The 237,500-nt window shown below is 39.8% G+C and overlaps 5 protein-coding genes across 20 annotated transcripts; 2 read left to right on the forward strand and 3 right to left on the reverse strand.

Moving 5' to 3' along the window:
• The first annotated feature begins 32,738 nt into the window (after positions 1-32,738).
• celf2 (cugbp, Elav-like family member 2) lies at positions 32,739-171,060 on the forward strand. 13 transcript variants are annotated; one of them, XM_055231968.1, is made up of 15 exons: positions 32,739-33,093; positions 62,958-62,993; positions 116,247-116,443; positions 123,898-123,980; positions 137,406-137,454; positions 140,778-140,912; positions 144,936-145,015; positions 151,729-151,890; positions 152,538-152,601; positions 156,981-157,115; positions 159,283-159,399; positions 162,031-162,210; positions 163,915-164,058; positions 164,806-164,977; positions 166,692-171,060. In XM_055231968.1, the coding sequence occupies exons 1-14, from the start codon at positions 33,041-33,043 to the stop codon at positions 164,931-164,933; spliced, it is 1,563 nt and encodes a 520-aa protein (XP_055087943.1). In that variant the 5' UTR covers positions 32,739-33,040; the 3' UTR covers positions 164,934-164,977; positions 166,692-171,060. The 13 variants fall into 13 exon arrangements, with proteins under 13 accessions (XP_055087943.1, XP_033846027.1, XP_055087941.1 ...); XM_033990136.2 differs by having other exon boundaries at positions 159,286-159,399; XM_055231966.1 differs by having other exon boundaries at positions 32,740-33,093; positions 159,283-159,411.
• A 6,703-nt stretch (positions 171,061-177,763) lies between these two features.
• On the forward strand, positions 177,764-208,196 carry usp6nl (USP6 N-terminal like). 2 transcript variants are annotated; one of them, XM_033989694.2, is made up of 15 exons: positions 177,764-177,957; positions 181,614-181,720; positions 197,771-197,844; positions 200,736-200,815; positions 201,521-201,560; positions 201,647-201,727; positions 202,424-202,531; positions 202,725-202,834; positions 203,047-203,095; positions 203,380-203,500; positions 203,585-203,679; positions 203,753-203,818; positions 203,939-204,038; positions 204,186-204,338; positions 206,017-208,196. In XM_033989694.2, the coding sequence occupies exons 2-15, from the start codon at positions 181,717-181,719 to the stop codon at positions 207,588-207,590; spliced, it is 2,655 nt and encodes an 884-aa protein (XP_033845585.1). In that variant the 5' UTR covers positions 177,764-177,957; positions 181,614-181,716; the 3' UTR covers positions 207,591-208,196. The 2 variants fall into 2 exon arrangements, with proteins under 2 accessions (XP_033845585.1, XP_033845584.1); XM_033989693.2 differs by lacking the exons at positions 177,764-177,957; positions 181,614-181,720 and adding an exon at positions 193,672-193,789.
• A 763-nt stretch (positions 208,197-208,959) lies between these two features.
• Positions 208,960-211,404, reverse strand: echdc3 (enoyl CoA hydratase domain containing 3). Its single transcript, XM_033989804.2, has 6 exons — positions 211,107-211,404; positions 210,822-210,943; positions 210,654-210,751; positions 210,364-210,564; positions 210,097-210,275; positions 208,960-209,544 (listed from the first exon to the last, which is right to left on the reverse strand). The coding sequence occupies exons 1-6, from the start codon at positions 211,238-211,240 to the stop codon at positions 209,391-209,393; spliced, it is 888 nt and encodes a 295-aa protein (XP_033845695.1). The 5' UTR covers positions 211,241-211,404; the 3' UTR covers positions 208,960-209,390.
• Positions 211,405-211,891: 487 nt separating this feature from the next.
• Positions 211,892-214,241, reverse strand: kcnj8 (potassium inwardly rectifying channel subfamily J member 8). Its single transcript, XM_033989803.2, has 6 exons — positions 213,786-214,241; positions 213,300-213,448; positions 212,929-213,089; positions 212,722-212,861; positions 212,401-212,617; positions 211,892-212,327 (listed from the first exon to the last, which is right to left on the reverse strand). The coding sequence occupies exons 1-6, from the start codon at positions 214,130-214,132 to the stop codon at positions 212,079-212,081; spliced, it is 1,263 nt and encodes a 420-aa protein (XP_033845694.1). The 5' UTR covers positions 214,133-214,241; the 3' UTR covers positions 211,892-212,078.
• A 484-nt stretch (positions 214,242-214,725) lies between these two features.
• On the reverse strand, positions 214,726-233,798 carry abcc9 (ATP-binding cassette, sub-family C (CFTR/MRP), member 9). 3 transcript variants are annotated; one of them, XM_033989503.2, is made up of 41 exons: positions 232,910-233,075; positions 231,607-231,751; positions 231,357-231,478; positions 231,104-231,270; positions 230,929-231,030; positions 230,678-230,818; positions 230,420-230,605; positions 229,230-229,391; positions 228,872-229,027; positions 228,653-228,787; positions 228,347-228,509; positions 228,222-228,262; positions 227,994-228,136; positions 227,615-227,723; positions 227,432-227,539; positions 226,608-226,680; positions 225,437-225,542; positions 224,876-224,911; positions 224,331-224,369; positions 223,317-223,418; positions 223,138-223,222; positions 222,990-223,070; positions 222,749-222,886; positions 222,534-222,659; positions 222,372-222,465; positions 222,221-222,294; positions 221,905-222,099; positions 221,386-221,540; positions 221,222-221,291; positions 220,821-220,978; positions 220,665-220,757; positions 220,468-220,570; positions 220,217-220,333; positions 220,014-220,134; positions 219,639-219,769; positions 219,199-219,277; positions 218,020-218,128; positions 216,785-216,888; positions 216,533-216,666; positions 216,402-216,464; positions 214,749-215,822 (listed from the first exon to the last, which is right to left on the reverse strand). In XM_033989503.2, exons 1-41 carry the CDS (start codon positions 233,055-233,057, stop codon positions 215,685-215,687), a joined length of 4,752 nt encoding a protein of 1,583 aa, XP_033845394.1. In that variant the 5' UTR covers positions 233,058-233,075; the 3' UTR covers positions 214,749-215,684. The 3 variants fall into 3 exon arrangements, 2 of the variants coding, with proteins under 2 accessions (XP_055087566.1, XP_033845394.1); XR_004543011.2 differs by lacking the exons at positions 224,331-224,369; positions 224,876-224,911 and adding exons at positions 215,928-216,210; positions 233,636-233,798 and having other exon boundaries at positions 215,718-215,822; positions 232,910-233,083; XM_055231591.1 differs by lacking the exons at positions 224,331-224,369; positions 224,876-224,911 and adding an exon at positions 233,636-233,797 and having other exon boundaries at positions 214,726-215,822; positions 232,910-233,083.
• Between the last annotated feature and the right edge of the window lie 3,702 nt (positions 233,799-237,500).

Raw genomic sequence — 237,500 nt, forward strand, 5'->3', positions numbered from 1 at the left:
AGTAATGTGACTATTTGAAATCTTACGGTCTGGGTCACTGTTTGGGGCATATTTCTTGGATTAACCATTACAATATAGGCTAAAACATAACACCTCTTTAAGGGAGTGTGTGTGTGCAGCTAGTCCTTGACACTGATTGGACATCATTCATTAGTAATACTGCTTAATGTACTAAATCCATTTCAATGGCAGTAAGTGGCTTAATAAAATATGAGACATCCAGTGAAAGGATCAAATATTAAAAGCAAGCAAAGAGATAGGGACCCCATACCATGTGATTTCATCTGGACCTTTGCATATTGCTCGCTTCTATCAAATGTCATGAGCCTTTATTTTCTTTTTAGGTCACTACAGATGATCCTCATAATCACTCTCATAGTTCAAGATTTCTGTTCCTCCAAATGGGATGAAATGCCTGACAAATGGTTTGTGTTTGAATTTCTCCCACGTTCCTGTGCTTGTCAGTGCCGATTCCTACCTGTCTCTAATGGGCGCTCTGCAGAGGACAGGCAGCATCTGCTGTCAAAACCAAATTATCTTGTGTCAACTAAGCAAGAGGAGAGCTGCGCCTCAGCCAGCACTTTTTAGCGTCACCATTACAGCTCGTGCGAGGACCTGAGAGATTTATTTTGGTGCTTGCTGGATGGGTGTTGACTCTGAATTGATGACAGTATGATGTACATAAATATGACAATGCACTGCAGTTCGATATAAATAATGAGGTATTAAACGATTTTATTCTCAGAGAGGACAGAGCCCTGTAGCAGGCTGTCTGTGTTTATGATGGAGGAGCCTGTCCCTAGATATGAAGCCACAAAAGTCTTTAGTCTCCTGAGGGAAAAGGATGTCCTTGTGTCAGTGGCACCGGATAGCCACCGGTTTCTATGTGACATATTGAGAAGAATTATCTTGTAGGAGACACATTTCACCTCACTGAGGCTGGGCTAAGTGAAGGATGCCAAGTGTAATAATGAGGCAAGTGATAGAATGTTCGGAAGACCACAATTTGTCCACAATAAGAGGTACAGGGCACTTTTTCTCTCAGGTATCACTGGAGTCAATTTATACTGTCTATAAAGTTTTAAAATGTGGTTTAGCATAGACACCTTATAAATGATTATTGCCAGACACATTATCCACCCAGTGGCTCAGTAAAGATGTAGGCTTCATTAATATGCACCATAGCAGTGCATGGACGTTTAGCTCTAAAACTGCATCTAATCATGTTGTTTAATGCAGAGACATAACAAGAGAAATACTCTTCACTCAACTATCCTGAGAGGATGGAACTCTCCTGGATGGATGAGGGAATCAACGCAAAATATATAAATAATCAAATAAATCAGAGGGGAATCCAGCCTGCAAGGTTTCTACTTAGTACTATATGATTCAATTGATTATTGACGAAAGAAGTCGTGCTAATGGAAAGAGTGTCTGCGCTCTCAGAAGTGATTATAATAGCACTATAATTACCATCAAAACTTTACACAATAAGTAACCTTACACTACCTCTATAACACAGTGTTACACCATCAAATGAAACCTCATCCATTGCCAGATATTCGCAGTGTTTAAATGCATACTCCTGCTTACACCCATGAACACGTTTAAATAAAGCATCGCCACATTCTCCACGTCTGTCACTGAAGTGTGTTTTCACAGATTCTCCAGCTCCGGTCCTTGTCTCCTCGTCAGTGCATTTGTCACTTCATCCCAGGACTACATCTATTTTTCATGGAGGTAAATTGCATGGCAGCAGTGTACTCCGAACTCTGCCTGGGTAATTCTCAAAGATGACCCGTAATAAGACTGGCCTCCACTTGGTCTACACACCAACAACACATGCGCAACACATTTCTGCTTCGTGCCTGTTATAGCGCCGCGGACGTCTTTTACTTGAGCTCATTTATAGTTTGAAATGTTACACTTTCTGCTGCAGTGTTCTTTTGCATTAATATGTGTCATACGTGTTCTCTTGAGTTCCTTTTCCACTAATTCAGGTGCTATTCTTAGTAAGTCATTATAAATTCGCTATTGTGTTGCCATGGCAGAAGTTAATAGTTAATTATGTGGGGGTTTTTTTCTTTTTCCTTAGAGAATCAGCAAAGCAATTTCAAAATAGGCTTGATGTGTCAAACTGTCACATAGGTATATTTAAAACCAGAAAAACAAAAAAGAAAAAAGAAACTTAGCACTGTATATTCTGTCTTTTCTGTTCTATTTACAACATATCAGTGTGTTGTGAATTGACAGCAAAGGACCTGCCCCAATTGTATTTCCGTGAATCGCTAAGAATATCTTCATAAATACAAAGACCTGACCCAGTAAAAATAGCATAAAATCATGTTCAGTGATAGCGTGAGCCGGGAGGTAACAAATGCTTTTTTTCTACTGAAGTTGGACACTTGTTCACGAGCGCAGTGGGGGAGTAGATTGGACTATGATGTAACAAGATTAAAAGATTTTGTGAACAGGTATGTGTGATGGGATGTGTTTCTCTGATGTTCATTCTTTCAATATTTGTACAGTATTTCAGTTTTTTGTATCTTTTTTTAATTATAATGTTATCAATACAGAATGCCTCCCCCTTTTTAACAATGTATATATCCAGATTCAGTGGCATTTCAATAAAGAAAACAAAAAAAACAAAAAAAACCAATAGCAAATCTCCAAGACGCTGAGTCCACATTGGCCAATATAAAGTGAAGGATTTCTGTGTTGCGATGTGTGGTGTCTAGACAGGAGAAGCTAATCTGTTTTTGCCTGTTCCTTTCCTGTCCTGTTGGTGCCTTTGAATGGTAGATAAACAGAGCAGGGCTAAGGCTGAGGCTTCATCAAGAGGATTAATTCTGCAAGTCTTATCTCCTGAGAAGGCCCTGTGTGTCCTCTCCCTGTGGGCATGAGGGCTCTCATCAGGGACGGACCAGCTGACTCCCAGATCACACCCTGTACTGTACTGCAGCACAATCACACAGTGAACATCGGACAGACAACCCGGGTCTGGGACATCACGGAACTGAAGTGAAATAGAGTTTTTGATCACGCAGAGGATTCATGTTTGGAACGATGAGTTTGGGGCTTTCACATGGAACTAAATATTAGGAATCATTTAGAAAAGTGTCATTCAATACTTTTTGGAAAAACAAATGTCTTTTGAACAGTTGTCATGTTTGACGTGTGTCCAAACAAGTTGTTGTTGTTGCTATTACTAGGTTTAATTTTTCTGCACATGTCTTGTCATATTTGATCTTTCAATAGTGATATATTATAGTGATATGTCAATATTAACACAACAAATCCCTGATTCCATGGAGATCAAACTCCAGTCCAGGTCTGTGGACTGAATATGTAATACATGATCATGTTAGTCATGATTAAGCAGCAGGTATTATGTCTTGGTGATATGTCTAATCCACAATGTGTAAAGCCCAATACAGAGTTTGAGATAAGTACAGATAACAGTCATTTCCACAAACTGCCTCTAAGAGCGGGGCACAATCAGGTCTCTTCCCCAGCAGCACAGGGTGATTACATGGCTGTTCAAGGCTGTCAGGGACACAGACACACTTGTCCTGTATGGACATAATAAAGACAGATTGTCAATGTATTGTAATGACATTACAGAAAGCACGTATATTTTTATGTTTTTCTGAATACTGAATACAAGATGAAATCATCACAGGTGCTTTTAGGCCAGTACCACACATTCCTCAGCTCGGTATAATATTTTTAAAGTTTCAACCTGGTGACCACTTGCCCTGCGCATGTGTGTGCGCATGTGCCCCCGTGGCAGCAGCTGACGATAATCTGTTGGAGGGGTCGATGTCGTGGTTGTCATGGCGATGTTCCTACGGCTGATGCTAGCTGACGGCTGGTGTCATCATTGCTTTCTATCAGTGGTCCACTGATGGCTCTCATTTGGTCCAGGCTAAGGGTATGTGTCTAAGTGTGGCGACATGTTTGGACTGCAGTTTGTTCAGTCAGTTTTAAAGTAAAAGTTTATTTTTGCTGCAATCCCAGCACTCAATGGTATTTGTTTTATTTTAATTAAACTGAATTGTATTTGAAGTGAGTTTGCAAGGTTCACATGAAACAAACCCCCAAAAAGCGTTTGAGTGACTTTTTTTTTTTTTTTTTTGTTTAGTTTCTGAGGCAGGTTTGTTTAGGATTTATGTTTGATCAGATTCAACTGGCACATGAAAATAATGTCTCCTATTCCAACTTAAACTGAGCTTTAATTGAGGAATGGAGAAACACAACACAAGTCACATTAATCTGTTCTGATTTAGTTTTCATTCTGTGAAATAATAAACGTACAGTTCTTCAAACTTGCTGGTTTGCCTGCAGATGGCAATGTGTTACATATATACACCAGTGTGTGTCCCTGTGGAGAGCCTGCGCCTGCGACTCCTGCTCCTCCTGCTCATAAGATGAAACTAAGCTCCAAATCTTGAACGTCATATGGACCAAGCGTGGAATAAATGAATGTGCTTTTTGCATTTTAATGACTTTCCCTTTGACTCCATTTTAATCCTTGTGAATCATTGACGGCAGGGCTGCATGTGCCTAAAAAATAAAGAATTTTCACAGCTTGTGGGTCTAAAGATAAGGGTTTGTCTAAAGTGATGTGCTTAAATAAGAAAAAAAATCAATAAATCTATGTCATTTTGGGGGGCTAACGCTCTCATCTTCAAAGCTAAATCTGAGGCTAATTTTAGCGCAGTGAGAGTTATTGAGGATGTCAGCGTCTGGAGGGAGATGTGCAAAGACAGAGGCAGCATATGGACTGGCACAGTTTTATATTTCTCCCTCAAATGCCCTTCTCATATTGTTTTTATTACTTCTGACACTGGTAAACAGCTGCTGTGTGGGGGTATAGTCTGGGCGTCTATCTGTAAAGCCTGTGTGTATATGAGCATAACGCAAATGCATGCATTACATCAAATCTGAAAGAATTATAGCTCGGCAGTGGGAGTTTTTAAACGCCAATACTGCACCTGCAACAACCATGTCCAATTGAAATTGATTAAACACTGGTTGACTTTGGGTGTGAATAGACATTTCTGTAAATTAACAAGACATTTCTATACATTAAGACGATTTACTGGCTGCTTCACTTGGCACATAATGAGATTGATAGCTGCCTGCTCTGCTTCACAAGTGAATCCCAAAAATGAAACAATTAGAAGGTTATTTAGTAAAGTTTAGATTTTTTTCTATTTCTACCATCTTGAAATGATATAATACATAATACATAAACCTCATCTGCTGTCAGATTATCAGATTATCACCTGTGTGCAATATGTGTGGCAATATTGTGGGGACACATTGCAAAACACAACCTGGACTATTCGTTATGGGTTGTGCATGTTGTCTAAGTTTTCCTCTGTCTGCACAGGTTACCTCTGCACTCAAATCATGTATAATAAAGTCACCTCTAGTGCAAAGACTCCCCTGTTATTCCTAGCCTTAGTGTTGGCTATAAATCTCCTCAAATAGTACCAATGCTTAACCAGGCTCCTGCCTTACTGATATGTGTAACACTCTGAATCCAGCTCTACACATTATCACTCTGGGATGGCTCTTGCTGAAAGCGATCAGGAACTATCGAGATGTCCACAAATGAACAATAAAGTGCTTCCCTCTGCGCATTTTTCTACAGACAAAAGGCTATTTTCCTCTAAAATAGGCTTAAGGGCGCCAACAGACATTGCCATGTTAGTTTTGGTTCACATGGAAGCTTCACATTTGGCTCCTGACCAAAGCCACCAGCAGCCGAGGCCAATAGCACCAGCGGGAGTCTGCCAAGATGGATCCACGTGAGTTTGTGAACTCACAAATATTGCAAAAATCTATTTTGCTGTGCAAGGTTAACTAATGCTCATTTAAAATGTTGCTAACTCCCAGTGTGTGTTGTTTTGTGTGTTGTTGTGTTTCACACCCACGTTTCATGACTTAAAGGAATGATCACTGTAGTTTTGAATAACTTTGAGTTTTCAAAACATTTTGTTCTATGTCCAGTTCTAGATTGTGGAAGATATGGTTGTGTTTGGTCTCATATTAGCACTGAAAGCTTTTGTTTGGGGCAGCCTATAGCTGAGCTCCGTGTGTGTGTTTGCTCAGCTAATGCTGCGTCCGTTTGAGCGTCTGGCCCTTCCTTTATGAGCCCTGAGTGATTTGTCCGTGAGAAGCAGAGTGCCCTCTTAGAGCAGGAGCACTCAGCACCCAGCAGAAGAGTAGGGGCCATCAAGTGCAAAAACACACACCCAAAGATCTGGCTGCGTATTTTTGATTTGTGTAACTATAACCCCAAATTTATACCTGGAGCTACAGCGACACATCACATAAACAAAGCTGCATACACAAGAGCATGTAAGATTGTACTTTTTACCAGAGATGTCCTTTTTTGCTGCCCTATGTGTCTTCGCACCATTTACACATCAAACTTGAAACGGCATTGGTTTATTTTGACATTTGATTTATTTGATTGTCAGAGTGATTAATATTAAAGTGATTCCTATGCAAATGCTGTGCTGAGCTTATAAATTGTGGGTGTGTGACCATTTCTAAACTATATCACAAGTCTTTGAATTGAAAGGACATTTTCAAAAACAATAATAAAATAAACTACATTTTTAAGACTTTTTGTTTGTTTGTTCCGGTTTTGATAATTGAGGTCTTACCTATATTGTTTTTTTAAAGGACAGAAAACTTCCTGTTTGGTCACCAGCACACATCCACCTGAACACGTCCTCCTCACATATGCATGATAGTGAGATAAAGCAAAGGTCAACTCTATTAGACAGACTCATTTTAATGTCACAGGGCCTGGAAAGAGCAACTGCTTCTTGCACTTCTTAGTATACCTCGACATAGCTCTTTAGTTTGTATGCCCGGGACCATTCCCTCAGTGTAACCCTCTGCTAAGCCACATAATATTCTCAGAACAATTTTGTATCAGTATCTTGTAAAGACTCCTCGAACACGTCTTATAGCCCCACAGAACTGAATAGCCTGTCCACTTCTTGTCCATTCACATTCATTTGTTTTATTTTTTACATTCTCAGGGGTCAGTAATACTAATGACCTTTTACATAAGTTGTTAGTCTTGTCTATATGTCAAAAACTCCATCTGAGGTTTAGTAGTCAAAAGGTAAAACCCTATTGTTTTTAGTAACATCATTCAAATTGTTTGGGTGAGGTACAGTTGCTAATAGAAAAAAAAAAAAAAAAAAAAAAACATCTGATGAACTTATCTCTATGCAGACCATCAGGTGGCACCATCAAGTTCCAGATCTGTGGAGAGGCAAACCTGCTCACACTGAGAATCCATGTTTTTTTCAAGGTATTTTGAGCAGTAAACACACCTGCAACTGAATGAACGCCAGAGAGATATGTTTGATAATGCCATACAGTGAAACATTCCAGACATTTCCATGCATAACAGCACAATAGTTACACAGTACACCTTTAAAGTCCTTGTTTATATTTATCGGTTCTATTGTGTGAATGACCCTGATTGGCTAATGTCACACTGAACATAAGCCATGTAATCTCTCTCCTAGACTGTGCACTGTCCAGACACACCCACACACTCCTGTCTCCGACGCACACTCAAACACAGGTGTTTTCTCGGCATGCCCGCCACATTGTCTGAATGTTAATTACATGCACAAGGCATCTGGGCCCATCCATTGCTAATCCTCTTTTAATTATATGTGTCCTCACAATGACACAAGGTTTACAATGGTGATTACAGGCATATAAGACATAGTGAAAAGTAGAGAGGGACAGCGCCAAGGGACATGGCAATCATCATAAAGCAAATAACACAGTTTGTTTGTCCATGCCAGGATGCATTTTAGTCATGTTTTCGACGGGCGGCCATTCTGTTTACTTTCTGTTGCAATTACAATAATCTATTTGCTTAAAAAATACAGAAATTTGTGTCCTTGGGTCTGACTACTTTACCATATTATTTCAAAAAGGCTGTTCTGTTATCCTTAGCCTCCTTACAGTGTAGTCTTAATTAGTGATTAGAACCGGTATGTTTCAAATGTGATTTACGGTTCTCCATCACATGAAACACGTCATCGAATCGTCACACAGTCCTATACGGCTTATTCGTGGGTTACTTGGCGCCATCTTTTTCTGTTTTGTTCAGTTTAAATTGTTCTGACGTTCAAAAATGTGGAGCACCAGATGAAACAGCAACCAGTGTGTATGGGTTAATGTCTAGATAAATATAGATTATTTTTGGCTGTTCAAAAGAGAATGCAGGCTTTAGATTCCAGCTTGAACCAGAGAAGAATGTCCCCTTTACTTCTGGTTCAGTGCAGACCAAACATCTGCTGCTTGTCTGGTCACACACTCAACAATGCACAAAGAGAGAAGCTGGTCTATACACTCTTACAGGAAGATTCACTCAAACAGTTGACCATTGCAGTAAATCAGTGCTGTATGAAAAGTACAAAGGGAAAGGAAAAAAGTTGCACTTGTAAGAGAGGAAAAGTGTATCAGCAGCACACTTGTATACACACCTTCTTGCCTTTCAAGGGTCCGGAGGGAGCTCCTCTCAGTGTGTACGGGGAAACCATGAATAAAACACCCATTTGACCCTGGCTGCTATAAAGCCTGTCTTTGTTGAGCCTCACAGGACCCTCTTTATCCCTCCTCTCTCCGTCTCTCCCATGCTCCCTCTCTTCAGATAGAAATCGTGCCCTTTTGTTTTCTCCTCCATCCTGTCATGGCAGGGCTTCATGTCATATGCATGAGGCGCAGTGGGTTTCTCTCCGGGAGACGTACAGTGGACAGCATAGTGGCGTCCCACACTGAGCCGACGACCTCAAAAACCCCGCTCTGACCTTTAACCTTTGGCTTTGTGAGTGAGTGTTGCCGGGACTGCTCATTAATCATGTGGCCATTGGGTGTCATGTGAATAAAGAGGAAGATGATTGGCTGCGGAGAGCCAGAGGTGTGTGGCTGTGTGCCGGCCCTGTGGAAGATGCCAGTGAAGATTGCCTCTAGCCTTTTCGTCCAGTCCACTGCAGGACAATGGTCTCTTTTAGTTTGGTGTGATGCGTGTGTTTGTGTGTGTGTGGCTCATGATGAACACTGAGTCAGTATGCCTCTGCTATCTCTCTCCTCTCACTCAGGATCACATCGGATCACAAGCCTCTCAAACACACAAACAACAGCAGTGTCCAGCTAAGGTTACCAATAACCCAGTCGGCCTCAGAATAGCAATCACATGCCAGTCACTGTTTTCCTCCACTATAATATTAATACTGGAATTCAGCCCAACACAGCACAATGATAAAACATCACTCGGACACATACAGATCCATATCAGGGACGTTACTTTTGGAATAAATGCTTTTTGTCAGTGTGCCACAAACCTCTAAGTCTAAAGAACCACTCACAATGACCCACACATCCATTCAACAGAGTGCACAGACACTAGAAGCAAGTTGGGTGAAGCATTTTTTTGCCCAAGAACACAACAATAGTGCGATTTAATGTGATTGAAGGGATTGAACCACCTACCAGCAACATCCTCCTATATCACATGTGTCAAACTCAAGGACCCTGGGCTAAATATGGCCCTCCACATCATTTTATGTGGCCCTCGACAGGGTAAATGAAAAGGTATGATGGTCTTAATATGTCATTTGATCCAGAAAGAAAGCTATATTTTTTACGTCTTTGCAAATGCATACGTAATATTTGTAACTTGAAGACGTAATGAATACAGAAACAGTTAATTAACAATTTAAAAAAGTAGTTATTTTACATCTGGTCCTTTGATGGTAGTCATTTTGCTGATGTGGCCCTCAGTGAAAATGTGTTTGACACCCCTGTCCTATATCATTCTTTCAATTATGAGTTATAGCGATGGTTGTAAAACTGGCTCAGCCCTAATGAAGGCTTTCTCATCTTGTTTGTGTAATCCCTCAGTCGTTCAGTTATATCCATAGTAAAAGAAAAAAATTCAAGCTGTCAACTGGACAAAAAGTTGTAGTAGTAAAGACGTCTTTGCTGCTTATATGCCTTATATGTATCTGAAGGGAGGACACACCTATTGTTTACACTTTCTCATCTTCATTATTATTCATTATTTCATTGACATACAATATTTATGTTATTCCACCTAAGGCCTATAGAGCTCAGTAGAACCTCAAAAAAAAAACCTTATGTTACTGGCAGCCATGGAACAACCCAACAAGCTGCTGGTAGACACACTTATCACTCTGGTTTTGAATGAACTCTAGCTTTAACATCCATCCTTTTAAAATCTCCATTGTTTTAACATTAGGCTAAATGAAAAGTCTTTGAGATGTGACAAATCCCTAGTCGCAGTTACACTCCAACCATAACCGTTAATGTAATGTTTCCCAGTTGAATGGTTGAACAATGAATAGAGATCCCACTGTTTCACATCATAACGTTCTACAGTGAGGTTTACATTCAAACAATTGCTCCTTATCAACCTGGATATGTCTCTCTAATTGGATTTGTTTGAACACTCAGGCCTTGTTTGTGTTTTCACCTTTGATGCAGGTTATTGCGTCATTTCTATTCCATAGTGACATGTCTGAAATTATCAAGAGGCTGTTGTTGTGTAAATGTGAAGGAGCTGCTTACCACCGGGGACAATTTCATTCATGTGGGCTTCACTGGAGATTTGCAATCGAATGAGGAGAGGATGTTGTATTCTTTTGTATTCGTTTTTATTTTTTTTAGGTCGAGCGGTTATAGCTGAAAACAGATACATTTAAATCCACCCCAAAATATTAGCAGGCTAAAACTTGCCACATGTTAAATGCCTCTTCCATTTTTATAGATTTTGTTTTGAGTCTGCAGGCTAAAGGAGGTTGAAAACAGCTTTCCGCACATCGCTGAAAAGTGTTATTCTGACTATAGTTGTCGAAGTTTCAAACGTTAACAAAAATAATATTGTGGAAGCTGAACAAACAGTCTACTTGCTCATATTAACACTCAAATTTTAACACTTGAGCAGCTGACTGATACAATACCGTGAACTTTGAAGCCTTGAAGTACTTCCGTGGTGCCGTGTACACCGGTATCTCTTGTCTGCATCCAGCTTTTCACTTCGCTATCACTTAAACATGAATGATTCAAATTCTATCTCGTCCCCAAACATCCGTCAGTGCCTTATCTGTGGATAATGGACAGATTTGGTGACTTTTGAAAATGTACAACTCAACACCACTAGTATTATTCCATCCATTTTCTCTATATCATTTCCTCTCAGTGCCTCCACAGTGCATTACACGGACAGGCGCACATCCATACATTCATGAAGCTATACGTCTCTGCAGCCCTTCATCTAGCCCATCATGAGTACACTGCTGTCACACATATACCTCCAGTCTCTTCTGTTTCCCTCAGCTGATGGGGGAGCTCCAGCTGGGCTTGGCAGGATCCCAGGATGCCCAGGGTTGTGCTCTTCCGCTTTGGCCTGGCTCCGGAGCCGATCACGCTGTTAGCATATATGTGTGTGCGCACGCCATGGTGAAGAGAGGGGGTGGATAAAGTCAGCATGCATAATAAATAGGACTGTAAGAGAGTATGTATCCCTTTGCAAGCATTACAGATATAGATACTGAAACGTAATTTAATTTAGTTGTTATGTTTTCTAAGTGATAAGCGTGTAGTTAATTTAAAGAAGTGGGATGGGAACAGCAAAGGAGCATATGTTGCACATTACTGTTAACATAAAAGAGACATATTGTGCAAAATCAACGATTGAGAGCTTTTAAGTTAGACTGTTTTTTATCCTATGCCATTACCTCACCTTTCCCCTACCCCTCATACACTCCCACTGATCTGTAGTTATCTTTTGGCTTGGACGGGCAACAAAATGTCTCCACTCCTACAACTTTTTGTCCAGTTCACAGAATCAAATTTTCCTTTTACTGTTGCACATAGAGTTTCCAGGTTTAAACCAAGTGGATTTGAGCATTGAAACCGGCAACCCAAATGAGAGGCTCATGAGGCTCATTCTGCTTTCTGATGGGATAATTGTCTTGAGAACCAAAACTCCAAAGTTTGAACACGTATACCTCATATCTGGAGACGTGGTTATGCCGTGTTTATTAAGTTTAAAATCGTATACAGTGGTCCCTCGCTATATTGACGTTCACCCTCCGCGGTTTTGCTGTTTCACGGTGCAATTCTACATGTTTTTTCACAGTGTATATGTGTCCCGACTGACCAAGGGACTGCAGACCACCGTCAATGCCGTGTCTTCTGCACAGCACAGAATGCGTTCAAGTTGCGAAATTTATATACATGTTTGATCGACAATACAGTAGAGCAGCACCAGGACGAAGAGGCACGGTCAGAGGAACTGTGAAATACTCGTGAGTCACTATTAATTCATTAAACAAGAGCGAAATGCGAGAAAATGTTAATGCCTGTCTGAGAAAAGTGTGTAAAGTGTGTGGTGAGGGGTTTTACAGCTGCTAAACATATATAATAATTGTAAAAAATAAAGCTAACTACTTTGCGGATTATTTTTGGAACGCAACCCCCGCGATAAACGAGGGACCTCTGTCTGCAGTTCCTTTAACTTTAAAAGAGAAGAGTGCAGTCATGTGCGCAGCTTAAAATACATAGTTTTGTAAGAGTAGAGGCCTGTTTCACGTCTTTAAGAAAACTGTTCCAGATTTAAACTGCGTAGAACTGAAATATTGACTCCCCATGTTTAGTCCTGACTCTGGGCACCAGCAGGAGGACGAGGATCTGTGTCTCATATACCACATAAAAAATAGTTTGTTTGTTTGTTTTTTTACTATTAATATCTGACGCCATTTTATTTAGCCATGTTAACATTCACACACATCACAGTGACACTCACAGACATCACAATCACATGAATAACTATCACTTAAGAATTGACAGGTGACTCCTATTAACATCAAAAGACAATTGATCTCGGCTGTTTTGATGCAATAGTGAAAGTCTAAACAGCATTAAGGGAAATATGCTGAGAGCGGAGACTGTCTGGTCCCACGGGCAAGACGGGCGTGGAAGACAAGGCTGCAATTTACCGAAAATAATGTCTTTTTTATGAGCAGTTTGACTTCATTTAAAATACTGGGGGAGCATCAGTATATTATATTCATGGTTCCATATGTATTTAACTCTAACGCTTTAAATTGTGTAAATGTCAGGATCCTCCCTTCTGCTGTTTTCCCTGGTCTTTCTCCCCCTCTCTTCTGTGTTATCTGTTCCTCCTCCCACCTGGGCGTCGACTTAGCGGATCTGACAGCTGGAACACCTGGATCCAACCGGCGTTTCCAACCTGTCGATACCTCCCTGCACCTCTGGACCCCCAACCAGATATTCAACCACGTAGCCTGGACAATAAACAGCTGCTTTTGGTTCCTAAGTAAAACCGTGACTGTAAATGTATAAAAAGTAGTCACTTGAGAACCAAAGCAAAAGAAAAACGCTTTTATTTATTACAACAACACTTTAAAAATGTCTTTATAACCTAATTACAGTGCATTTCAGATACATTTAACTGTGGGAACAATGAAACTGAAACACAGTACCATTATTGCCCTACACAATGAATATTTAATGACAAAAGAACAGACATTAAATGGTTGATATCAGCACAAAACTCTATTAAAACATCATAGTGCACTTAAAATGTCCAGGAAACAAAGACACATTTGGACACCTTGACAAAGAAATGGTATGAATTGTATGTATCACCTTTTAAAGACAACTCTGCTTGACTTTGAGAGCTTGTGGCCGGTGTGTATCCCCCAGAGCCATTGCTGCTGTAGTCTTTTATACAGAGCAGTGATTTTGCCCTCTTTTCCACATCCTCTCCTCTCTCCCGGCTGCACTAGTCCTGTGTAGAGGACCCTTAAAGCCAGGTGAAGAGTCCATTGTTTCCACCTGTCTCTCCTCCCACACACTCAGTTTGTTTTCCCTGATAGAGCTTCGTTGTTATTATCATCCTCCTCTTCTCTTCTCCATCGGACGTGCCACAGACATGACAATGATGGTTTTGTAAGAGTTCATGTGCAAATGAATGACTGTACGCCAGACAAAGGGTTCTTCAGGGTAAAAGGCATTGAGAATGTAATATTTCACATACAAATCGCTTCTTACCTGCCATGTTGTGTTTTCATTATTATTATTATTATTATTATTATTATTATTATTATTATTATTATTATTATTATTATTATTATTATTATTATTATTATTATTATTATTAATTTATGTATTTTTTGTATGAATTAAAGTGATTTAGTTTTGGTTTATGTCCGTAATAAGAAGTCAGATGAAGATGATTGAATAAAAAGAAAGTGTTAAACAAGGGGTGTCCAAACTTTTTCACCGAGGGCCGCATATTGAAACATATTTGAAGCAGAGAGCCACAGACCAGAGTCGATACAGGGAGTCAAACGGTGCATTTAACACAGGTTTGACAGAGACATTGTACCTTTAAGACTTGGAAGATTATTTTTAGGTCTGTGTCACGATGCAATGTGATGTTATTCAGGTTATAGACGTAGAATCTCTTCAATTTGTGGTAAAAAAAAACAAAACAAAACTTCCTGATCAATTGGGCCAGTTTAGGAGGAGGCATGACGGCCAGAAAAAAATGGTCTGAGGGCCACATTTGGCGCTTGGGCCGTAGTTTGGACAGCCCCGTGTTAAACCAATCTCACATCACTAACTTTTAAGCTTAAATACAGTCAAGACAGTTCAATAGCTTTTATAATAGAGCTATGCAATACTTACAGATTACTTCATGGAAACTTCTTTCAGGTCCTGACCACAGAGCGATGCAAGTGTAGCTTATTTCTGTTTCTGTACCTCAGCTGACCTAGCCTACAAACAGAAACTGTAAACAATAGATGTGTTAGTTTCAGTGTAGTTAGCTCCTCCCCTCAGACCGATGTAAGGCAGGGTTCACCAGTAACCTGACCAGAACTGAAGAAGAGGCTTGGATCAACAGCAAAACGGCTTCACTCCTACAACTTTTTTTGTCCAGTTGACAGATTTTATATTTTTCTTTTACTGTATAGTTCAGTGGATTTGCTTTGCTTTGACCAGCTTCCCCTGTAAAAGTGACTGGACCCAGTTTAAACATGACTCTGCGTCCTGTGTTTGTTTCTATTACACGTAAATCACCCACTGTAGAAAAGATGATGTGTATCTATAACGCCAAGAGTGCTTTTGGATCCTATTTGAAACATGTCCCAACACCAGTGGTACGTGAAGTTCTCAATTGTGTAACTTAAGTAAAAGTACAGATACAGAGGTAAAAAGTTACTCAAGAAAAAGTAAAAGTATCACATGAAAAAATCAAATTAAGTAAAACTATTTAAGTACCTGTTTAAAAATGTACTTCAAGAGTAAAAAGTAAAGGTGTTAAATGTGATATTGATTAAAATGATAGATATTTTTGGTCAACAGTTGCAATACGAATCAGTTTCTGACTTTTTCTCATGAATTTTGTGTATTTATTTTCGTTTGCTCAGAGCTGAAACTTTAACTCGAACATTTTTATCATGATGTTACCACAAACATGTTAAAAATAACCCTGCAAATCATATGAAAAGTACTTTTTACTTTTCCGTCCAGTTCAAAAATGTTGCAGTAGTAAGTACAGATAGCTGCTCTCAAATGTAGTAAAGTAAAAGTAAAAAGTATCCCATGTAAAAATGTACTTGAGTAAAGTATTGAGACTGACCAACACTTTAATTGGATTGGTAAAACACACACATAAAAACAAACATCTAAGTTAAACAAAAGCCAAATAGTGAAATAAATACATGATCTTTCAGCTAAAATCCTTTAACAAGTGTTCCACCTGCACCTTTTTGGAACAGCCCAGCGTGAAACATACTTTTACACTCTTTCTGCATGCCTCACTTCATTAGCACAGCGGCTCCACTGGGCTTTTACCACGGAGCCGTTAAAGAGTGCGTCGGCTAACTACGTGAAAAACTGTCACTTGATCTAATTGTAATGGCTTATTACAATCACATTCTACACAAGTATGCATAAATATGTTTAGCATAATTCAGCTCTTGGTGTGTTGATTTTTCAAACAACAGCTAAAATATACAAAAACTGTGAATCAGCACTTGACTTTTTCCAGGGTTTATAGCTTTTTTCAATGTTGCTTTAACAGGATATGATACTGCCTTTCTTGTATAGCGCATTTTGTTGTCCAGAAGAGCATCCAACAACCAAAAATGAAACTGAAATCCCTGCTATGTCATATGATGTAATTGTTATTTACTTTAATTATGACCATACTGCCACACTTCTAAAACTACGACATAAGATTGATCCTATAATTGTTTTAGATAATGAAGCCGTATATGTCCCCGTCTCCTCTTTTTTTTTTTTTTTACATACAAAATGACTGGAGGTTATGGATGTGCAAGGTGTGTGTGTGTCTCATGCAGCGTTCAGCACTAATGAGACAGGTGACACACGGGTCTGAGCAGTGGAACAGAGTGTCAGGGGCCTGGGACTGTCGCTAGGCGGAGTATGACAACCTGCTGAGGAGATGATTTGGAGACAGGACACCAGAGTGAAAAAGTGTCCATAGTGTTTGGTGGAGTAAAGTCAGTTCAGGACATGATTATTGTGGTGTTATATGAATCCCGCTATAATCAACTCTATAGCATAGACTTGACATAAAGTTCCTGAAGTTAGTTTTGAGATGGCTTTATTTGACATATTTATGCGAGAAGTTGCTCTTTCTCTTTGGGTCTGCTGGGCACTGTTCCCTCCAAGCTGCGCGCGTGCGCAATTGCGCACTGCTGACACTGTCTCCGCGCACAAAAACCGGAACCGGAATTGAAAATAAAATAAACACACAAAATTCATTCTGCGCCATTTTTCAGTGTGAGTCAGTGAGTGTGACCGGGGACGAGCTGCTCCACACAATTATGTGATTCACTTACGTATTTGCGCAGTTTATCCACGTCATTGACAGGCTCCTCATGTCCCGCTCCCAGAGTTTTAGCCGATGTGGCCGATGTGGAGTGAAGACTCGCTAATGATGCTAATGATGCTAATGATGCTAATGACGCTAATGATGCTAACGTTCTGACGGCCCGCCCTCGGGCGCACTGTTACGCACTGTTTTGTAGCAGTTTTGCGTTTTAAACATGACGAAACAGACAAAACAAAGGAAGTGCGCGACCGAGGACACTGTGGATGTTTGTACAAGTTAAACTAGAGGCATCTCGGACCCGGAGCGGTTCGTGGAACCGAGTGAAGATCTCATGATGGACTCAGGAGCAGAGGACCTGATGTGCTGATGGACTGGATGCTGTTCCTGATCGGTAAGTGTGGTTTATTCTGCTATTGACTTGACCCCACACACACACACACCAGTTGCCTAAGGACACAATGACAAAGGTTGGTCCGAGCGGGACTCGAGCCTCCAACCCCTAACCACTGAGCCACTGACACAGAATGACTGTCTCACTGTACAATCATGTTCAGTGTGTTTTTAGTTTCTAGTGTGTGTTTGTTTACATTTTGAAGTGTGTGTGTTTGTTCACTGTTTGCAGTGTGTGGTTTGTAAATATATATTTATTTTGACCCATACCACTTGTTTTGACTATATTTTATATACAAATATACATTTTATATTGTGTTTTGATATGTAAATGTACAGTAATAGAGCAGCTGTGCAGTGTGTGTTGGTCATTGACTGTCACTAGTTTATGAGTTGTAAAAATCAAATGATCGTGTCATTTACTGAAAAAGAGTTACCGGACTGTCTCCCAGACACAGTAGGACAATCTCACTCAGTCACAGCAAAAGCTTCACACAATGGCTTATACTCATAATACAAGTCAGAGCTTTATCATAAAAATGTTAAGTGTGTTTTCAACATTGGAGTTTACAGTTGTCTTGGTTTGGTTGAAGTTCATGTTTTGCCATAGTTAAAATGAAATATTTATACTTCCAATAGTATTAACATACTACACAGGTCATGAGCAAGATTTGTGTCATTTTCATTGTATAAGTGGCTAAAGCACTTAATTAAAAGTCTTATAACAGAAATGTAAATGCAGTAATTTGATTCTTTTAATAAACCATTTAACTTAGATGGATGTGATGCAGCATGACCACAGTGCACACGTCTGATGTCGCTCACAGTGGTCCATGGGACGCTCAGGGAGTTTGTGTGTTTGCTCAGACTCGTTAAAAATTAGAGGGAACATTGGTGCTGGGTCCCATTGCCTTTATGCTCCAGGATTCTCCCTTCTAACTTCATTATTTTAGCTTTTTCTGGATCATCTACTCAATTCAATATGATATGGAGGTTCAATTCAATAAAAGGCGTAACGGATTTTTTAATTTTCTGCAAAATTTACATAAAAAAGTAACACAATCATAAGGGTGATTAGTTCTTTCTTCACTTTGTTCATTCGAGTAAAAAAAAAAAAAAGAATATTTCTCCAAGCTATTGCCTTTAATGACAGACGTATGGATATGTTGAATCAAACGGGGAGATTTTAGACAAAACCGAATCCTTGAGGTTCCTATTGGGCATGATTCAAAATGAACTCCTTGAACTAAGATGGCATAAATTTTGTTGAGTCACGATTTAAGGAGCCGTTTCATATTAGCGCTCGTTAAATTTATTGTGTGGAAAACCTATGTCTGTAGCTACATTCATCCTCACATACACTCACCCCATGAGCCAGACTAGACTGAATAAGAGCTAATAAAAAGTAAAGTTTTGTTATAAGATGTAATGAATGGAAGAAGCTCTCCATTTTCAAGGTCGCTGATGTTTTTGGTCCAGAAAATAAAGACTGATCTGCATTCACATGGCTCCCTACATGTTGAGCTCCTTTTGCAGCTACTTTATTTCTATTTGCTTGTCTGATTCATATATACTCGCACTATATGAACAACAAACGGCACATCTCCACAGTGACACGACTCCAAGTTACATATATTTAATTAAGGGTCTTAATGTTTAACTGATCATTTAAATGTGTATATATCTCTGTGGAGACAAGTGACTATAAGCTAAATACGATGGAGATTAGATGTCTCATTTAGCAGCTTTATTCAAACTTTCTACAAGTCAAGTAAGAGTAAAAGCAGACATCAGGGCTGAGGACCTCTTGCTTCTGAAATGTCCACCCCTAATCACACCTCTGCAACTCACAGCCTACAGTTTTTTGTCTAATCAAGTGTGGGTTTGAGCAATCAAAGGTGTCAGTCTTCAGTTCACTTGAAAAATACTGTTTTGAAAATGTCCCTTTGTCATGATCCAGAGTGAGCAAACACCATAGTTTCCAATGGTTACTGATTTGTGTAAGAAATCTTGACCTTAACAGTTTTATGAATCTCTTCTACAATAAGAACTGTTTTACAATAAGCCTCAAACAGGATAGCAGCCTTTAAATTAGCAATTTTGCAAATGATGAATCTGAATTTCAAACAGCAAGCTATTGGCAATCCCACTGCATGTCACCTACAATACCTACAAAGAGTCCTTGATACAGGGAAATTAAAAGAGGTAATACAAAAAATCAACATAATCATGTGTATAATCACAGAGCTGGTGGTGTGCTGTGAGCTGCCGCTCATAACCACGATATGAGATGGAGTTTATTGCATTAATCATGTAAACGCTGCTCTTGTGATTAAAGCAGAACTACTGTTTATTGCTTGTAATTGTATTTGGGTCGGGCTACGCTCCTAGGGTTTTCACACGCAGCATTAATATTTAATGAGCAGACTGGGATCAGGCAGGGGAAGCAGTTCCTCTTTAATGTTGATCTAGGCCTGAGGTATTGGAGCTGACCTCAGAGCAGCCCTCATTTCTCCCTACAACACACAAGCAGATTTGAATATGCACGTCCAAATATTTAGCTCACAATATTCTTTTCATTTTCCCTCTATTTCCACCAGCGACAAGCAGCACAAAAACATGAATGTAAAATAAGGTGACGGTCTATCGAGGAACATGAAAGACTTGAGGACACATAGGACTTCCCCATTAACAGCTGAAAGGGAAATATTGGTTCTGGAGAATACTCTATCTATCTTTGTGAAAACATATTTATTTGCTTGTTTTGTTACAGTGTTATGATATAATGTAATACCAGGTTGTATAAACACTTCTGGTTTGGGCACAGTTTTAGTTCTAATGTCCATTTGGCCTGATCCTGCTCTAATCCTGGTTTAGCCCTGGTCTAGTCTTGGTTTAGTTTCAGGTTTAGTCTCAGTTTAGTCCCACGTTTGATGTGGTGACTGTGCAACATACAGCTTATTTCTTGTGAGCTGATCTCCCAAAGAACCCGACCAGACAAAAAAACCAACAAGCGAGTGTTAAGATGTCTTCCACTAAATATTTTCTGGCTATAAGCTTCAAACAGCAGACAGCCGACTGCAGCTCAGTGTCCCAACCTCTTAGCTTTCCAGCTTTCCCAATGCACTATTAGAGCGTCAGATGGAGTTCAGTGACTAAAGCTGAAAAAACTTTGTTTGGGAGATTTCACATGCTCAATAAACACGTGTAAAGGATTAAGGGAGCCGTCTTCAGCCAGTGGGCCGGCCTGGAACATTTGACTTTTCTGTTTGTTAAATGGAGCTGTAATTCGTGCTCTCAAGTGTCACAGCATACATGGAAAGGGGAATGTATGCTTATATTCTCCATATATTGAGGTGCTGGCAATAAAAACAAATAAAACATAATTACACTGTGCATTTTTCATATCCACTTCTGAAAAAGAATTACACTCCAGTCAAGGCCATAATTTCTGTTGGTAATAACTTCAGCGTCTGCATGCAGTGTATAGGAAACAGCTGAGCATTCCCCAGACAGTACAAGGCACATGGCAAAGATTAAATCAATTTAAATATTGCCCTTGCAAGCACTGGATAAAGTGCCTGATGTTTATTTATTTGTGTGTGTGTGTTTTTCATAACTACTCTGTAACAACACATTAAATATTGATTTGGTATATGGCTTTAAATGAGAATCTGTGTATGCTCTAGTAAGTAATTCATTCGAGGGCTAATACACTTGGTACTTGGGGGTATATAGATGGAGGTGGAGTGGTCATCTTTCACGTCCCGTAGTCCGAGTCTGGTTGTCATATGATGTCATACGATTTACAGTGGTTTGATTGACCATACTCTCATTATTAACAGTTGAACAGTTGAAAATATGGCCTGTATGTATTTTTTTGTATTATTATTTTAATGCAACTTAGTCTAAAGTATTATTTCTTATCACACAGGCTGAAATTCACAGTCCACAAGTCACAAGTTAACTTTGTCCAGTCCTCAGGTCAGTCAACACCCATGCAAAAACATTAGCATTAGCGATTTGTGCAAAAGGTCTTGGGGTTTGAATATAGCCTCAAATCAAGTATGTTTAGGCTGAACTCAGAAACATGCACGAGGAGAAGCGGGTGTGGAGTTAGTGCAACTCAGATTCCACAACAATGAGAAACAGATGATCATGTTCCTGCAGCCACACTGTCTGCCTGTGTGTGTGTGCTTGTCCAAACTTTATTGCTAACACATTGGGTGACCGAAGCCCTTGGCAAGTGTGATGACACCACAGTGAGCTTTCCCACATGCTGACATTTTATTTCATTTTTATTTTTTTATTTTGTGTGTGTGTGTGTTTTTTTTTTTTTTCAGTCTTTCCTTTCCCTCATCTGGCTGTCCCTCTGTACGATCATTGCAGCTTCCTCTCACTCAGCCCTACAGCGAGGAGCACAGAGGTGAGAGTGTGTAGGATGGCGTTGCTTCGGGACTGACAGGGAAACAACAATTTTCTACGGCCAGTAAAGCCAGTGCATGCTTGTCAAGAACGGAGCTGAATGTTACGAAACAATAACTTGGCAGGTTGTTTCTCTCCCACCCACTGGAGAGGAGCCAGCAGAGCAGAGTCAGGCTGGATAAAGCACACACATCCAGGCATGATGACATCTCAGGCGCTCATTATTACTGCTAGCTTCATTAGGAGCAGCGTTTTGGCTTCAGTCGACAACCCGTGACTGCACCACAAGCATCCCAGGTGTGCGTTTGCGTGCTGTGTCAAGCTAGCAAGTGTCAAAATGGGAATTACGGAACCATTATATGTTTAGAAAGCCCTGACATTGTGCGTTATGTCCTGTTCAGATACAAAAGCGGGCACAGATATTTTGCTTTTTATCTAGCTCTTGGTTCTCTGATGTTTACTGGGAGATTGAAGCTATTGATTTGAAAACTGTTCGTTAACTTATGTTCTCATTTGACACACACAATACACACAATAAATAAACATGTAGAATTTGTATCATTCGGGTGTAAGGAAACGCACCCAATTTCTTCTTTCTTCTGTTTATTTTCTGAACACTAGGGCTACCGTAGGCCATAAAACACACACCAAAACCAGAGCAAAACAACAGCAGTCACCACTCCTAGAGCCAGTCTCCAAAACAGACCAGTATCTGTCGGCATAGCAACCAAGTGTCACACGCATGAACAGTTTAAAGAACAACAAAAGGTGTCGACTCTAAACTAAAAAATATCAGATCATGACAATATAGGTTATAAAATGAACACAATACTCAAAGAAAGGGACCCTGAAACCTATGTTAAATGTTTTTTTACAAAATACCTCATAGCTGATGCAATTTGTTATGTCTTTACGCCATCATAAAAGTACCGGTATATGTTGCTTTAATGCAAACTACAGAATGAATGTGAATGTAAACGATGGAGCACCACATACTGTACTTATATTCAGCACGTTTACTTTAATCCTTACAGTACAGTATGTCACCTGCATTATTCCGTGGAAGTAGAAGGCTAAAAGCATACACATGGAACATTCCTAATAGAGACAGACAGGTTTTACGCTTGCACACTCACATAAGGAAGCAAGTTTTAGTCTTTGTAATTCATTTAATTCAACCAAAATGCCAAAACATGCTTTTAATTCATTTTGGGCTAAAAAGTAAAGTTGAATACTATGGCTTTAAGTTAAGGTTACACTTCATAACTTCATTTTTAAAAGGTAAACGCAAGTATATCCAACTTTACACGCAAGATAAGTGTTCGTCTGACTCTAGGACAAAAAAAGTGAGCTGAAGTTGAACCAGGTAAAAGTTAGTAAGTTGGCGTGCTATCTTTTATTCTCACTTTCTCTTTCACTCACACTCACACATCGCACAAACAGGGGGGCTGTGTGCCAGAGCCCCATAAATATCCCTCTGCCACAGGATGATGTATGATCCTCTCACTTGTCAGCGTGCCATCGTGAACCAGCAAATTCACAGTCTCACACACAATGAGCTGTGACCCTGCCCCTCCTGCTCCGCGCGCACACGCACAGAGGAAACACGTTTTATCAAGCTCCTGAACAAGCTGCACTGCTGCCCTCTGTCCGCCCCACGGCACTCTGGGAAATGGAGTGTGCTGGGTTGCGCTGACCTATGAACTGCAGGCAAGACGGAAGCTCATGCCTATGGGTAAGTGAAAGGTGTGAACGTAGCTAACGATAGATACTAACAAACCCAATTATGTTGTGATATTTATTACATTCTCAGCTCAACTTTATTTCTTGGGCATTTTACAAACAAAAAAAAGCCAAGAAGAAGTGAGTCTTTAGGAGGTATATAAAAACAGAGTGAGTCAGACAGCCTAATGTACAAAGGAAGATGATTTTACCGCATTGGAGCCACTGCAAATACACAATCACCTCTTTTCTCCTGGTCTCTGGGACATGAAGTTTATATAGAAACTGTTGCCATTGTTATATACTCTTCTGATATTTAAGGCATCCACAAAACAGCTAATGGAGACAAGGTCCTGACATAGGCAGAGTGCAGATGTGACCACAGATTGGCTCCATGCTGGCTGTAATTGGCTCCTGCTCTGTGTGACCTTTGACCTTACGGTACAAGTGACCAGAGCATCTGAAACAAATCATTATTTTTTTTGTATTTTAAAGGACTGCGTCGTTTTGGACTTTGTATAACCATGATATTCACACTACTGCTGAAACAAACTGCTCAGTCTCTTTAATATATTTCACCATATTTTCTGTATGAATCAAAATAAAATCCTCTTAAGAGCAGAGAAATTTGTAATGAAGTACCAGCCGTTGTGCCATTGAAATAGAAGTGTCAGAGGCCACTACTGTATTTTCCTCTAACTAAAGTCCAGCTACAACACCTGGCGTATAATACAGTAAAAATACAAAAGGTAATGTGTGTTTAAATAGGCCATATTGTTATAGCTTTTAAAACCATTCTATCTGACAGCACACAAAGCTGTACGCTCTTGTTGGTGGTGAATGGTGAAAAAGGCCATGTTAAACTTGTCTCCCCTTTTTTTTTTGAGTCCTTTTATTCATGATATGAGTGAACCAGTGTGGTGCATAATACATTTTAAGCTATTCACAGCGTCACCACGGAGATGGAGAGGTTTTTGAACGACTGAGCGAGAGACAATAAGACACAAAAGCATGAGAGTGAAAGGGGGAAGTGCTGCTGATGCATGTGAGGCCACTGTCACAAAGAGGAAGTGAGAGTGAGCATACTTCCTGTTCATGTCCACTATCTGCTTTCACAATGCACCAGCCCAAAAACAGTAAACTGCTTAGTGTCACAGAGACCTTGTTTTTTGTTTATCTTGTATAAAAGCAGCTATATTAGTTCATATTTGATGAAAAAAGCAAAACAAATGTAAATTCTAAAACAATAAAATGCTCTAACATACAGTATAAGGTGAGTAACCATTCCAAGACATATATTAAAGCAGAAATATTATGCAAAATCAACTTTTCAGAGCTTTTAACCATCTTATAGTTGTTCCCACTAGCATACTCTATCGCTCTATACTTACTTTGTTCTCCAGTTTTATTTTCTTGCGCAGTCATTTGGGTACGAATGAAAAAAAACACTCCTCAGTAGCGTGATCTGGAGCTATACATCAACAACCCCACAGCTCTTTGTTGTGATGACGTTTACGCCGACGTCAGCACCACAGGTTTCTCAAAGGTGTCCTAGATTATAACATTACATAGACTCAAGCGTGGTGTGTTTTCTTTAATAATGAACAGGTGATTATACATGATTATATACATAAAAAAAGCAAAACGAATTCCAAATCAGTCACTCAAAACCTTACTCATAAATTGCTTCCCGTACAAAAATCTAACACAAAAGCTTTACAGTCATTAAAAACAATCCCACACACCCTTCCACCCGGTCACTCTACCAAAAACTGCCCAGCCGCACGATCATAAAACCTAACACCAAAGTGACACATTCAGTAGATTGTTTGTCCTTTGTGTTGATTTGAGGAGAGTAGCATAGTAAGCAGCATCCGGTGATTTAGGAAGTCAATAGTTTCTTTACAATGGAATAACTGGGTCTAATGAGCAAGCCACTGAAATGCCCTCTGAACCCTCTTTATAACAAGAGACTTCATTAGTGGCCCGCGCTGTCTCCCTGATCATTGTTGGTACTGTTTAATGATCGCATTTTCGCTAACAAGTTTTTCAATGTATTGCTGCACTTATCTTGTTATATTATGTAAACAGGGACGCGGTTTGAGCCTGACGCTTAAAGACCTGTCATTGTATGCGCTGGAATGATGGAATGGACCAATAATTGTGATCAATGATAGACATAGTTATTTGGTGTTTGTTGCGGATGCTGCACACATAGCACAAACTGACATCTTTCACCCCTGGCCAGAGCCACCCCCCCTCCCACCACCTCCTTCCCTCTCTTCCAGCCCACCTCTGCCCCTCTTAGGTTATGATTACCTATCGATCACTAGTTCGCACAATCATTTGGTCAATGCTCTAATTGCGTTTTCTCTGTGTGGGCTACACAGAGAGAGGATCGATCATCAGCTAATGAGAGATACTGGGGGAGGGAGGGGATAAAATGCTTGGCCTTACAGAAAAAGACTACAGTATTTGAGTCCCCCCCCACCCTCCACTTTCTCTAGAAATATAGGCCTTTTGACAGCTTCTGCATCTGCTCTTCATTATAACCCACATAGTATCGACTTAATTCAGATCTATCAATACATTCAGACACACAGGATTTTTCTCCAATTGTTTAAGTAGACCCAGCTCAGCCTGATGAACGCTACAAAGGGAACAGCCATTTGCATCTTGACCTTTAGTTTTCATCTGAGCCACTTTCGTCTTGTTATTCGATATAAGGCTTATGCGGCTACATTTAGTGTTAAAGATACACTGACTAAAATCCATAAATAAACTCAATAGCATTTTGTTACTGAATACAGCAGTAGCCTGTGCTTGGATGTGATGAAGGGCACATACATGTTTCCTCTATACTCGATTTAGTGTAATTGGAAAGATACTGACAAAAAGATCAAATATAACGTGACTAAAAGGTTTGCAGTCTTAGAGTTGAGGCAGCGTGTTTCACAATACATGAAAGTAAGGCAAGTTTATTTGTACAGTACAGTTCAAGATGCTTTACAAAATAAGCAAGACATTAAAATCACAAAATAAACAAATGAAAATATAAATAATCATCGTAAAATTAACATTAAAAGAGAAGAGTGCAGGATAAAAACCTTTCAGTCATACGCAACAGCTAAACAGAACCAGTTTGAGCCTGGATTTTCAAAGTAAAAGCCTGTCTCACATCTTCAGGAAGATTGAACCTGCAAAACATTTTTTACTGCACACAACACAGTATATTATTAATGTTCTTTCACCAAGGTTAAACATATACTGAATTAATGAACATGCCATTCATTTCGTTCATTTATCTTTATTTATACAGGGAGAGCCCAATGAGAGCACTCAGATTCTCTTTTTCACAAACTCCCTGTTAAAATACACTGTAACACACACAAAAAAAAGAAAAAAAACGAAAAAAAACAACAACATAGTCCCATTTAAAACCTTAAAAACAGGTGCGAGTATAAATGTTTATCCCCAGATTATTAAAGTGCATTTGTGGCACCACTGTATCCAGTTTTGTTTGTCTTTGAAATGTATTCTATTTTTGGGAAGTAAAATAACCAAAAACATTTTGTCCTATCTCCGTTCTAGTGCAGCCAGTTTTTAGATGTAGATAATCATGAAATCTTTTCCCATATTAAAGTTCAACAAGCAAGTGGGATATTCAGGCCGTCGATCAAGTAGTTCCTTAAAAATAGATTTAGATATACAGTGTTGTTCTCTTCTAACAGGTAGCAATTGCCGGCCTACTTTTTCATAGAGTGTACAGTGATGGGTTTTAAATTCATGACCTGTTATGAAATGAAGGGCTGAGTGAAAAAGTGTAAGGTTTCAAAGTAGAGGCTTAGGTCTGCATGTAGATTATATCTCCATAGTACAGAAAGAAAGTTGCTTGAACAATTTCTTTTTCTGTAATTAAATGGGATATAAGATTTGTTTGTTTAATAAAATGATCATTTTGATTTTAAGCTGTAACATAATTCAACAATATGTATTTTAAAGGCTACATTTTTGTCAAGTCAAAACCCAAAATATTCATAGGTGGTGGTTCTTTCAGTCAACGTACTATTTAGTGTATAAAGATTTGTATCTAGCATATCATATACTTAGATTTATTTACATTCAAGATGTTTGAGGGAATTTGGGATTTCATTAAAATCTTGCTGCATATTTAAAATTGTCTGATCAACAGAGGGAGCACTCGCATACAAAACAGCATCATCAAATTTGCAGGCCCAAAATTGAGCCTTGGGGCACCCCTTTACTTAAAGTAAAAAATATAAAAATAAAAAAATAAGATATAAATCTGTTTGCTACCGCTGCTTGGGTTTTGTTTGAAAGATAATTTTGGAACCAATTACATGTAGCATTGTCAAATACAATAAGATTCAGGCGCTTCACTTCAAGAGGATTTTATGAGCTACTGAATCAAAAGCTTTAGTTAAATCAAAGTCAAAAGTCTTGTTTGTTATCAAGGGCTGTGAAAATGACATTTAAACTTGTGGTTGCAGTGACAGTACTATGCCCTTTTGCGAAACCCAATTGATAAGACTTCAAAATGGAGCATTTATTTAAATAAATTGTAACTTGATTTGCAACTAGTGTTTCTAAAACTTTTGCAAGACAAAGTCATTTAGATATTGGCTGAAAATGATTTACATTCTTGGTGTTCCATCTTTATGTAAAGGTAAAACGTGCAGTTTTCCTTAATTCTGGTATAACTGCCATTTGAATTGATAAAGTAAAAATATGTAAAAGAGGCTGAATTAAATATGGGGCACCTCCAGTGGACGTCTTTGGGTCTATGGAGCAGAGTGCATTCAAGACCTCCATGTAAGTGAAAGGTCCTAAAGAGAAAATCTGACTCTGCTGTCTGCCAGAGGTTCAGATTCAACATAATCAAGATCAGAAGGATCACCATTACAAAACCAAAACGTCACATCCAGAGATAAAATGTCTATTAAACGCATCACATATTTCCTCTTCAGAATTTAGAAAAGCTGAATCCAATAAAACATCGGTTGGTAATGTGTGAATACTAAGTTCTGAGAGGGAACTTACTGACCTCCAGAACGTTGCCGGATTTCCATGACTCTCAGCGGAGACATGAAGTAAGAAGTTTTTTTTCCTGTTGATAAAGATTTATTTATTATATTTTATTTACTGATCTAGTTGTGTACAGTTTTCCAGGCAGTATTTCTTTCTCTAATTAAAACTGCAATTTCAAACTTTAAGACAGCTGCTGCTTGATTCTTGAAGAAGTGCAAAGAACTTACGATCAAAGTTCAAATGATCACTGTAATAATTTCTGTTATTATGTATTTCTACAGATGGAGATTTTGTTACTGACTTTTTCTTTCCTCCACAGCACCTAATTACAAATATTCCTTATAGGATTCAGACCTGTGTTTACGTACTAGTCTTGTATCTTTAAATCTATGAAAAATAGCTATGGTTGCTGTAACACAAATTTCTTTATTTCCTTTAGCATGGTACATGTTGCCTGATCCTTCCGCTCTCTCCCCTCCCTCGGCCTTTTTCTCTCTTTTCCGTTTCCAGTGTGCGAGTGGGCTGCATATTGATTTTTGTGTTGAACTTGTGTGGCTCTCCCTGGCATGCTCACCCTTGCACCCCCACAAACACAAAGCGGCGGAGAAGTTGATTAGGAGCAGCTCTAAATATATCTTCCTCTTCCACCTCCTCCTCATCCTCTCTCGCTCCGTCACCCACTCATTTCTCCCACTCTCGCTCAATCGCTCATCGGCATATTTTCTCCCGTCCGGTTCACCTGAAAGCCGCACTACCAGATGCTTCCATTTCCTTTTCAATTATTCTCTATTTATTTATTTTTAGTGTCAGACATTGAATAGATTTTGCTTTGAAATTATAATTTGAACAAATTCAGAAAAGTCATGGGAACAGTTTGTACTGAGTGGCCATTAAGTATATCTTGAAGGGTCCTTTTTATATTTTATTTCCTGAGATGACTCCGATCCTTGTCGAACTACTGATTGACAGAACAATCATGTTTTGGGAGATTGGAAATTGGAGAGAACTGTTACATTTAGACCCCAAATACACAAGCAGCTACGCAACAATACTCAATTTAATACCAACGCCGCACTGAAAAGAGGGCTAGGTGTGCCATGCTTTTACAAATACAGGAAAAAGGGCTCCATAAAGGCAAAACTCCTCAAATTGTATCAATATTGTAACTGCTGTATTGATATATATTCGCAGTAAATTGTGAGTAACTGTTTTGTTGCAGCGTCTGTCTTCACATGTGGTTCAAACTTGCAAAACCACAGACATCCGTCAAAGGGAGGATGGCCCACTGGCTCATCTGTGCGTAACACTGTCTCTGTGCTCTACAATGGGAAAGTCATTGCAACTTAGAAAAGGTCCACACGCTTGACTGCATAGGTTTGTTTTCACCTTCTCTTTAGACTGGTCACAACATGAGGGAAAAAAAAAGCACAAATGCACAGTCCTTAGTGTCTCAGCAGGTTTCCATACTTAGCAGTCACATACCTTTCATTATACATAGCCACCACGCTAAACCATTTTTAATTTGTACTTTTTCTGTTACCTTCTACAGTGTCTTTCATGCAGCAGGCTTAACTTGAAATCATAAGAGTGGAAATAGAGTGGAGAGCAGGTGAGAGGCAGTGAGCACACTGACCTGAACCAGAAACAAATCCAGGTCACTCAAGTGTGTCCTCCACCAAGAAACCACTGAAACACCAGCATAAACACGACTGCTACTTCTGATCTTTATTTGCTTTTGTCTGAATGTTTCCAGGTGAAATTACCAATTTATTCTCTGCAGTCCTTTTTTCCACACTGACCTTGACAGAGGAATCCAAATGACAGAGTGGTCAGGGGGATCCCAGGGTCCAGATGGGTGAGGCAGCCGCTGGGATGTTTCCATGGCGTCTGTCCTGGAGGTAAACAGCGCAGAGCTGTCCACAGTTGTGTGCACTGATTGCAGTGTGGGACAAACAAACAAACTCACTGGCCCATTCTCCTGGGCCTGTGTACGAGCCACTCTGCATACCTCCATTCAAATCTCATTTGCCTTCCCCGTTTTACTGAAGGCTGACAGGGATGTGGAGTCGAGTGAGCAGCCACTCATTGTTTGGAACGGAGGAGATTCTCATAAATGGAGCATTTTTCAGACAATGAGCACGTGGGTGTATGGCTTTAGGCATATTTGACAGGATCAAATGACTTACACAGCAAAGGAAATTCTGTCATTTATGAAATAATCCCTCTATTCTTATTTCATCCGCATCCTTTCAGTTCTGTTTTATGTTGCCTGCTCCTCTCCAAGCTGTTTCCAAATAGATGGAGGTAAAATAGGAATCTGTTATCAGAGCTGAGCTTGAGACACACTTGCTCTGTTTAGATAAATGCACATCACATATTCACGATGATGAGTCTGCTCAAGGCTTGTCCCTTGATCACAATGATTTTAAGTAGAGAAAGGATCATCATCATATCATATTCTTATCTTTTCTGCTTGCAGGTGTGTGTAAATGTTCATGAGGGCATCCAGTTCCTGATAGACTTGGAAGGCTGTGAGTACCACACATATCTACAGTGATGCTGTAGCCAAGAAAAACTTGTACCTCTACAAATGAAATGACTTTTACACACAATGTGTCATGTTGTATTTAAAGTACTCATCTTCACTAACATACAACACCATCAAGCATTTATTTATTAGCACAAATAACCTATTGTGTACAATTTTTATTTTGTGAATTGTGGGTGCTCCATTGTTAAGGCTAATGTGCTTTTACAGTGATGTCTTGTGATGTTATGTTGGGGGCTGTTGAAACAAAGAAACAGTCTTTCGTGAAATGAATGCAGGCAGCATGGCTTATATGCAATACATATACAATACAATTGAAAAATATAAAAAGTAAAAAATAATATGGCAGTTTGTGTGAACAAAGTCACATCTGAGCGAGACAGTGGTAATGATGCTAATCTAAAGCAGGGTGCTGCCTGTGGTCTGCCTCTTCCCTCTGCAGACAGGTGCACAGTGTGTGCTAACTTCCACAGACACACCAACGCCTCCTCGCAAAATGTCAGGCCTTCAAACACCATCATTATGCACAAATTAGAAATGTGCCGAGGAGAGCTCAGTGCTGTTTGATCTCCTGCTAGTGTACGTGCGTATACAAGCATGAGAGACAAAAATAGAGATGGAATAGGAGGCAAGAAGAGACGCTGTCAACCTGCTCAGCCCTCCTCCTCCCATTTGAAGCAGATGTCCAATTTACTCTATATAAATCAATGCACTACCGAGGCTAAGAGCGCCACACTGTATCCTCACATTACAGAGTGGTTTGTCTTATGGTGAGCTTGCATTTTGTTTACAGTGTTTCACGTGGCTGCAAATTACCTCAGCATTCATAGGCCTAATGTAGAGAACCAAAGTAATTTTATTTCATGATTTAACTACAGCTATGACATACTTTACTCTGAAAAAGCAAATAGGAGTGGACAAAAGCAGGAACATTTCTTCTCAAGGCTTTCTGGTTAAACTATCCATTAACTGTGACTAATATCATAACCCAGAAATAACAATTCAACTGGTGCTGTAACTGTGATGACTTTGGCACGCTCGCCTCTCTCTGTCTTTCTGTGTTGGTCCAGACAATTATGTGAAACACACTTCTTCCACTGGGGCGCATGTGTTTTTCCCAATGAGCAAATAGACACAGGCTCAGAATAGGTGGGAGTTGGCGGGTGCCTTGTCATACTTTTCCAGAGATAACACGCCATCCACTGGCATGTCAAAACGATGGCTGCAGAAACAGAGGAGAAAAATATCCACGCCAGGATATGGTGGCAGTGGTAGACAGGAAGTGTGAGCCACAACCAACATGATGTGAGCTAAATGTTTTAAAAGTGGTATCACAATTTGGAGAGCTGACATTTGACACTGCGGGGAGTGCTGGGGTGACAATCAGCAATCCATCTATTTCAGGCAAACTGACAAAACATTTTTAAATAGTTCTTTTAAAATATATTCTCTCTTTTTTTGCATTTTCAATATTTTTTATGGCCAAATGGTTAGTCGTTTAGGCCTACTTTTTCAAAACTATAACCAGGAAACTGCACATTGCCAATAACCTAGTGTGCAGAGCAAAATAGTAGGAAGTATGATTAAAAGGGAAGTAAAGGTACCGTGATCGCAGCAAAAAAAGCTCCTCTCTTTGTGCGTTGCAGCCAGGGTCTAGACCGGAGGAGCGTCTGCAGAGCGCGAGCTTGAAGCGCGAGGGGGCGGAGGTAGAGAGAGCGGGAGAGATAGAGGAAGAAGGGAGTGAGAAAGAGAGAGACAGGGAGCAGTGACAGCGCTCATCAGCCCCTGTACAGCCAGGACGGCTTGCATCCGAGCAATCGCTGTCATTCGCAGTCGGAGTTTACAGCCTTTTGCAGCGCCTTTTCTTTCGGTCTTTTTCGTCTTACGCACCCCCTTTTTCCTCCAACCCGGTGCTGCCCAGCCCAATCGACAACACCATGGTTTCTATAATTTCAGACCTGGACCCCCTGAAAAGCTGGAACGTTTTAAGGTAAGCGTTGGGTTACTTTCCTCTACTGTGGTGAAAGTTTGAACAGCCCAAACGCAGAGCAGAGCAGAGCAGAGGAGTGCGCTGTTACTGTTAAATGAAAGAATGGGGTCCCAGCGGGGAGTTTGGTCACGCGGAAAGATTGTGGTAGTGGTTTTAGAGTACTTACAAGGCACGTACAGCACCCCGGTTCGCCGAGTTTGTACTTTTTGAGGGCTCTTGTTCTGTGTTTCGCTGTCATCGCCTGTGACGCACGCAAGCAGCTCGGGCGCACGTCCACGCCACTGACCCCCCGTGCACGCTGCTCACCCTTCATCGTCATCATCATCACCACCGCAAACTTTATTGAAACATTCTCAGTTCTAACATCCCTCCTCCCTTATTCCCACCGCAGTAGAGATTTCAAGTCCCACAAAAAAACGCACTGCCAGAGAAAAGTAAACGCCCCTGGAGGAATTTATCTTGAAACATTTACTCATGGCTGTTTGCCTGCAACAGAGAACATTTTATTTTATCTCAACATGATTTCTGGGCTGCTCCAGTAATAGACTCGTTTAGTTTTTTGGCACAAGGCAAAAAAAAAAGGCACCGCAGCCTGTTTTTATTAAATGGGATCCTGTGGGGTTTCTCAGGGGTCAAAGGTGAAATCATGTGTAGTAGGTGTGCCCTGTATTTCACCGCATGTGTTAGAAGTTCAAATTAAAGATTAGTGTTACAAAAAAATGTGAACAAATCGTAACACTGAAGGCCTTTTGCTTAAAGTTGTATTTTTTATCATCTAACTGTAATTTCATTTAAACACACTCGAAATACATTTTTGTAGAATATGCATGCAAAAAACAAACTGGAAGCTTTGCAAATTTGTATGTATACAGCCATTTTATCATTTCAAAAATCTAAAATACAGTAGAATGTGGAGCATGCATGTGTGAGTGTTGCACTGTTGCTGCTCCAGAGCTGTGGAAACCAGCAGGGGAGTGATGTCATCTTTAAACTGCCTCTGGTGACCAAGAAGAGAAATGGGACATTCAGCTCACCCATTAGACAAGCTTGCAGTAATCATTGTAGGCGAAGCTCTTATGTATTCTAAATTAGGCCAAACTCGCAATTTAAAATAAAAAAAATAAAAATAAAAATGGCAGTTATGACAAAAAAGTCTGTTAAATAAAACGTTTGGCCCTAAGAAAATGGAGATCTAAACTGTGTCTGCTTTTCTTGGTTATTATAATTATTGTGTTGTTCTAGATTAGACACAGGTGCAGCCCCTTTCATATGAAGATGCAATAAAAAGCAGCTTAATGCCCCAGCCCACGCACACGCACACACACCCCCACACACACAACACACACACACACACACTCACCCATAGATGCACCTCTCAATCATCTATGATAATGAAGCACCTTTTATCTGCATCAATTTCCCCTTTGAAAGAGACTCACCTCCGTCATGCTCCGACAAACACTTAACACACTTAAGAGAGTGCACACTCCTATCATAAACAGTGCATTTGTTGTCTGCTGTTGTCAGGGAACAAAAAGGGAACAATATACTGCTTTACTAACTGTTTGTGTGTGAAAAACGTTGCAGTTTCAAGTGCCGGGCTAAGATTTGTCAAAAGGGAGAATTATAAAGCAGATGAAAGATGAGACCTCACTGTTGTAAAACAATTAGGCAGCATGATATGCATATTAGCACAATTAGCTGATTAATGCAGCTCGGTGGAATTCGATTTGGGGTAAACGCAATGAGGAGTTAAGTGGAGAAAAAGTGTTCTAAAGGCAAGTGTGTGTTTTTATCTCCTCATCAGCGGGATATTTTTTTGCACTGGGCTTGTCTTATCAGTTATAATAGTCCTCCAATGCACATACGAGGAAGCACACAGAGATCCAGATCGCAGCGCAGTAGATGGCTATTACCAATCTGTAGCGTGCCTCTCGCCGGGCACATCGCATCTCTGAAGTGCAGTTCAGTTATTCCATAATGAGAAACAGCATGCATATTAATTCCATCTGATTACATCCAGCTAAGGACACACACTCTCTCTTATATACGCACACACATGCACGTGGCAAAATCAAGGTGTGCTCTGGATTCAATTAGGAAAAGGAAAGATGAGAGCTGCGGTCTTGATTCTATTACCGCCTGTGTACATTGTTGTCGCGGATACCGTCGAGTTCAGATAAACATTATTGTCTGGCATGGATTCATAATCAAGCTTGCATTTCTGTAGACTGTTTCGATGCCGGTTGATGGCGAAAATACGGGGTGACCTTTGACCCGGCAGTGTTGGTTTTAATTAATCGCGTTTAAGCGGTGGTCTATTGCGTGCATTATGTGTGGCTGTATATCCCGGCGGACGGAGAAGAGAGCCACAAATCCATCTGCCTAATTGCCGAGACCACTGTTTGAATCTTAAAATCCCTTTTGATAGTCTGCCCGAGTGAGACTATGTGTGTGTGGATTATAACCCAGGGCTGTTTCTTTTCAGGATTAAATTTAACAAAGAAGTGAAGAAATACCCCTGGCAGTTGTTTCTTGAGCTAATGCTACCTTTACTCATTACTCAATATGGCATTTTCCATTCTCCAGTTATTTAGCTTGAAGCGAGCACTGATCATCCTCCCGGTACTTGGTATAGGATCAGTGTTCTTAGAAACATCAGAAAATCAAGAGGTGTTTTAACATGTCTTTTAAATTTTTATTGCTTTGTGCTATTGTTCAGCAGCTCAGCAAAAAAAAAAAAAAAATTAAACATGAGTTAATTAATTATTAAGTGCTAGATACATACCGTTTTCTCTTATTTTTGTCATTTTTATAGCAGATATTAAGTAAATCTGAACTTTTATGTATTATTAAGAAAAATATTTTTGTAGAACTTTCATCAGAGTAGTATCTGTGGGGAGAAATTTGCCAAAAAATTAAAAAAAATAAAAATTATACACATAGTTTTTCAAATAAGAAGTTTTTTTTATTGCTGGTTTATCGCACATCAACAGCGGTGAATAATTGTACAGTGTGTCACCAGATGTAACAATGCATCCCAACATGACGTCACAGATGGGACAGTTCCCCGGAGTACGTACGTCACGCCCCTTCGCCTTTAAACAAAAGAGATTTAAACTCCAAGTGACAACGAGCGGAGACAGACCCGTGACACTTGAAGAGAAAGATTCACAAATCAGCCGGTGCTTCCCCGTAGCTGTCAGTCAAAGTTAAGTCAGGAACAATATGGCTTTGAGCGCGTGAGTGACGGAGGCTGACTGGGCGGAGAGAAGGGGGAGAAAGAGAGGGGGGAGGAGGAGGGGGGGAGATTGCTCTGTAAAAATGCCCGAAATCAGCCCGGGATAATTACAGAGCTGAGCAGAAAGACACAAAAGAGATGACAGGATAAGACAAGAAATGGAGGAGGAATATGAAACAATAGAAACTTTTGCGCCTTTTGTCAAATAGACTGTATGCAGAGGTTTGACGTTTAGCTGTCACGCAGTTGATGTGCTAGCCTGTTTTGAATAGCCACAAAATTATCCCGCTATTTACAGATAGTTTAAATTATAGTCATACAGTCTGTTTTATTGACCGCGGAAACGCTTAATGAACACCGATTTATACGTAGTGCTCATCATTAGTCGCAGATTCACATAAAAAAATCATCACATTTTGGTTTTAGGTGATCGATGTAAGTTACACAATTACACGTGTTGTAAATTATCGTGTTTATTTAGTCATTTTTATAGAGAATTCACGCTCGTAACTATGGCGCGTATTGTGTTTTGAAGCATGCTTGCGTAAAGGTCAGACGGTTTCAATGGCTACCCACTGACCCCAATTGATTTGATTCCATTCTTTAATTGTCTTCACCTAGCGTGGTCATTTTTCCCTTTTATTTATTCAACAACAGTGCTTTCCACACGCAGTTAACCCCATTGGCCTAAAGTGACAAATCTGTTTAATAATGCAGCACCTGGAGCATGGCACTCCATCTCTCTAACCTTCTCTCCTCGGCTCCTGTACAAAACACACATACAGTAATCATTCCCCGTGGCTGTATTTTAGCTGTGCGCGGTGCATTCAAGTCCAACTCTCAACGGTCCTGGTTTTGTGCGCTTGTAACAGCCCCATAAAAAGATACTTCCAACCTGCAAGTGTTTTCTGTCCAATAAAACATAACTCTACAACACTATAGCACCAAATGTTTTCTCATCCTATATCGTCATGACGCTTTTCAACCTATACATCTTGTCCCGTGCGTTCTCGGTGATCCTCATTGAGAAAGAAAATAAAGGACCAACGGTGCGGAGTGGAAAATAGCTGTGCTGGAATCGAAAGAAACAGCATTGGAGAGCTTAGGCGAGAGTGTGGAGAGGAGAGGAAGGAGGAAGAGGAGCGGTGAGATTCAGCAGAGAAAGAAAAACATTGGCACAGTGCCCAGTGGGAAAAAAATAAATAAATATGAAGGAATTAAAATCTTTTGTGTGCATGACTGTTGTGGTGCTCGCAGAGAGGAGTACAAAGAGCCAGAGGCCAAATAGAGACTGTCCAATCATGAGGAAGTTTGCTGTTTTGCAAATATCAGTAATGATAGGTCGAAATAGAGCGCGGGTTTTAGTGTAAATATTGAGTCTATACAAATAATTGATTCTGCATTTTTAGCTCGCATTCACGTCTATATCTGAAGTGCATTTATTGAAAACACCAAGCAAAAAGCAATGTATTTTAGCCCCCCCCCGAACCATAATATAAAGAATTTGCCCCACGATAGAACTACACGGTCAAATTTATACATGCTGAATGGTGTTTCAGAATATCAACTGTCAGCAGCTTCCTTTCACGAAATAAGTGAACGGTCTTTGGGAGGCGCACATCGGTTGTCACAGAGGTACAGAGGATGGAGAAGGGGAGCTAATGAATTATGGGAAGGCAGTGAATAGTGTGGAGAGAGCGTGATTTCTCTGCCTAGCGCCCTCCTCCTCGAAAGGTTACGGAAGTGTCATGCTAACAGTGGTGCAAACCAGTGTGGAGCAATCAGAAAAATGCAGAACAGTTTACTGAAGAGCACAGGGTGAGGGAGGGGTGCAAATTTGAGAGGGGAAGTTGCAAAAGGCTGGCAGTTTCATGTCCCAACGTCTGTACCGAGATTGGTTGTCGGGCGGATGTTTTAAAGATAAAAAGCAAAAGTTTAGGGCTGCAAGATGTGCGGCAATCTAATCAAAATCGCAATTTGAACTAGCAAAACGCAAATGCTGCAGTTTTTACGTGGCATCATTTCCTCCACAGACAACAACATATCCTGTCTGCATAAAAACAACTCACCTTCTAGTTTAGACCTGTGCAAACATGATCCGAAACATGCTTATTTAATTATTTTAGTAAATTCTCGTAGGCATTGTAAACCGTGAACTTTGAAAAGGACATAACCAGGTCTAAACAAGTGATTAAACAGGAAAAATTAAGACTACAAATAGGACCAAAGGGGCTAAACAAACCCAATCAGGTCTCTATAAGCACTGTGTTAAAACCTACACAATAGATCTACTGTATTGGTAATCCATACAGTATCGATCACTTCATCAATAAGTCCATTAATCAGTGTGTATTCATGTAGAACTAGTCAATGTTCCCTGATCTAGCCCTTTGAAAAGAGAAAGCGCAGTTAGAAGAAGTTGGGGAGTAGAATTACCGAAGGCTACATTCCCATGCTGCATACATCATAGAGGGGATCACATGCACATAATTCAAACAGAGCAGCGCTGCAGGGTGGAGTGCATATAGTACAGAATGATGTAACAGTCCTGCGCTGATTCACTCCAGACATTTAGGAGGCAATCTGTTACACCAGGAAAGTCTACAGCCAGAGTGTGTGTTCTCCCCACGTAAATATTGTCAATGTTTAACCGCTCGTTAGCTTTAATCAGTATTTTTATTAGAAAATGGGATTAATGTGGATAAGCAAAGTGGTTTTAAAACGAAATTGTGAGATAAACACCCACTTTGCGATCAACTTTGTTTATAGAAGATTTTATGTACTATTTACTCCAAATGTACCGTCATGGCATTGCAAGCTGTCAGCCCTGCCAGTAAGAAAGTGAACTGTACTATAGCCCATGTCCTTGTGTGTTTATCTGCCCTAAAAGGAGACATTATGGAGATGTGAGTGGAGGAGACATGTCTGTTTGGCTGTGTAAGGGAGGAGGAGGAGACAGATGGTATGACCACAGCTGTAGAAACAGAGCTGTGTTTTACAGAATGGGATGTTGCCTAATGCTCACGGTCAGAGGATCCAAGGAGCCTTCCTGTTTCTTTTACATCACAGAGTTCAAAAGAGACAAACATTTAAGAGGAAAGTCAGATTCTAGACAAGACCTGTTTAAAAAAGAGGGATATGATTGCTCGGGTGAAAGATTTAACACGGTGAAAGCAGCGGTTAGTGCTTAAGCCTCACAGCAAGAAGGTTCTGAGTTCAACGACCGGGCAGTGTGTGGCCTTTTTGTGGAGTTTGCCTGATCTCCTGCTCCAGTGTGTGCGTACGTTTGCTCCAGGTGTTCTAGTTTCCCCTTAGCACTAAAAACATCTACAATTTATCTCCCATCTGGGGCCAGGACACCCCTGAAAAAGAGATCTCAGTGGGACTAAATAAAGGTCAATTAAGCAGTTAAGAAAGTCCTGGGTTACTGCTTAAAATTCAGATTTCATGAGCATTTGTCAAAAATATATGTATGTATTTTTGTATGTACTTTCTTGACGCTCATTATATTTTATTATCCTTTTACATACTTGTTTTTATGGAGTTATCTGAATGCTTTTTTACTATTTCGCATTTTCCTTTTCCTTTATAACTGTGTGAGTTAATTATGCAGCCACTGTTTTAAAACAAAGCATCCTGGGATCTTTTTGTGAGCCCCTGTTTGACTTAATCCGGGTGTCTGTTGCCGTGGTTACTCAGTCTTAATGTGCCACTGATGTGACTGTATGTATTAAAAGCATCGCTGACTCCGGGCAAAACTTGAGACTGTGAAACTAAATGTGTTTCTTCTCTTCTCACTGTGACTGACGGCTTCTCTTTGTCAGACTCCAAGTGCATAGTCGGCTGCACTTTGTTATTAATAGATTTAAAGCACTAGTGAGTTATTTCTGGACCGAGTCTGATCCCAAGAACAAAGATTTGAAAGATATTGTTATTCAGATGTAAGAGTTAAATGGATGGAGAAAAAAACAAAGGGTTGAGTTGTCTGTCACTTAATTAGACCATTTTTTTAATGAGAGCTGATCAAAATGTAACTCAAGAACTTACACTTTGAGCCGTTGTGTTCATGTGTGTAACAAGAATCCTGTCAAATGTCAGTTAGTTGAAGCCTGGACAAACAAAATGTACATATTCTTGACCAGAAATCACATAAATAGTAATTATGCAGTCATTTCTATCTTGATATACTTCAAACATTTCTGTATCCTTCATTTTCTTTACAGAATTATATGTGTCACGGATTAAACTTCACATTTCACATAGAGTTTTTGCCTTGTCTCAATGCCACCCAGTTACCTCTTGAAACCATCTCTATCTGTGTTGTTTTGTTGAGGCTATGTCTTGCTTTTGTATTGTGAGATTACTGCAGACCTTTGCCCCCTAATGGCTGCTCGAGGGTGGAGTTAATGTCACGAGCAGACCCCAGCTCGCCCCTGGGAGTCGCGCTCCACCCTGGCCCATTAATTTCAAGTGCTACTCATATCCGTGGTCCCCATACTTTTCATCTGTGTGCTCCCTCCCTCCCTCATCACCTCCGAGTGCCCAGCCCAATCTCGCCGCTCTCCTGGCTCATTTTGAGCAGTAATTGGACAGGAGTCTCTGGGGACGCTCGTCAGCACGCCCCAGTGCCTCACGTCCCATCTCGGGAGTGGAAATGCGCCCAGCCATGGTCGATAAGCAGGCCTCCCGTCAGTCCAACATCTACGCCGCTAACTTTGAGCGCGCACAATGACTGGATTTCACATATGAATAGGCATAGAATAAGCTGTCCTCACAATCATCTCGAGGAACTTTATCACTCCTTCTGGAAACTTATTGTAAAAAAGAAATGATACCAACCTAAGCGTAAGGCAGACACTTTGCTTTTGCAGTATATTGTTTGAAAGATAAAAGTGCAAGCACTCAACAGATGGTTAACTGTAAAACCACAACAATGAGTTCTGCTAAAAGTATGTATTACTATCACTATACAACAAAAACAGACAAGACAAAATGTATATTCTAGTGAGTACCTTCTGTACACATGTGCCTGTTCCATTATCCTGGCCTCTGCCCACCCCTCATTGCTCCAGAGTCAGACATCAGAGGGTTAGATGCCCGGTGTGCCAGCTCTCCCCGCAGGCAGCAGCAGTTGTTCTGATAATCTGTCATATGAGCCTTTCTCATCAGGCACAACATTTGGAGCTGTGAACACACAGGAGGCAGGATAACGCCCTAAAAGCTTCCCGCTCCTCTCTTACTGCACATGGCTCAATCCCAAATATCTCGAATCTGCAGCCTTATCTCCTCTCCTTTATTGCTGAAACTCCGTGGTCTACAGCCAGTTAAGAAAAATGCTCCAAATTGTGCCTGAACTGAGATCAGTTTGACCGCAATATATACCTGCAGCTCCCCCCAGAGGCCATCACGCTCACTTTAGGAAAAATGCCTCAATTACTTTATTTTCTCTTCCTGATAAAATGATTTTCTTTGTCTCCGGTCATTTGTTCACACGGCGGAGACCTCTCTGAAGACATTGCTTCTTACAATCCTTCTCACCGCTGACCTGTTATCTCACCGGCCCCGGCACAATTACCGCTGAATACCTCATGTGAGAGAGAGAGAGAGAGTGTGTGTGTGCGTTTGGCGGTTGCAGAGATTAAAAGGGAAGGAGAGGGAGGTATGGTGTGTGTTGCTGCTGTACTGGCATTCACACGCTGCTGGATGAAAGCTACGGTACCATTAATAATTGAAAGAGTACTTAACGACAGGAGCACTGCCCTCGCAAGACAGCTTTTAATAACCAGGAAGGTTTCATATTCCTAGTTCCAGTCTTTTTCATGTGCCCCCCCCTCTCTCTCCCCCTCCGCCTCCTCCTGCCTGCTCCTGTCTTCTTTAGAAACTCTCTCAGCTCTATTCACACAAGCAAAGGATCGCAGCACTTGAAGCATCTGTCTGCCTTTTTAAAATAGGCCTATAGAGTAAGGTGCGCAATTGTGTGTGCATTTTTCTTTTAAATTGGCCCCAGCGTTGTAAAAATGGCCAGTATTTGTGTGCATATTGACAGTCCATTCATTATGTCTCCCGCATTATGGCTTTGTTTGTGCCGTAGCGATGAGAGATGTGTGTTTGTTTATGAAGACGCTTAGTCTCTCCTCTTAATGCTGTCAAGGCTCACCCTCATTAATTCTCTTGATGCTCTTTGATTTGCTGGGCATCACTAAGTCGCATTAAGAAATGTATTTCCCTGTGCTTACTTAACGATGCCTCCACAACTACTGCAATTAAATACACATTTAAATGCTTACGGTCTCCCTCTATATTCATGAGCACACACAGGCGCTTGATTAGCACCCTGCGCAAGATTTGGTAGTCATGAGCGAGGTTTTGTGTTGTGTTAGTGATTACAGCATTTTAATACAAAGGCTAATGGAAAATAGTTTTTCTTTTTAGCTGATCTTGTTCTTTTTTTTTTTTTTTTTTTTGAAAGAGACAGAATGGTCGAGGAAATGCATGTCAAAGTTCACGGTAGCTTACACGTTCTTAGGCTGACCTGCTTGTGATCTTCCGTGATATATACTGTATGTCTGCGAAATGATTCCCATGGCAAATATAGGAATCAGTAATGTTATTTGCCCATGTGGAAAATTTGATTTTAAGATGACTGTAAAAGCAGGGAAAGTATGGAGATAGAAAAATACCATTTTTCTCCTATGCGTCAAAGAAAAGTGCAGAATGTTGGCATGTTGGTCTGCATAGTTTGCTATAATCAGGAGGCTCAGAAGTAATAACTCCTGATTGAAGGCCATAAGCAAAACAATATGACTCTAAACATGCACTTGGACCCCACTGGACACCTTGATCTGGTTAAGTTTTGGCTTTTTTGCCTTATTTCTTTGTCCTGTCTTAATACATTTGCTGGTCACAACTAGAGTTTGTGAAGCACTTAATAGAAAAAAGCTGCCCCCAATATTAATTTTGTACCCCCACTTCTCCGTGCTTCTTTTACCATCTTGTGTTCAAGCACAAGCACTACATTAGCTGTCTGTCCCACGGGAACACTTCCACTCATTTGCCCATTCACTCTTATCATAGTGACATTTCAGCAGTTTGTGTTTACTCATCTCATTTGCACATATCCTTACCTCTGGAGCTCTCTATCTGAAAGCTGCTAATTGAATAGTTGATCACATATTAATGTAATTAGTGCAGTTCAGCCGTGGTCATTGTGTGGCCAATTGATTTTCCTGTGCTGTAGTTGGGATGGTGTTGGCCAGAGGCTGTGCTCCCAAATGGTTTGTTCCAGCTCTAGCAGAGGATCGAACTGGGACCCCGTGTCTTTGTGAGTGGATCAGACCTTCGTACTCTGGTATAAAACACAGCAGCATAGAAACAATACAGGATCAAAGGTAGTGAGGGGGAAAAAAAGAACAACACAAAAGAGGCAAAGAAAGAAGAAACATTACTGTCATGGGTGATCATCTCCATAACCCAGTTTCCAATGACAAGGCAACAAGTGGAGCCTAATGGGAAATATGCAGATGTATGCAAATGTGCGTGGAAGGGGTCGCCCAGTGGCCCAGTGGGACATTAAAGCTCTTTGGATGGAGAGGAAACTCGCTGCTATGAGCTCTGTGCAACCATATTAAATGTGAGAAAAGACAGGAACGGAGAGAGGCTAAAGGTTCTGATGTTTTGGCTAATCAGGAATGCCCCCGACATATGAAATCTATGCTTTTCAAAGATATGATTTATGTATGACGTGACAGGCACAGCTCAGGAAATATGAGAGAAACATGGCTATATATTCGGGGCTGGGCAATTAATTACATTTTTTATTAGATCGAGATTCAGTCATGTCTAATCGTCAATGATATGCTTGGAGGGTTTTAATCGAGAGATCTACAGCCAGTCGTCTGTCAGTAAAAGCATGTGGTGGTTTGGAACAAAGTTTGGATTTTGGAGGGATACACTGGGCGTTTTTGTGTTAAATGGTATCTAATAAAATAAAACCATTATCAATTTTTTGTTTTTTTAATTTTTTTTTACCATATATGATACACAGTCCAGGTCAAAACCAGCACAAAACCAAATGATTACCCTAATATGCTGTTTTTAATGGCTATGCAACATTTCTAACCCTACATTAAAAAAACAAAAAACAATTACAAGTAAATACAGGTCTGTGGGCAGGGATAGGGGGTAGGTGAAAACTGAATTTTTATTTTTTTCTTGTTTATCGTGGGGGTTACATGGTATATACTCGAAATCCGCGAAGTAGTCAGCTTTATTTTTTACAATTATTCTGTATGTTTTCAGTCTGTAAAACCCCTCACCACACTCTTTATACACTTTTCTCATACAGGCATTAACATTTTCTCACATTTCTCTCTCGTTTAATCAATTAATAGTGACTCACGCGTATTTCCCAGTTCCTCTGACCGTGCCTCTTCGTCCTGGCGCCTCTCCGCTGTAGTGTCGATCGAAGGAGATTGATTGACAATGGTCCACAGTCCCTTAGCCAATCAGGACACAGAACACAATGCATGTTCATATGCTATAAAAAAGCATGTAAAATTGCATTTAAAAAAATCCACGAAACAGTGAGGCCGCAAAAGGTGAACCGCGAGACAGCGAGGTACAACTGTGCTCAAGCCTAAAGTGTAAGACAATAAAGGATTGCTAAGACAACCATCAGTCAAAATGAAGTAGAGTGAATTAATGGTAAGACGAACCATTCTGAAAAGGTTAAGAACTGTTAAAAGTCCATTTTCCATAGTCTCCTCTAAAGAAGAAATTATTGAAAGTAATCATTTTGCATTTCTTCCCTATTGTGCTATGTATGTAGATGGAGTATCTGAAGGGAGAAGTGTGCCGTTGTTTCAGCATATTGGATACAGTTATGTTCTCCACATGAGGCACCTCCAGGGCCCTCCGTGTGCATGTGATGGATGAGATCTCAAGGTCTCAATTCTCGCATTCTTCCTCCTCAGGTCCAAGAGTGGAAAGTGAATATACACCTAACTGAATGAGACATAATGGAGAAGCTGTTAAGTTTGCCCTCCAGTTATACCAACCAGTCACGCCTCACTTACACATTTGATCTATGCTCGGTTTCTCACCACAGCGTACACCTGCTGGGGTTGTGTTAACTTACATGTCCAGCTATTTACCACATATACTGTGCAAGGGCATTAGACAGATTCCTTAGATCTTTAATGTGGATGTTTATACACTACAGACTGCACATATCTCTTGAATACTTAATTAAAACGCATAGTATAAGTGACCGGATATATATATAGGCCATGGTATGTGTTTACATTTTTATGAAACTAGCATTATCAAAATGAAGAAAAACAAAAAAACAAATGCAGATGGCCTTCTGTCTAGTTACAGTATGTTCATTGCCTTCAAATGTGATTTAAAATGCATGTTTGTATTCAGTTGAAATATTCACTTGTTTAGGTTTGCGTGCACTTTTGTGAAAGCATGAGGACTATTCAGTACTTTCTGTAAGCTTCTTAAGACTGGAATGCTGACCCAGGTGCTAATCATCCAGTGCTAACATCTGTCTGACTGTATCTCGCAGTAACATAAATCTCCCATTTACTGTTATACTTTGTACATACCATCCACTTTAACACCGACTATAAATCAAACCGATGACGTTTGCAGCCTCGACCTCACTGCCTTAGAAAAACACACATAGAGTCATGAGAGAAGTTGAAGCATAATAATTTTGTTAGGCTATAATCAAGTAGAGTTTTGAGACCACAGACAAGGAGAGTGGAGTGTTTGGGTTATCACGGGTCAGCTGCGCCTCTCTTAGTTTTATTCACTTGAACTCTGTTAAAGAAAGACCAAGGACAGTTCTGTTTAATCCCGCTTCATGCTGGCGGTTAGCTCACAAGTCTAAGCTTAGCACAATCCTACTGAGACCCAAGTGTGTCTGGATAGATCATGTCTACCGCTTGTTAAATCTCCAGGAAAAGTCAGGCAGCAGCTGGACCTCAGCTTAAATGGAAATTTTGGTATTACTTTTCAGAATCTCTCCTTTACGTTTAGAACTTGTTAAAATGACTTGTTATCCAGTCTCTCCTTAACTCATTCAAACCTTATGTTTACAAAAGTTTACAATTATAGCAAGTGGAATTATACCTATAAGACTGAACATTTTCTGAGTTGGTGTAGTACTATTTTATTGCCAGTTCATGCTCACATACTAGAGGCTTGCATGAGAATTATACATAACAATAATGAATCTAGTTGGCCTTTAACGCTTTATGTAGCTGTAAGTGACCCACAGGTTTAACCATCTAAATCAGGGGTGTCCAAACTTTTCTCATTAAGGGCCACATATAAAAAACACAGACAAAGCTGAGGGCCAATTGAGGGCCATAGACTGTTCGCCAATACAGTGATATGGGCTTGTTAAAGTAGATTTTCAGAAATGTACAGTAAAAAGTACAATTTAAAGTATAGGCCAATTCACCTGGAAGCTTGAGGGCCAAGAAAAATTGGTCTGAGGGCTGCATTTGACCCTTGGACCACAATTTGGGCATACCTGATCTAAATCATAGAAATAAACATCTCTCTACACCTTTGTATACATGTCCAATTGTCCAGCCACATACCAGGCGCTGAGCAGAGTGGAAAGCTTATCTGACTAACGTAATTCTTCAAACTCAATGAACTTCCTTGTTTGTATCTTGCATTACAACCATTCCTTCTTGAGTAACACTCTCATTTTTCTGCATTTCTGCACATTGTCTTTATCAGCCCTGTTATGGGACGCCTGTATCCATGGAGAGAACTCAACAGCAGTGATTGTGCTCCAAGGCCAGGTTCAGGCACGCAGCCAAACACTGATTAAGAATATTACTGCATGACTAGTGACTGCTGTTTGCTACAACCGAATGTTATATCACCGAAGAAATCTTGACAAAGGCTGCGGAGTGTTGAAGAAAAGTGCTTCGTTTATTTCTGTCCCCTGGGCCTAATGTCGCAGTGAGTTCTGTTTAGTGGATGAGCGGTATTCTTTAATGTTTCTCGGTGATCATTACAATTAGGTGTGTAAGAAAATATTGATACTAAAAATACAGGCAATAGTTATAGATTCATTGGCATTAGATACGTATGATATGATATGGGAACATTTTGAAGTACCCACAGTTCAACATTTCAACTATGGTTTACCGGTGGAAGTTCTAACTGTTTTTAGTCAAACAACAATACCTCAGGGTACCAACGCAATTACATCTGTCAGCCGTTTATTCTACACCTTGATCGCCTTATCAATCTTCTCCATGTGAAATTGAGCACAGCCACTGGAGGCACTCTGCAAAGGTCTGGAGTGGGACTTGTCCACCAAGTGGGGCTAATTATGCAAATCCTTCCTTCATCCTCATTGGCCCGGGTCAAAGCTGTGGTATTAATGATTAGACAGAGATGGAGTAACAGCTGAGGGAGTTGAAATGGGGAGCTGGGATCTGAAGAGTGGCTTTAAGCTCCTTTATGTACGTATGTTTAATGTTAAATACGGAGCCGTTCTTGTTTTTTGGTTTTTTTTTATGGATGGTGTGGTGTTCATCAGGGGGAAAAATAAAGTCCTTTATCTCACAGTCACCACTTCCTGTTGTAGCTGTAGCGTGGAGGTTGTTTCCATTGCGACCCCAGACCCTGACCGGACCTAATCTGGACTCACAGGCCACAGCAGGACACTGACAAGAGATGGCACCTTTTGTGTGTCTTAGTGCCGGTCTCTCCAGGCAGAATTCCTCCACAGAAACCCAGTGCAAATGTTATCACGTTGTGCAAGCTATTAATTTACTTTCCCAGAGGACACAGGATGAAAGTGAGCACTAGTCTTAGATAAGAGCAAAACTCAAACACACAAACTGGCCTTCTGGCTTTGTAGACTAGCCACATTATTCATTTTGTTCGTTTGATTTTAAGTAGACACTGAGTTCCGAAAGACAAAAATGTATGAGACAATATCTTTTGATGTGCAGTGACCACATCAAAAGTCAAATACTATAATACAATTTTTGACTTTTTTGTTTTTAAAAATTCTGACACTAAGTCTGAACTCTGTGATTGGTATAGCAAGAATGCGCTGGAGGCAATCAAACCAATTATGAAGCAGCATCAGCCTGAGAAAACACAGAGAAAGAGATAGCCAGGCTAATCCTAACCCACATAATCTCATCTTTTGAACAGTCCTTTCTCTGCAGAACTGGCGCTCTGTTTCATATGAGGTATTGTTAAGTGGCCCCTTTGCCCCTGCATACTCCAGGCCTGTACATCTCAGTTAACCGCTTTAATGTGTTTTGTGTTAAGTCATGAGGTGCTCAGCTGTGCCAGTGGATCCCAGAGTAAGCATCATTAGCTAGCAGCTGCTGAAACCAGAAATTCTCTGTGAAACCATCTCAAGCCTCTAGAGACCTAAGACACTGCCAAAACGAATGCAGGCCAAATCCCATCTTTCCTTCTCTTCACTTTGTCTATACTCTCCTCCCTCTTTTCTTTCCTTTTTTCTCTTACCCATTCCCCAAGCATGAGCAATTCACAGTTAATTCAATTTCCCCCGGCTGGGCTCACTTGGGACAGCATTGGAATTCCGGTTTGTCATGATAAAATGATTACACGGCATTGTGTTTCTCGGGGCGCCTCCCAGCACATTTATTAGAATCTGTCACTGTTGATGTAGATCGTCCAGCCAAAGCGCCCTCCTCGTCACTTTACTTCACCTACCCTCCACCAACATGGTTATTCCTTATGAAATACGTCGCTCCTGGCACACGCATAATCTGATTATAGCTGCTAGATTAAAAATATATTGAATTTTTTTTCCCCCTACACTTCGCCTTCTCACATTTTTAAACCATGTTGCATCTTCTTCTTTGTCTTCATTTACACTATATTAAAAATATGCATACTATACTGGCCATAAAACTGTCAGCTTCATCCACTTTAGAAACACATAGTGACACAGCAGATTAGAGTATGGACTAATGCATGAAAATAAACACAAATACTGCATGGAACTTCTTTTGAATGTTCTTAATGTGTTGCATTTTGGCCTCACTTTGAGCAGAAATAAAATAAAAACAATCTTAATACTACTTTTAATGGAAGCATTAATGAAGTGAATACCCAATACTTTAAAGTTAACATTAAGAATTTTATCTCAGCCAAATAAGAGAGCTGCTTGATCAACTATTTCAAAGCCCCAGTAGTTAGATGATTTTAGAGATGCCATAAAATAACATCATAAAACAGCATATGAGTTTTAGAAGTCTCTTATGAATAATTCTTGTCTAAGTATCTCTTATAGCCAGACCATAAAGTCATAGCTTATTTTCCAGTGCCACTCCAAAACTGCGCATCATCACCTCAGCTCACCTTCATCCCATGTCTCAGAGCACACACATATTCCTCCTCTGCGTCTGGATAATATTACCGCTTATTATTTTTCATATTCCCATCCCTCCCTTTGCCCATAGCCAGCTGTCAGTCACGTTGTCACATCTGATTTGGGGCTGTCACTCATGCTGGGGGGGCTTTTAGGTGTGGGGTCCAATGGCTTGTTTATAAGAAGCAACTGGAGATGTCAGGGAGAATAGTCCTGTCTCAAGATGGGTTTCCGTCCAGGAGTGTGCAGTTAGTCTTTCTTTTAATGGGTTTTGTGTATTTCTATCATTGTTTATAACGCTAGAATATCGATATCCCAATAATAAGTATAGCAAGAAACGGTATATATTGCAACAACAGAAACAATTTTATCTGGCAGTAAAGTCAAATATGAAAAGCTCAGGATCAGAATCAGGATACGCGCTGTTAGTGTGCTTAAATAATTGCGGTGAATAGTCTAATTACGATACTTGCAATGCATAAGGTAAGTGAGGAATAACTGTGGACCACTGCAAAACGTTTAAAAAGAACTTTTGTTTATTCTTTGCGGGCCGATACACACACACACACACACACACACACAAATAAGCTGTTGTCATGCACGTTTCAGCCCCCTCGATGATCTCTCTCACCTGGGTCTCTGCACTCTCTGTCCCAGCAAATCTCACTGAGTATAAGGGTGGCACCCATCTCTACTGCCAGGTGCGCTCTGCTTAATGACCATCTCCAGGTGCCACCCTCGATTTTGGTTTGGAGGGGTTTCCAGTCTGAGGTGTATGCATTAGGAACTCCATGTGTGTGTGTGCGCGTGCCAGCGAATGTGTATAATCATTCTCCCAGCCAACCAATTACCGTCCTGAGGAGCCGACAGCTGTCACCGCTATCTTTTTCAGCCCCATCTCTCCTGCTCCTCTTCCTGCTTCATCCCTTATACCTTTCACTTGACAGCGGAGAGTCAGAGGGGAGTCTCAGCCTGCGGTCCCGGTCCCATGGGGAGTCATTACAGCACTGTGGGATTCTCCTCCTCACATCGATGTCCACACACAAACACGGGGCTTGTATCTGCTTTTTGTTTCGATTCATCACTGTGTCACCGCATTCTTCAATTAATCCACTGGCCCCTATCATTGGACATTTGGAACTTGAGACATGTTGATTATACAGTTTGTTTTTCTTTTTTTTTTCCCTTTTTTTTTTTCCAAATCTAGCCTCATGATGCTGTGTCTGATTTGATGACTCCATGATGTGATCTCATGCAACAAACATGAATGCTGTGTGTATCGGAGTCAGCCATTTAAACCATATCCAATCTATACACATGGGTTCAGAAGTTCAGAAATACCACAAGAGCTTTGGTGTGGTATGTATAAATTCATCACAATTGCTTCCTTGCCTGATTTGTTAACATTTTTAAGCTTGATCATATGCACTCAGGCCCTTATATTGCATTTGGACAAAGTTTCTACCATGAACCCCTACTGGACGAATGAGGGATTACACCGACTCATATCTACGTCCACTAACTTGCAGGTGGCCATACTGTTATGTCACACTCAGATGCACGTTTTTCTGCTTTGAGTGCTTCGTGTAAATATAAAATGCTTATGAAAGTTTCTATTACGGCCCTGTGACTCCCTCCCGTGCTTCACTGTCTTTCCCTCAGCACTCTCTTTTTATCTAACACTGTTATACAAACCAGGCCGGTCTTATCTTGCCTTCTCGCCACACACACACTCTGACTCTGGCCTGTTTCTCACTTTTTTGCCTCACTCTTCCATCCAAATGTCGGCACTGCAGCTACTGCTTACACGCACTATCTTTCTCAATCTGTGAGTGGATATGCCAGCCCTTTCACTTAAGCATGCAGTGTTAGGATGATGGCAGGTTGGTGGAAAAAAGAATTTTGAAAAGGCGGCGAGTATTTCACTTAAACCATGAATGTTGTGAGCAGATAAGCCTTGCCTCACACTGCGTTAGCATATAACAGTGTGTGTATATGCGTGCTTGTATGTGTCAGTCTTGTAAACATTTAACTCCGCCACACTTGTTAATCACAGAATTCATTAGTCATTGAGGCTCTAATTGTTTACTTTACCCTCCAGCGGTACTACACAAGGTTGCTGGCCCTCCATGTAACAGTTTTTGGGGAAACATAATGGTAAATTAATTTCCCAGGTACCACCAATTTGATTAGTCATTTCTGAGTACACTCTATTAGTTGTGAAATTGTGCATTTCGAAGTCTGAGTGGAGAGTGGTAGTATGAGCACATTGCTTACCTCGAGGGGAAAAACACAGAGTTATGTCAGAGAGCAGTGCTAAAGCAGACTGCTAAAGAGTGAGGATGGAGTAATAGGCCTTAGGGAAAAGTGGGATGAGCAATAGCTCTGAAGGCTCTAATGTTAGTGTGAGTGTCAAGATGAATGGATCAATTATTAAAGCCATATTGTGCTAATAAACTCAAATTGAACCATTCATTGTATTTGCCTCACCAAAGAGGCTCGTAATATGCAAAATATTGCCCAGCATTAGACTCACAATCATTATGTTTAGTAAAACAACAAAGGATTACTCAAACATGAATGAATCATTCAAAATATTATTCTCAATGAAGAAATAAACAATTATGATCGGTTTATTTTGCAGCCTTGATCTTTGTCACACCTAAAACTAATGTGTAAAACTGTGCCGCCGTTCTGCACTGCCTCACATTTTGTCTTTTAAGTCTCTAAAAAATGAACATTTTGTGGGCACCTACTTTCTCCTGAAAATAGCTTTGCCCTATTTTTTTGTCAGCTGAAAACTAGATTCTGAACTAGTTTCTGGGACTAACTCTCTCTAACTGCCCTGGTGCCGATTTGATTAACCCAGGTGGTAGTCCCTTAGCATGTCCTGTCTCTGCACTGTGCCATCCTGTGCATCCCACACATGTGCAGGATGGCACTGATATTCATGTCACAGCTTTGGGCCAATGGGAAAGAGCTAACCCAGAGCAAAGTGTACTCCAGCACATGTGCACTCCATCCACTAGAACACAGAGCATATCACAAGTGAACTAGTGAAACTATGCATTATAGATCAACGCTGTCTTTGCGGCGCTCGTACATGCACGCCTCCATCCTCCTTATTTCAGTGAAGCTCTGTGCACGCTCATACATACACCAGCACAAATGATGGGATTTAAACATCAACAGGATGAAATATTCATGTGTCAGTCCTATCCGCTGTAGCAGAACTAAGACCAAGGGGGATTTGCCTTCAGATCCTACAATACTACTATTTCATTCCTTCCCTATCTTTTATAAGTTTGACTACATCTCACTACATCACTCCCCATGTTGTGACACAGCATCCCAGGCCTTTGTCACCATGTTGTGTATTTTTGCACAGCGTTCTACATTTGTTGTCTTTAAGCCTGTGCCTAGAGGGGTGTGCCATTTGTGGTCCCTCTATTCTTTTCTTCACACTCAACTTCAAAGTCGAACAAGAAGAAGGGGCTTGTGCAGCAGTGGGGTCCCATGCATGTCATCTGTACATCGAGGCAAAACTTAACCTACATGGACTTTTATATAAGTAATATTTGAACATCAATGAAAAAAAAAACTGTCCCCAAGAGAATTAAACTTTTCAAATGAATCTATTTTTTGTTTATATCTTTATAATGTAGTTTATAATGAAAGGAATGAACACTAGTCTATCCCTTTTTAGGTTGGATTCCAGATTCAGCCTCATTCTCTCAGAGAGCGTGGTGTCCATGTTAAGATCCACGAGTACAGAAGTAAAACTGCTATGGTCATATGTATCTTTTAAAAGGAACATTTTCTGTCTCCGTCAACAAGTTTATTCTATCAATATCTGAGTTAAAATGGAGGGCCAAAGGATCTGTCCTTGGGCATTTTCTATAACCAACATGAACAAAACCTGACTTTTAGTGATCAGACAAACATTGTGGTATACAGCATTTTTATCACCTCAAATAAAGTCATCCCTTCTCATTTTATATATTTTAACAGTTTGAATACTGTACCTTGGACCAAATCAGCCGTTTAGCAACAGGACTGACAGGCCAATAGATCCCTGTGGTAGGAATGCTCCGAATGGGTTTGGTGATGTTTTATGGACTAATATGAGCAAGAAACCTCTGCGTTACTGATCTGTTATGCAACTACCAGCCACAAATATCAGTGTTTTCTAAGTGCTGAGAACAAGTACACACTGTACTTTTACAATGAAGAAAACTATAACTCCAGGTTTCTTTCAGATGTGGAACCATTGTAATATGGTGTAAAATAAATTTCTGATGATAGGTCTTACGTTAAAAGCTTTATTGGCACTTTACAAATCAAGTAACTATGTCAAACCAGCATGTCCCAGCTCACACACAAGTTGGACCTGGCATTTTTAGCTCAAGTCCAAGTCCTAGTTCAAGTCCTCTTAAAAGCTTTCATGTTTCAACACATTTAAATCCAAGTCATCACGTAACCATTAATGTATGAATGGTTAAAGAGAAATGCAGGTCTGTTTCTGCCCCCCCCCCTCTCTTTCTCTCCCTCTTTCTATCTTTCTCACTGATTTGTCATTCTGTCTGCACCATATGCAAATGAGCAGCTAATGTGATATCGGTGCAGAGCTGATGGATGTTTAAAATGATATGGCAGCCCTGAGCCCTGCCGCCTGCTGCCAGCCAGGGATGTGTCGACACAAAATTTATATGTGTTTGTTCAAAAGTGCCAATATTTCTGACACATTGTAATGACAAGATTCTACAACATTTTGTCACATTTTTCATAGATCTCTTTTATTTGAATAGGTTATTGCTTCTGCATAACAAGGAGGGTGTGACTCTTGACTGGCTTGTCCCCTCTGTCTTATTGCAGATACTTATATCGCCTTGGCCTATATATGCTCCACTCTTTGTACCCTCAACCAGGTCAACTTCTAGAAGCTCTATGGGGGTGGAGCCTTGAATAAAAACGATGCAAACTGTGAAGAAACGTATAGCTATCTTTATTATCTATTCTGTTCTTCCAGTGGTCACCAACATACTGTTAAATTATGAAGTAGGGTGCTGTTATTCTATATAATTGGATTTATTGGCTAATAGGCTGCATATAAAATGGAGCTGGAGGTCAGGGTGCAGATTTGTTGTAGACGTCTTTTCTGTCAGTAGAAACAGTTTTATTGCTGGGATTTTGTGACTGTGTATTGTCATAGAGAGGATGAGAGGGATGAGTCAACGGGGAGGTGGGGGATAAAGGGAGAGGGAATGGGGGGGTGGCAGAACTGATTGGATTCTCTACAGACTTCATTAGTTAAAACAAAGCCAGTTGTCCATTTGGGCCCTTTCACAGCCTAATTGATATTGATTTACTGATTTGCCGGGAATGGTTTAAAAGCATGTTTGGAGTTATCTGTGCAGTTTTTTTTTTTATGTGTCTTTCGTATCTATTTATAAAAAATTATAGTATGAAATTTAAAACAACGTGTTGGAACAGTGTTTTTCAGCTATTCCGCCTGTCATCTTTGAATCTTAATTAACTACAGTCTCTTTCTGAGCTTACGTCATGTCACCCTCATCACATTTTTTATGACAAAATTGAACTGAAGAAGATAATTCTTTTTTTCTACCTAATAACCATGAAGTCCTCTAACAATGGCACAAATGAGACTTTTTGTTTCATGCCATCTCCATGATAGCTCTGTACTATAGCATAACTGGATAATGATAGTTATCAGAAATGGTTATTGCTTAGCTAAGTGGAGCTTTGAGATCAATGCCAGTGTTGTTATAGTTGGTACGAAGGAGGTCTTTTCTCATGTTGATGGATGGCAGGCCCGTCTTTAATGTGACATGTTATGATCATATCAATTTGTTCTGCGTTCTCATCGACATCACTTTATTGCCTCTCTGTCTCACAGTCCATCACTCCACACTGTAAATTTAGACTTCAAATGGCACTGTGCCACAACGCTCCATAAAGCAGCCATTTCTCTTCCTTTAATGCTTCCCTCCTCCTTTTCCCACTTATATTCTTCTTGGGTCTACCTTTTTTACCTGCTCTTTTCATAAAATGTTTGCTCAAAAACCCCAGCACATATTTCACATAATTAAAGAAGACATATTAGGCTTTTGGGGGGTACTTATTATTGAACTATAACATATGTAGATATTTGTTTTACTTTTTATTCTTTAAAATAGAACAGATTCATTGATTTCCTGTTCAAAACTAATGCAGAACTAATAGGCTCCACCTTTTTATTGTGAAATATAATCCTAGCAAGCAGCAAATTGTTGCAAACGGCTACGCGACTTGGTGTCTGATTTTTTAGTTTTTAAATTCTCACGTCAAAGTATAGGGGCTAAAATTTGCAGAGCTCTGAAGGCTCGAGTGCAGGACGACACAGGATTACTCACACATACATGAGTAATGCGTGCCATAGTGGGTTAGCGCTGGCCTCTTCCTCCAAGATGACTTTTGCTTCTTGAGTTAGATGGCTTGGGTGCTTTATTTGTGTTACTTCTCCTCACAAGTATATTTATATTGTTAACTATCCCATTAATGGACTTGAATACATGTTTTTTTTTTTTTTGTACTTGAGTTTTGAACTCTTAAGCACTTATGAACACACCTTTTGATGACTCTCCTCTTCACTCTGTGCTTTGACAGACACGAGCAGACAACTTAAATCAAAGAGTTAAGGAATCAGACTGGGATTAACACATAATATCGCACTATTCAAAAGATTAGTGGCTGACATTTCACAGTCTGAGCTACTTCCAGATCTGATGAAGTGGCATTCATGATATTGATTTATTCCCCGCCTGCACTTATTGGTTCTTATTTACATGGATGTTCAGTGCATCTTGATATGGTGGCCTTTTCCGTTCGTGGCACCTTGTCACCCATTGCTTGGCACTAGGAAACCGCCGACCTACTGCCAGGAATGATTGTTTAGGGATGTAAAGGTTATTCATTAAATCTGGAGTTTTCAAAGAGCAGTGGTGCTGAAGACTGGGCGGGAAAGGACAGTACTGATTTCCGTTGCTCAAGAAGACAAAAGCAGGCCGCTGGTATTGAACCTGCTAATGAACGCAACAGATACTTACAATGTTGCCACAAAAGAGCCTTAATCATTTTCAATTATGATAAACTATCATTTCAGCTGAATTATGGCGCACATCCTTCAAGGCTAACAAGGTGCAGGACATGGTCGAGGTTGCCCATTAGTCTCTGTGTCAACACGTTTTATAAAGAGATATGAGCCATGCAGATGAAAGGGAGCATTTGTAGCAGTCCGATTCTTAAATATTCTTTTATCCTTTCACGACTGTGTGCATCTGTCTTGTCCTTTCTTTCGCTGAGCTGTAGTTTTCATTCATAACACTGCACTCGGGGTGAGAAATTAATGAAAAACATATAGTATAATTATTTGATGTTGAACAACCTTTGAATGGAAATCTGGCAAAGGCGTTTACACTGACTACTCCTGGCATGTAGTAGTACTGATTAGCAGTACCTCCACTAACATATTTACCAGTAGGCCAACTACTTATCAGAATTTCTTTCAAATAACAACACAACCAAGCGTGTGGAATAAGCTCTGTACACAGCAGCTGACCAGCTCACTGTGTCTCAAACCTAACAGTCACTTTTATTAAAATCGCAAAACATAAAATAAACAACCTATTAATTAAAGTGAATTCTACCCAATTATTTTTATATGTGGAATACTTCAGTTTGCGGTGCTGTTTTTAATATTTATTATGCCTCAAAATTAGCATTAGGGTTATTGAGACACAAACATCTCTCTTTGTAAACACAGAAATGTAGAAAGTATTCATTTTATTTGTGTAGCGTTTGTCCTCCAGCAGCTCTCTGTCCACTGCCGCATCTTTAAATATTTCTTTATTTTAGCTTGACTCGGCAAAAATATCATAGAGGTAAAATTGGACGGGAAGCGGTGGCAGCAACAGTGAGGTCACCGGGTGCTATTGTGCACAGAGCCAATTGGTTTGTGGTTCAGTGTGACATGCTCATATTCTCTGTTAGTTAACAATAAAGGGCAGACATGACGTGATTCCCTACAGTATATCAGGACATGAAATGGACATTTGAGACAGTATTTCATATAAAATGAAAACAATGTGAGCAATATTGATGATCTTCCATGTACAATAGTTAGTTTTGATTGCGATGTTTAGTTGAAGACATAGGGCTAGAAAACAACGCTCACAAAATGATATCACATTTTCTGGCAACTCTCCCTTCTTGTATTTTTGCCATCCGACGCATGTATGTGATCAAGTTTACTCGCCAAATCAAAATGTTAATACATCTCAATTTAAGCACGACCACTACTAACACACAGGGTTTTGATTGCCCCACATACAAAGCCTGTCATTAGTAATGCATGTCTTCATAACACCAGGCTCATTTGCATGTGTGAGGAGGTCTGGGCTTATTGAGCTGATCTGGGCTGCTGTTATTAAATGTGGAAGTGGGGGAGAGGCAACAGAATGGAGGTCTTTTCTCTGATGGTTGGCTCTTCAGTGAGCTCTGGAGACGCTTTAGCTCTACACTGCTCACACACCTGGAGCTAATGCGTTTCTCATAGCCATTGAATATCACAGGGCAAATGAGGCCTGACATTCTACAACCAATTCTCCATTTTATTCACCCTTTACCAATCAGGTCATTTCTCTGGCTCCAGTTAAATGTCCTCAATATGTCAGTAGCATGCATGAAAGCTTCCACTGCCACAACCTTTGGCTTATGCTTACAGATATTGGATTTCAAATGTACTGTGCAGAATATTCAAATATACATTGTACCCAAAATAATAACGTGCAAATAAGTTTCCATATAACGAACGTACATGTTTTAGTTATATTCTCTTGTATATTGTCTGGCAGCTGCGTAGCCCTCCACAGGATTAAAACCATAGACTGTATATATAAATGGACACCTGGTAGCCGCCACGATCCAAATAGGACGTGATCATAGTCGGAACAATTAACGTTAGAACAGCTGTTTGGGTTAGCTTAATTTCAGCTTAAAATAAAAACCTAAAACAGTCAAGACATCATGCCTCTACCGACGTTATTTCACTTTACGTTGAGAAATCATCACCGCTCTCTCCGTAACCGCTGCATTTTGATCTTAAAATGTTCGTATTAACCCGCTCTACGTGATCCTGGTAGTTTTATTTCGCTTTTGTGTCCGTAAATCAAGATATAAACATTAATAACAGACAAATCAGGCGCCGTCTTTCCCTACCGAACGCTACGGGTGACGTCACACTCGCTTCGTCCGCTTCTTTAAACGTAAAAGTTAAATAGTATTTGACATATGAGCGTTTTCTTTTTGCTTTTCCTCTACCGCTACAACATTATCGCTACATCTCGCATGAGTTTGCCAGGTTTCCAGTGAAGGTTTAGATCCACCACCTGACATCATCTAAAGACTTGGCACACCGTTGACTTGCCCACTCTTCCAAATATATATCCTTCCCATTATGAGTGTTAAAAGAGCCTGTTTATTGGTGGAGGCTGAGTTTGCGCTCCATGTGCCAGGTGGGGTGTGTGTGAATGGCAGGTTGGCAGGTGAGAAGAGAGACGTGTTAAAAAACAGTGTGAGAATGACGCAGATGGGCCGAGGAGCGGTGAGTGGGACGACAGAACACTGAAAATTCTTCTAGGTGCAACATCTCAGCATCTACACTTCCACAATTCACCCACTCTATATCAATGAGCGATTTGAAATACCATTGGGTCTATGATGTAACTAAGACTAACCAACACAGAAATGGTCGCTCCGTTTAGCGTAGTAACCTAACTATCATAGCCTAACGCCTTTCTTGTTTTTAAATTCTTCCATTTCGTGATCTTGATTTGGTTATTGGCGAGTATGTATTAGACGTTGGGAGTACACGGAGTCAGCCTGCCACCTGCTCACTCCTTGCATGGGGCCTCATATTGAAGCTCTGTTTCACGTCTGTCCTGGCCCGGGGCAGGGTGAGACCAGGCGCCCTTCTGCAGTCAGGACGCTCAGCCAAATGTGTCTGTGGTGAGCAGAAGTCTGGCTGCTGTCCACCTGAACATGGCTGCCCATCTGTTTCCATCCCAGTGATCACATCTGACCCATATTTGAGCCCGCTGCTACATACTGATAGTCAAACAATTCACGTTCAGAATCAAAAGGTTTTGTTCACTTTTATGTTGCATTTCTCAGTGCTTCACAATTCTATGTTTGAAATAAGACCATTAAAGTGATGAAGTTGAATCATTGAAGTGAATCTGTGACACTTGGATAACACAATTAGCCCAAATAAAGCATGAACAAAGATTAAATTCATAACAAACAAACATTTGATTAAGAATGATTCACGCTTAATATCTACTTCACTAACACCATCGCCCTTACTCATAACCACGGGCAAGTCTAGACCTTCCTAAAAATATTTCCAGCACCCCTAAAATGAAAATCTTTGTTATCTTATTGAGCTGACTGTTTTCTTAGTCTGAGAGGGTGTCAAACTTAAGTATCCGCGCTGAAATGTCCCGTGTTTTGCAGCCGTATCAGGAGCTTAAACATTTGAATGAGTTGATTTGAGATCGCTCCTCTCTCTCTCTGTCTCTCTTTCCCTCTCTCTCTGTCTTTCTCTCTCTCATTCTCTCTATGCCGACACATCTTTCCTGCATCTGTGGAGCAGTCAATAGTGTTGTGTATCTCGGCTCTAAAACCCGCCTTTCAGCCAACACCTCTGAGTATCTCGACTGTAAGACTTTTGGCACAAAAGTATGACTGCTGACAGACTACAGTTTGGATTAGACCAATGAGAAACACAAGAGTCAGAGCCAGATCAACAGGCGATGTAAGTCACTTTGTATGAATGCAAAATGTTCTACCGTCAACTCCTAGTATTCATGTTTGACTCTCACAGAAAACACAATATAAGATAGGGGGAAATATAAGCGACATAGACTTTTAATTTATACGTATGTTTTAATGAGCCTGCCTATTGAAACTACTACCTGTCTGCTACGATTGACCACAATAAAAAGCAAAGAAACTGACACAACATCAAAACATAGTGAGTGAGAATCCATGTAAGACACTGACGTAATGAAAACCCCTGGCAGATGACAATAAATCTTCATTCAAGCAAGTTCAGTCACAGGAAAAGCAGCGACAGAAGAGGGTCAAAGAGGGACATTGAGAAGAGGAGAGTTTATTTTTTAGTTTGGAATATAGTTTAATACAGTTAGTTTTAGTACAGTTAGGAAGGAAGGACTGTGGAGGACTAAACAAGAGGCCATAGATTACAACGTAGAACTCGACTCAACAACGGATCCAAACAGATAGATTGATATAAAGAAGTGGAGAGAGATGGAAAAGAAAAAGCGTTAGGGTGCACGTGCATGTTTTTTAAGCACCCCTAAACTTGGAGGCCTAGAATCGCCCCCTTATTAAGTAACTAAGCCTGAATCATTCTTATTACACTTTTTTGTTCATTACGAGTTGAGCTTGTGTTCATTCTTGAAGACTAATTATGTTGTAGTTATCATAAAGTGGTACAGATTACTTGATTAACCCAAATATTTTATGTACCCTTAGCACATAAATAAAAATAATATTAGTTAACTCTGCTTAACATTTTTTTTTTTTTTTTTTTTTTCATTTACTTCAAAGGGAAAAATTCAAATTGTATCATATTTATTGGCACTATAGGGCTACTACTCAAAGCATTGTGGGTCACGTACAATGGGACTGATCAATCCACAATATTCCAACAATAATAATAAGGCTCTATTGAGTTACTGCCACCTCGCTCATGGACTGAGGCCTTTAAAAGTATGCATGCACAGTATTTTTTGACTTCTTGATATTTTGTGTGGAAGGATAGCAAATAATGTGTGTTTTTATGTTCCATTTACCCTGCTGTATAATTCATGGCTGGGTGAAAATGGACTGAAGCGTAGAGTGTGCGTGTGTGTAGTGCATGTAGTAGGATAACAGGATGAGCGTTCTGTGGTTGAGATGAAACAGACAAGAGTACGCCTTTGAAATGCAAAGAGCAGTGATCCCATTGGCTTCTATGTACGAGGAGGAGCGAGATACTTTTTACTTTCAAATTTCCTCATAATTCTCAAAATACACAGACACACACACACGCAAAGGTAATTAAAAATAGGATAAGAGTATTATTTTATTTCATTTAGCCGCGTGTGGGTATGCAGAGCACGTCACAGCTCCAGAGGATTGTGGCCAGTGTTGTGCAATGAGTGTAATGGTGGCTTACTCAGGAATGGTGGAGCCCAGGGACCAATTTATTTACATGCAGTGGAAAGAGGAGCAGAGGGTTGGGGATAAAATAAAAAGAGGAAGAGGGAACAGCGGAATTACAGAGAAAACCCAAAGGAATAAGTCACTTCCTCAGCACATCCCAGCGACAAGCCCAATTTAAGTGCCTTAGTCTGATGTTTACTGATATAGGTCATATATTCATTCAGGCAGCTCAATACTTTAGACTTCAACCTTATGGTTTACAGCGCTCATCTCGGTAGATTTTACTTATTGATTTGTGTTTTTCCTTGTTTTATTGTTAAATATAGATGAAATGGGACATGTGTCATTCTTCTGAGTAGTTCTAAGTAGTAGTATGTTGCAGTAAGTCATCCTCTCCGCGCAGTTTCATGTTCTTAAAGGTGTAACTTTTCTGGTTGAGGGTCTGCCACCTGCGTGTCTACATGAAGATTATTGCTTTTCCTGAAATACTCCACTATATAGCATTAAACGTATCAATCAATATGGGATTAAACGTATCTATTTTCATGGAAACAAGCAGGTGACACCACCAGATCAGATCTGTGGAGAAGTGACTCTTCAGGACAATGATACATGTTTTAGAGATATTTTTGAGCAGCGAAAGCACTTATAATGACATAAATGTTACAGAGACATGTTTAATGCCATACTGCGGAACACTCCAGGCAAAATAATGATATCTCCATGAAGACAAGTAGGTGGCAGACTTCACACCAGAAAAGTTACACCTTCACCGACTGTAAATGAAAAAAAGTGAATATTTTTGATTGACTTCAGTCTGACCTCTTTCTTTACACTTAGGCCAGTGTCCGTGATGCATCTGCTCAGATCCAAAGTTGCAGGCTCCAGCTGAAGTAGATGAATGAAACAATAACCTTTTGTTGTTTTCTTGTGTTACAGGCAAGATGCCAGTGACCTCTCCGGACCAATACAAAGGTAATGGAAATCATTCTTCATTTTTTTCACCTCAGACTTTTTCTTCTTATGGTTCAAAGCATGCAGCACATTTTCAACTTGCTGTAGGCCATTCACAAACTTTGTGTTTTGGTTTCTCATATAAAAGTATGGAAAATGTGGGGTGGACAAAGCCGGCAGAAGAGATGGGAAAATGGGTGAAGGGGGAGGAGACGAGGGGGGCCTGTGACAGGGCTCAGATCTGGAGCCAAGACGGGTCATTAAACTAAAGCCCTCAGCGACAGAACAACACATCAAGCAGGAGAGGGGGGAGAGGCTTTAAATAAGGAGAAATCTGAAAATAGTACCACCTATTTCTCATCTGAGGCGCAGATAACAGAAGGACCGATCTCTGAGCAGTCGTCTCTGCCCCACGGCCCCTCTCTCAAACACTCACACAGACAAGGCTCCCATCTCCTTCATTAAGCCTCATTACGACATTTTTTTTTATCATACAATCACAAATATCCTCTGCATTATAACAAAGCATTAACAAACATTGCCGTTTCTATGAAAAGCTTCAACTATCTCTTTAAAAGGATTGCAAATGAAATGCCCTAATAATAAATTGCCTCATTAACATTTATGACCTCCATAATGCAGGCATTAGCTCAGATTATTAAATATTTCTTATTTTAAATTTAGAACAGTCTGGAAGAGATCAGTCGTCGCTTCAACCCAGCCGAAGGGAATTGCGAGTTTTATTTTTGTTATGCGTGCTGGATATGAAGGGCATCTGTCAAAAAACCAAAAAAGAACCCAAAACAAACAAGAATACAGGGTTATACATACCCAAAAACGGGGAAAACCTGGTCCCTCTTTGGTAAAATTAGATCCAGCATGTTATAATCAATCATTTTGGGTTTTTGAGTAGTGCCTTTTACCATATTGAGTTTGTGGTCCAAAGCTTTGTCCTTAAGCATCAAACACAAATATGTAAGTGGCCTAATAATGCTGATACAGTTTCTACTCCATACAGAACAATCCTATAACCAAAAAACAAAACGCATCAGTGTGATGAATGGCCTATTGTAAGGGGAGCGTTTGCCACTATTTCATTATACAGTGAAATGAACTGTGTCTAATGGGAAGTAAGACCTCCATTAAATCTTATGGTGTAATATAGTATCATCAGAACCACTGTTATGCCATTGTAGATTAGGTTGTGTCAATTACAGGTGCAAAGAAAAAGAGAAGTTGTCTATTTTTTTTTTAACGTTTGTCGCCCCTAGACAATAGAATTTGGACATCGCTTTTTATCTTTAGCTTCCAAAGATAAAAAGCACTGGAACAGACAGTATAATCAGTGCTATTAGCGAGATTGTGCTGAATTTTAACAAGACCTTCCTCAACTTGTCATTGTTTTTCTTTTGCTACACCTGACTCTTTTTACTGGCACACACAGCAGGTAAATCAGCTCAGATCAAAAGAAAAACACAGCAAAGCATGAGACGCCAGGAGAGATAAGAAAAGGAAAAAAAACGCCTGGGATATGGGTGAAAAAAAAAAATAAGTTGATGAGTGTAGTTGTGAATAATTAGGCAAAATAGTTTAGCTTTTGTTTTTCTCTCTGATTGGGGAAAATATGCAAAGGCTGTGTCTGCCGCATGGGCACACACAGATAGTAATCCGCCACACAACACAAGAACGGTATTTGTGACATTTGTCGACGAGCCCCCCAGAAAAAGAGAGAGAAATGGAGAACTGGGTGTATAATTTGATCCAGTGTTCTCCTTCTTTAATGAAGCTCTCTGGGGGCTTGACTGACACCCCGGTCCTTAGTGGTGTGTTTGGGGGCAGTAGGAAAGTAGAGCTACTAAGGCGAGGAAAAACAGGAATGGCGTGTTCCATGTGTGAGACAGGGTAAAAGTCAAGATAGCGGCAGTTTGTTCCACCCCTGTGCCAACCAACAAGTAGACATTTTTCTCACCTAGGCCTGTGACGATAACAAATTATGTGTGATATATTGAGGAAGAAAATACAGACAATAAATGATAATACTGAAAATAATTTATGGCTTAAATATTATTACATAGCCAAAAAATAACCACAAATTTCCCAGTAGTAAAAAAAAAAAAATGTACCCACGATAAATATTGACCCCAAAAAAAAAAAAAAGTTCCAGGTTTTATGTATTGAATGATAAGTCAATATAGTCTTTATCATGACAGGTCTACTTACACCTGCCCACGTTATTCTGCGATCAATATGGCGTTAAACTGAAGAAAGAATACTACATCTCCACAAGCTACAGACGCCATTCCTCAAAACGTGTATTGGCTTGTTTACGAGATATTATGTGTACCATAACTGCAGCAGTAAACATACAGGGTTCTAATGGTCTGACTGAAAGCAAAGGGGGCAATCAAGGCGACGGAGGAAGACTTGAGCCGGAATGGTGTGATGAAGGGTGTGAAGTGAGCCTCAGTGCACATGTAATTGCAGTCTTTGTGTCGATAATGTGCTTTGAAAGTGCACAGCTGATAATTAGCAAGCATGGCTCTACAGATGCCTTTCACTATTGGTCATTATGAAGCGCAAACCTACTATTGGCTCTGACATGACCTCCCGAGACACACAGGATGCCACACATGTGCGCACTAACCTCGTACAAAGATACATAAATTGGCTCAAATAAGCATTGATTAGTGTCTGAATAGAATCGGCGCAGCAGTGGAACAGATACAAAAGCTTCTCTAAAGGCCTCAAGTTCCTTTTTTTGGCACTGGCACTTCTAGGTGTGTGTATGCGGGTGTACTTCCTGTTTACCAAGCCCGACACACACCACGGCAAAGACTATAATTATGGAGACTCACAATGTGATATTCGGGTACAGTGTGTCCGCTTGACAACAGCAGTCCCCAGCCGCAGCTCCTGCTAATCGGGCTGTTTCTGGCCTTCCCTGCTCTTCCCTGCTTTTCACTTGGAAATATTTATGAGCACAACAGGCTTGCAGCAGGCACAAGACAACAACTGGAGTATCCTTCCCCCACAGTGATGACAGCTATTAGTGTTTAAGGCCTCTTTCTGGGCTCTAATTTATCCCCAAGTGCAAAAAATATCTGGGAAGTGTACAATAAAATACTTCGGGTCAGCGCAACAGGCTAAAATGTTACTGACGTGTGCAATAGATTGGTGAGCTTTGCATTTTACAGTGCAACCGTGTCAGTTGTCTAGAGGATATTTACTCCCATGAGGTGCATCTTAACTTCATTCATTTCAGTCTAGCACTAATCAAATATAGACTAGACTAAAGTATCGTTTTTAATGTTTTGCAAAGTCCTACTGTATACTATTTTATACATAAAACAGTCATAGATGTAGTAACTAGGCCTGTCTCGATAACATATTTTGAAGTTTGATATGCTGAAGTAAATATATAGAGTAGACAAGTGTTATTTTGAATCTTTTGCAAAGGCATTAGACCAAATACTATATACCAATTATATACAGAAAAGAGTCATAGATGTAGTAACCAGGGGCGGCGCCAGACATTTTCGACTGGAGGAGCTAAGGCGGCACTAAGGTCGTCAATGTGGGTGCTCACTTAAGCGCCTTTTAACAACTGTTTTAAACTAATTTAAGCCCCTGTAGTGATTTATAAAAACCTAATGTGTTATTCTTTATTTTATTGCAGTCTCATTTTGAACACCATTTGAGCATTTTTTTCGAAATTGGATGTGGAAAGGGGGGCAAAAATCCTTGAGGGAGCTATAGGGCTACATCAGTCATTCTAGGGGAGGCTCGTGCCCCCTCATGGCCCCTCCTGGCGCCGCCCCTGGTAGAAACTAGGCTAAAGTAAATGTAGATAATCGATAATACTGAAACTAATTTATACCACTGACACAACAAACTCAAGAGCAGATTTAAACCACACAAAAAAACTACTCTAAATCTACAATATTGTTAAAAAATCATGAGCTGCATTAAAAAAAATAGCAGAATGAAACACTTAGTACATAGTTTGCGTCTGTAATGAGCCATAAAAGTTATTCATTCAACATTTTCCAGCTTAAATCTTAAATACATTTCCCAGCAGTGCAAAGAAAATGCACACATGATAAACACTGACCTCTAAAAATATTATTCCAGTTTTCATATGTTAAACGATACATTGATATAGTGATTATTGCGACAGGTCTAGCAGTAACGTTTCAGCTATTACAAGAGTCTCATATAAATAAACCTTTATGTGACCTGGTATTAGGTGAGAGCTGGAATTAGTTCTGCTGGTGTCATGCTCGCTGTTCATTCATTTTTTATGCACACACATAAATAATGAAGCAGTGCTAATGATGGAGGGGCTGAGGCGGTGTGGGGGGTGATGGACTGCCCGTGGAGAGTTGGCTGGACATTTAGATTCTCTCTTAACCCTGTTCCTCACGTTAGGTCTGCCCGTCTCTTAGGAACGAGTTTTCCACATTCCTTACATGGACATGTGCAACAGCGGCCGGAAAGCGAACTTGCGTGAGTCATAAAATTGAGCTTGGACATTTATAGCTTGGATTTGAAGATATGTCGACTGTTTTAGCTCAGGAAAAATGTAAAAGCATTCATTTAAAGAAGTATTCTCTAAGTAGAAATGATAGGTGTTATGTTTGAGCATGTGCATGTGACAGGTTTTCATGTATTTCTAATTGTTAGTTGGATTAATGCGGGCCATATCTTGAAAAATATTTGACACGGAGGGCCAGTGGTCAATACAGTGGATAATTCAGATGGTGCATTTAACATATTTTTGACTTCATACTTGAAATATTAACATGCAACGTGATGTTATTTAGGTTATATTGGTAGGATTACTCAAATTTGCCATAAAAATACTGATTATGATCAATTGGGCCAGTTCACGTGAAGGTCTGGGGGCCAAAAAAAATTGGTCTGAGGGCCGCATTTGGACCCCGGGCCGCAGTTTGGACACCCCTGGATTAATGGGATCATACCTGTGGCAAGTGTTAATACATTTTACACGAAAAGTAGTATATTAAAAAAGAATCGGAAAATTTCAAAATACAGGAAGTGCCTGATTCGAAACAAAATATAGATGACATAAAGGAATTCATCCAAACAGAACAGCGTTTCATAAAAGTCAGGTTAAACACATCCCTCTGGCAGTTGGAACAGTTTATCCTGTGTCAATATATTAATAACTACTGCATAAATGACACAAGCTTTGGTCCTGTACAGTTTTGCCTGCAGTGTTTTATTATGTAATTATGACAGTGAGGTTGTAAAGTAGTTCTTCATGTAGGCTGCAATACAGATAACATATTTGCGCTGATGATTTTGGTGGTACAGAATGACACGTGGAGATATTTACATTTCCACATTTTGTTTTGATGGTCCACACAATAAACCGCAATCATGGTGCATCTATTATGTTGTGCAGTGCTCATAAATGAATAAGAACCCCTCCATTATATTGCATTTTATTCAGTTCCTCTCCACATGCATGAGCACATCCACATTGTCACTTCCCATTGTCACTGTCCATTGTCCAGAATCAGTGTTGATATAGAAAAAACACATTTCTCATATACTTCCACATTGCGCAGGCACTGACACACACACACACTCACACACACATAGACACGCATCTCTCCTCTATGCCCCAGGGTGCTGTGGGATGGCAGTCTGTTCTCATCCAGCTGATGCTCCAGGAGGGGGAGATGTGGGTGGGGGTATTGTTAAACTCAGTGTGGAGTTTTCATGTCATAGTGAGGATTATTATAGTACTGGCAATTATGTTTATTGTCCCTTTATGAACTGTGAATGCAATTATACACTGATGAATGGTGTTTGCTGCTGTTTTCTTCTTATAATACTGAATTCATTCTATAGATGTTTTTCCCATAACAAAACAACTTGCACACATTTCATTCTTAATGCCATAGTTCAAATGGTCTTGGATGAAATCTAACTACAATGTCGTGTACAATAATAGGAAAAAGTCAATAGATATCTCAAGCATGATTATAATCGTTATTGTTTAAGTCTGTCAGTTTATTTCTTTGATTTATAATGAATTTTTTCTGAAATTTACCAAAACCTCCATTTGTATATTTAACCATAACTGCAAACTTTACACATTTGCTTTTGTTTTTCTGCTTGAATTTGTCAGAAAGTCAGTGTTACTTCATTACTTCATTAGCTCACTCTCACTCACGGTTGCTTGCAGCTATTTCATACAACTGGTATTATAGTAATTGCTCATTATATCATTGTATATTGTAGCACGGCAGTAGACAAAAGCGTAATGTTTTTGGTTTTAATCACTCCAAGAAAACACGACTTTTCCATAACAACTGCATTGCATACAGAGGCCTCATTTCGTTCTTATCTATTATATCACCTTATTATCTCGTATGGATATAGCATTCCTGTAGTTGTGTATATGTGTGCGTGTGTGCGTGTGTGTGTGACTGTGCAATGCTATGGGGAAAACTCAGAGAGACAATTTTTTCCCCCCATTTCTCTGAGAGGCTCCAGATGGCTGAGAGACAGGTGAGCCAATTAGCGAGTCTCTCTACACAGCAGCACCGCCACACCAGCCGAGCACGACAACCAGTGACGCGCATAGACACATACATGTACACAACACACACACTCGCACACAAAACACCGCTCATGACTACGCTTTAATGTTAACATCATGGCGCACAATCTCATAGCCTATCAATACGCTTGTCACCGGCACATCAGTATTGTTATGTTTTTCAAAATAGATTTCACAATACACCATGACAGCGGGAATCATGACAAATGAGTTTCTAATTTTAGCGTAGTATTAGTATTATCATTGCCGCGTTACTGCATCGACACTGTCTATAGTGTGGCCCATTATGCATGTTTTATACGACCCAGAAAACAGGCATAATAGGCAGATTTCAATTGATTTGCGTGTGTATTCATTTACTTTTCCAAGGAGCCAAAAATATTTCAGCGAGCCCTGTGCCATGTTCATTATAATTCTAATGAAGTCGGAATCTCCACAAAAGAGGGAAAAGAGAGCGACAGGAAGACGGCAAGCCTAAACAACAACAAAACAAGCTCTTTCTCTCTTCATTACTCCTGCTCTCCTCTCCTCTGTGTCGTTTTGTTTCAACGCTGAGTAGCTGAAAAAAAAAAAGAAAAAGAAAAAAACGCCGAAATTTTTGCTGTTAATGAGCCATCAGCCACTGTGGAGAACACACCTGACCCCGAGCACTTCTTCTAACGCTGTGTTTGTATATTTTACCCAAATGCAAACAGTCCTATCCACATTCGTCATTATAGATGCCACCTGCGTCTTTGTATTTTTTCATTTTTGTTAAGGTATAATTGAGCAGCCATGACAGCAGCTTTCCCCACTAATGGAAGCGGACAAATTAATCTCCCTGTTGAAAATCTCCAAATGGGAACAGAACCATGCACAACCACCACCGTTTTCCCCCAAAATATCCATGAATTAACGTCAAAGTCATTGCTCAAATACAATTTCGAATTTTGATTAAAACATGAACAAAATCTAAATAAGTCATAGCGTGTGTGGAAACTAGGGGGCAGTGCAACAAAAGACTCTAAAGATATAAACTGGTCTAATTATCTAAAAGAAAAACACAAGCCCAGCATTTTGCAACTAATTAGGTTAATTGGCATCATTTCAGAGATATCACTGGGAATAAAGCAGCATTTTAAAAGAGCACAGTCCGTAATATTTGTATTGGATTGCAGACGATTGATGCTCTAATGGTAGTTTGCTCTAAATCTTTTGGGTCCTCAATCAGCACAGTATTAACTTTATTATAGTCAGCACTGGAATCCTATGTGGATAATTGCAATATAAACCTCATCAATAAATAATTCCGTTGCTGAAATGGCTGGGTAAATATTCATAATGTGTTTTTAAACTGAAAAAAATTACTTAAAATAGGCTAATCCTCCAATTTGACCAAAGTTCAAGCTTAAGATTTGGAGGTGGTCAGAAAGCAGAGGACATATTTCGTGTTCCCTTGTGCCTTGGCTAATAAATGGACTATCTACGGATCATCTCAAAAAAATATTTAAAATGTCAACTTTATAATGTTAACTTTCTTCCTAGATTGCTATGTTTGATCTTTGTGCAAAATGGAGAACATTAGATTTTGAAAAATGCTTTCAGCTTACAATTGCCACTTTACTACAGTCGATTTTCTGACCACTAATCATTTCAAGTGCAATTCAAGTCAGAATGATTATACCGTACATGTCCCATGATATCTCACTTTAATACTCTTTAAATGTTAAGAATGGAAGGATATCATTTGCTTCCCTTACGCTTTACAAATGGACCTGTAGGGGAAAATCGCACCGTTTAAAATTATTCACATGGAATGAAATTATGATGGCTGCATTTTATTTCACATTTGTTCTAAAGTAGGAGCATAATGTTTAATGTAGAAATATGGTGAGTGAGAAAGTGGGCATATGTCAGCCTATATTTTTCCCTCTAAATTGTTCCTAATCCTAGAGGCATTTTGCCTGTAAGCCCGCTCTGTGGGTGACCTCCAGGGAAGATTGTTTCTGCTGTTAGAGTACAGAAGAGTTGATTAGGAGCCAGCACAGGGGCTTTGTTCTAAGCATATGCCCGTCCTTGGCTTTGGAGTAGGAGAGGGGGCTAAACCAGGGTGAGCGAGAGGAGATAGTTGAAACACAAGTCTTATCGGTTCCTTGGGGTCTTCATACTTTCATTCCAGATTGTCTTGGTGACCTTCTGGCCCGCTCTAGTTCATCCTGACCCATGCCCGCCTCACTTGTTTACTGTGCAGTAATGACATTGTCAGCAGAAACAATACATCCGCTTATCAGGAGGTGTCCACCACAACGATGGTTGAATGACAATGTACAAGGGAGGAATGGGTCCTCTTGTCATCTCTAAGTCTATTGAGGCACACTTTCTTTGTGCCAGTGGAAGATAAGATGAATTCTTCATATTGTGGGCTAATGGCAGAATGTTGTATCAAATGTGTTTTTTGTTTTTTTTTCTTTACATGGTATTCTCTGTCTTTTCTTTTAAAGTGCAGAGTTAAGCATTTGGACCTGCTCATTGTGAAAAAAAAAATCTAAATAATTTATGTTTTGGTGCATTTCCTTGCTCTAGAGGTGGTAAAAACTGAACAGTGAAAGACAGGAAGAAAGCCATATTTTTCTTCTGATTTTTCTGGTGAACGTGATGAGCACGCTGAGAAGAGAAAAGAAGTGAGTGAAGAAGAAACAGAGCTGAAAGAAGTCAACCCTCAGCAGTTGCTCGACTGGAGAGGGGCCTGAGAGGTGGCTTCAGACTTTTGTAATCCTCCTTTTATTAAAGTTAAGCCAAGCTCAGCAAAATGCCGGCTCACAGACAGAACAGCGCCGCTCACAACTGCCTGTTTTAGGCCTCTGTCAGCTTACATGCAGATCTGCCTCATTGTCAGTGGCCCAGGCCCACCCCTGCCATTTGCCAGGCCAGTAAGCCGCCAGTCAATTACAGCCACATCCAGGCCCCTGCCTGCGGCACTGTTGTTCTGCACACTTTGAGCACACCCAGTCAAGCCCCAAGTCTTTTGATCCTGTCGGGGTCCCGGCCTCTTGTTTGGCACATAAATCTTCCTGCACCATCACTGAGTACTGCATGTTACCATGACAACCCCTTTACATCACTTAGTGCCCCCTGTGCAGCCACTGGGCACTGACCTTTCACTGTCAGAGAGTGTTAGAGAGAGAGAGAGGATGGCATGGAGAGGGGTGTGCTGGCCTCAAACTGCATAATGTGATTAGGTCATAAGAAGGTAAACATTCTTAAAAAGTGAATAGTTGCTTTGAATCACCTCAAGTTTCTGCACGTGTCTGTTAGTAACTGAAACAACAAAAAGAAAGAAACATGTAGAGGTCAGAAGGTCTTAGGGCAGAAAAAGTGTTCAGTCCTATACATTATTCAGCCATTTTAGATTGTATGGCTTAAAATGATGTGTATATTTATGGCTAACAATTAAAAACTGTTAACATGCACTTCCAATTAATGGTGTGAATGATACAAAAATAGAGTAAAACAGTGGATATTTTGATGTTGATGAGAAGCATAAAGGTAATTCAAGGTCGCTGAAGTGATCGGAATATGACCAGGCATTTCCTCTATTGTTAGATATCCAGATCCCTTGTTAGGTATTTGAGGAAGCTGCACTTGGCACACTGTGGACATGGGGTTGCCAGAGTAACCTCCGGGTCGTGTCTGGCCGAGCCTCTGCCATATGTCCTCTAATGTCCAATGGTAGCTTTTGCCACAGAGGCAGGGAGCAGGTGGAAGAGGCACAAACAGACAGATAGCAGCTTTTCACAGAGCTTCATTGTGGAGGAAATGGATTTAGAGGAGAATGGATTTGAAATTGCTCAGTTGTTACATGAAATGGAACACCAAGGGCAAGTGGACTGGAGAGTGTTCAGACAGCATGTCGAGCATGAACATATTAGCCGGAGTTTTATTAGTTACACAGATAAGATGTGCTCAAGAAGTGCATTCCTGGTTTGAATGAAATTTTGGTTTGTTTATTAATGTTGCAATGAAAGGTTGTGGTTATCTTTTACTTTTGGATACTCAGTGGCTTCACAATAATTGCATATTTCATTCATTACGTCAGTGTGTGCAGTGCGCTGGACGTTTATCCACCATTATTGACCATTGTTTTGCACACTGCCCGTGAGTAAATATTTGTCACCCTCGCATGCCTGAGATCTGTTTTGGATCCGACAAAGAGCAATGAGAGGCCAATCTGATTTCCATGGCAAACAACAGAGGTGGAAATGGAAAATTAGGTTAGAAGTTAGTAAAAGAGTCCTCTGAATTTCAATGCCAAAGCCCACTAGATCATTTTAGGGATTTTAATTTCAATGTGTTTTTCAAAATGCAGGTGTTTTTTTTGGAGACAGACAATTTTTGCCCCATATGCCAAACATTCTAATGAAGCTCACGTACAATCCATAATCCTAACTATCCCCACCTGCCAGCTCGCCGCAAACGCACACTTAACAACACAACAGGCAGAGATAGGCATTGTGCACAGGCATGCGCACAATATGTACTAATGAAGCTGTTTTGCACTCCGCTCTTTTTTGTCCCTGGCTCAGCGAAACATGCATAAATCATAATAAACAAAGAGATGAATATTTAATCAGCAGTTCCCCGGCTGTGTCTTGAGTCCCAGTCTCCTGTGGGGAGAGAAGCTGTGATGTGGCACGTACATGGAGCGGGCAGAGCTTCCTTTGGGACAGACACTCACTGAGACATGCCTGTCCACGAGGCTTCTTTCTGGCTCTGACATGCTGGACCCAGCCCCTTGTCCCTGGAGGAGAGGCTTTGGGCCCAGCCAGGTGAGAGGGGGGTGACAAATTAAAGATGCTCCAGGTCTTTATGCAAAATAAGACACTTGGTTTCACTGTTACCCTGCAGGTGGTGTCATGTGGCAGCTCATAAAATTGCAAACTCATTGCACATACACACTTCACAGTTTCCAGAACATTCTTGAGACCTGAATCTCTCAAAAAATCCTTCTTTCCTTTTGGTACATAATAAAAAACATGCATTCACTTTAATTTTTAATAGCATGTGCATGCTGTTGGTACATGGGTATTATAGTGCCTATGGAGCATCTGACACAAAAACAGCTCTGGCCTGAACTGGGATTTAACCATCAACTGTTTAATAACCACTATACCACTGTACAGGAACAATTATGGAACTTGAGATACAAACGTTTACTTTCTCACATCTGAATTAATGTTGAATTAATCCATCTTTGGTTTATTTTCACTGAGAGTTGCAAGTGCTGCTAATCAATTTGACCAGTGAGTTTGACAGTTAATAGCCGGGTTTGATTTTAATGAAACATTTCACCGACAAGCACCTGCTCCACCTCCTTATTTGGGCTATGGATCCTAGAGTGATGTTGATTGGTGGCTTAGTCCCGTATAATGCAGAGCCAGACCCAGTGGATGTGCATATAGTCCAGTACAAGCCCAGTTACATGGTCTGCTGTAGCTGTAGCATTAGGCTACAATAGGAGCACAACATAACAAAGTGAGCTAAGCTGTCAGAAGGGATTACTACAGCCAGGCAAGCCAGTGTGGTCTCCATGCACTGCTCCACTACCAGACAGTCGAAGAAATCATATTTATATACACATCTCATTAATATCACAAGCAAGGATGTGATGATAACCAGTATTAAGGTATATCGTGGTATTAAAATGTACTAATACTGTCATTTATTTGTCTGGATCTGTGGAAAAGCAGTGCTCCTCACAGTGATGCTGTTTTAAGTCTCTTAACGTGTCCTCGATGTGGTCCTTATGTCTGCACTGTATCCTCTGCTCCCTGCTTGACCTTCGCTTGCACTCTGCCTTGTACCGCAGTGGACCACGCTATGGAGCACCTATGTGAACCTGTAAACACACATGGAGTTATGGGAAAACATGTTAGCCTTTACATTGAAAGTATAGCACAAATTCAGAGCCGATATAGTGTCCGTGTATCAGACATCTATATTAAAGAAAGGAGGCATGCGCTCAGGCTGTGACAAATGGTTTCCCACTGCATCCACATGATACGTCGACTTCACTCGTTGACTCACGTACACACGCTGGCGTACTCTTAAATTTCATGCATGTACTAAATATGTAACAAGAGCCAAGGGTATGTGAAAAACCTGTTGTGTCTTTCGTGCTGAGAAAATTCCCTCTTTGAAGCTACAATTACACTCAATGGCTGTGTATCGAAAGTGAAAATAAAAAGCATAGGGCTTTCTAAAAGGCGTGTTTGAGAGTGGCACCTCACATCGTCATCCTCTCTGTTTTCTTCTGCAGGTTTTTACTTCCTCAAACTTGTCCAAATTGCTCAGAGGATGAAATGCTGCTTCTGTGTCCACTTTGTTTGGCTGCTCGCTGGCCAGATGGACACAGGTACATGACGTGGACATGAATGGCATTACGTCATATAAACCCATGTAGGTAATTGATGAGCAGAAGCACATTATTGGCTAAAATTCCTAACAAAACCCAGTGATTCTATAATTTTATTTGGTCAAACTATATCGCAAAAGCCTAAAGTAATTTCTCCATAATATTTTAGTTAATATGCTTAATGCTTTTTTGCCCTGATATTAATTGATCTGTGTTTGACCAAATCTCTACACACCAAAGTACAACGTAACCAAGGAACTACATATCATTGTTAAGCATTATAAAATACGCAACTCCACATTATACCATGATGCTGTGGTCTTTTTAGGCATTGGAAATTTCATAGCAAGCATAGGAAAATTACCAGAACGAATGACTAGAAAGAATATTTACAGATCTAACCCTGCAGAGCAAAAAGGAAAAGCCAATGGGGAAGTGGAAGATCATCAACAGTACAGTAACTTTTTAGATTTTCTGTAAATATCCAAACTTCTTTTAGCCTATTTTGCCTTTATAAATTACCAGTATGTTTGCTCTCAGAATCAGAAAAAGTTTTATTGCCTTTATCAGTGAAGAAAATTCTCAAACTTCGGAATTTGCTTTGGCAATACTATGCAACATAAGACAATGAATAATAGTAGTAAATATAAACTGTGATAAAATAAAATAAAGCCATGGCGACAGTAAGATGTTAGATAAAAATATACTTTGACTAAATATAACTAAAATCCTCTATGCCCTTTAGATTCATTTTGATACTTTTGAAGCACTTGGAGCGCTTTCTGGGATGGCGCCCCCTTGCTGCTAGTGCTGGGTCCACATGGGACAAGCAGCTGAAGGGGAGCGCTGTAGATTTCCTGACCCAGATGCCTCACCCCTCCTGAGGATTCTTACATGCATCTGCAGTGTGCTACTGTTGAACAACTGCCTGTGTGAGCGTGTCCATGAAGTAGGAGCTTACCGGGGTCTATGTGCTGCCTCATCCCTCTATTTAAGACACCTGACGTGAGGAGGACTGATCTGACCCGGACTACTGCTCTCTGCGGTCTGTTTGTGCTAGGGTGACCGCATCAAATTGTAGAAAAAACAGGGTCACGTTGTTGCATGTGGTGATGGACTTAGGGAAATTTAAGATCATAGATAATTACTGTACAAACAACATATATTTTTTTTAGATTTTTATCAAACATAACCTTAGACTGTATATAAATCAGGGGTGTCAAACACATTTTCACCAAGGGCCACATCAGCAAAATGGCTGCTCTCAAAGGGCCAGATGTAAAATAAATCAAACTACTTTTTTAACTTGTGAATAAACTGTTTCTGTATTTATTACTTATTCAAGTTACAAATATTTCATATGTATTTGCCTAGATGTAAAAATATGGCTGTGTAACTGTGTATTTCCTGTTCAAATTACTTTTTAAGGCCATCATACCTTTTAATTTACCCTGTCGAGGGCCACATAAAATGATGTGGAGGGCCATATTTGGCACGGGGGCCTTGAGTTTGACACATGTGATCTAAATGGACATACAGTAGCTAACCTGCTAGCTGCCACATTCCAAGCAGCTCTGACTGACATCGTTGCTAAACCAGCGTAGTGGGTGGGAAAGGGGCGTTACCTTCAACAGCCTCGCTCCGGATTGGCTGTTTGGTTGCTATGATACTTACGGTTGTAATTCCAAATATGGCAGTCAGCTTCAATTTTGCCCCCGTAACTGCTAGCCTCGATGAGCTTCATTCGACTGCGGACATTACGGGTGACGTCGCGCTCACTTAGTCCACTTGTTTATACAGTCTATGATTGTAACGCGCAGAGGGAGATTGGAATAGCAACAGCAATCTATGTAAATCTCACGAAGAAAAGGTGTCCTACGAGGCCTACAGCTCTGCGCAGGACGATCAAAAGAGAGACAGGTGCACCCTAGTTTGCGCATATCCAGTAATTGCACTTTTTAGTTTTTATTGTGACTGTAACTGTCTCTTATTCCGCTTCCTCGCTCCTTTTTAAACAGTTATCTATAGCCCAGCAGCCAGTTCTAACAAATATAAAGATAAGGCAGTTTTTCCTGTCATTATTTTGGCAGCTTTGACCTCACAAAAACATAATCAGTCTCATTTTTATTTATACACATGATACAGCGGTTGTTTTCTTCCCATACCGATTTCCATACTTGTATTATTCCTCCCACAGAGCATGAATATGGATTCTTGTTGGCGGCTCAGTGTCAAGTATTGAGACTTTTTAACTCTAAATTACAATACTGCAAGTTTTTAAGACCAAAAACTCTCCTCTGGAAAACTATGCACTTCAGTAACAACAAATACTAACCTATCGACCTATGTTGTCCCAAACCGAAACACAAAATATAGAAATAAGTAATTAATAATGAATACATATGCGGCATTGTATATGTATTTTTTTATTCTGCCCTACATAATAAATCATGTTTCTATTTACTTCTTCATCCAGGAGTTAATTTGCTTTGTGATTTTTCAGCCATAGCACTATAGTGTAGTGTAGTGTTTGTGGAGCTTGGGGCCTACGCCATGTTAGATTTAAACGCCTGAGTGGTTGATATAATCTGTGATGTCAACACTCAATATTTTCATTTCATTTTACATTTCTCACAGTCCAGCAGAATACACCATCACGAATGCTCCTCTGAAACAAGAGGCAGGCAGAGCTCTCTCTTTCTGTAATTGAAAGCATATCCTTCCCTGCACTTGAGGAAAAGTAGAGTTTATTTAGGTATAATTGGGCTGCTTCAATATATTATTTGGAAAAGAATTCAAGAACAAACCTGATTTTTTTTCCCCTTATTGGACTATTTGAAAGAATTCTATTAAACGTAATGCCTTTAAACACTGCTAAGCGCTTACAAATCAGTTTCTGTTAGCCTTTCCCTTGTCATTTTTACAGCAGGGCTACCCATCCTCTCCCACCCCTCTCTCTATATTCACATCTAATGGTGTGGAGAATATTAGTCTGCTATTAAAGATATGACCCACAGTTTGGAGTCATTGCCTCTTCCTCCCATTACCCCTTTGATGGGTCAGGCCAATGGGCTTTAAAACGGCTTATTCCATCCCCTCCCCTATCTCCTCCGAATGCCTTTGTGAATGGGGAGGGGAAAAAAAAAAAAACAGGCACAAAGAGAGCTCACCTTGTCTCCACTACAACAATTTAATCTGCAGAGCACCTTTTCAATCAAAGCGTGTCAGCCGGGGCCTCCTCCAACACGACTTTCATACAATGCATGGACACACACGTATAGGAAGTGGGGCTGGGCAAATAAATCCCACAAACAAATCGATAATGGCTCAGGTGAGGGGATCCATTGGTTCTCTCCTCGCTATCATGTCACCTTGGATAAAGATTCTTTATCCGGCCATTGCACATTTGGAACATTTTGTGAAGGCTGTCTTGTAGAGCAAAGTTGATCCAGTTTCATTCTCCTTTAATAATAAGAAAGCAAATAAAGCGGTGGCACTTTATAATACGCTGTGATTAGCCATAATGAAGCTTAAAGAAAGATTTTATTAAGAATTACTCAATACTTAATTAATAAAACAACCTCTTACTTAAAGGTCTTATCTTACGCAAAATTGATTCTGGTGATGTTTAAGTCGTGTTAAAATGTGTTACCTTTTCAAAAACATACAGTGGTGGATGAAGTACTCAATTTTGTTAGTTAAGTAAAAGTACAGATACAAAGGTAAAATAATACTTAAGTAAAAGCAAAAGTATCACATGAAAAAATCGTACACCTGTTTAAAAGTGCACTTGAAGAATAAAAAGTAAAGTATTTAGCACAACTGATATTGATTAAAAAAAAAAAAAAGATACATATTTTGGTCACAGTAACAATACGAATCAATTTCTTCTTTTTTCGTATAAATTTTGTGCATTTATTTTTCTCGATGCTTGAACTTGAAAACTTTAGTCAGGATGTTACCATGACGATGGTAAAAAACAAAACCCTTCAAATCATATGAACAGTGCATTTTCTTTTTCAGTCCAGTCCAAAAATACCTGCTCTCAAAAGGTAACCACTTTAAAATGTCCTTAAGTAAAGTACAGATACCTCAAAATTGTACTTAAGTTCAGTGCTTTACTTTTACTTTGTTACTTTCCACCACTGAGAACACACCTGGAGTTGTGTTTTGTTTCATTCACACATGTTTGAGTAACCTTTTTTATTAGTTTGTCTACATCTCCAATGCTCAAAATGCTCTGTTCCACCTTGTGATGTCATGAAGCTGTAGTTTTACGGTTTTTTTGTTTTCCAGGGCTGAAATTATCCACATGAGTCTAGTAAAGGTGTATGGAGTTTAAAACACACAGTTGAGCACTTCCTGTATTACCACATGACATCACAAGGTGGAACAGAGTGTTTTCTGTTTGAGAAACGTGTGAATGAAACAAAACACAACTCCAGGTACGTTTTTGATGAGGGAACAACATTATAACATAGATCAGTGGATTGAATGACAGCGAAAACAGCGTAATATGGGCCCTTTAAGTAGTTATTTTACCCAAATTGTTCAATAATAAAATAGATTCTCATTATGATTTAAGTCTTTCATCATGCTTCATTATTGCAAATTGTGGTGTGGTTACTATAAAGCGTCACTATTAATATTTCAGTTTACACCACTGTATTCAGGTAACTTAAAGTGACTTTTATCATGTTATTGGCGTGTAGTACACTGTAACACTCCTTGTATTGCCCAAAACATGTTCAAAGTGATGCAACGTTTTACAGTTTGATTCTTCTTGCATAAGCCAAGGATAAACCTGTGCCTCATAATCACCGAATAAGTCAACAGTCTCTCGTTCTGACTTCCATGGGGTTCTGGAAGTGATTGTAATTGACATAAACATGCATGGATTTCACGTGTAATGTGATTTATTTTGCCAGAAAAAAGCAGGTGACTTGTTGGGTTATATTTAAGTAAAACCTTGATGCCCGTAGTCACTTTTGTTTAGAAGGTAGATGAAAAGAGGAATGTGAAAATGCATGAATCTTAAATGTACGCCTATGTCAGAGGGGAAGTGGGACGACACATGGCACCAAAGCTCGCAGGTACATCAAATGTGTGAATATGCCTGTGAAATGAATTGAAATGGGTGTGAAAGTGCATCTATTTGCAGGCGGATACACCTCCCTTTGTGTATTGCCAATGTGCATATGAGTGTAATTGCAGGGCCCCTTCCTTGTGTACGTATTTGGCTCATGCGTTGTGTTCTATCTTTTTTTTTTTTTTTTCCTCACCCACCTCTGTGTGTCTGTGTGTGTGTGTGTGTGTGTGAGTGTGTTGATTGTGTGTTGGTTGTTATCAGAATGACACCATCCAGCAGCCCCAGAGGATCAGTGGAGCTGCACCAGTTTCAAATGAAAATAAATGAGAGGCAGTGACCGCTACTGCCTGGGTCCCACTTTAATGAGGAGATAGAGCAGGAGAGGGGCGGGGGGAGTGGGGTGTAGGTGGGGGCTAGGGGGGAGGACGGGATGGGTGGGCAGGAGGTGGAGTGGGTGAAATTGGAAATAGAGGGAAAGATTGGTCAGATTTGGGGACAGAGGAGGCCGAGAGAGACAAATGGTGGGGAACAGGGCCATGGTGATGAATGGCGGGGCTCCTCACTGGCCAATTACAGCTGCAGGCCGCACTGTTGCACTGCAGGTGGAGCAGACACAACGCACTCAGAGGACTCGCAATATTCCTCCACTTCATGGCCATTCAAAAGAGACTTGTCCTTAGTCACTAGTCACAAGAACATTTAGAAGTAGAAAAGAAAAATGATGAAATTCTATGCTATTGCTATGTAAAAAAAACCCAAACCAAAACTGTTCATTATTCAGACTTATATACTCTTTTAAAAATGTACTATATGAACAACTTGGTACTTTCCTCATTTGTACATTGGGTTACTTGTGCTGCATCTTTCATGGACAGAATGTGTGGACAGGTACTAATCTGAATCTGTATACATGCTCACATCATGGGGACCACCCTCCTTTATGGGGAAAAAATAGATCCCCATGGAGTAAATCCTTTATTATTAGATCAGTAACATGGTTTAGATTTCAGTTTTGGTTGAAAATAAAATTTGGTTAGGGTTTAAGTAAAGGTTAGGCAAGTAATTATGCTTAAGGGTAGGATTAGTCTCCAAGAAATTAATGTAAATCACTGTAAGGTCACCAAGAAGCATGGAAACCCATTGTGTGTATGTGTGCGTGCGTGTGTGTGCGTGCATGTCCGTGTGTCCCCGTGTGTGTCCGAGCTGTGGCAGTCATGTCAGAAGCACTGATGCACACTGTGGTGTATGAGGATCAGTGACAGGTCAAAGGTCACCTGTCAGACAGTGTCAGTGTCTAACAGAGGGCCTTGGACGGTGTCAGTGTTGCACCAATGTTTTAGTTTTTTAGTCCCCTTAACAATTTATGTTTTCAAATAACTTATTGTTTGTATTGTAATATTTTAAAGCTAATAGGACTTGTTGCAGAGTAAAACAAGTTCACGCAGCCTTCAAAAGCACTAGAGAGAGATTTGACTCTGAACAGTGTTGTTGTGGATTTCTGCATTGTCAGATTATGTGCAAAGCAGGTCAGTGAGCATGTAGTGCCTGCAGCTTCACAGGTAGAGCTCAGATTTGTGTTGGAACACTGTGTCCTCACCACAGACCAGAAGAAGTGGAAGGAGAATGATAGAAATGGACAGAGACACAGAGTACCAAATAGACAAGGGGAAATACAGTTATGCTCACATCTTGGGAACAATTTAGGACACAAAAATAATAACTGAAATATATTACCTAGAGGGCTTTCAATTCACTGGGTTTGCTGGATTTGGAAAAATCAGACACCCTTCCTGGATCCTGATCCTGACAAATACCACGTTAAAAAATGAAAGCTCTAAGGCATAAATATTCTTGTTTTGCTCCAGATCTGTGTCTTCAGGTACGGCACAATGGGGCTAATAGATTCCCTCAGCTGTATCAATGTAACTTGATTAACATTAACTACAATCAAATAAAGATATGTATTTGTTATGAACTATGAACTAAATCAAACACAGAATAGTCTGACAGTGTGGCACGTAGTCCCAGGTCACCCTAACCTTCAATAATCAATCAAATAAATAAGGTTGTTTGACCCAAAGAAACATTCTATCAGTCCAAAGAACCAAGCAATAGAGAGAACATAATAACTCCAAGAAGTATACGATGGCTTCACATAGAATAGGAGAAAAATACTGAGCAGATTATCTTCCATATTGCCATGTAGATACATCTATGTGTGCACAAGGCCATCGTGTATATGCACAGGTGAAAGGTCACTCTGTTTTTTCTGACGGTTTGAGTGGACAGGATGTGAGCAGTCAGAGTCTGTCTTATTCTCGGCTTCTCCCATGTCCACTTGCACTCAAACACAACTGCTTGCTTTTCTGAATTATTCATGAAGCTATCATTAAATATTCACATGTGAAAACTCAGTACAATCAGCAGCCCACAATCCTTTCCTCCTGTGAATAATATACAAGTCAAAACCAAACAATACAATAGTATGCATCAACTTTATTACATGTTTCAGTTGCTTTATGCTATTTTTGTCTTTGCCTCGTCCAACTCAGTCCGCCCCCTTCCTTTTTTAAGTGATCGATTTATTTTATTGAGGCAGCTGAGCCCCCTCCTTTCAGCCTGAGGTGAAAGAGAGTGAGATGAAGGAGCGGGAGAAGATAGAAATAAACTAGACGGAGCAGGAAAAAAGCAAGAGAAACAAAAGTGTGAGTGTAAGCGAGGGCAGAGGCAGACCTTGCCACGAGCAGGATTTGGCAGAACGTGGGATCCTTGGTGATAACACACAGATAGAGGTGATGGGGGATTGGGGCACAGAGCACAACATGTAAGCAGAGAATGCACATGCAGAATATGAGTGGACGATTGCTTCAGTGTAAAAAGAATGACTAGAAATTAATATACAGTTGTCAGTAATGCTAATGTAAATTCCTCCCACAAGGGGTCACAGGCTGAGATAGTCATGCAGGCCCCAAACTCAAATAGAGCAGAAGGAAATCAGGTCTAAAAAATAAGATAGTGAAATGTAAATTACAGCAAAAACAAAAGAGAAATACTTTAAAGACTGCGTATTATATATCTAGAATATTTGATACATACAAGATACATGTCAACATTTACCTATCACCTCTCAGTTGATCTGCCTCTGTTAGACATGGCTGAGGGTGCAGAGTTGCCCCCAAGGTACTGCCCGGCAAAATACAATAAAAAGTGAAGCTCATTAATGAGGTGCCTTGCTGCCTTGAGGTGGTCACTCCTGCCTTATTTCCATGCCTCTCGTAAAGGGGCCCCTATGAGAATCCTATTGACCCTTAGGAGTGGGCAGTGGGTTATATAATGTCCTTTACCACCTCTCTTCTGTGAAGGGTCAAGTGCAGTGAAACATGGTTGCCTATCCTCACTCCTGGGACAGTGGTAACCCTGAGGCTCTGATGTAGGATCAGCCTCTCACATCCACTCTCTGACCTCAGCCCTTCCAAGTAAACATGCAGGCTGACCCCCGAGCAGAGCCGCGGGCCAAGTCCCACCCACGCCATACACTTAGCCTGCTCTACGTGTGCATACTGAGCACATTTTTTCCCATTGACCCAGATACTCATATTCTTCCCCCAGAGAGCTGTCTCTCTGTCTAAGAGAGGCTCATTATTTTACTGGAGAGCCCTGCCTCTTCTTCAGTAGAGGAGGAGGAAGTGGGGCAACAGAGAGGCTGCACAGTGGTGCATTCAAGCCCACTCTGGCTCCACGGGGATCCATACTGGGTCCACACAATTAACACTATATAAACCGACTCAGCAATTCTGCCTACAATCAGGAGCTGCTTCATTATTACCCAGCTACCCCCATGTGGAATGTACTGCTCCACATTTGTCCAGACCTTTGACTGTAACGCACATGGCAGCTTATGATGTTAGACTACTCGGATGGTGTTCAGGAGGAGACAACAGGAGTAATGCAACGCCAACGCATCACTGTGATGATGCAAAAATATTCAAGTAAATGCCTGTGAGCTTCTATATCCAAATTGGACAGTAGCCAAAGCTTTTTATGTCAGTTACAGTTTTAACCTACATTTTACCTTATGCAGACAACACCATAAAAAGCGTAGCCTATATATCCTATACAGCCTATAGTCACTCTACAGCCTGCAGTCTTTGCATTGGCGCTGGCGTCGACTTGAGACACTTCTAGATATAAAAGGGTGTTACAATCTGTCCTCATTAAAGCTCCATCATTGCAGTCAATCAGCACTTAAGACACATATAGGGTACATACACATAAACAGAGCAGAGGAGACCCAACAGTTAAAGATCAGCTGCAGCGTTCCGGGCCACGCCTCCTGCTCGGCACCTGGCTCTCCCACAGTTCGTGAGGCGCGCTGTTGCAGAGCGGATTTGCAGACAGGACCGGGCGGAACACAAACCGGTGTAAAGAAACGCGAATGGGGGCGCGCGAGGAGGGGAGAATGTGACAACTGCTGGATGCGGACAGAGTGTGTGCGGCTGGCTACACTGCCTTTGGGGAGGCCTCGGCTGGTGCACCTGTCCCTCTCCGTCTTCGTGGCCAGGCGCAGTTTGAGTGAGAGCGACGCGCCTGTGTTTGTCAGACAGGGCTCTACAGCGGCGAAGGCGAACGCGCGCTCTCTGCCTCCTCGCACATACACACGCCTCACACACACACACAGGGCAGGCAGGCAACATGACTTCATCCTACAATCTGGATTTTCTGCCCGATATGATGGTGGAGAGCCGCCTGCTTGTTCCCGGAGACAGAATGTGAGTTGGGTTTCTTTTCTCCTTTCTCTCTCTTTGTGACTGTGTGAGTGCATGCTGTCCTGAAACGCGCTGTCCGATGTGAAAATGTGTGTTCCCTGCTCCGATACAGGCTATGTGATTAGAATCCAGGTCAAAACAAGCGCTGTGGTCCGTGGCTTAACGTTACACGAGTGGCTTTTGGGGTTGCTGCGCTAGTTTGGGCATCTTGCTTTTTTCCTACGCGTCGATAAACGGCATGGAGATTGTAGGGGCGCCCGGGGCTGTTAAGAGCCTCAGACAGGATGGTGATGAATGAGCGCCATTATGGAGAATTAATGCTAGTGCCGTGAATAAACCTTGTCTTTATGATGCCATATTCTCCGCTCAGTGGCGTTAAATAGACCCCCCTCGTCAAGTAAAGCGGTTAGAGCGGCTTGTCATCGCTGTTACGGTAACATCGAGATGGGAGGAAGTTGCTCGGATTTGCAGCAGCCGCCCTTTCTCAGTGTCTTGGGGTTGTGGAGCGCCTGAAGTCCACAGCGGGAGATGGAGAGACGCGTAAAACTCTACACGTTACCCCTTTAGTTGCTGGGTCAAGGAGAGAGAGACACGGGAGGGATCCGGACGCACACGAGTGGGCTTGAAAACTCCTTTAGAGGCGTTTTCTACCCTCATCGCGTGCTAATCTCCACACTTTTGGACACTCGTGCAAAATGAGGCAACACAAGGGGTGGGGGTTTGAAAGCGCGCAGGAATGCATGGAGGAGTTGTATGTTCCAATTGGATTTGAGCTAATTCATTTAAACTCGGGATATTTTCCAGCAGAGACAAAGAGAGGGTTTCATGGTCATGCGTTCCTCTCCCTCTCTCCTCCACAGAGCATGTCCCACTTATGTCCCCTCAGCTCACAGAAGCATGTGGCTGATGTCTCGTGTTGTGCCTTGTGAATTATGAAAATGCAGCCCATATATGCGCCTTAGCTCTGCTCAGCCCAGTCCGTGTTGTAAGCTATTATGTTTTTTTGTTCTTATGTTTTAAAATATGAATGAGCGAGTCCAAAGGGCAAGTGTTTATAGTTCAGATTAGGCACTGCACTGGAGGCTTATTTTCGAAAGGAATGCTTATGTTGTTTCTTTTTACTGCAGTGCTGTAAATAGACTATAGGGTGGGTGATTTATATATTGATTAAAAGAAAAAAGTTTCCTATTAATACTTGATTCTTACTTTGTGCCGTGCAGTTTAAAGTAACACCGGACACGTGAATGTAAATCAGGTTACAGACGAATCATAATTTTATAGTGCCGTATAGTGAAGTTACTAGATGGCAAGTATTCGTGTAAACTGCTGTCACATGTCGAGGTCGTATCATATGACATTACACAAGCACAACACTAATCTGTGAGTCATGAGTTGGGTAGTCTCCAGACCACAGTAGACCTTTACTGTCTGTGATGGTGCACGGCTAATTGCAAGCATAAACTCTAAAGCCACAATTCAAAAACATTCTCCTTTTTAGCTTCGCTTTAACCTGTGCAGTCCCCATTTACTCCGGCCAAGATTTCACATTATAGAGAGGAAGCTTGACGTTAATCATTGTCGTTGGCAGAGGAAAGTGGAGCTGTATGTCTGTGTCTAGCAAACTATTATAGGTTTGCGTACATTGTTTGAATTAGGGCTTTGTGATTTTTGATTGTTTGTATTGTTTAGCTTGGCGATATGTGTTTTTAAATGAAGATTCTGGCCAGAGTGCGCGTCGTAAACAACTCCAGGAGCGAAAATCTGAGAGAAAACTGAAATATGAGGTCTAAACTACAAAATTTCGATACAATTTTGAGATATTGCGCAGCCCTAATATAAACGCACTCTATCTAGAATCACCAAAAGCTACGATATGGCCTGCACTGAAGGAGTAATGAAAAATGTATGTCACACAGTGAGGCATACATGGTGGCCTTTTTACCCGGCTGGGCGTGGAGGAGGCGGACAGGTTGAAGCAGATCGCGCTCTAAAGATGACACTTTATATTTATGTGAACATAGCTCTTAAGGCTGGCCATTAACCCCACAAGAATAACTGTAGACGATGTGCTGATTTACTTTTATGTACCTAGGCTTAACAGCATTATCTTATTTCAGCTGGATAAGTATTGGCTTTCCTTTGGTTCCTGTTTCCTACCGACTTTAGCGCTCATAACAGTACTCTCACGTCTGGATCTGGCTCCGCTCCCAGTTTATCTTTGTTGTGGAAGCTGTACCCAAGTAAAACTTCCAGAAAAATATTGTACTTTTACTACAACAACTCATATTTCTCTGCTATCGGTAACTCTACACGAAGTATTCTTACCTATCGCAAGTACCAATGACCTATTCCATAAAGTCAAGAAAAGTTATGCTTTAGAAAATGTAGCGAGACATCTATTATTTTTCAAGATTAAGTGTATTAAGTATCAATTTACTTTCCACCTCTGGCTGTGCCTTCTCTGTGCCTGACTTGACAATTATAATGTAATAGCAGAACTAAGTGAAACTATCAGTAATTTCTCTAAATCACGTCAGCCGCAATTTGAAAAGGAGCAAAGGGAGAGATTGAGAAGAAAACAGCAGGACCAATGGCCTTTTCTTTCCACTCCTACTCCCATGTCTCTGAGAAAAATGTGACCTCTTCCCCCTCTGCACTCTGAAGTCGCACATTCAGCTGCAAAAACCCATGTTGTGGAAGCTTCCGTTTCCATAGTCCAGTAATCAAATATACCACGTTAAACAAATAGGAACACGGAGCTGCGAGCTTTGACAAGTACACTGTCTGCTGTCAGTTAATGCGTACACAGCCCACCACTTAGTCGCTCTTCCCTATGGGCCAATAACAAATGTATATCTCCTTACAAACTCGCTCCTCACTCTTTCTCTCACTTCCTCTTCCTGACAGGCATCAATACAAAGTCCAGGCATAGGGGCTCAGAGCACGACAGCTGAACGGCCCTCCCAGCCAACAATGCGGGCTTCTCCTTGTGATATATTGTTGCCTATATGTACAAGAGATTGAGCTGGATGATGTCAGCTGCCGTTTATACACGTGTGCGTATGGGGTTTAGCGTCACAGCGAAATTAACCCTCCTTGTGAAACCGTGTTGTGTTTTCTTTGGTTCATCTGCCTGTATTCTAATTTTGTATGTCTTTATCTCATCTGAGCCACTTTAGTGTCTCAAATTTGTTCAGGATTCAACACGTTCTGTTTATGATTTCTCAGGAAACTGGTCAAACCACTCTTGTCTTTTTCTACTTACAGGTGAAAATAGTAAATTGCATTGCACTGTTGCGCTGCGAGACATTCAGGGGATGGGGTAATTTTGCATTAGCGCCCAAAATCTGTTGCTCTATATGCAAATAAAGGTGGCTGTTTTTTTTTATATTTCATTTTGTGTGTGGGGAAAATGTGTGTGGTTTTTTTTGGTACAGTTTTTATTGGCTTTCATTCAGATCCATAAACACATCGGATCACATTACTTTCATTTTTAAACAGAATGAAATACAGTCAGTGGCAAAGGACCATAATTTGTGCCACCGCTCGTCTAAAACACATGTAGTAGGCCTCCAAACACCTGTGATTTTTATTTTTTTTCCTGCTGGTTTATTGCCATGTGCAGCTGAATGCCTTTCTAAATCAAACTATGCTGTTTTAAGATGAATTTTTCAATGGTTCTACTAAAGTTGTGCAATGAATTGAATTTTAATCGAGTTTAGACTTAAGAGGTAGAATTATTTTTGTTTAAATGGCAGTTATTACAAGTATTGTTTATGTTCAGGAAATTGAAAGTCATTTTTGTTTTTAATTTGATTCACTTTGTCACATTGCCCAGACCTATAAGTTCTACTAATTACAATACATTAATTCTTGTGTTTCAAGATTTTCCAGCTCACTGTTCATACTAACACCATGTAACTCTAGCTGAAACTCAACAAAGTCAGCTCATGCGTTAAATAAAACCAAAGAGAGGTGGTAGTGGCGAGTGCTGGTGCTATTGGGGAAGATGATGCAAATGTGTGTGACTAATCCTGGAAGTGTAAAATGAAGGAGAACAGAGGACACTGGGGTGAGAATTGACATGTGCAGACTGGGAGGAGCAGAGGTGTGAAGGAGAGCGGGATGTGAGGGTTTGACAGCCGTGGACTCTCTGGACAGACCACTGCTGGGATTTGTCTGATGTGGAGATTAGGAGAAAATGAACGGGCGGAAAAGGCTGAATTGGTGTTGGTAGGTGTATCTCCCTCCTGAGGAACCTTTTGATTCTCCAATGTGCAAAACATTTTAAAATGAAGGAAACACATTCAGTGGCAGCGCGAGAAGCCCGCCTGTCATTCCTGATGATGTTTATGTTGATAATGTTACTTAGACGCGTGCTGTATGTGTGATATATGATGTGATGAAGTTGTCTTCATGCGTCACCGACTACAACATTGTTTTGTGTGGCTTTCTCTGAGTGCCTTTGTGTTCTAGTCTGTGTGTGTGTTGTCATTATGATGAATGTCTTTGCTCTGCTGGGGCTCAGGAGCAGTTGTCTGTGGCTGACACTGGTGTGTGTAGGTGGCCTTATATCACTACAATGTGTCGGAGGTCTCTGTGTAGATATGAATGTGAGGGTGTGGCTGTGAATGGGCAGGTAGTGATAATGTGTGTCAGGCCACACAAAGGGTCAGCGAGCTGCATGTCGTAATTATTTAGTGTAAGGGGATTAATGTACGAGGCCTGTAGTTGAAATTATTGGTTGACTAAAGACATGTCCTGCTGATCGATTAGTCAACAGAAAAGGGGACGTGGCAAAACTAGGAAACTGTGTATTTGTATGAAGATAAACTTGTGAATCATGTGTTTTACAGGTAAAATATTTAAAGTTAGATCCTGGGTTATCACATCCCTGAGGCGACCTTTACCGTGGACTCAAACTCTTGATTATGTTCATGATTTCTGTTCATTTACAGTGAGTTCCGTCACAGTGAGACGAGCAGCCTGCCTCTCACTGTGCACTGTGAGCTTGTACTCGCTCTTTTGTCTTTTGTTTCTCCAACAGTGGGCAGAATAGTTTCTAAAGGTTAGTTTTGATAAAACAGTTGTTTTGACCATAAGTATGTTTTTCCATTCATTCAGGGCTCAGGAGGAGCATAATTATGTTGTATTGTAACAATCATTAATCTGCAAAAAGTCAAACACACCTTTTGCCATGCAGCACACCATTTATGAATAGAAGCTTGCAAATAGTGTGTGTGACTTCAGTGTGATAGTGAACTGTGTGTCAGTGTACGATTCCGCTTGTGAACTATTTCAGTGCATGGCCTTGAAAGAAATGAAGCATGCAAAGGCTTTGAGAGCAGCGCACACACAGAGCCACCCACATACATACACTCATGCATACTCTGTCACACACACTGTTAATGTTGTTCTGTTGTTCACATCATGTCCCTGGGCAGTGATGATGGGCAGAAAAATAACCGAAACCTAAGAGTCTTAACAGAACACAATAATGATCTCTCATCCTCTTGAGCTGTGTCGTATCTCTCCTCTGCACCAGCCCTTTTCTCTCTTCTCTCTTCTCTCTCTCTTTTCCTCAGTCATCAGCCAGTGTCTCTCTTATGTACACTGGGAAACACAGTGCCTCGCCAGAAGCAGAGCTTACCTCATGCACGCCTGTATTTTCTGTTCTTCCCCTTCTCCCCTTTGCATTCCTTTATCCCTCTTTGGTCTATACCTTCCCCTCTTTCTCTGCACACTCCCACTCATTTTCTCACTCTCTCTTTTTCATTCAGCCATGCCAAATGCTTTACCTCTGTCAACTCTTACGACTGAGAAAAGCTGATTATTGAGGAAAAAGAGGAGGACTTTGGCATTATAATCTAATAATCAGAAGTTATGAAGCAGAACTTTTGTTTAGATAAAAGACAAATTGGAAATCATGTAAACCAAAACAATCCCATACAATATTGGAAAAGGAAATGGGGAGAAGGATGGCTTTACTCAACCTTCTTATGGGAGTAACAGCTGCTCAAGGCCATTAGGTTGCTCTCCTGTGGGCATTTTACCTGGCTGATGTCTTTATGGCTTTTTAGTTACCTGTTGAACTGCTCCCATCTTTGTTAACAGACTTATTGCACCATTATTTTGAAGCTGCTATTAAAAATCAATTTGCTGCACAGCCAGAATATGTCGTTCTGGTGCATGAGGATGAGATCAAGGTCAAGATTTAGAGGTAAGCCATAGACACTGCATGATATCACTAAAATCAATGCAATTTGAAGAAAAAAGCAGCCAATGAATAATTATATAGATTCTCTGGGATGTTTAATAGTTTTTTGAAACCATGGTATAGGCACAAGTAAAGTACTTTTTAACCAAGAATATGTATTTGTTTTAATGTTGTACACTGCAAACTCCATGCCATTAATGCTGTTCATGTCTTTAACAGCGTTTGATTGAACATTGTGAAGTTCTTGTCCATAAAGTCCACTGTCTCTTTGTCTATATCTACGTCTCTACTAGCTGTTTGCAAGAAAAAGGTCCATGTAGGTATCTGTCAGGTTGCTGTGTTGCTAGCTCCTCCCTTCAGATAGATATAAGACTTTAGACTTTAGACTTTAGACTTTAGACTTTAGACTTACACTTTACTTAGACTAAGGCCGTGTCCACTAGTAAACTGACCAAAACTGAAGAAGTGGCTTGGATGAGCAGCGAAACCTCTTCACTCCTACGACATTTTGTCCAGTTGATAGATTTTAATTTTCTTTTACCATATAGATAACAATACACACACTGCAAGCAACTTTTAATAAGACACAAGGATATCTGGCTTGCCAATGTGTAATTATTTTAAATTAGGAGATAAAAAGTGGTGTTGGAAAGAAATTGATTTTGACTTTGATGCGAAAGATAAAAAATCTGTAATAGAGCCAGTACCCAGTGCTAATTTAACTGATATATTATTTGTTCAGTTGTGTCAGTTTTGTGAAGTTTGTATACTCACACAAGTATTTTCAGATCTTGGGTGAAATAATACTTAGAGTGCGAGTACTCTATTGTTTTCTGACATAAATATGAGCCAGCCTTGGACAATATATTGCTTCCACATTTGGATCTATTTTGCGAGTGAGAACATTTGGATGAGTGTCAGTCCATGAAATCTGTGTAAATCACTCCAACTCATTGAAAGCGCCTGTGCCAGTGTGGGGACTCTGCAGTGCCAGTATGAGAAAGTATAACTCGTGTAAACTCAAGTGTTTGTATTGGCTCCAGTCGGCTCCAGGAGATGAGGGAATCATTGAGTTATTCTCAGCTGTTATTGCTTTATTATATCCTTTTATAAACCATAGAAGAACTCAATATTGGAGTGCAATCAGACTTGAGTACGCTTACTGCTGTGTCTTTGGGCAAACTCCAAATGTGATTAAAGCATTATTAATAGTACCAACCACAGAAGTCACTTGCTTTAAATCATTCCAGGGGGTTGTCGGTCCCAAGCTTGGTCAAACCATGGAGGCTGTGAAAAGGAAGTTAGGTTTAGAGGTAAAGTTGAAGTGAAATGAGAATGTGCCTGTAGATATCGCAATGATTCCACATGACATGTTAAGGTACACTTTGTACTCATCCCAAGTCTGAATGAATAAACAAATGTATTTATTTAATTTTTTTAAGGGTAAAAAAACATGCCATATCAGTATGTCTATCACAGTAAACTAGGAGCTGTGGATTTCCCTAAAGGGAAAGCCCAAAGCAAAGAAGAAGAATTGAGTTAGAGAACACTTTAAAATATAGGTGGTAAGCCGAGGAAAGTTCTTGACGTGTTTATTTTAAAACATGATGTAGTGCACTGCCTGAGGACTCCTAGATGTAGTTAGTGAGGGGAAGGAGAGGCAAAAATATAAATGTGAATCTGGTGACAGTGAATGGATTGATGTGGCGGAAGTGTGCTTGGGAGGGAAGTGAGGAGTTGGGAAATGGAGGCAGGAAGCGAGGATGATGCAGAGGTGGGAATAAAAGTGGAGGTTATCAGCGAATGGTTATCTGCTGTATCCTGGGGGCTTGTGCAGTCATAACAGTGATCTAATCTGCTCACACACACATGCATACGCTCAGGCTCTTGGTGCCCAGGCTACCTATCATCCATTTAAATCATCATCTGTCTGCGCTTCACCCAATACATCGAATTACCGCCAGATTCCCACTTTTTAATTTATCTTTGCCTTTATTCAGCAGAATTGCATCCATCCCTCTGTCAAAGCTGTCTGTGCTCAGCCCCATTCGCGTTGTCACCCGCTGCCTGAGCGTTCTCTTTACAGCCAAAGAAAGTTATCCCGAGAAACTGCAACAGAGCTGCTGACGCCAGATGTTTTTCAGAGATTTGAGATTTCCAGACACTTTTCAAATCAACAGGCTGACATGTGACAAGTCATGATTGTTAACCGTGAAATGATGTATCAAGTTTAAAGCAATTTTCTATGTATCCCATCATAAAGAGTTAATGAACTTATTTTGAACTTTGTCTCTCTTAAGCCTGCAACCAGGGAGGTATTCGAAAGGCAACCAAATACAAAAAAATCTTCAAAAATGTTTTAAGTACATAATTGCATTTGTTGAGTGCACATCATTTTACTTTTCCACAAACATTTCCATTGTCTGTTGACACACACACAATTCTTCAGCCACAAATGTGTATTCTCCTTGAGCAGCTGGCGTTTTTCTTACTGCTACAGTTTTGTACCTAACTACTTAGAAGTTTGAGTTGCATGTTTGGTGAACATTTGTTCACCGCTGACATCCATCTTAGCAGCAGCAGCTACAGTGGGTCTGCATGTGATGCCTGTCCATGCCTGTGTCATGTGGAAATACAGTATGCCCGTCCCCTATAGGCCTGCTGTATAGAGTGACAGGTGCTATGGGAATAAGGAGGGGGCATAAAATGTGTGGGTGTAGCGCTGCTGCTATGTAATGACACCATCACTCATGCCTCGGCCAGAGAGAGCATTTAAACAAGATCTGATTTTCTCTCTCAGATTCTAGACAACCTGATCTATGTTTTATAAAGTAGGCACAGTGTTAAGAATTTTAATCTGTCGGTCAACTCAATGAGCTATGGTTCAATTTGTCTTTTAGGACATAGACAAATGAGTGAGACTCCAATAACCAGTTTAGAGTCTTGGCACTTTAGACTCCGGCAGGTAGACAACTCAGGAATACTATGAATCAAGATTTGTTTAGGGGAATATCTCCTCTATATCGTGCAGTCAAATGAAGAGTCTGAGGTGGCTGACTGTTCTGCTGCTGTTACATGACACAGAAAGTTTAAAAAAGCTATTCCGCTGTTGATTTGTATGAGCACATTTCAGATTCATTTTAGCAGGATGTGGGACAGCAGTTGCATTGGGTAGTGTACCTTTATCAATTTTTTATTTCTAATCCAGTGTTTACTTCATCTGTGGGAGCATTTCTGTGTATTCGCTGTCTGGTTTAGATTTGAGTAAACAGACAGTTGCAACAGATCAGTGGAGCATGCAAAAAGCAGTACTCCTTCCTTCCTGTATTTTTTTATCTTCATGTGTTAGTGTGTTTTAGATCTCTCATACTGCACCAGGGAAATCAGATTAGAATGACTCTGGCTGCAGTGTTTATTTGCCTTTCAGTTCTAACATGACATTCTATATATGTGTTCTCTGCAGGTCTAGGGTAAAGACATAATGGAGCACTTGGCAGAGGTCAGAACGCTCTTTGACAAAAGTGGCAGTCTAAAACCACTATCTGATTTTCACTCTATTGAATAACGTAGTCTTCTTGCAGAGCTGCGGGCCCATATGATTCTCCTCCTTTAAATTCCTTCTTTGGTAAGGGGATTGTAATTTCTCGTGGAGCTTAAACATGCAGTGACTTCTGTGCCATTCCGGTTGAACCTCACCACTGACAAGAAAGGGAGTGGCTATTTGTAGATGGAGCTAGCTATGTTTTGCATTCTATGTTATAACGGGAACGTGGATGTATGAGCATGTCTAAGGAGATCTACTCAATCGTGCATATAGAAATCCAACTGTGTCTTAGTCTATTCTGTAATAACCCACCATAAAGTATGATGCAAATGGACTCTTCTCTCCTTCAGGAAGTACCTTGTTTCACCCTTCCAAGCTAGTGCTGATCAAACAGGCTTGATGGTTTTGGCAGGGGCAAATGCTGAAGGCACCACTGGAAAGACATTAAAATGAGGGGAAAAGAACCTTAAAGGAGCAAAGTGGCAATCTTGGCTGTCTGGCTCATTTGCCTCAGCACAGATCCATTTTACAACATCCCAGACCATTTCCCACCCAGGATTCTCTGCTGCTGTGATCTCCTTACATGTTCATATGGGTGTGCTATCAAAGCTGAGCTTGGGTCGACTCAATTGTATAATTGAAAACAGCCAACTGATGTGCACTTCAAAAGTAGGGCACACAGCAACAGCACCCACGTGTCGTTTCTGATACATAAATTAACATCTCAGAAAGTGACATTTAGCCAACTGACCATGTCAGTGCGCATCTCTCATTCAGCTGCACAGACTAAGATTCATCAAGGGCTCACATGTTGGACTCGCTCGAAGTCAATATTTTTCATGGTCAAGTGATAAACTGCAAGGGAAAACTGGCTAGTTTTTTAGAGCTGAATTAAGAGTATTGCATAAAATTACATGTATCAATCAAACTGTTCCCATTTATTTCTCCAGCTATCAGAAAATAACATTGTGAAGCACTAGGCCTGAGTTGAGTGCCATCGCTCCTATCACTGTTCTAATGCCTGAAGCTTGAACTGAAATAACAGAGCTGAGTGGATAGTTCATTACAATTTTTGAAGAATTTATAAATGTAGAATAATAACTTTACTTTCTAAATGTTCAAGTGTCTTAGATGTGAGGCTATGTTTTCCACTTTTACCTAAGCCATAAATGACATTAACTTTGAACATTTTTCTGAAGCTCTGTAGCATCAAAATCATTGTTTTTCACCTGTCTTCTTTTATGCAGTAATTTGTGTATAATCCATTGATGAAGAGGAAGCTTTTAGGCTGGTTGCTTTTAAAGAGGCTTTGGGCTGATAAAGAGCAATGATGAGTGGCTGGATTTGTAGCATGAAGACTATACAGGTTACATATGGTTTGATTTCATTAATGCGGCATTACAGAAGGATTACACTGAATCACCGTCGTTGGGAAATTATAAATCTCCAATGGAATGCTATTTGAAAAATGTCCAAGTCTGTGTATACATTGTGAGCACTGGTGTGTGCCTGCAGCCCCCGGCCACATTGTGATGCCTGCTTGGCTGAGTGCCCTCATTCTGCTGTCCCTATCGACGCTGTGGCCTACATGGCTGTGAACAGGACTGCTTTCCGCTCTGGGTCGATACAAACGCAGCGCTGAAGGGACAGCCTCGGGCATACACACACACACACCGTACGTACGCACACTCACACATTTGCAGATGCTTGCATTTAAACACTTACAAGCATGAAAACACAACGGTATCGCCATGATTCAAATGGACAGCCTGTTCCTGGAAGCGAAGGTGACAAGGGATTAACACTGTCCGCGGTGGGCTGCTGCTGCCGTTCTGTCAGGATTTCCAGATTAGGCACTTAATCCAGCTTGATATAATCAGTTTGTTGTATGCTTGGTTTTGATTGATATTTAGTATCCAATAAATCCTTTTCATTCATAATTCCCTTGAAACAAAACATGTATGAATTTAATTTGTGTTTTACAGAAGGACTTTGGGATACTTCAGAAATACAAACTCATTTGAAAAGTCAGAAGTACTTGCTTATTGTCATTGTTTTGGTGATTGTGATTGCAAGTAATTGAGAATAAATTCAAAGGTACAACAATCTAAGATGTGATAGCCAACAATTAACAAATCAAATCAGAACGATTAAAATTAGCACTATAGTAAGATGCATTACTGAGACAGTAGCTCTAAGATGAATGTGTCTGTTTGACACCTAAGTACTGTTCTAGTAGTTGTTTTTCTCTGCAGGATGTGAGGCTGTAGATGTGTGACAGGCTCCCTGTGTCTGAGCAGACAGATCTGGGCTGGAACAGTGGATTCAGCAGTACAGTCAAATTCTTAAGTACTGTGATCCAGGAGCAGGTCAGTGTGAGCGCTGTGCAGTGGGCAGGCCATGGTGTCCTACATGCTACAGTAGATGTGTACATGACTGGAATGTGTGTCAGCAGCAGCTTGGAGTCGACCTGGTGTAGCATTTCAGAAGACTAGCTCCCATATACACTGTTAAAGGCCAACAGGGATAATTTTGGAAGGAATCAATATTTTACTTTTTTATGATCCGTCTTAATATATCCAAGCAGGTCCACATGTTTTACAAATCTATAAGTACTCTTATGTGAATGCAAGAGCAAGGTATGAAACGGTAGTTATAGATTCCTTTTTATATAGACCTTGGGATGGTGTCATCACATCAGAATTTTCAGTTAGTCAAACGTTAAACCAATAAGAGATTTTTACTACAAAACATAACACTCATTCAGGTACGACACTTTAGAGTGATGGATGTATTTGTCACTCAGGTGCTTCTTGGTTTGTTTCATGGCTCTTAAGTTTACTTTTTTATATTGCTTTGGCTAATGCCTCTCTACGGACGTTTTGCAGGCTGATACAATAGCGATTATTTTTTGACATTCCAGACCAAACTCCATACAGTGTGCATGGAGGAAAATCACTGAATGAAGGTGATAAGTAAGGCATATTGGGTAGTGGGGGCTAATCCTAATGATAAGCTAAAGGCATAAAGCAACAGAGAATTTAATACTGCTGCTGCATATAAACGTCACTTGACCAGCTTATGTAAAAAATGTTGATAAATCGTTTTTTTCACTTTGACTGTGGAGAGGGTCTGCTTAAACTGTTTTAGTGAGTGTCTTTGGCAGAGCGTGGTCTGATCGAGTCTGTATGTGCATGTATGTGTGTGAGTGCATGTCTGTGAGCACAGCCATAGGCCCTGAAAGGATGACAGCTGTCACCAAGAAAATAGTGAGCAAGGAGGAGAGAGCGAGCCTTAAGGGAGCACAGTCTTTCTCACACTTGGTTTGAATTTGCACTGATGCGTATGTGTGTGTGTGTTGTGAGGTATTTGTGTGTTTGCCCATGAACATAATTGGTTTGTGTTTCTGTAATGTGCACACTTTTCTTCAGGGCTAGCTTGGGCTGCTGTGTTCACAAGGTGGGTCTCTGTATTGAGTTTAGCGTGCTTCATTAGTTTATATTGTAAAATCAATGTTGCCCATTGTGGTGTGACCTGCCTCTGTTCTGTGCATTGGCTATATGTGTGTGTGAAGTTCTTTTTGTGTGTTTTTGTTCAGTAATAGCGCCCCCTGGGAATAAATTGGGCAAGGGAGGGAGCTGCTCCTCTAAGTCACCTGGAAAGTAGAGCCATCTATCAAGTCATTCTCCCTTCAATCCTTTTGTTGTCTTTTTGTCTCCTCTATAGGCCTATTACAGCAATCACTGCTCTTAAAGCTGCCCTGGACCTGAGGTGTTCACCTGAGTGTACAGTGAGTGAAAAAGGGATGGCTCTTCTCCACAGTCTCTGTAGAGTTGGGTTATGTGTGTTTAACCCAGGCTACTAGGCTCCAATGAAGTCTAAAAGTGTCTGGAAGAGAAAGAGGAAAGTGGAGCCAAGTACAAAAAGAACAGGTCACAGTCTCCATGATGGGGAAACGCATGAATATTTTCTGCATTATTGGAATAAAGGAGTTTACTAGAAAGTCATACAATGAAATTACTCACATCTGTTCACTAACTCAAAACAAAACAGCCTCACTTTGACTTGATTTGGCTTGAATTGCATGTTTCGTTTGGTGAGTCTGCTGTCGTATATCCTCTGTGTGAATATCTGTTCTCATCTCCAAAACTTCTAATGACCCAGCTTTTGTAAACAACCCTATTAATATCAAGATATACTCATTTATCTCTTTAGTTTAATGCCAGTTGCAGCATGTGTACAGTCTGATTGGATCAGTATTTACATGCATTGTAAAGCACATTTTACAAGCTTAGAGTGCTATTATTACTGTCGAAGTGGCTATAGGATAGATGAAATACAGAGTAATTTTTAGACCATGATGTTTTGGCAGATGACAAATGTGAATATTTGTGGTGTAGTAATGAATGCTTGCATCCTCCAGCTATGCCTCAATGAAATAAACTAGCGAGAGAGAACAAGGTGTAAATCATAGGTGTCAAGGTGCATATTGCTGCAACTAAATTATTGGATTGGAACATTTGAATTTCCTTGGCATTGCTTAAGGCATTTGAATATTTATTATTCAAGAGTGTTTTAACACGTTTGCATTTGTTTCCTTAGACATAAACATCTTTGACTTTTTTTTTTTTTGGCAAAACCTTATTGTCGACCGAGGATTAGTGGCTTGTGGTTTCCATTTACATACCAACATTTACTAAATATCTACTGTAACTGCATCAAAACATTCCCAACAACTGTCACCATTTGAGTACATATTGTATTATTTCTTATTCTTCAACTGCAGGTACTTGTTATCATGTATATTACGTAATAACTCAACCTGGCATTGACCTGGCATAAGGATTGTCTTTCACACTTCTAAATGTGTCACCATTTAATCGACTCCAGGAGCAGTTCTCTCCATTTTCCTCTGTTGTAAGAGCTTTTTTCCCGAACATGCCCATGGAGAATCAGCTAAGGTCAAATAATGTGATCAGCCGCACTCGAGCATCAGGGAAGGTACCAATCAGAATCAGCGTCACGTTCATCCGCCCAGCTTGTTGCATCCTGAATACGGCAGTGTGTGAGAGACAGTGGGAGGGGTGGGTTTAAACACATGATTAATCAGGAGTCTTGTATGGAGAGAGGGCAGGGGAGGGGGCATCCGTTTGTGCCAGAGACAGTAGTGTGTGTGAATGAGGTGAATAGGGGTCTTTGGTGTCCAGTGGTAAGGTAATGAGAGAAGCCACAGTGTGTGCACCTCCAGCCTCTGCAGCGGGAGGAGGAGGGCATGAGGAGAATACAGAGTGAGACGGCTGCTGCTGACGGGGCTGAGGGTTAGCCATGAAACAAACTCAGAGCAAACAGGGCAGATTGTACTAATGCATCATGGAACTTTTCTCACAATAACTTATTTAAATTGTCTGTTTACAGTTTTACCAGTGTGATCTCATGCTCATACATTTTTTGTGGATTCTTTCAGTTTTTGAAAAATATAATAATTATATAATATTTGAATAACATGAAACTTTTTTTATACTTTAAAACCTCTAAAAGGGCATTAAGACACAGTGCTTTTAGCAGACAGCGTATGTATGTATAATTTTGCAAAGGGTCAGCTCAGAGATTATGTGTGTTATGGTGAGATGCAAAACCAGAGCACCCAAGGGATCCAAGGCAGGAACAAACACAGTGCCATTAGCTGTCTGTTCTGGCCTGTTCCCTCTTGACATTATGGAGAAAATGACATGCTTTTAGCGCTGACTGTTCATATAAGAGGGTTACCTCTGTCATTTAAAGTTAAGAGCAGGTCGGAGCTGAAAGGAGCCAGCGTCTCAAGAATAACCGTGTTCCACCGATAAAACATCCAGCGACATAGGAGTGCTCTTTCACTGGGCTTTCAAAGTGCAATATCTCCTCATAATGTATTGTTTTAGGAATGGAACAGGCCAGTGAAGGTATGTTTAGACTGGAAATGTTTTACAACTATAAAACATGTGTTTTTTGATGTTAGGGTAATAAACCACAACTGGACCTCATAAAACAAGAGATATTTATCCTTATTTGACAATGCTGGATCCTTTAGATCTGATAAATAGCATTTGAAGTATGTAGGTGAAAAGACCTGCTCCTGTTGCTGTAGTACAGCCTTCACCACCAGAACAGCAGACTGCAAACCTCAGGCACTGACAGTCAGTGTCACAAGATTCCAGTTGTTACTTTATGTCTCATATGGTAATCTTCATGCAATGATGCAATCACAATGATTCAGGCTTATTCACTACTTAATTAAGGGGTTAGGGTTAGGAGAAAGGGTTATGGGGATTAATGAAGTAGTTATTAAGCCTGAATCATTCTTAATAAACATTTTTTTCATTACAAATTAAATCTTTGTTCAGGCTCTTAAAGGTGTAGTTATTATAAAGTGTTACCCTTTATTCTGCATTTCTCCTCCCTTTCTTCTTTTGTCAGCAACTTAGATGACTCTGGCTGATGTAACAATGCACATAAAGAGCGCTGTTTGATTGAGTTGTGTGCCTCTTTAGTTTGCTTCAGAAGGCCTGACCCTGTGGACCACCCCAGCATCGTTCAGAGGCTGTGCTTTAGGTTTGTTTGTCCTCTGTTTTGTTTAGTCATTAAAGTTGTCACACTGCGTTTGGATCAAAGCGACTTGAGGAGGGGCACAAATTACCATCTTAAATATTAGTGCTGACACCTCATTAATGAGATATAATTTGTCAGAGCAGGGGCAAAATTGAGAAGGATTGTTGGAGGTTTTTTTTTTTTATCTCTGCATCTTTCAGAGGGACCCATGATGAAGGGGGTTTTATCAGCGCCATTATGCATTTTTTAAACAATTTCACAGACTTAGATGACAGAGCGTGGTTGTTTACCCAAATAACATTACACTGGATGCATAGGTTTTAAATTCATAGTGCTGATTCATTTAGACGTTCCATGACTAGGAAGGGGGGGGGTCACCAGATTAAAAAGCACATGAGTATCTTTGGGTAAGTTATTTTGAATTCATCTTCCTTAATTTTGCTCTCATCTAAATCTGGACAGAGGCACATGCAGCATGTTGAGTTGTGGTTTCTTAGAGTCTGAGGTTTTCCTGTTGGCAGCAGTGTTTATAATTAGCTGCTATGGCTGGATGATTGGAGACATTTTGCAGGTTGTCAGGCTGTGGAAGTGCTGGTGCGATGTGATTGACGGTGAGTGGGCACGGTGGTGAGGGCTGTGGTGGCTGCGGTTACTCCAGATTGGCAGGCTGCTTTTTCTTAATGCCTTTTTAACCGTCTAACATTATAGCTTTCTGGGAGTGTTTATTGCTTCACTTCGGAGATTCTAGGTTTGGTTTTCTCTCTCCCATGAAACCTCACTGGGCACACAGATGTACTAGTGATGGATAGATGGCTGTGTTTGCCCACTGCTCAAGTGTGTTAAACCAATCACAAATTACACCACAAGCAGAGGACAGGATCTCTGAGCTGAAAAGACAGCCACTAATGAGAAAAGTTACACAGGTTTTACTTTTAATGAGCAGACTGTGACTGTGGCTCACCTTAGCCGGTATACAACAACAATACAACGGCAGACCTATACGCAAGCCTTTGTATTCTGTTTGTGTCAGGAGGTCAGCCACTTGATGAGACATTTTTCTGGGCATAAATCTTATTAGTGTGTCAGGCAAACAAGAAAAGTTATCCAGACATTTGCACTGTGGAGATAAGCATTCAGAGGTGAAAGAGTTTGCTATGCAGTGAAGGGAAAAATCATCCAGCTATCAAGGGGAAAATCCATTACAGCATCCTGTTTCACTTAACCGTGGTCAAGTTGGAAGACACTGAATGGACTCAGACCACTGTCATCTGCACAAATGCATTTTACTTTTAATCATTATGTAAATGTTGATTGCTTCAGTTTAAGCTGTGCAAAACTTTGGTTGGATGCATTTCTATTGGTCCTTTTATTGCCCCAGTACAGCGGCTACAAGAGTTGGTTACATTTATATCACAAACTCAGCCCCAGACAAATAAATCCCACTTGGCCAGTCTGACATTTTAAAACTTTTTTCATTGCAGTAGCTAGACTTCCTGTCAAATATCTTCCTACAACAAATGCCTGGTTTGTGGTAGCTATAGTGTGGGGAATCAGGGAGTGTGTGTTAGAACTCCAGGTTGTATTAGCTCATTTTACCCTGTGCTCGCCATATGTCTTCATCTGTGGAGGATTAGCATGCAGCGGTGGCCAGCGCTATGAGCTGAGCCTCCCTCTGATTAGCAGTGATGCATTTGAAGCCTCCACAGGGAGCGACGACGCCACACTCTTCAGCTCAGCATACCGGAGCATTGTATTAAGAACTGTGTGTAGGATGTTAAGCAGATGTTTAGTGAATGCAGCTTACCAGAGAACGGTGAAAAACACTGTTACTCTAGTACTGCGGATGTGTCATGGATGGGGCAAACAGTTTTTGACTCCTGAATGAAATGATTTTATGGTGAAAATACTTCTTTAATGCAACTACACCCATGTTATTAGTTCTAGTGACATGTTCAGTGACATCTTATCTGTAGTGGGTGAATGTAAAGGTAGTAGAAAGGTAAAGGCAAGTAGAAGAAAGGGAGGGAGGAGAGTGGTGGGTGGCAGACTGTAGCCACTGCACCCTTGGGTGATATGTGCTCTGTGTGGTGTGCACGGGGAAAGCTACAGATGAGTAATGGCCTCTGACGTGCACGTCTCTGTTGTCTCGTCCTCCATCCGTTTCATCATTACATGCCATCAATCTCTCCATCTCTCAATCTCCCTGTCAACTCTCATTGTCCTGCACCACTTTCCCCCTGCTTTCTCTTTTCCCCAAACAATGTCTGACAAATCCTCAGGGTTTCAACTTCTGTTTTATTTATTTTTTTCTTTTGCACTCTCACCTTAGCGCTAGTTCACTAACCTGTAAAAAGTTTGTAGTGTATTCATCAAGTTTTAATATTAACTTCAAAATGGTATTGCTTTTTAAGTTTTAAGGCTGCAACAATTAACAATGAATTAATTTTATGTGTTTTATTGATTTTATTGATTTTATTTTTTTTATGTCACTTTGTCTCTGTGCAGCACTTTGGAAACAATTTGTTTATGAAATGTGCTATATAAATAAAGTGGATTGGATTGGATTGAATCAAAAATAGTCGTGACTGGTCAGCTATTTGCAAATATTCTCTTTCTATAAGTCTTCAATCAACCTATATTTGATTAAAAATGTATTCTAAAAACTAAATGTACAATAGAAATAATTAATCAACTCATTTAAAATAATAAATAAATAAATCTCTAGTGGATTATTAAAATAAATCTAGTGTAAAACAATATAGGAATAACATTTTTAGTCAGTCATCACCACAGCAAACGCTCACACAGGGATTTGACAGATTTTTATCCAGGGTGCCTCCTGCTGCCAAACACAATTTTGTGACTGGAGAGGGGAATGGGGCTGTCATATTTTTGTAAACTTAAGTCAGAGCATCTCCGAAAAATTGCCTCAGTATAAGTACCATTACAAGTTATACTTTTGCCTCTAGCTTTAAAGCACTCTGTCATCAGGTCTACTTGGACACAATCGCACGTAAATACTAGCATACTGACGCGCAGCAAAAAGCATCAGTCAAGAGTAATGTTGTTTAGTGTAATTCACTGTTGTAGCCTCTGCCTCTCAAAAGGAATCATTATAGAGATTACATAATGGAGGTCATTTTTCTTCCCGACACATACAGCTCTGTGATGCCAGGACAAAGTGTTTGGGAGGCAGGAGGAGCCTGTTAGCTTGGAGCTGAGAAGTAAATGGGTCCGGTGTGGAGAGTCTAAATCAGTGGCTGTTAGCTTTGCTCCTCTCCGTTCAAATCCACACCCATTACTCTTAACAAACCAGAATAGATCCACAGTATTGATCTGTTGGCAGGAAATACCGTGTTCACGCACACGCTGGCAGGTGAAGGAGCCGGATATGGAGACTCCAGTTCTCCTTATTATGGTGATATCTGCACTTTTCAGCAGAATATGATGTGGAATTGTTACAGAGGTTGAGTCCTGGGACCAAAACATTATTCAGTATTATTGATAAGTGACATCTAATAGGATCTCGTTGTGTATAGCTGGTAACATGAAATGAGACAAAGTCAATGATATGCAATGTATTATGTTATTCCTGAAAAGAAAATGGTAAAAAAATGTAACCTTGATGCTGCCTGCAAACTATAAAATACTATTTGTATGGCTGAGTTCATGATTAGAGGTCAAACTCAGGCATTCACTGAAACATCACGTCTTTATTTAGCTCAACTGCATCAATCAAGAGTACTTAGTTAAGACCTTTTATATGGTCCATTCTGTGTGAAGAGGCTGGATGATCGGGGATCTCGGAGTGCTCTATGTGCTCTGTGCTATGTGAGAATGTGGCTAATGGCTATAGCTGTAATAGCACATGTTCTGTAATTACTTTGACATCATCCACAGTGATTGCACTGTAAACACTCATTGATTTTCTGTACAATCTATAGAGAGAGGACACTCTCTGACAAGGTTGTGCCTACAAAAACTGTCCACACAGGTCTGTATCCTTGACCATAGCCATTGCTTTACAGTGGGCTACTATTAATTAGATGTTGGTCTTACTAATTAACACAGTCATTCTTAATTTCTCCCTGGCACTTGTGTTCACGTGGCACACTTCACTTGTGGAGTTGTGTTTAGCGCCCTGTTTGATTTGCTTCACTGGAGTAATGAGTTTGGAAAGCCGACAAAAATGGTGAAGTGTATTTTGAAGGAGCCTCAGGATGATTTGAAGTCCTGGGGGCTCTGAGCGGCAGAAGTGCGCTCTCCTGCGTACTCCCACTCGTGTATGTATTTACTCAGGGATGAGCGCGAGATGCACCCTGCGCCGCATCATTTATCTGCTGTGTTATCTGTGTGTCTGTGTGTGTTTTCAATGCAGAATGAGGGGTTCCATGCACAGATGTTTTTTGAGAGAAATCAGGCAGAAGGAAATACAAAGAATCATACAGGAAAACACAAAAAATATTTTTGGCATTAGTCTTGACAGTGACAGTGTGAGGAATTTAAGAATTGTAGTAACAATTTTAATCTGCTAATCTGAAATGTGTACACTGTATAATATTTACTTCTACTTCAACACATGTTGGAGGAAAAACGTAGAAGCCTTTCTCAGTGAAAGTAGTTTAATCAAATACAAAGCAATTCCATTGCTACAATTTATATATTTTGATATAGACAAATATATTTTGACACTATTGAATCTCTCCTCTGTAGGTTCAGTGATTTATATTTGACATAGCACTCTCTTTGTTAGACAAAATGTAACCAGAGATAAAGATTAAAAGTTCAAGCAGCAAATCTAACAATTGGATAAACACAGCAAAAGCGCTTAGGCTCAACGATTTACCAGGTAAAAGGAGCTTATTGAGAACAAGTATGAGATAAGGAGCGCTTTACAATGGAGAGATAAAGACAAGTGCTCTAGATTAGGCCTAATATAACAGAGCAGCATTTATCTTCCCCGCCAAATCTTGTTGACTAAACAATAACAGCTGTGACTGTGGATTTTACAAATACTCAAATCACAGCATCCTCTCATGCCAAAACAATTCCAGTCAGAAGACAAGCACTTGGAGATGGGAGTGGGCCCATGCCTGCTTAGCCCTGTGACCAGCCCCAACAATGCACTGTGTCCAAGTAAACATGGAACTTATTCAGAATGATAAATATTGAACTTGTATTAGGAGTGACAGTGAGGACTTACCACTTTTAATGAGTGGTAAAAGTCTGAGACTGGGAGATATAATGAGCAGACTCTCCCAATGTATTTCCCTTTTTTGTTCTTTTATTATGCGGAAGCAGAATTGTTGAATTATATGATTACTATAATAATGGTGTTTTATATCCCAATCCATCAATTATGCATGCCCTAAATAGCCCCTCTAGTAAAGATGTATACCACCCATTTTAACATAAAATATAAATCTGAATGTGTAATATTCTACTGACCAAACAAGGTCATGTTATTTACTGTTTCTCAGTCCGTATCAGCTTCACAGTGCAGTGTATTTACCCTTGCACACCTCTGTGTATTGTCCTATTTAGCATGGTTTCCACTCATGCATCCTAATAGCCCCAGAGAGCAGGGCCTCTGCTGTCTGCTATTAGTGAGCAGCACAGATCAATGGGCTCAGGGACTGCATTGCCAACCTGTTAGAGCATCCCCATTCAGAATCACTGAACTGTGGCTAACACCGCAGCTAAAGTGTTTGCTTGTATAGAGTCTAAAGAGGGAAGGCCCACCTGTACCAGCCCTGTCCACACCTCTGTTCCACAGCTCCTAACAACTGACTGAGTTATCTACTAGAGGGGTTTTCCGGGGTCACTGCCTTTACCCAATAATCGCCCTCATAGAGTCTTAGAGTCTAAATCACAATGGCTTGGCTAAAGAGGGTAATTGAGATGTTTGAAACTCAAGTGCTATGCAAAAAAAGATATCTGTGCGTATGAAGCACATTTATCCCCTGAAAGTCTTTGATGGATATACCCTTTATATATTTAATAAATGGAATTAATTATGATTATAGACTCAGTTTATTGAACACTGATTAGCTAGAGGAAGGTTTCTTGGAGCCACTAAGAGCTTAACCCAATGCACAAGAGAAATCACAGCTTTATAAATCAGCTGTAACCCAAAAGATTAAACACAGTGGATGTTAATGTCAAACGGCTCCGATTCGGTCTAAACGTGTCAGCTGTGGCCCTGGCTGATCTTTGTGGGTCAAATGTTTGTGTTTATGCCCGGGAGCTCCCCAAGACACTGAGCATATGCACGCTCACACAGGCACATGCATAATGAAGCCTGCCCCCCACCCCCCTCCCTCTCTCTCTCTTTCTCTTTCTCTCTCTCTGTTTCTCTGGCTCTCTGTCTCTCTTTCGCTCCCTCTCTCTCTCTCCACTCCATCAGAATATGTCAGCATATGGCTCCCCCCTCTGAGACAATGTAGAACAGACCGATCCGGGTTGCATTTTGCTCCAGAGATATTGACCTAGAATAAATGACAGTGGGAGGGTGAGGAGGGAAAGAGAAGTTTAAGTTAAAAGTCACTTAAAGGTAGAGAAGCAAGTCAAATGTGCAGGTACTTTTTGAGAATCAGCTCCAATCTTATTTAACATTCAAAAATGAGGGCACAGCTTTTGTAGAACCGTTCTGGTCATTTTTTTGTTTTAATGGTACATATATTCTATACGTAATATGGCAATGTTTAGTATGCAGTAGAATGTTTTTCAGCACAAAAAACAAGGCAAATGAACACCCCAGACTCTTTAATGTCTCCTAATGCTTCCACCTCTCCCCATCCCTCCCTCTGCACAACCATGAAGAGCATAATTACATTGTGGTGAGCATCAGCAGCTTTCTCATTTTGAGAAGACGTATTGAAAATTCTACTGCTTTGAAATCCTGTGCAAAATAAATAAAACTTAACTCATCATGGATTTTAAAAAATGTATTTCATGCACACTCTTTGGAAAGGTGGGCGTGTGAGTGTTTTCATTGCTGACGGTGAGCCAAATAATTCGCAGAGAAAAAAAAGACATGGAATGGATTGAGATTTTTATAACAGGATAAAGAGGCAAAAGGGAGATAAAAGTGTGGTTCATACTGTGGTGAACTTCAGTAATGTGTTCATTTACTTATTCCTTCATTAATTCTGCTAGGAATATTCCCACCACGGCTTTGGGGCAGAGGTGATGGGGTGTGCCAGCCTGCCATTGTGCACAAGAATATCATAAAAAATGAGTAAACACACTGTGTGGAAGAAAAGCCACAAGCAACAGAAATAAACATGGTTATTTTGGTAAGATATTATGTGTCATTTTGCACGTAACGGACAATAAGAGAAAAGAAATCTCAGCAAATAGATCAAAGAGACTGGGATCACCTGTTTCAGTTGACTTACATCAACGGTGTGTGGTCAAAATGTCCCAGAAGTATTTTGTCCTCAAAGGCTGCCTGGGGTCTGACACGCTGGGTCGTAACCATGGTGAGAAGATCAAGAGTTTACACATGTGCCCAAGCCAACAGTACACAGGGCTTGACTTGCTCTGCACGGATCACAAAAAGAGCACACTTCAATACCAGCCAATAAAGAAGCCCCCTCAAGCTTTGTATCACCGCCATCTTTAAATTCTTTACTTTTGCTTGTAGCTTTCCTTCAATTCAATGACACTGACTTCTCTTTGAAAGCTATAGTATATTAAAGTGTCAGGGGCTGTTTTATTCAGTCCATACAAGAACACTTGAAAAACAAGCACTATGGGCAATTTCAGCAATCTGTTTTGAATGTTTTGTTGGAGTCACAAACAACAGAGTCGGTCTATATTGCAAATTGTCAAACTTCTCAACCCTTTGTGCTAAAAACGATGCAGAGATTTGCTCACAATGAGATGTAATTGCACGCAGACTCATAAAACATACAGTCATGATTTTAAATCAGTGCTGTTTTGTTACCGGCAGCCTTCGCTCTGTTTGTCTTTGTCTCTTAGTGCTGCCCTGATTACTCCATTTTCAGACTGTACCCTGTGGTTTTCTCCTCAGTGCCCCCTTTAAAGGTGTCACGACCAATGTGCATGAACACTCTGGGGAGATTTATTGTTCAAGCCGCGCACAGCGGTGGAGGTGTTACATGTCGCGCTGTTGGTGGAACACATTCTCTGGAAAATGGCCACAACAAAAAGATGTTGTTAAAGCCACTGGTTTTAAGGGAGAGTCCGAAATCCGGGTCAGCTGTGTTCCAGTGCCAGGGCTGTATGATGCAACGCTTTCGCATGCAGTGAGTCTAACCTAGTTCAGGGTAAACGTGGCCTTCGGCAACTTATCCTCAGTTCTTCAGCTTGATTAGAGAGTGAAGGGGTAAACATATTTGCTTCATTAATTTTACTTTAGACTCCTACTACTATCACTACTACTACTGCTACTATTCAGGTTAAAAAACAATGCTCCAAATATTTTTTTCTCAAAGTGACAGTAACCACAGACATCAGCTGCATCAGACACATTTTCGTATGTTTTTATCTTGTGTGATTTTATCAACATTTATTGTAATTGTTGAACATTTTCCCAGACTGTGCATTGCAGAGCCTGTGACTACTGCTTACCATTGCAATCATCCCCCTGCAGTCTCGGTCCGTGTGAATCGCTGCTGCTTTGACCACTTTTAGTATCAGACCATTACCACGCTTTACTTCTCTCTGTCAACGTCTGCATTTGCCGCTCAAAGCAGAAGTGCTGCAGGCCGATGGACGTGTCACGTGCATAGGGGAGGAGAGAAGTGTCATGCATGTGTTTACCCTGTGACATTTGCATGACCCCTTGGCACAGACTACCAATATGGCAAAAGCATATTGATCCAATGGACCGTTAAGATGTGGCATTGGCACTGTTAAAGTACAGGGTTTTGTCTCCATCTCTGTGCCCTATGGTGAACTAGTGCACTGTCTTTGCACACAACCCTTCCCGTATTAGGCCTTATTGTCTCCTGTTCATTGGATCGACATTGTTGGAGCATTTTATGGAGACGTATTAGTCAAATGGGCCATCATCATCCCCATCGGCGAGTCAGATGATGACTTTTGGCAGAACCCAACAACAGCGCAACGCCAGACTGCCTGAGCCACTGCCATTCTATCACACACATACACATGCACACACTCGAACCACAAAAACAAGCTGTTCCTCATTAGGGCCACAAACATGAAAGATGGGAGTGTGAGGAATGGGATGTGATGAAGAGGACAGCATAAGCTAAAAGTACTAGAAACACCAAGGACAAAGAAGTAAGGAAATGTGTTTGTTCCACTATCATGGGTAGAGAAAGCTCCCCCAAGCTCCCTGCCATGGCACCCTCAGCCACCCTACCCACCATGCCCTATCGACACTGGTGTTCCCATAGCAACAGGAAACAAGGAGGTGAGGAGGTAGGAAGAGAGGAAGTGTGCTAAAGATTAGAGAGGAATTTTGCTGCGGCTGCTGTTGCTGCTGCCTGGATTTGACCAATCTGGTGTTGAGGCTTTAAGATGCTCTAATTCTCTCCCCCCGCTTTCCTCTCTATCATCCTCACACACACTTGAAAGGAGATACCAGGTCAGGATGAAGAAAACATCTTAGAGAGATAATTCCAAGAACAGTCCTATCAAAGAAGACACAAAGACCATTGGTTGAAGTGCTAATCAATATTTATATCTTAACATATGGACACTGAATTAAGGAAACTTTCAATTACACCGTTTTATTTTCACTTAAACATGAAGTCTTTGTTTGGTGTAAAGTTCTAGCCCAAAAAAATAACTTATTAATTTCCAGTAGCTTTGGAAATTGTAGCTTCTTTTTATGTTACAGTTGTGAGGTGATAAAACTGAATATATTGGAGCAGAGGTTCAACATCACATTTTAATGTCAGATTCAATTTAAATTTTATAATATCCAAGTCTTGATTAAATAAAAATACTGTCTAATACTTCAACCCATTTAACCACTTAGAGGAAAAGAATAAAAGGGAAATTTGGTTTCTCCACTTTTTCACATCTGATTGTGCGCTAACATGCAGTGTGTGTGCTCTCATTAGCAGGTGGCAGCACGCGGTTGCTCGTTAGCAAAGAGCTAGCTGAGCACTGGGGCATCGCTGCAGCTTCATTAGCTTCTGTGACATTTATCTGATCGTTTTGCACCGTCTCCATAGCAACCACAAATACACATGCTTATAAACATTCACAAACTCCACCTTTCAGCTAGTTATTTCTAGTTAGTAGCCTAGGTTATAGTGTTCATTTGGCAACCACCATGATCAGTTGTTGAACATTGTTAAAATTTATGCTTCTAACATGAATTTCTCATAATATTCTGACAATGGTCCATGATCAGTGTAAAGTGGAAACAAGACTGCCAGTTCATTCCATCAGCCCCTCCAACCACCACCAACCACTCACAAACACACACACCCTACACTTGGGGAAATGTCTTGCCCGAGGACACAATGCCACTTGTGCTCCAAGGGGTGCTAGCAGTCATTGTCCTCCTCCTAGGATGGCATGCTTAGTTTAAAATTTTACAAAATTCTCTTAAGTTTGCTTTTCCCAGAAGACTACAATGGTACATGACTTTTAAGGCCCATTCGGCCATTGTGTCTTTGCTTGTTGTTGCGTCATCTGTAGTGTTTTAGTGTGAGGTTTGTGTCAAAATGTGTCACTGAAGGTGCGAGTGTCCGGTGTTAGCACCTCTGCACACGTGCCGCTGTGTGTCTGTGGGAATGCTGACCTGAATCGCCCTCCTCCCTTGGGGGTGAAAGTGATGTTTCTCAGTCTAGTTGTCAACAAGATTAGTTCCCCTGTGGGAGCGTTACACATCCAGCAAACAGACTGCAAATGAGAAAAGGAGGGTGACAGGTTGGCTCTTGCAGAAGTCACTCGCAGGGGTTTGTTTTGTGCAGGCTGCAGTTTTGGGGTTAAGGGAGTCAGAGAGGATATGTGTTTTAGAGCAGAAGCAGAAGGAGGAAACAGCAGGGAGATGAACGCAGTCAGCCTGAACTGTAGTCCGTGTGTATGCATGTGTGATATGGCTATGCATGTGTCTGTGTGTTGGCTGGTTTCTGAGAGACCACGCTGAGCTCTGAGCTGTGCTTACTTCTAGACCTGGCTCGTATGCAGCTGTCTTCTTCTCTCTCTCTCTTATTTTTATTCTAGCCCTACCTTCCTCAACGTCTCAGGCCTTTTTTCCACTGTCTGTGAGCACCAAGTATGTTCCTGACTGCCAGTTGGGCTCCAGCTGTGAACAAGGCAAACACAGTGGATAGCAGGCAGTTTCTGAGGACCAGGCAGCTCATCCTGTGCTCCCATTACCCCTAAAATGGGGAGCGTTTCCTTTTTTCCTCATAGTTTTGTTCACAAATAACCAGCTGAACTATTTTGGTCAGTCTCTTCATCGTCCCCACACCTATTTCCCATAATCGACCAAACTGTGGGTCGCAGTGGATTGCCCCATAATGGATCTCAGTGACTGAACTTATAAAGGGAGTCTTCTATTGCACAGCTAATTAATAACTAATCAATCAATGTGATATAATGCTGAGCTGTAACCAGCTGAATGAGTGACATTATTGTTGATCCTTTATTTCTTTATTCATATTTGGATAATTCTGTTTGAGTTTGTTTGCTTTAGTTACTGCCAGTGGTGAGGTCTTGTTTGCTGAAATAAGTAATCAATTGTCGTTTATACTGTTAGTTTGAAACAGTAGATGTGACGATGTAACAAGTCATGACACTTTTTTCAGAAACCTCAGATATACTCACCCACAGAGAACAGAGTGCAGATCAAGCCTGCCAAGTCACGGTCCTAGCTACAGCGAAACAGGAGTGATGGAAGAAATAGTTAAGCTATTAAGACAAACAATTGTCTCAAATTGAGAGGGAGAGAATGGAAAGGAAGAAAAGAGGGAGGGAGATGGAGAGGCTAACACAGGAGTGGATCCACTCAACAACTTAATCTGAGCCCCAGGACAGTCTCCTGCTGTGCAACACACACTCTCACAAACATGTGCACACTACACACCACACTCTGTGTGCTGCAATAACACCTTGTCAGTCTTCGCCAAGGGGCAAAGGAAGAGTGCTCATTCCTTTGTAGTGAGCAGCGTCACCTACTTCCAATCACCTCAGGATACAACTGAGCATGCAATCTTCACAAGAGTGATCTTTACATGGCCCTGTGCCTTATGGCCACAGAGTCAAACTCTTCTTTGTCTCAGTGGGTGAAGAATGGCGTTCGGAGTACAGTGAGGACAATGTCTTGCATGAGGGAGGAGCAGCTCTGACACCAGCTATTGTATGCTTTCTCCCATGGACTGGCTCGGGCCTCACATAAACAGCCAACAATAAGGGATTGTCTCAAGCGCTTCTCTCTGGGTATAGCTCACATACGACAGCTCTGTGATGGGATGGACAGGCTGCAGCTCTTTGAACCCAGCAACCATACAGGCCTAGCCCTGACAGTTATTGCACATTTATGTGCTTGAACATTGGCTTCAGAGCTTAATAGGAGCAATAACTTGTGCCCCTACCTCTCTGAAGGGGTTCCATTGCATTCAGGCCTGTGCACTTTATCGGACAGCTTAGTAGGAGCACTCGTGGCCCCAAGGACTGTTAGCACTGGTTTGGCTCGTTGACTCTTTCTCCGCTCTGGCATTTTATTTGACATGTCCTTTAAGTCCTTTAAAGAATTGGGCGTTTCTGCTGAGCGCCTCGGCTCTTTCTGCAAAAGATGGATGGCGCGTATTCAAAGGTCTGCATTTTTCTCTCTCTTTTCCTCAATGTTTCTCAGTCTCCTAAAGTCTGTTTTTCTAAGCTCTGTGTGTCATTACATGGAGCTAATGCTGTCAGATAACCAGTCTCGAGATTTGGCTTTGTTTTGTTTCTGCCCCAGTTGTGACTGCTGCAGAGTATAAACTAATTAAAAACATCACCATTGTTTCATTAAAGCGTTTTTCAGCCATTTAGATGTTTGCTATCCTTAAACACAGTTCTCCTCAATCGTCTTTAATACTGCTGCTGCCATAGTCTCAACCGATTTGGCTTTTAATTGTGATCATTTACTGTAAATGTTTTGCTGTCATTATTACTTTACATCAAGTTGAGTCATCAACCTATAGACTCCATGTGTAAATTGGTGTGCACAGTCACATGGACATCTGTTAGTTAATAGTTGCCTGTAGTGGTTTTGGAGCTAATCTCTTATACACAGCTTCACATTAACAGCTGAAATTCAGGCTCTCAGACATAAGCAGATGCTCACACATGACACTGCCTGGACAGCTGCAAGTCGACATACATTCAGTGAGAGTCTCTGCTTCTTATCACAGATCACATGTCAGCACAGCACAGTGAATAGGCCCACGTCTGCGGCACACATTAAATACAGACTTTGTGCTGGATATGCAGTTGAGGGAAGTGAAAGAAGGCATGTTTTATCTGTGGGTTTTGTGCTAATGTACAGGAGTATTGAAAAGTAACACAGCTTTGTAGAGAAGTGTTGGGAACTGTATGAAATGTACCTCTCCTTTTTTTATCCGTAAACCATAAAACCTACTGTATGGTTTTGCTGAGTTCTAAAACCTGGTGAGGAGTTAAAAAAAGAGGCTGTGGAATGAGAATAGGTATTAACAAGGCCCCATTTCACCATTCCCAGAAAGTTGTTTCTCTCTTATGGTGCAATATTAGAGCGAGAGAAGGGACTAAGAGGTACATAGCCTTTAACAGAATAGCTGGAAATGTAGGCCTTTAGGAGAATTTGACGTGATGATAGTATCTCTACTGCAGCTCTTTTAAAAGATTATGTTCCGCTGTACTCGGTAGAATCTATCAAAGCCGTACAAGGGAACAGAGGGGAACAGGGGTGAACAGGTGACCACTGGGAGCAAAGGCTGGGCTTTGTGATCTAGTCCATCACATAACTCTCATAGCTCATGGGCCTTCATACTGGTACTGGCATTTGCGATAGTCATGTGTAATATATGCAGCACAACATAGCTCCAAGTATTGCTAAAACGTATGCGTTCAGTTACTTACACAGGTTTCTATTTGTGTGTTTTTCTTTACAGTAATGGCACTCCTGGGAAGATGAACGGGGCACTGGAGCATTCGGACCAGCCTGACCCAGATGCCATTAAGATGTTTGTTGGTCAGATCCCGCGCTCCTGGTCAGAGAAAGAGCTCAAAGAACTATTTGAGCCTTATGGAGCAGTTTACCAGATCAACATTCTCCGAGACCGCAGCCAGAACCCTCCACAGAGCAAAGGTAATAGACTGTAAAACTATTATGTGTTAGCCTCAGAATATGGGCATGTAGTACTTGTTTTGTGATATAAGCTGACATAAATGGTTGTGCCAAAGATATAATGTGCTAAATCGCAGTTACATTTCATGCACTATTTAAAGACAAAGCCATGTCAGACATAAAACTCGGTAGTTCCAATCCACGTGATTTGGAGCTATTTTCTCTTTCCTTTTCACTTTTAAAGACTTTTTTTTTTTGCCTATTGATGAATTTGTCAAGTAACATGGCAAATAATAGACACTAGTAATGAATAGGAAGACAATAGTGCTGCCATATAAACAGGCATCAAGCAGTGGGGGGGCTGATGACAGGCCTGATGAGATGTGCTGGTGGGAGGGAAGGGAGAGAGAGGACATAAGGAAGAGGAAGTGCCGCGTTTGTATCCGAGACCGTCACTGCATCTCCATCACAAGTGAAGGATTGACTCTTCTCTTATAAAACTTTAAGATATGGCTAAAATGAGTAAGTAATATTGTGTTTTTGTGTTTCCTCCATGATAGATTTAATAAAAAAGTATACCGACAATAGTAATCAATACAATGGATCAATATAATATATGTTTAATGTATAGTATTATAAGTATGTCAAGATTCCAGAGGATTTTTGTTGTCTTTATACCGTATTAGATTTATTTAGAGTTCTGAAGCCATCAACCATAAAGCCAGTGATTTAAACTTCGCCTTAACACAAAAACTGTTGCTACTTTACTATAGCAGAACACTTCACCTAACATTGCCCACAGGAAGGACATCCACCGTAATATAAATGTATTTAAAATAAAACAAACAAACTTGGAACAGTCCATGGTATAAATTTACCCACTGCCTGAAAACCATGATGGTGTCAAATGAGGTGATAGACATAAACAACAGTGAGTCATTTGTGTTTTGAATGTGAAATCCACTTTGAGGTGTGCTGTCCTTCACCTCTCTCTCCCACACACTCCATCTCCGCCTGCTTCTGTCTGAGTCTCTCCAGCTGCCTCTTCTCTCAGTCATATGAGTTTATGTGAACGCAACACCAGAATATGCTTGGTCTTTGTAATCCTCAATGCATTTTACTTTGAGATGACTTCTACTGTTACTTTTGTATTTATTGTGATGGATGGCAACATGAAAAGAATTCTCCTTCAAGTCCTTTGCTTGTCCCCACTCTTTGGCGTACTATTCAAATATTTATTTTTCCTTGGACTAATGAGGTAAGTGTATCACTTGATTCCACTTAAAACACAGAAAAATCCAGGCAGGCACTATTCCATTCCTCTCTTTTCCCTAATTGAGATCTCTCGGCCTGATTTGTTTTTCTATCTCAGAGTGAGGTGGAGTGTTTTAAAGGGAAATGTTGCATTTGATTGGGCTCTTAGTGGCCTTGGTTTGTGCAAGCTTTAAGCACTGCTGTTGTTTTTTCCAAGTTAAGTACGCAGCCTGTCCTCATCTGCACCAACTAAACTCAAAAATGCCCATAAATACTTGCACTATGTACCATTCATTTGAGTAGAGTCAGAGATACCACAACCTCCTGAAGTTTTTGTTTCATATTACAAAACCTGAATTCTTTTTCTGGTTTTAAAAAAAGACCTCAGCCAATTTGGGGACAAATAAGGCGCTACAACACAACCCAGTCTTGACCTTTAAGTCTTCTTCTGCTGTTTTGATTTAAATGAGTTTGTTAGTCCCACTGAGGAGAAGACCGACAAAACTTTGGCAACTAGAGTTTACAGCTCGACTTTGCTGTTTCCAGTGTTTCTTTCCTCATTAGCTGCCACTTCTAAAATTGTTCGTCCAAAACACAACAACATCAAGAAAACAGGAACTGTGCAACATAATATAAACACCAATTGACAGCAAAAGTTTGGCAAGCAACAGACTTGTCCTCAAAAATAAACTGGAGAATACAATCCAAAAAGTTGTCAAATTAGAGAACAATTATGATTATTCTGTCCAATATTTTTCTGATTCTTGTGAATTTACATGGTACAGATTGAGTTTAGCCTTGTACAATTATACCTGCAAGTCAGAAAATCACCTCTTTTGACAAAGTATATGCAAATACCTCAATGAAAAGACACAAAATGTATTATTTATTTATAAAAATCACCACTGTTGCTGCTTAGCCCTGCATGAAACACCATGTAGGTCATTTTAGTATGGCTTGATGAGTGATTAATTGAGTGAAATTGGTGATGAAATTGTAAAACCTTCTTCCATGGAAAATAAGGCAGCCAAATGTTGATTTAATGTGATACCGAGTTGATAACAAAATGACTGGATAAGCCCGGAAAAGATGAGAAATTGAGATTTTTTTCCTGCGGAATGAGGAGGAGATGGAGGGAATGATACAGGAGGAATTAGAAAAAGACTACCAGAGGGGTAAACACAAGATGTCCTCTTTTTCTATGACACAACCTTTTGGGCTGTGTTTGTGTGCATTGTCGTAGCAAGAGACTATTCATAACCTATATTTAAACTATATTGGCTACCTGGACAGATATCTATAGTGTTTTATTTGTTGTATTCTGTGGTCAACAATGCTTTTCACCTCAAGGATAGCCATCTTCAAGTTGTTTATTTTCACTGTCCTCTCACATCCACTTGTCATCATTTTATACATAGAGTTAGCCTTGCAATCGTGGTAAATAGATGTGGCATCACACTCACAGAACAGAGATCTCAGTGGGCCAACGAGTGTGGTGCATAGGGTAAAATGTTCTGTATTTTTCCTTCAACAATGTACTGACACAAAAATAGTTTAATTTTTTAAATTTTGGACTGGCATCTCAATATACCCCTAATTCCTGGAACAAACTTAAACAAAATATAGATTTCTTCTACTTTTCTGGTCTTGAAATTGCACCAAAAATGAAAAACAGCAGCAGTACAAGCTTCATGTATACTAACTCACCCTGGATAAATCATGTATTCATCAATGGTTGTGTAGCAGTTGAGTAACACCAAACTACACATGCTTAAAGGCAGCGAGAGCAGTGTAATTAAAAAAAAATTAAAACGGATACGACCAGAACTAGCAAATTAAATAGCTGGGCAAACACCCTGGTATATAAATGCTGTGGTCACTGGTCAAAACATCATGATATAAACAGCATATAGCAAATTATCCAAAAGCCAAGAAAACGGGAACAAAAGATTTCATCTCAACCTGCTGAAAATCCTCTCTTATCCCCTGTGTAACACTTACTGTGCGTTACTTTCTTTAAAATACAAAGTGACTGCATTCTCTTATCCAACAGTTACAACAGAGCAAATGCGTAACTGTCCGAGACAATTATCTGCTCTAATGGATTCAGCTGAGACAGGGCCCACTCCAGACAGACAACTGACTTATTCCATTCTTTCCTAAAGCAGAGATGCCAATTATGTGGCCTTAACTAGATATAAGCTTTTTTAGCAACTTAGTCGAGCCCAATTAGGGAGCAGCTGCAGGTGCATTTTAATGGGAAGTATTCTCAGCTCAGAATTTTGAATTAGGCTTTTTTTTTTACCTCAGTGTTTATACTTTTGCATGCCTCAGCAACATAGACTGTTGCCTGGTTGAATTCGCAGAGCAGGGATTTTACCCTTTGCTGAAGTGTGTGTGCTGGCGTGAGTGTGCACTTCAGGGTTAGTCAGAAAATCGGCTTTGATTCCCGGAAAGTGCTTGTTGTCTCCAGAGATACTGAAAGGAAGAGGATTTGTGTTGATTGGTGTTATTCCCTCAGAAGTAACCTGAAAATGGTATAGCTTTGCCTACTGGATAAAACATGTATCTGTCACATACATGCAACTCTGAAACTATCCTTTTTTTTTTTATTCCACATGACATTCCATATTCAAAAAAAAAAAAAAAAAAAAAAAAAAGCGATGTTTGTCAGGTGATAGTGGAACAACTATTTTATCTCGCTGGCTGCTCCCTTTTTGTATGTGGTTTCCATGGTGAGCAAGTGCATTGGACATTTGGCAGATTTTTGAGGCATTTGCCATTTCTGCATCAGGCCATGTCACTGTGACTGGAATGGCTAATAGACTAAACTGGATGTCAAAAGTCAGTAACCATTAGTAACGATACAAGTCAGGTTAGGGCATTTCAGTGAGGTGTTAATGATAGAGATTTCCATTTTCCACTTCAAAAAACAACAGATGAGTATAGTCCAAGGTAAACAGCCATGCATATAATGTTTTACTCAGCATATCCTCAGCCATGGCAATAAAATGAACTAGAATTATATAATGGTACCTGTGTTTCTCTGCACGCTGCATGCCTCCTCACCTCTTCACTCCTCTCTGTGTCCAGCTGCAGGGCTGGGTCGACCCGTCATCGGATGGGGGTTGATTGGTTGACAGAGGTGAGGAGCAAAGGGTCTTCTCTCACTTTCAGGGCATCCTCAGCCTCCAAAACTATTTATACTTGTTCTCTGAAGCCGTTTTTGACCATTCATTATCATATCTTTCTGTTGTCCTGACAAACTTTCAAATATTAGCTTTTTATCAAAGATTTCTACATTCAGTCAGGTCTGTTCAAGTATCCCTGGTCTGCAGCAGTGAAGTGTGCATCCATGCATAAATGGAAGTATATCTCTCTTTTACAAGGACAAAGCATATTCCTGTGTCTGGTATAGTTCTTATTCAATATACTGCTTTTGTCTCAAAAGGAAGTCATAAGGCAGTATATGTAAATTCTTCACATCCTTCAGCTTTGTGCTCGCTGGTGGCAAACTGGTTAAATGAGATTGTGGGTTCATCATCTGGCCAGCTGACACAAAACGTATATGAAGCAGAAAACTCAAACTGACAAGAACATTGATTGTGCAAAAACAAGTTTGCTCAAGACTAATTTAAATGAGATGCACCCAGAAGAAAATCCAGCAGTATCTCTAAAATGAAAAGAAATAAGCGTGTCAAGTCTTGGAGCTTTCTGTTTCCATGTTGCGAGCATGCTGACTCTTAAACAGGAGAAACTGGATCTCGGGATAGCGTGTGCGTAAAAGTGTGTGTGTGGCTGTGTGGTCCACTCCTCTGCTCTTTGATCCTGGTTTGACAGCACACCACCTGGGACCTTCCACCACACGCTGCATAGCTCCCAGGCTCTGACTACACTGTAGGAATCACAAAACACTGGCTAACGTGCCGCTAACAGCTAGCCCTCCCCTTCACATTACATGCCATCAGAATCACTAATGCTAAGACCCAAAGCTAACCCTCCATTGTATACAGTGAAAATCCAGCCGCAATCATTATTCATTGCTCACAGTACAGCTGGAATTGCTAATGGCACTCGAGGGTCTTAGACGAACACAGGTAAAATAGGATTATATCGTTACTATGTGCAATGCCGGATCTCTGCAAGGTTTTTTGTTGAAAAAGCCTATTGCTTATCCTGCAAGCATGTACATTGAAGTTCTTATTAATCTCAACACATAGCTGATAACTGCTCCTTCTGGGTTTAACTGGAGAAATCTATATTCAAAAGAAACGCATTCCCTATGTAGCTAACTGGAGAGTTGTCCGAAGTAATTCCAGTAACACGGTCATGAAAATCAATTTTGTAGGCCTTTTAACAAAATAGACTATAAATGCCTATTATCCCAGTAGCCCAGTGCTCGGGGAAAATTCAACTGACCTGTTGTATTGATTATTGAATTTATGTCTTTATCAAATCCAAATCCAAACTGAGCGCCTATTGTGGAAGTCTGAGCAGGAGGAAACAGAGAATTTAATTTGGAGCCAATACACAAGTACAGAAATCCGGATGCTAACGCTAGGCTAAGGGCCAACTATTCAAACAGATCTGAGACCCAGAGGAGGTCACAGGATTTCAGCTCCATTACGCTCCCAGACTCATCAAAGGGACCCGGGGATCAGGAGGATAAACCTGCTCCAGATGCTCACTGCTGGGTTTCACTCAGATGCACCGCGGGGCAAGTGTCACCGGAACGGAGGCCTGTGATACGTCCAACACCCCCTCAACTGTCTCTCCCATTAACACTTAGCAGCACAATGGGGATGTCAACAAAGCAGCTGTGAACAATAGAAAGTGTGCGGTTAGACGGTATGCACATGTCATCTTGTTAGTTAGTCTATTGTGTATTGTAAAGGAATGGGATGTAGTGCTGTAAGCTCCGTGGGTTATGCAGGAATGCACTCATACTCCATCTTTGCCACACAGTTAAAAGGTGTGAATTGAAGGACTTTTTTCATTGTAAATAAAAAAAATAAAAATACGTGTGAAGGGTTGTGTGTCTAATTGTCGTAGCCTTACTAGTAATTATTGCACTTTATACCAGCCTGTGTAGATGTCTGTTCTGTGTAAACCTATAAAGTCAAGGTAGTCATAAAGTGGCCCAGTCTACAGAGAGCTGTGTTGCACATAGCCCTAATAGCAGTGCTTGTTTATAGAAGGAGATGAAAGCCTCACACCTCTCTGTCTGGCCCTAATGCGCTCCCTCTCAGTTTTAACCTGACTGAGCATTTTTATAATACTGAGTCAGCAAAAAAACAACCACGCTCCCAAACTGTTTCTGCTTTGTTCTTTAGGGATTAACCATAATTAAGCCCAAACCTTTGCCCATATTTTTCACCTTTTGATTCTGAAAGTCCTGTGGGGTGCTTATGTTTATCTTTATGAGCAAACAAAATGCACAAGTTGCAGTATTTTGTAGTTCACCTGCAATTCTTAAAAGTGTAAAAATGCTGATAACTAAAATAGCTTCTGTATCAATTTGAGACAAACAGGTCTACTATCTTTGTCTCAAAATCCAAGTAACTGACCATTTTAGGCTATTTTGATTTTTTTTTTGTGTGGATTTTGCAGACAAAGAATGGGGATAACTATCTTAGATAATTGAGTTTTGATGAAAAACAAAAAAAACAAAACATCTGCTCAGACTGCTGCCTCCGCGCCTCGCTCCCAGATAAAACAGAAGAAAATAGATGGATTTTTGATGATTCATACCAATATTATAGACTGGAATCTAGCTTTGTGGTCGTGGTTAACTAAATTATACAGTAAATAATGATGTATTCATGATTAGAATCAGTTACTATTGCATTTTGATGTTATGTTAGATGTTATGTTACATATATGTTACATTATAGTTTGAATATAGGAACCTGAGGAATATAAAATGCTGGTGCATGACTCACAAACCCACTGGACACATATCCATGTTTTCCAAGGTGTTGTGCTGGTGCTGTTTGCGTGAGTCTGAGGGCACAATAACACATCCTTCTTGCTCATGTCTCAGAGGCTCAAGTCATCAGCGTCAAAACATATTCCAAAGTGCTGCCTTCTTCTGCTCTGTGTTTTCTCCTTAACATTCTCGCCGTGTCGGCTGGTGTCGACAGGTGATGCCGGCAGATGAATAGAGGAAGTGCTTTTGTTGCTGCTTGTGCTCATCCTTCTCTTTCTCCCTCTCTCCCCAGGCTGCTGTTTTGTCACGTTTTACACAAGGAAAGCTGCCCTTGAAGCCCAGAATGCACTGCATAACATAAAGACCTTAACAGGGGTGAGTGTCCTCATTTCTCTTTTACTGGTGTCAAGTTTTATTTTACTTATTTTATTTTGTCTTTGTTCTACCAGGCAAAATATTAAAAACAAATTCTTATTTACATTGTCTGCATGGATGTGCTATAGAGCACTCAAGGGGAAGGGAGAAGGAGGGGCACAAAAAACATTTGCATTAACATACCCACACACAGTAAGATTAAATTATCGGTTATTAAAACATTTGCAGAAGTCCTAAAAATGTCCGTGGGTCCAGTGAGAGGGCAGATGGGTTCTGTGACAACTTCAATAGAAAAATAGATTAGATCGCATCTATAAAACATACATCTAAGATACAGGAATTTAATTATTTTTTGTCTGATGTTATAACAGCACAAGAGAACAATGATAGGAGGAAGAGATTTAAAAACTAAGACGTCCACTCCTGGAACAGACAGACAACAACAAATTGTACATCTTATGTAAAATGTAATTATAAGCTGCTTAGGATCCAAATACAAACTTGTTTAGGTGTTTGTAAATTCATTGCATAATATGTACATCTGCCTGATATTGCTGCATCCTTCTGGACAGGAAACATTATGTACAGTACATGCTTGTGCACATCTGGCATTGACTCTGACAATAAGGCTCTGTGCACATGCTGTGACATTGCTGTCCTCATGTTGCATGCTTTGTGATTGTTCTGTCCTGGAGCGCTGCAGGAGAATGACGAAGGCAGTGGGCTGGAGACTCTCTCAATCGTGCTCCTTTAGCCCTTGGTGGATATTTAGCGGCCCCCGGATCCCTTCTGCTCGGGCTATTGGCTGTTTCCCCACCTCTCTCCTTGGCTGCACCAGCTAACTGGAAACTCATCATGTGAGCGTGTGTGCCCACTTGCTTCTGTCAGTTGGATCAGTGGATAGGCCCCCTGGGCTGGATGGGGCGGATACTGCAAACCCCATAAGAGCTATATTCACGATTTGTGCCTGGGCTTCTGCTTCCTATTCAAGCTTGTTGTTTTGCAGAGCCTCCATGTTAATCGTGTGTGGACTAAGTGTGTTAAGTTTGTTGTGTTTTTGTGAACCGTGAGAGTTAGTCATTTATCTGGTGTTGAAGGTGTGAAAGAGCCCCCACGGGAGAACATGTTTCAGGAACACTCAATCTTCTTTTAACACTATGACTAAGCCCCTCCTCTGCTACACTGACTTCATCTTTTACATCTCCGTCCCTGCCTCTTGTTAGACCTTTTATGTCTGTCTGAATCAGATCACACAGTCAAAACACTTCTTTCTCAGCTCACCCAAAAGATACACACTAGTAATTTAGTACACATCTAAAAAGAATTTGTACATCTCCTTAGGAATGATACAGAACAATTTTGTTTAACCCTTGTATAGCAATAGACAAAAGGCAAAACTATATATTTGACATTTAGTGAATAGGTTGTATTTTTAAATTGTGCTTTTGAATATACTGCTGCAACCCTGACATAAAAAGCATATAGACAGAACAGATACAAAGACGCCTTGCAGTGAGGACTCTTAATGAATTGCTGAATGAGTCAAGAGAAAATGAGTAAGCTGGGCAGATGGGGAGAGAAGAAAAAGCAGTCCAAGGTCAGTGGAGGTGCTGTGCAGATGGACAGGGAAGAGGTGGAGTGGAGCTCTTCACTGTGCTGCAGGGCAAAGCAATAAACGGGCCGCAGTTAAAAACCAATACCTGCTTATTAACTTCTCTGCTCTCACGGCTTGTAAAAGCTGTAGAACAATGTTTGTATTGGCACTCTTCCCTCCCCTCACTCTATCTCTACTTCCAACCCAGGCCCTAACAAGGGAAAGATGCAATCAGAGTGAAAACTGGATGGGGGCCAAATTGACAAAAAGGGCACCAGTATTGGCAGAACAAGTTGGCAGCCATGTAGTGTTAGGACAGTGGAATGATTTCACTTCTGAGTCAAGCATGGGTTCTTCAGTTTAAGTTCATAATTTTCTCATAACGCATTGCACTTTAATGAATCATTTGTCATTTGTTTGTAATGGCCACCTGGAGATTTGGCAGTATATGTGGTAATGTGATGGACTCTGGCTACGAGTTTATAATCGTGAACACTGACAGGCAAGGGAACCATACCAGAGAGAATTACTGGCAAAGATGAGAATGTTGTCTAGTTGAATCATCATGGCAGCTGACATATCCTTTACTGCAATAATGCAAGCATGTCATGCCTTTTGATTAGTTTATAATCTTATGCTATACTTTAGGGCTACAAATAGATCTGGTATGAATCACCTTCCTATTGAAAAGACCCATGCTGATCAAAGATTGATGCCTGAATCTCTATCTTGATTCCAGTTTGAGTAATTCCACAGTCCTACTGCGTTTTAATAATGATTCATACACATATTTCAAATTTTATTTTATAGTATATTTATCGCACACTTCAGAAAGTATTTCTTGCTTCAGAAATTAGATACTGAAGTATTGATTCAAAACACACAAGAACACAGAGTTTGACCTTATATCTGGCTTTGAACAAGTTGTTTTACAAGGCTCTTGAGTAAAGCACTTGCGATTACACAACACTAAAAACCCAGAAGCAATAATGGAAATGCAACATTACAAGAAATCTCTAATAGCTCTCTTTTGATAGGCGTGTTGTGGCATCCTTTTTGCATATATCTCTGCTATTGAAGTTGTACAGCTTCAAGTTATGTAACACTATTGCAGGTTACAGTAAACAGAAGGGTATGTTTTATATAGGACTGAGATCCAGTGGAATGTTTGAGTCAGTCTGGAGAATGTAACTACAGACTGTCTCAGAAAAATGATCTGTTACAGTGAAAAGTTGACACATAGATTCCATTATATACTTGTTCTTTCTCCATTGTGTTGATCAGGCATTACATTATGACCTCTGAGTCTGTTTTCCATTACATCTGTCAGTGGGTTTGGAACATGTGGGCAGAAAGTGTTGTCATCAAGTATATATGTTAAAAGAAAATTGAGTGAGCACAAAGGTCACCAATGATGTTCAGGTGGCCAAAAGGATTCCTGCACATTTCAGAATAAATTTCTCTACCCTTACGGCAGATATAACATGCTTTAGAAGAATAATTATGATCATGCCTAATTTTCCAGCAGTACTGAAGTAACAAAACTGTAAGAAGCGTGACACTAATTTGCATACAACACATGCTATGCCATGCTTTTACCAATATTCTTGATTTTGCATAACTACTCATGTCGAATAACAACAGTTTGCCAAACTTGTTCCTAATGACCTGCTAATGAAGCTCCTGGGGGGTGGAGACAGAGTCTGTGTCTGTCAGCATGTTTGCCTGGAGTTCATCTCGTCAACACTCTAATAGCAGCAGTGAGTCTAAATAGTGCATTTTCCTCTGTTCTCTCTCACATACACACAGCACTGCAGCCTATCTATTGTTGCAAACATGCTTGGTACCCCTGGAGCGCCTTAAAGTCATAAGAGCTAACCCCCGCTGCTGGGGCTGATGTGCGCCCCCTGCCGAACTTGTGCTCTGAGCATGTCCCACCACTGACTTTATTACATTACATTATTTTCACTTTCACCTCTCTCCACTCCTCCTGATCCACTCCACGCATATCTAGAGATGTGTGTTTACAACAACAGCGAGTTAAAGCCTGTCAGCGTGCCTGTCAGACAAGGTTGTCTGAGATTTTCCACTAAATTAAACTCTTTCATTAGCGGCTGACAGATGTCTAAATGCCCAGAGTCGGCTACCCCCCACCACCTCTGCTCAATGAGTGCACCCGGAGGCCACTGCTCCATCTAAAGCCATGGTTCAGAGGAAAAGAAAGAGGATAGAAAGGAAAAGAGAGGGAGATAATGCATATGTTTCCTGTCTAGAATACCTTTATTTTAGTGACACTTGTACTGGCTTGTAGAATGTGTTGAATGTTTGTAGAAGAAGCTGTCTGATATCTTCTCCAGGACTGCGTTACATGTGTGTGATAAGGTGTAGGCTCCTTTGTCACAATGTATGCTCCTTCGACTTCGTTTACAGATCTCGATGGCCTCTCTGATCCAGCGGTGGTATTTGTTGCTTTCAGGAATTTGTCCTTTTCATGTGGAAGTATGAAATATGTAAAACAGCTCAACAAAATTCTCAAAAAATATATTTATCACTTTAAAACTGAAGACAGATTGAACCTTTACAAAAAAAAAAATTAAGACACAAAAAGTTAATTTGTCACTAAAAATAAGTAGATAAACTATTAAAATTTGCTTTCCATTTATCAAACAATGGACTCAAGCCTGAAGTGTCAATTCTAAATCCATATGCAGAGGACATCAGGTTCAGAAACATGCTAATTACTACTCTGAAGGCAGCTGAAAGAAAAGAAGGCAAGTGACCGATGAAAGAACAGTGCGTCTGACCCTGAACTGTATTTGTTGTATTTGAAAAAAAAAAATTATATATATATATATATATATATATATATATATATATATATATATATATATATATATATATATATATATATATATATATATATATATATATATATATATATATATATATATATATATATAACGATGGATAGATTGGTCTTGACGGAGGTTTGTGCTCATGTCACACTCTCCTACACCTTCCTTCCTTCCTTTTTCGTTATTTTTTTTCTAGAGTTCAAACTGTCCGCTTCTCTCTGCCTGTACAGCTAAGCATCAAACCTCCTTTGATGCTCTCTTGTCCCATTGTGACAGCCAGTTAGAGGGGAGTATTCAGTTGGTGGCAGCAGAGGGGACTTGGATACCTGAGGAGCAGGGTGGTGGGCTGGTCCGCACGGGTACCTCTATCCTCCATGTGGGTGGATCAGAGCTTTTGGCGTGTACTGAGCTTGATAAGAAGCGTGGGGCTCATTAAAACCTGCCGTTGAACTGAGACCACACAAACGCAGATCCCCACCTCCCTTACCTTTCTGTTGCCGAGATAATTAGTGATGCTCCGCTGGCACAAGGTTGACTGTTCTCCGGCAAACCAAAGGCACATCAAAAGCCTCCATCAAAGTGAGCGCGATCTTGAGTAAGGTTAGGGTTTAAATGCTCCGAATTACAACCCAAAAGACGTAGCTCATTTAATCTGTCATTTATTGTCAAGTTGGTGGACAGAGAGCTGGATGAAGCTGCAGACTGTAAGTGATAATGTCTATTATCATTCTCAGCCATGTGAGAAATCATTGACTTTCATGTTCAAGCCCTTGTCAGTCTGTCAGTATTACTATGCGAAGAATTGTAAATGAGAGCTGGCATAGGCTACTGCTTTGGATAGTGACCTCTTTACAATGTCTTTAAATTGCTATGAATGCTAATTTAAAACGATGTAACACAAAACCAGAGCTAATGCATATGTCCAATGTGTAGTATTTGAGAATGAAATTGGCTCTGTTATACTAGACTAGCGTACTGGTGTCTATTGGTTGGAAATCAGCTGTTCTTTTATTAAATTTCTTTTTGTTTATGCCTCACTACTACACAGAATTTGATACTAATACTAAATCTAAAACAACCAATACAATTCTTAAAAACCCTGCCCATATTTTTCCTCACATTCTTCACCACAACTAATATTTGATGTAATAAAGGGATCAAGAGTGGAGCAACAGTAGCTCAGTGTTTGTCCACTGAGCTGAAGGTTATCGGTTCAAATCCCGCTCTCGACATTAACATCATTGGTAGAGCTGTTAGATCCGCTGACCCACAGGTTGGCGGTGCAATTCCAGTTTCCACAGATGGATGATGTTGTTGTGTACTTTTACCATCAACTAATTAGCCTGTATTAGATCAGTGTTGTTCTGATCACATACATGCTGTACACATATTAATCATTCAGTCATTCATTGCTACTTGTAATTTCATTGTTTGTTTTCTCATTCAGTGACAATAGAAGAATAAATAAATAGCTATTAATAGTAGTTGAAAATCCTGAGCATGTAAAGTACACTGGTGTTGACGCTTAACAAAACCACGTGTGTATGGAAGGCTTCCGACAGGGCTGATTTGTCAAAAGTGAGTGAAAAAGGATATTCTTCTGCATGGCAAAACGGCATCTCATTGGGCATTTCAACACTGTCAAAATCTGCGAGCAAATAGTTGTGATGGAGTGAAATGATGCCCGCAAGCCATTATTCAATCTATAAACCGCACTGTATACAGATCTATCACTTTGGAGCCAAGTACCATCGCATACTTTTTCCATTTTAATCATTTTATGACATAGAGCTCATTTTTCTGCAAACTGATTCTTAAATCCTGTACACAAGAGCATATTTGACACATAGTGGGTGATAAGATAAGTGAGCAACCTAATGTTTGCAGTCTATGTTTAATGTGTTTGTTCAGTTACGAGCTGTCACACACATCACCTCTCCACTGCTGAAGCTTTCCCTGCCGCTCTTCAATCTCACAGAAAATAGATGAAGGCCCATTCAGGAAGTAGTGATAGTAGTAGTGGTAAGCTTGCAACAGCGGAAATATAGCAATGTAGCTTATTAAATGTATCATGTACCAAGCCGTGTGTCATCAAACATTCATGTGTTATAGCCTGGAGGATATTATGCAACGCACTGAAAGGTTAGACCCTGAACAAGTGCTAGATAAAAAGGTTGAATGGAGACTAAGACAGCGCACACAAGTGTTGTTAAGGTTTAAATTGTACCTTCAAATTCTCTTTGTCTCGGTGTATATATGAGGAACCAGCCAAAACATTATACCACCTCTTCAAAATGCAACACCATGCCACTAAATGTCACGGAGCTCAACAGTGACCGCCCACCGCTTGTTTCCAGAAGTACATTTTTCATAAATGTTTCCCATAAATCATAATATTAAAAGGTTGAACGCTTGCTTGAACTAATCAGCTCTGTGGTAACTAAACTCCACAACAAAAAAACTGCAATTTTATTTCTGGAACTTTATAAACCGCTTAGTCATTAAAACATTTCCCTAAGTGTAAGTTTTAAATACCTACTTCCTCCGTTTATGATTTGCAAATCCGGTACCCCAGCATTAAGGTTGAACTGTGGAATTGGGCCACATCATCTTTCGCCGCTCGCTCAAACTCACTTTCCCACTTTTGCATATATTTCTATAACTTTGACTACAGCATAATCACTTGCGTACTGTAATGTTTCGCCTGATAGCTGTAAGTCCAGTGGTTTCTTCTTTGCACACAGCACACACACATAAGTACACACAAATGGATTCCCACGGCAGTCCCATTACAGTGGTTCATTATCGAAATCAATTCAATTAAAGGCTGTAATTGCTGTAGTAAAACCTAAATGCTATCGCAAACACTAGCGAAGGATAGCAAACATCATCAATGGTTGGATTCTATGTGCGTGTTGTTATTTAACCGAAGAAATATTAATCACACGTTTCGAATTAACTCCCCTAACCCCTTTTTCTCTCCGAGTTGGTGGCGACGCTTAAGCATATTGATTCCACAGCACGGAAGGGGAAAAGAAAAGCAGGAAAGCTAACTATGTTAAACACTTAGCGCAGTTAGCGTGGAGACAAGATGCAGCATACCTAATGCCAAATCCCTCAATCATTCCGCTCACACCCGCACGCTGGGTTAATTGTTTACCAAGCTAAATGAAGTGGGGATAATGTAGGCTAACTGTGCACTAAGCAGCACTAAGACAAGGGATATTGTAAAGGACAATTTGATTTATAGTCATTTGTTTGCCCAAAGAAAAGAGAGAGAGTCTAAGTCAAACTTCATTTGTATCAAGGTGTTTGTTGAAAGTGATGTGAGGAAGCAGTAGAAGCGAGGCTGTTTGCCATGTGTCAAGTGTGTGTGCAGACTTAATTTAATTGTCACAAGTGTAGATGGTGCGCTGGGGGAATTACACTTGAACTCTGGAAGAATAGACTTCGAAACTCTACACCATAGTATAGGTATAGGTATATAAACCAGGTGAACGTGTGAAAAAGATGCCAGATATATGTGTGAGCATTGATTTTTGAAGTTTTGTAAAGAATGCTATCAAACGTGACAAACTATGATAAAAGCATACACCATCAGTTTTGTTATTCCATGCGTATGTGTGTGCATTGCCATCAAAGGGAAAAATTCATTGTGTTTGGTGTGCATTTGACCAAACCTTCTCTTGGGAAACTATCACAACAGCACGCTTCCAAACAGGCTTTGTCTTTTTAACAATGTTTGTCTGCTCAGTGTGAACAGTGGGTCAGTAAAGGTTAAAAAACATTTCTAATTGTACCCATATTCTTGTTTATTTGTCTAAATGAAAAGGTCCAGGTCAGATCTCTTGCTTTAATTGGTATATTATTGTGTGACACTGTGGTATCTTGGTGCAATTATTAGCAAAACAGGCTATAACTAGAGTCTAGGGCTTGTACGTCAGTTTGTGTGTCTTTGTGTTTGCTTTGTGTGCATTTGTGTGTGCTTTGTTCACTAATATTGAATTTCGACTGTGAGGCCATCTGTCTGACTTTGACCCAGTAGCTCACCGTCACACCTCCAGACAGGAAGGAGGAGTCCAGACACGAGACAGCAGACAGCGTCCACACTCCCCTGTTTTCTGGCACGGACCCTGCTCATGTGTCTTTGGCTTCTTCAAGATGCCAACTGCTGCCAAAGATGACAGGCAAATACACACATATTCGTGCAATTCTACCACACTCTGACTGGGGTGGGGTTTTGGACAAGGCAATGGTTTTCATGTAACAGTACAGGTAGGCTATCGGGCTGTCACGATTTTAAAAAACTTAAACAGGATATATTGCAACAGAAAAGTATTGCAATAAACTATCGTACTGAAATGGTGGCTGAATGTCTAGCACTCACGTTTCACAGCAAGAAGGTTCTGTGTTCGGTTCCTGGGTCGCTTATCATCCTAAAACATGCACCAGAGGTAAAATCCTCCAGCTAAGGTGATCCTGACCAAACCGAGCTCAAGATCATGGAGCTGGGTCCCTGAGCGCTGTTCGCAGCAGCTCACTGCTTCTGACAGTTTGCCCCAGCAGCACTGTTGAACAGTTGAAGGATGGGTCAAAAGCAGAGAACGGATTTCCCTGATGAGGGCTCAATAAAGTATACCTTACCTTACCTTACTATTGTATGTCACTGACACAATAACAAAAGCAAGTTCCATAGTTACAGCTTTCGTTTATTGAACAATAAGTCTATATAGTAATTATCTCTTTCTCCTACAAAGATCCAAAGTTAATTGTATGATTGAGTTTCTACAACATGATAATAATTGTAAAGAGATTCTAAAAAATACAGGCAGCAAAACAACAGTACTGCAGTATTTCTGAGGGATTGTAACATCACAATACAGACTCTTTTTGCTTGAATTAAGTGAGTCCTCTGGCTCTGGGACAAGTGGACCTTTGACCTTTTGAGCAGCGGGGCAGTCCCAGCAGACCCCGGCATGTGAGGGGAGATGCTGGGGTATAATGTTAACCCAGGAGCAGCAGTTAACATTTGGGACGTATAGGATTTCCTGAGCTGTGTGTACCAGGAGGGAGAGTTTAATGGGCAGTAGGTGAGGAGTGGAGCCTTAGCACATAGAGTGCCTGAATGCCAGCCGGGTCGCCAGACTGGCTTTCTTTATATGAGCTGGAGGATATGAGGAGGAGAGGAACAGGGGCCGCTGGGTGACATTTTGTGAGCTTTGGTTTGCTCAGCGACACAGAGGGGGCTAGCTGTCTGCTGTACTTCTGAATGGTCTGACATAGTGCTTACAGTGGCTGAAAAACACATCTTTCACTTTTGTGTGTGTATACTGGAAATAAAAGACTTGAATATTCAGTGGGTAGGTAAAATATTTGGTCTTCTTACATTAAAGAAGTTATTGGTTTAATATTGATGTATGCTAATTAAATGAATATTATTGCGGGCATTTGTTGGGAGGTTTATTTATTTTTTATGTGGAAGTGATAGTCCTGCATTTTCTGGGGGTTTCTATGTGTCTGGGAGTTTCTGTCTGGAGTTTCTTTGTCTATCTGAAACACACTGTCACCAATAACCCCAAGAAAAAGGCCAGGATGAAATGATAAATACTTTGAGCCTATTTACGTGCTGGACAGTGAAATACACCTGCAAATAACTTGTCTAAGTATTGCGAGAAAAAATGCAAATACATTATAATTGTAGCCTGAAAATTGTCCCTTAACCAAGCTGCTTTTATAGCTGCAGACAATACTAAACAGATAAGAGACACAGGAGCTACTTGAATTTTTCCTGTAGCATTAATATGTAAATGAAATGTTAATTGTTTTTTTTCAGAGGTGTGTATTTATCATGTATTTTGCAGAAGAGATTCAGTCAGGACTCAACTGTGCAGTTTATAATGTGGCGATTCATGTGCTCCAAATATGATTAAAAACAATTTGTGACACTTTATTTTGAAGTGTTTGGATAACAAGTACATAATAAGCCTACTTCAGGTCTCACCCAACTTAAAATAATCACCAGACATCCATCATTTACATTTTGTTTTTATAATTGTACATCCTGCTAAAGAACTCTTTATTTTCCATATTTGCCCAATAATTTGTTGACGCTTTTTATCAAGTATCTCCCTGTGGCTCATAAGGACCTCTTCAATTACTGGGATAGGAAAATTAATAATTCTTGGAAAAGCAAAGCGGAGTCGAAATGAGTTATAGGGAAAGACAGGAACATTAAGTGGACGAGGACTATGGCAATTAAACAATGACGAAACATGGTCCTGCAATTCTTTGTATACCATATTTATGTGTCCTCTTCCTATACTGATATTATACTTTTGAATATTTTTCATACATTTTTGGATTATTACTTTGCTGCTCTTGAGGATTTTGGCATACAACTTAAGTAGTATTGCTTTTGGTAGCATAACAGTACATGGTTCAGCCGTATACACACTAAAACATATTTATGTACGTCAGCCATAAAGACTTGTGTGAGAATATAACAACTTAATGGACAAAAAAAGAGATTCTAATAACATTTATTTATGACGCCATCAGGGAATATGCTGCATAAACTCAATATGTTCATAAAACAGATGTCACTGTGAAATAAAGACTGAAGAGAAACGTGACCCAATTCTCCACCACAGACGAGTAATAATAAATACATAACAACACTGATAAAACGTAATTTTACCAAAAATACTGCATGTACTTCAAGAGGAGGGGGGCACAGACAGGTCAGGGGATTGTAAGATAGCGCAGTTTTGGAGCCCTGTGGCCTAAGAAAACCTTGATTTTTTTCCTTCAGTAATTGTCACCCATGTGTATTTAGTTGCTGTGTTCAGATACATGTGTGGGGGTAAATGCCAACACAGCATCCTCCTGCTGCTCACATGGGTCTGCACGCTGACGTTTTTTCCTCTCTGTGCTTTTTACGAGGCTGAGCGCGGCGAGGACATAGTAGTTTTGTCGGGGTCCTGCTGAGTGCATAATGAATGGCAGAATGTAGCTGTGGGCCTGCCAGGCAAAAAGAAACGCCACAGTGGAATTGTGGGATAGCAAAAGGAGAGTCTTGCTTTGTGGGTCTCTGCGGGGGTTTACTCAGATCAAACATGTCGACAGAGCCGGAGCCCGTGGGGTGGAGGGGCAGACAGACCTGAGGTGAGACGCCTCTAAAGTAGACTGGGGTTTTGTACCTGTTCGAAGGGGCTGCTGAGATGTGTGTGTGTGAGGGGGGAGATGCTTACGCTTTACTCACCAGCTTTGGCAGCATTTTTCCAGAATGAGTGGCGGCGATGCTCTGAATGCTGTCAGGGCTTTTGTTTAGGTTTTATTTTGCTTTTGCTTTTGGAGGACAGCCTTTGAAATGGATTAACGAGAAATGACTTGATGGGACTTCCAGGTTTGCTTTGACATGACTTTGTTTTTTGATGTGGCTGTAGCCTCACACACACCTCCGTGTCCCAGCATCTGTCCTTGTGTTGATGACACTAACAAGAGACAAGCCCACAGGCTGCCTATCCTTGTCTACCCTTGATTACTCCTCATATTATTTTCTGGGTTTCATTTTTTTTTTTTTTTTTTTGTTCACAATCAATTTTGTGCATAAATAATCCCTGATAACAATACCTTTCTGTATGTTTTATTCTATGGTGATTATATTTAAACATAAAGAAAGTGACATATGATAATTAAAGACCATTTAAACCATAAAGCATGCTGATTTTGTCCAGTGTAATCAGAGCTTTAAAAGGTCTTAAGAGCAGGTGTGGGCGCAGAGCTGATCCAGTAGTCAATGTTATGCTATTTGTGATATAATACTGACTGTATAGAGCACTAGACTACAGTTTACAGAAGAAAACAATAGGTTATTAACTACTGTTAGGATGTGCTTTTAAAATGAAACTTGACAGAATTAGAAATTAAGCATCTTATTAAAAAGTACTACACAAATGAGTCAGAAAAAAAACTTATTTCAGCCGAAAAGTTCAATAAACAAAAATGAGAACCTACTCTCCACCATATACTGCCCCCCTCAGGCCGCTCAGGGAAGTGCACCTCAGACAGAGCGTGTGTGTCTGTCTGGGACCAGTCTCAGGGAGTCTGGATGATAAGAACCAGTGCAAGAGGTAGAGGGTTGGGATAAAGGTGTGATAGAATTGGGAGATCAAAGCCTTCTGTGACAGCGCGACTGAGCCCAGGGGCATTATAGGTAAGATGGGGCACATCCACACTCACACGGACACATGCTGCCGCCTGCTATTTGACTCGAAGTGTGATTGATACTGGGTTAGATTTGGAGAATCACTGTCATTCAATGCGCAGATCAAAAAGCCACATAATCTCTCATAAAGGAAAGAGAGAGCAAGAGAATTAATGGGGACAGAGGAAAAGTTTGAGACACAGAAAGGTGACGTGCACTTCCTAGTTATCAAGTCTAATTTTTAAAAGCGATCATCGAAATCACGGGAATAAATAGGACACGTTTGCAATTATTGCTGCAACAATTAATTGGGATAGTTGTAACCAGCCACTTACTAAAATAATCATAATTGTATTTTTCATTAGTCGGTATCTGAACTGCACAAACTCTTTTAAAACAAAGACAGTGGCATTATTATGTTTAGATTATTATCAATAATACACTTTCTTGAATATTTTTTAACCATATATCCCTTATCTTGGCTAGAAATGTATTAAAAAAACACAACTAATCGAACAAATAAACAGTGAGTTATCAACTAAAATATGTATTTGTTTATAAGAATTTAATTTACTTTTTACTCCAGTATTTCCACCTCAATAAAGTGTCTGTTAAGTCTTACCTCCTTCATATTACTCTCTCCGCATCGCGAGGTCTATTGCAACCAGTGTGACTTTGAATACATTTCGTAGTTCATTGTGGGCAGTATTTGAGTTATCCATCTTGTTTTTGCATCTGTTCATTTTCTCCTCTCTCTTCCTATCTTTCAGATGCACCACCCTATTCAAATGAAACCTGCAGACAGTGAGAAGTCGAATGGTAAGTGCCTTCCAAAGACATCTCCATAGTATTTCTGAATTGGCTTAGTAATAGATGGCTACAGTATCTCCGCATGTATGTTTGATCGCTGCACGAGTGGCAGAGGCATCTAGGGACCAGGCCATGGAATTGAATGTGAGCCTAAAAAAGCATGACTCGATGGGGGAAATGCTGAGATATATTTTTTATGTATTATGAATTATTAAGGTGCTTGAGAAGGGGGTCAGAGCCAGTTGAATCGTTTGCCCTGATAGTGAACCCTGCCTGCATTCCCAGTGGCAGCTCATTTAGTATAAACAGGCTGTATGTACACATGCGAATCATGATTTAATGTATATGGGTTTACACACAAATACATATATTGTGGTCTCCAAATAGTGTCCCCAGGTTACCCATACAGTGAAAAGTGAAAATGTTGCACATGTAAAAAGAAAAATAGTAAATTAACCAAAATTTCATCCCAGCAGCTTCATTGAAGTAGTAGCTGCTTTCCTCACTGAACAGATCAAAATATTAATCACAATACATAAGACTACGCTCTGTTGAAATTCTTTTTTTTAAATAATTCATTTTGCAAGGTTTACACAGTAATACTTGGTTTTCCTTGAAGCAATTTGCCTTAAAAAGCCATGCACCAAAATGTGTTTTAAAAAGTTAAAAGGTAAAATACAACATTTTGGAGATGGCTGTAATGCAAGATTATCTTGGAGAAAATGTGCATGCATAGTTTATGTTTCCTTAGTTGCAGATTTTTTTTTTGTTCTTATTTAGCACTTTTAAGTACTATATCCCTAGCCTGGGTAGACATGGTTATAGTTTGAAAAGATCTTTTTCATCTTTTCTCAAATGTGTTTGAAGACTTCAAGCCAAATGCTGTTACAGTGTCCACTGTAAAAGTATAGTCATATTCACCCAGCCATGGGAGTCGGCTTTATAAAACCAATCTTTGGCCCAGTAAAATGCTGTGAAATACGGGTTTATAAGACCTTACTGCGGAGGTAACGATGCCAGAACTTAATAAAGCAGCTTCTGCCTGCCACCAGAATTGTGAAATATAGTGAAGACCATACGTAACATATCTATCCACTTAATGGTAATGACCTTTAATATACTCCACATTAGAGCAGCTGTAACAATGAGGGATGGTTGCTCATAGCTTTATTAGTTTAGTCTGTAGAGCATATCAAAGGCAGTGACACGACCTGGAAGATGTACAGTTTAACTCCAAATAACTATATTGGCAAATGTCTTTTTCTTTTTAGTTGTCTTCTAATGTGCTAAAACTCAGCATGAAGCCAATTTCGCTCCATTTTTCCCAGAATGCAAAGCTGACTCCAGATCATCCCACAGCCAGTTTCATGAGTCTTATCACCCACACGCCTGCCTGCGCCGCTCTTCCTAAAAACACAAACACAGTCAATTGTAACCATATCTGCTCTTTCTCTCCCTTCCTATCGACGCTAAGTAAATTAATTACACTGCTGTTAGACTTGTGGTAATCTTCCTCTGGAGTGATGTGCACACTCACACATACACGCTATGTACAAAGGAGTTAGAGCCCCTTTCCAAAGTACACTTATCTTGGCAGTGTATCCCAATGGTTGTGTGTGTGTGTTTTAAATACACAAACAGTTCAAACGGCAAAATAAACAAGTGTGCTATTGATTTCCCAGAGTGCAACAGACCGCTTATCTCTTTCGCCTCGCGGTGAGAACTGTCAGTTTCCTCATTAAACTTGAATTGGATTAGCATTACATTGAATGCAGTGGGAACTTATAAACGCACTATTATTGTCTGAGGTAAGGATTTCTCCGGTAGTACCTTAGAAACATACAGCACACACACATCTCAAATAGAGGTTGGCGATATTGGCAAAAATGTATATCCCAATATTTTTTTGCATTATTTCAATAATGATATTCAGACAATATTTCATCAGGTATGTGCTAAAATTTGAATGTCTTTGTTGAGGTTCAAGTTTAGCTCAAAATGTGAATTCAGTAGCAAAATTATTCAGTTAATTTTCAGGTCACAATATAATTTTTTAAAACATAAAATCAAAAAGACTATTTTAGTTTCAATTCTATACTCCAAAAATCTACACTCCAAAAAAGTAAACTTAGATGTAAAGTGACAGCTTGCTCCATATTTATTTCACTCTAGCATTCAGAAAGTTAGATTTCATAAAGCTAGTACACGCTAAAGGAATGGAAATGAAATAAAATGAAAGATTTCACATGTTGTTTATAATCCCATAATAAATTGTGATGTTTATTCTCACAATAATCATAGCATTCAAATCTGATATTGCAACATCTCTAGAATGGACCATAAATATAACCATAAAAAGTCTAAACTATCACTACACGCTTATGTCTCAGTTTTACTATTAGACAAATAAGACAATACACTTAGTACACAATAATACGCAATACACAAAAAAAAATTACAATATAGATATTTTTTGATACGTCTCCCACCTCTCTTCTCGACATTAACTGGAGCGCTTTCCTGGAGATTGCACTGGCGGCCGGCTGGATTTTGTCAGAAGAACACACAAACAGGGAGGACAGACGTGTGAGAGAGGACAAGCTGCACAGTCTCCCTGCACTGTGGCGTTGAAGTGATAATGAGACATTGATCACAGCTCACAGATGGCATGATGAAATACATGAGCTCTGTCTGTCTCATTCACTCCGCACCACTTGGGTTATTCTTTCACTTCTCTCTCATTTACGATTGTGTTTTTCACCCATCATCATCCATTTTCATAGGTGAAGGCTTTTACTTTTCTTTTTGTTCATGTCTAAAACGTGTTCTTCTGGTAATTGTATTTTATGGCCTTCACACTAAATACGTAACGCTGTTTAGCCTTGGACTCGAGTTATTTGTAAAGACTATAATTTGAAGCGTTTGAATCTTTTTCAGACATATTTCTCCACTAAGACCTGTGAGGAAATAAGTTGAGGCATTCAAAATTCTATCAAAATATCAAAATCTGTCACTGCATCAACTATACAGTCTGTATTTGTGATTCTTACGTATATCACCATCTACACACTTTTCACTGTGTATATGGGTTGGTTATTGTGCTGCTTAACCCTCAAACTATTTTTAAGGCCATCGAACAACATGTATAGCACTTGAACATTTATATAATGTTATGGTTAAGGTACACAGTATTAAAGGGAAATCTGTCCTTTACATTTGTGCTATCCTTCAGTATGATGAGGTTATTTATATATACCTTCAACATAATAAAAGTTCTACCGAAAAATGGCTGTGTTTTAAAATCCTGCTTGTTCTTGTTCTTGTTCTTGCAGCCGTGGAAGACAGGAAGTTGTTTATTGGAATGGTGTCAAAGAAGTGCAATGAGAACGACATTCGGGTCATGTTCTCCGCGTTCGGACAGATCGAGGAATGCCGGATCCTCCGAGGCCCAGACGGTCTGAGCAGAGGTGTGTGTCACCCCATTATCTACTATCTGCACTTAAGCTCCTCATGTAGAATATTATCACTCTGCTTCCAGTATCTGCTGCACTGCTGATTCATTACCACATGCCCCTTATACATGCGTGGGCATATGTTTTACTTATTAGAGTTTAAACGAAAATACAATACAAATACATTTATATTAATTTCAAAATCGCATTTATTTGTAGGGAAATTTTTTGCTAGCATGCCGGCTTGTACGACAAGTCAAAGCTTCTTAAAGAGTCATTTTAACATGGAGATGAATCAGTGGTGCCCCTGGAGGCTGCTCTATGAACATTCTCCTTTAGCTGTCTCTATATCCCTCTCTTTTTGTTGTTTTTTCCTCCCTTCTCTTACTCTTGTCTTTCATCAGCCTTTCCTTCTTGTGCCATTATAACTCCCATTTGCATCTTCTCTGCAGTTCAAGTTTAGCTTCATGGTGGAGTTAGGACATTTTTTATTTTTTTTTACATTTCCATATTTGTAAAATGTTAATTTGTTTGAATTCAAGTTTAAAAAGAACAAGGCATTATGTTTGTGTCCTTGAAGTGATTGCCAATCTCACATTATAAAGCAAAACTGGGCCTATAATGAATCTGATAAATAGTAAGATAGAGTGTGCATTCTTACTCATTATCACTTCTAAGGGAGGCTTTGCTGCTGTAAATAAAAGCGAGGGTGGCCATTTTAAGAAATCAAAGAGTTTCCAGTGAATTTATAAATACAAAATAAACTATTGGTGTTAGTTTAAAATTCTAGCTGGACAGAACAGAGACACCTTAATATACCCATCTCTTTCTATACCACCATCCCACCCAATTTATTTTCTTCCATTGCTCCTGCTGCTGCCCCGCCCCTGCCCCTCCCCCTTGTGGTTTCCATGTGTAGAGGAGCTGGAGGGAAGGCTTCTGAACCCAAACTTCTGGCCCATTCTTCTCCTGCTCCTCTGGCTGTCGCATGGGCTGTCATTGTGGATCTGTCACGTTGCTTCTTCTATGGCTGTCACATGTTATAGATGTTTATTTGTCTTGATCTAGTCTTCTTCTAGTCTCTCTCCCTTTCTCTCTCCAAGGTAGAAGAAAGGCTTGTGCCACACGGCTGCAAACTCAAACTCCCATGCTCCTTTGCTGCTTTTAAAACTGTGCCGCCCTATATCTCCTCACACTGGCATGTCCTAGAATCCACCCTCACGTCAATTTGTCCTCTTTTTCCGAGACATCCTCCCCTTCTCCCTTCTCCCAGCCCATTCTGACTTTCCTCTTTTGTCCTCATGAATATTTCAGATGTAGTGGCCAAATCTTAGCTTGTGGAGAACCACCGAGAAATAGGGAAATTTCATGTTTAGACTTGGCGAGTAAACAAACAACGCGCAATAAGTAGGTCTTTTAGGATTTCTATAAGTCCCACAGGCTCGGAGTCCCACCTAGATGTACTGCAGAGCGCTTTTAATTCATAGTATCAATCAGAAGCGTGCTCTACCATCCAGCTATTAATAAAATATGGATCGCACCACAAGTGGATGGCTGGGCCTTGGGAGCTACCCCAGTTTCATTAAAGGACTGTTTGGTTCTCCGCTGACGACAGAATGCGGCCCGTGAGGTATTTTTAGCACTCAAACCTTCCCATCTCGCTTGAAAAATAAGGCAATCAACAAGCTAGTTTTAACTTAGCACAGAGTAACTAATAGTCCATTGTATTTATTTATTTACTTATTTATTTACTCTGCAACTAGTGCAGTTTAGTAGTGCAATTGGTGCACGCTTTATAAATAGGTTCTGGCTGGAAGGGTAACCCAAATGGAGGCAGATTTCATAGATGATCTAGTTCTGTGGGGAGGAGGACAACCTTGTGAAGCAGAGTCAGTTAAATGACAGATAGTCGCGAAGCTAAAAAAGGCAGTGCTTTCAATCAGTTGAAAGAGTGACCTATTTCAGGGAAAGACTATAAAAGGAGCAAGCATCCCATCCCAAATGTTTAGGACTAGGTCAACGTCACTGATCTAGATGGAGGAACTGAACAACTCACAGGTTTCAGCCACACACACACCAAAAATATGTGCTCAGCCGATTTCATACCCCAGTATTTATTCAGTACCAAGATAATAGCGTGCGTATCACTGCACTATTTACAACATTTAATTAAACATGTAAACCGTAAGAATAACACTAATAAAGGCATGTACTTTGGCGTATCTCTTTCTGCATGCTTGCCTTTCATATTGCCAGGCAGACTCTAACCTCAGATTGCCTTTCTGAAGCTAGCGTTTTGCCAGCCAAACCTGAACACGCTGCATGTGTCTGTGAGCATTTGTCTAATCGGTTCAGGCCTGGCTGCTCTAACGTAGCTTGGTGAGTTTGTTAGCATATTATTAGCCCAGGGGGTTGTTGAAGCACTCCTCGCATTATCTCTTCTAATCACTCCCTCAACAGCCGTGCAATCTTACATCACGCCCAAACAACAACCCATAACACACCATAAAAACTACCTCCGCCATCTTGATTGGTTCAAATCATTGTCAAAGGAGGGCAACCAATCCGACTAGTGCGTGTCTATTCTTCTTCCGTCCGACTTAATTTTATTTTTTATCTGATTTCCATTTTCCCTAACCCCCGTAGATATTTGTCTCCACCCAGCCCCCCTTCTGCTGCCATTTTTTCTCAAGCAGAAAAAAGAGGGCACCCAATCAGTCGCACAATACCAGCCCAAAACCAATTCAAATTGCTCTCATGCAAATTGCTAACAGATTTACAATGTTGCATTATTGAAAATTTGAATTCAGGTGTAACTAATTCTGCCAGTGTGATGGAGCAAAGGGACAATCTTTTGAGGAAGGCATAATCCCAATGTCCCGGCAGCTAAAATTGATTGTGTTATACTTAGGCATGGGACAATATTGAAATTTTGTGCAACGAGTATCATGGCTGAGATTAATATTTATGAATAATATCACACTATAACTATATATACTATAGTTATATATACTATAACTATATATATGTATGTATGTATGTATAAAACAATTACAATTTTAATATCATGTCATAAGTGAAAACAATAACAATCTAGAGGACATCATGCATAAGTAAACTAGCTTTTTTCTGCGCAATCTGGTGATATAATGGCGATTACTTTTGTCAGTGAATAGGATAATTATACAAATTGTACCAGGAACAATTATTACCCTATCCTTATTATTGATACTTTGCAGCTGATGTCATCAACATTCCCTGGAGGTGTGATGCTAACTAAAGGCACTACTCTGTCAGAAGCTCTATTAGAGTTTAATCTGAGCTTTATTTGAACTCAGTCTGACCACACAGAGTTGACTTAGTTGGAACTACATCAGGTGAGATGATTTATGCTGTTAAACAAGACACACATAAAATTGCAGTCACAAACAAGCTACCATTAGCCAACAGTTTTTCAGTTAGTCACTCTCACTGTTTTTATTTGTCGCCTAAATGGAGCTATGAATGTGCGTATTGATCGCAGGCTCCCAAAAATGTGTTGTTTAAATCCTTTTTGTATTTTTTCTTGAGTTTTTAGACTCTTGAAACGTTTGACAGCGTTTGCTAATGTGTCCATTGTGGCACCATGGTAACTGCTGAACATTCCACCATAGAGATACATGTAGAACACCTCCGATGAGATCCCACTGCAAAGTATCAATTGCAATAAAAATATTATTGTTTATTGTCCCATCCCTAGTTATACTGTATGTCTTGTGATGATTGTTAATGGGTGGGCAAGGTTCAACTTCCTGAAATGGGACTGTGGTTGTCATGACACTGTGTTGTATCTACAGCAACTGACGATACTGTTGTCCTGTATCAATCTGTTTGGGGTTGTTTTGTTGTACTTGTTATTTTAGTTTTATTTATAACAAAGATGTGTCCAACCCTTTTGTCTTGTTTTTGTTCTTTCTCGTCTCCCCCTCCTCCTCCCCCCACCCCTCTGCCTTCCCCCCTCTCCTCTCCACTGTCCCTCCATACCCGTCCCTATTACAGGATGTGCGTTTGTCACGTTTTCAACACGAGCTATGGCACAGAATGCAATCAAAGCCATGCACCAGTCCCAGACTATGGAGGTACAGTATACTTGTCCTTCAAATCTCGTGTTTGTCATCTCTCCTTTTATTCCATGTGTTTACTTTCTGCCAAGAAACATCCTTGCACAACTTCAAAACAATGCACTTCATTATTTAAAAAAACTTGCGTCAATACATTGCCACAATCATCATAATAATAATAAAAAATCTGCTGCAACAACTGTAACCTCAAAGACTTCCAACTAAGTGAGAGAAATAATAAGCTGACCTTGCCTTACTTTCTCTGTGTCAAGTGGCACCAGGTCAACACACAGCCTTCAAGTGTGTATCTTATTTTTTCTTTCGTTTTTTTCATTAACTATTTTCAGTAACTAGCTGGTAATATTAATCTGGTCAGGTTTTTGTAAAAGAAATCTTATTAATGGGTACTTGAGTGGTTCATCTGATTCAACTAAATTGATTCTCATCTTGAAAACTTTGTAGCAACATTTCTGTTAGCAGAGTTGACAGAATAAGTAAAAAATGACTTGAGAAAAGAACAGATTATGTTGCTTTGTTGAATGTCCCCCACACTTTTTTCTATGCTTATATTGGACCATCATTTCTTACGAGATAAAGTTTGTCAAACTTTCCTAAAACTGTGACAGGAGAGGAGTACCTTTGACACTAGAGGCTGGAGTGGGCAGGTGGTGTTACAGACCTCATCAGAGCTACAGCGACCCTGGCACTGCGGTAATGGGGAAGCAGCTCAGGCTTCTTTGTGCACGGCACGTTTTGGGGCACTCTTGTCAATATTGGTGGGCTCTTGACAGGCCGAGGTGACAGGCCTGTGATTGGGAAAGAGAATTACACGCTGTACAACAAATGCCAGTCTGAAGACTTGTGTGAGAGAGACAAAAACATGGTAATAGCAGGCTGTGTTAAGGGAAGAAGACAAGTGGTGTTCACCTTGTAGCCCTCTCATTAGAGATGATCATGATAATCAGGGACACTATTGATGCGCTCTGGCATGTGGAGAACAGAAGCCCCTCCCACTACGTGCTGTGGATGTGCGTATGTATGTTTGTGTGTGTCTAGGCTTATTCCTATGTCTATAATATTCTAGTTACATCATTCTGGTTTTTATATCAGAACGATCTAAGAACAAATGGACTAATCACTGTTTTATTATTATTATTATTATTATTATTATTATTATTATTATTATTATTATTATTATTATTATTATCATTATTATTATCATTATTAGTATCATTATTATTATTATTTTATTTATTTTTTTGTTTTCATACTAGCCTACTTCAAAAGAATATATTTGAATTATTTTATTGCTTTATTGGACAAGTACTGAGTAAATTAACTTGTTGACATGCTAACTGTGAAATGTACAGTGGATTGGGGAAACTTCTGACACAATGCCAAAACAAACAATCGGGTCTAATTAAAACAGAAATAGACATATGATTGAGAATTACAAAGTATTAAGCCAATAATTTCATAAAACATAAGCATTTTTAAAGCCATACACACAAAAACTAAGTTAAACCTCAACCACTCAGAGCAAATCAGATCATTGCTCACATAGAGATTCTCTGTTTATATCCCCTCTGCTAATACCAGGGAATAGTAGATTACTTTGACCAGGCAGTAGGAGAAGAAGCATCAGCGTGTCTCCCGTGACTACAGGAAGTGACACTTTCCCCTGACAGAGTTAGTATTATGCTAGAATTATCCTCGCTCTGAGCACTGTTCTGCCACAATGGGCTTGGTAAACACTAGCAGTGCTCCTCGCTTTTATCCTGCATTTAGGGAAAAAAAAGACTTAAACCATAACACAGCAATATTGCACCGGACAATGGCAAGATACCTTCATTTCCATTTGAAAACAAGCTGTTTCTAGCCCCGGGCAGACCTAAATTGCCGCATCCGTTTGTTAATGTTCCTCAGTTTTGCAATTTAAAAGTAATTACTTCAGGTCCGAAAGAGGGAATGAGGTCTGGTAAATAGAGTTTGGTTATTGTCTTGGCTCTATTGCACCCCACTGTCTCAGATAAAACAAGATTGCGGTTGTGCTTATGTAGTGTGTGTTGGATGGCAGCACGTCCACAGCGCATGTCAGGAGGGAGAAAAGGAGGCAGACCCCATGCTCTATTCACTGATGGCCCTGTCACTGTCATATCCATTCTCATTACGCTGTGACATTCAGGTACACACGCCACACGCCGGACGCAAAAACACACATGCTCCCCTGAATGTCACACCATAATGAAAGTGGATATCAGCACGACAGGTAATTCACGGTGAAGCCTCTAAAGACACAACAGCCCAAAGCGAGTGGGTTGGTTTGCTTGTGTTGTGTTGGGCTTTATTTGTGCTGATATGTGCTGAGTATTATTCACTGTGTCTAAAGACTCATTTAGCGCCCCTTGCTCTACACCTGACGCTAAAGCACATTAGCAAGGCACCACGAGCGCACCATGACCCCAAGTGTGCCACTGGTGCAGAAGAATAAGTGGAGCGTGAGATGGTTTGCTACCAAACAAAGTCATGTCAGCTGGAGATTAATCATAAAGTTTACAAAAAGGGAGAATCTATGATGTAAATGTAAACATGTTTTCTAATACAACTATCCAGGGGCAAGCTTGGTGCATGTATTTGTGTTTGTAAGAGAAATACGTTGTTTGTATTATTCATTTTAGCTAACAGTTTTTTGTTTTTTTTACCTGTGCATAGTAGACTTAGTGATGGAGGTTAGTGGTAACACATGTAATAGAGTGTGTTGGAAGAGTAACTGTTTGTTAATGCAAATGATGTGTATCTTACATGCATCAGATTTGACAATAAAGGTTATGTGGGAAATAGTAGCAGTAGTCTTTTACTGTGTAACATGGTCAGTCTGAAGTATTTTATTTAATTATTTACGTATTTCTGTTATACATTATTTTGATGAATATTCGTACTTCTAAGGATTTAATGTACACAGTATATTTGCTTGAGTATTACTCTGAGTTTGTCAACCTCCTCTGAATAGTAAGTGCTTATGAGTGTGCAGAACCGAATGAAAAGTCAGTGTTGGGGAAGTAAATCAAATCCTTTGTGTAACTGTCTGTTCCCAATTGATTTGGCATACAGATCTGTAATAAAAACATTTCATGCATTTAACTACTGTGCCATTCAGCCTCCAATTAGTGCTGGGAGATGACACACATTGACATTTAAAGCTATGCAAGCGCTAAGCAAGTGAGATAACAGGGTCACAGAGCAGAAAGTCTCCTGAAAGCTACGGGAGATTGATTTTCAAGGTATAAGTTTGTGTGTGCGCTTGCATTTGTGTGTGTGAGGCTTTTTAGTGAAGGAACTGATGTGTAATGTTCCCTTCACGGTTGTCTCTGAGAGTTGTGTTTCAGCCCTGCATTTGTGCATTTTCACTCAGTCAACTCTTGGTTGAGTGAGTCAGAAGAACCAAAAGTTTTCAACATCTTTTTGATGGTGATTCATGCTGAGGTGCACTTTCGGTCAGCGCACACATTCCCCATGCCATAATTACCAGTACTGTAATTATTAAAGGTGCTAATTACAATGCTATAGCATTTAGAAAGAACAGGTCACCTGTCCACTGCCGTGTCTGTCAGTCAGTGTAAGGGTCATGGTAGGACATCACTGACCTATCCACTGGATCTTATTTTAAAGAAGGCATATTATGCTTTTGTCTGCTGTATAAGTATAATCTATGACATCCATGAATCATGACTGTATATTTTTGACATTTTAAACTTCAATATTGATCTACATGGCCTAAGAAAAGAATAAAAATGCTTGAGCCAAAATGGCTATGCAATGCTGCTGAATCCTACGCCTATCACCATGTAAGAAAAGAAAATCTGAGTATAAAGTAAGTACTGAGCAGTGGGCATGTATGCGGGGGCAGGGAGGGGGGCGGTGAAAATTGAAATTTTTGGACTAATGACATCTTGAATGCAAGAGAATAAAGATTACGCAAACATGCATGAATCACTGTAAATACAACTTACAGAGAGTAAATGGAAAAGGGGAAACTAATTATAACATGGTTAAATGCTCTTAAAAGTCAATTTTACATAATACTGTATGTCTCCTTTTAATCTATTCTCTAATCTATTCATCTCCACCATGAAAGGACCTGTCTAGCATTTACAAATGGATGTATAGATTTGGCAGTGAACAGTGAACGTTGCATTAATGACAAGCTGAGGCATAGCAGAGAAGGAGTGGGCAGGGACGTGTCTTCGTACCAGGTACAGGTGAAGCGACTGTGAGATTACCCACTATACATTAAATACATACAGAAGTAAGCCTGTCATAAAAATAAATTCCCACAGAAAAAAAAAAAGATAAACAAAAATATTAAAACTACTTTATGGCAATATCATTTTTGTGATTGGCCCCACACACAATGTACTATCTGCATTAAAGTGTCCTGTGATCACCATTCACCCAACGGATGCCTAATACAGTTTGTTTGCTAGAAAGCTGCTTTTATGAAACCATCTGAAATGTGCATGGAAAGGACTGTATGAAAATAAATCTGTAACACATCCCTGCCAAATCATTACACTGGCCTATCTTGTCTCTAAAGAGGGACAAATTCAAAACAAATCAGATGCTTTTCTAATTTACTTTTACACAACATGAGGTGTAATTTCACCCACTGGCAGGGTTTTTCAGAGCTCCCAGCAGCGGCAAATACCTCTAAACATTAGCAAGCCTGTCAAATTATTTTAACGGGACAAAATAGACCTCAGTGTGGTGGAACATGAGATAATTGCCCACAGCGAACTGGCTGTAGTTAATTTGACTAAATCTCATTGCACTTCCATCTTTGTAAAATTAGTAATGACTTAAATGTGGCCTGCGCAGAAAGACTTAAATCATTAATCTTTTCAGTAAATGTATCATTGAGTGGATACTGGTTAATAGATCAATTAGTATCATTATTTATGTAGAAATTATAATAGATAAAGATTGATCCAACTCAACATTATCATGGCGCGTTGGTGTGTTGTTGTTTGTGATTTATTCTGACACATGATTAAATACACACCATTCCATGGTGTGACCATTGGCCCTGAAAGAGGTTTTATGTTTCAAGCCTTTTTCCCAGAGAGACCCAGCCACAGAGGCCCCTCTCCTACCGCCACTGTCCAGGGGAAGGCCTCTCATTCTGGGGCACGCTTCCTCCGACTCGGTGCATGTCAGCAGGAGCAATGAGATATTTAGCAGAGAAGGATTGGAAGCTGGTGTCTCAGGGGGAATCGAGTGCAGACGCAAGGTCCTGGACTGACACTTTGCCTCCAAATGCAATTCTTCCATGGTCTCCTCTGCTTTATCTGTCAGCAGTCCGAAGAAAGAGAGGGACGGACAGTGACTGCGGGAGGAGTAAATATGGTAGAGTCTGCGTCAGAGAGTCATCTCGACCCATCCACACATACTGCACACAGTTCACTGTGGCACTTGGGATGATCAGGACTGTTATGTTTTTCATCCACAGTTTTTATGCCAAATAAATAACTAATAATAATTAATATAAAATATAAATTGTATTTTCTTGAGGCTTAACACTTAAATAACTAGTGCGTCTGTGACAAACCCGAGAAAACTTTTGCACTTGACATTTTGAATGTCTAATGGTGATTCTAGGAAATCATAATTGTTCCTTGAGTTAAAAGCAAATGAATCAACAGTGTTCCTCAAACTGACTTGAAAACAGATGAAAGCGGCCGTCAGGTTTGAGCTCTGACATGGCGCATGCAGGAAAGTGCACTAAATGGCTCTGATTGAATTCACTTAATTCAAAATGACTGGTAGTTCTGACAGCAGAGCTCAGGTGCCCTATGCTCCTCATAGATGATGTCTTTCTCCTATTCAACTCTAACTACAATACATGTGTGGTTTGGTACGGTAGAGTTATCCAATCCCATTCTGCTGTTGCCTGGTGTGCTTCAAACTAAATGTTTCAATCAAAAGCTTTTATTCCATGGTGGCAGATCGCCTTTGTTTCAGACGGATTTGCCTCTGGTTAGGCTTTGATTATGGAGTGTGAGCAATGGTGTGGTGTGACAGTCTGAGAAGCTGCCACACAGACACTGTTTCAGGCCCTATTGTTCTTCATGTCGTCTTTCATGTTACAGTTGTTGTGCTGGATGTCCAATATGCCTGCAGCAAACCTACCATACTCATAAATGCACTTACAAGCACATACTCTAGTCACCGAGGTCAGGCTTGAAATAGCCACAATTATTCACACTTCTTGTGATAGTCTGTATCTCTACATCTTGCTCTCTCGACCTTTCCTTCGGTCATCCCAAACACTCTCTTCCTTTACCACACTCAGCTGAGACACACAGAAAGTATCTGTTCTGATGAGATGATGAAATAGTTGGTGAACTCAGGAAATCTGTTTCAGTTGAAACCATTCTGGACTCAGAGATAACTAAGCCCTTGTGGGGTAGAGAAGAAAGCCCTTCGGCTTTAGACTGGTGCTTCCTGTGAGAGTCCCAGTGTCACTGCTGCATGTGTGCGGGGCAAGGTGCTTTTAATTTAAAATACTATTTTCTCATCCAGATCTCCCCCAAGTAATGTTTGCAAGTTCCTCAAAGGCAGCATGTCTTCTACACTTTTATAGATCTCATTCTTAACTGTATTTTGCTAAGCTGTAAATCAAATGTTCCATTGTACTCCTACTTTCATTAACATTGTGTTGTGGCCCCTCACAGGGCTGCTCATCTCCCATAGTGGTGAAGTTTGCAGACACACAGAAGGACAAGGAGCAGCGGCGTCTGCAGCAGCAGCTGGCACAGCAGATGCAGCAGCTCAACAGTGCCACCACCTGGGGCAGTCTGACGGGCCTGGGGGGCCTCACTCCACAGTACCTGGCTGTAAGAGGAGTACACCCACCAACAAGCACCACATCAGCTCAGCTTACAACAGTACAACCCCACACCAAGGACTCAGAATGTGTTAAAATGATTGTAGCTTCAAATATATTTCATCTATTCCAGCAGCTTACTGCTGAAGGTTTTGAGTCAAATTTGTATAAAAAACATCCAAAGTGCAACTGCTGCTGTCACTCTAATGGTAATGCACTGTGATTTGTCAGACCTTTTAATCACCTCTCCCATTTATTCTCTAACTAAAGAAATAAGGGCTATTCTTGGGAGTAAAATGATCCATGCAGTAATGACAAGATGTTAATTTGCGGTTAATTTTAGTCTTTGAAGAGCCCATATTTGACAGCGTCAGTATTTCACTTTTGTTGTGGAATCTAATTAGTGGGCTAGATTAGAGCTTTCATGCTCAACTTGTCTTGGAGAATCATGACAGAATACAAACAGTGCTCGCTTAGAGGAGAGATCAGGCTGTATTAGCAGCTCATTTACTCATAGAGCGCTGATGCAAAAAGCGCATTGCTAAATTGCTCATTACAATGTTAGCTTCTATGCGTAGCCTTGTACAAACATGCATTCAGTGCTGAGTATCCACCTATGTCATCCTGCCCCTCTCTCTCTCTCTGCTTGGTGCACAGTTGCTTCAGCAGGCCACGTCTTCTGGAAACCTGGGAGCCTTCAGTGGGATCCAGCAGATGGCCGGTGAGTCCAAATCACTAATAAACTCTTCTTCTCCCTCCTCCTCCACAGGCACAGAGTCTTTGTGTTCTTCTTTTTTTCTTCAGACTTCTAAAAGCGGACCAAAGAGCATAACAGATGAACTTGCGTGCTGGAGTAAAGAGAGATCTTTGCCCTGCAGATTTATTAAGTGTTGCTAAGATTTGTCTTGATCTTTTAATGAGACCAGACACCAGTTGTGCCCTGGGCGTGCAACAGTAGCTAGCACCAGGCTTTTGTCAGGGATGGATGAGGCCCACAAAGAAAAAAGACCGGAGAAAATGGCTTCAGTTGTGTCTTTACAGAATCACTCTCACTGCAGGCTGGCACCCCCTACTGCCCTATTTATGTAAAGGTTTTGGGATGCTTTTATTTATTCATTTGTTTATTTTAACAATTTACAATTTAATTTTGGGTACTATAAAAAGAGATAACAACTGTGTAATTCTGAACAGTTCAAGTTGAGAACAAGAATATAAGGGTTGAAGGATGTGTCAGTGTCAGAAATAACATCGTTTTAAATCCATTAATCTATTAATTCAAGCCTTGAGCAAACTAAGCACACTCATTTTAAATGTTCAGCAAGATTTGTTCAACAACAATTTTAATTTAATAAGTAGCTTTTTAGGATTGCACTTTGAAAGATGGATGCCATTATTTCTTATATATAGCCTTGAAAATGTGAAGATTCTAATACCAAAAAAGTGCCAAAGTCATTCACGTTAATTGAATGACAACAAAAGGTGTGAAAAGTCTGGCTTTGGCTTCAAGTTGAAGATGTTTACCCCTCGGATTTAGGAGGTTCTTCATAAAATGGACTATGCATGAAATGTAGGTAGCCATTTGCAAAAGATTGATCGTTCAAAATGGTCCCACTTGTGATATTTTTAGACGTATAAGTTGAACATGAAAGTTGTGATGCTAAATCTTTTTGGCAGATTGTCAGTTGTCAGGTTTGTGTTTTATAAGATAGTAAAAGCACAGATAAGTCAAGCTGTGGACATTTAAATATGACTACACTTTTGATGTATTGGGAATCATATGTTGAACAAGTAACAAGCCATGATGTACTTTTTATTGTTTCTTGTTAAAACCGTTGCTAGTCAGTTTGATTTTCTCTATAACTCTGGTTCAGTTTTATGAGTGTGTGCCTTTGTTGCCACATTCACTGTTTATTTTAAGCTCTTTTTCGCAGTCACTCCTACACCTCCCTGTAATGTCGCACCCTTCCTTTATCTCATCTTTTCCTTGATGTCTCTTGCTGTTTTTCTCACTCTGTTCTCTCCTATGCTCCACAAGCTCCTAATTGTTCAGGCAGCCGATGCTAGAAAAACTGCCTGGCAACAAAAGCAAATCTTATTGGGAGTTTTTGGTCATACGAGGTATTTTTTTTTTCTCTCTCTCTCTCTCTCTTGAGAATTTGTGCCCAGTCTTAGCTCCAAAGTACACATTTCTCCCTTTGCAGTGGCGTGAATAAATGAGCTGTGATTTGGACGCGGGGGCGAGTAGCACTGTCTGAAGCTGGAGATCTGTTGGTCCTCCATCTGTGAACGGAGAGAGAGGGAAAGAGGGAGATGGGAAGCTAGCATGAGCGCGCATTAGTGATTGGCAGAAGATGGGAGACAGCTGAATGACATCTGGTCCCAGTCTTTAACACCACGAGCTGTAGCGCTGAGAGCCTTCAATTACACCAATGAGCATTCAATTAGATGCAGCCAACCCAGATCTGCCATACTGTCCACAGTCACACACACACATCTATTCCAACACATATGTACACTCATGCACTCCCAGACCATCTGATGTTCCCATTGTCTCAAACCGGGGGCCTTCTTCTCTTCCAGTTCCATCCAGTTATTTTTATCTTCTCTTCGTCTTTCGAACTGCCTCAGAAATTGTACTAAGACAGATAGCCTTTGACAATGAAATGAATGATTGGACTAGAGTGCTTTAAGGAAAAAAGAGAGAAAGAAAGAAAGCTGCTAGACACGTCTTCGGAGAACAGAGGAAGTGGGACAGACGAACAGAAGATTGATATTCTTTTAATGGTCATTCCGGGAGACATGTCAAATGTAATAATAATGAAGGAGAATTAGGAAGCACTGGCCTAAATATGTGCAGAGGATGAGCACAGACTAAGAGCCATAATAATGTACATAAATCCATACATACGCTTTACATGGTAACAATCGTACTGCGCTTCATAATAGTTGTAATTAGAATTTTTTGGTGAGGTTTTTTTATTCTAAAGAATTTTGTGCAGAAAACAAATGAGTCATGAGTTTAGATCCCAAATGTGTGCAAATAATCAATAGGGGTGACACAATAAAGGACAATATATTGAGTCCACAAGATGACACGAGATTTAGACATAAATGGACACATATAGCAAACATAAGATCCATAGCAATTATTAATGTAATGCTTATTGCAGTCTTCAGCTGTAGTTCCAAATTGGTGGCAAATGAAACAAAGAAAAATATCACAAGATCATTCTCCAGAGGGTGATAATCTTGTGGTAGATCTTATGTCATGAGCTCTTGTCCCCTAAAACATAAGGAGGACAAGCAAAAGTTGGAGAATGTGGACCTTTGTCAGTGCACTTGTCCAGTGCACTTGTACAGCTTCACCTTGGTAAAGAAATAGTGCCTAGAACTGGACTCACAGACCTTATGGGTAAACGTCAATTCCTTGAGCAATTTTTAAAGGGCAACAGTAACAGCACTTTAATACTTTTGCTATGTTCTTTCAGTTGGTAAAAGTATCATATTTGGTCGGTCATCAGTAACAGTGATCGTACAAAACGTACAAAATAGTCTTGATGTACTGCATACACTTTCTGTAAACATGTCAGATTGGAGGTTTATTAAAGCAGATGGCTGATTTTCTGTTAACTTTTTTCACATCACTAAATGTTTGTACAGTGCATTACAGAAAAAACACACAAAATTTTTCAGTGATTTAAGATATGAATTAAAAAAGCAGGATTTGAAATCGAGATGGCTCCACACAGTGCATTACTCTCTATGGCCCTTAGTGGTCCTACCTGGTCCTTAACCAGTTTCTATCCAAACTCATCATCAGTGGAGAACTGCTTTAACAATGTGTTTAAAGAACCATGAAGAAGCCTTCTCATCTCCCTGAAACACTGAGTGAGCCAGCGTACCAAACCTCTTCTCATCCTACTGTTTTTTGCTTTTTTAAAGCTTTCCCCAAATGACTTTATTGTGACAGTAAGAATGACAGGCCCAGCTGTTATGCGTGTGGAAAAATAAAATGTATCTTGACTTCAGATGTAACACATAAAATTGGGAGAAAATCACTTTGAATAACAGATTGGTTTTGGCTTTGGTGCACTTCACAGATGAGTAAAGACAATTCACACACAGCGTTCATTGCTGTGGACACTTTTTTAAAACCATCACAGATGCACTATCTTCACAATTTAAGACAATCGTTAAGCTCAAAGCGAGATTTCTTTCTCTTTTTTTTTCCTTTTTGTGGAAGAGCTTGTCAATGAATAGATATTTTGGCTAGTTTAGTAGTAAGTGTAGCACTGCATTTGAAGGATTGTACAATAGGTGCGTTTGGTCCAGTGCAGAGATGGATACAGTTGTTGTCCAGTTGTTGTTTTTGTTTTTTTAATTTTGATTTATTCATTTATTGATTTATTTATTTGAGAAATATTGTTGATTTTGTCTTTGTGTGTGTGACTGTGTATGTGTGTTTCCATGGCACTGTATATACATCCAAACTGTATATACGAGCATACACCCCACAGGTTTGGCCCATGTTTTCTAACAAGTCCCTGAGTCAGAACAAGCTGCTCAGAGCTTGTAGACCCACTGCTGTTGATCTGCTGTTAGAACTCGAGCTTACAAGACACATAATTTAAACACATTTAGTCATTTATTAATCTGGAGTACAATCATACAATGTTACTGACGTAGTGAACCAGGGGGAAATTATTTAGACGACTTTGAGGAACTACAAAAAATTGACTCACTGATTAAATACTTTGATTTTGACACCTAGAGGTCAGTTGTTTTTTGATTTGTATATAACATAATATATACTAAGTCATAAAAGACAGACATCCCTCATTGCTACTCTTTAGCATCTGTTTTGACTGGGTTAGGTGCATTGGGACTTATTAGTGAAAGCAGCCCCTGTATCGTTTGGCTGCACATGGTTTAGTTATCACTGTAGCTGTTTGAAATAGGAAGGTTCACAGTCATTTACAGTGGCACACACTGGTTTGGTTTGCAGACGGTTCAGTTGTCTCCTGTCATCTCGTTTGGCCAGTCCACAGTCCTCAGCCTGGCTTCGCAGGATTGACACACCTCTCTGGCTCCTTTCTCCAGGTATGAGTGCGCTGCAGTTGCAGAATCTGGCCACTTTAGCGGCGGCAGCAGCAGCAGCTCAAAACTCAGCCAGCCCTTCCACCGCAAACCCCCTGTCCTCCAGCGCGGCGTCCCTGGGAGCGTTGGCCAGCCCAGGTAACGCAGCCGCAGCTTCTTGGGGCGGGGCTTGACGCCAGGGCGAGGCCTGCCTCACCTTCGCTCTTCTACATTTTCATCCCTGTGTTAACAGATCTCGCACATCCTTGTTGCTGTCACCACAAACCATGTTCATAGTCACATCCATTGTTGAAATCTTTATACCGAAATGGCACGGTTTGTGTAACTGTCCACTTTGTCACCTCAGTGGACCAATCATCTGACCGTGTGCAATTGTCTTGGCGTCGTCCGTCACTTCCTTATCCGTGAGCCGGTCATGTGGTGGTCACATATCGTCGTGTGCTTACATGTGTGTGTCTGTGTGTGCGCTCGAATCTGCATGTGATTGTGAAGTGCTCTCTGTCTGGCCCAGTGCTGTATTCTTTACAGTCAATATTGTTTACACCGCCTCAGCTATACTTCCTCTATATGAATAACTTTTCTAAGGCATAATATAGCATCTCAGCCACATATAGAAGTAGCAGTTATAACAGGAAAAAAACATGTACAAAAGATCATGATTTCAAAGATATTTATACCTTATTGTACTTTTACACAACAACAACTGCTCAGTAACTTGTACCCTATTGTTAGGTTTATCAAGTAATCCTTCAAATAATACACAATTCACACTTACTATACTATGCCTTGGGAACTCCATTGTGGACATTAGGGTGGCAATGCTTACTTGGTAAACAGGATGTGATTGTGTTGTGCTTGAGAATAGTGGTAAACCCTTCAAATATGAAAACTGGAATTATTTCATAAATATTTTTTCTCATCCTTTACTGGCTTCTTCTTTTTTACTTTGTATTTCTGTATGTTGTTTCACATGAGAGTACAGTGTCAGAACTATTTCCAGTTACGGACACTTTTTTATCTCACTTTGATTAGTCTTAACCATAGATCAGCCTTTCCTTGTTTTGTCTTAAGCGTATTTATTTGTCAATTTTATTTTTTATTTTTTTTCTTGGTCATGTTCTCCTTTCTCCACACATTACTTTGATTCCAGCATCTTCTTCTGGCTGAATGTTTTTGAGTAGAAACTTGGGTTGCATGTGTTAATGAAACGGCGAACACTGCAGCAGTTTGATATAAACAGTCACATTTGCATGAAGACAGGCAGCTATCTTCATTTTCTTTTCCTTTTTTCTACCATTTGTCAAAATGCTCTACTTTCACACCGTTTCTTCATACATCTGGCAGCATTCCTGCTTTGCTGGCAACGCTTTGATGAGATAAAGGGTAAATGACTAGATGTAGTGTTCTGTTTTGGTGACTTTTTTGCACTATACTCTTCATCATTCCTCTGTGTTGCTGTACACAGTCTGTTTGTATTTTGGCTGTGAGTTGTGTTGCAGCTGTGACAGGTAAAAACAGAACAGGTTTTGGACCCAGTCTGCATTTCTTTGGCTTGTACTGTTTCATGTGATTACATGCTCGCCTTCAGTGGAGCAACCCAATGTGTCTAATGATTGTTGCTGGTATGAGAAAAGTCCTGTTTGGAATTTCTGTGTTATCGAGATACTACTTTTGATATTTATGTTCAGTGTTCAATTAGATCATCAATGCAGCTTTATGTTAAACCTTAAATAGGCTGTTTTGCTAGATGCTTGGACATTTTTTTCTTAGCTACCATGCTAGTCAAATCTGTTGTAGCAAGAATGAATGTGTGCAAGGACTCTGCTGTGATAAAGGCCAAGGCTGCACATACTGTAAAGAAACACCTCATTCAGGTTTGCTCCTCCTGCCATCCTGGATTTCAAAATAGTTTTTCATTTTGAAGGTTGTAGTCTGTATACATCCACCCTACGGTTGCCTAAACAGTGAAGCTAACGCAGCCATAGAGCATAGTGTAGCAAGTATACTTGCTTCATTTTCAAATTAGGATTTATTTCTAATCAAAGGTAAAAATATATTTGTTTTACAATCGGTGGAGATGCCATCACTCAAAATAATAAAAAAACATAACATGACATGTATGCATTATGTAGGTGTCCTGTGCATAAAAGTTTCTGTGGTGAGTGAGATAGGAATAGTGTAACTGAACATTACTTATTTAGATAAGCATTCAACATCTGCATTTTTATTTTCCTTTGAGCTTAAATACAGTATAACATTTTGCTCTCTGTCCCCTGTCCTATCCTCCCCTCGTCCTGACCTCCAGCAGCAGGTACCACAGCCAGCTCCAACGCCGGCGCCATGAACTCTCTGACCTCTCTGGGCACCCTGCAGGGCCTGGCAGGAGCCACTGTGGGCCTCAACAACATTAATGCACTAGCAGGTAGTGTCAATAGTGAGTATTCACCATCTCCATCCCATCCACACCCACCACACATCACCTTAAACGTTCATGTCAGAGCCTAGTGCCACTCTTAGACTGGCAGCATAAAGATAAAGTGCTGTGTGATTTTGTAAATGCTGCTTTTTAATTAGGGTATTTATAGTATGGACTCAGACATCTAAAGCAAATTCAAGGGTTTAGGTTGATGTGTAACAGAACGACATATTTTGACAAAGACAAATACACTTAACTTTGAAAAAAGTTCATTCTATTTAAAAGCCAAAGGGCAGAACAGAATGCAGTGTTTTTAAATCCCTCAGTTTGCTTGCCTCTGATTGGTCCTCTCTCTCTCTCTGACATTTCTGTCATTGGCTCATCAGGGCATGGTCCTCTCATCCATCTCCATTGCCTCTCCACCAGCTTCCTGGCTGCGTGCTGAATCTGTCTGTTTGTTTCATAGTTGTGTGGTGCCTTAGCTGTTTGTATGTTTGTCATTATATGTATGTGATTATCCCATATACTTTTTGCACTAGCTTCTTGATCCAAATGAGCTAGTGCAATTTTTTTTTTTTACAAAAAATATGTTAAAAACATATTTAACAAAAAAATATGATTTATATAATATTGTATGTCCTTTCACATGGTCAAAAAGTAGTCTGTACCAGTCACCCTGGTCTGGACAATGGTCGGTTGACTGAAAGGCAAGTGTTTCAGTCAGATAGATTTATGTCTTAAAGGCTGAAAGAAACAGAAAGGTTGAATAAAGACGACACCAAGGTAGACTCAAATTGCAGGGCAAACTACTCTGCCATCAAGCCACCATCTGGTATTAGATTGTAGCTGAATTAAATCATGCGTTTTGCTTATAAAATGCATCTACTTTTCCCCTTTTCAAAAGCAATAGAGAGTCACTGCTGGGGGCAGTTTCTGCAGAATCAATGGAGTATATAAACGACTCCATGTTTTCACAATGACCCAGGGAGCCGCTACATGTTCCTACCCACACTGTGTATTGAACAAAGTATAGCCGCGTGCCTGTGTGGTCTGCTATTATGACTGTATGTTGTGTCCTGCCTTTGACCTCTGGGGAGACAGGGCCGGGATCTTAATCAAGCCTGTTATGACAGCCCAGATCCTGAGCTAGCAGCCCCTTCCACCACATTATTCTCCTCTGACCTTTAGCGCTCCATGGCACCAGTGGCTGTATCCGCTGTGTAAATCATAGATCTACACAGGTACACCACACACACATGTAGGCACCCCCATTTCTTTTAAAGGGGATGGATCACTTTCGCTTTACATCCCATTTTGTTCGCGGATAACCCTTTTCTCCTCTGCTTGCTCCCCTCCCATCAAGCCGCCTCATTTAAACACATCTAGGCTTTAATTGAATTGCAAAGGTCACCAGTGCAATTATTCCTGAATAAGTGAGTGACCTATAATCCAGAGCGCTGAGGTGATCATTTATTTTAGTGTGTCTGATGGTGAGGAGACAGAGAGGCTGAGCCAGTCTGCGACAAGTTGCCCTGCGTGGCCAAATGAAGCAGTTACAAGCGGCTAATGAGTGTTCCTCCTGTGTTCCCTGGCTTTTAAAAGAACCACCTCCCACCAACATGAAGACATGCTGGCCTTCAAACACTAAAATAAAATGTCACTGGCTAGAAAAGTACACATAATGACATGCTAGTTTAAATATTCCAAAGTGGTTTGATACACATAAAAATCCTACAGCAGAATCAAGACAGTTGAAAATGTATTCTCGGGTATATATAGCAACAGTTGGGGGTGAAAAATATTTATATTTCTTAATATTTTCAAACCCTTGGTTTGAGAATTTGACCTAAACAGTCCACTTATACTGCTCAGGCCAAACCATCAAGAATTGTACTTTTTGTAGACAGAAAACTGTGCTCTCGAGTCTCTAGACATTAGATAGGTCTTTTTACCTCAGTTATAACCTTAAGTATGCAGGGGTGGAAAGTGACTAATTACAAATACTCACGTTACTGTAATCGAGTTGATTTTTGGGGTAATTGCATTTTTTAATTTGATTTATAAACCTGTACTTGTAAGTGGGTATAATTCTCACCATGTAATTTTAAGAAGTTTACATTTAAAATCATACTGAAGTACTCTTCTGCCTCTCAGTATTTGTAATGGTGGTTTCTGTGACTGACATCTGTTTAATTAGGTTTCTAACAATACTTATTACTAGTAAACAGCATGTCATATACAGTGGCTAGAAGGCAGCATTGTTCCTGAGAAGCTATTTTGAGTTTACTCAATATAATAATAATTTAAACTGAATCTCTATATTGTTGTTGTTATTATTAAAATATATCTTGTTTTCCATGTTGTTTCTCTGTGACTTTTTGTGTGCAGCTGTGGCAGTCATCAACTGCACTCACACTATTTCATTGGATGTTATATTTGTCCTGTGTATTGTCTCAGTCCTGTCTCAAACTGTGTAGTGTGTGTATGTATCTGTAAATGTCTATGAACCAGTCAACTACTGTCTCTGTTGTATCATGTGTATGTGGTTATAATGACAAAACCTTGAGCGCTAATCAGTAAGTGCACTCTTCTTTCTTTATTGTTGGGTTTTATGTAAAGTTGCTCAAATGCTCTCAGGTATGGCGGCTCTAAATGGAGGTCTGGGTGGTGCGGGGCTCACCAACGGCACAGCAGGCACCATGGATGCTCTGACGCAGGCCTACTCAGGGATACAGCAGTACGCCGCTGCTGCACTGCCCACCCTCTACAGCCAATCACTGCTGCAGCAACAAGGGGCCGCCGGCAGTCAGAAGGAGGGTAAGAGGCTCTGGGACGTGTAGCTAGTTTAAGAGGACCAAGAAATTAAAACTGATTTGGACTATAGACTGGAGGCTAAAAATACAATAGGATTATAATTACAGCATTGCCTCTCACCATGAAGGCCCTCTTGCTAAATCTTTAATTAAATGCTATAACCATGCTCTTAACGAATGTACAAATGAAAAGTCAATGGCATCACAGGTAGACCTGTTTGAAGATCGCTCCCATCATAATTGTGTTTTGTATTTTTAGACAGTGGGAGGATCTAATAATAAACAATAGAAAATCGCACCAAGAATTACACCAAACATGGATTGAAGTCTAATGAGTCAGACTGCAACTTTCCTTTTTCAAAGCAGGAACAGTATGATGTCCTCCTTACAGCAAATTGTTCGGCTCACTCCATTTTGTGGAGGACCAATCATAGCCATTAAACTGCTGCACGTCATTCAAACGCAGGAAATATCTCTAATATTCCTGTATAATCAAGAAAACTCTCACCTCTGATTAACAGCATTCAGTACTTTACCTGTTTATTAGAACAAAGCCTGTGTTTTGTTTTTCTCTGATCTTTGTGATTAATACTTTTCCCAAAAATGCGTAATTTTGCGTAATCTGTCGTATATGCACTTTTAAACAAAAAAGCATGTGATTTGCTGTTGATGTAATGATCATGATAAATGGTTACATTTTTGTACGTCGCTTTTCTACCATCAAAGGACAAAGATCTTCAAGGAACCACTCACCCATTCACACACACATTCACACACCAGGGTACTGCCAACCACTGGATCAAAGGACAAACAGCACCAACTGAGCTTATGTCCCCCCAGTTTGTGTAAATTGAAATTTAAATCTAACATAAATATGCAATGTGTGCTATTTAGCCTTGGACACTAATTGCTAACACAAATTGATACTCCCACTAATAACTCTCACAATACACTTGAAAGTTATACTAATCCAAATTAATTATTATTTATAAAACATTTGAAGTGGTTAAAAACTGGTATCATAGTTAGCCCTATTGACTACCTTTTAAAAGGAAAATTATTGGCACCGTGCTGTCTCCTGAACCAAAATGTAATGTTTTAAGTGGAAGTGTGGGAGAAGCCTCTAGTGACAGCCCAGAATACAAACCAATGATGAAGTGTGTGCTAAAACAAACACAGTCACACACTGCCCATTATTGCCTCTGTCACAGAAAACATGAGAGATAACTGCAAAGATGCTGTCGTTTTTATTTCAAGCTTTCACATCATCAACTGCAGGCAGCCATGGTCACCAAAACCCATTCACCAATCCCACTTTGCCTCCATTATAAAAGGGGAATAATAGGCTTTAAGAGAGGTAACCTTATTGAAATATTCAAATGTGAGCCAGAAGGTCAGGAGCTCACCCCTGACCCCTCTTAAGAGAAACACCACATGCATCAATGAATGAACAGCAAAAGAACAGTAGATGGACACACCATCATCACTCAAAGCTCACAATTTACTTTAATACTCAATACAATCACAAAATATTATTTAAAAGGCAATACAAAACTCAAGGTCGGGCAGCATTGTCATGCTTTTGTCGCGTTTCTATGACAACGGCACAGCAGTGGGTCATAAGCACAATGCTACGCGGCTCCGTATATTTTCAAATGCAACCCACTATGACATATAACACCTACTTTTATATTTGTTGTCCTTGCAGGTCCCGAAGGCGCTAACCTGTTCATCTACCACCTGCCGCAGGAGTTCGGAGACCAGGATATTCTGCAGATGTTTATGCCTTTCGGAAATGTGGTGTCTGCCAAAGTCTTTATTGACAAACAGACAAACCTTAGCAAGTGCTTTGGTAAGATGCAGTGTATGATTACACATACTACCACTACTCACTACAATGCCACTTACATTCTATTACTTATGAATAGTTACCATTCACTCACTTGCATTACTACATTCACACAGGTAAAAGGCAGTATGAACTGCCTGTAGCTGGGGTCAAACCACCATCTTTCTGGTTATAAGACGACCGCTGTACCTGAGCACTCACTACACAAATGCATATTTTATTCATCATCCTGCAGGAGCCAGATTTAATGAACTATAAAAGCCAGGCAATAGCCACTCAAAATTACCCGAAAATTGCTATATTTATCTTGCTTCCACAATAGCTTTTACCTAGCGGTGGAAGTAATTATTATGATGTACAAATAATACTTGGCAAACTAATCCTGGAGGGTCTTGTGAGGCTAATTTCAAATTTCTCAGGAAACTTTTTTTTTTCATAATGGATCAACAACAACACATAATGTAAATTATAAGGACATATTTTTTATAGAAATCTACAGAAATATAAATGTTTCATTATATTTGGGTAATTTGATGACACTCACTTTAAATTTGGAGTAGCTTTTATTATTATTTACATTATAAGCATAAGAATTTAGATAAAGAATAATATAATTATTAAATGTCTTGTATGTACAGACATTGCACTAGAACCACCCATATGTCTCTGTTTTTTTCCCCTCATACTTGACAACTAGACAACTAACTTGAAAACTAGTTCCTAAAAATGTATATTGTACCATGTTTTTAGGCTTCGTCAGCTACGACAATCCTGTGTCGGCACAGGCAGCCATTCAGGCCATGAACGGCTTCCAGATCGGCATGAAGAGGCTGAAAGTGCAGCTAAAGCGCTCCAAGAATGACAGCAAACCGTACTGATCTTAGAACTAGGGTGTATCTGCTCCCCTGTTAGCACTGCTAGGGTAAGTCCCCCCTAAAAAACAAAAAAGAACAAAAACAGCAAACCGAGCCACGACCTCTGCACAGGGACTGGGGGGTGGGCTGTGGGAGGGAGGGGAGACGACCTACAACCACCGGAAGGAGGGAGACTCACACACTCCTCCTTTTGATATACTTGATTTTTGGAAGATTTTTTTATTGTTTTCTTTCAGATTTATTTATTACACTTTATTTTTGACACACATGAACGCTTCCATTATCGTCATTACTTTGTGCAATTTTTCTCACTTTTACTACAGAAGTAGCTATCACTGGTAGCTGATTTTTAATTTAATAATTATTTAATGTTTTCTTTTTGAGAAAGTATTTATTTTGCCAACTACAGAAGTGAAGACAAAGGAGCCATGATGATTATTTTATGTTTTCTCTCTCTTGCTGTGAACCTTAGGCCTAGGCCTGGTTCCTCTATATAGTACTTTTTGATGCTCATGCCAATATGCACACCTGACCTTTGACCTCCGCGGTGTTGGTTGCAGGCCGCCGCTGCTTCTCTGAAATCCCTCTTTGCCTGCTGGCAACCCGGGGGCAAAGGCTGCAAATCATAGTGGCCTCTACACAGTCTAGTTAATGGCACCAGTTACACTCCACCACAATAAGAAAAAAAACACTCCAGCTATAGTATGTCATATTTATATGATAAAAGAAAAATAAATACTTTTCTATTTGTCAAATTATGAAAAAAAAAAAGTACTATAACTATTTTCTGGGTCAGATCACATTGGTCTTAGTTGAAAGGACGCATGCACAACATTTAAAAAAAGATCCATAATTTGAAGAAGTCTATACGACAGTAATAACCTAATGAGAGTATTATGGGTTTAGGGGTTAACTGAAAATACTTGATGTTTGTTGAAAGTAAAAAAAAAAATACAAGTAAAGAAAGCCACAGGCCTGTAAATTTTATTTGTAAAAAAAGCAGTTCTATTTTTATACAGCATTTTTACTGCCTCAGATAAAATGGATTTTATTTATTGCCTATTGTTAAGTTATTGAACTCCTATAAAAAAAAATACAGCATTGATAAAGAAGACCCTCATAGAGTCGGGTTCTCCAATGTTTTCATGTTTTTTCAGTGCAGTCCGACACAACACTCCGCTGTCATAGAAAAGCGCACGCCTCACTCACTTCTTCACAGTCATTGTCCGTGTCCATCCATCTTTGTGTGTTCTCTCTCTCTGTCTGGAGAGAGCCTCGCTCGTCCACCTGTCCTTCACATTTTAATCTGATTTTTTTTCCCATTTTTGTTTTGAGTGTTGTTTGTCCGTGCCCTCACCCTTCCAAAGATTTTTAAGGAAAGGCCCCCCCACTCCTAAAAATATATATATCAGTATTTATTCCCAAACGTGTTATCCATCTAGGATGCGATGGATCAGACTTTGGGTGCACTATGGTTTGTGTATGTTTGTTTGTGTGAATGACTGAATGTGCCGTTGCTTGTTAGTATAATATAATCCTAGATTAGTATCACTATCTACTGCAAAAATGCAACATTTGTGCTTAAAAATTGCCAATGAAATGAGTCCGTAGTGTTGCTATATTCAACAGTTTGCATTGTTGTTTGTTGTTGTTAATGTTGTTGTTGTTTTTCTTAATTTATCAGATGCTGTAGTGGTGTGGTGCTTTGGCTCTCTGTGTGTAACTCTCTCCTTTTCCCTGTTTTTTCTTTCCCCCTTTTAGAAACACCCATCTCCATGCCTGTTAGCTCATCGTTTGCCTAGCATGTCTTCGTGGCGTCCAATAAAAAACACACAAAAACACACAAAAAAATTAAAACAAAAAACTCCCCCTACCCAAAAGTGTCATCGTCCTCCCCATCTTTGTTTTTCTGAGCTCACCTGACCATACCCTGGTTCTACACCTCTGCCACCGCCTACTGACTTTTTGAACTTTTAAACATCTATGGACTTGTGGTGTTTTTTCGTTTGGTTTTTGTTTTTTGGTCTGTGAGGTTTTCATCCAGGTCATGGATAGTAATTAGTGTAGTTCTAAAGCCTAAAGACACTTCAGCTCTCATATCGACAAGAGAGGAACCATCTTTAAGTTTTAAAATTATGGTACAATGCCTACTTTTATTTGGATTTTTACTTTCTTTTAATGTTTTTTTATGTTTTGTTGGATGTGACCTCATATGTTGTGGGAGAGGCTTCAGGAATTTGGGGGGATGGGTGAACAAGAATCAATGTGAACAAAAAAATCTATTATAAAGCTGCATTCATATGAAGAAAGACTGATAATTTTTTTATGAAAACCCTGTGGCAAAGTTTTTCCATTTCAATGTCTTTATTTTTTGCATTTTGTGTTTGCCTATTTTCTCTACTTCATTTAAAATAAACTTGAACACTCACTACAGGAATTGGCGCGCGGCTTGATTCTGCTGCAGATGAGAAACGCAGTGCACAGGGCCAGAAGCTGTCTGCGCCACTTTCTTTAAGTATTAAGACTACTTCCACAGTTTTGAATAAAAAACTGATCGATTCTAGACTCTCTCAGAGCGCTCTATCTCTCTAATGGTTTTTACATTTTTCAGGCAGTGTAAAGTTTTTTGATAAGGCCATTTTCAAGTGGCTCTGTTTCTCATTCAAAGTCTATATATAAGAACCACTTTTTCTAGAGTAGTTACAAAGGTTAAATAAAAAATGACAAAAAAGACATTTGCCCTGTTTGGTGGGGGAGATATGCTACCTACTTGTGTCACCTTTTGCTGAACTGACTCACAGATAGACAATCCATGGTTTAAATGCACATGAAGAAAATGACCTATATTTTCTACTGTTCAAATGTATAGAGGAAAAAACAAATATGACGATACCTGTAACCCATGTTAATGTTGGTGCTTCTTGTGAGTTTAGTTGTGGTTCCATCCCAAGTCCGATGGTCTTAAATGTCTCATGTTTTTCAAAGACTAAAAAATCAGTTTACTTGAAGAATAGACAAAGCCTTTCATATTACAATAGTTTGTTTTTCTGTTCTGTTTCTTTTTTCAGGGGTCCCTATTTGCTAAAATTTGTTGTCAGTTAATTAGCTCTATAAAATTCTTAAAAATATATATAAATATAAATATATCTATATATATATATATATATCTATATCTACAATGTCAGCTTGTGAAGCATCAATGTCATTATGATTTTTATTTCTCTCGTGGGAAACAATATTAAATGTGTTTTTGTTGTTCAGCAAAATGTCTTATAAAGAAATAAAAAAGACAAGATCCGTGGAGTTTAGTGCCAAAATTCTGAAGGTACTTCCTGCCTAGCCGCGTCAGTGTATTTCTTGTGAAAATGATTTGATAACATTGGTATTTTATTATAAGTGTTTTGTATGGATCCCTCATATTTAAAGTATAGATTTAAAAAGAGTTTGTTAACTTGCTATTCTGTGGTCTTGTTGCCTGAAAATGTCATGTTTGCTTTTTTTCTTTGTAAAAAATGTAAAGAAGTGCCCATGTGTCACATATATACAGTATATATATCTATACACAGTTGGACACACATGCATACACTCTCTCTGTGCAGACCTCACATTTTACTTATTTGTTGCACGAAAGCCCCTGAGTTTTGCCTTCTCCATAGCCACCGCTCTGCCCCCAAACCCACTTTAAGTCCCACACCAAATGTCTGATGTTTTCTTTATCAAAAGCCTTACCATACAAATCTTTGCACTCCTAGCTCTTTCTATCAGTATCTCAGTCATACGCAGTTGAATATATTGTTTTGATTGTTTTCTTAGCAGCACCGTCTCCGACTTTTCATTTCAAAGAGGAGGTGATAGTCATACACAAAGCCTTATTTCTTCAAATCTTCTTAACCATTTTGTGCAGTTCAGAGATCATTATTTTCATGTATCATCGCTTGGCTTTTTATGATGTAAGCACAGAGCAAGACATTCACAAACTAGCCTTTTCTCTTTTGAGGAAAAAAGCACATCTTTTTTCAGAGATGCGAGTTTGTAGTTAATATACAGATTCAGGACTTTTTTTTCATAATCATAAAGTCTTGTGGGCCAAAACGTTTTAGATGCCAAAGCGTGTTACTGTTACTGACATTCTCACGGTCAAGTCGTTTACATGGCACAGTGTTGTCAAAGTTTCTTGTTTTTCCCCCTACTCCCTGAGAGCCTATAGTTTAGTAGTCTGCAAAAAAAGATGGCAGCATTATTTTCTACACAAAATCTCACCAGTCGCCTTAAACCAGGGAGCGTCGCACCAGTATTTTGGAAGACTATTTTGTCAGATTTGTGCCAAGTCCAGGGTCACCTTTTGTATACTGTTTACTTCTCACTTTGTCCGCCATTTTGTGAGTAGATTGGCCGAGTTGCATAGAGTCTTGTGATGGTCGAAATTTAAGCTCCGGTGTGAAGGATGCCCACTAGCTGTCTCTCAGGCTAACCGGGGTTATTAGAAGCAGGGATATGTGGAGGGGGTTGTCTTATTGGAATAGCGACAGGGGAAATAAAGAGCTGTTGGTCGGGAGTTGGAAGGGTCACAGGCAAGCAAAACAACAGGCGAGATGAAGGCGTTTTCATTAACTACTCAAAGACCAAACCCAAACTTCAGATAGAAGAACAGAGAAGAGAGACTTCAGCTGTTTTGTTATGTTTTCTTCTTAAATGCAGTATATAGCATGAGCAGTGCCACAGCCATATGATAATAGCTGGATAGTCCTATTAATGTCAAGGGACCATTTTGCTAACCAGCACATGCAGGTTTTGAACATTGTAAATCCGCTGCAGATCGACTCAATTGCACATTTTGTCACTCTTGCACAATCCGTAACACATGATCATTGTTAGTTTTGGAAGATATGAAGCACTATTTTGTATACTGTCAAAACCAGTCCCAAACTATTTTGTCAAAATTGCCAAATTTTCACCTCGTCGCATGGTGTAGTCAGTGTGTTAAAGCATGTGTTTGCGTTTAAATGTTAAAGCACAAGAGGGCGATAGCGAATTCTATGGAGCGGCTCACTTCAGGGGCTTTCGGTGCTTATGCTTGTTGTATCTTTCTATCTAAGTCACTGTTCACTTCTCTGTTTTTTCTGATTTCTTAATTATCTCAAGTGCTATTTATCAAACAAAGAAAAGGAACAAAAAAAAAATATTTGTTGTTTCTTTGCATTATAGCTTATGTCAAAGTTTTTTGAAGAAGAAATGTGTTTTTTCATTTTGTGTCGTAAACTGAGCTTGTTGTCTATTGAAATGATCTAATTTCTTTGTTGTTTGATTTTTATTATTGATAAAGAGGTTTTCAGTATAGTAACTGTCTTGAGAGAAGCCAAAGTCAATGCATTTAAGTGGATCCTGTAAGCGTATGATGTATGTTTGTTTGACAACTTCGGAAATCTGTCACTGGATGGGATACTACAGTACAAAAAATGCAGGCTTTCCTATTTCTACAACTGATTGTACTTATGCATTTTGTACCAGTGGAATTTTTTTATACTGGAGATTAAAGGATACAACAAAAAATGTAGAAAAAATGCTCTTTTGGCCTCTCTGATGATGGGGCCAGACCTGACTTGGAGTTCTGATTTCTCTATAGCTGGCCTCCAGAACGTTGGCTTTTGATATTTACGATTTTCTAGATGATCTTTGGCTTGAGTTCTTTCACGTCTTTTTCCTCACTTGTGTGTTTTGTTCTTTCTTTAGTTTTTTTTCTCTCTTTCATTCTTTTCTTTGTATTATTTATTTTCTGAAAAAGCAGAGGGTAAGTGAGTGTCAAATCTCTAATTTTTCTTTCTAGTTCTAGCAAGTTCGTCTATACCAGAGCACTATAAGCTTCATTTGGACTTTCTGTATCGTGCTGTCTACATGATAAGACAATTCTTAGAAAAAGAAGGGTTAGAAATAGTCTCCTTCAGTGGATTAATGTATTAGTTTAATAAAGAAATCTACTAATTTGATTTTAGCTGGTTAGATTTTCCAGTTTCTCTGTCCTCTGTGAATTAACTGTGTAGCTAAAGCAGTCAGAATTATTTTTGTAAACGTATGTTCTTGTGTGATGCAGTTTTTTGCTTCTGTCTCCTATATTAAACCATTTTTCCTAATACCTGTCTCTCTGTGTGTGCTGTTATGTTCTAGTCTGATGTTGTACTGTGCCACGACCTCCTGCCTCTCCTCCATCCTCTCCTTTTCTTTCGCATTATTTCCCCACTGTACAATATCTGTCCATGCTGTTTATTTTGGTTGTAAAGTCAGATCCATTTGTAGGGAAAAACACACTGTTCTCATCGTCATCACCATTAGACATAGTAAATATGCATCAAGAATGTTTGTATGTATATTACTGTGGAGCCCAAGTTGGTGGGACAGTGGTTCTGAAAGTACTGCTTAAACAGGGAATGTTGGTTTAAAAGTCGTCCAGGTTGGGTCAAAAGCAAAATATAAATAAATAATAATAATTTGGTCAACTGGATTAGCGTTAACACATGAACTCTGAGCTGTATATGTATATGGCCTCTGTATGTTCAGTTTTCATTGGCTTATAGTGGAGTCAGGACGCCAGATTGCTGTTTTAAACTAGCTTAAATGTAGTTAGCTTCTGTAGGGATTTATAAAAGCTAATATTGTTTTTTTAAATTATTATTATTATTATTATAGTCTCATTTTGAACATTTTTAATCAAGACGTGCTGAAATTGGGTCAACTTTTTTTTTTTTTGGGGGGGGGGCATTCTAAGGGAGGCTAGTGCCCCCTCGAGCCTCCCCCTGCCGCCGCCCCTGATTGGTTAAAATTTTTTGGTTGAGATGTGACTCCAATCGGGATCGGCACATTAGCGATCGTATGGTCCACTGTCCACTGTTCTGGGCGAGGTGTGTCCACTCTGTGTCCTCTCTGTGTCCGACCCACTCCTGTCATGCCATTACAACTGCATCTCCCGTAGAGAAAGAGGAAAGAGAAGTCAAAGGTCAAAGTTCACTCTTCATTCACTGATGGTAAATAGAATTACAAGTGTAGATACCTTAAAGCATCGGGTCTCTCAACATCTTCATTTTCACTGGCTGCTTTCACATTTGAACAATTGTATTGCCTCGGGGTACAATCTGTGCATTATAATGGCACTGAAAGGTTGTTTATGCAGTATTTTTGTGTATCATTATTAAACCAAATATTTTAAAGCCCAAGTCTAAAAGGTTAGCATTTTGAGGAAATTGGAATTAAAAAAAAAAAAATTAAATTAGACAATAAATTGCAAATGTCAGGCAAAAAAATAGTTGTATAACATTATCACTATAATTAAAGAGCTATGGCCTATGCTTATTTTGAAGTAAATAAATATTGCTAATTATTGTAATTTAATTAAAAACTGCTCGTGTTGGAAAATTGGTTTTATTGGCCTTTTGCTGCAGTGTTTGTTCTTTTAAAGGCCTTAAAAGTAAAAATATGACTCCAATGTGGTATTAAGATTTCCCTGCAAATATTTCATGCTCTGACTGAACACTATGCACATTAATGAGTAAAACAGATCATATAAAAGCATTAAATCAGTTATAAATAAAGTAAACAAGGTGCCAAATAGAATAAATGACACTTGGCGTAATCTGGACCATTTTAAGTATCATCCATAGCTGTGAAGGGCATCTTGCACACATTTAAGCATCTCTTCTTTCATTACTGCAGCGGTCCACCAGGCCTGTTATTAAATATTGATTGTGAGATTGAAGTGGAGCATACAATACACTGGCCCTGATCTGTGGATCTATGGATAGATGATATTGCACCTTTATTACTGGCCCTCACTTCGAGAAAATGTCTGCAGTTCACTATTTTATTTTCCACAAGACCTTTTCTTCTCTTTTTTTTATATTTTTGTTGGTTGACTTTTTATTTTCACTCATAAAGTCACCTTAAGATGTGAAAGCAGCCAGGAAGCAAAGGTTTGGTGTGTTTTAACTTTGCACTCACCACCGGCTATATCTGACGTCCATCGGGATTCATTCAAGGTAAGACCTACACTGCCAGGTGCTATACGTATATATACCAAATAAAGTAGTGCTTGAAGGCTTGAAGGTCAACGCAGCACAAGTAACAGTCACTTCGATTCCACCATTTTTTCCTTTATTATTTTATTCAGACATTTTTCAAGACCGGCTCAGTGGCTCTTATGAAGTTTAGAAGCATTGAAAGCTCGTGAAGACGCTTTTAAGAACAGACTTTAACAGGAGTAATCATTGATAATAAAAGAAGGTGAAAAGATGATTAGGCTGGTGTTTATGCTGAACTTCTCAGAGCTTATTGGAGCTTAAGAAACCACTGAGAAAACGCTGCGATTCACAGATACACATGACAATCAATATACAGTATTTATACAGCACACAGCTGAATATCAGACGAAAGGAGTAACAGGAAGAGAAAGAGGTTCCCAGATAAACTCATAGCAAAATAAGGACTTAATTTAGTTGTGATATGGTTTACCAGGTTTGTGACTGGTTCAAAGAACACATTGACTGTTAAACAAAAATGAAAAACACTCAATCATTACACATTTTAAAAGATGTAGAAATAATAATAATAAAAAAAACAAAAACGATTGATACTTTGGGTGCCTATATCAGACAGTATATCATTGGCATCTTTTTGACACATTTAATTATAAAAAAACACGTATGTTACTGTGTGTCAGATGGAGGTTAAAATAAATATAAATATACACAGAAGCTGATGAGAGGACAGCCATTGTTATGTTTTTATTCATCAGTATACACACATCAATTATTCACACTAGGATTGACTGCAGGGTGACTTTTTCCTCTGTCCTGTGCGTCCCGGATGGAAACAGCTTCTTCCTGTCAGTGCTGAGCTACTGGTGGTAGCACAATTCCCTGGAGAATAAAAAAATGAAATTCATCAGATTCACAGTGTGGATTGGGGTGTTGCTCTATGCATGTGGCCATAATGTTTTTGATATGACAAATTAAAACTAAATATTAAAATGTCCATGACAAAATGAAGCTACTAACTACAATTGTATGATGATTCAGAACATTTTACCTCATCTTTAATCTGTCATTTTGAACTATTAATAAGCTGGGTAATTATGAATCAAGTCTTTCTTTATGCTGGTGTGGTAGTAATCGTTTGAATTATGTTTTATCAATTTTATCAATCATTTTTAAAGCCGTGGATATTGGCCTAAATGATCTATGCCTTCACACACTTTATGTTTACATTACGGTTAGAGGGAAAATGAAAGATTATCATTTAAATGGGTGAAATGAAAAATGTAAATTAGATCAATTTACACTAAACAGGTCTTTTAATTGAGATGGACAATGTCAGTTAATACAGGGCAGCTGCTGTTAGTGAAAGTATTCACTGACAAACAAACAAAACTGTCCTTTCTACTGAATAAACTGGGAAACAAAAATACAGGCTCTTGTTCTGAATAAACCTGTATTATAGTTTCATTTCACATATCTGGAACCTGTCACTGAAAGCACATTTCCCAAAGTGATGATGAGTGGGGACTGGAATCCCAAATCAGGGCTGGTAATTAAATTATAGCTGATCAAAGGCTGCAGGAAGAGCTTCTTTCTGTCTGTTTTTGTATTTTTACATTCCTCCGTCAATTCCTCTTCATTCCTTTGAAGAGCTGAAGTGACTCATTCTTTCTTTTTGGAGGAAAAAAAATATTCACAAGTCTATTATGCTTATGCAATTCCAACATTGTTTGGTGGAAGGTGAAGTAGCGACAGTTAAAACTGTTACTAAGAGAAAATGAGCGTAATGGAGTCCATAAGAGTGGTACAATGCTGCCCCCCTGTGTCTGAGGCATGAGGAGAAGAGGAACACAGTCAATTAGTTTCATTGCATACCTGAGTAAAACAGAATGCAAACCTACAGACAGCTCTGGCCTCCACTTCCAAAACTCTGCATCCATTTGTATTACAGGATCCCACTTTGATTTCACTGTCCTTTTTTTGGACTTCTGCCAGTCTATCGATTTCAAAGCAACCTCAGCATTCTTTCATACATTCACTCTCTGTATCCCTGTCTCTTTTATATGCATGCATCTCTTCTCTGTCTCATCCACTAACATGAAAAGCTCTTCCAGTGATGCAAGAAACTCATTCTTCCTCCAGTCCTCCTGACTCCCAAAGAGAACCGTTCAGTCCTACCACCTGTGAATCACAAAGTTCAAAAAGGTACTTGAGTTAACGTATAACAGCTGGGAGATATAACATTTAAAACAAAAAAGTTGCAAAAAGAGCTGATTCAAAATACACAAACCTTCCACTGCAACCAAAATATTATCTGAATATTGCCGTTGATACTTTTTTCCCCAATGCCACTGAACTCTATACAGCCTATAGTAAAAATACTGAACAAACACGTTAGTCTAAGATTTAGAGTTGTCTGGCGGGTGTTAGACGTACTTTAAAGCAAGTTGTGTGATTATAATTTATGTGAGAAATGTACTATAGCACTGAAGTACCTTCCTGGTGAAGAGGGCGACTGCATTTTCCCCTGCTGTAGCTCGTTACACCTCTTTGTGCGTTTGTCTAAGAGTCACCACTCTGCACTTGCTCAAGCACTTGTGGGTGGAACTGATGTTAAATTTGTTGCAGACAGCAGTAGCACAATCTGCAACTTAATAGACCATGAAATCAACACTCACAGCGGGGCGAAGCTAGACTCATGTCCCTCTCATTGCCCTCTTAACATGGTCACATGATGCATTAGGATAACAAATAGGCTGTAATGCTCGGCTCTAACAAGGTAAGAGCAGCAGGTCCGTGCCACACTCCCACATCGCTCTATAAAACATATTGCCACACTTGATTAGCTTGTAGCCACAATATTGTTTCAGTCACAGAGTTGGAAAGCTACAACAGATGTGTCCATGCATTTATATTCACCTTTTATTTACCAAAGCGCAAGTCCTTGACAGCTGATGGACATGTTCAATAAAGGAACACAGCAGGCCACAAATGGGTAAATCAATCACTGAATTAGAGTGAGTGTGACATTGGTGCAGAGACAGACTGTTCACATATACAACAAAACAATGTGAAAAAAGATACTTTGGTGTTTGCTTCTACCAGTATCCTCATGTAAAAACACAAGCAGCATTAAAGTAGATTAAAAGAGAATAGTCTTCTTGACATGCAGGGTTTTAAAAGTTTGTGAAAAGTTTAGACAAAAAATTAAAACATCTATCCCTGAGATATTCTCCAACTTTCATATTTTACAACGGAGCTAATCAATACTTATCTAGATAATCATTTGAACAAGTATCAATTTGGGAAAATAATATAGCCTAAATAGCTTCTTTGGAATAGTTTTAGAATGGCCCTGGTCTACAACAGAATGTGTATAAGACCACAGGGATACATAAAAGAACTTACTATTATTTTGAGTTAGGGTTAGGGTTAGTTAGAGTTAAAGATCCCATTCTGTTGTCAAAAAAAACTTTATCAAAGTCACAAATTAAGCATAATGACCCTATTAGCTTAGTTTTTTTTATTTTTAGTTTATTTATTATATATTTATAGTTTATATATTTTTTATATTTATGTTTATAACTATTATTTAGTTTATTTATTAGCTATTCATTTATGTTTTTAAAGCATCAACCCCACAATTATAGCCTATTTGTGAATGAATTACGCAATACATTTCACTTGTCTGTAATGTAAAGCATTAACATCAAATGACTGCAGTGCCTGATAGTCACTCAAAGTCACCAGTGGTAGTACTGTGAGTGGAGCTGCTTATCTTTATAACAGTATCTTTGTCTGAATAAACACAGCATAACCCCAGTCGTCTTCAAACAGTGTGCTCAGGGCTGCTCTAGGCTCTGGGCCTCACTGCTCTGTCTGCTGAGCACAAATCAAATCATATCAGCACTGACTGCCTACAGGTCAAATAGGATCTCTGTAGGGTTCTCCAGCCTGTAGCTCTTGAGCTCCCAGCAGCTCCTCAAAGGATTCAAGAGTTACACATATTATGCTGAAGAATTTAAATCTGATTAATCACATGTCTGTTATAGTAAATGTATCATTTAAATGTCTCATTTTGTGCATTCATATGTTGATTTATGATTTATGTTTATGGGCATCTACCCCATCTAACACTATAGTTGTTACCTTTATATTGGCTCAATTTCGTGCAACACTTCAAAGGAGTACTCTCAGACATTTTCGCTTTGTAAAAGTAGCTCACTGGTTAAAATGTTGGTTTAGCAGGTTAATCTCTCACGCTGCACACATTTGACCGGCAGAGGTCAGTCAGAACACAGCATCCAGACAGACTGGATACAGTCTATGGTTAACACACGGTTTTATGGATATTATTAAAAAGGTAAATAGGAATACGCCTAATTATAAAAAAGAAAGAAAAAAAATACAAAAGTTTAGTGGCCTAGTGAAAGGGTTATAGAAATAAATGTAAACGTGCATTAGAAGTGCTTCCATGGGTTAAGTAAATGGCATTTAAATACGCTGTAAAATAAAGTATAAAATCGTGTTAACTTCAAACTTGTGTTATTTCTATTATACTGTGCTAAATAATAAAAATAATAATGCCTTACACTTGAGTTATGGCTAAATAAGCATGTTTTTACTCAGGTTGGCCATGAGCCATAGGGACATAGGTGACGGTGCTGTTTGATCACTCACACAGGGTTGTATTTTCTGTTAGGTGGTGGTCAGTGACTACAGCAGGATCACTGAGGTGGTGTACTGAGGTGGTGTATAGAGGTGGTGTGTAGTGGGGTATGGGGGGGATCAGGCTGGAGGACGAGCAGCGGCACCAGTCGGTGAGCTGAGATGAGGCCGGCGGGCGGCGCATTGATACCTGCCTGGGATTCTCACGGCTTTTCCACAGAGTTTCACAAGTGCCCTGGACTTCCTGGTACGGGACCATGGACATTTTCTGCTCCTGTGTGGCCGGGGAAATACCCATGGCTATGTAAACGAAAGGAAGCCGTCGAGCGGAGAGCAAGGTGAGTGTTTGCTGTAATCTGTCCCGTGTTTTGAGCCGATGCTGGTCGCTAATGTAGGAGCAGGGAACTTGCCGAGCTCATGAAATTTCATCTGTCAGTGCAAACAGCGTTTCTGCGGGGCTCAATGACGATGGTCCTAACGATCGCTTTCAAAGTAAAATGAAAAGCTCTTGATTTGTGTTTATGGACTGAGATGAACGCACGCACAGAGACATTCAAGCACTTCTACACTTACAACACAAGTACGCTTGGTTTGGATACTGTAAACTTTGTGCTTATTTGTATTCACCGAGGCCTACCTAGCCATACCCACTACAGTATAGCTAGCCGCGGACGTTATGCGAACTTCCGGTTTGCCCCTACAAAATAAAATACCTGCTGTAGCCTAATTGTTTATACTGTGACTGTAGTGATGGGGATGGGGATATGCGTTTTGTTGTAAACCTATCTGCCATTCTCTTGAGTCAAATAACTGTGTTTTTTTTTAAATAACCAAAGCCCAGGGATCCATAAAAATCCTCAGGGACAGACAGCCACCTGCAGCAGAATCAATCCACTTTGAAAAGGACTATTTTTGCTGTCTCTTGATCCTAACTCGCATGCCATGTCATTCATTTTATTATCTTAAGGCAGCTAATGTTTATGTTTGAGTGCAGTAAACATGGATCCATATTTCTTCTGATGAGCAATAAGACATTCAGTGTTTACACCCATCCACTATTCTTTTACCCATTAAGCACGAAATGCATGTAGGAAATCTTTAACAATGTATTTAATGTTAGTATTTAAGTTAACTGTAGAGCTGGGGGGGCTATTATTGTTCAGTGTTGAGTGTGGAGTGATGGAAGAGGCTTAATAATTGCAGCCATTTTACTTTGAAATGGTCTCAAGGATGTTGCTGGGATGATTTTTGAGGTAGTGACCATAGACTCCCTTACAATCCTTCCTATCCCGTTTCAGGATAATGCGGCTTAATGTAGTCAGGGGCTTTGCTGTTTGAAAACACGAGAAATATGTTACATTATTACGCCTGCTCAAGCTGTTTTTTTTTTCCCCAGCAGACGCTCATTTAGCCTCACGTGTTGGTTTCAGATCCCTCTGCTCTGGCACCAGCCTCTCGGTCCGGATGTAATGAATGGAGTAAAATGTCAGGCTGCAACTATTTGCTTTATCAGCTCTATTTGGGGCTGTTGTGCTTTCCTGATCAGTCAATGATGAAAAGATAATAGAACAACTAGTCCTAAGTACGCCCAGCATGCAACTGAAATCTATAGGCCTAGTTTAATGAGCAGTATCTATAAAGGACTCTAATGGGCCAAATCAGGATAATAAACATCCACCATATGCTCCACTGTAGGAATAATAGACTTTACTGCAGCTGCAAGATTAGGATGCTTGGTAGGTCCTTAATGTGCACTATAAGCTGCTTGTCTCCATGGAGATCCTATTGTTTTGAATGTTCCAAAGTATAGAGACTCCACCGGGTCAACGTATAGGTCAGATCTGTGGAGAGGTGACCTGTTCTCAGTAAAAATGCATGTATTTTTTCTTTTATTCAAGAAAACACCTGTAATTGAATAAATGCGAGATATACCTGTTTAATATTGTACTGTGGAACATTCCAAAATGCAAACATATAGACCTTGTTGTGTAATTACTGGGCTTATCCTATGAAACAAAAACTGGTTCAATCAATTTACCTCAATACGGCATGTAATTATCAGCGTTTAAAAAAATAAAATGTTTTTCAATCAATTTCTAACACCACAAGATACAAGTTATAGCAAACAAATTCAAGAAGTGGACAGCAGAGCTACTTTGCAGTGTTCAAAGTCCTGAGTTTTCTGTGCTTTTGGCTTTTTGACAGAAAGGAAATAGAAAAGCCCAGTTGTCATTGGGGTCAAAAGCCCCAAAATGAGTTCATCTTGTGTCCTTCCTCTCCCGTGACCCACTGAGAGAAAACCTCCACAAACATCTAAATGGCACTATAGTCATAAAAGCACATTTTGCAAATTTTTCCTCTTGAATGGCCTATTTATGTGCCAGGGTACAAGGTGTTGGGTGGCTTCTCAAACTAAAGCTTTTGTGTCACTAAATGCCTCTAACTTAGCAACAGGGTTTAAGGTTCGTCTCTTGTTCTGTTCTTCCCTTTAGATGCCCCTTTAAATATCTTTTTGCTTCAGATAGAAAAATAACGAATTTTATTTATCTAAAAATGCAGGAAGCTTAGATTGTTGTTATTGTTATTATTATTAGTTATTTATGACATTTTAGGCTAGTTACTTGCAGTCCTAAAGAGAATACAGATGACAATTATACTGCTGCTTTTACTGTACTGATTATTTTGAACAGGTTTGTATAATTGCCTTCAAATCTCATTCAGTCCTCTCTGTTTCTTTTAGTCCCTATTGTAAACATAAACAACTGTTTTGGCCCAATACGATCCACCCGCAGATGCCTGTAATGTCTTTTATAAGCGCAGAGCAGCAGCAGTAGCAGTATCTGGTGCCCAGATGTGTTCTCCACAGGCAGGTTGTGTGTTCCCTCTGTACTCTGGTCTGAGCTGCTGCTGCTACTGTGGCTCTTTATTTGCTGCTGATCCCCACTGGCTCACTGCTCTCTGTTTTAATGCCAGCTTTTAGATTGCCCCTCTAGTTTTAATACAATGGAAAAGGTTTGATACTGATTTTGATACCACAAAATAATGAAAACACTAGATAACACTATACAATAGCATGATATTTTCAACACAAAATGGTTTCATTGTAATCAAGTGTTCATAATGTGTGTTCAGATTAAGATGAAAGCCCATTCTAAAACTTTTTTTTTCTCAATATCAAATACATGCTCAAATTAGTGTCTAGTTTCTTGTAAAGCTGATAATATTACTGATTCAGAGTTGGGTTAGTTGCATTAGATTGACGTGCTTTTGGTGTGAACTGTCTTCATGTCAGGGCAGAGGTAATGCATTTCATAGAAGCCAAACCTGTCTGGAGTTTTAAATACGCTATAGCCATATTTAATCTCTTTAGTCACCTCTCTGTCTGCTGATTTTACAGCAGCATACAGTGTATGAGTACAACATAGCCCTGCTTAAAGGGCATGTGTATTATTTTGAATCCTATCTTCTTGTTTATTTTGTCATAGTCATTTTGCATCACTGTTTGTGTAACATTCATTTCAAATGAACAAAAGACAAGTGATGATAAACAGTGTGCTACGAGTGAGGTTCCTTGTTCTCCTCTCCAGAGATGAACACTGCACTGATGTTGATTTGTCATTCTGTGGCGTGGCAACTTTCTGCTGACCTGAGCTGCTTTTCCTGGAGCCTGGAGGATATTGGATCTCTTAACATCTGCAGCAGAGGCATTCACAGCAACAAGAGGGGTTCAGTTCACCATCACCTGCACTGTTTCCTCCTCAGCCTCCTGCTCTTCCTCTTAAATCTCTCTCAGGCTTCTGCAAATGGATCAAATTACACCTCATTACTATGGCCAGATTACTGTTATTTATGCATCCACTCTGCCATTAGAATAGAGGGATCATAGATACCCACACAGCCTCTATTATTAACCCACAATGTAGATTCTGTGATGAATAAAAACATGAATTTATAGATAGAGTCTTCTTCTTATGTGTTGCTTAATGTGTTTTAGGTCATGAGTGCCTTTAGGAGAGATCCAGTGGATTATAAACTCACCTGTCAGAAGCCCTGCCCTGTCTGGGCCCAACCTGGTGCCCCACCACTGGCATCACACCATGAGTGAGTACCAAACACTTTTGCATTACTATTGCATGTTCTAATTCTAGCGGTCTGCAATTCGCTGTAGCCCTCTCCCAGAGATACAAACATATGTAACAGCAGAGCGAGCATGTGCGATAATGTCCCGTACCTCATCAGTCATCAATCACAATGTGTGTGGAGGCAGGGCTCTCTCCAGCACATGTACCACTGTGTGGCAGCAGGCTGTAATGGCACTGCATCACATGTGGACCATGTATGAGTCATCCAGGAGGACACAGCGCTATACTGCCTCATGTTGTACTGTAGGATACATGCCACAGGAGCAGGATGGGCCCAGATGATGGCAAGAACATGAGCATTTATTGTCTGAAGAACACTACTGATTGTCACTTCAGCTGAACATAATGTTATTCATGTTGTTATACACAACCCTTTTATTGTTTTTGTTTTGTATCACTGAATTAGGAAATATCTCTTCCTTTTAGTTCTATGTGGAAGTGGGCCCCTCCGACTGCCCATGGGTAAAAAGACCCTGAGCCCTTCCCCCACGCTCTCCAAGATCATGGGGCCCTCATTTAGGTGACATGCCGACATGCTGTGCACTGTAGTTATGTAGTAGACTTATGGCAATGACAAGGATACAGCTCACCCTCTAGTATACTATAGTGCTTCTAATATCCAAGTTCTTTGTTTAAAAAAAGAGATTTATAAAACTGACCATGGGCAAAGCTTTACCAGAAAGAATGGCTTTGATTTCTTCTTCCTGGCATTTCTTTGATATCAGGCCGCCATGTGTCACAGCTCTGACCTCTTAGACATTTTGTGTTTTCTTTTCGTTTAGTTCACTTCACTGATAAGAACTGAATGGGAGCCAGCTTTTCCTCCTGTTTGGGTAGCAGTGTTAACTCTTGGTGTGCAGACTACTTGAGTCCTGCACTGGGTTACCGGGGCAACCCAGCACATGTGAGGCCTTTACTGGAAGGTGATTGGATTAAGTGCGCTCTGGCCCAAGCCTGTGCTGAGAGGTTTAACCCTGCTTTTTCCTTTGTGTGTGGCCACCTGTGTATGTTTAACCAATGTGTGTGTGTGTACATGGTTCATGCACAATCCTAGTGAGTGATGAAGACTGCCCTAAATGTGTTTAGAGCAGGAACACTTGTGTAGATTGTGGTTCTTTTAACTGAGCTTATATTTTATATTTTCATTATTTATTATAACCTTTTAATAGGGCCACCGTATGTCTGCACATTGTAGTCCTTGCAGCAGCTTTGTCATTTCATTATTTTTTTTTCAATTATAACAGTGAAAATACCAGGGCTTCGGAGTCTACATTGAAAAGCTTAAATAATGCATTATTGGTCTAATGCTTGTAAAACAAGACACCATGCTTTATTTTCTCCACCTCTGTCCTAAAAGTCTGCTGAGTCCACGATGTCTGAGTCATCTGGATGATGACTGTTGGTTGGCGCTGGTCAAACCAGTGGTCCTGTCCCTGACATATGGAGCTGTGTGTGTGAGGGGAAACGGCTGTCAGCCAGCCTTCAGGGTGTGGTGTTGCTGATAATGATACCTGGTGCCTGCTGTGCTGGACTCTGCACTGTCCTCTGTGTTTACCTCAGCTGATCCAGACTCAGCTCTCACACAGGCACAGTCACACACTGTTGAAGTTGAACAGCTTCCAGGTGTAAACATCCTCAGACTTTCCTATGCTGAGCAGAAAGTAAGGCTTTACTGTTCCTGAATGTGATCATTGTGCTGAGACTAACATTAAAGCGAACTCAAACTTGAGCAAATGGCAAAGAATTTTGCAATTCGAGCATTATTTGTTTTTCTTATAATTGCTGTGATGATGACACCTCTAGAGTGAAGACGGCACTTGTTTTGGTGTGAAATAATTGAGTGGTCACAAGGCTGTCTTCTGTTGACAGAATGACTACTACAAAGATCGGTATGTTTGTTCAGAAGTATCCCAGTTTCTGTGTTGTTGGCAAACAGGTCCGACCACTCTCCTTGCTTCATTTACCTGATACATTGCCATCCTCAAACATGCTGTGAATTTGAATTTGAATAGATTTGGGATTGAGATAAGTCGGATTGTACCTCTCCTGCTGATGTTATTTCACTATCTGTACCAGATCTTTATTGGATCTGCTTGGCTCCTGTTGAAGAGACCTTTTAGTATCACACTGCCAAGGCATGATTATCACTGTTTTTCACTGCAGGCACAAAACACTCATCAAATTCCCCAAACACTACTCTGTGTTCCTGTTACTCCAGCCGGCTTGGCTCTGTATGCCTTGTAATTTACTGTCATAGCGCAAACAAAATAGACAAAACATTAAAAGCAATATCATCTCTCTTGCTAATATTGTGAATTGAAATGGTTATGTTCATTGTCAAACCAAAGGATAGGAGATATTGCATACCCCAAATACCATTGTTTTCCTGTATTTTCATATGGATATTGGAGAATGTTCTAACTGCCACTAGTTGATCATGTTCAAAGTAAAGAGTTTCAAGTAAAAGGGAGGGATACATTGTTGTTGTATCATGCTGATTGTATCCACCTGCTGCTCTGGCCTCAGTGCAGTCAGTTTTCCATTTAAAGGTCCCATATAATGCAAAAAATACTATTATAAGCTTTTAACCATGTTATAATGTATTCATGTGAAAAAGTTATCTGCAGTCAGGGCTGTGCAATTGATCAGATTTTGATCAAATCAAAATTTAATCATTTGTAGTCATTAATTATGAGCTTGTGTTTTCAATTAAAAGGTCTAGAGCAGGGGTCTCAATTAAATTTTTTTGAGAGCCAAAACATTTCCACATTGGAAAACCGGGTCCATAAAAAATCTGCCAGTAGACAGTCGCCAGCCTCCCTCTTTAGCGCAGTATGGTACTCCACAAGAAGTTGTAAACAACAAGTAAATCCACAACAGGTTGCTCTTCTGTAAGCAGTTGATTAAATCTAATATGTTGCTGTATCTTTCTGAAATATCTCAAACACTCTGCTAGTAAACACCATGCTGTGAAATCCAAAGTCACATGATCAAACTGACACATTTTATTGGTTGTAGCAGGAGTAAATATATTGCTTCTTTATAAAATTTGATTGAAAATAAAAACCTAAAATATGCATTTATTACTTGAATGGTTTGTATGTTTGATTTAAATGCATTTTAAATACATCAGAAACAAATATAAATAGAATTTGCTCCCAGCATGCTTGCTTGATGAAAGATTTGGTTTGGTAAAGTGCGCAACCCTGACTGAGGACTGTATGCAAAGGAAGGGGTCTATATATATGCCACTTTGCGAAAGTGGAGCTCACAAGATATTATACCAGATATTATTCATCGAGACTCAACGTGAACAATTTCAGTAAAACACTTAGTGAAAATGAATCATATTTGCCGCATTTAAATGTGGGTTGGGGTCTCGCGGGCTGCTCCACATCCTCGCGGGGTCTGGAGTGGGCTGAAGTCCAGAGCCAGTCCTCTGTCAATAAAAGCAAGCGGTTTGGAGTTGAGACTTTGAAGGGAGAGTCTACAAAATAAAAATAAAAAAACATGACAAGGTTCAAAAAAGTATGCAACATATAATATTACACACAAATGAAATCACATGAATGACCACAAAATTGTATTGAGCTGCTGGAAAAAATGAAAAGCATATCATTCTGAACTGATTCTAAATGTAGGTGAATAAGGTGAGCTGTGGCTCTGTTTCCTGGTCTCCGTTCAGTGTTCATTGTGGTGAGTGATGCTGTGTGCTGGTGTGTGTAGAGACACTACAACGGTGCGTTTGCATGTTTTGAATTATAGCTGTGGGTGTGGAGGGGCAGCGGGGGGCGGGAGCTTTACAGGAAGGAAGGCTTGTTGGAATATGATTACATCTGTGTGTTAAAGGGAAGGGCAGCAGGAGGAAATGGAGCCACAGACCTTGTCCTGGGGGCATCAGCATGGAACTGTAGCATGAACTAACACGCACACACATACACACACACTCACACTGGGCTGAGGCGGGCATAGCTCAACGCTTTACCTGTACAGAGAAAGGGGGAGAGCAAGAGGGAGAGGCAGGCTGCTTTCCTATAAGAGACCTTTTCATTTCATTGTTGTCTTTACCATGAGTGAAGAATGCGGTGTGTTGTGTTGATTACAGTTCACACAGTTGTAAATTTAAGCAGAAACCTCTAATGAAATGTGAACAGCCACTTCCTGGAGAACAGTGAATCTTTAATGTGACCTCATCCTGTTGGGTGGGTGTGGATGTTTGGCTTTTCTCCAGCTGTACAGGAATTTATCAGCTTTTTTAATATCCTGACTTTACCTTTTCTTTCAAAAATGCCCGTGCAACTACTGGTGTTAGGACTTGAACAAGAAATCTTGATGTCTCACAACTAGTGAAACAACATTTAAAGAAGTAACTTTTTTCAGGATTATTATAGTAAATAGGTAGATTTGGCAAATCACTTTTATTGTGAAATTTACACTTCTTGTGGGGTGAATGGTAAATGTTATACTTATGATAACCTCATAAAAACTTAATTATAGACTATCACTATTTGATTGTTTATATTTTACATTCAGTGTAAACGCTACATGTCATTCTGTGTCTAGCCCCCTCCCTGGTCTGGACCCCAGCAGAGTGAGGCTGTTATGCAGGAGCTGACTGGGCTCTCTGATAAGCCCTGGTTTCTTGTGCTGGTGATGGATGCTGTGGTAAACAAGTGTCCAGACTCTCTCTCTCTGATCCAGGGTCAGAGGGTGGAGGGGCCTGGACTGTTCCTGTGACAAACGTCTGCGAGCCTGTCAGCCATGATGAACGGCACTTGCCTTATCGACCAATGTCACGCAGGATAGATCTGATAGACTGTGTGGCCAATCTACCGGTATGTGTTTGTGTGGGAGAATTTGTGAAGCAGTGTAAAGACTTCCAGTACTCTGCAGGCTGTGTATATAGTCCAGCAGGCTTTTTGTCTGTCAGGACTGTAACATGTGTGTCTCTCTTACAGTGACATGTACATTTTATTTTATTAATTTTTTACCCTGTCCGACCTTTTGCTGTACTCATGTTCCACCTTTGTGCAGTGTGCCACATATTGGCTCCTCCCTCCAGAGGTCCTGGGAGAGGTGAAGTCTGAGGGTGTTCTAATCTGTGTCCTTGGTGGCATGTAAAATGTTACATTTGATTTGTTACAATAACTGAGGGCTACAGTATTTGCACTATACTCTTGTGGTTTGAATAAACTCAAACCAGAAACCTGAGTGACTTGATTCCTGCTTTGATATTGGAAAACACAGCAAGACTTCATAGCAAAATAAACAGGAAATGCCAATTTGGAATGAACAGGAAATGTCCGTTTAGTTTTAATAAGGCTGACTATGAAAACGCTAACTCCTCACTTCTGTTTTCCTCGGAGAGATGGGCAGTTTGAGTCTCAACGTGGTTCATTATTCACACGGACACCACATACACTAAATTAAAAACTCACATCTCACCAGTGAGCTCTGCATGCACCAGAGGGGTGATGGAGTGTATTACAAGCTGTCATAGGCCCAGTATGAAGTGCCTCTGTACGTCTACATGTCTCATTGGGATTCAGCAGCAGGACCCATGAACACCAGAATGCACTGGAGCACAACAGGGAGCGTTAATCAATGTGCCAAGCAATCAGCACTAGGCTAATTCAATCATCTCTCCAACACAATACAGCCATTAGGACATCCAAGGAGTGCGCTCTCTGCGGGCTTATGTCTCTATGATGTGTCGTTTTTGCTCTTCCAGCCAATACTGACCCAAACAGCAGCAGATCATGGACACAATGGAAATCAACAGACTCATCCACTTTCAGAAGTCTAGTTTCTCTAGTCTAAAAGAGTTAGAGTTTGAAAGCTATGTTATGATTGAAAGTGCAACTTAACTTACTCCGTCTCTAATCAAAATCATCCAGTTTCTGCCAGTAAGACGCTGCATACTAATTTACTAATTTATATTCCCAACTATACATCACCTATACCTGTTTAGAGCAAAAAGTGAAATTGACCCCAATTACATTACCTTTTAGCAGTGTTTTTGCATATCAGACCCATTACACACAGTATCAGCCTCCAAGGTACTTAAACAAAATCTATTACTAGAGAAAGAAATGAGGTTGAAATCCATCAGTGAACATGTGGAACAGGTGTATTTTCACTGTGTTTTCACAGTGCATGGCTACAGCCGTACTAAGCTGTTTTATATGCATTTATTGGGAGTCTCACCATTTAGCACATTACTAAATCCTAACCCTTACATGATAGGGGCATGTAAAAACAGTGCAGCATTTTGAGAGAGACCATGCGTAAAAACATGTAGTTTGAGCGTTTGTGACTTGTTTTATTACAGTGTTTTATATGGGAATCATTTGTATAAAACGTGAATAAGGGCTGTAGTACAGTTAATCAAAGCGCCTGCTGTCCTTGAGTGCAGACCTTAGGGTCTAAGTCGATGAACACGGCAGTCTTCAAACCTGACATTTTAGATGTGCTTATGTGTCCTGAAGGTGTCCGGACGGTCTGAGATCTTCAAGGTCAGGGCTGTGAACATGGAGGTGGAGGGAGATTTGCCCTTTAGCATTACAGAGTAGAAATCATTAAGGCACAGCTAACCTGGATCACTCCACATTGATATGTGTGGCACTCTGAATTGAGTTCCACACATTCATCAGTTTAGAATGGGTCTTGTAAGTGGTCGTGGAAAGGTGGGAACGTCATGACGAATATTTAAATGTGGTTTGTCGAAGTGCCCAGCAGCACTTACCCTCTGCATGTTTTTCAAAAAAAAAAAAAAAAAAAGTGTCTGTATTTCAGCCTGCGCCGCCATGTTTGTTTTGTTTGGGTGCTTCACCTTTGGCTTTTGCAAACCATAATGCTGCATAGGGCAATATGGCCTCAGATCTTTAGAATATAATTGATATACCTAAGGCTGTTTAAAAGTGACTTTTGACTTACTTGTTTCTGGATATGTAAACATAAGTCATAGTGTATGGAAGTTCTTCACAATTTTACGTGTGTTAGCAGCAAGTATAAGTTAATAATTAGCTGTTGAAATATACACTTATCTATGTCACATTTAAACCTATTGTTTAGCATTAATTACATTATACTGTCCCTCTTCCCCCCTGGTTAAAACAAGCGGGCAACATTCTAGTAAAAAAAACCTAAAACTTTATCCTGTAAATGATAGTGATAATCCCAGTGCCAGGAAGTTGTGTTATCCTTATTTGGTGCTGTCTGACTCGTATACAATTAGATTGTGATTTATAATTCAATTGGACATTATTAGTCCGCGAAGCCTCCCTTCTCTTCGGCTCTTTATTGCATTACCAAAGATGTAGCGGGAGTGACAATGACTGACAGCATTTGAAGGATAAGAGGGCGGTGTCGCTGCTTGCGGCTTTCGTTTAGTCCTTTACATTCAAATGTCAACAAGGAACTGCCTGGGAGAGCACAGTGACCAGACCGAAGTGAGAGGGGCGAGCGAGAGCCGAGGAAGAACCAGAGGAGAGAAAGAGAAGATGCTGTGAATGCAAGAGCTTATTAATTTGAATTTAGAGAATGTGATGAGGGGAGCGCGAGGGGAGCGAGGAGGGCTGTGGACGTGGAGACCGAGGGCTGCTGACAATAACACAGATGAATGGAGGAGAGGAGGAAGATCGGAGGGAGAACAGATAAAGACTCCAGCTGAACGGCACAATACTCGCATCACACGCAGTTCACAAAGGGAGGGACTCTTTCGGACCACTTTGAGCAGCTTCAGATAAGTTGAGATGTACTGCGATTGGAAGTCTTTAACAATGTATTCTTCTTTGTGCTTCCTCCAAATTGCCACATCACCATTCCCACCAGTAAACTAAACTACCACAAAAAAAAAAGGATGTAAAGTTTGCAACTATTTAAAAGAATGCAATCTGGAATAGCTGGAGTGAGACACGGGGCGAAAAGGTTTTCAAGAATGAGAGTGTCGTTTTGGACCAGGCAGCCTTTCGGATTTGCGGTGGAGATTTTGTGGAGATACTTTCACATCCCTAGCGACTTGATGCTGATATGATGATGATTTTGGTGAAAGTACCAGGGCGAAGGGTGGTTACTGGGTGGAGAAGGGCAGGAGTGAGGTACCCCTGCCCCCTGCTGCCCCTGGCACTGTCTTCGGCCACCTAAGTGAGGATGCAGGTCCTTCAGATCGTCAGAGAGCTGGTGTCACCATCCAGACGCAGAGCTGCAGCCAGGTTTGGAGGTGTGTGCATTTTCACTCCCATCACTTTGTTTGATTTAAAGGTGCACTGTGTAACTTTTCTTGTGGGGGGGTATGTGATTTAGCATTTCTTCAGTTGCAGGTGTTTTGCAGCTTGAAAATATGTTGAAATACATGAATTCTTATTGTGAGCGAGGTTGCTTCACCACAGATCTGACTTGTAACTTGACCTGGTGGTGTTGCCTGCTTGTCTCATGGAGATAGATACATATTGGCACAGCAGTAACAAGCAGGTGGTGTTCTCCAGAAAAGTTGCATAGTGCCCCTTTGGGTATGTATTGAAAGTAACTGTATAAGTAACTCAATTCAATAGACTATTTGGTTTATTTGCTTTTTTTAAATTGCTTTTGACTGCCATCTGTGTTACAGCTTGAAATTTGCGTCAGGTTTTGTCATTAATAACGCAGGCACTGGAGCATTGCTTCTTAGATTGTGCAGAAAATACCTTCTCTTGTTTGTACCGTCAGAACGGACCATTAGCCATTGTTGTTTTAGCCCTGGTATCTGTGTGTGTGCATTTCCTGCAGCTGTGTTTCAAGAGTGTGCCATGAATAATGAAGCATGGTGCCCTGGGTAATGGAACACTATGTGACCCCTGTGTGTTCTGTGTTCTGATTGGCTGAGCCTGTATGCGATACCTTGTTCACTAAGGCAACAAATGCACTTTTATTGTGAAGGAGCCATTCAGTTCAGTTAGCTTCTTTTTTGTCACTCTTACTGTCCATCTTATTAAAAGGCATTAAAAACATTAAAGTTATCCAAAGGAATTTTACTACAGGAGTTGAAAGTTTAGTACATTACCATTGCAAACATAATCTGACCTTTTTGATGAGATTTTTTTAATTCATCCATCAGAGACAGTACACTACAATGTCCTATGCACATTCAAGATACATCTATAGATTTTTTTTTCTAAATAATAGACAAAACACTTGAAGTACTGGACAAGGTCACTTCTAATGATGGCACCAATCAATGTAGGCTAATGTAGCTGCTAAATAAAGAGACCGTCAGAGAAATGGGATTCGCTGCAGTTTAAACATGGATTCACATTGCACGGTGACATTATTCAGGAATTACTTGTGTTAAAATTCTCCTAAAATGATCCATAAACTACATATTCCTCATGTCTAGATCAATTTTTATGTGGTATGTTGGACACAGTATTATAGAATGTCAATGTTTTAGTGTCATTGTTTCATTGTTGAGGAATGGATGTACTTGGTAGAGTCTACAAGAGTCTAATGAGCTGCAAATGCTGTAGTAGTTAAATGGTAAGATGGAGAGATCTGAAGTGCTTTGTCCACTGATTGGACTGATTCACACTTTTTGTTTCTGTCTTTATTTTTGTCCATCAGTTCTATTTAAGAACTCACCTTGGCTTGTCGCTGATACTAGATCAATGCAACCTAATTTGAAGGTAGCCAGAGTTAAATAGATTTGTCTTGGAAATGCAGGACTGGATCTAGTACATTAAGTTCACATTACGTTGTGTTAAGGACTCAAACCTAGCTTTTCATCCAGATGAGGACTGTGGGTATAAATTCTCAACTAATGATTTGAGCTATTTGTATTGTGATTTTGACATGAAAAAAGTGAATAATATCCACATAACTTCTTAGCTCTCAAGATTTGAGTTGAACTATCCAAATGTCTTGTTGTCTTTCTGGATCAAAATGGGTGGAAATGGGTGTGTGTTTGTGTGTTGTTTATTTGTCTTTCTCCTCATCAAAAAAACAAACAAACAAACAGCAGTCTCCATCTGAAAGCTTTGGTAAAGGAGCAAAGACATTATACAGACCCCACCTGAGCTCGTATAATAAAGTGCAGTGCAATGTTCAACAATAGCAGTATCACTCAAGATAATTTAGCAGCATAGTTTGTTTACGGTGCCATTAACAGTAGTTCTAGCGGCTTGCTTATAGACAGTGTCAGTTACAGTGCTATTAACAGTAGTTCTAGTGGTTTGCTTATAGAAAGAAGCACTGCGAGAGTCTCTCTGCAGCATTGGTGAGTTAGTGAAGCAGAACATTTAGGATTTATAACGAGCCCATAGCAAGAGCAGCCTGGTGCCAAACTGCTGCGCTTCCCTGGTCAGCACCATCGGCAGCTCACTGTCTCACTGCATTATTCAGCAGCATGATTCTTGCTCTTTCTTAGCCAGGAAGGTACACTCAGATATTCAAATACTGCACCAAAAGCTTAAACAGGGGCTAGTTAATCAAGAAAGTGTGCCATCTGCGTCCGATGTGTGTGCACACTGCAGGCTGCAGGTGAGGGCTTGAGGGGCCATGGTCCAGACACAGTGGGTGACAGACTGAGACCCCATGACTTCCCCAGTGCAGACACTGGACTAATTGCTTCCCTGTCCTCAATAAAGGGCAAAGCTGTGCTGTCCTCCACACAAAACAGCAGACTTCATTTGAGAACAAAAGTTATCTGAAAAGGCTCGACTTCCAGTGGTGCTATAATGAAGTGACTGTTGAAGCCTTTCTCTTTTCTTTCACTTTGTGATGGTGCAAGCTGCTATAAAACATGATGCTGAACAAATATGGGATTTTTGTTTTCCAAAAAGCAATATCCTATTCTGAATTTCAGAGTGGGACTCAATCATGATCAGTTATGATTCCAATAACAATTGTTTGGTCATGATTGAAATCAAAGTTATTAGATTTGAGCAATAATAGTATCATGAGTAAAAATGTCACTGCACAATATGTTTTGATATGTGTTTGAAGCATTACAGGGTACAAACAAGTGTAAAGCAATTAATTATTAATCATTATTAATTATGATTCAGTGGTAGTAGGTGTATGGTATAGTTCTCTAAGTAGATTTGTACACTTAACTGTGATGTACCTTCCAGTCTTTTACCATCTAAGTTCCCACAAATGAACATGTGTTTAAAGAGTTTGCTCAGGGCTTCAGAAGTGTTATCTGCTCACTTCCTGACTGCTGATGGACCTGAGATGGACAGCTTTTTCCTATTGTCGTCAGTCTGCCTGTTGCTCTTCCCAGCCCTGTGTTCTCACCCATTTATCACTGCTGAGCGCCACAGCAGCACTCCTCATGGCACATCACATTCATTTCAAAATGAAGTTTTAATAGAAACGGTTTATCATCTGGCTGTCATCACTGGCCCACCCCAGTCCTCTGCCTCCAGAGTCTGCTTGGTTTATTGTTGTAAAGTTAAATGCTTTTTGAAATATACCTGAAAACCAAAAAGTCACAGCACAAAAAAATGTTTACACTTAACATTTCACTACATGACCAGATTTTGTATTTATTTATTTTTAGTGACTGTTTTGGAAATTACCCTTCTTATTACCTTTAAAGAAAACAAATTATAGATGTATATTACTATCTATTTATCTGTCTCTTTTTCACTTCTGTCATTTTTGATAGGGTTGTTCAACATTTCAAATCATTTTGGTCACATTTTATTTTGGTGATGTGATGAAAGGATTTTCCCGAAATATCTGTGAGCCATCCCAAAACAGTGATGTACTCTGTCTGGGAGTTGAAAGCAGCCTGTTGTGCTGTTGTTGTGTTTGGGTGGGGAATGTTGAGAGTGGGACTGACTTACTCTTGAAGTACCATTTCTGGTGTGTCTGTAGTTGCTGTAACAGCCACTTCATTGTAGGCTCACTTTCTACTGTTACTTCCCTCTGCATGTAGTTCCCTACTCTGACAAAATGAGCTAGCCTGGGTACACTTGTTGGAGTACTGTACTGTGACTGATGCGGACTCTGAATCGGCTGGAGGATCCCCAGGATTTCTTAAGAAAGGGTAGGCTTAATTCAAAACATGCTCTTGATTTATGGTTACAACAATTTAGCAGTTTTGCAGTACCACAGTTTATTGTAAGAATAACAGTTGTTTTTTTCTGTTGTATAGTTAAATTTTACACATTTTAAACTGTATTGTCTTTGTGGAGACATATTTGTGGAGGCATTTCTAGAGACAGTGCTGTTTTTGACACCAGTTGTGGAGTACAGAGACGGCAGAGACAGAGGATTGTGTAGCACAGTAGTAATAATGGGTTAGTGTACGCGTGTGGTTACCTCATCAGTTGTTAAATGGGTGACAGTATGTGCAGTTAAAGTTTACGTCACTGTGAGGACACTTTTGACACCATGATATTACATTTCACACTAAGCATTTGAGTATTTAATCTTTTATTTTCCATTCAAAAGCATTGTGTTTTGGTAATGGTTGTGGCCTGGTCCTTTTGCAAAATGCTTTTCCTGATATGTGGGATCAAGATTACGTTTTGTGTACGTTATGTTATACTGTATATTATGTTTTTGTTCCAGTGGTCTACAGCAAATATTCTAAGTTCTCCTGAGGTGAGTTAAAGGACAAATAGCCATGTCCGTGTAGATGGGTATATGGTTTAAGTGTTGAATTGACCATTTCTGTCATATTGTATTGCCCTTGATGGTGATATGTGCTTTGAAAGTAGTTTCTTGTCTGTCATGTTGGTGTAGTAAGTGTACACAGGTTAGCACACGTCATAACATTGTATCATTTGAGCTGAACCCACGTGAACTGATGACGAAGGACAGGAAATGAGTTGTCCCTTATCATTTTGTGTTATTATGATCTCTCTTGTTTTCACAATGCACTAAAGCAGGAGATGCATTAAGTGTGTGTGGACAGAGGCAGAGAGGCGTGACAAGCTCTTAACATAAGGAACAAAGAGGGCTCATTACTGTAGGCTAAAGAGGGCTTTAGGAAAGCACATGGACCACGAGGCTGTGATTATAGGCAGAGTGGAGTTCATTGTCATTGTTCTTTTTTTCGTTACATTTTCTTAAACAGAGGATAAGGTACAGAGTGCTCGCCTCATACAGTTAAATTCCTTACCACCCTTTTCCCCCACCCAAGCTCCCACCTAAACAAAACAAAAAAACAAATATATATACACGCGCACATGCACAGGTTTATACATATATAGACCTATTAAAAAGATATATACAGATATAAATACACACACACCCACCCCCCCCACACACACACACACATACATATTATATATTTATATGTGTGTTTCTGTATGTATGTATATGTATCTATATAATTGTGTGTATGTATATATGTATACATAACATGTATACATTTGTATATATAATTATATATGCATATATAATTATTATAATCTCACACAAAACTAATAATAAATAAAATTAAGATAAATACATATCATAAGATAAATATATAAGCATAAGTTCTCCAGAATCTCAGAATACAAAGTGAAATGACAGAAATCTGAAGCTTTGCTTATAGCCCCATCAAAAATGGTCTTCAATTTCAACTTCAATTATGCAGAAAAAAGTCATGTAGAAAATTAGGCAATTATTACAAAAATGGAAACCACCACAGCTAAGTCTATGGGGGAAAATAAATGCCGTTAACATGAGCATCATTCTGAAAATGAATTATTTATTAATGATGCTTCCAATTACTTTCCCTAGGATACTTTTTAAGCAGTTTGATGAACTGGTGAAAGATTTTCTATGGAAAGGAAAAACACACACAGAAGTCATCCAAAAATACAAGCCCCTGGAAATGGGAGGACTAGGGTTAGTATTTGAACTGTAGGTGAAAGGCGAGCATCCAAAAGTTATGGACATGGACATGGTTGGACATGGCAGCACTTCACCCAGCACATGGACTTCCAATGACATTGGCTGTGGAGCTGCGTGTCAGCAAATGTAGACAAAATATTCTAGACATATATAAGATAAATATTTTCTTAAATAGACCATATATTAATGCTGTAACAAAATATAAAATGTGCAAGACTGAAAAACTAAAATTAATGCATTTAGAGTTGGAACAGCATTTTGCCCAGTTAAATTAATTGAGCCTGGGATCCAGACCTGTTCTCTCATTATATTCTATACAGGAGAGCTCTCAGGCTGGGCACCATCCCCTTCACTGCATCTTAGGCTAAACTCGCACAAAGCCAAACAATCAGGTTTGTTAATTTCAGTGCCACATGAGAATCTGAGGAGATCATTGGTCATCTAACATTCAGAACAAAATCAAGCTTCACATTGTTCACATTGAATGAATGTTGAACAATTATTAAATATTTGCAACCAGTTTCCTGATCCAATTGCCTGTGACGGAAACTTTTTGGCAAGTTTAAAAGAGTGAAAGGGTGCTGTGTAAGAGTTGAGATTACAACAATGTGCTCAATGTCACACTACACTGTGTGGTGAATCATTTTGGGAAAACACATCGTAACACAATATACTGGTTGTACTGTATAATGTTAAAGGTAGAACTCTCAAACTTACATGGCAGTATCACTTAGGGAACATATTAAACAATAAAAGTGGTGTACAATTGATATGAGACTCAACCCCTTCATTCTAGTTTGAGCCCAGTTATATGCATTATTGTCACTCTTCTCACCTTATGAACGTCTTCTCATATCATTATCAGTTTAGGAAGTGAAGTACATTTCGTCAATAACTTACAATACAGTGAATTCCCATAGGAGTTAAAAGAGTACTCTTAATGACGCATGTGTGGGTGAGAGAAAGATATGTTAAAGATGATGACAGCAGAGACATTTTAAGCACAGCAGGACAGAGATGGCACTGGACATCTCCACTGGGAGATCAAGCACAGGTGGACGTTTACCAGTAAAATGTACTACATGGATCTAATAGCAAGTTTATTTAACTTGTAGCTCTCCTGGACACCAGTATGAGCTGTGGGGCATAAAAAGATATAATTGCATTTATTTGAAGTCTAGCAGCAATGGTACACTAATAGTGAGCGAAGACTTTAGCATTAGACTGGTGCTTAAGTTTAATGAAAAGCTTTGATTCCTGCTTCCACTGTTCCTCTAGCTTTTACTGTGTGAACTAGATGAGGATCCCCCAGGGTGACTTCCCAGAAAGAGTCCAGAGTGTTTTTTCTCTAGAGAATTCCCCGTTTGCTCCTTTGCCCACAGCCACATGCCTTTCCCTGACACACACCCTCCTGTCATAAAAATGCCAGCCTGCTCAATAAGAGACTGTTTGTTTGGGACGGTTAAGAATTCCAGTGGAGCTTTGCCCCCTGTCGGACCCTAGCGACCCATGGAGGAAGCTGCAAAATAAACGGGGAAATGCAATCCTGACTAGAATACCAGCCAAATAAAGTGATTACATAACAGCTAGGGGGGGTCTGAAGATGATTTACACAATTTATACAATCACTTTTGTATCACAGTTTGTGGCCAGTCTGTCATTGCTGAATACGGAAGTGTGTATGTGACATTTTTGCAGAAGACAATAGGAGAGGAACTAATAATGTATCATTAACCTATTATTTGTGCTGTTTAGAGTTATTAGGACAAGGATTGTGAGTTAAGCAGAAGATGCTAAAACCCTTCTCTGTGATTGTGTGATGAGCAGCATCTGTCTGACAAAAGAGACTCCTCATTGGTTGGCCCCTCATTGTCAGTTTTGGGCAGAGGTAAATGAGCATCACTGTGTACAAGACTCGACTGTATATGACCATTATTCAACCAAAAGAAACAATTAATTTTTTTCAACTATGGCTACAGCTTTGTTTGGTACTAATGTTATCACAACGAAGAGTGACAACAAACTCTATTCACATTTGTTATGCACACACCTGCTGGCCCTGCCCATTTTTCCACCCAAAAAGTGGTGATGTCTATTGCTTGGGAAAGAGTTTGTATTGTTAAAAAATTTACTTCTGGTCCCATGTGATACATACCTGTCTTTTTTTCTCTCTTTACAGCGTCTGACACTGAGCAGGATGCAGCAGTGAAACTGGACCAGGAGCGGGCCGAGATAGTAGCCAAATATGACAAGGTAAAGCACTGTGTAGTGTGTAGTGGCTGTTTCTTGTTGAAAATTATCGATAGATGGAGGAGATGGAGGGATGGGTGGATGCTTTCTTAATCCTCAAGGTGGAAACTAGAGTGCCATGGACGCACATACAAACTACATGTACACACGTGAGCACAGACAAAAACAGACCCTAGACAGGACCCACTGTAGCATCAGCACACAATTGAAGGCATATAATGAAGCCATGTAGCTGAGAAGGAGTGTGTTTCCATCATTAATCTTTCTATTATCTTCATTGAGTGTAAAAGGTTGCTGCTGCATTTCTACCGACAGTGCACCGTGCATTGCTCAGTACCAGTAACTCAGTAAGCACACAGGGTTAAAAATGTGATAGCCGACTGAAAGTAATATATCCTCTAGTGTGAAGGTCTAGTTCTCAAAATTATTTTTTATTTCTTAAAAGTCATTTATAGAAAGTTAATAACAATATGCCCTGCTAAAGTTCTATTCTAGTGCAGCTATAATGTAAAACCTCATTCAAACATTTCCAGGTCTGACCGTTGTTGCATGTACAAACCTGTTCACTGGTACTATTGTCACATGTTCTACTTTCATTTCATTTATGTTTTTTTTTTTTTTTTTTTACTCTATAGACATATAAAGTACAGCAGGCAGTCCAGTCCACCATGCTGTCTTTGTAAATAAGTCTTTCTCATTTGGTCCAGAGTGCTGCATAATTAGTGCGCCTCATTAGGAGTGAAGAGAGCATAGACAAGAAAGGATGGAGGTGTGGGTGCTGCTGTGAGCAGTAATCTTCTGATAAACACTACAAAGCACCAGAGTGAGAAGGTGACGAACACAGAGCAACATCAAACAGCTGTGTCAGGACTTCACCAGCTCCAGTTTGAGTTTGAAAATCAAGTTCAGAGTGGCACAATGCTACATTACACTTTCTTCAGCAGGTTGTTGAGACTGTCTATTTTTCATGTTGATGTTAAGTATAGGCTATATCGCATTCAGACATATAATTTAAATATAATAAAAATACATTCAATTATGCATGTGGTAGGTATGGTTAGGGGATAGGTAGGAAGTGTAAATGCTTTATTGTTTGAAAACCAAACGTATATACAACTATATATATATATGTATGTATATGTACATATAACTATTGCTTGACTGTCCACTCATATGTTAAAGATGTGTCTGCATCTCTACTGGTTCAAAACTATTACGATAAAACCTTTCTTCACCCACCATCATCGTTTTATGTCATCCTCTATAAAAATCAAAGAAACAATTTCACCTGCGGCACGGCTGTTTCGCCTTTCTGAAATCCAAATCCAACACATGGTACCGTTGATGCCAGGATGCCAGGAATGCTTCTCAGCACCTTAGATAACCTCTCTTTTTTTAAACAAGTGCAGATATTTGATTTTGCGCTTTCATCGAAGACCTGCCAGTGTGAGTGGTGAGCAGTCCCAGATGCCCACACTCGCTTTAGCCTGGAATTGATTTGAAGTAGACAGAGTGGATAAATGGTCACACACGTGGACGCTGCAGGTTGGTCAGAACAGAGAAAGGGTTTGATTCTTTTGTGCTCTATTATTTTAACTGCTGAGAGCAGCTCAGACCAGTTAGTTTTCCTTGGCTGTAAACGCTGTGATACCTTCATCAGATTACTACATGTTAATCTGTTTGTTGTATCTGTCCTTATCTGTGTATCAAATAAACAAAAGTAAATAAATACATATAATTCCATTATTTATTGATAAACAATATTGAGACATGGGATTTTAGACTCACTACTCAATGTAGGAAGGAAAAAGACAATTTTTTTAATTTAAATTGCGTCTTAAAAAGATTATTGATAACTCCTCCCTACAGTGTTGTGTTCCACACAACTCCCAGCACATGCATACAAGCAGCCTATAGCAGCCAGTCCACAAGCGTCAATAAACACAGAGCATCTCAGTGAGGAGCCTGCAGTGAGACAGTGACGCAGGTGGGCGTTTGCCTGTTCATTTCACACCTCTTAACAGCTGCTCACTCTCTCTATCACACAGTTGGTGTCACACAAACACTCACAACTACACAATCAAAACTACACACTCAACCAAGGGCAACTGGGTTGTGCTCCTCATGTAAATTAAGCAGCCAATCAAAACACAATTCTCTCCTCCTGAAATACAAGTCTGTCATTTCCGTTTTAAAAACAGTTTTATTTAAACTGGGTATGCATGCTGCTTTTCACTAATAGAAGACAATGGTGTTTTCAATAAAATTTTGCTTTTTTCTTTGAGATTATCCAAATGTTTGGAGTAAGCAGAGCAAGTCACTGAAACTGTTATTAATATTTGGTTATTTTTTTTAGAATATTGCTTGCAGATACAGGCATGCAGCAACTAATTAATCTTTAATATTGTTGAAACATTCTCTGACTTGGTTGTTTTGTAGATTTTGATTCATATAGTATACAGCAAATGGAGCTAATAAATGTAATAGTTTCCAAAATTGAATTCTGATTAATCTGGAAATAATGCAAATCTATTGTTTTCAATATGTCATTATTGAACAATTAACCAGATTGAAATATTTGTCCTGTTATGCTAGCCTGGCCTGCTAAGACTTCACATACATCCTATACAGGGATTTCTGAGTTATGAAAAATTTGCACTGTTGCCATAGCAAATAACTATTCCAAACAGAATTATATCTTCTCAATGTGCAAAACTTTTCTACACATCACCAATAAACAGGAAACTGAAACATGTGAATAGTGCACAAATTTGAAAAAAAATACTGAATACTATTTAACATATTTATATACTGAAATACTTTTTATTTGCATGAACATTGATTTTGTATTAATCACTAACATGATTTGAAATTTTACAAATTTTATGTTTTAGGGAAAAGAGGCAACTGTGGAACCCTGGGAGGACACCAACTTTCACCTGTACAAAGTCATCGATCGCTTCGGCTTCGTCCAGTAAGTTAACACTACCCCAAGCACCGCCTACTGTTATTATAGCTCCTTTTAAAGCCTGTTTGGACAGAAGGGAGAAAATGAGAGGCTGTAAATACAAGTGTTGCTGAGGGCTGCTGGCTTTGGCTGAGCGACCAGGGGAGCTGTGAGGCTCTTAAAGCGCCCTGTGATGTGTGTTAGATTTATGGCTGGCACACACTGGCAGGAAACTGGGTGGTCAGCCACAATAACAGTGTTACAGCCGTGGTCACAGTGCTACAGTCAGGCCTCGGGGACTAAAAAGGAAATGTACAAGTGACGTCTATGGCACGTCTGATGGTGAATAGTTAAGAACACATAGGACCTGAGGTGTGTTCCTGTGGGAATGCAGACTGGGTTAAGACGACTGTACTACAATTTGTATAAAATCTTGTTTACCTTTATCATATCAAGTGTTGTAACTGTATTTTAAGTATGCTGTTTAAATTGCAAGATATAAGGGGGTCATTGTACTAACACAATAAAATGCCTAATCTGAAAGCATCTCGTCATTTTATATGTGCTCATTCAGGTATTAACAATGGGCATGGCAGGTAAATTGTGTTCATCAAAGCAATTTGCAGTTGCCTTTTATATAAATTGTACAGAATGTCAAAATTGTTTGGGATGATCTAAACATTTGAAAATGTATTTTTTATCGTAATCACCATTTTTTCTTTTATTTTTTAGTGAAAATGAACTTCCATCCTACGACTCGGTGGAGGAGAAGGTGAGTGCAATTTAATTTTCATTTAATTTTATTTCCTGCCATGGTATGATTACTGTTTAAACCTACCTTCTTTCCTTTGTATGCAGCAAAAGCACACCGAAGTGGAGAGGACCACCAAATGGCTGAAGATGATAAAGAGCTGGGATAAATATAAGAACAGTGAAAAGGTGACTACACACACTACTGTAGTTCTTCCATGGAGTGAACAAATTAAATTAAATAAACTGCCATTGCTTCTCTCCATGGGGACCCAAATTGGGCTCGGACCAGGCCTGGATTTCCCTACTGTGTTTTTTAGCCGGTCCAGACTCGGGTGTAGGCTACACCGATTATGCTGTTCATGTGTGCCCCTCTGCTGCCACTCATGCTCTCAGTGGACATCTGACAGCATTAACCTTAACTATGTCGGTGCTGGTCAGTGGTGTAGTGGTTTAAGATTGCCTCATGGGTCATAACCATTTACCAAATGTCTTTCCCTCTCGCTCCCTATTTCACACTTCAGCTGTCATGTCCAATAAAGTCTTTGTGGCAGAAAATCATATTTTAAAAAAAAAGTATGCTATTGTTTTATTGCCTAAAAAACTTTGAAATGCATGCATTCTTAATGTGAGCTGGGTCACCTATCCACAGATCTGACCTATAACTTAGCCTGCCAAGTTTGTTCCATATTGTGGGACTATCAAGGCAAAGCAATACCATCTGCATGGAGAGAAGCATCTTATATAATGTGAAACACAGTTTGTCAGTCTCTTTCTCAGAGTACCAGGTGGGAGTGGTTGTTCTTCCAGGGGCCTTTACTGTGGCTCTCACATTGTACATTAAACAGTACCTCTGGACTAATATGCTACTGTTTGTGCTCTCAGCTGGTCAGGAGGATTTACAAAGGGATCCCTTTACAGCTCAGAGGGGAGGTCTGGTGTCTGCTGCTCGATGTACCCAAAATAAAGGAAGAGAAGAAAGACTTTTATGAGGTACAATAATATATTTTCAATAGGGTCACACGTATGTAACAAGACATATTTGAGAAAGGCATGCTGCAATGTCCATTTCTTCTTCCTGAGCTATAACCTTTTAAACCTTCCCTTGAGAAAGTTGCTATAATTAATATTGATTGTAGTAGTCAACGTTACAACACTTTGAATGGAGAGTGTTGGTTGTCTGCAGAAGCTGAAGGCCAGAGCCAGGGGACTGTCGCCTGATATCCGTCAGATAGATCTGGATGTCAACCGCACTTACAGAGATCACATCATGTTTATGCACCGCTATGATGTCAAGTGAGTGCAAGGACAACAGTACTGCAAATAGGGCAGAAAATAATTGTCTACTTAAGTTTAATGTGTATGTTAAATGTGTGATGCATTTTATTTCTTTAGTATACAGTGTAATTGAGGCATGTATATTTTTTTATAATGATAACTAGTTAAAGTACGGTTGGGTCTGTGTATTTATATATATTTTTTAGTTCATAAATAACTGTTTTTTTTAGGCAGCAAGCTCTCTTCCATGTCCTAACAGCCTACTCGATATACAACACTGTAAGTTGCTCCTAAATTCATTCTTTGAGAGCTGTGAGTAGCTTTAGTACTTCACTGGAGAGGTTTAGAGGAAGTGTGTAGGGAAAAGAGAAGTCAGAGCATTTCTAATTGGACTTCCTCTTTGTGATCTACAACTGGATGAGGAGCTGACAATGATTAAATTAACTATTTATGCTTTTTTTTCTTCTTTGCCAAATGGCCATGACTTAAATTACGCCAATTTGAAACTTTATATACCACCTGTTAGTGTTCTGTCAAAATGAAGTTGTTTATTTGTCATGCAGGAAGTGGGCTACTGTCAGGGCATGAGTCAGATCACTGCTCTGCTGCTCATCTACATGAATGAGGAGGATGCGTTCTGGGCCCTAGTCAAGCTCTTATCAGGCCAGAAACATGCCATGCATGGTATGCATTTTGTATTATACATTTTACTGTACAAACATCATCATCATAATAATAACACTCTTGCCTTGTTGCCCACACCTTTAGGGTTTTTTGTCCCTGGCTTTCCAAAGTTGATGCGGTTCCAAGAACACCATGACCGCATCCTGAAGAAAATGATTCCGAAGCTCAAGCAGCACTTGGTAAGAAAATATGATGGTAGTCACCTTACAAACCCACAGAAAGATATTTATGTTTTGTTATATGCTTTGACAGGATGCTCAAGAAGTTTACACCAGCCTCTACACCATGAAGTGGTTTTTCCAGTGCTTCCTAGATAGAGTATGTTAGCCCTCCAAATATACATGCAGCTTGAAATACTTATTGAAACATTTCAAATGTTTCAATAATGTTGGACGCTAAAGCACACAATATTAATATCTATGTCCTCAATGTGTCTAGACCCCATTCACACTTACACTTAGGATCTGGGACATCTACATTTTGGAGGGTGAGAGAGTGCTGCCTGCCATGTCCTACACTGTCCTCAAACTGCACAAAAGTAAGATATTACTTCATATTTAACTACTGTTAATGTGTATCATTTAAATATATATATGGGATAGTTACATAAAAAAGCATTTAAGTTGTATTTCCCAAAAAGAAGACATAAAGCTCCAACAGCTCTCTTCTTGTTGTGTGTGTTTAGAGCATCTCATGAAGTTGTCCATGGAGGAGCTGGTGGAGTTTCTCCAGGTGTCTCTGTCCAAAAACTTCTATTACGAGGACGACATTGTAATTGAGCAGCTGCAGGTGTCCATGAGTGAGCTCAGGAGGGCAAAGCTGGAACTACCCGCACCAGGTAATGCTCTGAACCAAACCCACAGAGTCGTGATAAACCAAGAGGAGCATTGTTGACTGTTGACACAATGCTTAGCATGTCACACTGTGATCGGGTGTAATAAAACCCAATTAATAAAAATCCCTTTAACTATTCTGCAGATCTTACAATAATGACTGGCTGAGGGAAGATGGCTGCTTTAACATCACCATGGCTTTGTTAGAAACCAAATGTCAGATTTTTGTTCACCTGTATCTACAGACAGACCGCTGTCCTGGCTTACTACTGTCTGTAACCTGTGGCACTTCTTATGGCTCCTGCTCTGTCTCAATAATCTGCCTTTTCTCTCTCTTCTTTCATACATTGTTAGCCAACAACATGAAAAGTGTGGCTGTGAGTGGGGGCCACATACCCTCCTACAACAGTAACTGGTGGGCTATCCTGACTGATCTCCCCTCTGTGTCTGTGCATCTGTCCCACACTTGGCCTTGACGTTTGTCTGTCTTTCACATGTCTGTCCTAAACACATGGGTTTTTCTGTCACAAGGGACTCTTGCTTTTTCTCTTCCAAACATTTTATACATTGCTTATTTTTATTTGGAGTATTGGAGTTGTTCTGTTAATAACAGATACACACCGAGTTATTTAAGGTGCACACTTTTTAGAAGATTAAGGGAATTTCACTTACCTTTGTTTTTGTCATTAGTATTCTTTTCATGAGAAACAGATTAATTAACTTCAGGTTCACATCTTTATCATTATTAATGTGTTAAAAACTCCATCATGACACTGCCTTCTGCAATACATAACTAAAATCAATCTCACTTTCTGCTCTCTTGCTCTTTTGGGATTTATCAGTGATATTGTCCTTATTATATTATTATAAATCTAAGTCTATGGCCGTGGTGTTGCATGGCTCATGTCCTTGTTGTGAGTTCCTTCATCTGATGTCAGTCAACACTAGGGATGGGACAATAAACAATATTATTGTTTATCGTGATAAAAAAGGGTAGACAATAATTGTTCATGGGACATTTTATATAATCGTGATAATTGCCAACAAAGATAATCACCATTATATCACCAGAATGAGCAGAAAAAAGCTGCATATCCATTGCAGATCCAGCTTCTTCAGTTCTGATACCAATATCGATACTTTGACTTTAAGTATCTGCCAATACCCGATATAAACAAATACTTGTGTAGGGATGGAAAATTACACTTATTTTGTTAAAACGCAGTTAATTTATTACATTTATTTAGTAATTTACCCTTCAAATAACTACTGAACAGATTTGTATGAATAAAGGCTCAAACATTGAGACATTCTCAGCAAAAATAGCCTGTAAATGGTATTTATAAATACATATATTATACATAGAACAGATACCCGATCCAGCAAATTTTTCAATATCAGTGCCGATATTTGATACCACTATCGATATCAGTGCATCCTTAGTTTTCAGTTATATGGAACCTATTCATAATATAATACAATTATAATTATTCATATCCATAAGTTTTAAACTGTCAGCAACTTCAGTATCGTGATATAATCATTAATCGCAATTATTTTGGCCATAATAATCGTGACATTAAATTTAAATATCGTCCCATGCCTAGTCAACACCAGTGTTTATAGCCAATTAATCTTAAAGTAGTATCTGTGTGTGTTGACAAAGGTTTCTTTGTTTTCTAGGTAAAGATGAAGAGTTTCCTAAAAAACCTCTTGGTCAGCTTCCTCCTCCATCGGAGTCAGTGGTGAACCATTTTGTGAATGGGCAGAGCCACGCTGAACCCGTTGAGCTTGAACGGGAGCCTAGTCCTGTACCAGAGCGTCAGGTGGAAAGTCGGCCTCTGAGCCGCATCCGCAGAGACTCGCTGGATAAACCTCTCCGCATTCATAAGGCTGACCGGAAAGAGGCCAGCTCCAGGGCATCTGGGGAGATTCCCAGTGAGCAGCATAAGGCTTCCCCACCTGAGAGGGAGCCAACTCCACCTCCTGCTCCCACTCCACTACCCCAGAACCCAATGCCACAGGTCGCTGTCACTGCAGAAGGGAAGGGCAATGCCACAGCCAATCACAACTCCAACGCAGTACCCACTACTCGCCGAGATATAGGTCCCCGTTGGTTCAAACCCTCAGAAACTAAGCTAGAGGCTGCTAAGGCCGCAGCAGCGAGAGAGAAACAGAGCAGAGGGGGCTCTCCTGCTCCTTCCAGCCCAGATGACACTACGCTGGCCCACAGACGACCACGCTCAAAAGGCTTTATCCCTGGCTCTAATAGGGGCTCAAATGCCTCACAATATGACAATGTACCTGGAATACCTGACCAGGACTTTGAAATCCTGGAGCTGGAGAGGCCTCCATCGAGAATTAGAAATGTTCGTTCTGAGACTCCTTTTAGTGCTTTATCAGGTCATCATGGCAGTCCACTTCGTGGGCCTAGTTTGGCTGGAAGTATCGTCTCTGTAGCCTCAGGACCCAGAGGGGCAAAGCATCCATTTTCCCATCAGTTTTCTCACAACTCTTCAGCAGGGACCCAGAGCGGTTACCCCAGTGGCCACTTTGTCATGTCTCCACACCAGCAGCCACTGGGTAGAACCACTACTGAAGTCCCCATCTTTCACCCAGCCCACAATGTGAATCTGGATCACAGAGGGGAGGACCTACGCTATGCAGTGCCCTCTCGATATACTCCCTCCCCCACTAAGATGTATGGGGACCGAGCATACGCCACTACACAGAGGCAAGCAAACAGTGTTTCCCCAGATAAGTTGTTTATGAACAACTCCTTTGCCACGTACCGCAGACCACCTACCCCGAGCTCCAGCCACCACCCCCGCACCGCTCGGCCTCCGCAGGAGTACCCCCTGCAGCTGGAGACCTCTGGGACCTCCACTCCTATTTACCTACAGCAGCTAACCTCCACTGCACAGGGCTACACATCGGTGGGCCACCGCAGAATGGAACCCAGCTTGCACTACTCTCGAGATGAGAGATACCGGGGAGGTATGGACGAAGCCCCATGGGGCGAAGGCGAGCCCCCCCCTCCATCTCCAGGAGGGATGCCCCGCTCACCCAGCTTTCAGAAAGCTCAAATGTTTCCTGTGCAGGAGTTTACCTTTCCTGCCAACAACCTCCATCACTTTAGAACACAGTTTCAGGAGCAGCAGCCTGTGATAAGACAACAGCATCCCCAGCTGTTCGTAGGACCACATTACAGAAATGCACATGAAGCATTTGCCATGCAGGACTCCATGCTGCTGTGACAGACACAAAAATACTGCAACACTGTAGACTGTGGTATAGTCAGTAACACTGTGGTTAGGTAAGTGTTTATGCTTGCTTGATAAGGGTATGTTTTGTTTCTGCCAACATAAATATGTAAAATACTGACAGGACACACCAGCCTACAATATTTCTACTGATCAGTTTAAAGAGAATAAACTGACTGAAGATTTCCTTTTATTTTTGGATGTAAAATAACAGATGGCTGTGTATATCTTTTTAGAGTCTGTACAGTGGGTTTTGATGTAATGTTTAACTATAGAAAGGGAAGAGCCAATCCCCAGTTTGTTTTTATTTTTTTATGTTACTTCAGATATATGTACATTCTAGAGATTCATTGTTATTTTTCAAAGAGAACAATGGTTTTTTTTTTCACTGTTTATTTTCCATTTCAAAATTAACTTGTTTTGTCTTTTCATGTTAACACAATGTATAAATGCGTTCATATAATATGGTAAAAGAGATTGGATATTTATAATCATATTTATGCCCAAGGCCAGTGTATTTTTTTTCTTTAGATACAGATTTCTATTAATTCTACTAATTAGTGAGAACTGGTTATTCATAGTGTTTGTTTTTGGTTTTTTTGGATGGCTTAAAGCTAATACATTTAGCTATTAATTTATCCATCATAGTACTTCATGAATGCTGATTGGATTTTGAAATGGACGGAGCTTAAAACAATTGCAAAGTCTCAACATTAAACTAGTGTCCAGACAGGTGATTGATTTGGTAAGTTCATATTTGCTATGCTTAGTATAAATGTTAATGAAAAGGTGCACAAATACCAGCAACCCCATGTCAAGATGCTGATTTTTATTAATAATTTTGTTCACAATCTGTCACATTCTGCATAATATTTTATTTAGCTAACAGATACCATTCAGGTTCATTTCTGAAAAGCAACAGTATTACTTCTTATTGACTGCTTTGTGGCATATAATTTTCTCTGTAGTACTGTTAACAGCTTTTTCGTTGTTGTGAACTCAACATTAATACATTCAAGATACTTGCAGATTTATGTCCATGAGAAAAATATATTTTCTTTTATACAATACTATTACATAGCAACACAGCAAATTAGAGTCTCACTTGCATCTATGATTTTATAATTTAACAAATATTTGAAGTCAGTTATTTCATTGTAATGTATTGGCTATAGACTAGGGATGGGACAATAAACAAGAATATTGTTTATCATGATAAAAAGACAATAATTGTTGCAGATTATCACGATTATATAAAATGTCAAAGATAATCACTATTATATCATCAGAATGTGCAGGAAAAACGCTACATATCCAGCTACATGTGCAGATGCAGCTTTTTCCGTTCCGATACAAATGGCAAATACGTCAAAGTATCAATATCTACCCATACCCGATATAAACCAATACTAGAGTAGAGATGGAAAATGGCACTTATTTCCTTAAAACATAGTTAACTTATTCATACAAACCTGTTCAGTAGTTATTTGAAGGATAAATGACTACATAAATGTAATAACGGCTCAAAATCAGCCTCTAAATAGTCTAATCACATCCAGTTATTTTTCATTATCGATATCAGTGCATCCCTAATTTTCAATTATAACAAAGTGCTATACTATAACAGTTGTTTACATATGAAACCTATTTGATATAAAAATTATAATTATTCATATCCATAACATTTTTACCTGTCAGCAACTTTAATAATTGTGATACCATAAAATTAAAATATCATCCCACGCACTATACTCACTGATAAAGTACAGGTGAATTGTGCAAAGTTGTAGTCCCTCAGTCGTGAGCTTTTTCTGCTTTATGACTCCAAACAGGTTTGCGTTTTTCTATGAAAGCCCTGATTCCTTCTTGTCCATCTCTGAGTGCCAGATTATCAACCATCACTTTGGAAGCAATAGCATATGCAGCGTCTCGACCTTGTGCCATTTGTCTTCAAGAGAAACAGAAATATCATTCGAAATGTACACCAATTCTGTATATGGCAACCATCTTTCATAATCTATGCCAGGGGTGGGCAAACTTTTCGACACATGGGCCACAATGGGTTCTAAAATTTGACGGAGGGGCCAGGCCAGGATATATATGTATATATTACATTGATTTGTCCTGTAACATGTAGCAAAGCATAAATATGCAAGGCTCATTGTGCAAATTGTTTTCAAAAATGCATTAATTAAATTAATAATTCATTTATTAAATTTCAGTTAAACAGGAGAAAAACTTTGAACAAGGTTTACCCTTACCTATTTTAATATAATTTGGTCATGTTCGGCGGGCTGGATTAATAAGACCAAAGGGCCGTGTGTGGCCCCTGGGCCATAGTTTGCCGATGTCTGATCTATGCTGTATATATTTAGTATATCTAGAGTGTGTATGGTATGGCCTAAGTTTGCTCCATATGGATTACTATTATTACTATTACTGATTGTAGTAGTAGTATAGTCAAGTTTGAACATCAATAATAATGTATAACTCCTCTTACCTGTAGAAGGTAGCTTTGCCAAGAGCTACAACAGGTTGACTCGTATCACATATGCGCTGAGCAATGGCCAGGGTCTCTTCCTCCAGTCGATTTTCTGGCACAACCTTACTCACCAGACCATGCAGCAAAGCATCATGGGCCGAAATGGGAGTTCCTGTAAACAACATCTCCAGTGCAACCTGAAATGGATATTGTAAGTCTTTTGCACAAGTTTATCCAAAAAATATATGCTTCGCTGAGTCCTCCAATAAAAAATGGAAAGGTTACCTTTCTGGGCACAGCTCTTCCAATAGCTACAGCTGGTGTAGAGCAGAACAAACCCACGTTAACACCTGGAGTAGCAAAGGTGGATTTCTCTGAAGCTATTACAATGTCACAGCTGGCAACAAGCTGGCAACCTGCTGCTGTGGCCACACCATTCACCATGGCAATAACAGGAACTGGGATATCTTGAATAAGGCTCATTACCTGATGATTAAACAGTTATATTTGTTTTTGTTTAACCATTTTGATCATCAGTACATTTAAATGCTGATACTGGCTTTATCGGGTCATACCTCTGAACAGGTCTTGAAGACCTGAGTATGATGCTCTCTTCCCTGAGCGGATGTCAGTTCCTTTAGGTCATGACCCGAGGAAAACACGGGTCCGTTGGCTGGTGTACAGACGAACTCAAGTAAACTTTATGTATTTTACAGTCTAATTTGAGCAGGGTGCAGATCTACCTGATATTACAATAACTCGAAGATCTTCACTGTCAACTTCATTGAGGATGCTCTTACGAAGGGATTCCAACATGAACAAAGAAAGAGCATTCCTCTTTTTAGGGTTGTTCAATGTAATTCTCCTATAATAGAAAAAAAAAAATTAGAATACACTCCTTTGATGGGTAAGTAAACCTGCTGACATTTTCCCAAGGAATTAGTACCACCACTGCATGTGCATTTCGAGTAGGCATCCTTTTTGTTCAGTTTTGTTTGTTTGCATTTACAGAAGCCCCCAAAACTCACCTGATTCCATTATGTTGTTGAGTCAGAGTAACTGGGTTGACTCCAGTGTGGCAATAAAGGCGAGACTCATTCCACATAAGGCTCCTCTGAAGTTTATGTAGTCCAACAAAGCTCATCATTAGATTTCTAGCCATTTTATTGAGTCGTGTCCTTCACTTTGTTTACACACGTATCAACAGAATAAAGGTCATGCAACACAACACAACACACCACACCACTGTAAAACTTGCGCGAACCAGTTATTTTAACACATCCATGAAATCAGACTTGCGGATCCTGAATGACTTCCGTAAACGTCACCAATACGTCACACGTTATGGCCAAAACGTATGCTGCATTCAAGTGATCTAGGAAACTCCGGCCTCCAAGTTGAAAAAACGCACCGAAACAGGAGTCCGTTTGGGATTGGAGGACAAACTGATTGGGATTTTGTTGTTTGTTAATGTCTTCGTTGCACGTACGTTTCACCGGCTGCTCCCATCAACGGTATTTATATACTTAATTTTATACTCATTTTTATACTAATAAACTCATATTGAAATGCCTACTCATAGTCCAAATTGTTCACATTATACACAATAATGCTGTGGCCTTATATTTTAAACATTTGCCCAGTGTCTATTTTCTAATAGTTCAATACATCAAGATAATTATCCTATTTCTAATGTCTTACTGATCTTAAACTGTGTGTTGTATTGTACTTGATGTTAATACTTATTCACCATGAAATAGATTCATCTGAAGATTTGAGAGACCGTTCTAGAAAAAAATAACCCAAAGTCATTGATGCTCACGTTTATTATTAGAACAAGAGGGGTGAATCATTCTCTGTAAACATTTTCAGTTTAAATATTTTGTGAAACACTGATATAATGAGTCATTACGTCCTGTCATGGCAAGTGAGACACCAAAGCTCAGAATCCTTTGAGTGAGACAGAGGAGCATCACAGCCAGCAGGGCAGACGCTTCATGTCAGGTGACTGCATTCAGGCTCTGCCCCCCCTCGACTGGTGAGAAGAACTGAACTTTAGGAGAGTTCAGCCCTGAATTGTTCCTGCGTAGACTCCCACTGCTAGCACATTTCCGCATGGAGTTGTTGCGTCTCATTGAGTTGCGTTTGCGCAGTGAGTTCTGGTGGGACAACTCACTTTTCTGAAGAGTCTGGATCAGAATGGAAGGTTTCTCATCAAGTTCTCGAGCACTACAGTGCGGAGTTGTAACCTACAACAAAAACTTTTTTTTAGTTTTTTGTTTTTTTAATGAACCTAATTAAAATGTTTTTCCTTTGTTTTACCTTAACTGTATTTCCAAATTTTGAGTAGTCCACAGAATACACCCCTTCCTCTTCTGTTACTATGGGGACAAAGCGGTGGCCCCACTGGATCTCCTCAGACACATAGGAGGTGCGAGCTTGTGTGGTGATGCCTGTGGTCTCCACCACTCCCTCCAAGATGGCAATAACCTCCAGATCACTACACTGTAGCTCCATGGCTGACAAGTCATACATGGGGCTAAAAACAAGTACTTTCATATTAAGCTCAAGGTTCAGTGTTATTGTGGTCCAGACCAAGCTCCATAAGCTTACAAATAATTAATTATGAATAAAAATATCTACCTGTTTTTGTCAATAACATGGCAAATGATGAGCGGGGCAAGCAGAAAGAGGTTATTACTGGCCACAGCACTCTCTGTCTGGACATCAATCTGATGAATGGGGATCACCTCACCTTCTGGAGTTGTGGTCTTTCTCACCACCTGCTCAACAGTGCACATGGGAGGTAGAAAACAGACTACTACAGTTAAGTAGTAAATTAAAAATCACCTGTAGCCTGATGGTTGCTCCAATAATCATACTCTTCCTGAGGTCTCCAATGCGGATCATGAAGCAGAGGCGGTTGTTTCTCACAGCTATAACAGCATGACGACTAAAAATCAAAGTCTCTGCTCTCCGGTTTGACTGAGCCGTCTTCATGAAAATACAACCTGGAAATGGAAAGGCTGGTTATTGCATTCATTCATTCATCTATTCAATCAAATCTAAAATGTATTAAGTATCGTATTGGGATGATAGAGACAGGCCTACAAGTCAGCGTACAATTAGTGCAACCAATTGATCGTTCATACTGTTTCTTACGAGCTTTGCGCTACCTCCCTCTAGCGGGGTTTTCTTAACATTGCAGCGTATATTCTTACCCAACATGACTGCGTTGATGATGAGACCCACTATATTCTGCATTATGAGCACAGTAATGGCAGCGGGGCATTCTTCTGTGATCATGCGTCCCCCAAACCCAATGGTCACCTGCACTTCTATGGAGAACAGGAAGGCCGACGTGAACGACCTGCACAGGACACAAATCACAAGATCCATATTTGCGTAGTCTAGACTGTGCTTATTCTAAGACTGTTAAATAATTCAATATCTGAAATTGGTTGATCTACAAAGGATATATTTGTCACCATCAAACAAACCTGAATGTTTTGAGTCTTTTATTTTCACACTTCTAAGAAACTGAAAAAGAATAAATAACTTTTTAAGATCAAATTGGGATGGCCGCCGGTAGCCAAAGTTACAGTTGCAAACTTATCTAGCCTTTTCTAAAAAACTATTGAAAGAGCTAAAGGCCGTTCTCGGTTGCAGCTGGCCTTCTCTCAATACAAAATCGCTAAAAAACTTACTTGACGTCCGTGACGCATGAAGTGTTGCCTTCTCTTCGTGGGTTCAGGTCTCCGTGCGCGAACGCTACGAGCCACCAGCTCATGGCAAACAGCAGCCAGCTGCTCACAAAGGTGGTGGTGAAGATAACCAACGTGAAACGCCACCTGAGGTCCACCAGCGTGGTGAACACGTCCTGCAAAAATCTGCCCTGCTCGCGGATGTTTTTGTGTGCCAAGTTGCATGAGCCATTCTTTGCAATAAAGCGCGCCTTATTGACCCGGTCTCTGAACACGGGCTTTCGTGGTATACGGGAGACAAGCCCCGGGAGCCCGAATTCCTCCGGGATTATGCTTTTTCTCGCAAGCATCCTAAATATCAGTAGGATGCAAAATAAGTTTCTGTGCGTCTTTACGCACTTCTGCGGAGTTGTCTCATTGAGTCTCGTAGCGAGCTGGTGGCGCTGGAGTTGTGTTCTTTCTGAGGGTTGGGTTGGGACGCTCCGCTCTCTCCCACTGACGTAGAGCCACTGCCAGGGGCCACAGCTGCTCAGAGCCATTATGGTTAACTTTATTTCACTGCTGAAAACATAGACTACATCAATTGAAGCAATGGACACAGATTAAGTCAGAAGCAAATAGTGCTACATGTCATTTTACACGTATATCTCACGCGAGGCATTATCAATTAAGTCTGTAAAAAAAAAAAAAAAAAAAAAAAAAAAAATCGTGTTTGGTGTACACTAAGATTATCTAACGGCCAGTAGGTGGTGCTATGGAAGCATTTCTGCAACAAGTAGAATGAATCACACTTCAGTCCAAAACTGGCAAACTTTTAATTTTTCAAATGTAAAAAACAGGCACATACAATTGATCATTTTAAATAGCCAGTTGCATAATGTATATTTCACTAACTTATGTTTGAAAGCAATACGTGAATTAATTTTTTTTTTTTCTTTTTTTTGCAATGGTGGGAAAAGTTAAGTTACTATGACGAAAACAAAAATGTGGCAGATCAACAACTGATCCATTGTATAATAAATAGCCAAAGAACTTACAAAAAATATAAGGCATACATTTTCATGTGATAATGGGTCAAAGGTCACAAAAACAATGAGTGTAAAAATGGTATAAATAAAAGTCAGTGTCCGAGTATAATACATATAATAAAGAAGCATTAGTGTTGAAGCGATAAACATTAATAACTTGAAACTGAAATAACATATTTTTTATCAGTGTATGTGACAACGCAGAGAATACTTTTAGATAAAATAAGATATATTTGGTATGGCATTCAGTCCATAAAATAATGTATAGGATGGAAATAAAGGGAGACTTTAATTTCAAGATAAATGTTTTAGAGGCATTGGATTTATCTAAAACTATCCAAATTATCACTGTATTAAAGTACAGAGATTCAAGAAGAAATGTAAGTGTATCTAAAAAATCTAATACTATACTAGATGACAAATCAGTGTACTATCAGAAAAAGTTCTTCAGCAATGCATGAAGGCAGACAGGCAGTGGGACTGAACTTCTAGCCCAGGACCCTACAGTGTTTGTACAAGGGACTCAGAAAACCCAGAGCAAAGTGGCTGTGTGTTTAACTGGTGGACAAAAGTTGCAACACAAATTGTAAGTCTCTTGTATTGTGTCAATGAGAAATAAAACAACCATGAGCTTACTGTTCATTAAGTGTTCCCTTTTCTCGTGTTTGTTTATGAAAAGCACAGATGTGCCAACAATTAGTGCATTAACTACCAGTTGCTTGTATACTTTTATACTCATGTGGATTTATATAGCGATACGTGCACCGCTACTAACCAACTCTTTCCTTTACGCAAAGACACTGTTTATAAGAGCCACAGACACATTAGGGCCCATGTAACCGCCAAGGCAGCTGTTTTGACACAAGAGCTGCCTTTACATGTCGGCTTTTACGAAGGAGGCAAACATGCCATCTTCTTGCTCGAGCAGAGTCTCAGGTTTGTCATACTCCATAATGTTCCCTCGCTTCATCACAATAACCAGGTCGGCAGTCAGGATGGTATGGACACGATGCTTCAGAAACACCAGAAAAAAATCAATATATTTGTTTAACTATTTTGGTAAAGATGTGAGTAGCAACATAGAAAAGGAGAGAAAAGCAAGGATTTTAGTACCAACCAGACATACGCAGAAAAGAATCCGCTGACCCAAACTGCAACTCTGACTTCATCTTAAAGTAATGCAACGTAAATATGTAGGTTAAATGGATATGTCGGCCAAAGTAAAGCAGTGGTGAGCTGAGCTGGGCCAGACTGGACTGGGACTACTTGTGAGTCCTCACTAGCACACTGAAGAGGCTGTCCTCTTGTGCCAGCAGGTTTGGAGCAGAGTCAGACTCCACCAAAATTCCTGAGGAAAAAACCAACACCTGCTCCGCATCCAGAATGGAGGACACTCGGTGCTGGTAGAGCAAGGGCACAGGGAAAGAGTAGAAAAGGAAGCAGAGAAAATTTAAGGTGTACAGTAAATGAAATCGAAGATTTGTTAGTAGAATCAAGATGTATATAGATCAGATGGAAAATTAGAAAATATAAAAGCCAGCATAGCAATTGGTATTTTTCAATAAGTAATAAAACATAATCCTAAACTTACTGCTATTATGACAACAGTCCTGTCGGCGAATGCAGTCATAACAACTTTCTGAAGTATATTCTCCTGTAAAGAGACATGATGACAAGTGTCAGTAAAAGAAAGAGACTTCTAAAATGACTGTATATACAAACCGTGGCCATGTCTATAGATGCAGTGGCTTCATCCATGATAAGGATGCTGCTTTTTCTCACAAAAGCTCGAGCTAGACAGAAAAGCTGTCTCTGGCCAACACTGAAGTTTTCTCCACCTTCAGTGACAACAGCATCTGGACATTCATGCAAAATAAAGACATGTAAGGACATAAAGGACATGACTTAAGATTATAAATATAAGGGTCTTGTTTCTATTATTAAAAAAGGTTCTGGCAACATTTCTTTTAATACCTAGTCCTCCAGGAAGTGCTTTCACCATATTTTTGAGCTGAGCAATTTCTAAAGCCTCCCAGAGTCGATCATCAGTGCAACTCTTCTCTGGATCCAGATTAAACCTGAAACAAATAGACTGAATTGAATCTGTTTCACAAATTATGTTAGGCTTATCAACCATTCAGCCTGAGCTTGCATTCACATAAACAAGAACCAGTGGAAATATCAGGTCTCACACTGTCGCTCTCACACAAAACTATCGCCCGCGTCATTTTAGTCCAAACAAACAGCACATGCACATTTGTCTTTTATAACAAACACGCCATCACTTCACGTCCGCTAACACAAACTTGCAGAGGCATGTATCCTTCCACTCCTCACTGATCCCTCCACTACATGGTGTTCATGACCAATGGCACATTAGGTCGCCCCAGCTAGATTTCCCACTGCGATTTCAACCAGTAACCCCACAGCTGGGACTGAGTGTCGTCATGAGCCAAGTGTCTCTCCAAACTAATGTCTATGAACTCAGTGTGATCTGTCTTACTCCATTCTTTCCCATGAAACTGAAATTTTAGGTGTTTAGGGTCATATCCATTGTCACTGCCAAACTAAATTGGCCAGTAGACTCTAGTCACAGAGGATAAAAGCAAATGTACTCTGCCAGTGTCAAGCCCCAGTAACAAATAGAATTTGAGTTTTTACGATCATCTTGATTTTATTGTTATTAAAGGTGCACTATGCAATTTTTCAGGTGAAGGGTTTGTAACCTGTTTATATTTACAGAGATGTTAAAGCTTTGCCTGGAATGTTCCACAGTATTCCATTAATGTTATCTATCTCCAAGGAGACAGGCAGAGGACGCCCCTAGGGCAACTGACAAGTCATGTGAAGAGAAGATTCCTCTTCTTGTTTTTCAAGGTATTTTTGAGCAACAAAAACACCCTTCTTTGAATAAATGCAAAAAGAATAGCTTTAATGCCATACTGTGGAACATTCCAGGGAAAGCATCTAGAGACGAGCAGATGGTGTAAGTTACACAGTGTTATGTTAGTGAAATATATTCAATTTCTAATTTACCTTATTTTTTTAAAATAATATATATATTTTTTTTAAGATTTAGCTCAATATCAACATATACACACACAAAGGCCTAGGGGAAGGAAGGGGACGAGACACTTAAACATTACTATACTCAGATGTGCACCAATTAATTCACTTCTCTCAGTCTCCCACCAACAAGTTCTGTTTACCTGATAGAGCCACTGAATAACACTGGATCCTGGAGAATGATGGAGAGCCGTGACCTGAGAGTGTGCAGAGGCAACTTGCAAATGTCAATTCCATCGATGACAATTTTTCCTGGAAAAAAAAAGTAGTGTATTTACTTACTATAATTCTAAAATTTGAAAGAATTTTGACTATAATGTTTCACTTAGAAAGTAGTACAGCAAAGCACAAAAGAACGTGGACCTGAGTTACAATCACCAAGACCCTGATATGGCTGTACTTCACTGCTTTATAAGGAGATGCTCACACTAAAGCACACATTTACTGTTTAAGAAAAGCCAGGCCAACTGCCAGTTACTGTGCTGTCTGTGTGTATGGAAAAAGTGACTATGTAATCTCTCCTCACATTCTGTGAAGTCGTCATAGTCTGGAGTGAAAACAGACCCACACAATTAACTTCCTTTTAAAATCCAATTTATAACAAAAGCGGTTTAAAGACTTTAGGCTGTCAACTCAAATCAATATAAACCACATTCTTGAACCAAAGTGGATGGATGTCTTCTGCAAAGTATATATTTGAGTCATTGGAGAAGCTACTTCAAGACCTCTTAGGCCAAGAATTCAAGAGTAAAAAAAAAAGTGACATACAAATATGTCTCTAGTCACACATTGAAATATACACTCTAAAACTAGTCAGTAGACAGCTACTAAGGCCAGGTAAGTAAATCCTATATACTGCACTTTTTCCAACCATTAAATTATTAGTTTGTGATGGAGCTTTATTAACACTATTTAACATACGGTAAATAATTCACCTTGGGAAATAAATGCCAACTTTCAGATGCACACAGCTATTTAACTGGGTCTTTCTGTAATGTTTATGGCCATTCCTGCTTTTAAGATTTAGAAGAATAATTATGAAATGTTATGACTTGAAAAGTTTGGCTAAACAGTTGATAAATTTGTTATGATATCTAAGTTATTAACTATAAATAAACCAAACATGAAGTTCGTGTTTCTAGTATGGAAGAAACATATAATGAAAATAAATTGTTTTAAAGGTGGCACTTTATAAATTTCCTGGTGGTAAGCATGTGGTGCCCCCTCTACCTGAAAAGTTACAAAATGCACCTTGAATGAATAAATAACAAATGAAAGAAAGTATTTCCCAGTGTTGTGTGTAAGTGCAGCCTCAAACCAACCTTCAAAAATATCCACCATGTTGAAAAAAGCCAGTGACAGTGAAGACTTGCCGCTGCCTGTGCGACCGCAGATTCCCACCTGAAGCAGAAAGCAGCAAAGTGACACAGCTGAGAGGAATCAGACACCTGTGTGACAGAGTGTGACAGCTACATGCTGTGTGTGCTCAACCAGTGCCATGACTTCAGCAACCCAAAACAAAGCAACTTCAAAGGAGGTAAAAATATTGAATTCAGCTGGGAGGATTGTTCTTATTCTTGATTTGCACAATAAGATGATAAAAAATTAAGATGAAAAACGGTGGTTAAGGATACAGCAGAACTGTCTCCCTCATCAGTGTAGTGTGATGTGACGTCAGTGGTTTTCAACAACTGTGTGAGAATTACTTGGTGTTTATACATGTATTTGAACATAGAGTGGCTGACAACAATCTGTGACTAACCTTCTGTCCAGGCTGGATAAACGCGTTTACATGTTTAAGCACTGGTTTAAGCATGGGGTCATAGCGCACACACAGATCCTGGATTTTAATTTCTCCATTCAGAGGCCAGTTCTCGGGAACCTGAGAGGTATCTGGAGACCATAAAGAGGGGAGTAAGGTGCAACCAGGTCATACATTTATTTTAAATAACATGACATAAATTATTTGAGGCTCAAAGGTGTAGTGTGCTATTGGGCATAGTATATATTTTCATGTATAAAACAAAGTAACTAATAATGTTAAAATAGGGTATATGACTCAAGATACATTTTCACCTGTCACATAATGTATGTAGCAACATTTTAGGTTGAATAATAGAGTGACTAAACAACTCACCTATAGATCCTTCATAATTCTCTGACTCTGTGCCAAGGAAGCTGTTCACCTTTTTCACAGCTGCCATCTGGACCTCCAAGTCAGCCAGATTTCTCACAACCCAGTTCAAGTAGTTGGTCACCTACAGTAATAAGAATTACACATTTACTTAAACCAGTAACAGGCCATGGATAATCTTTTTATTTTCAACAACAGAAACTTACAGTTAGAGCGTAGGTGAGTCCAAGGCCAACCAAACCCCCAGAAGATGGTAAACCATACAGTGAGCTCCCAATAGAAGCTCCGGCTGCTGTCAGGACAATGACGGCCCCAAGATAGTCCTCAAAAAAAAGGGATGCAAAAGAGTAAAGATGTGGGGTGGAGACTATCCAAATTTATCCAGTAAAATTGTAAAACTATTATGGTTAAACAGAAGTGGAAATATAAAGGCCCTTTAAACAAAGAAATTTCTTACTGTGCGAACTTCCAGCCAGCGATTTGCAGCAGACAGGAACAGATAAGCCGTGTTGTTGGTGTCTGTGAGCTCTAGCATTCGTTGTTTAAATCGTGCTTCATGTCTTTAAGAGAGCAATGCATAAAAAAACATCAGTCTTAATAATGGGTGAACAAATGCAAAAAGTTTTTCCTTCAACATTGAGTGGTGTGTTGTACCTGAATGCTCTAATAGTGGTCAGGCCTTCAGCTGTTTCTGAAAAGTGACAGAGCAGAGGCAGCTGCGTGGAGTCATCTAGGTCCTGAAGATCCCTGAGCATTAATTTGAATATTAGAAGCTGAATTTGAAAGACTTACAGTGTTTTGTGAACTTACTTTGAGGCAACTCGGAAATACTTCTGGATGAAGTAAAAAGCTACTCCCAGGGGAAACAAGGTGATCATAAATATGGGAGTGATGGAGCATATGACCCCAATGGCAGATAAGCATAGCAATGTGGATCTAGTCAAAGACTCTAGTGTTGGAGGAATATGCTGAAAAGGCAGAACAACATACCTTACCATTTAGCATGTAAAGTCATGACTACAGTGATATGGAAAAATTGGCACATTTTTTTACTTGTACTTATCAATCACAAATGCTAATCTGTCTAATTAAAATGAAAAACTATTAAATATGACTTTCAATCTAACAATTTCAAACAACAGAATCGATGAATGTGCAATTAAACCTCTCATTATTTTACAGTGTAGTATTAAAAAAACTCAATGACATACCTGATCAATAATATTAGTATCTGCTGAAAATCTGTTTAGAATCTGTCCCAGCGGAGTTACATCAAAAAATCTGTTAAAAGCAGCAACAAAATGTAAGACAAGATAAGACAAGATACATATGTTAAAGCACTTATAGTTTACTATACAGATCTTTTTAATTTGACCTTATTGGGGCATGGATGATCTTGTTGAGCAGATTGTGATGGAGGTTGGTGGCTGCAGAAAGACCCAGGAACTCCACAGTGAGAGACGTGATGAGGCAGAGAGTTATTCCAGCAGCACACAAAACGATGAAGACCGGTAGGTAATAAGAACTATTCTGCAAAGTAGGGCCCATATTAAAGGTGAACTGTGTAACTTTTCCAGTGGAGGGTCCATCACCTGCTTTCCGCTCTCAATGTTATTGCTTTGCCCAGGACGTATGGTTTAATAAAATTCATTGCGGGTGGTTTTACTGCCAAAAAACCCTTGGTTACTTACTCGGAAGTCATCTGCATGTTTATGGACAGTTATTTATGGTTTTCTGTGGAATAGTCCAGATAAAACAACATCTCCAGGGAGAAAAGAAGGTTTCGGACCCCCCCCCCATATACAAACATAGTTCATCTTTAACACCAATTTACATAAACAAGCATTCAGATGATTAAAAAAAAAAAAAAAAAAAAACTATCTAAAAAACGTACCTCTTCATCTAACAGTGTAGATTGAGTGACCGTGGTTCCATTTGTATTGTCTGGCCTGCTCTGATTGGTTTTGGAGGAGGTCCAGAAGGCTAACCAGTAGTCAATGGCAACAATGACAGAATGTTTGAGCAGTTTAGAGGACACCATGAGGAAAACCATGAAAAAACCACCAGACGAGAGGTAACACCAGCACACCTGGGAGAAAGGAAAAATTAGGTAAGCAAATAGCCTAAGATTAACTCTGATAATGTGACTACAATAGTGCATATCAAAATTCAATAACAACATATTTAATTGAATGTCAGTAGCTATGTACCTTCCAAGGGATTTTTGATCTTCTGGTTGTGCCTGTGGACAAGCTATCATCTTCTTCTTCTTCCTCCTCCTCCTCTAATGGTTTGGGGGGGAAAAATTGTTTAACTCGGCAGCCTTACATTGGATGAAAAGGAAGAAAAAAAATAAAATACCTTCATCTTCATCATCAAGTTTGGCCTCCCTGGAGTAAAATGCTCTTCTTAGTGTCTTCCTCTCTAGAGTTGTTTGACTGTCCTGCTGGATATCCTAAAAGATAGATAAGTGTTACTATTAAATATTATACACAAATTATAATACATCTGAATTATACACGCCTTTTCCAGCTCATGGTCCTGTCGGTTCATTAGCGTCTTCCAATGATCGTAAAGCTCAACGTCATGAGTCTGAATGTCTTTTAGAGTTCCCTCTCTCAAAACAGAGCCATCCTTCATAGCAATAATCTAGATATATATTAAAAAAAAATCTAATTAAAGGTCACAGTGATTCCGATGGAAGATCATTTTAAAACCGTGGTTAAGATATTGTGTACCCAGTCTGCGTGTATAAGATACTGCAGCTTGTGAGTAACCAGCACCACAGTTCGCTTATCATCCTGGAGGAACTTGAGGATTCCTTCTTGCATCAGGTGATCACTGAGGTGGATGTCAAGGGCAGAGAATGGGTCATCCTAAGACAAAGGTTTGGTATCCTTTTTAATAAACTTAAACTTTGATTTTGTTAATAAATATGGTAATTGATTGAAAAAATAATTACATTAGGTAAGAACTTACCAAGAAGACAATGTTGGTGTTCTGGTACAGTGCCCTTGCTACACAAATTCTTTGCCTCTGTCCTCCGCTCAGGTTGATTCCCTTAAATATAGCATCACAAACGTGTTTAATTAGACTAAATACAATAGAATGTATAACAACAACATACCCTCTCTCCAATTTCAGTTTGATCTCCAAATGGTAACAGGTCGATGTCTGGCTGAAGTGAACATGCCTCTATGACTGCTTTATACCTGGAAAAGGAGCAAAGAAGTATTACTTTCAATATTTAATATATACAGTATGTTACTGTTTCATGTATTTAAACTAAAAGAGGTATAGTTGTACCTCTGTTTGTTAAAGGGACTTCCAAATGTAATGTTTTCTTCCACTGTTGCGTTGAGTAGCCAGGACTTCTGAGCAGCATAGGCTACAGAGTACCTGTTTTTGCTGAACAACAAGAGATTATAAAATAAACAATTCAACTTCAGTGACTGCAGTGTATAAAGATCAAATCACCAGGAACACTGATCCATTCTGAAGATATTCTTTGAGAATATTATCATGATTTCTTATGTTCAAATATATAAAATTTCTATAATCTACATAAAGCTGTCATTAAAATCAGTTTTCCTGGTCAAAACAGCTAGTACATGAAGACAAATAAGAGACATTATTGTTGAGTCACACACCACTGCACCATAAAGGACACATCATCAGATATGGAAAGGAAACAAGGATTGAGCTAAATGATCAAAAACAGATGAACTAGAAGAATATATCAAATGAATGAAGTTATGAACAAATATGAACAGAAACTAGGAAAATGATCTGTTTTCTGTTATTTTTTGGTTATTTTGAGCATTTCCAAAATTAATCTATAATTAATAAACACAAATACCACTAAGCCTTAATTTGCTATGACGTAGATTGGCCAAATTTGTACTTTATAAAGTGGAATCTGAGTTTGCGGTTAGTTGGGTTGGGAAGGGGGGGGCTCCCAGCACTGTGGGAACAAACCACACACATTGCCTTTTGAATAAAACTTATTATAAATATGGGTTCATGGTTGATGGATGGAAGATAGTACAAATAAGGTTGTGATTTTCTTTAACCCAATCATAACATTGTTAAATAACGCTGAATAGTGTATAAGTTACAAGACATAGCACATTGATAAAACATAAATATATATATAATTAAGTAAAGACAATGCAGACAATGTACTTTCTTCCAAAAGAGATGTAAATTAATTTGGAGATGGTGATAAAACAAATAAATAATACAATAGACAAGGATCATGAGAGGTCAATGGATCACTCCACATGTTAAAACGGGACCAGGACACCACAAAACCTATACCTCCTGATGTCTTCAGCTGTCTCTTCCATCCCTGACCAACTGTCAAAGTCATGCCAGTATATTAGAGAGCATTTCATTCATCACGTTTAATAAACGATAATAAATTAGGCCGTTAATGAAACACAACATTGAGCCTTTTTTCATGCCACATGAAAATTAAAACAAAATCAACATGTCAAGTCTTACAGTAACATATGTCAAATCTCACAGTACTATGGTACCAAAGAAGACATACATGAATCCAAAAAGCACAAACTCATTTCAATGAATTGCATGCCATCCCAGAGCAAAACAATAAACATACATGACTTTCAATGCCAACATTACCAGTCACAAGGTTGACTTAAGTGATATAACTTGCTTGGATTTTAGTATTAAGATTTCTGAAAGTGGTTAGTTTTTGTGTTCATATGAACACATTGAGAATTTTAATCCACTTAAATTGACAACACTAAACACTAAACTATTTAGCAATGATGTTAAATGTAAAAAAGCTTTTACACTGAAATGAATAATGACTAAAGGAGACAGCCAAGAAGAGATACCTGATTCCATCGGGACTGGCCTCACAATTAGGCAGCCTGACGTAAGCAAGAAGGTAGGAGATAAAGACAGAGATACCACAAGCACACATGCACACACAGATTTGTCAAAACAACAGTCACACAAAAGATGATGCAGTGCATAAGCATAACTATAAATACAAATGGTATATGATCATTTTGAAGAAACTAATCAAACTTTCTGGTTAGTTCTCAAAAGTACATCAACAAACAAACATTACAGTGGGGTTTAGGAAAACTTTTTCACTGTTAAAATATTTGATTTCAGCACTGACAAAAAAAAAAAAAAAACTATAATAGTTCAGTAGTTGTTGATAGCTGAGAAATATATAAATTGATCAGCGTATAGACTTAGCTGTTGATAAAAATGGCACCGGACCATAGTCAATAATAACCAATTGTATGTGTGCATGTTGCATTTAAAGGTAAGTTCGATAATGGTAAAAGTGCCTTGTAAAATTACAAAATGTAGTGTGAGAAAGGAAGAAGCAATATGTTTATCAAAGTCAATGACAAAGCATATTTGGTCATTAATAATCATACTTGCTCCAGTAAACTTTCCCATCCATGGATTGCATTTCTCCTAACATCGCCAGCAAAAGGGACGATTTCCCACAACCCACCTGGCCTACAATCATCGTCAGCTGACCTAGAAGGGGAAAAGAGGGTTAAATTGGGATATGGTGCACCATCTCAACTGCATGCCGACAAACAACTGAAGGTCACTTGATCTTACTTTTAACTCAGTCACAATTCTAAAATAGAGTGCAGGGCAGACGGTAGAAAAAATGAATGCCTCTGAAAGACTGAAGTTGAAGCTTCTCAAAAATAATTTGTATTTTTTAAATGTGTGTAAGGGGGAGCATACTCAAGATACTAAGCCAGTTAGGTTCCCATGGGAAGATGATATTTTACACAGCTCATCAGTTGGCAGCCATCTGAGTATGTCTAGCTTTTCTCACTCCTCACATACAGCATATCAATATAAAGAATTTGGCTACCCTGGCCACACATTCAAATGTCTTGGTTTCATCCCAGTAGACCAAAGTACTATTTTTAGAGAACAAGTGAATGTATAGTTAACTTAAACACTATGTTATAAATGTTCACATTGGAATTTCTTTGATGGGGATGGGGGAAATACCTACTGCAAATGGCTAAAAGTGCACAATGTGTTAATGTAACATTGTAAATATAATTTATTTCTGCCATTATACAGTAAACCACATTTGGGATCATTGCAATGTTTTAAAGAAGACATATTGTGCTTGTGTCTGTTATACAGTTTTAATCTACGACATCTGCGGATTATTAAATTATAATTTGCACATTTCAATTTGCAATATTCATCTAAAATTATTTAATAAAAGAAACAAGTCTGCTGACACAGCAAAGAGCCATAAAGTTGTCGGCACATCACATCACACTAGCAAGCTGCGGATTTTTTTTTTCATTTGTACGAAAAGAAACACGAGCCACTGCCAAGTCCTACAACTATCACCAAGTGAGAAAATAAAATTAGAAAACAAAGTACCGTAAGCACAGAGCAGTGGGCGTGTACTGGTGCCGGTGAAAACAGGGAAAATAAGCAATTCAAGATTGCTCAAACATGCACAAATCACTCCAGATACAACTTCAAAGGAGTAAATGAGAAGGGGAAACCACTATAACATGATTAAAAGCTCTGAAAAGTCCATTTTGCATAAGTGGATACCTGTAGGGATACTGATGTTAATGTCTGACAGAGTGGACAGGTTGCTTCCCCAGGTAAAGCATCCATTGATCACCTACAACAATTAAATAAATAAATAATTAGATTTGCATTCCTCATATAATATGAGTTGAGTATATCTTATACTAGACACTGTGCTAAAAAGTTTCAAGTTTAATATTGAGATGAGAGGAATCATACTACTTATCTTTGTTTTAGTCAAATTTAAATTTACGGTACAAAACTATGGCATTCTTAATACTAATATTACTAATTTCAGTCTTACCACTGGAGCAAGAGTGAAAAGGCTTATATCTACTGCATGCTTTGTGACCTATGACCGTATTTCCTGCTGGGTTTTAGTTTACGTGACTCCCATCTGTTCTGCTGTTTGTTTACTTTATGTTTCGTGTGTACATGTGTGCGTGCGTGTGCAAAATTTCTAGATATTTCTTCGTGATCTCCACTAATATCCTAAATACAAAACACCCATAGATGATATGTAATATATATGGAGTCAATTTCTTAGACTAATGAGATAATTAGGCATCCCTCCTCCATTGGGGGAAGGGGGCGCAAGAAAAGTTTGTACAGAAGGTTGAGAAAATATTGGGCACCAAAATTCTCGTGTGAACCCCAAACTTCCTGTGTTGAGAGCGTGTGGATGAACACGTAAAAGATGACCTCTAATACAGTTTGATTATATTACTGACCCGTACAGTTGGGTCTGTACAACTAGGACAATATCTCCTTTCCTCAAACAATATAATATAAAAAGCAGTAGGAGTATAAGCATTGCAACTTAACTTGGGTTCTTTGGCACTGACCTTAACAGCCACATCCTCGGTCTCTGTGGGTCTCATCTGTCGCCTGGTTGGCTGCTCATAGTTGTCCATTTGGTAACGTATTGGGTGCTTTCTGTTAATGGCTTTGGTCTAAACAAATTATGATATGAGTTTGTGTGTACAAATATAAGTTTGTACTGACAGTGTTAAATCTTTTTTACTTACCGTCCCCATATGTTTTTTACCAGCCTCAAATGGGACAGGCATGTTTCCATTTCTCCAGCTGTCATCTCCAATTTCATCACTCTGAAGGAACTCTCCGAGTTTCTGCACACTGTGGGGACAGATATGAAAGTGTCAGTATGATGACATCAACACAAACAATTACACCAGAGTCACATTTAACACAGCCGGGGTGCGGTTCATTGAAATCAATGCATGGTAACACCACAACGGAGCACTGTGAGCCTGTGTTGAGTGTGAATCTGGCATTACAGAGTTTGAAGTTTATATGGCATCCCCATAATTATGTTTTTCATGAATGAAAAAGCAGAATTTTAATACAACTACAGTACCCAAAAATTAGATGTTCAATAGCCCTCACCTGATCAAAGCCTTCACGGCAAATCTGACCACTGTAGAAAGTAGGAACAGAGGCGTTACCAGGATGTGAAACAATGCCAGAGCTGCAAAGGCCTCAGAGGGGCTTGGTCCATTTTCATTGATAAAATGATGCATCACAAATGTCTGAAAGTGACACACAAAATATTTGTTCAATGTGTTATGGTCACATAGGAAACAACATTTTATTAGGGCCAAGTTACTGACTCACCACAAGGACAGCAGCAATGGGAATTGCAGCATTCATAAAAACTGCATATAAAACAAAAAGTACACTTTAGAGTTGTTTTTTTGTTTTTTTGTTTTTTGTGATCAGCATAATTTCCTAGGTCTTACTGGACAAAGATGTGTAGAAAGCAAAGGTCTTCAGGCTGGTGAGTTCTTTGCCTCTAGTGCCCTCCACACTGTCACAGAAGATATTCTCCCAGGCATAAAGTTTAAGAAGTTTTATTCCTTTTAAGATCTCTGAGGTCTGTTTCAAACGGTCTGTAGAGTATTCCTGTATTTAGACATATGCAGTCTATTAAAGTTTAAAAAAAATAAAAAACATAGTATACAAGTAGCTGAAACCCAGTATAACAAAGCATAATATTATGAGGACAATTACAGATTTTGTTATTATTATTATTGTTATTAACTTACTAGTGTGCTTTTCTGTGTGTCTGCCAGTTTCGTTGCTATAAGGTACTGCACTGGAGCCAAAAGAACAATGACTGATGCACCAACCAAGGCACTGGGGCCTAATAAATTGTAAAGAAGGATCACACCCATCACTATCTGTAAACAACATAAATGACGCATTACATTATAGAAGTGATCATGAATATCATAGTGGGGCTAAAGGGTGTCTCAGTCCTGTACCTGCACAGGCATTGCCCACAGGTTTGGACAGAGGAACAGAAACCACATAAGCTGGTTGGTTTCTATGGCAACCAAGTTGTTGATTTGTCCCAAAGTCACCTCACCCATTGACATGTTGGAGGTTGACAAACGTAGGATTTTGTTGTAAATCATTGCCTTGATATGTAAAAAGATAAAGAAAGAATAAATAAAATATAGAGAGTGTTAAAAAGAGTATGCTATGTAACTATGATTCCTTAATGACTGAGATTAACCTAATGCATGGTTTAATTAGGCAAGAAGCAGACATGACACAAATTTAACACAATGAGAGATCTGTGTACTATGTTTTACTATGGCAACACCTTCTCCCACTTACCAAAAGAGCTCCTCGTAGGTTGATACCAGTTTCTATAGTGACATAGTAAGATGCCTGAAGAAAAGTCCTTTGTAATATTAAAGCCAGAAACAGAAGAATCGCCAGGACTGAGGAATTCTGCAGCAGGTCAGTGGAGGACATGAAATTCACGCCAAAATAGGTCTACAACACAGGAAATGCACACATTATTTAGATGATGCATACACAAACGCATAGCCGTACATCTTCTAAATTAAAGTTAAAGGGTGTTAGATGAGTGAGGAATTTTCCATGTCACTCAGAAATGCTGCCTGGCTTTGCTCTGCATCTCACCTGCCCATTATGCTCACAGAACAGACTGGTAATGATATGTCAATTGCTACTTAACAACTCCAAGCCAAATGAGTCAGATTACATACTGCTACTGCAAACACAACTATTGTGTATTTGTCTAAGTCTCTAAGAGTATCTTGACAATGAAAAGGGCATCTCTTAAATGCCAGGCAGGTTTGCTTTTGCCAGCTGAATTGGCTGTGACTCCTGCTGCCTCTCTTATGCTATTTTTACTGTTCAGCGAGCGTACAAACAACATATAATAGCATGTACATATTCTTCAAACTCTTACCTTAACCCTACCATGTAATTACATGTTGTTGCATAGTAATAGGTAGCCTACTGTAAAATAAAGCACAACCCTTAGTTGTTTTTGTTTCTAATTCTGCAATGACAGAAAACAACAAATGCACATCTGATAAAGAAATTACCGAAAAAGATACACTTCATGAATTAATGAAGACAGAGACCTTTTTTCTTTCCTTTTGTTTAGTCTGAGTTATTAAACAAGAGAGAATTAGCTCATGAATGTCACATTTGTGTATGTTTGTCTAGTTGCTACAACAATAAAATTGTATAACAAAGTTATTATTCATATCAGATCTTGCTTTGTTGATTTCCTTAGACATGATGTCACAAGTAGACAGTTGCGTGGATCATGAAATGATGAAGACCCACACCTCAGTGACATCACACATGGAGAAACTTTTTGACCCAAGCACCCGACCACCCAGTATCAAAAGCACAATTCAGGCATATGGTGTCTTATGATTTAACATGTATTGATTTGTTTTTACATGGCCTTTATATTAAAATTCAAAATTCATTCCATGTGTACTGACGCAAACTTTGTACTAGACATAAATAAATGTACTCACCTCATTGGAGATGGTTGTTTTGTTTTCACTCTCCAGACATTTTACAATGCCAGAGATGCAGAGTGGCCCAGCAAAGCCCAGCAGGTCAGCGAGATAGCGGAAGGTGCTGCTGAGGAGGATGGGCCGGCCAAACGCTCGGTACATGGAGCGCCAGATGGATGGGGCACGATCTGGGTCTTCGGCAGTCTATGTGAGAGTAAGAGTATTTTAAAAGCATAAACTAATAATAAATACTAAATCCAATCCCGTCCTTATCACCCTTTGGTCCTCATATGCATCCTTCAGGCGCAGGTAGTTGGTGAGTGCTCTCATGGCAATAGGCAGCTTGCCAATCTTCTTAAGCTCTATTGGTCTTTTATGTGCTCCCATGATGAGAGGATTCATCCACCAATATGTTGCCTAAAATTAGAGTGTAACTACTAATTCGGAGAAGATGCTACAGCCACTGTTGCATGTTAAGTAATACATTGATAGTTGAGAAAAAAGTGTTCATATTTGTTTGTATCTACCTTTGAAAGCAAATTGACAAAAGGCTGCAGGAAGCGAACACCCAAATCCTGTAGATCTTCAGGTGGCTTCACCTTCTGAGGATTGGCAAAGAAGACATATTTCTACACACAGAAAAAAGTGTGTTAGAGACAACAGCAGGTCTAAATTACAAATAACAAATGTAAGTGCACATACCCTAATTCTTATGACATTGACCTCCACCGCCATCAAGAGCCCATACAAGAGCACTAGCAGGGCTGTAATACAGAACCTCAGATGTCGGGGTCTAACACCAAACACTACAAACTTCCATAACTTGATGGTCTTAGTGATGAAGGCCAAAATCCAATAGATGAATAATACTGTGCCAACAGACAAAATACCATTCACTTCTGATGCGTATGTTAGTTAAATAAAGGGTCAGGCCTTTTCTTTAATTAGGTCTTACCGAGCAGGAGCTTTGGGAAGTTAGAAGTCTCTATGTTGTGGTAATAAACCACTGATGTAGTTGCAGCAATAAATCCCATGAAAGCTGGCATGAAGAGATGGAGGTGGTTGGCTATCATCGTCCTAGTTAAACAATACAATCGCTGTCATTTGAAATATTTTGCCATTTGTCTCCAAGAAGGACACGTTTCATAATACCGGTACATGCTTCATAAATTTTGGATTGCTTATTATTTCTTGGTAAATCTTACTTGTCTATTGAGACTATTCCCTCTGCAAACTCACAGACATGGACAAAGAGCAGAGAGAAGGTGAGGATCCACCTCATGTTGTGTCCAGGAAAATGAAGCCATGTGTTATGATGGATCTGGACCTTCGAGCTCTGACTGCCCCACCCTAGAAAACACAGACGTACCTTGTCAAAATAAATGATTTCAAGATGGTTAAACTCAATGCAGATAACAAAATATACTACTTATGAGAAAAGATGAGAAATAATGATTCACATAAAATGCATAATAGTATTTATATAGTAACATATTCCACTTAATCTTGGGACTAAAACAATAACATAATAGCAATCAATCAGTGACTCCTCAGGGAGCTGTGTGGCCAGCAGGGCAGAATCATTCCCATCAACTACACACGCACTTAGATAATCAAATGGACACACTACTAATTGAATCAATTAATTACATCTCAAATGTCCTCTTTCTCTATTCCTCCATTTGTTTTTGTCATTTTCTCCTATGTTTTACAATCTGACTGAACAACACAACATAAAGCTCTTAATGCCATGTTTAAGTGGTAAAAAGTGCAGAACCAATATATTACTGCTATATTGACAACTATTAACCATTAAAATTCTTATTACACCATTACTAAACAATGACTAGAACTGGGTCTAGTCAGCACGGAAAGTAAACACAGAAAGATTTTCCCAGTGCATGTTTCAGTGACACCAATGATTTAAAGTCTAATCCACATCTGATAACCCAGTAGATTATATTGCTGGTCTGATGGGAGTAAATTACTGTAAGACAACAGAGCTTCTGTTTGACCTTCCTGTTCTGTTTATTTACAGATGTGCAGGAATATTGCAAAAAATGAAAAATTACAAATAATTATTGCAAAGACACTTAGACATGTTTTGGGATTATATTACTTGTATAGTCTAAATAAATCAGTCCATTATATTCAAGTGTTTGCACAAAGCAGGACACAATGGGGTTTCGGTTCCAGCTGACTCAATAATCCTGCTTTAGATGCTGTGACAAGACAGCTGTACAGTTTTCATTCAACAGCAAAAGGTGATACTATAAGAGGCTTACACTTGAAAAACAGCTGGTCAAAAATGTTCACAATTTTTTAATTAGTTTTATGTGTTCGACATACTCATATTACATGCTGCTGGCTATTTAATCCTTTTCGTTCACTTAAATATGTTTACTTTTACAGTCCTCCAGTTGGTTGGTTCCAACAAACCTATTGGTTATCACTGACACATTTACAACTGACAATTATTTGTTTAGTAGTAGTCGTGTTTGATCTTACCAATAAAAAGGATGGGGAAGGTGATGAAGAGCAGGAAGACATGAGGAACCAGGTTGAGAGCATCTACAAAGCAGCCATTGTTGAGCACACCATCATCGACATTGTAGGCATTTATATTATTCTCGTTGCCGCAGAATGCCAGGTCCATTCCACTGGCCAGCTTGCCCCACACTACTATGGACACAAAAAAAGATGTATTAAGACATAATGTTCGTTATTTTCATACTGTGCAGAACCTCTATTTATTTAATTTTTTTTAAGTAACTGGTTTGATTTGGTTCTGTAAAAGTCATCTATTTACAGAAACTAGGTAAAGAAGTGTAATTTGTGTTGGAGTCACTGGGCAGACTTTGTAAAAAAAAAAATAGGTCTGCAAACAAGACAAAGATTAATACTGGATTTCACATATTACTAATTATTCGCAACTACTTAGGTTACAGTACAGTAAATTACACCAGAAAAGAGGTTCTACTTTGGTAAGCTAGAGTAATAAAATATGTAGAGTATGATGAGACATGCTTTAGGACACTTACTTAAACAGTCACCTAAACTTGAAGGAACAGAGTTGAATAAATAAGTAAACACAGGTCTAAGTCTTTCTTTCAGAACAAGTAACTAATATTAAGTTGTAAAGCAGTATTAAAATAGAAACATTAACAACATAAATGGTACTAAGCATGTCACCTTTAGTTAACCTAGCTTTGTTTATTTTAAATTCATAAATACCTCCAACAATGTTAAGTAATCCTCACGCGTGACCGTACATTCCAGAGGTCTGGGAGAAAAAAAAAATATTAAAAATTAAAAGGCGACAAAATATTCACATAAAATAACAAGACATGAGTTCTGGTCGACGGGCTTGGGTTGATTATTTTTAGCTGTGCAAGTACTTCAGCTGCTTGGTTCACTGCTGCCTGTCAAACGCTGGTGTCAAGTCACAAACTATAAGCCGCAGCTATATCCGCTCTATATTTCAAAATAAAAGCCCGTAAAGGACGCGCCAATCAGATAGAGTTTTGCATAAAGTTTTAGTTATAATACAGACTGAACTTATCTAAAATGAATTGCTCATCGCTCTTGTATTGTATTTGTGGTTGCTTTTGTACTTATATGTCTTTATATTGTACACTTTCGGCCAAGATATGTGTTTTATTCCATGCGTAAAAACTCGTTCATTCCGGTTTCTTTAGCATAAATTAATCTCGCTTGACATAATTGTGTGTAATTTTAGATTTCCAGATTTGAAGCCGTTTGATACTGGGATGAGGAATTACTGTGGATATTCTATGGCTTTGGTCACACATTACACATTTTGTTATGCCTTGAATCATAATTTGCTAAAGTCAATCGCTGCCATTGCGTCGAACATTTCACGTGCGTCTCCAGTGTCTCCCAAAGGAGATCACTGAAAAGAAGAAATAACTATGAACTGTTGTCTTTAATTGTATTTGATTGGATAGGTTAATAAGTGCACAAAAACCTGAAAACCATTTGTCATTTGCTCATGTGTATAAAAAAAAAAATACTTTCTCATAGCAGTTAAATTCTGTAGCAGCCACTGTGTTGCATCCTCTTTAAGGTTACTGCAGATCTCAGAGTCATGTTCAGAGCTGCAGTCACCGCGGCCACGAGCCTTCGTGTCTTGTTGCAAATTTACTAAATGAAATGTATTTTTTTTTATCTGTTGCAAACGCTGATATTATGACCGACACAGTGACCAGAACATTTTATAATTGGTGTAGCGTTTTTTGAAAACATAAAACAGATTAAATTGGTTGATTTTTTCAGTGGATTTCTAAAATGACCTACATGTCATTCACTGAGAGCGAGGAAGACGTCCGGATGCTGTGCGCGGAGGATGCGTCGAGATTCGGACACAAAAGCAGTTGCACTTACTCTGACCCGCTGCCAGGATCCCCGGTCTGTCTTGTCCTGCTCTTTGTCCCTTTGTCCCTCCACTGCCCGCGGTGATCTAGGTGCCAGCTGAAGGACGCTGTGCCAAAACATAATAAACCGCTTGAGTGAGAGGAATTACGCGCGAAGGATGCCGGGCTGTAACAGGCACGCAGCACGAGCGCGGTGGATCTATCCAATAAAATGTCACAATAATATCATCATTTTATATGTAGGTCGTTGCATACTGTACGGTGTTTGATTTGAGATGCTGTTATAGACATGTCATCTTAAATGCTCTGATGAAAACATTAGTAACTGCATTTGTGTAAATTCTATAAGCTAAAAAGAGATGGGACCCCAGGCATTGCGGTAAACGTTGATCTAAAATGATGATGATGATGAGTAAATGTAGGCCTTTTTCATTCCTTAACAACAGTATGTCTATAGAGGGCGCTGTTTACTAGACTTTAACTATTGAAACGGCACAATGATAACTAAAGTAATGTAAAAACAATGCTCATAAAACGAGTTAGATTACTTTTTGTTTTGTGAGGCTGCTGCTATTCTATTCTGTTAGTTATGACTAGAGGTTCGTCATTTAAAGTTCTTTCTTCTTCAATGCACTGCTTTTTATCTACATATTATTATAGGCTATGAAGTTTGGAATAGCACCTTTAGTTTAATCAGACTGTTTGTTATTTTCATATTATTTCATTATGACACAGGCCACATTTAGCTGCGGCGGGTCTTTGAGCGGCGCGTTTGAGGAGGAAAAGTTTGTTGCTTGACAAAATCTGTGACTAAGCAGATAAATAGACATGACCTGTTCATTTGAAACAAATAGAGTGACGAGAATCCCTCTTGGTGTAAGTGTTTCCCAAGACACTGTAAAGGAAAGTTTATGACTTTTTGACCCCTGCACTGCAGTCTCTCCCACTTGCCCCATATTTTTGACATATGCACTCACACTAAAACTGACACATGGAAGATGACGAATAGGAATAGCATAATTTAAAAAACGATGTAGTCTAAAGGATGGTAACTACATTTTGGATATTTTGTAATGATTAATTGTGGTTTACCGCACAGACAGTGACCACACTTGCTGTTAATCCACTCATTATATTGTTAGTGATGTGTTGTGTATTTGTTCTCACAGTGGTGCTGGTGCTGATCGTGAGAAAGACTCATCCTGAGGGATGAGTTTGACCTGAGGACAGGAAGTGGGGATGGGACTCTTCCACAAAGTGCAGACTTCAACCAGGACCCTTGTATGCAGCATTAGTGTAGATGTTTTTGTGACATTGGATTATCCTTTGTGTTTTTATCGTCAGAATCAGGTTTTGGACTGATTTAAAGAATCACATAGAAATTAAATTCACAGTAAACATTTTATATTGCTGTCACAATATATTATGTTCAATCATATTAGATCAGTGGTTCTTAACCTGATCGAACCCTTGGGGTTCGGTGAGTCAGTCTCAGGGGTTTGGCGGAGGTTAAGACACACAGTCATATAATTCGCAGACTGCGAGCGTCTCCAGATTCTGGCCGTGTCCCAATTCAACAAATGCACCCTATGATGTGCCTATCGAAGTACCTGCCCGACTTAAATGACCTGTTCGAATGGCATAAAAACATAAAACGACATAAAAACGAAGAAATGAACAGACTTTGCTGTGAAAATGACATGAGAGTGGCACTTGCCAAGGTGAAGCCCTGCATTTCTGAACTGGTCTCTCAAACTCAACAGCAGAAGTCACTGATTTGCAGTAAATATTCATTATTATTCTAGCCTGATGGAAATTAGGTGATGGGTGTCTGTTAAAATGTAAAAAATAATGAATAGCATAAATACAATAAGTTCATTATTGGAATACATAAGGTTAAAAATTAAAATAATTTCAGTGTGATAGAATTAAAAAAGGACATGTCTTTGTTGAAAGGTATGTATGTCATTTGTTGTGAGTTCATGTATTGTATTGGTTTTATTCTTTGAACATTGTGATGTTAATGCAGGGTTCATTTTGTGCACATATATATATATATATATATATACATACATACATACATACACATACATACACACATACATACATTTTTTATTTTATCTTTTTTTTTTATAAAGAAGGGTTCGGTGAATATGCATATGTGGGGGTTCAGTACCTCCAACAAGGTTAAGAACCACTGTATTAGAGCAATTCAAGTGTTATAATTTTGTTACAATCAGTAAGTCCGGTATTGAATATATTTCTTGCTATGAATTGTAATCATCACAATTAATATTCTTATATTGAGTTTGGCAGGCGTATCCAAAATACAAATAAATCATGATCAGGTCTCTGCTGCCCTCTATTGGACGTTGCCGAGATCTTTTGCGCTTTTATTTATTATTTACTTATTTTCCCTTTAGACTGGCTGATTTGAAAAATCCAAGATCAAACCATATGTCAAAGTGAGATTATAATAAACTCCACAGACTTTAGTTGAGTTGGATGGTCTGGCAGTGCCATCTTAGCCCCTCATGGCTCAAAGATAAAAGTGTCTCTTTTGACAGATGAAGGTTTTGAGAGCAAAGATTGTAGGCAGCACGAATCCTTAATCACACATTCAGCAGTTTTATGGGATTGTTCTGCTTGACGAAGCCTGTAATGAAAGGATACGATTGCAATTCTTGGAGATTAAAGAAAACTGT

This window comes from Periophthalmus magnuspinnatus, chromosome 23 (assembly GCF_009829125.3).
Source record: "Periophthalmus magnuspinnatus isolate fPerMag1 chromosome 23, fPerMag1.2.pri, whole genome shotgun sequence".
NCBI lineage: Eukaryota > Metazoa > Chordata > Actinopteri > Gobiiformes > Gobiidae > Periophthalmus > Periophthalmus magnuspinnatus.

Excerpts from the sequence above, each read along its gene's own strand:
- celf2 (XM_055231966.1), top strand. The coding sequence starts at position 33,041 with ATGGTTTCTATAATTTCAGACCTGGACCCCCTGAAAAGCTGGAACGTT. Across the intron at positions 33,094-62,957 it reads AAAAGCTGGAACGTTTTAAG|GCAAGATGCCAGTGACCTCT; the intron begins GTAAGCGTTGGG and ends CTTGTGTTACAG. Across the intron at positions 137,455-140,777 it reads AGACAGTGAGAAGTCGAATG|CCGTGGAAGACAGGAAGTTG; the intron begins GTAAGTGCCTTC and ends TTGTTCTTGCAG.
- usp6nl (XM_033989693.2), top strand. The coding sequence starts at position 193,741 with ATGCGGACTCTGAATCGGCTGGAGGATCCCCAGGATTTCTTAAGAAAG. Across the intron at positions 201,728-202,423 it reads AATATAAGAACAGTGAAAAG|CTGGTCAGGAGGATTTACAA; the intron begins GTGACTACACAC and ends TTGTGCTCTCAG. Across the intron at positions 203,680-203,752 it reads CGAAGCTCAAGCAGCACTTG|GATGCTCAAGAAGTTTACAC; the intron begins GTAAGAAAATAT and ends ATGCTTTGACAG.
- echdc3 (XM_033989804.2), bottom strand. The coding sequence starts at position 211,240 with ATGGCTAGAAATCTAATGATGAGCTTTGTTGGACTACATAAACTTCAG. Across the intron at positions 210,944-211,106 it reads CAACAACATAATGGAATCAG|GAGAATTACATTGAACAACC; the intron begins GTGAGTTTTGGG and ends TTTCTATTATAG. Across the intron at positions 210,276-210,363 it reads GAAGAGCTGTGCCCAGAAAG|GTTGCACTGGAGATGTTGTT; the intron begins GTAACCTTTCCA and ends TATCCATTTCAG.
- kcnj8 (XM_033989803.2), bottom strand. The coding sequence starts at position 214,132 with ATGCTTGCGAGAAAAAGCATAATCCCGGAGGAATTCGGGCTCCCGGGG. Across the intron at positions 213,449-213,785 it reads TCATGCGTCACGGACGTCAA|GTCGTTCACGTCGGCCTTCC; the intron begins GTAAGTTTTTTA and ends TGTCCTGTGCAG. Across the intron at positions 212,328-212,400 it reads AATTTGGAAATACAGTTAAG|GTTACAACTCCGCACTGTAG; the intron begins GTAAAACAAAGG and ends TTTTTGTTGTAG.
- abcc9 (XM_033989503.2), bottom strand. The coding sequence starts at position 233,057 with ATGGACCTGGCATTCTGCGGCAACGAGAATAATATAAATGCCTACAAT. Across the intron at positions 223,223-223,316 it reads AGTCCCTTTAACAAACAGAG|GTATAAAGCAGTCATAGAGG; the intron begins GTACAACTATAC and ends CTCCTTTTCCAG. Across the intron at positions 223,071-223,137 it reads AAACTGAAATTGGAGAGAGG|GGAATCAACCTGAGCGGAGG; the intron begins GTATGTTGTTGT and ends GCTATATTTAAG.